This window comes from Phocoena sinus, chromosome 3 (assembly GCF_008692025.1).
Source record: "Phocoena sinus isolate mPhoSin1 chromosome 3, mPhoSin1.pri, whole genome shotgun sequence".
Classification (NCBI taxonomy): Eukaryota; Metazoa; Chordata; class Mammalia; order Artiodactyla; family Phocoenidae; genus Phocoena; species Phocoena sinus.
Window position 1 is genome coordinate 173923273 of NC_045765.1, and position 231942 is coordinate 174155214.

General features: G+C 55.1%; 7 protein-coding genes and 1 non-coding gene across 19 annotated transcripts; 2 read left to right on the forward strand and 6 right to left on the reverse strand.

Annotated features, from left to right (window-relative positions):
• Nucleotides 1-5940: 5940 nt before the first annotated feature.
• SLC9A3 (solute carrier family 9 member A3) lies at nt 5941-45775 on the forward strand. 2 transcript variants are annotated; one of them, XM_032629228.1, is made up of 17 exons: nt 5941-6358; nt 30912-31214; nt 33191-33351; nt 34734-34812; nt 35449-35626; nt 36158-36378; nt 37233-37435; nt 37887-37976; nt 38075-38145; nt 39103-39232; nt 40396-40511; nt 41003-41132; nt 41365-41541; nt 41673-41745; nt 42241-42354; nt 42649-42889; nt 43427-45775. In XM_032629228.1, exons 1-17 carry the CDS (start codon nt 6136-6138, stop codon nt 43428-43430), a joined length of 2514 nt encoding a protein of 837 aa, XP_032485119.1. In that variant the 5' UTR covers nt 5941-6135; the 3' UTR covers nt 43431-45775. The 2 variants fall into 2 exon arrangements, with proteins under 2 accessions (XP_032485119.1, XP_032485120.1); XM_032629229.1 differs by lacking the exon at nt 43427-45775 and having other exon boundaries at nt 42649-42893.
• Nucleotides 45776-47473: 1698 nt separating this feature from the next.
• On the reverse strand, nt 47474-82882 carry EXOC3 (exocyst complex component 3). Of its 7 annotated transcripts, none has more exons than XM_032629234.1 (12): nt 82861-82882; nt 70478-70668; nt 67776-67995; nt 59594-60275; nt 57710-57827; nt 56988-57113; nt 54778-54878; nt 52843-52953; nt 52610-52760; nt 51332-51454; nt 49045-49334; nt 47474-48536 (listed from the first exon to the last, which is right to left on the reverse strand). In XM_032629234.1, exons 2-12 carry the CDS (start codon nt 70619-70621, stop codon nt 48365-48367), a joined length of 2238 nt encoding a protein of 745 aa, XP_032485125.1. In that variant the 5' UTR covers nt 70622-70668; nt 82861-82882; the 3' UTR covers nt 47474-48364. The 7 variants fall into 7 exon arrangements, with proteins under 7 accessions (XP_032485125.1, XP_032485121.1, XP_032485122.1 ...); XM_032629230.1 differs by lacking the exon at nt 82861-82882 and adding an exon at nt 71828-71861; XM_032629231.1 differs by lacking the exon at nt 82861-82882 and adding an exon at nt 71750-71828.
• Nucleotides 75654-150417, reverse strand: AHRR (aryl-hydrocarbon receptor repressor). Of its 2 annotated transcripts, none has more exons than XM_032629238.1 (11): nt 150313-150417; nt 141418-141490; nt 134026-134207; nt 116130-116221; nt 91969-92058; nt 85654-85783; nt 84612-84748; nt 82861-83048; nt 80266-80327; nt 79890-80034; nt 75654-79547 (listed from the first exon to the last, which is right to left on the reverse strand). In XM_032629238.1, exons 2-11 carry the CDS (start codon nt 141477-141479, stop codon nt 78554-78556), a joined length of 2082 nt encoding a protein of 693 aa, XP_032485129.1. In that variant the 5' UTR covers nt 141480-141490; nt 150313-150417; the 3' UTR covers nt 75654-78553. The 2 variants fall into 2 exon arrangements, with proteins under 2 accessions (XP_032485129.1, XP_032485130.1); XM_032629239.1 differs by lacking the exon at nt 150313-150417 and adding an exon at nt 142320-142404.
• Nucleotides 150418-160575: 10158 nt separating this feature from the next.
• On the reverse strand, nt 160576-176428 carry PDCD6 (programmed cell death 6). Its single transcript, XM_032627330.1, is given in 8 exon segments — nt 160576-161160; nt 164084-164140; nt 164142-164194; nt 167838-167958; nt 167960-167991; nt 168872-168916; nt 175272-175333; nt 176237-176428. Coding segments are annotated over 8 exon segments (564 nt in total). The 5' UTR covers nt 176332-176428; the 3' UTR covers nt 160576-161061.
• A 4819-nt stretch (nt 176429-181247) lies between these two features.
• SDHA (succinate dehydrogenase complex flavoprotein subunit A) lies at nt 181248-202234 on the reverse strand. The gene is given in 17 exon segments (XM_032626378.1): nt 181248-181865; nt 183124-183237; nt 184932-185062; nt 185225-185336; nt 186643-186761; nt 188760-188796; nt 188798-188932; nt 189566-189643; nt 189645-189762; nt 190575-190743; nt 192274-192398; nt 193045-193193; nt 193807-193971; nt 194196-194339; nt 195636-195797; nt 196772-196861; nt 202095-202234. Coding segments are annotated over 17 exon segments (2016 nt in total). The 5' UTR covers nt 202176-202234; the 3' UTR covers nt 181248-181778.
• Nucleotides 202235-202303: 69 nt separating this feature from the next.
• Nucleotides 202304-215801, forward strand: CCDC127 (coiled-coil domain containing 127). Of its 4 annotated transcripts, XM_032628689.1 has the most exons (4): nt 202349-202499; nt 203533-203663; nt 211881-212120; nt 214556-215801. In XM_032628689.1, the coding sequence occupies exons 3-4, from the start codon at nt 212111-212113 to the stop codon at nt 215209-215211; spliced, it is 666 nt and encodes a 221-aa protein (XP_032484580.1). In that variant the 5' UTR covers nt 202349-202499; nt 203533-203663; nt 211881-212110; the 3' UTR covers nt 215212-215801. The 4 variants fall into 4 exon arrangements, with proteins under 4 accessions (XP_032484577.1, XP_032484579.1, XP_032484578.1 ...); XM_032628686.1 differs by lacking the exon at nt 211881-212120 and having other exon boundaries at nt 202304-202379; XM_032628688.1 differs by lacking the exon at nt 211881-212120 and having other exon boundaries at nt 202325-202499.
• Nucleotides 208079-208189, reverse strand: LOC116752398. The gene has a single exon (XR_004349475.1). It is a non-coding gene; the product is annotated as a U6 spliceosomal RNA (small nuclear RNA).
• A 7433-nt stretch (nt 215802-223234) lies between the features above and the next one.
• LRRC14B (leucine rich repeat containing 14B) lies at nt 223235-230333 on the reverse strand. The gene is made up of 3 exons (XM_032626586.1): nt 230228-230333; nt 227004-228009; nt 223235-223880 (listed from the first exon to the last, which is right to left on the reverse strand). Exons 1-3 carry the CDS (start codon nt 230331-230333, stop codon nt 223235-223237), a joined length of 1758 nt encoding a protein of 585 aa, XP_032482477.1.
• Nucleotides 230334-231942: the final 1609 nt, after the last annotated feature.

Sequence of the window (231942 nt, forward strand, 5' to 3'; positions counted from 1 at the left end):
GAGTCCGCCTGCCGATGCAGGGGACAAGGGTTTGTGCCCCGGTCCGGGAAGATCCCACATGCCGCGGAGCGGCTGGGCCCGTGAGCCATGGCCGCTGAGCCTGCGCCATCCGGAGCCTGTGCTCCACAACGGGAGAGGCCACAACAGTGAGAGGCCCGCGTACCGCAAAAAAAAAAAAAGGAGAAGCACTGAAAATCAAAGACCTAAGCTTCCAGTTCCAAAAGCTAGAAAAAGAATATCAAATAAAAGCAAAGAAAGAAGGAAAGAGACGATGATGACTATGAAACAGAAGATGGAACTACAATAAAGTCAGCGGGACCAGAATCCAGTTCCATGAGAAGATTCATGAGGTTGAGAAACCTCCGGTAGGACGGATCCCTAACAAGAGAGGAAACAAGAATGACCAACATGAAGAACGAAAGCGAAACATCACAGCAGAGTCTTGCAGACACAGAAAGGATCTTAAAACACTATGAGGAACTTTGTGTCAATAAACATGATATTTTTGATGAAAAGGGCAAAAATCCTTGAAAATTCAATTTACCAAAATGGACGCAAACAGAAACAAAAAGTCTGAATAGTCCGAGATTTATTAAAGAGATTAAATCGATAATTTAAAGCTTTTCCACCTAGAAAAGTCCAGGCCCGGATGCTTCCCTGGAGGATTCTCCAACAGCATCTTGCATATCTCGTGATAGGTTTTTTTTCCTAGGTATTTCGTATTTTTGATGTTGTGTAAATAGTCTTTGTGTTTTTTCTTTGCAGTATGAGGGCCTCTCACTGCTGCGGCCTCTCCCGTTGCGGAACACAGGCTCCGGACGTGCAGGCCCAGCGGCCATGGCTCACGGGCCCAGCCGCTCCGCGGCATGTGGGATCTTCCCGGACCGGGGCACAAACCCGTGTCCCCCGCATCGGCAGGCGGACTCTCAACCGCTGCGCCACCAGGGAAGCCCCTAAATAGTACTTTTAAATTAACCTTTGGACTTCCCTGGTGGCGCAGTGGTCGAGAATCTGCCTGCCAACGCAGGGGACAAGGGTTCGAGCCCTGGTCCGGGAAGATCCCACATGCTGTGGAGCAACTAAGCCCATGCGCCACAACTGCTGAGCCTGCACTCTAGAGCCTGAGAGCCACAACTGCTGAGCTTGTGCTCTAGAGTCCGTGAGCCACAAGAGAAGCCACCGCAATGAGAAGCCCGTGCACCGCAACGAAGAGTAGCCCCCGCTCGCCGCAACTAGAGAAAGCCCACGCGCAGCAACAAAGACCCAATGCAGCCAAAAATAAATAAATAAATAAATTTAAAAATAATAATAATAAAGTAACTTTCATTTTCTAAAGAGTTTCTTGCTGCATGTAGAACTGGAGCTGGTTCTGTAGCCAGCAGCCTTGCTTGCCCATTTCTCCTTAATTCTAACAATTTGTCCAAGTCCTTCTTGGCATTGCTAAGAGTTCTCCTTCTTGTCTCTCTTGTCCTGAGCAGATTTTCAATTTCACCAAAGTCCCTTTCTGCCTCTGTTGATGGTCACCCACTTTCTCCCCAGTCTGTCAAGTGATGGTCGCAGGCTGGTTCTGGGGGCCGAGGGCTTAGGAGGTTCCAGCTGCGTCCTGCAGGCAGGGTTTCCTGGCCGCTGGGCTGGCCTGGAGGCCGGGAGGGCAAGTCACCAGGCACAGGGTCCAAGCATGTCCCCACCCGAGGGGTTTTCGTGGGGTCTCAGTGCCAGGAGCACGGTCTGCGGTTTGGGGTCCCAGGGTCATTTTCGGGGAGCCGGTGCCTGGTCCCTAAGAAGTCCCAGCCGGGGGAGGGCATGGGATGTCAGGGACATCTGTGGTAGGGGTCCCTCCTATAATGGGGGTCTTGCTTCCAGAAAAGGGGTCACTGAGACCCTGCAGGGAGGGGTCAGGCTCGGAGAGTGGGGGTCCCGCCAAGAGTCCCCAGCATCAGGGCTGCAAGGACCAGCTGGGAGGGGAGTGGCATCAGTGAGAGAGGGGGGTGGGGGTCTTTCAGGTCACTGGAGTCAGGGAGGGTCTCCGGTGTCCTCGAGGGTGAGGAGGGGAGGACGGGCATGGCCCCTGGTCAGGGTCGGGGTCTGCAGCCGGCCCAGCCCCCAAAGTCCAGAATGTGCATCGCCCTGGGGGGCCCATGGGGGCCTAGACCCTGTGGCGCAGCCCACAGTTCCCAGGACCTCGACCCCACCTTGGACCCTGGCCTGGCCATCCTGGCGGTAGGACAGTGCTGGGGGTGTGAGTCCAACCCCAAGGGGGGCATCCTGGGGGCACTTGGGACAAGATAGCGCCTGCTTGAATGTCCAAAGGCTCCTTCCCTGCAAGCTCGGCCTTAGGCCAAAGGCTCCAGGCTCACCCAAGGCCTCAAAGCCTGACAGGCAGACCACAGAGGAGCTGGACTCACAGTTTGTTCGAGAAATGCAATTTTACTCCAGCAATCAAACAAGAGAACATAAATATTCAATTACGGTGATTTTGGACAGCTCCCAGAGGGGCTGTCACCCGGACAGTCCCTGGCACACAGTAGGTGCTCAGCAGAGGGAATAAGCAGTGCAGGAGTTCCTGGGTAATGAAACCTTCAGAGGAGCCGGAGTGACCACTGGGTAGCGGTGATGAAGCCCTGTGTGCAGCCTCCCACATAAAACATAAAAACGTGACTCTCATCCCTGTGTGTCGTCAGCAAAAGCAATGAGCCTCTGCCTCTTTATTCACAAGACACTTTTCACCAATGACGTGAATGAGATTCATAACCAAAATTACCATGATGGACTAGATGCGACGTTTTCACTGCGATGGTATTTGGAGGCAATTAGGGGTAAATGAGGTCATAAGGGTGGGGCCATAATCCAATAGGATCAGTGGCCTTATAAGAAGAGAAAGAGAGAGAGCTCCCTCCCCCCTCCCACCTGCACTCTGAGGAAAGGCCACAGAGGACACAGCAGCTGACAGCCAGGAAGGGGCTCTCACCAGAACCAGAACTCTGTCAAGCCTTGGCCTTGGGCTTGCAGCCTCCAGTTCTGTGACAAAACAGATTTCTGCTGTTTAAGCTCCCCTGTCTGTGGTGCTGTGTTCTGGCAGCACAAACATCTGTGTGCAGGCAAACCCACAGGTGATCCAGGCCAAGGGGGAGGGGAGTGGAGTGGGGGCAGGGGGCAGAGGGGGGAGGCTCACGGCTGCCTGATGGCCACTGTGGGTAGCGCAGTTACCAGGGTCCTGAGGACGCTTCCCAACACGCCCTGCCAACCCTCCTGCCCAAACGCAAACCGCCCTCTGGGTACATTTGGCCTTGCAGGTGTGTCCCGGTGTGGATGGCAGCCTTGGAGTGGAGTCACTGCAGCCCTGCCTAAAATCACACCCCAGTCAGAAGCAAGGAGGTCATGGAGGCTGCACACCCACCCACAGCCCCAGTCCACGGGGGTGACACTGTGGAGAAGTGGTTGAGGGGAGGCGCCAGCAGCTGGGCGTGGGTGTCAGAAGGGAAGGAACAGTGCACACTCCATGCCCCTACGCTGACTAGGCTCACAGGGCAGGCTGGCCTCCGCACCGTTCTTGACCATCTGCCCCGGAGATGCTTTCATCCTACAGATGCCCACAAATCCAGCCAAACAGCCACGCTTCTCACCCGAGCTCTGCTTCCCGTGTGAGGTGCTCCAGCCTCTGCAGGGGCTTTGGGCTTCCCGTCCCCTTGTCCTTGGGCATCCTGTGGTCACCTCTGCAGCACCCCGTCCAATGGCCAACGATGGCATCACGTTCCTTCTGAATCCGTGAGTCCACAGGGTAACGCTCTGCTCTGCTGCCCTTTGGATGGCTTCTCGGGTCTCAGAAGCAGCCCCACTCAGGAGAAATGCCGTGAGTTCTTAGGACAGGCTCTTGGCGAAAACCCCAGAGGGTGACATGAGCGGAGGGCCACTGGGCAGGCAGCACACGCTGTTCTGGTGGAGATGTGGCCGTCCTGTGCGATGTGAGGGCGCTGTCTCCACAGAGGCCACTCTTCCGAAAGGCTTTGCTCAGGAGCCCTGACAAAGGGACGGGGGCGTGTGCTGGGCCAGAGGTACCCCAAGCTTGTCTGATGGCTCTGTCTCCGGGACAGGGGGCTGAGGATGGGGCTGAGGATGGAGCTGCGGACAGAAACATGGACACGGCTGAGCCCACCACAGCCCACTGCGCCGGGCCACACCCCTGGTGCTGGGCGCCGTGTGCCAGACCCTGTGCTCAGCTCAGTCTAGCCCCTGACAGCAACCCTTGAGGCTGGCCTTCCTCCCCCTACTGAGCACCCCTGGGCTACCTCACAGCAGAAAGTCCTCGAAGGACACCCAGTGAGGACTGAAACCCTCGGCAGCATCTGCCCAAATGGTCTCCCAGTTCCCCCCCTACACACACACTCAGGGCTCAGCCGCCCAGTCAGGCCACCCACTGAAGCAGGATGTGAACCCGCTCTCTCTCCACTACGCCACTGGTGGCCGCTTCCCATCAGCAAGAAACCGGGGAGAAAACGCGAGGGACAGGCATACTGCTCAGGTCTCCCGGGACTCCGACATAGACTCAGATACTAGAAGATGCACCCGCCCGCGTCCCCACCCACCTGCCCACCAACCCATCTGTCTTCTGTCCATCCAACCAGTGTGTCCTGGGTGCTCTGTGGGTCAGGCAGTGTGTCAGGAACTGGAGAGGCAGCCAGGAGCCTCACGGGCTTTATGGAGCCCCTCATTCATGGAACGATCTCCCCACGGGGAGGGCAGGCCTGGCTGGAAGGCTGGAGGAGGGAGCCCGCGTGTCACAACTGTGAGATGCGATCAGCTGTGGTGGGAGGAGAAGGCAACACCTCAGGGAAGGAGACCCAGAAAGGGTCTCCAAGGAGGTCAGGGAGGGAGCGAGTCCTTTCCCCTAAATAGGAGGGTCCCCAGGCGGCCGACAGGGCAGGTGAAGGGGGCGGGAGGGAGGCTCTGAGCAGCTGCGTGGTGGGCACAGGTGCTGAGAAGAGGCCAGGTTTCTTCTGGGTTCTGAAGGTGCAGCGGACAGGTATGCCGGGGGATCGGAGCAGGGCGCCCGCCTCCTAGGCCTGGGGCAGAAACCCTGGGAGAGGGTATGCCCGGTAGGTACTGAGGCTGCAGGGCGGGCCTGGGAGGAAATGAGTGCTGTGCTGGCCTCATCCAGGGCCCAGGTGAGCCGTGTCCAGCTGACAGCAGCAGCCAGAGCAGGTGGAGGGCTGGACGTGGAGCCGGGGCCAAGCCCCGGGGAGGAAGGGCCGAGGGTCCCCCTGCTGGAGGTCTTGGGGGGTGTGGGGGGGGGGGGCTGGGCTCCCGGGTCGGAGGGCAGGGGCCCCTCCTGCAAGGCACAGGGGCAGGCCTGGATGGGGGAGGGCAGAGGGACTTGGCTTCTCCCTCACCAAGGTGCAGTGGGGAGGCCCTGGTTTCTGACAAGTTGTTGACCCTGTCAGGAAATGCAGGCTCCAGGCGGAGACACAGCAAGGGCCTTAAGGCCTGGCCCCTTCTGACCGCAGGCCTCCAGTGGGTTCGGTGCAGCCCCAGGCCCCCGCCTTTAGGGACGAGGAGCGCCTCCGGGTGAATGTGCCCACAGCGGCCCCAGGCAACTCAGGACTGGAGCCAAGGGGCGCCCGAGGCACCGACGCCCACACGCGGCAGCTGAGACCGCAGGGACCCCGGCGCTGCCCTCCGCCCCCAAGGGAGGCGGTCGCCCGGGCCTGCGCCCTCCAGCCCCGGGCGCCAGAGAGGGCGGGACGCAGAGCGCGCGGGGCGGGGAGGGGGCAGGCCGGCGTGGGTGGAAAATGAGGCTCCCGGGGCGCGGGGGTGGGAGGCGAGGTCTGGCTGCCTGGCGGGCGTGCGCCGCACGCCGGCGGGCGGGCCGAGAGCAGGCGACTCCGGCTGCGCTCTCGTGTGCGCGGCGAGGGCGGGAAGGCTCCGCCCCGGGGAGGGAGGGGGCGCCGGATTAAAGGCCACCCAGGCGGGCGGGGACCAGGACAGCAGCCCTCACCCAGAGCGCACTCAGCTCCGCGCCGCCCAGCGCGAGTCCCGCCGGCCCCGCTGGTCCGGCGGCCCCGGCGCGGCACGTCCCGCAGAGCGCAGCAGGGCTCTCGCGACCGGAGCATCTGGACAGGGCGCTGAGCGGTGGCGGCGATGTCAGGGCGCGGGGCCCCGGGCCCCGGATGGGGGCTGCTGCTGGCGCTGCTGGCGCTGCTGGCGCTGGGCGAGCTGCCGCGGGCGCAGGGCGTCGAGGAGATGCCTGGCGGCGCGCCCGGGGAGAGCCAGGGCTTCCAGGTGGTCACCTTCAAATGGCACCACGTCCAGGACCCGTACATCATCGCGCTCTGGATCCTCGTGGCCAGCTTGGCCAAGATCGGTAAGCCGGCCCGGGCTCCGTCGGCGCGCCGCGGCTTCCCCGCCCCCCCCACCCGCTGGGTCTGCGGGTCCCTTCCTGCGCCCCCGCCCCCGGCGGACAGAGCCGGCTGCCTACGCCGCCTTCTTCACGCGCTCCGCCGGGTCCGTGGTCTTCCCTGTGGAAGGGGCGCGTCCAAGGTCGGTTGCCCGGCGGTCCCGTCGGGGAGCGCCGCGGCCAGCCCCGGGGATTCGGCCCTTGCGTCGCTCAGGGCGAGGCTCGGGGACTGCGAGCCTGGCCGGGCCCGGAGTGGCAGTGCTCGTGGCCGAGGGTTACCCGGTCCCGGCCGGGCGGGCGCAGCCTCCTGAGTCCCCGCGTCCCCGGGTCTCCGCGGTCGGGACTCCCTCTGCCCCATCCAGGCCAGCAGACGTCGCGGACTGCTCCGCGCTGGGGCTCCCGCAGCCAGGTTTTCTGTCCCTCGGGCTTGTCGGGGCTGTTAGTGCAGGAGAGAGGGAATGTCCTTGCCTTCAAGCGCCGGAGCACTCCGTCCCCAGTGCAGAAAGAAAAATGGTGTCACCAAGATGAAAGCCGGTACCGTCCTATTTACAGGAGCAAGTTTTCCACTGACGGTGTTTCTCTCTTCAAAATCCTGGTCTGTCAGATTTCTCTCCTCCTGACTGGCTCCACTGAGCCAGCAAAGTGGGAACTGCAGGTAACTCCCGGGCAAGGTGACAGGAAGGTCAGCTTTCTTAAGAGCCTCTGAGGACCAAAGTTTCAACGTGTTGATCAACACCAGGGAGGGTCTTCCGTGAGGTGGCGGAGATGTGAGGGCAGGTGTAATTAGTAGGTGGAGCGGGGGAAACCCTGTGAGGGGGTCTGAGGACTCCCCCCTCACCACAGAGCAGCCGGACGGGGATGGGTCCGCAGAGGTTTTGGAATGGGGAGGGGCCGGGGGTGCTGGCCTCCTCAGCGGGGCCAGGAGGGGCAGGCTCTGGGGAGAGGCGGTCAGAGGACTTTGGACCTGGCTTTGGGGGTTCCTGGTGTTCCTCGGCGGCTGGTTACAGCTCGTTTCTCCTTCAGCCCTGCCTGCCATGTGTCCTGCTGTGCCAGCGACCTCCCTTTAAGTCTCTCGTTTTGTTCTGTTTCTTTCAAAGCTCTCCGGCCCCTCTGCCTCCCCCTTTCTCCTCCGGTGTGTGTTTAGTTCCTTGGCCCCGCTGCCCAGTCCCTGTGCCCAAACCGCCCTCCACTCCTTGGCTTTTTTGTGGGGGATTGTGACGTCAGGAGTGAAATGTCGACACCGAGAGGCGGTCTCACGTGCTGTGTGTCCTCTGGGTGTCTCTGCCGCAGGGGGCTTGCCGACACTGGCCACTTTCTACTGGCCACTTACGGGGCAGGTCCAGCCTCACCCTGGGGCTCTAGGAGCAGCAGCCCGTCCTGAGGCTCCCCTGGGAGCTGACCGGTTTCTGGGGCAGAGCGGGGGTCTCCTCCTCAGCCCCCTTCTCTCTTCTGTGAAACCACAGATACGTGCAGGGTGGACCCATGACACTCCGGGGGTCCCCACCTGGGACCTGGAGCCCCCCTGTCGTGTAGAGCGAACGTGTGCTTCCTGTGCAAGCCCAGCCCCAGGTCCTGCACCTGGAGGTCCAGTGTCTGTTATTCACCCAGGAAGAGCCTGCCCTGAGGTCTCCTAAGCGCTCAGCTCCTCCAGAGGGGACCTTCTGCGGGGGGGGGGGGGCCTGCTCCCACCAGCTCCGCCTCTCGTGGGCAGGGCGGGCCCAGAATGTGTTTGTCTGCGGCCACTTCAGTAGCTCCGCCTCCCCTGGGGCTGCTGGCCCCATCCGAAGGGGAAGGGGGGCCAGCTTGGGTAGAGGCTCGGCGGGGGGCTGTAAGGGAACATGAACAGGACCCCGGAGAGAAGACCCATGGGGCCGGCCTAGCTGGCCTGGGAGTGCCCTGCCCCGGGCCAGGCCTGGCCCCGACGCTGCCCACGCTGTCCTGCACTTGGAGGGTCCTGCTGTGACGGCAGAGGGTCTCACCCGTGAACAGGCTGCACAGAGGGACTCTGTTCTCCCATCTTAGAAAGCAAGCTGGGACCCTCCCCAGGCCCAGCCCCCTCCCAGCCATGCCCCTGTCCTCTGGAACCCACTGCACTGACCCTGCCCAGGTCCCCAAGGCTCTCCGGGGGGCTCAGCATGGGCTTCACGTGACCCCGCCTCTAGCCCAGCAGGTGTCTCTGCACAGACCCCCCCCCCCCCCCCCGCACCTGACGGAGAAGAGGAACGGGGGTGGCTGCTGAGGCCCCAGGTCCCTATTCGCAGACGCATTTGGGCCTGCCGGGTCCCTACCTGCTGTCGCATCTTTAGGAAATGCAGAAGGGGATGAAGCCAGGGAGGGAGCTGGCCCACAGCTCCCGGCTGGGCCTGCAGGGCTGAGGTTGAGGACTCTCCTGCACTGGGGGCTGTCTGCCCCTGGGTGTATGGGGAAAGCCCGGGCCGCGGGTGGGAACTGTGCTCCCCAGGGGGCCTCGAGTCTGCAGCCACTCACACCAGGATCAGTCTGGGCCTTGGACCAGGTTGGACTCCCTCTCCCTCAGCCTGTCCCACCTCCTCTGGCCTCCTCTGGGGCCAACGTCTAGTGGGCTGGGTGGGCGCGCTTCGGCCGCGTGGGATGGCGAAGCTGTGGCAGCAGTGGGCGGGGCCCACCTGAGGGTGGGGATCCAGGCGGCTTCGGGAGACAGCCTGGAGGTGGCGGGTGACCAGGGTAGGTGCTCCTGGAGGCCGCCAGGGAGACCCCGTGTGTCGTGCTCTGGCGCCGAGCCGGTGGGTTGAGGGCTCCGCTCACTCCTGGCCGGAGCTGCTGGGAGCGGTGACTCGGCTTCTGAGCTGCGGAGCCAGAGGGGCAGGCGGACTCGCCGTCTCTGCTGTTTCTCCTCTCCCTCTCCGTCTCCTCTCTCTCTAAGAGGGCGCCCCCCCCCCCAGATCCCACCCCCAAGGAGGCAGGGGGCTGCCCCCACACCCCGGCAGGAACACTTCGGGAAGAGCCCGGAGCCCGTGGGTCCCCCGGATCCAGAGAAGGAAGCACCTGGGGTGTGTGGCGCTGGCCCAGGCGTGCCCAGCAGCCGTGGTCCTCTGAGATCCTCGGCCTCTCCCCCATGGCCCCCGGGGTTTTGTGAGTGCTTCTGTTCCGTGCTTGGTCACCCCCTCCCTCTTCACCCAGTCTTGGAGGAAGAGACCCCGGCGGGGGGCAGGGTGTGTCTTTCCTAACCAGCAGAAGCCGGACGTGGTCCCCCGGGCACCCCGAGGAGTAGCCAGGGCCTTTAGGGTCACGCGTGCGACCCTATCTGCACACTTTACCCGCTCTGCCCCTCCGAGACTGCAGCACCTTGGCTCCTGGAGACGCAGGTCCCTTTTCCCACCTGTGCTCCAGCTGGAGCTCAGCCTTGGGGTCCCCCTCTGTTCGGCTGGACGTGTCAGCCGCTGCCTTATCAGGTCAGACTCTGCTCTCCAGGCCCCTAGACCCCGATTCCCGTCACTTGCAAAGCGCCTTCGCTGTGGCTTCTCCTCTGGTCCAGCCCCAGCCCTTGCCAGGGGAGGGGCACAGCCCCCGGGTGCTGGGACACCCATGGCTCTTGTCCAGAGCACCTGCCACATTGGTGGATTTCTCTGAAGTTCAGCCTTCGGGCGCTGGGTGTCTGCCCTGGGTTGTGCTCCCAGGCTGTCGGGGAGTGGTGGACAATATTTACCTCCTTGGGTTGACACCAGAAGCTTGTGGTTTTCGCTCCGTGTGCTCTGGTCCTAAGACCAGAACCCCCATCGCTGCACCCAACCCCTGTCCCTCTTTCCTGTGGGCTCCCCGGCACCCTCCACCATGCTCTCCTCCCTGTTCCCACCAAATTTCCCTTACACCGCAGCGTGAGCAGCAGGAGTCTTCGGTGGACCCCATCCTCCCAGGAGTAGACGAATCAGTGGGCCCTAGTGGACCCCAAGCCTGGCAGGACAGATAGAGTCAAGACCCATCATCCAAGGTCTTGGAACCAAGGCCTCTCCCAAGAGTGTCTACGGGAGGGACATTCTGTGCCGAAAGTGTAAAGTCTCATTTGTCAGGAACTGCCCATGGGAGAATTAGCCACGGGCTGTCAAACAATCCCCTGCATTTGGAGCTAAGGTACCTTTGTGGAGTATCCTGAGGAAGAGGGGCAAAGGTTGGGAAGTGCTGATAGCCCCAGTCCTGCCTGCTTGGCAGAAGGAACTCTCCAGGGATTTTCCCATCCAGCCCACTCCCGCGGTCCAAGAGAATTACAGCAGTGTTCCCAAGACTGCAAGTCCCAAAGGTCACTGACACCTGCCGCTGGGCTCTCCCAGTCCGGTGCCCGATCGGCCTCACGTTTATTTCTTCCCAGCGTCTGAGTCCCTTTTGACAGCAAGTTTTCCCAGGAGCGTGTGGCAGAGTGGGGCAGGGGGCTCAGTGTGCGGTGGACCAGGTCAGGGCTGGTGGTCCCGGGCTCCCTCCACGCCTCCTGCCTTCCCTCTGAGAAGGGACTCCTCCAGCCCTCTCTGCGCTGGAGCCCAGAGTGGGTGGTGACCTCCCTGGGCTGAGGTGGGCACTGCTGGGGCCCCGTCCCCTGCACCAGGAAACCTTGGAGGCGCCTGGGTGCTTTCCTGGCGTGAGGTCCGCTCCACTGGGGTGGCTTTGTGCCCAACCCCCGCCTGCACCTTCGCTCCCAGCCAGCCCCCGGCCTCCTTCCTGACCTTGCTCGGTGTCTCCTGCCCCTTCACCATCCCTTCTTCCTACTGTGAAGTCTGTCTCCTCCGTCTGCCCAGGGCAGGGGGAAGAGGGGCGCTGGCGGAACCCAGGTGCCTACAGAGCCCGTCAGACTGGGGGAGTTGAGCTCCAGCGGCCTGTGGGCCGGGTGGGGATGGGGGAGGCACAGTATTAGTGGGGGGGCGGGGTGGGCAGGGGACTGGCGGGGTGGCAGAGGCCCAGGGAGCGCCGGGCACGGGAGCAGCAAGGCCCCGTGGGTGCGAGGCTGTGGCCCGGCCGGCTTCCCTGGGTTCTAGCTGAAGCCCGGCCGCTACCCCCCCCGTCCCCGCTGCGGCCAGACCAGGAGCCCCACCCACCAGCATCTCTCCCCACTCCTCTTCTGAGCTCAGAACCCTCCAGCCCACTGGGGTCTTGAGGTCGTCCCCTCAACGCTGGGGTCTGGGCTCAACCAGGTCAGCTCTGCAGAGCGGGGGGCTGTGTCTGTTCGTTCCCGCGTGTCCCCAGCGCCTGGAGGCCGGCCTGCCCCGGCAGCGCTCCTGCAGGTATGTGTGCGGACGCGTGTGCTCGGCCGGACGTGCACTGGACGGGTGTCTGGACAGGCGTGTGAGTGGGTGAGGGAGCGGACGCTCCACGGTGGTGTGGGCTTCGTCCAGACCCTCGAGATGCCAAGCTCCTTAGCCAGATTCTCGACCGGAATTGCCACACAGGCACACCCGGTGACCGCCGCAGGCTGAGGGCAAGGCCGCATCAGCTTGGAGCACCGTGGGCTGTAGGTCTGAGGCGGGGAGCGCTCGCCCGCGCGAGGCCCGGCCTGAAGCGGCTCCCTGACGAGCTGAGTCGGTCAGTTCACACCCAGTCCGGCCTCCTGGAGCAAGACAGGGCGGAACAGGCCCGCAGGTCCCCGCTCGCAGGCTGCAGACGGACGCCTGCACGCCCTCTGGGCGGAGCCTGGACTCGGGCCCCAGCCGCGCAGTATCCCCGGCCCAGGACGACATCTGGGCTCGAACGTTTGATTTATTCTATTAGTGCAGCCCAAATGCTTGATCTTTAGCGGCCACAACAGCTCTGAGCGCTAGTTTAACATTCATCTTACAAACCTTAATGCTGCCACGTGTCTGGCACTGCTGCAGGCCACGAGGACACGGCTTCCCATGAAACAGACCCAGACCTCCCTCGGGGCGTGTCACACCCCCCGGAGCAGGCGAGTTCAGCCGCAGGGTGCATGTGTCGAGTCCTGACGGAACAGGGAAAGAAGGGAATAACGCGGGTGGGGAGGAACGAGCCCTGAGGGTTAGGGGGACGTTTCCAGGGTCCAGACGGCCCTGCAGAGGCCCTGAGGTGGCCGTATGGGGGCATGTTTGTGGGGCAGCTGAGGAAGCCCCCCAGGAGAGGCGTGGCAGGTGAGGGGCCAGCGGGTCCACCAGCCACACGCGTCCCAGCGAAGTGGGGCCTTGGAGGCTTCTGGGCCGAGCACCCCGACCCCTCCGGGAGGGACAGGACCCCAAGGGAGAGATGAGGGTGGGTCGGACCCATCACCCCCTGAGCTGAGCTGCCCCGTGGTGGTGTGTAATGTTTGCAAAATCCCTCTGATTTTGTAAGGTTCTCCCCATAAGCATGTTCAGAACAGACAAGCCGGAAAAATGGTGCGTACCTGCTCAAGGATTGGAAGGGGGAGCCGGGTCTGCCTTCCGGAGACTCTGAACGAGGTGTCTGAGCACTAAGGGACCCCCAGCCAGGCCGTGCTGCTCCAGCCTCTGCGCCCCCGGTGTCCCAGGACAGGGAGGGGCCTGGTGCCGCCTCGCCTCTGCCGGGACCCCGGCTCTGCCAGGCCTGACCCGCCTGTCAGGGCTGAGGTCCCACTGCAAGGCACTGGGCAGCACCTTGAGGTCATGGGGTCTTTCCCTGGAGCTGGCCGCACCTCAGGTCCACATCTGTGAGCTGAGCGTTCGCTCATCGGTTCTAGAATGAATGGAGAGGCCCCAGGGTTTGCCGGACACCGGGGTTCAGAGTCCAGGCTGAGGGCTCAGGTGGTGGCCAGGGTGTGGGCTTCCCCTCTGCGGGGCAGTCGAGATGGGCTGCAAAGGGAGGGGCCGGCAGAGCAAGACGGGCTGGCGGAGGCAGGGCCGGGCGGAGACGCCAGCCCCGGGGCCCCAGCGCTGGCGGGTGGGAAGGTGTCAGGGCCGCCGCAGCTCCGGTGGGGGGTGGTCAGGGCCGGATGGTGGAGAGGTGGGACAGGCTGGAGGCTGTGGACTCGGGGCGGGGGGGGGGGGGTTTGAGCTGAGTCATCCCAGGCCCCTGGTTGAACCCTCTGCTTCCGGCACAGATGTGGCCCTGGCGGGGTGGCCAGCTGTCGGCTCGGCAGGGCGTCCTGTGAGCCTGGACCTCCAGCCTCCAGGGCCGGGGGCAGACCAGGATCCTCTAGGGCCCACCCTGCGCTCGCGGAGGAGGCCGCGGGCTGGAGGGCGAGGGCCAGGCTCCGTTTCCTCCTGGGTATACCAGGAAGCTTCCAATGAGTTCACCACCTGCTTAGCTCTCTTGCCAAAGTCCAACTGGTTTTGAGTTCTCAGCTGGGAAAGGCCCGGCGTGAAAGCTGGAAGCGGCTGCTTCTCACAGCTCTTGGAAGCACACAAAGGGCGGGAACCACCAGCTCACGGGGCTCTGTTTCTGCTCAGGTGTAGCGGGCCCTAGACGCGGGGGCACAGCGAACACGGGCCTGCAGCCTCCCAGCCTGCTTTCCTTGGAACGTGGCAGCGCCCCCCTGCCCGCTGCTCGCTGTGGACCCATCGAGGCAGGGCCGCCCAGAGGCCTTTGCACCTGCACGTTTGTGCTGGTGCCCGTGGGTTGAGGGTCTCACCTGTGGCACTGAGATCTAGTCCCCAAGTGGCCGTGGATGCTGGGGGCCTGAGGACCTGAGGTCCCCTCGTGTGCCTCTGGGTCACCCTCTCCCTAGCGGGGTCTGAGAGGAGTGGGTGAGACAGGCCTGGGGCTCCAGTCGTGCTCACGTCGTCCTCACCCCACACAGCCAGCGGGAGCACACGGGGCCGTGAGGAGACCCCCGGGCCCCACTCCAGCAGGAGAAGCCGGGCTCCCAGGGGCGTGCTGGGAAGAGCCTGCCGGTGGTGGAGGAGGCTTGGCCCCCCGAGAGCTGTATCCTGGGGTCACAGAGACCTTTCTGCTGCAGAAGCCGCCAGGCACCCCCAGGGCAGGGCCCCAGAGCAGGCCTGGGGGCGGCGGTGGGAGGGGTACGGCCTCCCTCCTGCTACTTTGCACAGGCCAGTTCGGAGGCCAGGCTCTCCGGGAGGCGGTGTCACCCGCACGCAGCACCGGCAGCGACTCAGTAACCGAGCAGAATGTGCGAGGGCACCTCCACGTGTGACTGCTAACCCTAACCCTAACCCTTCCACATCCTGAGGTCATGGGGGGCAAAACCTTCATTCTCCTCCTTCAGCTGACAATCCGGACGGAGACCCGCTGCCTGGTAGCCTGGGGCGTGTCGCCGGCCTCAGACTCTCATCAGCTTCTGGGAAGCCTGGCGAGACCCCCGGTTCTCAGTCCGGTTCGGTCTCCTGGGGGTCGTCGGCCCAAACATCTCGAATCAGAGCTTCTGGGGTGAGGCAGGGACCAGGCCCAAGCTTGTGGGTCTCCAGGGTGGGCAGCAGGCGGAAGCAGATGGCCGCTGCCCTGAGCAGGTGCCACCCGGCTAGGCTCCTGGAGGCTGCCTGCAACCTCACAGAATTTGAGGACTCCCCAGGGCCCCCCCACACTCTTGCACCTGCCTGGTCTGCTACTGCATCTAAGAGGACTTGTGACGGCCTTGCTATGGGCAAGCTGCTGTCCCCTCTGACACCTCAGCCTCCTCAGCAGGGACACGGCCAGGTTCAGCACGTCCCTGGGGTGCAGACCTCAACAGGTGCTCACAAGGTGCCTGGCGGACCTCCTGTGAACGCCGTAGTTGCCCTGCACAGCACCCGGCCTTAATAAGAGGGCAACGAACAATAGTTGAATGAAAACGAAAATGCCAAGACAGTCACGCGGTAACTACGGACACTGAGTCTGAGGCGGGCGGTGGGAGCCAGGACCTCGTGGCACCAGCAAGGGCAGGGGCCAGTGTCCTTTGATGCTGGGTAAGGAGGGGACTGGGCAGTCCTGCCCCCCGCACACCTGTTGCCTGCAGCCTCGCGGTTCCCACCTGTCCTGGGATGGGAATGATTCTGTGGACTCGGCAAGGTGCTGGCTTTTACCCAGTGAGTTCCCAGCTGGAGAGGGTGCTGCATGGAGCCGGCCAGGAGTGACCTCCCTGTGACCTGGTGTCGGCCCCAGGCAGGTGCACCTCAAACCCCGGCTGGTAGGTGACCCTCTCGGTGCTGGGGTCTCCAGTACAGTGTCGCTAGGATTTGGGAGGGGGGATCATGTGACCGCCATTTAGCAATATAATTAGTGAACAGAGCAGGGCTCAGGGGTGAGTGTGTGAGGTGGGGCCTGTGGGCACACACCCACGTGCAGGCCGTGAGGGTCCAGCCCCCCCCCGCTCATTCCCTCCAACCCCGTACAGCCTGGCTTCCTGGGGACGGACTACAGAAGGAGGGCAGGCTTAAGCTTCTGAGAAGGCCCTGGATGGAGAACGGCGTCTGTTGTCAAGATCCTTTACTCGTTAGCTTGCTAGGACCAAGAACGTTCCGATGTCAAGGGCGCCCTCAGCCCCGAGCCCTGTGCACGGCCCGCCTCGGGGGTCTTAGGGGAGCACATCCTGGCCCAGCACCCCCTCTGCCTTCTGCCAGGGCACCCCAGGGAGGCCCGGCAGATGCAGGGTGAGCACACGTGGCCGGCCGCCCAGGGGCGAGGACAGGCTCCTTTCGCCAGACCGGGGGAGACAGTCCAACCCGACGGCCCCCCCCCGGGCCCAGTGCTCTGGGACCCTCTTCCCAACACGCCCGTCCCCCCGGCCTCTTCCAGCGGGTGCGGGGGGCGGAGACCAGGGGAATTTGTCTCTGCAGCCCCCGCAGACCCCCGCCTGGCCCTCAAGGGCACCCAGGGAACTGGCACGAGAGCAGCAGCTCCGGCGGGCTTTCCATTTACGATCCTGGTTTGCTCACGATCTGGAGAGATTCCTTTCAGTGTTAATGAGCTGAACATGCCTGGAAGGCAGGTGGAGTGAGCGCCCTCCCAAGCCACCAGCTGCAAGTCACTGCCGTCCTGAGCCGTGCTTGTGGCCCGTAGCCACGGGATCTCGGGGGAGGGGGGCCCGAGGCGGCCAGGAGAGGAGCGGGAAGGAGGCCGGCTGCCCAGACGGCCTGTCCTCAGAGGAGGCCTGGCCCCAACCCCGCGCCCGCGGTGGCCGCCTCTGAGGACAGGCCGCCCGGAGCGCGTGGGACCACCGCATCCCCGCCCACCCCCACCTGCAGGAGCCCCGGGGCCCGCACTTAGCTGTTCTCAGCCTAATCCACGCAGGCCCCACGGCCTGACTGTGGGAAGTTAAAGTTAAACGAGACAAATCGTCCGCTGTCCGGGAGCAAGGTCCTCTGCTTCGCAGCCGAGCACTCATCTGCACCTCCTCCCGGCAGCCTGGCCTGGGCCCACCCATCGGGGGCCCACGGGGTGTGCGCAGGGGCGGGGCGCAGGGCTCGCAGCCTCGGCTCTCGCCTCCCGTGGAGCCCCCGGGCTCCGAGGACCCTGCGTCGGGTGGTCGTCGGGGCCCCTCCTTCGGAGCAGGGAGAGGCCCGCAGGGGTGAGGAGAGGACGCTGGTCCTGGCAGCGAGGCCGCGGCGCCCCGGGAGGGACTTTCTCCCCGGGGAGGTCCTCTCGCCCCGAGTCGCGTGTGAACGGAGCTCCCGGATCTCGGCGGAGCGCCTTGTGCCGCAGACTCGAAGGTCTGCGATTGCCATGCACCAGGGCTGACCGGCGCCGGACCGCGGGTCCGGCACGTTGCTGGCTTTGCCGTCGTCGCCGGGGCCGCCAGAGCTGGTGTCTGAAGCTGGTGCCATCCCTGCTCGCGCACACCCACACTCGCGCACACCCACGCTCGCGCACGCCTCCCTCACCACCTGCCCTCCTTGGCGCCCCGCCGCACACCCCCCAGTGGGCAGGCCCCCTCCCGGGCTGGCGTCCCGGGTCCCGGACCTCGCTCTGCTGGTCCGTGGGACCCCTCCCTGTGGATGGCAACAACACCCTTTGCAGTAAAAAGTGGGGCTTTTGTTTGTAAAAGTTCTGGGGGAGCCTTCCCGTCGTGTTGGCGCGGTAGAATCAGGACGGATGGTTGACGCTGGCGGGAAGTTGCAGGCTGACGGCACCAGGTTCTCCCTCTGGGTGACAAGCAGGCGTGTTTCCCAGCCCTCCCAGCCCGCCCAGCCCGCCTTCTCGTACTCGGTGTGTCACCTCCATCCCTGGCCTGGCCTCCTGAGGCCACATCCCAGCGCGAGGCCCACCCTCCAGAGGAGCACCCACCATGGCTGCAGAGATGCTGGCTTTTAAAAATTAGTACACTGAATATTTTTAGTTGTAAATTTACAGGATCATTGAGCAGAGAGTCCAGAGAGTTCCCTGTACTCCCATCCCCATTCCCCTCCCCCCCCCACACACAGTTTCCCTGTTGTCAACATTTTGCACTGGCACTGATCATTGGTTACAATAGATGAACCAATATCAATACGTTATTATTAACTGAAGTCCAAGGTTTACACTAAATTTCCATCAGTGTCGTACAATCTATGAGTGTGGACAAATGTCTAATGACGTATATCTACTTTTTTATTTATTTCTATTTTGTGGAATCTTAGTTCCCCAGCCAGGGATCAAACCTGTGTCCCTTGCATTGGAAGCGCGGAGTCTTAACCACCTGACTGCCAGGGAAGTCCCACCCGCTGAGGCTTTTACTGTCTCCACGGTCTTGCCTTTTCCCAGAATATCCTAGAGTTGGAATCCTACAGGATGCAGCCTTTCCGATGGGCTTCCCTCACTTAGTCACATGCATCTAACGCTCCTCCACGTCTTTTCGTGGCTTGATGGCTCACTTCTTTTTTGGTACAGAACATTCCACTGTCTGGATGGACCACAGTTTATCCATTTACCTGCTGAAGGACACCTTAGCTGCCTCCAAGTTTTGACAATGATGAATGCAGTTGCTATCATCATCTGTGTGCAGGGTTTTGTGTGGACATAGGGTTTTAACTCATTTGTGTAAATACCAAGGAGCATGATTGCTGGATCACATGGTAAGAGTGTGTTGAGTCTGTAAGAAACTATGATACTGTCCTCCAGAGCGGCGACGCCCTTCTGCGTGCCCACTGGGGTTCCTGGAGCTCCGTGTCGTCACCAGCAATTCGTGTGGTCAGTGCCTGGACTTTAATGATTGTGGAGGATGTGCAGTGGTGCTGTTTCCGTTTGTGTTGCCAACAGCGCACGGTGTGAGTGTCTCTTCGTGTCCTAACTTCCGTCTGCACTTCTTTGGTAAGGTATCTGTTTAGACTTGGGGCCCATTTTTCAGTTGGGTTGTTTTCTGATTGAGTTTTAAGAGTTGTTTGCATATTTTGGATACAAATCCTTTATCACATGCGTGTTTTGCAAATACTTCATGCCTGTCTGTGACTTTTTCCATTCTCTTAGCTTTCACAGACACTTCATTAGTTTCAATGAATCCCAACTTATCAGTTCTTTCTTTCATAGATCATACTTTTGGTGTTGTGTCTAAAAACTCATCTCCAGACCTGAGGTCATCTAGGTTTCTCCTGTTTTATCCTCTGGGAGTTTCATAGCTTTTCAGGTCCCTGATCCATTTGAGCTGATTTTTGTGAAGGGCGTGAGGTCTCGATTCATCTTCTGTGTGGACGTCAGTTGTCCCAGCGCCATTTGTTGCAGAGACTGTCTCTGCTCCGTTGCGTTGTCTTTGCTCCCTTGTCAAAGGTCAGTGACCACATTTATAGGGTCTGTTTCTGGGCTGTTCTGTCGGTTGATCTATACGTCTATTCCGTCCCCGACACCGCACTGTCTCGGTTACTGTAGCTTCACAGTAAGTCCTGGGGTCGGGTGGCGTCCGTCCTCCAACTCGGTCCTTCTCCTTCAATGTTGCCTTGGCTGTTCTGGGTCTTTTCCCTCCTCTCCATGTTAATTTGAGAATCACTTTCTTGATATTCACTTACAATAACTTGCTGGGATTTTTTATTGGGGCTGCATTGTATCTGTGGATTACGTTGGGGACTGATATCTTGACCATATTGAGTCTTCCTCTCCATGAATGTAGACTCTCTCTCTCCATTTATTTAAATCTTTTTCAGTTTCTTTCATCCAAGTTTAGAAGTTCTCCTCATACAGGCCCAGCACATACTTTGTTAGATTTATACCTAAGCGTGGCTTCTTTCGGTGCTGATGTAAACGGTATTGTGTATTGAATTTCAAATTCCACGCGTTCGTTGCTAGCTTATAGGAAGCAATTGACAATCTATATCCTTCAGGCTTGCTATCATCACTTACTAGTTCCAGGAGTTTTCCCTTGACTCTTTGGGGTTTTCTACTCAGATAATCACGTCACCTGGGAACACAGCATCTGCCCTGCGGCCCCGCCCCCAGCAAGGCCAGTGTGCTTGCCCTGCGGCTCCTGGCTTTGCTGCCATGTGTTGGGCATTTCAAGCTATCTTGGCCGGGACCAGACATGAGGTGGGCAAGGCGGGAAGGAGCTGTGATGTGAGCTTCCCAGATGTGGGGAACCTGCCCCCACCCACGTGTTGCTCCCTGAGTTCTGACGTTCCCACCAAGGTTTCAGTGCCATACACTGTTATGACGACACGAGACGTAGCCTGCAATAGCACGGATCACTGTTCCATTTCCTGCACAACCGTTCGTTTTACCTAAAGTTAATTATTGTCTGGGGTCGGTGGTGCCATTTTCTATGTACTTAAGTAGCTCCCTGCCCCAGACCCCTGCGGGCCGCTGTGCCACACAGCACTCCAGCCCCCGTGTCTGCTGCTTTGTCCCGAGACGCCAGGTCCCTGGGCTTCCCTCTGCCAGACACAGCACCGACCCTCCCGTCACTCTGCCCTCCACGGGGCACCCCGCCTGGCATCCCATGCCTTCTGTCTCGGGGAGCCCCTCTTTGGTGGACTCCTTCTCCATCAAACGTGACTTCCCCCCCCCCCCACTTCCTCTGGGGACTGGCTGTGCAGGAGAGGGTGACATCGACCGTCCTGAGCAGACTGATGACCTACTGGATTCATGCTGGGGACCCCCTCCCCTCTCCCCTCCCTCCTCCCTCCTCCTCTCCCCAGTAATGATGTGCTTTGAGGCAGATCTCATTTCATCTGTCGAGCTTGGTCCCTGGAAGCACAAGCCTTTCATCTGGAGATGTTTGTGGCTGCTTCGTCCGTGTGTCTCCCTCTGTCCCTCTTCTAGCTCCTTCTGAGAGAACCTGTGTCGTCCTCTTTCTACTCTTGAATGTCCTCTCCTGCATTGGTGTCTCTGTCTTTTTCCTCTGTCTTCTGAGAGATCCTTTAACTTCATCCTCCAACACCTCCGTTGAGTTTTGTTGGGTTTTTTTAGTTTTTTTTTTTTTCTTGGCTGAGTCAGGTCTTAGTTGCGGCACGCGGGATCTTCGTTGCGCCATGCAGGCTCTTTGTTGCAGCCCGCAGGCTTCTCTGTAGTTGTGACGCGCAGGCTCCAGAGTGCGTGGGCTCCGTAGTTTGCAGCACGTGGGCTCTAGTTGAGGCGCACGGGCTCATTAGTTATGGCACACGGGCTTAGCTGCCCCGTGGCATGTGGGATCTCAGTTCCCCGACCAGGGATAGAACCAGGAGGATTCTTTACTGCTGGACCAGCAGGGAGGTCCCTCCACTGAGTTTTTAGTTTCTGCTCCCGTATTTTCTCATATAAACAGGAGTTCGTAAATCACTGACTGCACCCTTTTCCCGGTGTGGACCTGCCTCTCCCGGCAGTGTTTCCTCACTTGCTCTGCTTGTGTTTTACATGACTCGGCCGCTGGCTTTCAAGCCCAAGACCTCCCACGCCCCACCCCCAGGGTGGCTGATCAGGCTGGGTCTGCGCATGTGGGGGCCGACCTCACGGTGCCCAGCAGGGAGCGCGGGGGCTGCAGGAGTGGGGAGGCCAGGATGCCAGTGTCTTCGGACCACCCCCCCTTCCTGCTGGCCTGGCCAAAAATCTAAAAATAAAGAAAATAAATGACACCACTGCCCTTTTGTTTCCACCAGGCTTGGGAAGGAAACACTTAATCCACCTTCCTTGCAGGAATCTGATTTTCATCTTTACGGCAGCCCAGAAAGGTCTAGACTGTCATCTTATGATAAGGAAACCAAGTCTAAAAGGAATAAAATAATAACTTGCTAGTGACCAGCAACACAGGTCCCTCAGAACGGAAAGCCCTCGAATGTGCAGACACCCTGTCTCTTGACCCCCCCTGACAGGTGCTGTTCCTCTGGGTGGCCCCGGCATGGGGTGGGGGGCAGCTCCTGCCCTTGGTCCTGAGCCCCCCCTGCACGCATTTGGGCCAAACGATGGGAACCTGGGGGTGCAAAGCAGTCCCAGTGAGGGTGTTGGCTGTGCTGTTCGCCCCCGGGGACAGTTTACATAGCTCAGTCCAGCTTTTCTCAAGACCCGGTGCCCGTGCAAGGTCCCCTGATGGTCTCCCCGCCTCGGGAGCCCTTTGCCCCCTGCAGCACGGTGTCCGTATCAGAAATCAATAGTCCCATCACTTCCTGCTTCTCTGGGTCTGGGCAGTGGCCTGTGACAAAGTCCTGGCTTCGGGGCCAGTGCTGGGAGCGCCCTGATAGCAGGGGCTGCGGTGATCCGGCAGCCACGTGAATGGCAGACGTGGTTTATGACACCTTGGGACATTGCCCACACACTTTATCTGCACAAAAGACATCCTCAGAGAAAATGGCCTTGCTGAAATTTTTCACGCGAAGGTATAAAGGTCAGCGAGATGTAACGTTGCCTCTCTGCAGGAGATCTGTTTCCAGATTCCCCGAAGCCACGCCAGAGCGGGGCATCCTGCATCCTGGATCACTGCAGTCAGTCTCCAAACCTCCAGCCAACCAGCAGCTCCACCGAGGTCAAGGCTTTTCTCGCCCCACGATGGCTGCCTGTGATGTAACTAATTTTATGTCCTTAAATGCTAGAACTTTGAAGAATGCCTTTTCCGGTTTGTTTAGCCTCCAGGGCCACCAGCCTCCAGCTTCCTCTTTCTGTGAAAGCAGAGTCACCCAGCACAAGCCGTCCTGTGGCCCTTCTTACACCTCCCGCAGAGAAAGGGAGTTTGTGTGGTGCCGGCGCCGGGATCTGTGTGATTCTGATTTGGAAACCTTACCTCTACCTGCCTTTGCTGTTTTCGCTGCTGTGCCCGTCACAGCTCAAGTTCAATGAATTCTTTTGTGAAGTAAGGTCTCAGTGACCTGATTAGCAGCTACCTTCGGCAATCACGCCCTGTGTGTCATTAAACTGACACCGTCAGCGTGAACCATCCGTGCCTTGGCTCTGCCGTGGTGATCTGCTTGGGCCCAGGCTCTCCTCTTCTGAGAGCCTGGCCCCAGACCCCACCCAGCTCACCCCGAAGTCCAGGCACCCACTTCACCTCTGACCTGCAGCTTTTAGGCCCTTCCCGCACCCAAACTTACCTGCCCTGGACCCTCAGCTTCACTTGAAGACAGAGAAATAGAAATCATCTAATCTGAAGTAGTTCTCAAGTCTATCAATTGATACCTTTCATCAAATTGGGGACGTTTTTGGTCATTACTTCTTCAGATTGTTTTCTACTCCATTGCCCTGTCCTCTCCTTCTAGGACTCCAGTTTCTTCTGATATCGTCCCACAGGCCACTGAGGCTCTGTTTACTGTTTATCTTTCTTTGTTCTTCAGATTGGATCATTTCTACTGCCATCTCTATCTGCTGTTAAGCCTATCCACTGACTTTTTTATTTCGGTGATTGAATTCTTCAACTCTAGAACTCCAGCTTGGTTCTTTTAGATATCTTCTATTTCAAGGGCCAGCAGACCACGCGCATGGGCCGGCTACCAGTTTTTGTAAATAAAGTTTTATTGGAACACAGTGGCGTTCATCTGTTTGTGTATGTTATGAGTGTTTTGTGCTACAGTGGCAGAGCTGAGTAACTGAAAAACAGAATGTGTAGCCCACAAGGCTGAAGAATTTACTGTCTGGCTCTTTTAGAAGAAAATTGCCAAATCCTGTTGTACTCCACTGCTGAGATTTACTGCTGTTAATTCATTGCAGGCATGTTCTCCTTTACATTCTCGAGCATGGTTATAATAGCGGCTTTTATGTCCTTGTCTGCTAGTTCCAACATCTGGATCATCTTGAGGTCTCCACTGATTTATGGATCCCATTTTCCTGTTTCTTCATATGTCTAGTAATTTTGGTTTGTTTCCAGGACACCATGACTGATACATTGTAGAGACGCTGTATTCTGTTATATTCCTCTGGAGAGCATTGATTTTTGTGGTGGGTGTTGTTGCTGCACTGTGGTTTTGCCAGGACTGGACTGAAACTCCAAATGTGTCTCCCTGTGGTGACAGCAGCTGAAACCTCTGAATTTTTAGCTTCTGCTGGCAGCTCAGGACCTGCCTCTCTTGTGTGTAATTCAAGGATCAGCCAGAGATTTCAAGAGTTTGTGCACAGAATTTGGGGTTTGGCCTCTCAGGCTCTTTCCTTTCTGGGACTTCCTCCCTCTCTTTTCAGCTCCTGTGGTTGCCCTGACCTCTAGCCTCTGATTTTTCAATCCAGTCAGACTGTAGGTTTCTATATGAGTTTTAGCTGCTCTGCATGGCCCCAGCTGGGACCTGCCCTCTGAGAAAAAGCCATAGAAAAACAAGGAAAAGTGTAGAGCCCATCTGGTGTCTGCCTTCATTTACTCTCTCTTCAGTGTTGTGTTTGTTGTGGGTATTTTTTCCAGAGCTCATGGTCATTACCCAGAGGACAGCTGGCTGGACAACCATTGACAGCGGGTCCATTGCCAGGACAATGGGAGCCACTCCACTGGTGCCCATCCATGAGGTGTGATTGTCATGAATTCTTCTCCCAAGTCTTTAAGTCAGAGCCAATCATGAAATCATAAGAAAGAAAAGCTTAAAATGTGTGCTTCCTTGTATGTGGAGCACTCAGGAGTGGGCGGACACAGAAGAAGGATGGAAAAGCCTCTTGGGGAGAAGGGCCCTGTGGGTGGAGCGGGGCTGGCGGCTGCAGACCCAGCTGGCGCTGGGGCCAGGCCACTCACTCATGGCTTCACTTGACAGCGCTTGTTAATTATTATCATTAATGTATATAATTATATGTGACATCACCAGTCACACCTGCTGTGTGGTTGCTGCCTGCCCTGCAGGGGACGGCATCTGGGTGGACGTCTCTGAGCACAGGACGAGGGTCCTCGGGCCAGTGCCTGCCCTGGGAGGGGCTTCGGGGACTCCACGGCGTGACTGTAGAGAGTGCTGGAGAGTCAGCGCTGGGAACTGCGTGTGTGTCTGTGTCCCTGTGTGTGTCTGTGTGTGTCACTGTGTGTCTCTGTGTGTCTCTGTGTCCCTGTGTGTGTCACTGTGTCTTGTGTCCCTGTGTGTCACTGCGTGGGTGTGTCTGTGTGTCTTTGCCCCTGAGTGTGTGACATTTCAGGTCCCACCCGGACCGCTCGTCCTCCCGAGCGGGGGGGGGAGGGGTCCCCTGTGCATCCCAGTGACTTCCCATCCTTCTGCTGGAAGTGTTTCACCATTCATCTGGTGACTTTGAAGCAGAGCTGGACTTAACAAGGCTCGTATGTGTTAAAGTAAAACCAAGGGATTTACTGCGCCGCTGCATCGCGTGGACTCAGCTGAATCCGGCCGAGCAGTCCCTGGGGGCGGTGGCCACAGAGGGCCTGACCCTGGGCCCCGGGCTCCCGGCCGCGTTCTGAGGGGGCGTGAGGGCCATTGGCAGCGACCTTCCGGTGCCCGCCCTGCCCAGGGCCCCCTCCAGAATGGCGGGCTGGTCGCAGGGCCTCCGGACCTTTACCGTCGGTCCGAGGGTTTGTAATTAGAAGCAAACACACGTGTCTCCGCTCTTACCGTCCTGCAGCCGTGCCTAATTAGCTGTGACTCCCCAGGCCTTGGCGATCAGAGACCCGCGGGCTCGCAAGTCCCTGTTGGGAGCCCGGCGGGCGGGCAGCTCCGGCCCGGCCTCGCGCGGCTCCTCGGGGCCCTGCCGACGCGGCGCCCCGGGGTCTGTGCTCCACAGAGACTGCGTCCTGCCTCCTGCGGTCGTTAGCGCTCCGCCGGGTCCCGGGTGCACGTCACGTGCTCTCCCTGCATCGGCACCTGTAACACTTGTGGGGTCCCAGTCGCCCGCGAAGCTGCTGCCTGCGGGTCTCGGCCTGGCTCTGGCCCTGCGGCGGACGTGCACTTGGGCCCCACGTGGGCCCTTTACACATAGGGCGCGGGAGTCCCTCGAGGCCTCAGGCGGCCTCCACCCTCCCAGCCTAAGGGTTGGCTTCCCAGCAAATGCGGGCCCGATGGGGAGGGCTGCCCCCGCCACTCGCTTCCCAGGGGCGCGGCCCCGGGACACAGGCCCTCGATGTCCGTGGCCCAGGCTCTGGGTTGGCCGGACGTGGAGGCCCCAGAGCTGCAGGGCCCAAGGTACCGAGGTGGCTGCTCCGAACTGCTTCACGGGCCCTTCTGTCTTTGGAGGCAAAGGAGGCGAAGGTTGGGAGGGGGGCATCAGGACCCGCGCTGCTGTTGGGGTCTCTTGGCGAGCAGGCCCCCGGCAGGTGCCCCCAGCAAGGGTCGGGGTGCCAAGGGGTGGCGGCGATGAGCCCCTCCACTGTCCTCGCAGCTTCCCCAGAAGACGCGGCCATCCGGGGCCACGGATGCTGGAAGGAGGGGCCCAGCACGTGCTCTGGCCGCTGCCTCCACCCCGTCATCCCCGCCGTCTCGCAGAAGCTGCGACGTGAGTGACTGTCTGTCCTAACCATGCACAGTCCGCGGCCGAAGGCAGGGTCTGGCCCCCCGGGACCTGCCCCACCGGGAGCGGCCTCCCTCCTGGCTGGTGGACAGCATCTTCAGGCACACGTGGACGCCCAGGCACCTGGAGCTTGGCCCACCAACTCCTAAAACGCCCATTATGGGCTTAATGGCTGAGCCACTAACAGATTGCCACTTAAGATCAATCCAGCCTTCAGTTTAATTAGCTCATTACAATGCGGACTGCCGTCTGATGGTGGTCACGGGAGAGCCGCCCGCGGGCCTGACCGGGCCCAGCTGGCAGGACGGCTCGTGAAGAATTCCCATGAAGCAGAGACCCCGGAGCTCTGGGCGAGGACGGAGAATGGGGCCCCCTGCACACTGTCGCTCCCCCTCCCCCCAGACCAGACAGACCAGGAGCCGGGGGCCAACCTGACGCCAGCGACCTCGGACCACAGGGGAGGGGCAGCGCCGTCCGCCCCGACCGCGCGCTCAAGGGAAGGCGCGTGGACCCGCACAGGCAGCCAGTGTGCGTCAGGCCGTTCCCCCCACACCTGAGAGGCAGAGGGTGCGGACGGAGCTGCGTGACACGGGGCGGCAGGGACTGACGCGGAAGCAGGAGCTGGGGAGCGAGGGAGGGAGGACCCCCCTGGAATAAAACGTCACCCAAGAAACAGAAGGAAAGTCTCCGTGGAGCTTTACATCACAGACAAGGGTGAGAATACAGATTCAGTAAGACAGGAGCTCAAATTGAGACAAGAAAATGGTGCTGAAAATGTCAAGAGGATTTTCCTAGCTAAGAAAACTGGAAAAGAACTAACACGGTGAGGTCTGAGAAATAAGCTCGGGACAGCAGGAACCAGACGGAAGGCTTGGAGGCAAAGCACCGGCCGGACAAGAGGTCTGAGAGGTTGTGGGTGGCAGGCGGGCGGAGGCAGCCGCTGACTCCCTCCTCCCGGCGCTCGCTGGACCCCACGGGCCTCCGCAGTCTGCCCGGAACCGACTGCGAGCAATGAGCGCGCGGCACGCGCGTAGTTAGCGCGATGGCCTCGAGGAGCCGGCCTGGCTGCTGCGGGGACGGGGATGCCTCCTCGAAATGCAGGCTGAGCCAACGTCCCCCGTATCAGAGGAAGGAGGAGAATCAGCGCTAAGATATACCCTTGCTGCGAGGATGCTCTCAAAGCCAAAACATCTTCTGACAACCAGACAGAAAAAGCAACAAACTGGCGACCACATGGGAAGAGTAAAGTAAAAACCGGGCTGGTCCGGCCCGTCTCCGGGTCTGCGGGAGGCTAGGGGCCCAGCCGGGCAGATACCCGCAGACGTGAGAAGGTGGTGCCGACCTCTGGCCCCCAAGGGAGACGGGTGCCGAGACTGTCTGGGCGAGGGCCTTGCGGCGGAGGGAGCGGTGGGGTCCTGACACCCACAGGGGCTGGAGGGGCCACGCTGACTCGCGGGGTTTCGGGAGCCTTTCTCTCCGGAGTTGGGCAGGTCCTTCCGTTTCAGGACTATTTTTTTAATATTTTCTTTGTGAAATTCAAGTAAAGTTAAATTGAACATCAAACCTTCAGTAGAAAACATAGGAGAAAGGAGGGCTCTTTAAAGCATAACACAAAACTCAGAAGCCATGGAGCAGAAGACCAACAGATTTACGTAAACAGGAGACATCTGCACATAGCAAAACATGAACAAGAAGCTAAGTGACCACACCTTCGAAAGTGAAGATACACCTGCGCCGGTGCGCGAAGAGCTGCCCGTCGGTAAGAAAAGGCTGATGACCCAGTGACGCGGCAGCATGGTTCACAGAAAAGGAAGAAATGTCTCCCAAATGGGAAGAGACGCTCAAACCTCACTCGGGATAAGAAAGTCAGGTTAAGATGCCGTCTCCCACCTGCCTGGGATGAGGGACAGGTGACCACCGCCCCCAGACCCCCCGTGGGCAGGTGAGACGGGCATCTGTGCAGGACACAGGTGAGCGCTCAGTAGGCCCCGCCGTGCACAGAGGTCGGAAGGCACGCCCGTCCGTCCACACTGTGTGTGTATGTACTTCTTTCTCAATGGGTAAAAAGTTCAAGTCGCATTTTCTCTGGGTTTTCAGGGCTTCCTTCCAAGCAAGAGCATGTGATGTGAAGTCAGCCTGGGTGTCATCCACCCGTTTTCCAAATTAATAAGATGCTCTGGTAACCAGCTGCTGTAGACGAATGTGGCGCGGGGTTGGGACTCCGAGTTCCCCAGGGGCCGAGTTTTGTTGCTGTTGTTAAGGGCCACCTGGTTCCTCGGCACCTTCCTGCCCCGCTGGCCCCGCGGTTGTCAGAGGAGATTGAGATCCGAGGTCCACTGGGAATGTCTAATCTGGGGAGACGTTCGGCTAAAGACTGAACACGAGCCCCAGGACCGGAAGCCAGCCCTGGGCCGCCCCTCTCTGCCGCCTTGGCAGGGGGTTCGCTAGGGGTCAGCGGTCACTCGTGCTCCGCACCTGGCCCTGGGCCCAATGACCCGCGGTGCTGGCCTCAGCTCCAGGGGCCCCCAGACCAGCGGGCACCGGGGGGGTGAAGGAGCAGTTGAGGGGCCGTCCCAGACGTGACCTCCGCTGGAGCCTGGCCAGGCCAGGAGGACAGCAGGAGACACACATTGCGTGGGGAACAGCAGCTCTGGTGAACGGGGTGGGGTCCCGGGGGAGGCCCTCCGTGCAGTTTGCTCGGGGCTCGCTGGGAGTTTGGGGGGCAGGAGCGGACGCCACCCATGCCCCAGAGAAAGGCACAGCCTCACAACTGTCCAGCAGGGAGGGGACTCGGGACGCGCCTGCGGCTCTGGGCGGCTTTTCTAAACTCGGCTCCCGGCTGCCGAGCCCATCGGGAAGGAGACGAGAGGACAAGCCCGCCGTCTGTGGACTTCAGGGAACCCCTGGGAGGTGCAGAGGAGGGGCGAGAGCCGCAGGCCTTTCTATACCAGCACAACTCCCGAGCGGCCGTCAGAGCCCAGTGCGGACTCCTGGGCCCAGGGCCTGCTGATCCTGGTGGCCGGGGGGGTCCTGGGGCCTGCAGGGGTTCTTGCGCTGCCCTGTGCGCTTGGCCTTCGGGGCCAGGAGCCACGGGGCGGACGGGGCGTGGGCACGGCCTCCCAGGTCTCCTCGCAAAGCCTAGGGCGGCCCCGACCGGCCGTCACTCAGCCCGGGGTGCGGGAGTGTGTCGTCAAGGGAAGACGCGTCTCTCCGGGTCCTTGCCGGGTGGCCGGGGGTGGGGGGGAGCAGGTGCCGCCAGAATGGGGCTCTGGGGCGCCGACCCGTCTTCCCCACGTCAGGGCCCCTCTGACGACGCTGGGCCCAGAGAGCCCCTCCTGGGGACCGTGAGCCTGCCAAACCCCGATGCCCCGCGCTCACGGGCAGGGCAGGGCTGGAGGACTTCCAGGGAGCTGGGGCTCGTGCTCAGGCACGGCCTCCCTTGCCGTACCCGCGGCGGCCACCGAAGCCTGGTAACTGTGTCACGTGGAAACGTTGAGGCATCAGCCTCCCGGCCTTTGAGTCTCCCCACGAAGGCGGGACCCCTCTGCTGGCTCCTGGGGAAGCACCTCTACCTGGGGAAGCAGCTGCCCTCACCCCCCACCTGCCACGTGTGAAAACTTTCAGAGGAAGAAGCTCGCTCCCAAATCAAAATGTGCAGCTGGTGGTGGGGTGCCAGCGGGTCCTCGGGTCCTGGAAGCAGTGCCCGTTCTACCTCCACCGGCTGAAACCTGACCCTCCCCGCGCCACAGAGTAGGGCCCGCACCTGTCATGCTGCGTCTCAACCAGACGCGGAGAGGACCGTCCCGGGGGACGAGGCGCAGTGACACGGGCCCTCCTTCCTCAGGGAGCCCCCTTGAGAGCCAGCATCTAACCCCCAGATGTCCCCTGGCTACCAGCGAGGACACAGGCCAGGGACAGGGTGCAGGGCTCCTGGATCAGAACCCGCGGGACCCGGCCCAAGAAGTCTTCCCTGAGACAGCTGGGACGGGTCAGCCTCTCCCACTGGACGCCCCGCCCCCTGCTGCCCTGGGGGTCCTTGCATCTCAGGAGACAGCTCTCCTTAGAATACAAAAGAAGACCTGTCCATAAGCAGAGCTTGCGTGAGTGAGGAGAGCGCTATCTCAAGCTGCTCCAGCTGAAGAGCCCACCTCCTCTGTCAACATCCCGACTATTTTGAAATCAGACTTAACACAGGATTCTTAGCACATTTTCCCCTGAGTCTTAACACAGAACAAAGGAGAAATGGCCCCACCTGTTGGAGTGCACGCCTCCCTCGAGGTCCTGGCAGGGCTGACAGGTGAGGGGGCCGTCGCTGGGGTGACCTCTGCGGCCCCGCTGTCCCCCGAGCGCGTGACTGCGGCGGTGGGACTGATTGCTGCTGGGGAGCCCTGAGGCCCTGGCCTTACGAGGCTCTCGTCCTGGGCACTCTGACCCCAGGAGAGCCGAGTAGAGGGGACGGCCGGCATGGGGTTCCTCCACGGAAGATCAAAACACAGCTAGGCTTCAAGCAGGGTGAGGGTCCCGGTCACCAGGTACGGCACGAGGGATGATGTCGGAGGGGGTCCGTGGGGCCTGGGGGCCTGCGGGCCCTGCACTCCGCCCACCAATCCGGGCCTCCGTCCCCAAGCCACCGTGCAGCCCCTCTGGGCTATCACAGGGGGCTCCCTGTGGAGGGGGACCGTTCTCTGAGCAGGAGGCAGGGGGACATCTGAGGAGGGTGTCCTTGGGGCCGGGGCGACTGGCAGGGCCTCCTCTGCGGCCACAGACCCGGATGTCGGGCCTCGTTTCCCGAGTTCACGTCTGTCCTGTGGTGCCAGGCCAGACCCCCCATTGCCCCCCACCGTGGGGTCCCGGCCCCCCTGGACCCCTCCCTACCCCGCAGGCTTCCACCTGTCCCACAAGGTCACCAGCGTCGTCCCCGAGAGCGCACTGCTCATCGTGCTGGGCCTGGTGCTGGGCGGCATCGTCTTGGCGGCCGACCACATCGCCTCCTTCTCACTCACACCCACGGTCTTCTTCTTCTACCTGCTGCCGCCCATCGTGCTGGACGCCGGCTACTTCATGCCCAACCGCCTCTTCTTCGGCAACCTGGGCACCATCCTGCTGTACGCCGTCATCGGCACCGTGTGGAACGCGGCCACCACTGGCCTGTCCCTCTACGGCGTCTTCTGCAGCGGCCTGATGGGTGAGTGGGCACCGCCCCCCGACCGGGGGCTCATGGAGGGTCCTGGGGGGTCCTCAGGGCGGGCTCCAGGCAGCCTCGTTTAAGAAAGCCCAGGACGAAGAACACAGACCTTAAGGCGGGGGTGAGCTTAGGGGTCATCGAGAGATGTCACCGCTGGCCGCATGCCCCTCCTGGCTTGTAAGTCGTCAGTGGCCAGCCCACGCCCGGCCCCAGGCCGAAACACGTGTCCCGCTTGGGAGTAGAGTCTGGTCCGACCAGGTCAGGCAGTGGGTGGTGCAGTGGGAGTGACCCAGCTGCTGTCCCGCCCCCTTGGCGGGGAGATGGGGTCCAGCCTCAGTCCCCCCATCTCCAAGAGGCCAGGGAAAGAGGAGGAGGCCCCTGTGGCAGAGGCCGGCATCCGAGTCCCACGATCGTGGAGCCCAGGTAAACCTGCACCTGAGCAGAAGGTTTGGGTGTCACTTCTACGCAAACCGGCAGGGAAGAGCCGCGCCAGCTTCTCCTCTGTCACCGTGGCGTCTGCTGCTCCCCCACCCCCGCTGGTGTTTCCTGCCGGCTGGTTACTAACCTTGGCCCTGGCATACCTCAGAGGTGCACCCCACCCACCTGGGGGCTGGCCATTATCCACCGGGGAAACCGGAGCAGGTGGGGCCTTACCTGAGGCCTCGCACAGATGTACCCGATCGCACAGCCCTAAATGCAGCCCGTCCCGGGGTGGCTACGGCCGCCCCTGTTCGCCTCCGGGCTCTGCAGTTTGAGCTCCTGGCATCGGGGACCACTGGAGGTGGGTGTCGGCACCCCGGGCGCCAGTCCACGCTCAGCCTTGGCCTCAGACACTTCCACCAGCTGAACCAGACCCAGGGCCAGGCCCTCTGACTGAAGGAAGGGCACGGCACCCCCGAGCCCCATGGTGGGGCTCACGACCTACCTTGAAGTCGCAGTGACAAGACTATAAAGAAACAGGGGCCGAAGGTCCCCCGCGTGGAGGAGTCACCTCGGGACTCTGTCCTCACCCCGTGGGGAGTGCGCACTTCCGCGAGCCCCCGCTGCCGTCTGGCACCACCCCCAGGCCCGGCCGGGAAGCCCACGAAGGCTAGCGTGAGGCCGCACGCGCCCGGCCAGGCCTCCCAGGCGCCTGAGCCGCAGGGGCCGTGTGGGTGCGATTAGACTGCTTTCATCGGCGGTGCCTTAGGCAGTTGGGACCATCTAAGGCCATCGGGCCACCTCCAGCTCCCAGGCCCAAGGGTAGGTCTTGGGGTTTGGAACGGGCATTCCTGCTCCTCAAGGGCCCACAGCTGTCTGAGGCCTGTGCTCAGCCCTTGTGACACAGCTGGTCAAGGCCGGGTGTCAGCCAAGGTCATGGAGCAGAGCAGCGCCCAGGGGACACCCAGAGCCGGGGCCCTGCCGCCTGGAGAGCAGCGGTGGGTCCCTGCTGAGCGGCGGCCGGGCTCCAGGCTCGGAGGTGCGGCCCAAGGCCAGGGTGCGCCTCCGAGGAAGGGTCACCTGGGGGACGTCTGGGCACAGCGGCCCAGCACCCAGAAGCTCTGGGCCATAGACAGGCCCTGCAGGCGGGCAAGGCCGTGGCAGAAATGAGGTCCTGGAACACACAGCCTGGCGGCCCTGAGCCCACAGTGCAGTCCCGGGACCTTCCTGGCAGGGCTGGTGGGTGGTGGACTGACCCGCCAGGGAGGAGGGCAGGCTGCCCCCCCCCCCCCCCCCCCCCCCCGCACCGGGCTCTCCTGCCTGGGAGGCTGCCCGCCCCCACCAGGGCTCTCCTGCCTGGGACGCTGCCCCCCCACCCAGGGCTCTCCTGCCTGGGAGGCTGCCGCCCCCCCCCCCCCCCGCACCGGGCTCTCCTGCCTGGGAGGCTGCCCCCCGCCACCAGGGCTCTCCTGCCTGGGAGGCTGCCCCCACTCCCGGCTCTCCTGCCTGGGAGGCTGCCCCCCGGGCTCTCCCGCAACGGCCCACTCGTCTTCCAGGAGACCTGAACATTGAGCTGCTGGACTTCCTCCTGTTCGGCAGCCTGATCGCCGCCGTGGACCCGGTGGCTGTCCTGGCCGTGTTTGAGGAGGTGCACGTCAACGAGGTGCTGTTCATCATCGTGTTCGGGGAGTCGCTGCTCAACGACGCCGTCACCGTGGTGAGCGCAAGCGGGAGGGAGGCACCTGCCTCTCGGGGCCTCTGCGCGCGCCCCGCCAGCGCCTCTGCCGCGCTGTCCTGCTCCAGGGCCTCCTAACTCAGAATGACCGGCAGCTTTAGTCAGATTGTCTGGTTCTTAGAGCCCACTTCACACCTTCGCAGTTAGCGACTTCACTGCTGAAATCCCACGAGCGCTGTTCCCAGCTTTGGGTCCCGGTTGGGACCCCCATTCCTGATTGTGGAATCGGTGGACGATCACAGTCTCATGGGGACCACGGAGGGGAATCAGCTGCGCTGTCGGGAGCCCGCAACCCTGGCGGCGGGCAGGGGCCCGCGTCAGCTCCGTGCGGGGCGGACAGAGGTGCAGGAAACGGGAGACGGCTGTGACTGGACGTCGGCGTCCTCCGCGACACCGGGCCGCGGGCTCCGGGGCAGTGAGGTCCCGGGCGGGGGCAGCGCAGAGCCGCCTGCCTTCCCCGCATCGGCCGGAGGTGCATCTGAGCGCCTGCCCGCTGGCACCTGGCCTGCGGATTCGCAGACACAGCAGACGTGCAGTCTCCTCTTTGCTCTTAAAGCCCCATGCTTTCGTGTCTCGTAGAAGCGGGAACTTCTGCCCGAGCCAGGGAGCTCTTCCCTTGACCCCTCCGTGAGGTTCATCTCCCCAGGACCTCCGTTCCCGTAAAGAAGCGGGGCGGCTGTGGTCTGGTCCCGTGACCTTCACGGCTGCACCGCGCCCCCCAGTCCCTGTGCGTCGGCACTGCATGGGTTTCCTTCTGGTAGCACAGCTTTGCAACCCACCCCTTGAGGGCCCTCTCCCCCGCTGGAGAGCACAGACTTGGGAGCACAGGGACAGGTTTCTTCCCTAGGGGCCTGCAGCCCACCCCAGGCTTCCCCTTGGGCCCCTGTCCCGGAGGCGGAGCCTCTGCATCATTTAGGAGCTCAGAGAGCGCGGGAGCGCCCACTCCCGAGGCCTAGGATGAGGTGTTGGGCCTTCATCTCAACGTCTTGGCGGGATAAGGTTTAAATGTCAACAGGCAAAGATGCCCCGGGTGCCACCCCACAGTCAGGGCCCAACATAGCAACAAAGTAGCTGAAGATGAAACTCTGGGTTTGTCCTGGGAAATGAAGTCGAGGATTGTCACTGTGGGCTGGCTTCGTGGTCGCCCTGCTTAGCCGACAGTGGGAAAGGCCAGGTTTTCTCTGAAGGTTCTCGCTCCTTCCAGGCTGCTCTCCTGCCCCCAGACCCCACACTGCTGCCGGGATGATTTCCTCCCCGGGGGTTTTTGGTTTCCGTTCAAGTTCCACAGGGCCTGGGGCCCGAAGCAGGGAGGGGTCAGCGCTGACCGAGGGCTGATGGTGTCCCGTCTGCCTCTGTCCCCCCAGGTCCTGTACAACGTGTTTGAATCTTTCGTGACGCTGGGTGGTGACAAGGTGACTGGCGTGGACTGCGCGAAAGGAATAGGTGGGTGACTGGCGGGGCCGTGCATCAGGGGAGAGCTGGGGCCGGTCTGTTCTCCAGAACATGGGCCCCTCAGGGCGGTGTCTGTGACGGTCTGGGACCCACAGCCCGGGGAGGAAACGGCGTTTCCACTTCCAAGTCTCGGCCACAGGTCCCTCCCTCCCCCACGTGTTTCACTGGCACGATTTGATCAGGCCCCAGGCACCCTGGGCGGCGAGGGTCATCGCTCCATCAGGCCCAAAAGGAGGCCGTGGATCCTGTATCCTGGGGGTCCCGGGCATTTCTCTGGGCAGGGACAGTGACAGCGGGCTGTCCCTGGGGGCCCAGGACCCAGTTCTTGCTGCCAATGCTCCGCACAAGGGCTCCTGGTCGCAGTGCTGCCTCCACGGGGGGGCAGCCGGGCCTCCCTCGGGCGCAGGGCTGTCCCCTCCCCAGCTGTCCCTGTGGAGGCTGGAGCCGACGCCCAGCCTGTCTCTGTCCTCCGAGAGAATCGGCCTCTTGTTCGCTGAGCTGCCGGTGCCTCGGGGGGTCAGCGGGAGACCTCAACGAGGAGCGGTCCGGAGGCCGGCGGCCAGCTCGCCTACGCCGCGGCCACAAAGGGCCATTCAGGGGCCAGCGGCAGCGTCCTTGCCCTTGCAGTGTCCTTCTTCGTGGTGAGCCTGGGGGGCACGCTGGTGGGGGTCGTCTTCGCCTTCCTGCTCTCGCTGGTGACGCGCTTCACCAAGCACGTGCGCATCATCGAGCCCGGCTTCGTGTTCGTCCTCTCCTACCTGTCCTACCTCACGTCAGAGATGCTGTCCCTGTCGGCCATCCTGGCGTGAGTCCTCGCTTGCTGGTGGGCCACAGCCTCGGGGTCCCGGGGAGGGGTGGCCCGTCCCCCGCCCGCTCTGCCTGGCCCACTTCCCCACGCTGAGTGGGAGCTCACTGTGGGCGCCAAGAATTTGATCTATTTAGTCCTTCCAGTAAGGAGTTGGTGTTTTCACAGAACTGTCAGGGGCTGCCGCACCTGCTCTGAGCAGAGAAAGGGCCCACACGCAGCCGCTCCCGGGGGCTCTGAGTCTCAGAGCTGGCCCGCTCTGGGGTGGGGACAGAAACTGAGGCAGCCCACTCCCCCGCAGTGCGGGGCCCAGGCCTCCAGAGGCCGTAAGCAGCGTCGGGGCGCGGGGGCCACACGCCCAGCGCAGGGCACCGAGTCCTTAGGGGAGGGCTGACCTGTGGGGCGGATGTTTACCTGGGACGCAGAGGCCTGAGGTGCCGCCTGCCCGGAGACGGGCCCTTAGCCCCACGGGGGTCCGGTGGGAGCGGAGCCTCGGCCTGAGACCTCACGGCAGGCCGGCCCGTCCCGCAGCATCACCTTCTGTGGCGTCTGCTGTCAGAAGTACGTGAAAGCCAACATCTCGGAGCAGTCCGCCACCACGGTGCGCTACGCCATGAAGATGCTGGCCAGCGGGGCCGAGACCATCATCTTCATGTTCCTGGGCATCTCGGCCGTGGACCCTCTCATCTGGAAGTGGAACACGGCCTTCGTGCTGCTCACACTGGTCTTCATCTCTGTGTACCGGGCCATTGGTGAGGGGGCGGGGGGCATGGGGGGCACTGGAGGGAAGATGGGGATGACGGGGGCATGGGGACCATGGGGATGGTGGCAGGATGAGGGGACACAGTCGGCCAATGGCGGGGATTGGTTGCAGGGAGTCTGTGGAGCCCCAGACATGCTTTTGCCCCCAGCCCCCAGCCCCCCAGCCCCGTGAGTGGCAGGTTCAAGAGACCCTGGGGAGCCTCAGGCTGGCCTGGCCACTGGCCCTCCTCAGTGAAGGGGCAGGCCTCCTCACAACCTTGTAGCCTCACAACAGAAATAGGACAACCTAGAGGTCAGAGTGGAAGGTTCCAGCACCCAAGGGAACCCACGTGGCTTCCCACTGACTCACTCTGGTGTGGCCACTCGGGGGCAGCATCAGTCACCATGGCACGTGAGAGGCAGGACCCTTGCTGCCCGCACCCAGCTCAGGTCCCTGGTCCCTGGTGTGTGGCGCTGACCCAGGGCCAGGGAGGGGAGGAGACGAGAGGCGGTCCAGGTGGCCCCCACGCGCTCTGCCCACAGTCACTGAACTGTGGGCTCCAGGGAGCAGATGCTCTGCGGGCAGGTGGCCTCTGGTCCTGGAGCTGCTGGGCAGTTCCACCCGTGGTCACAGTGAGGCCTGAGAACTTCCAGAGCTGCTGGGAGCAGAGCTGCGGGGTGTGCGGAGGTTGGCTGGGGGAGGGCAGGGGCCTGGGTCCAAAGTGGACAAAGGGACTTGCGGGGAGGGGGCTGCAGGGTGGAGTTTCCTGGTCCCACGCGCAGAATGTGGCAAGGAGGGCCTCGGCAGGGATGGAAGCGCTGCGTCCCCCTCCCAGAAGTGCTGAGCGCACCCTGGACCCTGCAGGTGTCGTCCTGCAGACCTGGGTTCTGAACCGGTACCGGATGGTGCAGCTGGAGATCATAGACCAGGTGGTCATGTCCTACGGCGGCCTCCGCGGGGCCGTGGCTTATGCCCTGGTGGTCCTTCTGGATGAGAACAAGGTCAAGGAGAAGAACCTGTTCGTCAGCACCACCATCATCGTCATCTTTTTCACTGTCATCTTCCAGGTACTGTGCCCTCCCCTTCCATAGTGGGCGGGACCCACTCTCACAGGCTCCAGGCCCGGGTGGGTTTGATAATTTTAGTAACTAGGAGCAGTTTTGTAGGTTTCCACGTGGCCCCACTGGGGACGCAGCGCGACTTGCCCTAAAAACGTCCTTCCTCGGTCCTTGCTGGTTAACGAAACCCCAGTTAGTATTTCATTGACCAGACATGCCCGGGAAGGGCCCCACTTCGCCTTGCTTTTGGCTAATCTAAGGAGCCGGCCAGGGGCCTCCGAGGGTGTCCGGTGACCTGCAGGTGGCAGGGGCTCCTTCCCGCCGGGAGGTGGGCACAGACCACCTGGAGCCTGGCTAAGGGGCGGCTCCTTCCTGCCCATGCGGGTGCGGGTGGGTGCTGGCTTGGTGGGCCACAGTGGGGCCTGCCCCAGCCTCAGGGTCCGGGTGCCCTGTCTCCTAGGGCCTGACCATCAAGCCCCTGGTGCGGTGGCTGAAGGTGAAGAGAAGTGAACAGCGAGACCCCAAGCTCAACGAGAAGCTGCATGGCCGGGTAGGGGGAGTGGGGAGAGGAGAGGAGAGGAGGGAGGGGGAGGGGGGAGGGACGGGTCTGTCCAGGTGATGCTGACCCACTTGCCTTTCCTCCCAAAGGCTTTTGACCACATCCTCTCAGCCATCGAGGACATATCAGGGCAGATTGGACACAATTATCTCAGAGATAAGTAAGTGACTGGAGCGGCCCCTGACCCAACTGCAGCAGGAGAATTCGGAGGCACGTTTGTCTCGGCTGTTAGCTGATGACTGTGGGACCCCCAGGCTATAGAAGGAACCTCTGGCATCACCATAACCCTAACCCCACAAAGCCCTAGTGACCTAAGAATACTGCCCTCAAAGGAGCCAGAAGCCACTGCCCACTTGTCTGGGTCCCCCCCTCCCCCTCCCGCCCCTTCGGCCGCTGGAGCTCCCTCCTCCCCCAGAGCCCACTTCTCCTCCTAGAATCCCTCTCCTCCTTTTCCTGGGAACCCCCTTCCCTCCTTTAGATCCCCTCCTCCCCCTGGGCACCCCTGTCCCCCCATGTCCACTGTGCCCATTCAGGTCTGGCCCAGCCACCTCCTTTTCTGACCCAAATAACCCAAATATTCTATTTGTGTTGGAGTTAAAGCCTCCTTCTGGGCAGGCTAGTTCTCTAAGTGTGAGAGCTCAGGGGGCTTCTCCCAGCCTACCACTGGTGCAGGTAAAAATGCACCCCGGGCACTGTAGCCAGAGCCCCGGCCCCGCCCCTGCCGGCCCACCCCGCCCTCCACCCATCTTCCTGGAGGGTTAGGCCGTCACGGGAAAACATCCGCATTAGAGGAGAAGGTGTAATCCCACTTCTACGCACAGCACACTAACGACCACGCTGCCATGACAGGAAGGTAGGAGCGACGCACATGACTGGGAGGCGGGGGTCAGGTGGCAGCATGGAGGCTTTTGCGTCCTTTCTTTCAAAGCTCGCCTGTGTGGTTGTCACAGGAAATGGAAATCAAGGTGTCCTGCCCCAGCAGCCAAACACTGTCCATCCCGAGTCCGGATGGTGGGAGGGGGACCCCTGCTCCCCACAAACGCCACCAGCGCTCCTCTGTCCCGGGGCCTCACCCAGGCCCTGCCGAGCGCTGACAGCTATTGGTTTGGCCCCCCAGGTGGTCCAATTTTGATAGGAAGTTCCTCAGCAAAATCCTTATGAGAAGGTCAGCCCAGAAATCACGAGACCGGATCCTGAATGTTTTCCACGAGCTCAACCTGAAGGACGCCATCAGCTACGTGGCCGAGGTACCAGACGTCTCGTCTGCTCGTTTTGTTGGAGTCGGGGTTGAAGCAAGACAGACACACATGTGGACAGCTGCTGGGGTCCTGCACCCCGAGGTCCCGGGGTGGGGCTGGGGGCAGCTGGCGGGCGACGCCCGGCCTTCTCGATGCCTCAGCCGCGAGTTCACCTGAGCTCCCAGGTCCTCAGGCACTCCCGAGGATGGGTCACGTCACAGCCCCCAGTCTGTGGCACTGGTGGGTCCGAGATCGCAAACCCCAACGTGCACAAGCTCCAGGTTCCAGCAGGGGCGAGGCCAGGGGATGGAAGCTACTGGAAGGACTGTCGTCTGCACCTCCGACCCTGGCTGAGAAAGTGCAGCGCACGAATCCCGGCCCCTGTGACTGCGATGCCTCCGAGGCCTCGCAGCCTGAACGGGGCTGGGAAGGTGGGAGGTGTTCTCCTGGTGGTGTCCCCCTCTGCTGGCCGCATCCTCTCTCCTGGGGACCCTCCGCGGCCCCCAGTCCCCAGGAGGTAACACAGGCTCCCAGCAGGGCACCAGCCTCCCCTCCACCCGCTGCTGCAACGTCAGTGCCTGTGACCCAGGCCTGTGGGCGCCTCCCTGCTCAGACCAGACGGGGTGGCATGTTCCCCCGGGCTGTGCCTGTGAGCGGCGGCCTCTGGCAGGCCTGCCCGCAGCATCCGCTGTGCCGTGGCGGGGTGGCCCCCGCCCGGCCACCTTTCCCGGCTCCACCCCCCTCTCCTAGGGCACCCCAGCACATGGCGCCGCACCCCGCTCGGCAGTGTGACTACTGTTGCCCCAGGGCTCTGCTCCGTGTGGCTTTAATCTGATTCTGGAGGCCTAGGGATTCCCTTCTGGGGTAAACGAGGGCAGCCGGTCTGGAGCCCCCAGTGGGGACAGGGCCACCTTCCCAATCCCGGGGGGATTCGTAGTGTCTTCCCGACACTCCCCGAGGTGCACCAAGGCGCCGTGTCCTTCGCACGATCGTCTGCGAGCCGTCCAGCTCCAGCACGGTCCCCACCGTGGCTTCCAGGGCCTCGGCTCTCCCATGGCTGCAAGGTGCCTGGGGGCCAGCACACAGCACCTCGCGGCGGCTGGGGCCCTCTGGCCGCACCCGGCTCTCTGCAGCCAGGCCACGGGTGCTGATGAGGGCGCCACCTCCTGCAGGGAGAGCGCCGCGGCTCCCTGGCCTTCATCCGCTCCCCCAGCACCGACAACATGGTCAACGTGGACTTCAGCACCCCGCGCCCCTCGACCGTGGAGGCCTCCATCTCCTACCTGCTGTACGTGCCCCAGGGCTGCCACGGGCCAGGCTCTCCCCGGGCCCCCCAACCAAGCCGCAGGCACCAGCAGTGGGCACGCTGGGGCTCCCGGCACGGAGCGGAAGGGGCGTGGGAAGGGGGCCAGGGCCCCCGCACCAGATTCCCCCGTAGTGTCAGTTGGTGCTGGTGGTGGCACTGATTCAGAGGCAGCAAGGCAGGGCCGGGCGGTAGATTTAAGGCCGGAGGCCTCATTGGGAGTGCCCCCTCCCCCCGCCACGAAAGACAGGGCCGCCGGTCCTGGATTTCAGGCCGCCAGCCTCTGCCCGGCCGGGGTGCTTGACTGGGGCTTGCGGCCAGCTCAGGGCTATTCTGGACATCACCCACCGGCAGCCATGTGCCGGAGAGAAGGTCGGGACTTTGGAGGGGCGGGTGCACTGCTGGGGGCCGAGAAGCCCTTGGGGGGACGGCCCCCAGGTTGCGTCGCAGCGTGCGCTCACCGAGGCCCCGCACAGGAGGGAGAACGCCAGCGCCGTGCGCCTGGACATGCAGTCCCTGGAGCAGAGGCGACAGAGCATCCGCGACACGGAGGACATGACCACTCACCACACGCTCCAGCAGTACCTGTACAAGCCCCGGCAGGAGGTGGGCATGCCCGGACCCCTCCCGCCAGAGCCTAGGGCGGGGCAGCATTCTCACCGCGCCGCCCCCCACCCCGCCCCAGACAAGGCGGGTCCTTGCTTGGCGCAAGAGGGCTCCAGCAGGCCGGGAGGGGGCAGGGGAGGGTCGGGGCTCGGTCCCCGGGCTCACGTCCGGGGGCAGCCCTGGCCCTGCGGACACCACCAGCTGTGACTGTCCGGCCCCCCTCCTCCCCCAGTACAAACATCTCTACAGTCGACACGAGCTAACTGCAGACGAGGACGAGACGCAGGACAAGGAGATCTTCCACCGGACCATGCGGAGACGCCTGGAGTCCTTCAAGTCGGCCAAGCTGGGCGTCAGCCCGCACAAGAGGGCCTCGAAGCTGCTCAAGAGGGAGCGCGTCCAGAAGCGGGTGAGGGCGCCACGCTTGGGCTAGCCTCACCGAGGGGGGTGCCCCGGCGGCAGGGCCGGGGGTCTCCCGGGGGGTGGACAGGCGGATCGGGCACGACCCAGAGCTGTGAGCAGTTTCCTTCTGTCTCTCAGAGAAACAGCAGCATTCCCAACGGGAAACTGCCGATGGTGAACCCCCTGCACGATCTCACCATCAAGGAGAAAGGTACGGCTGGGCCGCGGCAGAAACGCTGCTCAGCGGGGACTCAGGAACGCGCGAGGGGCAGGCGGGTGCAGAGCGCTGTCCTTCCAGGGAGACCCTTCCCCTCGGCACCCAGGACCCTTGCTGCCCTGCTCTTCCCGCTGCAGCCGCTCTGGTGCGCAGTGCCCTGGAGCTGGGCTCCGCATCCCCTTCCCCTGTGGCCACGTGGTCCCAGCCCCTCCCTTCCAGCTCGCCCCCGTCCTCAGAAAGGCCAAGTGTGGCTGGGGGGGGGGGGGGGGCAGCGGGAACCCCCGGTGTGGTTCTCTTTGCCCAGCCCCGTGCTGGTGCGAACCTGAGGGCACCGCCGTCCGTGAGCTGCCCAGAGGCTGCTGGGTGAGGTGGAGGCAACGACAGCACTCGGGCTCGGCAGGCCGGTCCGGGGCGCCGGTCAAGAGCGCGGGACGAGGTCGTCTGCGCCTCCAGCCTGTTCCCCTCATGCTGCCCCTTCCCTGCCACCAGATTTGGAACTTTCAGACCCTGAGGAAGCCCCCAGCTATGATGCCGAGGAGGTGAGCAGGGGGATCGAGTTCCTGGCGAACATCACGCAGGACGCAGCGACAGACTCCCCCTCAGGTGAGGGGACGGCCCTCTGCCACCCCAGAAACGATCACTGGAGGGAGGGCCGGACAGTCGAGCGCCGGGTCCATGTGGCCACACGGTTGTGGGCAGCAGGCCGAGGCCTCTGCTCTGAAATAAGGGAGAGCGAGAGCCGGTGGCCCCCAAAGGCCCGTGACCCTGACCTTCCAGGTGACCTTCCAGGGTGTGGCTGCCTGCCGGACGAGCTGGTGTCTGACGCCAGGGCAGCTCCCTCCCTCTCTGCCCTTGGGTGTGCCTGGGGAGCTGATGAGCCGCTGCCCTTTCTCCTAGGAATTGACAACCCCGTGTTCTCCCCGGACGAGGACCCCGGCATCCTCTCTGCGGTGCCACCCTGGCTGTCTCCTGGGGAGACGGTGGTGCCCTCCCAGAGGGCCCGCGTGCAGATCCCCCACTCTCCCAGCAACTTCCACCGCCTGGCACCCTTCCGCCTCAGCGGCAAGTCCGTGGACTCCTTCCTGCTGGCCGACGGCCCCGAGGAGCAGCCCCACGCCCCGCCCAACTCCACACTCATGTAACTGGTCCCTCTAACCCCGCCTCTCTCCTCTGCTCCTCTCGCAGCGCCCGCCTCCTCCCGCCTGGACCTGAGCTTCTGCACACTCTCTCCGGCAGCTGCCTGCCTCCTTCTAAGCCTGTTCTCACAAGCCTCTTGTTCCAGCGCACGTTTCTTAAAAGACCCATCTGACTTCCTGCTTCTCCAACCGAGCGGGGTGGGGGATCACTGCTGTCGAAGGACGTGACTGTTTTAGGCTGTCGGTTAGGAGAACGTGAGCTCAGAGCGGGCGGGGCACAGGGAAGGGGAAGGTGCTTTTCTCCCTGAAGGCCTGCGGCCCCGGAGAGCCCACTGACTGACAGAAGTGAGTCCAGGAGAGACCCTCACACCGAGGGCAGTGCAGGGGGGCTCCCCGAGGGCCGGCGCCTCTGGGGCAGTCTTCTTCCCGCGGCTTCGCCTCCGGGCCTCGCACCCTCCTCGGGCCTGGGGTGTGGTCCCCGGTCCCGCCTGGGCTGGGGGCGCCGCGCTGCCGCGCGCTCACGCCGGCTTCTCCCGCAGGTGACACCGGCTCCGACGCGCCGCTGACCGGACGCTCGTCCCCGCGCGAGGCCCAGCCCGCCGCCGAAAAGACCCCGCGCGTGCGCGCCCCGAGCCCGGCCCCGCCCAGCCCCGCGAACGCCCCGCCCACTGCGCCGCCCGACCCCGATACGGGAGCCGGGCCTGCTCCGGGGACGGGGCCAGAGCGCCGCGGGCTACCTGGCGCGCACGCGCGGTCGGCGGCGGCGCGCCGCGTGCATAGCCGGCGCTCTTTCCAGCGGCCCCGCGCGCGCCGCCGCCCCGCGTTGCTCAAGCTGTCTTCGCTGCAGCCGTCGTGCTACGCGCCGCCGCACGCGCTGGAGCAGGAGGAAACGCCGCTGTGATGGCCGCCCACCAGGGGTCTGCACGCACGACCTCGCCCCCGGGGTGTGCCCCACGGCCGCGCCCCCCTGGGGTCTCCGCCCCGCCCCCATGGCCGTGCCCCTCGGGGGGGGGTCTCCGCCCTCATCACGGCGGCTTTCCCGGCATCTGCACCCATTACCTCGCCCCAGGCGATAACCTCGACCCTCACGACCTCGCCTTCCAGGGGTCTCTACCCCGCCATAGCCGCCCATCCGGGGATCTGCTCCCATGGCCGTGTCGCCTGGAGTCGTGCCCTCCATGGCCTCACTCCCAAGGGGTCTTCCGGTCGCCTGGAGTAGCCCTGGACACTCACCCATCCACTTGGGTGCTGGAGTGGACAGGAGCTGGACTCCCCGGGGACCAGATGTGCAGCAAGGCCTGAACCTCGGCATTGCATAGGGTTCCTGCAGAGAGGCCGCTGCGGGCCAGGAAGTGGGCCGTGAGCCGCCTCCACCTTCTGGGAGGCCTGGGCAGGTGCCCTTGCCGGGAGACTCCATTGTGGGCCCTCTGTCCCGTCCTGGATTTGAACTGAGCCGGCACTTGTGTTACTGTTTCCACAGTCACCCCTGACTCAGGGACAGTCTGTGCTTGAGTTCTTGCCACCGGTGTCCATTCTCATCACTGCTCGAGAAACTGAGACCCAAACCAGATGAGATTTGCCCACTGTGATACCCACCCAGGGACTCCAGGCCAGGCTGGCCTCTCCCAAAGCCCCCAGGCTTCTCACCTTGGGGCAGCCCCGACTCCAGGCTGGGATGCGGGATATCTTCGTGTCCACTCACCAGGTCTTTGAACCACCTGTCACCTTAGGGACTGTAGGTACAACCGCAGAAACATTCTGCGTTTGCTCATGCTTTTTGTGCTGAGATTCCCAGAGCCCAGCCCTCGCCCCGCAGACACCCCAGTCTCAGTATGGTGGCTTCTGGGTCTGTAGGCTGATGTGCAGATCTGCTCACCACGGGAGCCGCTCGCTCAGCCGTCACCAGGACAGGAGTGACACACGGTTTGCAATACTTGTCCCCACACTTGCAGCCATTTTGACCCACTCTGAGCACAAAAGCCAGCCATTTGTCTGACGCACAGACCAAGGCACATGCTCCGTCCACTCGCTGCAGGAGTGGTTCATCCAGAGCAGGCTGGCCGGTCCAGACTCCACAGCCCAGCCAGCCCGGCATCTCCAGCTGCCTTAACAACTCCCCTGGACCGCTGGACCCAGATCTGATTACCGGCTGCAGGGCCAGAGGCTGAGCCGGGAAGAGCAGCTCTGGACGGCCACTCGACACAGTAGACAGTAAACTTGCAGGTGGCCAACCTCTCCTGGGCTGGCTCCGCAGCCGGTGTTTTCTGGGATTGGGAGGCAGGCTCTCTGTGACTGGCACAAGCTGAGCGCAGCATCGTGAAGGTTCCAGGCCGGACATTTCAACCTGAAAGACTGTGTTTGGTCTGTGACACGGTGTTATAAACCCTAGTACTGTGGATACATTTCATAAATGAGAATCCTAGCTGTTCTTGTCATTGTAAAACAGAATGTAAACAGTCTTATGAATGTATCTCCTTAGGAAAACTTGTAAAATTTTTTATTAGGAAAGAATTCTTATTTATTTAATACTGAACTTTGGCCTACTTTGTGGTAGACCAGAAAGCACACAAATTTAGGGGTCACTCTCACGTCTGTAGTCACACTGCTCGCATACTGTGTACTATTATCGATCTCTATTGTTAAAGGAGATTTAATGGAGAAATTTCACTGAAACTGGAATTGGAATGCATTTTAAGCTATGAGCGGTGAAGACTGTGAATGCTAGTTTTGTGAATGTAGTCTAGTCAAGCAAGCTTTGTGTGACCCGAATCACAATCCATGTGCCTTATCAAAGTCCTGCCCCACGTGCTGTCGGCAGCGTCTGGGCAGCGCCCACCACAGACCCTAGGACACCTGCTTGATCAAGTCCATTAAAAATGTTTCAAGGCGTTTGGGAGAAAACTTTGTTCACAAGTGAGAGTTCATATCAAGGAGGCTTTAAGGAGCCGTCTTCGGCAGGCAGACTGTATTCTGGCCCTGAAATTAACGCGTACGCGCCTGTGCACGCGGGTGTGCCCGCGTGCGCGTTAGGCTCAGGGGTAGTGCAGAGGCTGTGCCACGGCCTGGGCCCTGGGAGCCAGTCCCTCCTCAGCAGAGACTGGACATGCACCACTCTCTGGCTTCTGCGGCAGGGGCAGCCCACCCGGCCAGAGTGGGAGGACCAAGCACCTGTCCCAGGCGTGGGCCCAGGGCTGGAAAGAGGTGGGTGGGGACAGCGGGGTCCAGAGCCTGGGGGGCAAGGAGGCGGCTCTGCAGGTTTGAGAGGAGGCTGGTGGGGGAGGCAGCCGAGTGGGCGGACCCCATCCCCCAGGTGGAGCCACCTGGGGCTGTGGGTCATCTCCTGCAGGTCATCCTTGGGGCCTCCCTGCCAGAGACAGCCTTTGATTTTAATAGTTAAAATTTTTAATTTTACTGTAAAAAGAAAACAGCAAGTCCAAGTGGAGTCCACAGACACTGTTTCCAAGAGGAGCCTACCCAGTAAATTTACAGCCCTTTCCATGTTGGTGGAAAGCACAGACTCCAGCAAGGAGGGGGCTCTTTCCCGCAGCTCCCCTCACTCCCTGGGATAAGAAAGTATCACAAAGCAGGTGGCTTCAAACAACACTTACTGCAGGGAATCGGCATCAGGTGAGGGCAGGGCCGCGCCACCTCGGGCCGCTTCAGCCTCTGGTGCTCCTAGGCTACGGGTAGCAGCTTCACGACAACCCCGTCTCCACGTAGCGTTGCCTCATCGGGACAGCCACGTCTGCTTAGGGGCCCCACCTCCACTCTTCCACGTTGGCTGCCCAGGCAGGAGGGTGCACGGGGCAGCTGGAAGCCCCCGTGTTGCCCCCCAGCCCCGACTTCGTCGGAAAAGGAAGAAACCCCCTGCTTCCGGGATCCGTCGCGGGGTGTCCTTGTTACGGCAGCGTGGACTGTACGTGGGCAGGTGCAGGGGGACAGCACGCCAGGCAGTGCGACAGACACACAGGGTCAGGCGCCCCTCTCCCCTGCTTTTTGGAAACCCGCTGAGAGTTGGAAACTTCCCGACTTGAAGGACGCTTTTCGACTGAACTTACAGGGAGAACCGCCCCAAGACTCGGTGAGTCTGCCACGGGCTGACAAGGTGAAGCTGCCTTCCAGCATGGGCCGCAGGCTGTCCGTCCTGGTGCACCCACTCGCCCTGCCGGGCACGTGGCAGCCTGATCAAGAGGCAGGCACTGGCCTTCGGTGTGGGTGCCTGCTAGCCTTTCGCCCAGTGACCCGGAGGTGACCCTCCCCTAGGTGCCGGTGTGGACGCCACCGCCCACCCACCGGGACGTGGCCCTCACCACACCTCCCAGCACATCCTGGCCCCGCTGGAACATGGTGGCATCTGGCGCTCAGCTTGGGGCCCACCATCGCACAGGTGTCCCCAGCGACCGAGGGCCCTGCCTGCCCTGTGGTGACCACTGTGTAATCAGGGCAAGGACAGCACAGGGCACTTGGGTCTGCTGTTGGGAAGAGCCACCCCGGGTATTTATTCCAGAAGTAACTCAGAGTGAAAATTCTCTCAGCCAGTGGAAAACTAAACGTAATCTGCATCATCGTAAGGGGCAATGCCCAAGGACTGTTAACACTCGACTTTATTCACGCAAACACCGTGTACCGAGCACCGCCACCTACTAGACACTGAGTCCCGTCACACAGGGCACTGATCAACGTGTGTACTGACAGACAGACACTGGCACGAAGCCTCGAGGAGGATCACGTCTCTTCTGAGCAACACTTGTAAGAACACCCTCATGTCTCCATTTAGGTTTTGATCCTTCGAGAAAAAAGTCCCACCTGTGAATTTTTCACCCCTCGTGAGGAGGAAATAAGAGCACAGCATCCACTCTTCCGTCCTGAAAGCCTGTGAGGAAGGAACTGGGACCCTCAGAGCAGCCCAGCACCACACGCCACGTCCTGCACGGGAGGAGGAACGGGGCGAACGCTGGAGCCATCCCCGTGGTTCCCTCGGAGCTCGGCTGCCAAGAAACCTGTCCAGCTGGGCAGCGGCGAGGGTAGGGACCACACGGGGCTCACGGTTTACTCAGGGTGCGACTCTCAATTCACTTGGCGGAAAAGTAAGACAGATTTGCAGGCGATGGGGATTCACGCGCCACCCCCACCCGGTGGCAGGTGTGACCCCATGGGAGGGAGGAGGGAGGAGGGAGGGAGGGAGGAGGGAGGGAGGGAGGGGGGAGGGAGGGAGGAGGGAGGGAGGGAGGAGGGAGGGAGGGAGGGAGGGAGGAGGGAGGGAGGGAGGGAGCAGTGCGCCCACCAGACCCCAGCAGGCTGGCTCATCACCAGGAAGAGACCCTCACAGCGGGAAGCCCTCACGTCCCATCAGAAGTCCAGACTCTACTGAGCAGCAGTTTCAGAAGTGTGTACACAGCGCAGAGGCAAGGGGGAGCTCTCCCGAGACAAGGCCGTCCCCAGACACGCAGCTGACGCCTGGTGGGGGGCCCCGCCGGCTACTTGAGGAGCTTGGCCACGTTCAGGCTAGGAACCACGATATCCTTGAAGATGGGCACGTAGTCTGGACTCGCCTGGGCCGGGCCCTGCTCCAGCGTCTCGATGATGGTCTGCTTCATGTCCCGGCTGGCGTCCCCCCGCACGGCCAGCAGTGCGCCGATGTGCTCATCCCTGGGGGCGGGGGAGGGGGCGTCAGGGTGCAGCCGCAGCCACTCAGCCTCCAAAGCCGACTCAAGCCCCCCCGACCCCCGACCGGGTGGCAGGGTTCCTGGAGGTTCACAAAGGCTGGCGGGGAGCCAGCGCCGGGGAGCCGCTCCCCTCGCTTCCTTCCCCCACACGCAGGAGGAAATAAGAGCACAGCATCCACTCCACGGCTCCGTTCCCTGGTTCCATCTACACGCGGCACAGGATCAGCCTCCAGAAGCCAGTCTGCTCGGCCACCCTCCCATCGGTGCCCCGAGCACCAACTGTGGCCTGGTGACGCCCGGGAACCGTGACCCGCGGTGGGGCTGGCGGGCACCGCTGTCGTCTCTGAAACCCACTCTGCCCGCATCGCCGTCCGCACGGCATCTGGGGTCCTCGCTGGAGCCCAGACCTGCCACACTCACCCGGGAGGCTCCCACCTAATGCCCAGGACCCTCCCTCTCCCCAGAGACCTCAGGAATGATCCTGCCGCTACCTGATGTCTGGGTATTTGCTGACCAGGGTCGAGACCTCCAGGTAGAGCAGAGAAGGGTCCGTGAGCTTAATGACTTCGGCAACGGCGACGATGGTGTCACAGTGCCCGTCCATCTCCTCACCAAACCCGGCAGCCAGCTTGTGGAAGAGGAAGCGCAGCTGCTCGGCCTCCCGCCCCATGCGCTCGGCGCCCTCCTTGCGCTCCTCGGCGTTCCGGAACGAGATGCGCTTCTGCAGGACGGCCCGCAGGTACTCCTGCACCACGCGCCGGTGCGCCTCGGCGATCATCCGCTACGGGGCACACGGAGAACGGGGTCAGCTGGCACGCGGCCCCAAGGCGAGTCCAGGCCCACGGTGCACGGGCCAGTGCGCTCCTTCCCGTTTCTCATCGATACAAATTTTAGAGTCAACAAAGTAAGCACACCTGAGTCTTTATTACAAATTCTATCTTAGAAAACTGTAGCAGGTTCACCGTGTTTCACGTCTGGGACGCGGGCCGACGCACTGGCCGCACGGCAGCAGCCGGAAGTCGGTACTGCCTGGACACCTCGGATGCTCACGTCCATTCTAGAGAGCCCACAGAATAAAGTACGCCGCGGGGACGCCTGCCTGCAGCCCCGCCAGACACGTCGTTCTGGGCGCGGACCCGCTGCAGAGCAGCTTCCCGTCGGGGGCGGAGGGGCAGGTGCCAGGGCGGCACCCGCTTTACTGAGACCCGTCTGGTGACTCACGGGCCCCCCCCCGGGGGATCCGGGTCTATCTTCCTCGCCCTGCCCATCCTGCACGCGTCTCTCAGCTTCTCAGCCCAGGAGTGTGGGGTGTGGGTTCAGTGGGAGGGCTGGGGACCCTGGGCCAGGCCCTGCTCTGCCCCTCACAGGCTGAAGGGCTCCACACACATCACACCTCGTGCACAGAGGCTAGTCAACGACCAGTCTCTGGAGATGGTGTGACGAGCTTCTGGGAAAAGAGGAGCCCCAAGTCCACACGTTTGGGGAAGTTTTGGAGAAGGCCGTGGTTTTCTCCGGAGCCCACCCACAGGTAAATGGACACCTGGCCGTCACCCACGAACACGCGAGCACGACTCTGCTGACACAAGGCGCCAGCCTCAGAGTCCCAAGAACAGACATCATAAGCTCTGTGTACCAGGGAGGCCGGGCAGTGAGGGGGACCCCAAGGGCCCCAAACAAGACAAAGCGAGATGACACCCGGCAGCTGCAGGGACTCAGGCGGAGGCCAGGCTCTTGGCAGAGCAAGTGAGACCGCGGGCTCCCGGCCGCTCCAGGAGGCGAGCCATCTGGACCAGGAGTGGCTGAGACACAAGCCCCAGGGACTTCACACACCCGGTTAGATCAAAGGACAGATGCTGAGAAACATAAAAGGTGGAACCAAAAACTGTACAAAAAACAAGAAATTCAAAATTGAACAGAGCTGGTCCCACCGACCTCTAACCACCAGAGGCTCCTGACAGCTGTGAAGCGACCAACCAGGTGGGTTTAAAACACCTGGGTCTCCCTGCAAGCATCACTTTTAATGGCAGGGTTAGGAGAATTTAAGCTTACGATGAGACAAAGATGCCCCCGCGCTGGGAGGTCCCAGCCAGGGCAGCGAGACAAAGACAAGACACGAAGGTACAAGAACCAGAAATGAAATGACACAGTGACGCTGCTCACAAATGAGACAAGTGTCTACAGGGATGCCCAGAGGACCTGGAGACACGTCCTGAAGCGTCTGCACCCAAGCTCTGTGTGTCAAACCACTCACGCTTCCATAAACCACAAACAGAAAGGCTGATTTTAAAGCAACAACAGCAAAAACCACCCAAGGCCCTGAGAATTCCCCCGTGGAAAGCTGCCTGAGCCCCAGACGGGAACAGGGGCATTTCACAGGGCCTGGAGGGGACCCCGACGGCCGGGGACCCTGGAGTCTCCCGTGGGCCCTGTGCTGAGAGCCGCCCGCTGGCCCCCAAGCGTGGACGTGAAGGGGGAACTGCGGTTCCTGCCCAGTCTCTCATCAGAGCCATGGCCACAGCCCCACCCGCCCTTTGAGGGGTCCCTGCTGAGGAAGTCCCCACTACCCATGGGGTTCTGGGTCTGCGGCCGTGTCAGCGTGGCCTTGGACAGCAAGGTGCGTGCCCCATCACCTCCGCCTCTGCCACCTTCAGACAGCAACGTCTCCGACCTGCTTGGGTTCACAAAACCACCCGTGAACTTCCACCCAAGAACTGATGACACCAAATTCTACACAAGATGCCAGGGGACTCAGGCCACATGTGTGCCCCACACTCTTACCTTTCTATATGGCTTTTTAATTTTGGCAAAATCATTAAAATAGTCTTCCACGGTGACACAGATGATGTCTACAGCATTTGATCCTAACAGCCACTTCTTCGTCATCAGCTCATTGAGATGTTGCTGAAAGCACAGACCACAGAAAACACCCTCGTGACGGCCTGTCATCGGGAGAGAGGCACTTGGAGCCACCTTCCTACGCCCGCCTGATGTTCAGCGATGCTCAGGCAGAAACCCTGCAAATATGTACTTTAACTGTAAAGACTTATATGAGACGCAAGGGAGGTATCTGTGCGGACACATCTTACCTTAACTGACTACACCTATTTATTGTGTAGTACACCTATTAATTTGTGTACCCAATTCTGTGTACCTATTGGGTACACCTATTAATTTGTGTACCCAATTCTGATGAACATTTAAAATGTCTCATTTTGCAATTATAAAGAATGCTGCAGTGAATCTGTATATTTTTGCAGGTGAAATTCCTAAAACTAAAAGTTATTAGTCAGAAAGTATACAAACTACAACCTTGACGACTGTTGCCCTCCAAAACTCGTGCCAACTGCCCTCCCATAACTGTGCCGATTCACGGTTCTACACGGAATACAGGAGTCTCATGCCCTCGACATCAGTGGTAGCAATGTTCTTAAATCCCTACCGTCCTGGTAAGCAACAAAATATTCAGTTTTAATTTGCTTTTCTTTGAAGAGCAGTTAAGGACTGGGCACTCTGTTTCCTACTTAGGACACATGACTCCTTGTTCTGTGAACAGTTATTCATGTCCTTTGTCTATTTCTCTATTATGTTGTCTTTTTAAGTACACTTTGTTTTCTAAACCATTTCTAAGAAAATTACAGCTGTCAGGAAATGATACCACCCATCACCCCAGGAAGCTCCTTCCCTGCAGGACCCAAGATGATGGTGATTCCATTTGTTAAATACACTCTGGTTTCCTGCCAGTTCTATATGATGCTGAGCCATTTTCATACCTTCTGAAGCAAACTTACTTGCTCAACACACCACACGCCTTGGCTGTGACCTGAATGCACTTTGTTTATGGCTGTGCTCTGTGCCTTTGCTCAAACCCGAGCCCGGCTGTGTGACGGGCGTGCAGCCCAGCTCGTGCCCTCAGCAACAATCTGCTAATGGCCCATAACCAGTCTCCTCTCCGATACCAGCTCTACCCTGTAACCTGCTGAGTGCTCTGGTCTCTAACACTTCCTGCAAGGGCCTCTCCTTGACGCCACACCAGGGCACCCGGCCCGCGGCGCCCACCTCCAGGTCCAGGAAGACTTCCTCAAGCAGGCTGCTGCAGCCCTCCTCAGCGATGGCGTCCAGAAGCCCATCCATGCTCGGCTGGCTCAGAGACACGCCTTCGTCCGCGTCATGCTGCAGGTACTTTCTTTTTAAACTGACTATGGATTCTCTGCGAGGAGACAGAGGAGGAGACAGAGGGCCGGTGAGGCAGCCGGGCACCCCCGCCCCGCGGCCGCAGGGCCCCCGCTCACCTGAGGGTCCAGCAGTTGTTGATGAGCGCGATCATGTACTGCACGTAGCAGTGCGGGTGCTGCCGCTTCCGCAGGTGCTCCTCCTTGTACAGCTGCGCCTCCTCTCTGTACCTGGGGGACACACAGCCACGTCAGAGCAGCCTCGCGGCACGGCGCCAACGCGCAGCCTACCGACCGCATTCTGCATCGCTAGCATCTGGCCAGACGAGTCTTCAAAAGTAAAGGATTCTGGGGGGGTGACCTATGCTAATAGAAGTGGATCATCTAAAAAAGATTATTAAAAATTAACTTCGTTATCAGCCTCTGAAATATGGCTCAGTGCTCTGATTTTACAAGTATTCTGAAACATTTGTAATTGGGAGAGTATTATTTCGTCTGACGTATGATCCAGCTAGAAACTCATACAATAGTGTTTGGGACACAATCAAATGTTAGATAAAATGTCCTTTTCTGAGACTTTCCCCGAAAAAATCAAACTAAAAATAAATTAGACTCTTTAAGATGTCAAGAAAACAGCTGAGATGGCTACACACTTCATTTTTGAATTTATCAAGGAGATTCTCAAACATATACGGGAGTCCAAGCACAACACACCGTATAATCTGCGTGCGTTTTCAAAAGGTGTTAAGGAAGGAGCAAACTGAAAACTGGCAATTAAAGGGAAGTGATCAAGCGTCTATTCCACCCTTCTGTCCAAAGCATGATTCAGGTAGCCACACAGCTGAGACTGCTGAGGAAAACATCTACTTTACAGAACAATACCAACGGGATGACTAACCCAGGCCATGACCCAAGGGTGGACAGCTGACGGGGATCCTAAGCAGAGGCCCGGCTGTCGGCACCCGAGCCACAGGAGCAGGCTATGGGCAAACGGCAAGGAAACACGGAGGAGCCCCACGGCCTTCAGAGCCAACCTGTGGTTCGTGGGCAGACGGCGGCTTGAGGCCAGGCTGGAGGACACTGGACAGGAGGGTCTGTGCATCTCCACAAGCCAGCGGCTCAGAGCGGGAGGGGCTGCCCTCCGGTACCACAGACTGCAGGCCTTCTGCCAACCCGGCTGAACACACAGCTATAAACAGGTGGGTCTGAGACCAGCGGGAAAGCCCAAACGCAAACCTGGTGTCAGGCGGCCCCACGGAACGCTCCTGACAGACTCGGTGGGTTGATGGCAATGCAGTTAGGGTAGGGAATGCAGGGGATGAAACGCCGCGACGTCCGGGATTTGCTGTAAAGCACAGCTGAGCCCTGAACAACGTGGGTCTGAAGTGTGCAGGTTCACTTACACGGGAACTTCTTCAGCCAACACGCACCGCAGCACTACACGAGCCGAGGCTGGCTGACCTGTGCGTGCGCGGCCACGGCAGGAGCGCCGACTGCAAGCTTACATGTGGATTTTCAGCCGCACCAGGGGGTTGTCCCCTCCAACCCCCATGTTGTTCAAGGGTCAAGTGTACTTCAGCAGAGCGAGGGGGAGGAGAGCCAGATGAGGCAAGGGGTGGCTTTATAGGGCAGCTTTTGAACCTGGATGGTGGGCTAAACAGGTTTTTAGGCCATTCTTCCTACCTCCGTATACATTTGAAAACCTTCTTTGTGTACAACTTGGTGGGGGGGGGGGGGGCATCCCTGTGGAGGGCACCCCGGGAAATGGGACAACAGGAAGGCTGACTGAAGGAGGTCCCCAGCTCCAAGCCTGCAGTAGCACCAGCGCACTGCTGAGAACCCCACACCATCACACCCGGGACCCCGGGGGAATGCAACCCATTCACAAGGCAGATAACAAGAAAGGGCTTGAGTTCTGACTAACGGAAAAAGGTGACTACAGTGAATCCAGGCTTGAATTCTTTCTTAATACTAGCCAGGTTAGGATCAACACAGTTTCCTCGCCATTAAAAAAAACAAAACCTACTAAATTAGCACATTGGCAAAAATACATACCTACTTAAAAAAGAATTCATTTGCTGAAGACACAAAACGAGTACCTTTGTTTTCAAATCTTCACTTATCTGAGCAGCGACTTGAAGGTTCTGTTCAAACATCTAAAAATCGGAGAACTTATGAATTCTGATAGAAACTCACAAGGGTGCAGATTTCCCATTATATAAACCCCCCACCTGTGTTAACAGGACAGTCCAAATTCAGAGGAAAAAATGACGCCAGGTGAAAAATAACAAAGTTACTTAAACAAACACACAAAACTTTCTTACCAGGTAAAAAAAAAAAAAAACCCAGGGAATCATTTCCTAATTCCCTGCAAACAGGCTGGTCTCCACAAGGGGGACACGTATGTTCTCACGGGGAGACAGGGAAACGAGGGGTCCGGGGAGGGCGGGTGTGGCAGGGGTCACACGGGTACCAGGGGCTGGGCTGTGGTTTGTGGTGTGGGTTTCTTAAGAAGCGCTAGGAGGACACACGCTGGAGCTGGGGGGCCGGACGTGGGAAGGTGGAGAAGCGCCAGAAGGCAGAGCTCACCCCACGTGGTCACCGGACGTCAGCTTCCAAAATAAAGGAAAGGTGAAGCCCAACACATCATGGACTAGTGGGATCACCCAGAGCCTGGCTAGAGCCCCAGCTCCATGTCAGCAGAAGGAGAGCCCTCTAACGCGGCTCGGCCCTCCTACCATCAGCAATGTTTCTCAAAGGAAGGGGACTGGACAGGCCAGACAAAGAGAGCAGGCTACCTGTAAGAACGCACGATGACACTAAAACCCTAAAAGACTCCTCCCAAAGTACGTCAGATTAGACTCGATCGTGTAGCATTTACGAAGACAAACCTTGGCCATTACATCAGGAAATAAGCAAATTCAAATTTGAGCATCAGACACACATAACACATAATTAGCTTCCGGTTTGAGATCAAAAACCATTAGGAGGGGAGATGGAAACAACCTAAGCGCCCATCATCGGATGAATGGATAAAGAAGATGTGGCACATATACACAATGGAATATTACTCAGCCTTAAAAAGAAATGAAATTGAGCTATTTGTAATGAGATGGATAGACCTAGAGTCTGTCATACAGAGTGAAGTTAAGTCAGAAAGAAAAAGACAAATACCGTATGCTAACACATATATATGGAATTTAAGAAAAAAAAATGTCATGAAGAACCTAGGGGTAAGACAGGAATAAAGACGCAGACCTACTGGAGAACGGACTTGAGGATATGGGGAGGGGGAAGGGTGAGTTTTGACAGGGCGAGAGAGAGTCATGGACATATACACACTAACAAACGTAGTAAGGTAGATAGCTAGGGGGAAGCAGCCGCAAGGCACAGGGATATTAGCTCGGGGCTTTGGGACAGCCTGGAGGGGTGGGATGGGGAGAGTGGGAGGGAGGGAGACGCAAGAGGGAAGACACATGGGAGCATATGTGTATGTATAGCTGATTCACTTTGTTATAAAGCAGAAACTAACACACCATTGTAAAGCAATTATACCCCAATAAAGATGTTTAAAAAAATAAATAAATAAAAATTAAAAAAAAAAAAAAAGGCAGGAATAGCACAGGGATATCAGCTCCGCGCTTTGTGACCGCCTGGAGGGGTGGGATAGGGAGGGTGGGAGGGAGGGAGACGCAAGAGGGAAGAGATATGGGAACATATGTATATGTATAGCTGATTCACTTTGTTATAAAGCAGAAACTAACACGCCATTGTAAAGCAATTATACCCCAATAAAGATGTTTAAATAAAAAAAAAAAACCATTAGGAGGGCTTCCCTGGTGGCACAGTGGTTGAGAGTCCGCCTGCCAATGCAGGGGACACGGGTTCAAGCCCTGGTCCGGGAAGATCCCACGTGCTGTGGAGCAACTGGGCCCGTGAGCCACAACTACTGAGCCTGCGAGTCTGGAGCCTGTGCTCCGCAACAAGAGAGGCCACGATAGTGAGAGGCCCATGTACCGCGATGAAGAGTGGCCCCAGCTCGCCGCAACTAGAGACAGCCCTCGCACAGAAACGAAGACCCAACACAGCCAAAGATAAAAAAAAAAAAACAAAACCATTAGGAGAACAAAAAACATTAGGTTTTGCGGCCGTGGGCAAAACTACTTGGCAAGTCTGACCCTTGGTTGCGCAGCTTCAGAGAGAAGCAGGTTCCCTCCGCCGGCAGCACGCAACTGCGTGCATCTGTGAAGCCCGAGGCCCGGTACCTGGAAGACGATGGCGGGCAGTGTCGTCTGGTAGTAGCCGTCCTGGTCGGCCTCAGGTTCAGTCTCTTTCACCCAGTCCTTCTTGTCTGTTTCTAGGGCTTTCCGCAGCCAGGCAATGATGTTTGACTAAGCAGGAGGAAAGAACAGAACCAGGCTTGGAGTCAACAGGCCGCTCTTCAGTGGAGCAGCTGCAGAAGCCAACACCACCCCCTGGGGATCCCAGGCCGCACACAAGGGGACAATCCACCTCCACGCGCGGGAGCCCGCCAGCCTCCCTCAGCTTAACCTTCTGGACGACGGTCATGCTGGAGGACAGGCCAGGTCAGTCAGGACAGGGAAGCACGAGACCTACGTGCCTCTGGCAGGCCATTCACGGAGACCAGACCCCACGGCCACTACCCCAGCCGCCCCTGCGTCCCAGCACGGCCTCGGCGCCTCCGTCAGAGGCTGCCTGGTGTCAGGCTCCCCGCGTCCAAGGAGCAGACCTGACCACCTCATCGCACCCTCGGACCCCCGAGGGCACTAGGCAGTACCCGCCCACCTGCCGCCCTCACCACTCCCAGGCTCGGCGCTGTGGAGGCGGGCAGGCGCCATGGCACATCCAGGACGCCTCCAGACCCGACTTCTCAGAAAGAGCCGCGTGTCCTCTGGAAGCCCAACGGCCAGATGGGTCCTGGCTGCAGCCCGACTCGGTCCACGTGGGCCCACATCCCTCCACTCACTGTCAGAGTCGACATGTAGGTGTCGAGCAGCTCGGCGACCACGTCTGGAGAAAGCAGGGGCTCCAGGGCCCCGACGTCCACGTCCGGGGCCAGCTCTGCGTTCCCCATCATCTCTGCACTGCGGGCACAGCCGGGAAGGGGAAACAGGAAGCCCTCAGGTAGGTGGTGCAGTTCCCCGTCCCAGGGGCCTGCAGGGCAAGGTTTGCTGGCTCCACCCACGGTGCCCCGAGGAAGACCAGGGCCTGGCAGGTAGGAGGTCCCATGAGTTGGAGAACAACAGACAAGCACTGCATTTAGAAACGTAGGGCACAGGCGCTAACGCTGCTGGTCCAGCAGGACAAGGACCAGAGCGGAGAACACCTGACGCCCGCAACCAAACGCGACTCAGCAAGTGAAGAGTCAGCACTTCCAGCCTAGGGGCTGAAGAAGGGAGGGATGCGAAGCAAGCTTCAGAAAACAGTTTTCATGAAGAACAGATAAAAGCCAGGTATGCGGCTGGGTTCCTAAATGTCCAAGGCTGGTCGCTCGGACGACTCCCTAAGTATGGATTCAGAATGACAGTCCTGAGTGGTAACAGCTTGTCCACCACTCCTAAGACATCCAAGGTCTTCCTGAGTGAAAAAGCATGAGATTCTGCAAATACTAAGAGACCATCTACAACTTAGATTATTTCTGCCCAAGAACCTTAACTCCGCGTGCAAATGTTTCTAGCGTGAAAGCGGTCCAACTTTTCCCACAAGAAACTCCAATACGAAAGGATGTGGTGACCAACAAGGAGCTGTCAAGAACTGCCAAGGACAGAAGAACGCTCACAACGTGGCGAGTGGAAAACAAAATCAAGGCCTAGAACCGTGCAGGTCACACAAATGCGCACCCCGAGGTCTGGTGGCCGGAGCACGGTGAGGGCCCCGACCCCAGTTCAAGTCGCGCCCCCCACCCGCGGGCCGTGTGACCCTGGGCGTGTTCCTCCCTGTGCCTCAAAACGAAGATGATGGTGAGAGGTCTTCCTCGAGGGTGGCCTGACGACAGGATCACGCGACGGCGATGGAGGGCGGCACACAGGAGGCGCCGAGGCCCAGGCCCAGCACGGGAAAGCAGAGGCAGCACCAGCCACAATGAATACGATGCTTTCTTTCTCTTTATATGTTTCCGTGTTGAAATGTACATATTCTCTACCACAAGCAGCTACCAAAAAACAAACACACACAGACCCCCAAATCCCCAAACCTTATTGCTAAAACGAGAGAGGTTTAATTAATTTCTACACACTAGTAACAAGACAGGCTAGAATAAGATGTGCTTCCTCTCGCTAGCTAACCGTTAAGAATTTCAGAATGCCCCACCGCTGGCTTGTTTTTCAAACCCTACCTCAAAGTAATGCCTGCGCAAAGTGGCTCACAGCCCTCTCAGGAAGCAACAGAACGTCAAGGCTGAAGTGCCGAAGGGCAGCCGACTTTCCTCTCGTGCTGCTGAGAAGAAACCAGACTCGGGTGGGCGGAAGCCAGCAGGAGCAAGCTGGTGTCTCCTCAGCAGCACGTGACTCTGTGCAGGTCTCGGGGCCTCCTGGGTCCACGTGTCCTCACCTGTCCAACAGGTGACACCACCGCTCTCAGTGTCACCGCGAGAAGGCGGGTCAGGAGTGCAGGAAACGCGAGGCCGAACTGCTCACTACGGACTGACCGGCCAGGGCACAGGCGCCACCCAAATGCAAGAGCGTGCACACGACCAGGGGCCGGGCCCGACCTCGGGTCACAGACGGACCAAAAGGGGACGCGTCAGGCGGAAGGCAACGCCCTGAGCAAGAGGACTCGGCGGCCGTTTAGAAACGGTCAGTATGCTTCGCCCCCAGGAAACAGGAAACGCCAGGCATACAGGTGGAGTTACCTGGTGTAAGTGTTTAAGACCCAGGTCAGCAGGCTCACGATCTCGTTTGCTTCCAGGTCCTCTGCTGCGAGCTCCTGCATCCGCGTGCTTAGAGCCTGGTGGTACACGTTCAGGAGGCTCCTGAAAATCTGGTAGCGAGGAGGAAAGCACTGCACCATCAGGCTCCGGGCGACGAGGAGGTCGTCCAGGACACACTTCCTTATGATCTCCAGGTGGCGCACGAGCCACATCCTGTCAGACTCCCTGGTGTCCGCCTGCGTGCCCTCAATCCTCGTGGTCACGGTTCTGTCCAGGACGGCGAACATCTTCTCCTTCCAGTTCTTGGGCCTTCCAGGAGGAACAAAGCCAGTTTGCTTCTTTCGGTCAAGTATGCGCCTGTCAATTTTTTCTTCCCTTTCGATGATCCTGACAACTGAGACCAGCAAGGTGGGGTCACGGCGCACGGTGACCAGAGACCTCTGCAGCACCATCCACAGCTGCTTGGCCAGCTCGTCGGACAGCGCCTGCGTGCTCCCAAAGTAGCTGTGGATGAGGGTCATGTCACGTGTGTTCCCGCTGTCCATGCGGTACTGCTCGTACATCAGCCCGTCCCGGGAACACTCCAGGTCCATCAGCTTCCGGTGGGCCTGCAGCAGTGCCCCTTGCTCTATGAGGTCCTGGGTCTCCCTCACGATCTCGGGCACTGCGGGGAAAGGCACAAGATGGCACCGTGAAAAACCACACAAAGGGCCATACGGGACTCTGGGCAGATGGGGACAAGGGTGACCAGCAATCTGCCTCCCACTTGGACGACTGCTGCACTGACAGACTCCATCCGAGTACCTGTTTTGGAACTCTGGAGTCTACTGAAGGCATACAACTTCCAGGGACAGGTGTGAAAGTAAGGTGTGGTTAATACTGGTGCATTTCAGCTCTCGGCACCAGTAGAAAAGTAGAAGCTGACTGCAAATGACCAGGAGAGGCGCAGGCTCAGAAAGACCTGAGAAGACCTTGAGTCTACATCTCAGCCCGACCCTCTGCACACACACAGCCTACGACAATCAAAACAACAAAAACAACAAACACAATCAGCATACCCTGGCCAAGAGGAAAACCTGATTTCCAGAGTCACGTTATTAGATTCGAATGTCCAACGTTCAACAACATCATCACAAGGCATACGAAGACGCAGGAGAAAACGGAGATTCGAGGAAAAAAATAAACCAACAGAAATCACCCCCGAGAAGGACCAGATGGTGGACTAGACAAAGCCTCTGAAGCAAACTCTTCAACACGCTCAAAGAACTAAAAGAAAACGCGCAGGAAAGTATAAAAACTGGATGGAAAATTCACTTCAGATTTTCAAAGCAGATTTCATCAAGCAGAAGAAAGAAACAGCAAACTTGAAGACAGGACAAAGGAAGTTATCAAGCATGAGGATAAAAGGAAAAACAACTAGAGAAGAGTAAACAGGGCCTAAGGGGTCTGTGGGGTGCACACGGTGGGAGACCCAGAGGAAGAAAGAAAATGGGCAGAGCGACTACAGGCACGCTGCGCTTTACCACGCTTCGCTTGACTGTGCTCCACAGACGCTGCATGTGTTACAAACTGAAGGTCTGTGGCAACCCTGCATCGAGCAAGTCAATCAGCACCATTTTTCCAACATCATTTGCTCACTTCGTGTCTCTGTGTCACATTCCAGTTATTCTTTCAATATTTCAAACTTTTCACTATGAGTATAAGTGTTACGGTGATCCGTGATCAGTCACCTTTGATGTTACTACTGTAATTGTTTGGGGGCACCAAGACTCGTGCCCGTATAACATGGCAAACATAACGGACAAATGTGGTGTGTCTTCTCACTGCTCCCCGTGCTCTCTCCCTCTCCTCAGGCCTCCCGATTCCGAGACACAAGAATACTGAAATTGGGCCAATTAATAACCCTACAATGGCTTCTAAGTGGTCCAGTGAAAGGAAGAGTCGCACATCTCTCAATTTAAATCAAAAGCTAGAAATGATTAAGCTGAGTGAGGAAGGCCTGTCGAAAGCTGAGATGAGCAGAAAGCTGGGCCTCTTATGCCAAACAGTTAGCCAAGCTCTGAAGGCAAAGGACAGTTCTGGAAGGAAATTAATAGTGCTACTTCAGTGAACACACAAATGGAAGGAAAGCAATACAGCCTTATTGCTGATATGGAGAAAGTTTTAGTGACTGGACAGATCAAACCAGCCACAACATTCCCTTAATCAAAGCCTAATCCAGAGCAAGTCCCTAACCCCCTTCATTTCTCTGAGGCTGAGACAGGTGAGGAAACTACAGATCTAAAGTCAGAAGCCAGCAGAGTCTGGCTCATGAGGTTGAAGGAAAGAAGCCGTCTCGATAACACAGAAGCCCAAGGTGAAGCTGCAAGTGCTGGCGTAGGAGCTGCAGCAAGTTCTCCAGAAGATCTAGCTGAGATAACTCACGAAGGTGGCTCCACGAAACAACAGATTTTCAACGCAGACAAAACAGCCTTCTATTGAAAGAAGGTGCCATCTAGGACTTGCATAGTAGAGAGAAGTCAGCGCCCGGCTTCAAAGCTTCAGAGGACAGGCTGACTCTCTTGTTAGGGGCTAATGCAGGTGGTGACCCTAAGGTGAAACCAATCTTCATTTATCATTCCAAAAATCCTGGGGCCCTTAAGAATTATATTAAATCTATTCCACCTGTGCTCTATAACTGGAACAGCAAAGACTGGATGACAGCACATCTCTTTACAACATCATCTGCTGAATATTTCAAGCCCACTGTTGAGACCTACTGCTCAGAAAAAAAAGATGTCTTTCAAAACATTACTGCTCATTGATAATGCACGTGGCCACTCGAGCTCCGACAGAGATGTGCAACAACATCCTTGTTGTTTTCACGTCTGCTAACACAACATCTATTCTGCAGCCCACGGAGAGAGGAATAACATCGACTTGCAAATCTTATTATTTAAGAAATACATTTCGAAAGGCTACAGCTGCCATACATAGCGATTCCTCTCATAGATCAGGGCAGAGTCAATTGAAGACCTTCAGGAAAGGATTTACCGTTCTGGAGGCCATTAAGAACACTCACGATTCATGAGAAGAGGTCCAAATACCAACATTAACAGGAGTTTGGAAGCAGCTGATTCCAACCCTCGTGGATGACTTTGAGGGGTTCACGACTTCAGCGGAGGAAGTAATGGCAGATGTGGTGGAAACAGCAAGAGAACCAGAATTAGAAGAGGAGCCTGAAGATGGGACTGAACTGCTGTGATCTCACGATAAAACTTTAATACATGCAGAGTTGCTTCTTATGGATGAACAAAGTTCTTAAGACAGAAACTACTCCTGAAGTTTAAAGATGCTGTGAAAATTGTTGAAATAACAAAGGATTTAGAATATTACATAAACTTAGTTGACAAAGCAGCAGCAGGGTTTAAGAGGACTGACTCCAATTTTAGAAGTTCTCCTGTGGTAAAATGCTATCAAACAACATTGCTGCTACAGAGAAACCATTCCTGAAAGGAAGAGTCAGTCAACACAGCCAGCGTCACTGCTGTCTTATTTAAGAAACGGCCGCAGCCACTCCAGCCTTCAGCAACCACTGCCCCGATCAGTCAGCAGCCATCAACGTTAAGGCAAGACCCTCCACCAGCAAAAAGATTAGCACTCACTGAAGGTTTGGATAAGTTAGCATTTCTCAGCAATAAAGTATTTTTTATTTTAGGTATGTACATTTTTTTTAGACATACTGGTATCGCACACTTAATAAACTACAACACAATGTAAACATAACTTACATTCAGTGGGAAACCAAAAAATTCACGTGACTCGCTTTGCTGAGATAATTTGCTTAACTGAGGTAGTCTAAAAACGAACCTGCATTATCTCCAAGGTGTGCCTGTATTTTAAATAATGGTCAAAAACTCACTAAATTTGATGAAAGACATAAACATTCAAGAACTCAACAAACTCCAAACAGAAAAAACTCAGAGACCCAACACCAAGACACATTGTAATCAAACCACAGAAAGCCAAACACAGAGAGAGAAATCTTGAAAGCTGCAAGGGAGAAGCAGCTGATCGCATACAAGGGATCCTCAGTGGAGTATCAGCAGATTTCTCTTCAGAGACTCTGAAGGACAAAAAGCAGCCTGCTGGTAACATTCAAAGTGCTAAAAGGAAAAAAACCTGTAACTCAAGAATCCTGTATCTGGTAAAACTGTCCCCCAAAAGTGAAGGAGAAATTAAGACATTCCCAAACAATAGCTGAAGGAGTTTGTGACCACTGGACCTACGCTGTGAGAAATGCTAAAGGAGTCCTGCAGGTGAAATGACACCAGACAGCAACTTGAAGCTGTGGGAAGAAATGAAGGTCTCAGTAAAGGTAAATACATGGGCAACTGTAAAGCCAGTATTATTGTAACTTTGCTTTGTAACTCTTTTTGTTTTACATAATTCAAGAGACTAATACATTTAGAGAAAAAAAAAATTAGTCCAAAGCTAGTACTAATAGAAAGCTAGAATTGCTGTAACTCTGGTTTATAATTCCACACTTTACTTTCTACATAATTTGAAAGACTAACGCATTTTTTTTAAAATAGCAACTAGTCTATGTTTTTGGATACACAATATATAAAGGCGTAGTTTTGTGACATCAATAACTGAAAGGAGATGGGAAGTGTTGTATAGGAGCAGAGTTTCCGTATATTATTGAAGTTACGCTGGTATAAATTCAAATTAGTGTTATAACTTTAGGATGTTAAATGTAATCCCCATGGGAACAAAAAACGATAACAGCTATAGAATATACAAAAAAAAGGATTGAGAAAGGAATTAAAACACTTTACTACAAAAAAAAATCAACTAAACAAAAGACTATAATGCAGAAAATGACAAAATAAGGGCATACAGAAAACAGTTGGGAAATGACAGAATTAAGTCCCTCCTTACCAGTAATTACTTCAAATGTAAGTGGATTAATAAACTCTCCAATCAAAAGACAGAGACTGGCAGAATGGATAAAAACACATGATCCAACTTTACGCTGCCTACAAAAGACTCACTTGAGATCCAAAGACACAAATAGATTGAAAGTGAAAGGATGGGAAAAGTTATTCCATGCAAACAGTAACCAAAAGAGAGCGGGGGTGGCCCTACTAACATCAGACAAAACAGATTCAAAGTCAAAAAAGGTTGTAAGAAACAAAGAAGGAATTTTATATTAATAAGACGTTCAATCCAGTAAGAAGATACAAGTATAAACATTTACACACCTAATGACCATCAAAATATACGAAACAAAAATTGACAGAACTGGAAAAACAGACCGTTCTACAATGATGGCTGGAGACTTCAATATGCCGCTCACAATAATGAACACAACCAGACACAAGATCAGTAGGGAAATGGGACTTGAACCTCACGACAAACTAACTAGATCTAACAGACGTATACAGAACACTTCACCCGACCCAACAGCACACACAGTCAGTCCTCTTAAGTGCACATGGGACATTTTCTAGGGCAGACCATACCCTTAGGCATGAATTAAATTAAATCATTAGCATGAATTCATTTATACCATGAATTAAATCTCAATAGATTTTAAAAGATAAATATCATACACAATCTCTTCTCTGACTACAAACGGATAAAGTTAAGTATCTGTGACTGACAAAAAATTCACAAATTTGTGGAAATTAAGGAGCACACTCTTCATCAATGGGCCAAAGAAGAAATTACAAGGGAAATTAGAAAGCACTTAGAGACAAATGAAAATGAAAACACAACATACCAGGACTTGCAGTGCTAAGGGCGAAGTACAGCTATAAACACTTCAGTTAAAGAGAACGATTTCACATCAACAACCTAGCTTTACAACTTAAGGAACTAGAAAAAGAATGAACTAAACCCTCAACTACAATGGAAAAGAATATGAAAAAGAATATACCTACATATATGTGTATAACTAAACCACTTTGCTGTGTAAGAGAAACTAACACAACGTAAGTCAACTATACTAATTTTTTTTTAAAAAGTTCTTAGAAAAAAAAAAAAGCTACCAAAAGGAAGGCAATAATAAAGATTAGAGCAGGGATAAACAGAGAATCGAAGAACACAACAGAAAATCAACAAAACCAAAGGCAGTTCTTTGAAAAGATTAACAACTGACAAATCTTACCTAGATGAACTAAGAAAATAAGAAGACTCAAAAACTAAAATCAGAAATAAAAGTGAGGACATTACTACCAATTCTACAGAAATAAAAAGGATTGTAAGAGTACTATGAGCAACTGTACACCAGCAAACTGGATAACCCAGATGAAGTGCAGATTCCTAGAAACACAAAACCGAAACCACAAAGAAACAGAAAATCTAAATAGACCTATAACTAGTAAGGGACTTGGGGGAGGGGGCATGGGGAACTATTATTTAATGGCTGCAGATTTTTTTTTCTTTCAGTTTTATTGAGATAGAATTGACACTGCACTATATAATAAAGTTTTAATTTTGCAAGGTGAAAAGAGTTCTAGAGATGGATAGTGATGGTTTCACGATATGAAAGCACTTCATACTACAGAACTGCAATTAAAAATGGTCAAGATGGTAAATCTTCTATTATGCATATTTTATAATTGTTAAAAGTGTGGAGGAAAAAACAGGCTGTGTGCGCAACACTACCGAATTACAGGCAATGAGAAAAGTCGGAAGGGCGCCAAATAAGCACAACATCTTCCCAATAAGAACATACTCCTAACAAAAACCACATCTACATCACAGCCTCATTGTTCATCAAAGGAAGAAAACTATTTTCAACCTCTGTGGATGAAAAGGTAACTTTTTGGTCATTTGACATTAGCTTACAAGACTGGAAGAAAATGTCAAGTCAACAGGAAATTATAAGAGGGAAGTTAACTAAGAAGGCTGGTTGAATGTCATGAAGGAGATTGTGGCAGGTAGACTGGACCAATTCCAGGTCGTCCACAGTCACCAAGAGAAGCTGCTTCCAGAGCACCCACCACAGTCGGCAGTGCTGTGTCATTAATGGGGGGACGGAGAAGGGCCCCGGGAAGCTGAGCGTGCAGAGGGGCGGGGTCAAGTACTCAATAATGCTGCCCTCAGACACGCTGCGGTTCACATGGTGGGCTGGTGGGCGGAGGGGAAGAACTGCACCAGGTTCCACTCGGGGTGGAGCAGAGTTCAGAAGGAAGCGCAGAAAGAACTCGCTGAGACCAGACACCAGATAAAGGCAGGGAAGGGGTCGGACCATCCCAAGACTTCGGGCTGGGATGATGACCCTGACAGCGGCGAGGGGACGAGGGGACGAGGGGACGAGGAGGCGAGGGGACGGGGGGACGGGGGGACGAGGGGGCGAGGGGGCGAGGGGGCGAGGGGACGAGGGGGACGGGGGGACGGGGGGACGGGGGGACGAGGGGACGGGGGGACGAGGGGACGAAGGGACGAAGCGACGAGGCGACGAGGGGACGGGGAACGAGGGGACGGGGAACGAGGGGACGGGGCGAGGGACTAGCTCCAGGGGGTGGAGCACAAGCGAGGAGGCTGTGCCGAACACAGCAGGGCACCCTGTGCTGGTGACAGCCGACGCTGAGCCCACCCTTCCTCCCGCCAGCGAGGTACTGGGACAGGCTTCTGAAAGGGCGCCTCCCGTGCGCCCACCTTCCCCACCAGCCCCAAGGACGCCCCCAGGCCCAGCTCCCATGGGGACTGAGACTCCAGGGTGTGCCCTATCCGCCCCCTGCCCTGCCCCCAGCCTGCGACCCGTGCACACCCTTCCTGTCTGGGAACCGCGCCCGCTCGTCCCGTTCGCAGGGCTGCTTCGCCCGCAGACCGTGAGCCTGACCACGAGCCGTCCCGCGGGCGGCGCATCTTCATCCGCCAGACCTGGCCGAGCCCCGCTGAGCCACACTGCAGCTGAGGGAACAATGCCCACGCAGCGCTCGCTCAGCTACCCATTTCTGTGCCTGTCCTGACCATTTCACGGCCACAAACGTTCCACCAGCCTTCATTTGCTCAACCGACCATCCGCCTGTGTTCAAAATAAGAACCCAACTGTGCAGGCAGAAATCACCCCTCTGAGCAGGGCGACGACAGCGACAACTGCCCTGCAGCACCCACAGGGCGAGGAAAGGCACACGTGAGTCGTGGGAGAGCGCGGCCGTGGCCCGGCTACCTGAGAAGATGTTCTTGAGGTTCTCCACGGCGGCCGCGAGCTGGCTGTGCCGCACGACGGCGTCCTTCACGGCCTTGAGGCTCTCCACGGTGTTGATGCTCTGCCTCCAGTCCTTGCTGACGTCGGCCAGGGACCGCTGGATGTCCTTGACGTCGCTCAGCGCGCTGTGGAGCTGGCTGAGGCCCGTGCGCACCCCGTCCAACTGCGACTGGATCGCGGCCTAGGGAAGACACTGGGTGGGTGAGCAGAGCTGGGACGGCCACGAGCAGACCTTCCCCAGGAGGCTCAGAGTGTAGAAAAGAGGCGTTTCAGTAGTAGAGAACAGTCAGTGCCCACAGACAAGACAACAAAACGCAACAAGGATTCCACTGATTCATAAGGTAGCTTTTCCTTTTTTCCATTGCTTCTTAGCACAAAACAACGTTTTTAAAGCTGTTGGGAAAACCTCACAACACCCCTCATCCAGCCCCTTGACCTGAGAACGCCAGACTCCACCGTGGGAATACCCCGAGTCCCAGGGCCGCCCCTTAAGTGGTGCCCTTAGAAGGACTCTACACACCACCTCTCAGGCACCCCTCAGCTTCCTAACAGGCCTTCACTACACGGAGAAACCGTCAGGACTTGCTCATCACCTTGAGCGGAGAGGGTTTTCCTGCCATTCGGCCAGAACCAGACTCCGCTCCAGGACGGCCGGCCCCACAACGCAGAGCTGGTGCACCTGAGGTTCAGACTCACTCTGAGAGCCCGTGGCAATGCCACCCAGTGATCCGTACAGTCAGAATGGAGATGGCGTGAAGGAGCAGCAGGTGGATGGGAAAAGGAAGGGAAAGGCCAGGGAGCACAACGGTGCCCAGGAATACCTTTCACCCATGAAACACTAAGTAGCGTTTAGAAATAGTTCATGATTTCAACAAAACACAACAACTGTTAGCTAATCCCACAAGTTCCTAGAACAGATTAAAATTCTAAATAAGGGCTTCCCTGGTGGCGCAGTGGTTAAGAATCCGCCTGCCAATGCAGGGGATAGGGGTTCGAGCCCCGGTCGGGGAAGATCCCACATGCCGTGGAGCAGCTAAGCCCGGGCGCCACAACTGCTGAGCCTGCGCTCTGGAGCCCAAGAGCCACAACTACTGAAGCCCCCGTGCCTAGAGCCCGTGCTCCACAATAAGAGAAGCCACTGCCATGAGAAGCCCACGCACCGCAAGGAAGAGAAGACCCCACTCGCTGCAACTAGAGAAAGCCCGCGTGCAGCAATGAAGACCCAACACAGCCAAAAATAAATTTAAAATAAATTTAAAATAAATAAAATAGGGCTCCCCTGGTGGCACAGTGGTTGAGAGTCCGCCTGCCGATGCAGGGGACACGGGTTCGTGCCCCGGTCTGGGAGGATCCCACGTGCCGCGGAGCGGCTGGGCCCGTGAGCCATGGCCGCTGGGCCTGCGCGTCTGGAGCCTGTGCTCCACAATGGGAGAGGTCGCAGCAGTGAGAGGCCCACATACCGCAAAAATAAATAAATAAATAAATAAAAATAAAATAAAATAAAATTCTGAATAAAAACGTAGCAGGTCTAAACTATTTTTTTTCCTTTTTTTTTTTTTTTTTGGCTGCGTTGGGTCTTCGTTGCTGCACGTGGGCTTTCTTCTAGTTGCGGCGAGCAGGGACCACTCTTCGTTGCAGTGTGTGGACTTCTCACTGCGGTGTCTTCTCTTGTGGAGCACAGGCTCCAGGCGCACGGGCTTCAGTAGTTGTGGCTCGCAGCTCTACAGCGCAGGTTCAGTAGTTGTGGCGCACGGGCTTAGCTGCTCTGCAGCACGTGGGATCTTCCCGGACCAGGTATCGAACCCGTGTCCCCTGTGTTGACAGGCAGATTCTTAACTACTGTGCCACCAGGGAAGCCCTAAACCATTTTTTAAATTGACATGAAACTGTTTCAAATTAGTCCAACAGGTCTCTGGCTGCTTCACTGGTGCAAGTGAACGAACCTCAACCTGTCTCAACAAACCTGCACTTACCTGGCCACTAACGTTCAGCTGGAGAGGTGACCTCACTGCCCTGTCAGCATGACAAGTAACCTTCCTAAAACGCGCTCTCGAGTCCTCAGGACCGCCGTGCTGCCAGTCAACTACAGCAGGCCACGGTCTCAACGTTTTTACAACTACAGCAAGTGTGCGTAATTTTAATAAAACCTCCTCTCTCCGTGTGAATTAAGTTGAAAGCCAATCCAAATCATACAAGATCGATTTTCTTTCTTGCCTCAGTCTCCCACACTCTAATAAATGTGCCGAGCTCTCCTGCTTCCTGCCCCAGGGCCAGCAGCACGCCGGGTACGCAGCCAGCCTACTACAGCACGTGCCAGAATGAGCCTAACAAAACGCTCTCTGGATACGCTCTGCAGAAGAGCTTTTAATGAAGAAGAGAAGCTGTCATTCTTCTAGCGTTCTTTAAAAAGTTAAACGGACATTTCTGGGTGCTCAAAAAGGTTGTTCCTTTGGTGTTTTCAACATTCCCCCCGTCTTGTTTGTCAATCTACTGATTGGCAGGATACTGTTGGAAGGAACGTGCTAAGTCAAGGTACGTTCAAGGCTGCCCCCTTCCACGTCATCACAAAGTCCAGCTGTTAAGCAGGAACCAGAAACTTGAGATACAAGCCTGTGTCCCACCTGGGAGTGAAGCAGGTGCCCATGGCCACTCAGGCCTCATACCTTCAATCTGGCCTCCACAGAGGCCTTCTTCCGGGCCTCTCTCCGGCGATACTGCTCCACTTTGTCCAGCTGGTCCGGGCGCTGAAGCATCCCAGCAACCCTCTGGACCGCTGTCGCAACAGCCTCCCGGTCCGTCTCCTTCATGGCTACAAAGCTGGCAGAATCTCTGCGCCTGTCATGCTAGAGGCATCCTGTGTCCATAGGCAGAGAGGGAACAGGAGGGGGAAAATGTGTTAGGGAGATAGAAATGTTAGCAACAAAACTTACCCCCTCCACCAACAGTGCTGTTCACAGCGGGGCTCTAATGAGAGCATTCGAGATCATTAACCAGGTGGAACTAGGATTGTGAACTGCTCGATAAGCAAGACAAACCTTCAGAACACGGTTTTACCCTTAAGCGACCGGAGGCGATTACAGGCATAAGATATTGACATACAGATGATGCCTCTATGGGGGCCCCAGACTACTCATCGTATCAGATGTCAGTCTCCAGGGCACTTCTCTGCCCCAGATAGGGCCAATTTCTCATTTCCAGAGCCCTCACACCACCCCTTTACACACCAGGGGACGGGGACGGGGGCCACGCCAGGACACCTCGTGAACACGTGGAGACACAGGGACAGCACGCACCTTACCGTCCCTAGCTGAGGTTCCAGCACCCGTCCTACCATTTCCCTCAAAAATCACCGTCTGCAGTATCCCCAATTCCATTTCCTACCGCTTAACAGCCCTAGTCAACAAAGGGGAGAGGGCAGAAGGCACTGTGCGCAGGTGCAGCGCACGGGGCACAGGTGCTTGGACACCAGGCACACCTGCCTTCAGCGCCAGCTCCACCAACATCCCAGCCACGGAACTAGGGACACCTGGTGAGCGTCTGGCAGAGCAGGACTGACTTCAGCTATTAGCCGCCCGTCTCCATGCGTGTTTTCTGTACAAAATTCTCAAAGACATTTCTCACCCCTCCTCACACGCTTTCAGAGCGCCACCCAAGTCCGCGCAGGCCCCCGAGGGCCCTGGACACGAGTGCCTTTCGTGCCCGCCCACGGAGCGGGGCTGCGGCGCCGTCCCTCCTCGCCCCCTTTCCTGATCACAGGCACGCGCACAGGGCCGGACACCCGGGGCGGCCGCGCGTCTCCCCGCCCGCCACCCGCGCGAGCAGCTCTGCACCTGCTTCCTCCCTCCTCGCGCGGCGCGTCGTCCGCCCCTTCGCGGACGAGAGCCCGCCCCCGGGACCCCACTGCCACCCGCACCGCCTCCCGGCCGCGCCCGCACCCGCCGGAGCCCGGGGAAGGGACAGCGGGCGGCGACCGCGACCACCGCCCGGAGACCGCCCTACCACAGCCGCCTCACCGTGCGTGCCGCCGCCGCCACCCGGAAGTGAGCGGCCGGCAGGCACTTCCGCTTCCGGCCTCGCGACTGGAAGGGTGGGGTCTGGGCGGTCCCGACGCTGCGTGCCCGGCGCGCGGGGTGAGTGACCTGGCGAGCTGGCTGCCGACGGGTGTCGCCCAGATTGGTGGAGACCGCGCGACCAGGAGGGAGCAGAGCGGGGTTGCGGCGCGGCGCGGCGCGGGAGGGCGCGAGCGCACACACACCGCACGCACGTAAACACATACCACAGGCACACGCCACAGACAGACACAGACACGCACGTGTAGACACACCAAACACTTGCACACCACACCCAAAGACACGCACCACCCGTGTAGACACAGCACACACAGCAGACACACACCGCACAGACACATACCACACACAGACACGCCACACACATACGCACACACGCCATAAACGTACACACACACACCACATCCACGTGAGCACACACAGGCACACGGGGGCAGGAAGGTGGAGCTGTGTGAGCCCCCCGTTGCTGTGGCCACGTACACCAAAAATGACCAGTCAGCTGATTAGCGGATCACGTTCCAGGGGCCAGGACTTAAGCACCGTACTGACTCTGATGGCTGATCCCTCTACTATGTCATCTGCACCTAGTAATTTATGAAAATATAGCACCAAGCTGAGAAATGAAGAATGTAAACAAAAGTTAAAATTATGTTTGAAATTCTAACTGTAAAGGCAGTTTGATCATCCTCAGTGCAAGAGTGGAACCAGGGAAAACAAAGGACAAGACCCCCAAAAGCCATACTTCCCAGGTACTGGGATCCCTGGGTCAGGAAAGGCCCCCAAGAACGCATAGCTAGGGGCCTGCGCTTCACTTGGGTTTGGTGTCCTCTCCTCAGCCTAGAAGCTCTCACTGAAACTCACTGCTCAGCAGAAGCAATCCAGGAGCGTTTTTAGAGAGGCCCTCCAACCTTGGCAGGAGTAAAGAAGGGAGCCAGGTGGTTTGCTTCTAAAACGTCCTGAGAGAACAGAGGTCTTGATAAGCTCTAGCTTAGACTTTGTTAAATATGAAAAGAAAGTGCAAGCAATCCCACAGGGACACTAGGAAGAGAAAAGCCAAAGGATCATATGTAACTAGAAACATAGAGTAAGGAGTACAGATATGTTCAGATATATCAGTTATCAGAAAACAAGCAAGTGGGGCTTTCCTGGTGGCGCAGCGGTTAAGAATCCGCCTGCCAGTGCAGGGGACACGGGTTTGAGCCCTGGTCCGGGAAGATCCCACATGCCAAGGAGCAACTAAGCCCGCGCGCCACAGCTACTGAGCCTGCGCTCTAGAGCACATGAGCCACAACTACTGAAGCCCACGGGCCTAGAAGCCACCGCGACAAGAAGCCCGCGCACTGCAACGAAGAGTAGCCCCCGCTCGCCGCCACTAGAGGAAGCCCGCGCGCAGCAACGAAGACCCCACGCAGCCGGGAAAAAGGAAAAAAGAACACGAGTAAAATGGATTTTAAACCAACCAGCTATTTATGAGAAAAATATCTAGAACATAAAGGAACAGGATGGTTAGGTGTGGAGGAGGTTTGCACGCCGGCTAGTCCAGGCCCGAGAAAGCTGGTGTGGCAATGTTAATACCAGACAAAATGAGCTTTATATCAAAGGCACGGTCAGAGGGAGTCATTTTCTTAAGATACACAACGCATAAGCCATAAAGAAAAAAAGATAGTTTGCCATGCTAAGATTTTAAACCCTTGTATTTTTTTTTAATTCTTAAAAGACAAGCCATAGACTGAGAGAAAATCTTTGACGAGGCACTACTGTCCTGAACTTTAAAATGACACCCACAATTCACCAAAAACGGCAAACAAGTGCAGGACAGACAGTAGAGGAGCAGCCAGCGCACCGGGGAAGAAACCAGGGCGGGGCTGCCTCCCGGCACTGTCATGGTCCTTAGGGTGGCCGTGGGGCCCCTCTCCTGCCCTGCAGCCGATGCGGCCTCCAAACCGCGGCTCAGGGTCGCTTTCACCGGAAGCCCGGCCGTGCTCCCCTCCCTCAGACCTGCCTGTGACCCGCTGCCCCTGCCTGACCTCATCCCACCCTCTCGCCCCAGCCCGTAAGGCTCCTCCACCCCTACCCTGGACACTGTTCCTGTCAAGTCTTGGCTCGAAGTCTGCCTGGCCCACAGAACTGCCACCTGGGCTACAGGACGCCAGCTGAGCCGTCTGCGCAGCACCCGCCGCCTCCCGATGCATCACAGAACTTACACGGTTCTTTGGTCACTTCTCTGCTCCCTGTCCCCTGTCCACATGCACAGGGCTGTCAGCAGCATGATTTCTGCATCTTTTCTTCCCTAATGTGTCCCCGGCGCTGTCACAGGGCCTGGTCTTCAGCAGGGGCTCAACAACCAGCTGAGTGAAGGAGGGAGGGAAATGCACATAAAACAACTCGCTGCCTCCTCGCCCCTCGGAGAGACGGAGCTGAAACGTCTGGCGGCACCAAATCGGTGGGGAGGTGAGACCCCAGTGGGCGCCGGTGGGCTGCTGCTACGGGCTGAATGCTGTGTCCCCCCAGATCTCACATGCTAAACCGCCCCCCAAGGTGATGGTGTTAGGAGGTGGGCCTTGGGGGAGTGACTAGGCCATGAGAATGGGACCAGTCCCCTTCAGAGAGACCTCACGAGACTCCCGCGCCCCTCCCACCGGCGAGGACACAGCGAGCAGTCAGCAACCTGGAAGCTGGCCTGCGCCAGACCCCACTGCCACCGCAGCCAGGCCTCAGGCCTGCAGCCTCCAGAGCCGTGAGGAATACGTGTCTGTTGTTGATAAGCCACCCAGCCTCTGGTATCTTCGTTCCAGCGGCCCGAACGGGCTGTGACAGCTGCCCGTGGCAGGACACCTTTGGAGGACGCCTGGGCAGCCCCTGGTGACCCCGCCCTGGTGAGGTGTGAGCCACGAGCACCCTCGGGTGTGTCCTCGGTCCCGCAGAGGCGCACTGGGCGGGGGTGGGGGCAGCCGCTGGGCACGTAGAAGTCTGGGAACTACCCGCAAGTCCACCGCAGCAGCAGCTAGGTGGTGGGAGAGTCACGTGACGGCGTGAACGTGAGTGTTGTCCAGCCCCAGGCCTCAAGGCCGTGAGTCTGAAGATCACAGATGGGGGGAGGGTGTGGGGGACGGCAAGCTGGGCAGGTGGCCTCCTGGGACGGGGAGCAGCTGGCTTACACCCGGCTGGCGGGGGCAGGTTGGCCTGGTCTCCCCAGGAGGGACAGGGAGTCACAGAGAACAGACGGGGGTGGTGGCCTGCAGGACGCCGGAAGGGGGCCTGGCCAGGGCGCGACTGCTGCAGCAGGGGTCAGATCCAAGCTCTGTACGGGGCACTTGACGCTAGTGCAGTTTGGGGGTGCTCCTTGACCAAACAAAGGAAATGAAAACACGGCTCCCTGGGCTTGGGAGGAGTCTCTGCCCGGGCCCTGGTGACCTCCCAGCCCTGCCCACACACACCTGTCACCAGGTCCTGGGCGGGCCGAGGCCAACCCCACCACACACATGACACGAGGCCAGGCGTCTGCTCCTCGCAGGAGAGCTTGAGTCTGGGGTGTCCTAAAGACACCTGGGATGGTCCCCCCCAACCCTCAGTGACGGGCAGGAAAGGGAGGGAGCGCTGAGAAAGCGGCCACCGGCGCTCCTCCTTTGGCCCCGGGTCCACTTGTGCTTTTATTACCGCCTCGGATCTGGTGGTGAAGGACAGTCTTATAATAGAAATTAGCCTACGCACGCTTTAAAGGAAATAAATTTGGAAACTCAAGTAGACGTTTCCATTTACAGTAAACATGTACTAACATGTATGATTTATTTTACATCAATATTGCAAATTTAATACAAACCACAGTATCGGAAATGTATTTGAAAGCTTTCTAAAGGCACTGAGAAAACAGTACAAATAGTTATATTATAGTGTATCCATTTTTAAAAATTCAACAAGTCAGTCTAGATATTGAAAACTTTTTTCATCCAGTAGAAACTGCAAAAATATAAAATATAATTTGTTTATCTCCTCCCTTCCACCCCATTCCTACATCGTATTTGATTTTAATATTTTTCAGCTATATAGACAAAAGCTACAGGCAACAGAAAATACAAGCCCGTAATTAGCACGGTAATGACATTTTAAAGCAGGACTGGCCACACCTGACCTTCTACATTCCATCCTCACCTTCCCCACACGATTTTTCAGCAGGGGCATGGCTGGAAAATAACAAAGGTGCTGACTGAGGGACGTTTTTGGTTTTTTTTTGTGTGTGTGTGTGCTACGCGGGCCTCTCACTGTTGTGGCGTCTCCTGTTGTGGAGCACAGGCTCCGGACGCACAGGCTCAGCGGCCATGGCTCATGGGCCCAGCTGCTCCGCGGCATGTGGGATCTTCCCGGACCGGGGCACGAACCCGCGTCCCCTGCATCGGCAGGTGGACTCTCAACCACTGCGCCACCAGGAGAGCCCTGAGAGACATTTTGTTCCCACCGGCCTAGCATGTCAGGACTCGGGCCCCGAGCATGATGGCCTCTCCAGAACGCAAGACCTGCAGCGCTGATGTCCAGATGCTGAATTCTGCATCGGCAATGCACGACTTGTCCGCCCACCAACCGTGACCAATTTGGTGCACTTGGTCCCAGGAGAGTGGGTGCATCTGAAATGTTGGGGCACCGTGGCCCTCATGGGCGGGGACAGCTGAATGTCCTTCAGCCTGCAGCTCTTTTTCGGTTACACTAGGATCTGGCTACAGCGTGCAAACATGCAATGGTGTCTCTCAATCCATCTTCTCGGTCCAGGGTTTTCCCGCTTACGTGTTACGCACATGCAGCGCACCTGTCTGCTGTACCCTGAGATGGGAAGGGCAGGCGTCACACTGAGGGGTGCCCCGGTGCATCCCAGGACCCACCCCTGTGCCGAGGGTGACATTGCTCAGAGGGAGCTCCAGAGAGGCTGACAGTTACTTCTGAGAGACGGTGCAGGGCTGCCCGCAAGGAGCTGGGTACTTGGCGTGAATAGAAAGGAAGGAGGAAGTTTCCGATATTCCACCCCTTGTCTTAGGGATGAAATCTATCAGGTGTGCTGGGCTCAGCGTGAGAACTAAGTAGAGAGGGATGCTGAGCCAGCGGGATGCGAGGGTGGGAAGCAGGTGGTCCCGACGGGCGGCCTGGCTGCCATTGTGACGGGGAGGGGGAGACTCTGGCAAGGCGGGGGGGACAGCACAGCACCGATGTCACTTTTGCAAGGCCCCCGGGGGCTGGGCAGAGATAAGCAGGCCGCTGGGCAGGGCTCGGGGATCCCAGGAGGCCACAAATTGATGACTCCCAACCCTGGGCTCCAACGAGTAACCTCTGTCAGTCCAGGGAGAGACCTTCAGCTCCCACCACGCCCCCCAGGGGAAGCCTCTCCACGAAGCAGACAGCTGCCTAAGGGTCAGAAGACCCAGTCCTGCCAGCCCAGTCCCGAGTCTGACAGGGTGACGATGCATTTAGCAAACAGCTTCAGCAGTAACTCAGGAGCTGAACATTGACACCCCAAAGCCACAGATGCTGGACAGAAAGACCCCCCGCTGAACGTGGCGGGGCTGCAAGGGGCCCCTGCCCGTCCCGAGCCTCCCGGGGCGGGTGGTCACATCCGTAAGGAGGGTCTCCAACCACAGCACAGGGGGGTCTCCGACCAGCTCCCTCCTGCTCGGTGGTGATGTTGTCCCCTGGTGTCGTGTCCCGTACTAACTGCACCCGTGGCGTGGGGTCACCCCGGAAGGCGCGGTGAACTTCGCCCTGAGCCCTGGTGATTGCAGGTGACGTGCACTTTCCCCCGTAACCGCTGGACCGCCAGGGAAGTCCCCACGATTTCTTCGTTTTTATAAAGCATTACCTGTCTGTCTTGTCTCTAATAGCTCCTCCTAGGGTGACGACTGGCGTCTCGTTTAAAAACCTCTAGAGAGTCAGCGAGGCAGCCGGACAACTGGGCTAACCCGTTCCTCTCCCTACATCTTGTACTTCTCTAGACCTGCAGATCCAGACCCTGTAAACTAGGTCGCGTGATGCGGTGAGAGGCAGATGAGCAAGAACCACCTTCAGGGGCCCCCTGACGACACCAGAGACGCTCGCGGAAGGAGGAACGGGGTGGGATCAGGCCAATCCTCCCCCGGGCCGGCCTCAGCCTGCGCCAGCGCCTCAGGCACACGCACGTCGTCGTGGTGAAGTGCCGGCCCGGTGCTGACAGCCTCTTACGCCTGGAACTTCTGGACTCCGCCCAGGATCGGGCAAGTGGTCACCTGCCGCTCAATAAGCTTGATTCCCAACTTGCTGTCTCGGCAGTGGGACCCCCAGGGTGAGGCTGCTCCCCGAGGTCCACTCGCCGGAGGCGGCGTCGGGGAAGCCGGGAAGGGGGGGCGCTGGGTGCTGCGGTCGGGCCAGGTCGCCGGTCGCCTGCCCTCGCTTGCTGCACCTCTCGGAGCGCCGAGTGCGGCCCGGCCGGGCGGCCCAGCTCCCTCCGGCCTCTTTCTGAGAAACCGTGTCCCCTTAGAGGGCAATACTGTCACACTTGAGCAGACCTAAGACCGCACTGCATTCAAGAACTTCAGTGGCATTGGACGGGATATACAGGATTTGCTATTGCACGCGCCTCCCTCAGGAAAGTCTCTGCCCCTGCACCGCCATCCCGGCCGGCCGAGGGACGGACGTCAGCCTCTGCAGACGCCTGCTTTACGGCAGGAACATGCACTCGGGGTCTCTGGGTGGCATCCGTGTCGCCAAGGTACTCCTGGGGAGCATCCCGGGCGCCCCGCCCTGGCCGTGAGCGGCCCACGGGGGCGAGTCCAGGGGCTCAAGCTTGACTACAGGCACAGGCCCGGGAGCCTGGCAGTCACAGCCCAGGCTCGGGGGTTGGTGGCCCCCAGCACAGAGGCGGGGCGGAGGCTCCAGGCAGGCGCAGGGTGCGGGGTGCAATGGGGCCAGCTCCCTGCCGGGCCTGGGGTGGGCCCCCAGCAGGCCGGGCCCCAGGGGTGGGCTGTAGAGGGGGTGCCTGGAGTCCGGCTCCATCTTCAGGTGCATCCTGGTAGGGAAAGTGACCAGCTGTCTCTTGGCCACGTCGCTGGCCCCCAGCCACGCCTGGCTCGGGGACACACAGTAGCCATCCGCCGCATCCTCGGACCCGGATTCGCTCTCCATCTTGATGGGCACATCGAGTGACAACATGGGGTTACACGGGGCCCCCGGGGGCATTGGGATGCCTCGAAGCTTGTCCTCGGTGGGATAGCACCCCGCGGGGAGACGCTGCCTTCCCGGCCGAGGAAGCCCGTCCTCCAGGCTCCCCTGAGGGAAGGGGCAGCTGGTGGGAAGGGGAGCCTGGCCCTGGTGGCCATCCCGCAAGGCTCTGCTGGTCCGGCTGGCGCAGGGCCCGGGGGGAGGCTTTGGCTGGTGAGAGCCAGGTGAACTTCTGACGGCGTGGACAGTGCCCTGGGTGCCCGGGTAGGGCAGGCAGGCGCCACGGGCCTGCGCGGCGGGGAATGGGTCACCCTTGCCGGGCTCCAGCCTCAGCTTGGCGCCGCCGTCCTGACCGTGTCTCCCCGGCGTCCAGTTCAGGTGCTTCGAGGGTCCCTGTGTCTCGGGGTGGCAGCTGTACGGGGGGACGTCCCTCCGCTCCCTTGGGCAGGAGGGGCCCCTCGGCACCCCCCCCAGTTCCTCTCCTCGCCCATCCCTGTGGGAAGAGACGCCCGTCAGACAGAGCAGGGGTAGCGGGGGCCCAAGGGGAGGCCCTGCATCGCGATGGTGCCGGCCACCTGCCGGGGCTGCACCCAGAGGCGAGGGCGGGTGGGGCCTGGGAGGGGAGAGGGTTTCTGAGCAAAGGTGAGCACGGAGGCCGGGCGTCACCCGGGGGTCCAAACCATGGGCAGAGCCACGGCCGTGGTCCCCACGTGAGTGATGACGACCCCTCCAGGGTGAGGAGTGGGTGTGGGCACCCTCTGTGCATCCCCACATCCCACAGAGAGAGGTTCAGCCACGTGGTCAAGGCCGCCGACGCTGTGCCTCAGCCACTTACCCTGCGGCCCCCTCGGGGTGGGGGTGGAAGAGGTCGTGGCCGCCCCGCAGGCACAGGCAGGGGCCCCGGGTTGCCAGCCGGCCCCAGTGGCAGGCGTCTGCGGGCCTCCTGAACACGGACAGGCCGTTTCCTCCGCTGCCCCTCCCTGCCAGGATTCAGAAAAGGGGGGGGTGAGCCGTGCCTGGGCTGGGCGAGGCCTCATCCTCGGCACCATCCACGCATGACGCACGGCTTCCCCGCGATGCCCGAGGGGCCGGGCACCCTCCGTCCTCCCGCCCAGCCCTCCAGGCCGCATCGCCACAGAACGCAGCATGTCTCCAGGGGCACGGTCATTTTACCCATTTCAAAAAGACGAGATGGAGAATTTAACAAGTACCTGCTAAGTAACTGGGTTTTCCGTGCAATTCTGGTTCACAGAGACTTGCGGCAGCTTTTGCTCTGCGAAGGACAGGAAACAGCAAAACGCGCAGATGAAACGTGTGTGAGGGCAGAAATGACAACACGACCCGTGTTGTTGTCACACCCAAGAGCAGAAGATACAATGACTCACACTTTTTAAGCCTGTATAGATTGCAAAGCCTCTTCCCAGTTACAGGTTTGCTGAAAATTCCAACTCTCATCACCTTTCAGGCCAATGAAGCACTAATGAACTTCCTTCAGAAAGCAGACATGCGCCTAAGAGGACTTTCAGTGCATTTGTTTTCTTCTGCGTGGTCAGCATGGAAATACAGATTCCTCTGATTTGCAGCAGTTATTTGCGGTAGTTTACAAAGTCATCGTGAGTACTAAGTTAGTGATACTGAGCCATCGCCCCAGGGGAGTGTGTACACACACACACACACACGCACACGCACGCGTCTCACAGATCTTGTAATCTTAGATCCTAAGGCAATGTGCAACTTATCCTGGGAGATCATATTTTCTTCATATTTCAAAAGAAAAAACAAGGCTCACGGTTGTTAAGTGATTTGCCTAAAGCTGCCCCTATAGCAGGTACGAGAATGGGATTCTAACCCCGTCCGACTGGCACCGCAGCCAGAGCTTCCTGAACTGCCGTTGGCCCTACCTCTCCATCTTCTGGGCGTCTCTGTAGGAGCCAGAGCCAGAGACAGAGCCAGAGACGGAGGTGGAGATGGAGACAGAGACGGAGACAGAGACACGAGGTTGGAGTGTCACCCTTAGCGGGGTGCAGATCACACACGCAGATCCTGTGAACATTTAGGTGTGAGGGGGTATCACGAAGTCCCGTTCAGGAAAAATTGTGAAGGACCTGAAATGCCTTCCAGCGACCACGACGTCCCTTCCGGAGCAACCCTCCTGGGCCTCGGGCTCCCGGGTTACTTCCTCACAGCCTCTGAGCTCAGAAGGGAACGGGCATGACGCGGGCACCGAGGCCGGTCAGGAATTCAGCTCAGAGCTGAATTCAGCTCCAGAAAACCTGAAGTCGAGAGAAGCTGTTTGCTTCCTTCCTAAAATGTTGGCTGGCTCTTCCTCTCTTCGAGTTTTAATGATGTTCTGTACAATGTGTATCTAGTATTCGTTGCACGGTCACTCTGTGGGCAGCATCCTAACCTTCACCGCACAGACCCTCGCCAGACCTCCGAGGGACGTCCAGGTGTCCACGCCGCCCGGGGCAGTGGCAGGTGAGCCGGGGAGCCCGCACCCACCGCCCCAGGCTCAGGGCTCCTGCGCGGCCCTGGCTGGGAGTGCCGTCCGCACACCTGCGCTTCCCCGCGTGGCCGCCGGGGGGCAGCAGGGCCTCTAGGAAAAGCGATAGGAGGGGACGATTTTCCCTCCATCTCGTTTGTAGGGCTGGGGAAACACACAGGAGAGGAGAGCTCATCGTGTGGGGCTCAGTTACCATCATCGGGCCAGAGAGCTCGAAAGCAGAGAACTCAGACGGCAAAGGCAGGTGGAGGGTATTTCTCGCCAGCGTCAGCCCAGGCGGTGGGGAGAAAGCAGGTGCGGCAGAGCTGTCTCGCCGCCGGCAAGACACGCGTAGGTGTGGTCGAGCGTAATCTACGTGCTTTGTCGCACCTCACAACTCTTATTTTAGGAGTTTTTCCCCGCGGGCATTCTGTTTTACCTTCCTCCTATTTTACAACATTTTCTACCTTTGTAAAAACGAAGGGATATGTATTTAATTTTCAAATGCTCCAGAAAACTGCTGTCTTAACGAGCCGGCACGTGCGAGACCCAGAGGCCGTGAAGACATGGCTCCACCTGCAAACCCGGGGCAGGAATGGGGACGCAGGGGGCTCAGAGCCCGGTCATCTGAACGGGCGCTGAGGTCAAAGGGGAACCTGGGTACTGAGGAAGGACAAAGAAGCGGGTTGGAGACTCAGGTCTCCTGACATTCTGCCCCTGGTCGCGGCACAGGGGAGGGTATTGAGGAAGAAGAAAGGCAGACCTCAGACGTCTCTCCTCTTCCCCGGGGTCTCCCTCGCACCACGGGAAACACGGTTTGCACGCGCACAGCATCTTAATCTCTCCCAGAACCTGACCCATGCAACACAGACCTAACCCATTCCGAGAAATTACAGACAGGAATCTCCCAGAAAACCTAACTCCGAAGAGCCAAGAAGTCGCGGGGGTGGGGCGATGTGTGCGGCACGCCTGTCTGCAGCGTGTGCCCCGGCGGTGGGCCTGGTGTTGAGGGAGGACACGCAGAGAGAGGCAGGGAGGCTGCGGTCCGGCCTCCCGTCCCCCACGGGGGACACGGGCCCAGGTAAGTGGAGGGCTTAGGCATGAAGAGATGCAGCAGTGTTCGGCGCCACAGTCCACAAGTATCAGTGAAAGGTTTTCTGTTTTCTAATAGCTGCTTCCTACGTGACGTAGTAACTTTAACAGCAAGCTTCTCATTACATTCCTTGCTGGAAACGAAGGAGGGACAGACAGAAGATACTAAGTGTGGAGACGCTGTGTTTGAACCACCAGGATGGGACCGCGGCTGCTGGGGGCTCTGACTCACTTTGTGTCCGGCGTGGCCGAGGCGTCCACCCTGTGCTTCGCCCTCAGACACACACTCTGCATCTTCACCGCAGTAGGCAGGGGCGCCACGATGCAGAACAGGGAGAGCCGAGGGGGCAGGGCGGCTCCCGACGGGGCCCTCCTCTTCTGCCCGAACAGGAATTTTAGTTTCCCTTGAAACTGCATCGTCTGGTGTTTCAAAGACAGAAGCGAAGGCATGTTCACAGAGTGAATCATCGACGCGGTCAAAGGCCGTGGAGCTCACATTCCCGGGGACAGAAAACCAGAGAGCTCTGATCCCGAGTCTCTGAGGAGCCATGAACCAACGCGTCTTCCACGCTGGCCCCTGGGACAGGCGCTCCCTACCGCCTTTGAATGACTCGGGGTTTCTCTGGCATCCCCGTAACATCCTCTAACCTTCCAGCGTGTTCTCATGTGTGCACTCATGGGTGTGAGGGTGTGCGAGCCCTCACTCGGGGGCGTGAATGTGCGTGGGCTTGGCCGGAGCCACCAGGCAGCCCCCCCAGGAGGATTTGCTGGAGCAGATCATCTCTGAGGACTGTTCTACATTAACCGTCCACTTCCAAATTGTCATTCATTGACAATTGTCATTCATGGTGATAAAACTTAGGGACAACTTGATTTGTTTATCTGGAGCACATGGTGCGAGTTAAAAAGCCAGAAAGTAACTCTGGAGTTTGTGATAAAAGAAAATAAAAGATCTCCCTATTATGGAAGAGTTGATCTATAATTGAGTTAGTTCACAGGTGACTTCAGGGTGCCCCAGCCCTGGATGGAGGAATAAGCCCACAGTGTGGCTGCACTCCTTCCCCATCCCTCGTCTGTCCATTCACCCCTCCCTCCATCCTTCCATCTGTCCATCCATCTCTCCCTCCTCCACCATCCCTTCATTCACCCATCCATCTGCCATCCCTCCATTTGTCTATGACTTTATTGGGTGAACAAATGCCTGCAGAGCACCTGCTGTGTGATGGTCACATGCTTGGTGGCGCAGTCAGGGCAGTGGTGCTGGGACATCTTTAACAGCCAGCTCTCCAGAGGGAAAAAGCCCTGACTTTTAGTTTTTGACGATTACTTCGGTGTAAAAATTCCCACCGTGGCTGATTTCGAGCTGCCAACCTACCATCAGCTGGATCTCTATACTCCTGAAGTTTCGACAACGGGCTCCCGTGGGCAGCCCCACCTGCCGGGTGCGGACAGGCTCTGCACAGGCTCAGGAGCAGCTGTGGTGAGCCCGGGGGCCACGTGATGCCGCTGCCCACTGCCCTGTCCTCGGCGCTCCGCTGCCCGTGCCGGACCCCTTTCCCGCACGTGCAGTGACCGACCTCGCGGTAAAATATGATGAGGCACTTTTCAAACTGATTTCTTTTGCTTGTTTCCTCTACTCGGTGCTTCTGACACAGCTTCACTTCAGCTTAGGTTTCGATCTCTGCCTCACTGTACAGTGAAATCTACCTACGTTCACGTAGAGGGAAAACTACCTTAGTTTCCCACAGAACTGAGAACAAAGTATGATCAGAACAAAAGACTTTCTGGACAACCAGCTGACTGCCTGAATAAGAGACGAGCAGCGGGGTGCAGGGGGTTGCCAGTGCTTCATCCGCCCCGGCGGACCTCCCACTTCATTCTCGCTCGCCCGCCGTCTCTCAGCCTTGCCACATCAAGGCCGGAGCCCGCGTGCCGCCAGCACCCCGGCCCCTGGCTTCTCCCGCCCAGCAGCCGCTCACTCACCAGGAAGCCCGAGGTGCTGTCCAGCAGGCAGCGCACGCGGCAAATGAAGCACCGCGTCAGGAAGGCCGAGTACTCGGTGGGCCAGCCCGCGGCCCCCTCCTGGGCCCGGAGCAGCCTCCCCAGGACGGCGTCCTCTCCTGGCCGCGTTGGCACAGGCGGTGGTGGTCAGGGAGAAACCGGAAACACACTCTGATAAGCAAGTTCGTAACGTAACAGCGAGCTATCAGCACATAACACACACGCCTGCCCCAAACTGACACCTGCCTCTGAGCATCCCTCCCGCCCCCACCCCCGCAGAGCCAGCCGCCCTGACAAAGTCAGGTCTTTGCCCTCGAAAATGGCGTCTTGGTACAACCGCGTGTGTGACAACCACACGTGAGACTGTTGACCAGTTCAGGGTTTTTGGTTCTGAGCTCTGTAAAGCTGTGTCGGCACCCGGGGGTTGCGCTTTTCTCTAACTTTACAGGGTAACTCATGCTGCTGCGTGAAGGGGTGCTGCAAAGTCCTCCTGAATCACGGACTGCTCGTGGGGAGACGTGTGGGAGAGCCAGCACTCCCTCCCCCAGCTCTGGACCCCAGATGAACGCCGCCCTTCCCCTCGAGCTCCCGTCGGCTCTGCAGTCTCTTGGGCACTTGGATGCCTGCCCGGTGTGTCCAGTGGGCAGGGGCCACGGATCCGGGACTTTGTAGGAGGTCTCGCTCACAGCGGGCAACGTCCCTGAACAGACAACAGTCTCTGGGGGATTTTTTCTGGTAAATCTAAAGTGAGTGGAAGGAATTTCCTGGAAGACGTGTGTCTGAGGGGGAGTTCGCAAAACCGGAGACAAGTACCGTGGCTTCTCGGCCTCACGCCACGCCCCGGGGGGCACAGAGCAGCAGCCCAAGACACAGGGGCACTCGGGAGCCACGTGGGGCTGGAGGAGGGCGGGGCGGGGCGCGGGACGAGGTCTCCGAGGAGGGGGCATCCACAGCGCACCAATTGGATGGGAAGGAAAGGGGGCGATCCGTGTCTGAGTTAGACCAGGGCCCCCCCAAGACCCACCTGTCTCTGAGAGCAGGTTCTGCCCACACCCAGCCTGGGGAGGGTCCATGGCCCAGTGCAGCTGCCGGCAGAAGTCCTGGCGGTCGTCCACGTGGATGTAGTCGTAAATATTTTGGTGCATCACGTCCGTCTGGAACATGGCAACAGTCATTTTAGCCTTACCCTGAGTGAATCTCCACACTTTATTCCAGTGTTAATAACTGCGAAAATGTCTCCTCCATCTGTCAAAGGCAAGTCACACCTGTGAAGAGAAAGTCCCTCCCCGGAGGACATGACCACATGGCCTGGACACTAGGCACCCGGCTCACGAGGCACAGAGCCGGGCACACTGCGGGTGCCCCCCAGGCCAGGCGGTGCCTTCAGGGGCAGGTCGGGGACTCAGAGACCAAACGTCACTTGGGGTCAAGATACCCACTTTTCCAAGTTGACTCCAACCTCACCAAGCTGTGCGTTTGTGTTTGGTCACTTTCCAGACTATCTGTTATACTTGAATCACAAAAGTTAACTAAAAGAGCATCCCTGTGAAGTGAGCTGGGGGCCACCAGGTGAGATGGGGGCCAGGCCAGCACCTCCAGGCCTGACCACCACCCCCCCTGGTAGGACGCCGCAGAGACCCACCAGTCCACAGCCCTCTCTCTGGTGCTGGATCCTCCCACCTGCTCGGGCCCCGAACGCAGAGGCCAACCCACAGGTCCATGCTGGGAAACTGCGGTCTGCGGCACAAAGGCCACTGCCACGGACTACGAAGACTGGTTTCATTAGACTCAACGGTTGCTGTTGTCGGCAAAAACGTCCGCAGAGTGTCGACAGATGACGAGCCTGGAGCACATCTCCCCACTACCCTCTCTTAACTGAAGGGCATCACTCATTACCCGCCTGGGAGCCCAGCCTGCCAGGTGCTGTCTGTGACCTCTTCAACTGGTCCATTTCTGAGTTTCCATCATTTCTCGACTGGATCCCTGCAACACTAGATGGAGGAAAAGCGCCTGAAGGATGAAGACTTCACAAATGACGTTACCTCCTTAGAAGGTAACAGGTAACCCCACCCAGAGTGGATGAGGTGCAGCATCTCTCCACAGGCTCCTCCTGTAACTGGCCCCCGGACATCAAACGGGTAGCCTCAGAAAGTTAGAAAATGAGTGTGATCATAACTCGAAGGCCGGACTCTATCCCCTGTGCGCCCCCCAGTCCAAGACGCTGTTTTCACAGGAACAACAGGACCCTGAGGTCAGAAGTGATTGTGGTCCTCTGTCAGTGCTGTCCAGCGTCAGGGAGTCTGGCGTGACTGGGGACCAACTCATGGTGGACGTGGGCACACCTGACTTTCCCTCCTGCTGAGACCTGGTGGCACCTGCCGCACATTCTGGTTCTCACCCGACTGGCAACTGGCAGCCTCACCTGGAGGCTCCCTCTCACCAGAGGCTCCCACCTCACCTGGTAGCTCTGTGGTTACAAGGGCACATCCCATAGCCATGCTTTCCTAATACACTTTTGTGATTCAGGCATAACACATAGTCTGAAAAGTGCCCACATCATAAATATGCAGCTTCACCACCCAGTCGGGAATCAGGACCCCTACAGCATCTCAGAACCCCTTCCCTCCACCCTCCCCAGAGGCGGTCGTGGCGCAGAACCCCGCACTGCCGGCTGATACTGGATGTAAATGGAGCGCTGTGACCTCTGTGTCACATCACAGTTGTGCGTGTGACGGCGGTGTTTCAGCCCCACCATCGTGTGGTACTCCACTGTCAGGACATACCACACTGATTACTCCACTCGCTGCTGGGCCCTCTGAGTTATCTCCCGTCTGAGCCTGTTACAGAGGCTGCTGCTGTGTCCTCGAGGGCGTTTCTGTTGGATGCACACCCAGGAGTGGAATGAGTGGGTCGTGGAGTGAGCAGAGCCTCAGCTTTAGTGGAAAAGGCCAAACAGCCGTCCAAAGTGAGCACACGAATACGCACTTCCGTCGTGACAGTGTGTGGAGCTCCAGTTGCTTTATGTTCTGGCCAACCTTTGGTATTTTCAACCCTTTTTTTTTTTTTTTTTTTTTGAGCTACGGTGGTGGATGCATCGTGGTTTCTTTTGATGGTTTTAATTAGCACGTCATGAAGACTAATGAAATTGAACATCTTCTCACATGTTTATTGGTTTTTAGATGTGGGGGTGTGTGTGTGCGTGTTGCTCGCTTCTGTCTTTCCCGTGAATTTCCGTCGAGCTGTCTTGCTGGTTTGTCAGCGCTCTTCATCCTTCTGGACAGGAGTCCTTTCTTGGGTGGATTCCTTTGCAAAACTCTTCTCCACTCTCTGGCCTCCACTGCTGCTCTCCTAATGGGTCTGACACAGCCTGATTCATCAATCTATCCTCATGGACAGGGTTTTAGAGTTTTTGTCCTGTCTATGTACTCTGTCCTCATATACCTCCTAACTCTGCCCTGTTATCTTCTAGAAGCTTCCACCACCCACCCGACATTGACTGTGCATGGTGTGAGGTAGGAGTCAAGACTCATTCTGTTCATGTGGATCCAGTTCACGAAGCACCATTTACTGACGAGACCAGCGCCTGCCCACCTCTCGGCAGCACCAGCTTCACTGTAAACCCGCGGCTGCTCTGAACCTCCGCTCTGTCCTGTGGGTCCACCTGTCCCTCTTCCACCAACCCCACACGTCTCAGCCACTGAGCTAGACGGACAGTCTTGTCTCCGGGATTGTACGTCCCAGGGAAAATCACACCCCCCACCGCCCTGCCGATGGGAATGCTCAGCCCTCTGCATCCCCAATTAGCTTGTCAGTTTCCTCCCAGAGAAGCTGCTCAGTTTTTACGGCAGTGTTATTAATTAATGTCATTCTATAACCTGATCTGATGTCTTTATGATAATAATATCGAGTCCTCCAGTCCATGATATGGCATACCCTTCCATTTACCTGGATCTTCTTTAACTTCTTTAAATAATGTTTTATATTCTGTGTGGAGATATTGCATATCATTTGCTTGACTCATTCCTAGGAATCTGGTGTTTTTCCATCCTGCTTTGATGGATGGCATTTTCCCCTCCATGGTTTTGATTAAAGGAAAACAATTGTGCTGACCTGTGAGCGCTGGATACGTCTCACCATAAACTGATACACAGGCACTGTGATCCAGGTTATTCTCTGGTGCGTTTTGGCAGGTGACCCCAAGCTTCGCAGAACCCCAGGGCCTCCCTGCTGCCCCATTTGCCGTCTCCACACACCTCAGATGATTCACGAACGGGACGCAAGGTGTGGGTCTGTGGCTTAACGGGCACAGGGGGCAGGTTGACTTGGAGGAGACATCGCTGACCAAGGTGAATTTGAAGACCAGTTATCTGGGGTGAGGAAACCAAGTTGGTAGCAACTAGTGTGGCTGCCCTTCGTCCTTCCTAATCTCCTAGGGTCTGATTCCTACAAATGAGGTCAAGAAAAATAAATGGTGGGAAACGTGAGAAGGAGGGGAGAGAGTAGGTAACAATGATTCAAACAGCACAAAACAGGCCCTGCTTTGGTTGGGTCAGGCGGTCTTCATCCTGCCTCTAAACCACCCTTTGCGGAGTTGAGGATAAAAGTATTGATACAACTGTTTTCACAAACGGCTCGTTCCAGCAGTAACCATCTCTACTTTCTGTGCAGAGAGGGCGCACATCCACTCTCCATGCCCGTGGATTCCTTCCACAGGCCCTCACATCTGCCCCGGTTCACATGGGGACAAGCTGCCCCTACCGCAGACCTCCGAGAGAACAGACAACATCCTGAAACAGCAAACGGTAACAGCAACTAAAATATACATCTAAAGCCTATCCATTCGTCTCAGAGAGCGCTAAGTGCAAGATACTGAACCGCTGCACTCAGGTTGTGACAGGAAATACCTGGTTCCTGACTTTTTGTAAGGCGTTTTGCACAAGCAGCTTACAATAGCACAAAGCAATCCTAACATGTTCATGAAATATTTTGCATAAACTAGAGGCACGGCCTGATTTAATGGCATTTGGAAACAATTTCTTTATAATAAAAGGCAAAACTTTTTTTTTGTTTTCACTTCTAACGCTTCAGCGGAAATAACCAAGTTCCAAGAAACCAAAAGAGCCAATTAGCAAGTTCAGACCTGGAAGCAGGTCTCCTCTGCAGGGCTTTTCCCACGAAGGTCCTACCGGGTGGTGAGACCTTCGAATTACAGCCAAAGGCAGGTGGCTCTGGGGTGTCTGGAGAATTCACAGAGCAACTCAGGCGACAGTGATGGGAACGAAAAGAAATTCTGAGCACGCAAAAGGCAGACCGAACCACGTTTTTCTAGATCCACATCCTGCACACGACCTCCAGGGGAGCACGTGGAAGGCTTCGCTATTTGGGTCTGGAATCCCTCGTGCCCACGGCCTCGCGGAGTCACCTGCCGTCCTGGAGGGGGCGCTGCTCCAGGGGACCCTGAGCCCGAGCCTGCACCCCGGCCACGGCCCCCGACCTCGTGCGAGCGCGGCCTCCGCACAGCGACTGCAGAGGCGGAGCGGGTGGCCCAGCTCCCTCGTCAGGAGCGCCCCCAGCCCCCTGGGGCTCCCGGCCGCGGCCTCGCAGCCCCACCGCGCGGAGGAGGAAGTCGGGCGACCCCGACTCGAAGGGGCGGGGCCGGCTCCCCGAGGCCACGCCCCCGCGGGGGGCCGCGCCTCCGCCCGCTGTTCGGCCACAGGCCGTGACCGCGCGATCGCTGCCCGCGAGGCCGCCCAGACGGTCCCGGGGCCAGGACAGGGCCTGGCGGTCACTCTGTGCGGGTCCGGGTGGCGGGAAAGTCAACCTGGAAACGAGCGTGGGAGGAATCGAAAACGATTCGAACGAGGATTTTCATGGAAATTAGATCACGGGCCCCATCGGCCTCAGGGGCTCAGGCGGACCTCAGTTCTCAGCCTGTCGGGGACCGGGCTCTCACACCTTGGCTTCCGCTGCCCTCAGCTTCGGGCACCCCCTTGGTGCTCGGCCCATCCAGGGAGATTTTCGTTCTTAACGCCAGTCTGGCCTGTCCCCGCTCCCTCGCTTGGCTCTGATCCCGGCTCTGCAGGTATTTCCCCTCTGCCGGCAGAGGTACCCCGGCCCCGCGGGGCCGTCCACGACCTCCAGGCGAGCACCCCTGTCCCAGTCTCGCCAGCGTCCCAGCGGGTGGGCGCCTCGGGGGACTCTCCATCCCCCAGGGGCCGCCGCCTCGCCCCAGCCAACGGGGGGTGGGGCTGGGGGCGGGGAGGGGCGTGGTCTCCGAAATGTGCTCCTCCCGGGCGCCGGGGCTCCGCCCTGCGGGCGCTGCTCCCTCTGCACCCACTGTGTCTGCACCCCTTTCTCGCTCATCCTGTGTCACTAGGCGATGATTCTTTACACTAAACTTACATTAGTGTAAGTTTGTAGATTCTGTATATTAAGCCGTGCGAATCACTGCACAGGTTCTGCCTCCGGATGTGGCCCTGAGGACAGACACACTGTTCTCCGTTCCTCCAGGTTCTGTTTTGTTCTCTCGCAAATCCACCTGTTTTTGTCTTGAATTCCTCAGGGAGGGTGCCAGTGCCGCTGGCCCATGGCTTCCTCGAGTTGATAACTCCGCACCGCGAGCTCCCTGCAGAGGGCTGCGTCTGGTGGGTGGCCCCTGGCAGAGCAGCTGCGGCCACTGTGGTGCCCGGCTTGTCCTCAGACCTCAGCCGTCGAAGTTCCAGAGCCGGGAGGCTGCACCATCAGGCTGGTGACTTTGGGCTGGGATTTCTCACGAGAGACTTCTTTTCCTTCCCGGAGGCCAAGCCAGATCCTTCTTCCTTTCCTGGGACTTTTCACTGAGCCACCCTTCTAGGGCCCAGTGTTGCATGGGACTCCATCCAGCTCTGCCCCAAGGTCTGGAGTCATCCAAGCTAGGCTGGCCTGGGGCAACGTTCCAGATGAATTATCTGTACACCAACAAGAGCGTTTCCAGGACACACTACGTCCTGAGTGTACCTCGTGTCTGGGCTTTGAGACACCAATGCACAGATGAGGACAGGTCCACTGCCCTGGCCCTGACCAGCCTCTCACGGCGAGGAGCCCGGGAGGCCCGGCCTCAGTCAGCACAAGCCGCTGCCCTTCAGACGGGGGACGCCCAGGACACTGTCACGCCTCTCGCTGCGACCCTGGGCCCTAGACAAAGCTAGGTGTGCAACTCCTCATCTGACGAAAGCTCCATGATTTAAGAAAAAAAAAAAAAAAAAGCAGCTTGATCTTAGAGACATTTTACACCTTGAAGACAACGCGTACTTTCAAGGTAACAGAACCGAACCGCAGCAGATAGAGTAGCTGTGTTTACCTGGTGGAAGCCCAGATAGTCCACAATCGTTGCTGACGCGTAGAATATCGTCCCTTCCGCGCTTACCACCAGAGCAAAGCCGTGGAGGGACTAGAAAAAACAAAAGCTCGAGTTGGCTCCAAGATACCTTTGTGAAATCATTCAAAATGAAAACGTCAAGCATTGATTCTGTTCGGCTCTTCAACCATTTCTCCCCCGTTTTGTGGTCTGTATTCATAGCCTCCAGAAAGGCCCACTTTTAATTTATTTATGACCATTTTGCAAAAGGCCCCAAGCTAGCAGGTGACACGGGAACTTGGTCACGGTTTACAAGGCTCAAGACTAGGGTTCTTCTTTTTCTAATGATTATCAAATTTACGTCTTATAAAGTATAACCATCACTGTGAGATGACACGTCGGTACCTGAAACAGAACAGAACCTTTATGCCACCTTGTGGATTTCCCCATTCATGTACCCTCCTCTATACCGTGTTCCGATTTTTCTAAGAATTTTTATCCTGAAAAATGTTGAGCTCCATCGAGCGCTATTTCTATATCTACTGAAATCATCACATAGATTTTCTTTAATCTATTAATGTGGTGAGTTACAGTGACAGATTTTCTGATGGTGAAATCATTCTTGCCTACGTAGGGTAAACCTTATCTGATCATAATTTTTAATATGCTCTTGGAATTGATTCATTTCACTTACGAAATATTCATTTATATATAAGGAAATCCAGCCTAGAAGCGTCTCTCTTTATTTTGGTGTCAAGCATACCTCATCTTCCCTCTCTTTTCATTCTCGGGACCCACTTATTTATGATGAGAATGATGTATTCCTTGAAAGTCTGGTTCACCTCACCTCTAAGATCCAACAGTTTGGGTGCATTTTGGGAGAGATGGTGAGCGAAAGGGGGTGGATTTTAGTACCATGTCAGTTTATTTATTTATTTTTTATTATTATTTTCGTGTGTGGTACGCGGGCCTCCCACTGTTGTGGCCTCTCCCGTTGCGGAGCACAGGCTCCGGACGCGCAGGCCCAGCGGCCACGGCTCACGGGCCCAGCCGCTCCGCGGCACGTGGGATCTTGCCGGACCGGGGCACGAACCCGCGTCCCCTGCGTCGGCAGGCGGGCTCCCAACCACTGCGCCACCAGGGAAGCCCCATGTCAGTTTATGTAATGGTTGTTAGTGTATTCAGGATTTTTCTCGTATATCAATCATGGCATTTAAAAATATTTTTTAGTAATGCACTCATTGCATCTTGATTTTAAATTTACTCATGTATGTTATTCACAATATTTTTATGATTATTAAATTTCAGTTATAGCTGTAATTATTGTGGCATGTGCTGTGTTGGGCTCAACTTAAAGTCTCTCTTTGTTCGAAAAGCGGGCCCTCCAGCCCCTCCTGCACAGGCTTCCCAGAACCATCACTAGTGAGGATGCACGAGGGGCCACGGCCACTAGAGCGCGTGATCAACGCGCATTCTACCTACCTATCTGTATCTATCTATCATCTGGCATCATCATCATCGCTTTGATACAGAAAATGGCAGCACGCTCTGTGTAGGTCCTGGTGAGTGTCAGGCACCATACGTGGAATAGCGCACTCAGTTCCGCGTCACCTCCGTGAGGCAGGAGCAGTCGGATTCTACTGGGCCGATACAGAAGCTGGAGGTAAGGGAGGTTCAGGCAACTGGACAGTGGCGTTCAAAATATTTCCGTTTGAATCTTTAACATACAGACATTCAGAGACTCTTTTTTTTTTTAATTTTTTGGTCGCGCGGCATGCAGGATCTTAGTTCCCTGACCAAGGATCGAACCTGCGCCCCCTGCAGTGGAAGCGAGGAGTCCTAGCCACAGGACCGCCAGCGAAGTCCCCAGACATATAGAGACTTTAACTTCTGTGAAGTTTGTAGCTATCAGCAGTGTATTATAATACCCATTTCCCTTAACTCTTGACCATGCTGGATACCTTTTTCTTTTTTTCTAATCTTTGCCAATTTTATAAGTGATAAATTATCTAACCGCCATTATAATTTTCATTTCTTTGATTATTGATGAGATGGAAAATTTTTCATACATTCATTGATAACTTGTATTCCTTCTTTGGTAAACTGCCCGTGCGTGTCATGTGCTGATTTTTCTATTAGGGTTTATACATATCAACATCCAAGAGCTTTTAAATTACTGATATCGAAGATTTCTAGGCAGCCACCTAAATTCAAATCCCCACACTTCTAAAGAATGATGGAGAACAACGAGAACAGGTAAAACTACACAAATCTGCACCCCCATCCTAATGAGAACACAGAGAGGTGATGAACTTCAAGTTACATACAAGCAGAAAAGGCAACATAAAAGTCCCAGAAAGCTTACGATGACTGTTTCAAAAGAACAAAGTGTGTAACCCCTCCTCAAGAAACTAGAGAAAGCAGAGACAATTAAATACAATGTAAGGAGAGGGAAAGAAAAAATTTGAATAAGAGAAAAAACAATGAAAATTGTTTAAACAGTTAAACGATAAAGATTGTCAACAAAGTGAAAAATTGCTTCTTTAAAAAGATTAATAAAATTGATAAACTCTTAGCAAGATTGATCAAGAAAAATACAAATTACAGACACCAGGAATTTTAAAGGATACATCATTACAGATCCTACAGACATTAAAAAGATAGTGAGGAAATAATAAAAATGATACTCAAGAAATTAATTTACCAGAATTGACCCATTAGAGATAGAAACCTTAGAAGATCAATTTCTGTAGAAGAAATAAAGTTACCAAGGAACTAACCCAGGATAATGCACCAGGCCCAGATGGTTTTAAAAAGGAATTCTACCAAATCTTTTAAAATCAGATAACACCAATGCCCCATAAATTGTCTCAGAAATAGAAAGTGAAGGAAATTTTCTAATTCTTTTTAAGAAGTATAACACTGACACTTGATTCTGATAAGGAAAATACAATAAGAATAAAATTGCTTACTTTGACTATTGGTACAAATATGCTAAATAAATATTAGCAAACAGACTTCAATTTCACATTAAGAAAAGAATACAGCATGACCAAATGAATGTATTCCAGGAATGCAAAGTTGGATATCAGGAAATATTAAGAAATTCATTAATATAATACACCACATTTATAGATCTAAGGAGAAAAACCTATGATTATCTTTTTTTTTTTGGCTCTGTTGGGTCTTTGTTGCTGCACGTGGGCTTTCTCTAGTTGTGGTGAGTGGGGGCAACTTTTCATTGCGGTGCATGGGCTTCTCATAGCGGTGGTTTCTCTTGTTGCAGAGCACAGGCTCTAGGCGTGCAGGTTTCAGTAGTTGCAACACACGGGCTCAGTAGCTGTGGCTTGCGGGCTCTAGAGTGCAGGCTCAGTAGTTGTGGCGCATGGGCTTAGCTGTTCCGCAGCATGTGGGATCTTCCCGGACCAGGGCTTGCACCCATGTCCCCTGCATTGGCAGGCGGATTCTTAACCACTGCGCCACCAGGGAATTCCCTATGATTATCTTTATAGATGGCAAAAAGCTTTCAACAAAATTCAACACTTGTTCCTGATAAAAACACACAAGAAAATAGGAATTGTGGATACATCTTAACATGGTAACGTGTGTGTGCATGTTGTATGTGTGTGTGTGTCTGTCCACGTTATTCCCAAGGTAGCAACTTAATGGGGGAAAATTCTAGGTGTTTCCAGTATGATCAGGAAGCAAGGCAACGATGCCTATGACATCCCATACTGGGGTGTGTAAACTACACCCCCCAACATATAGCCTGCCACTGGTTTTGTAAATGAAATTTTACTAGAACACGGCCACACCTGTTCATTTACGTATTGTCTCGAGCCACTTTTGCACTACAACAGCAAGGCTGAGTAGTTATGACAGAGACAATATGGCCCAGGGGTCCCCAGTGCCCAGGCCGCACAGCAGGAGGTGAGCGCAGCGGGCAAGTGAGAGAAGCTACACCTGCCGCTCCCCGTGGCTGTCCGTCACTAGCATCCCCGCCTGAATATCCCCCCAACCCCATCCGTGGAAAAGCTGTCTTTCATGAAACCAGTCGCTGGTGCCAAAAAAGTTGGGGACCGCTGATATGGCCCACAAAGCCTGAAATATTTCACCATCTGGCCATTTAAAGAAAGAGTTTGCTGACTCCCGTCCTGTAGTATCTGGGGGGTGTTAACTGTTGCAACTAGAAGAGAGAAATCAATGGGAGGTATAAGAATTGAGAAAGTAAAACGATCACTATTTGCAGATGATACCATGGTTTACTCAGGAAACCCTAGAGAATCAATGATAAAATAACTCAAATAAAAGATTTCAGTAAGCAGCAAGGATATAAAATTAAATATATATACTCAATAACCTTTACATCTGAGAAAAATGACCATATTAGAGGACATCATGGTGGTTAAAACCCCATTTACAAAGAAGACCCAGGACTTGTAAACTCAACAAGAAATGTGCAAAATCGATGCAAAGAAAACGTCAAAACATCTCAACAGGGCTTCCCTGGTGGCGCAGTGGTTGAGAGTCCGCCTGCCGATGCAGGGGACGCGGGTTCGTGCCCCAGTCCGGGAAGATCCCACATGCCGCGGAGCAGCTGGGCCCATGAGCCATGGCCGCTGAGCCTGTGCGTCCGGAGCCTGTGCTCCACAACAGGAGACGCCACAACAGTGAGAGGCCCGCGTAGCACAAAAAAAAAAAAAAAAAATCTCAACAGACACAAAATTATATGTGAACAAATGGAAAGACATCCTTTGTTCTTGGACTGGGTGACTCACCATTCTTCCTAAGTGAAGTTATCAACAGAGTGCAATGTTGTCTATATCAAACTTTTTTTATTGAACTATAGTTGATTTACAATATTGTGTTAGTACAGGTGTACAGATATATATATATATATATATATATCTGAATCACTATATATATTTCCATATACTCTTTTTCGGATTCTTTCCCATTATAGGTTATTACAAGATACTGAGTATAGTTCCCTGTGCTATGCAGTAGGCCCTTACGGTTTATCTATTTTATATATAGTGGAGTGTATATCAAATCTTTATGGCGCCATCAAGTTGATACTAAATATGGAAAGTAAACATGCACTAATTGTTACAAAAACACTGAAAAAGAAAGTTAGGGAAGACTGTTATTTCTTGTCAAAACATACCGTCAGGCCTCCACAACTAAAGGAGCTGGGTGCTGGCGCGTGAATGGACAAGTGCGTCCAGAGCCTGGGATAGGAAGCCCAGAGCAGGTGCAAGTACAGGCGGAAAGGTGGTGTCATCCAAACTACTAGACGAAGCGGGCTTTTCAGTAAACGGTTCTCCCCTGAGGTTCTGTCTGTCTGTTTCACAGGCTGAGTGCTCATCTACAGTTGACCGATATTTCTTGTCGCGGAGCATCATCCATTCCAGATCTGCGCTCAGCCACCACGCCTCATTCCTTCACGGCGATGACGGGCTTGGTGTGCCGTGCCGCGTTCAGGATGGTTTCATCTAGCCTCACAAGTAAAACGGGCCGAATTTCTCCCAAGCGCCGTCTCTGCCTGGTTTTAGTACAGGGTTCCTGACTGTACAGAATTAGCTGCCGCTTCCCTCATTTTGTGTGCTCTGGAATGGTATTTTCTGTCCCTTAGAGGTTTACCTAAAATTTGCTCTTAAAACAAGTGGACCAGATACCAGAGAGGCAAGAGTCTGAGCAGCTGCCACTCTGGTCAGCGTCCCCTCAGCTCCTGCAGCCGGAAGGCTGGAGACTCCACTGTCCAGCCCTGCCCCAGCCAACCCGCAGCCCCGGAGGCTGCTGCGTGCTCAGGCTTCTGCCTTGTCTTCTCCCTACATTCTTTCAGTTAATTTTGTTGCAGATTTTCTGCCTTCTCCGTTTCACATTAGGACGGCACTTTTGTTTCAGATGTGTGTGTTTCTCTGTCGTTGGGTGTCGGGGGCAGCGGGGACACGGAGCTGCTGACTGGTGTCCGGCTTAAACGGAGGTCGTGTGTTCTGCCCAAAGTGACATCACACCACACACAATTCACGAGGAAACCCCCTGGAAAGGGACGCAGTCTCGCAGCCTCAAACGAGACAAAGCCACAACTTAGCCATTAAAGTATAACTCGGAGAAGAAACGTCGCAGCCCTCAGAAAACATACAGTAAACACTCGACAAAGATCTTATTCAAGAGGGAAGCACTGAGACATTAAACCAGACTAAGACGTGTCTGAGACACTAGGTGCTCACAGGCAGCTGGGATAAGATTGCTGCGTTAGATGCAAAATTCAAATCCCCCTGGGTGATCCCTGAGCAGCCCTGTGCCCACATGACTTGAAAAGGAGGTGCCACCCAACTTTTCACTTTATTTCAAAATTCTGGACAACTTTCTGACACAGAGGTTCAAACACCAGGGTGGTGACTTTGCAATAGGATTTAGACTTTGTGCTGAGTTTTCTGAGCAAGAAACAAACCCAAGCCTCACATAGCCCCCAGCTGCACCTCTGCCCTAAACAGTGTGGCACTGGTGACCACATCTCATCGCAAAGCCCGTTATCACTCACCCACCCCAAACCCCAGTGAACTGGAAATCGACGCTGGGTGACACCCATGTCCACTGGAACGTCTCCAGAACCAGACAGACTGTGCCATTTGTCACTGTAATTCCTGTGCGGCTCCCGGGAGAAGTGTCTGGTCCCACTGTCCTCACGTCTTTGAGCCGCAGATGGAAAGTCCGGTGTTTGCCTGGATCTCATCCCAGTGGGCTAGTCACGAGTCTGTGAATATGCCAACCCCCAGTGTTTCTTGGTGCGGGGGGAACCTATGAAACGTTTGCGATGTTCTATGGTTAACAAAAGGCCCAATTTTCCTATATGTTGACTGCCTCTTTCCCTCCCACTGCTTGGGTCAATCACTAGGACACGAAGCAGACCCCGAAGAGCCTCGTCGGTGAGTCCTTCCCACCCAGACTGGGTGCCAGCCCGGAGATGGCAAGTATGGACAGCACTTCTCACAGTTTCTGTGCCACATCAGAGATGCTTTACCTAAAAACAGAAAACCTTCGCATCCACTTCCACCGGTCTGGAGGATTTCCTGAAGCGCTGTCAGTCTCAGAATCGAAGATGAGGCTGGGCCTCTGAGGCTCAGATTCCTGTGCCCCTCAGACACTGACCCAACCGAGACACTGCACTTTGTTAATGCCAGGTTTTCTTACATTGCGGTAAAATCTATGTAACAGAAAACTCACCATTTTAGCCACTTTCAAGTGCACAATTCTGTGGCACATTCACGTGGTTGTATGGCCGTCACCACCATCTCCAGAACTTTCACATCTTCCCAAACTGACACACTGCCCGCCCCAGCCCGGCCCCGCCATCTACCCCCTCCTCCAGGGACCGCCTAAGTGAACTCGTGCAGGACTGGTCCTTCTGTGACGGGCTTGTTTATTTAGCACCACACCCTCCGGTGCATCCGTGTTGAAGAATGTGTCAGAATGTCCTTCCTCTTTAAGGCTGACTAATATTCCATTGCACGTACAGACCACCTTTGCTTATCCGTCATCGTTTGACGGGCATCTGGGCTGCTTTCAGCTCCTGGCCCCCCAGGACGATGCTGCTGTGGACAGGGGCTCCTGCAAGGCGTGAGCACACTTCCAGGAAGGAAGGTGTCTAAAGCAAGGAGGAAAGTCCACAGCCTTCTCCCCCTGCAACACTGCCTGGGAGGAAGGAGGCGTGTGATGGGGCGGACCTGCCGCCAGCTCAGAGCTGGGAGTCTTTCCAGAATGAGGACGGTGCCTGTGTTCTCACTGGCCCTCCTGCTCTGGCTTCAAGCGCCTCACCTGGGAAACCCGGGGTTCCTGTGCTGCTGGGATTTGATCTGAATGGGCACCTGCCTCCCTCCCTGCCCCGTGCCCATGCCCAGCGGGGTCTGATGGCCGAGACCCCGGGGGCTGGTGCCGCCCATTGCGGCCGTGACTGTGACCCTCAGACAAGGGAAGCCAGCTCTGGCCTCCACAGGCCTCGCGTCTTATCGGGAGCTGGCCGCAGCGCCCCAGAAGGGGGCCCTGCAGGCTGCCGGTCCAACACCTTCCCTCGGGGCTCTGCAGTGCCCCTCCGCCAGGGGTCTGGGCAGAAGCAGGGTGGGTGGCGCTGGGTCCACCTCGGGACTGTCAGGACACAGCATCCATCCTTCTTACAGCCTCAGCTCAGCGCTGACCAGGGAGAGATGACGTCACCAGTGGCCATGCGGCCCAGGTGACTGAGCCCAGACACCTCATGGGGCTGGGCAGTGGTGGCCGCGAGGGCCTTGCGCCCTCCCCCGGGCAAGCTGCAGACTCGGTGCATTCCCCCCCAGCCCCCCGGCAGCGGGAGGGGGCGAGGTGGGTGCTGGCTGTGCCACCAGCCCTTGCACAGCATTTCCCATTTCAGAGGCTGCACAGACTCATGACATCCCACTAATAATAGTCCAAAGACCAAAGAAATGTTCAGGGTTTGAGTATATAAAATGCCGTCTCAAAAAAGATTTTACGAGATTAGTCACGACCAAAAACAACCTTAATTTTAACTCCTAAGGCAGAAATTTAAAAAAGAAAAAAGACCATAAAGTGCTGTTTGCCGACTCATATGGATTCAATATCAGATTGACGTTCTGGTCCAGAACCATCACGCCAAATACTTTTGCACATGTGGGACCGTCTTTCAAATATGCGTCGCAAACATTTGTTTGTTTTCTCTCTCTCCCTTTTTATTCCTACAAGACTTTTGTGTTTTTTTAAACATGGTACATGGAAAATGAGATCACTTTTCCAAGTGGAAAAAAGAATTTGGCCCCAAGTGGAAGGCTGCACTTTTTTAAGGGGAGAAACAACCACATCCACATTCAATTACTTAGCAGTCACAGGACCTGCACCTGCCACCGCAGGGCCTGCCACTCGCTCTGCCCCCCGACGCTGCTGCCCCAGCCCCTCTTCGGGGATCAAGCCAAACGGGTGAGAAAGCGGAACTTCCTTTTGCCAACCCTTGAATATCCTGATCTCTTCCAGCCCACGCAGAAAAAATAGCTAGCCTGTACTTCAAAGATTGCTTGTCAAGGTCACGGCAGAGGAAAAAGAAGAGGGAAAAAGGAACAATTCCAACGGCCCCTCTCACCGCCCCTCCCTGGAATGAAGGGAAGTTGGGAGCTGTGCCCTCCCCTGAGAGCCGTTGCCACGGTTACAGAGCAACACCGCAAGGCCAGGGCCGCCAGTCACGCGAGCTAGTGAGGGGCACCCGGCGTGTAGGGCAGCCGCTCGGCCCTGCTGGAGCCAGATCACTCGCCAGGCCTCGCAGTGGGGCCTGAGTGCGTGCGAGGCGCTCCTGCTGGGAGCGGATCGCTGGCTGTTTATAGATCCCACAAACAGTAAACTTGGCCTTGGGCTCCTGCCACGGAGCGGCTACGGCACTTGAAAGCAGTTCTCGAAAGATGCAGTTGGCTGACTGGGGCAGGACCGCAAGGGTGGAGGCAGGTGCGGACGCCCAGGCCCTGGGAGCTAGACCCTCGTGCCAGCACGGCCCCTGCTCTGGCCGTCCACTGCCCAGGGCCCTCCAGGTCCTTCTCTCCAGGTGAGTGACTTGGTTGTGGCACAGACACCTGGGCGGTGGAGGTACCTGGACGGTGAGCTTGGCCCTGGGCCCTCCAGCCTCCCTGTGGCTGGTGGGAGTGAAGCCCAGACCCGGACACAGAACGTGGCCACAGCAGACAGACACCTCTCTTCCTTCCCTGGGGGGACGCAGCTATTCCAACCGAGTGCTGCCTTTTCAGCTGTGTGACCTTGGACAAGTCAAGGGGCAGAGCAGGGCCTGAGTGACCACAGCGATCGCTGACCAGTGAGCCCGGCACAGTGACCCTGGACGGTCAGGGGCTCCTGGTGGACAGTCAGGGGTTTCACAGTGGAGAGTTCTGGGGGTCTAAAAGCCACAGAGAGGCCATGTCCAGCCAGGCCCCAGGCAGCTGAACTGCCTTCAGGGGTGGAGCCAGGAGCTGGGGGCTTCTGACCCACAGGGAGACCACTGAGTGGACAGAAAGCACGACCTTGAGGGCCTCGGTGGGACACAGCCTGGGCGTGGCGCTGCCCTCGGCCGCTTGGTGTACGGTCGGGCTGGCGGGGACTGTGGGCCAGCGGGAAGGAGGCAGGGTGTGGGCTGGCGGCCGCCGGGGAGTGGGGGGCAGGCTGCCCTTCCCGGCTGCGTCCACCTGCAGGCCAGCTCTCATGAAGCCTCTGACACTTTTATCTATATCTGTCGAACCCCTGAAAGAAAAGCCACGTCAAAGGAGTTTGGGAACAACAGGATCAGCGGTCACAACGGGAGGTGAGAAAGTGTGATTCCTCTGAGCACCGAGACCAAAGTGGGAGACAGAGCAGCCCGTGCCACAGCCTGCTCAGCGGAGGCCCCGGAAAAGTGTGGGTGCGGGGTGAGGACATCAAGGAATTCTCCCCGGAGCAGTCGAGCTGGGCACCCTGGGGCGGCCCGCCCCGGATCCCCAGACATACGCCCGTCAGCCTCACCAGTGCATTCTTCAACAGCTGGGGACCCAGGGGGTTGTGCGGCCCGCCATCCCTCACAGCCACCCCGAGACCCTTGCTCCCGGGCCACCCGGCCCCCCCACCCCTGCCGGCTCTGCTCTGCCCTTCCGGCCGACTCCTACTGTGCTCCACTTTCTGCGCCGGGTGCTCTGGGGTTTCACACCTGCGTTTCTGGAGGACGCGTGGGCCCTCACCTGCGCGCCCGGCACCAAGGGGCAGAAATAGCAGCAGGGAGGCCCCGTCCACGACCTGCCGGGAGCCGACACCCTCGGGGCCCCCGGCGACTTCTCCCAACCAGGGAAGGGTTTTCTAGGTCTTTCTCTAGAAGAGCGACGGCCTGAACGTGAGAAAGTCTCCACTCTTGTTCCCAGTAGGTCGCCTGTGGTTCCTGAGAAGTTCCCGGCAACTGTGCTGGCTTTTCCAGAAACCACGCCAGCACGGGTCGGCAGGGGTCGGTGGCCTGCTGGGTGTCTGCGGGGCTCCCAGACGCGCAAGGCCGCTCTCACACCATTTCCGCCGGGTCCGTGGGTGCCACTGGGTCCAGGCTGCATGGGTCACCTTCACAGGCCCGAGGCTGGCGGTGGGAACGGGTGAAACCCCTTCACCTCGGCGAGTCAGCACATCTGCCCATTGGCCACCCCCTCCCCTGAGGATTTTTATTGTTTTAACCTTAGGGTCCTGCTCCAGCCTCGAACTCAGAAACCAAACACAATCCAATGAGTCTGAGCCTCCCCTCCGGCTCCTTTTAACTTCTTTTGGCAACCAGGTTAAGCAGGGATGCGAGGCTTCTGTGTGGGCGCAGGGCGAGCCAGCACGGGTTCTGTCCCCTCCCCAAAGTCAGCCCACGTCATCCAAACGGGAGTGAGCCCCAGAAAGGCCATGGGGACCCCAGCTGCTCCTCACGGTGGGGGTGGGGCCGGGGGAGCAGAGAACAGGTAGAAGGAAGCCTCTCTATGGTCTGCTGCGGCCCGTCCCCCATCTGCCCGGGGGCGGTCGGCCCGGTGGGATGACACAGGCAAGGGCGCACCGGGCACTCACCCCTCCCTGCCCCCCCTCCACAGTCTCATGCAAACCCCAGGCCAGGGCTCCTTCCGAGGTGGCCCTTTCGAAAGGGGAGCCCTCACCAAGGAGGCAAACCCGCTGGCCCAGCCCCTGCCCCCAACCCCTGCCCTCTGACCCTCCCTCCTGCCCCCAGCACACAGCTGCTCAGGGACAGAACACACGGACCAGGAGACAGCCTGGGAGATGCCCGGCAGGTGGGGCAGCACAGAAAGGAGACCAAGGATGAGACAAGCACGAATTTAAATAAATATGTTTAAGGAGATAAGAAAGTCGATTGGCAAGACGAGCTAGGAAGGAGAAATGGTAGAAGCAAAGCAAGGGGAACTATCTATTAGGTGTGAGAACGTAGGGAAGAAAGAGAACATTTGAGGGTGTGCTGTGACGGGTACCAACCTGGAAGATCAGTCCTGAAGACAGCAGAGAAGGGAAACCAGACAGAACACAGAAGAGCAGTAGATGGGAGACAGTGCCCAGGAATAGCTGGGTAAAGGTGGCTCCAGAGGTAGAAGCAGTAACGGAGAGGGACAGCATTGGATGCAATGATGGAAAACAAAATCCAGATTAAAGAAGAAAGGCCTCAGATGGAAAGAACTTGGAGCACGAAGCAGGCAAAACAAGACGACAGACACATTACGGTGCGATTCAAAAATATCAAAGCCAAGAACATCGGGCTCACGAAAGCTCAAGAGGGAGCCAGAGCGGAGCCGCTGCAGAGAACCAGCCTCGGACCCCATCAGCGGCACCCGTGCTGCAAACAATGGGACAGGAGTTTCGAAGGCTGAAGGAAAAACTTCGAACCTAAGATTCTACATCCCACCAAACTGTTATCCAAGCATGAAGGCGCGGGGTGAGATGCAGGAAGATTTCACATCAAGACCCCAGTGAAAGCACTGAGGGGAGGCCCTCAGAACAAGAAGCACATCTGGGGGCTGCGAGGAGGGTGACCCACATCCTGAACCTCAGGGGGGCCTTAAAAAGTCAGGAACACAGACCAGATCTGTGCCATCCAGGATTCCACTTCTGGACAAAGTCACTGTGTCCGTGCGGGGCCTGGGGGCCTGGACAGATGCAGGACTGCTGGGGAGACGCCAGCCCTGCTAAATCTAGGGGGTCAAAGAGAAACCTGCTTGGAAAGACCTGCTCTGAAGGTGATCCCCCGAGAACGAAAGCAGAGTGTGTGACTTAAACTAGCATGAAGCTCAGTCAGAATGGGGGCTGGAGAGAAGAAAAAGCAACCAAGGACGGTGCAGTCAATAGAAACAAAATACAAGGACAGAAACTCGCCCCCAGACAAGAGTAACTACAAGAAGAAGAAACGGGCTCGACTCGCCAACTACAGGATCCCCCCACAAACACTGCAAGAGAGCCACTTCCCAAGAAAGGAAAGCTGACGATGAAAGTACGAGGAGGGGTCCCAGCTGCAAGGACACCAGAAAGCTGAGCAGCTTCAAAGTCTGGACTCTAGCGGGACGAGGGCTGGAGTCAAACGTGCAGGATGTGAGAGCCACAAAGCCCCGGAGCCCCGGCCAGGCTTCCTGCTAGAGCGGCCGCCTGGAGCCGGGGTGGCGTGAGCTGCAGCTGACAGCTCACAGAGCTGCTGCCCCCGGGTTTCCCCAGGTTTCAGGCGTCCGCGTGTCCCCGCCGCCACTGCAGCCCTCGCTTCCGCTCTGCCGGGGCATTGAGCTGCGTCATGGTTCTGCTGGAATCCGCCCGGCGTCTGTGCTCGCAGACTCTTCTGCGGGGAGGCGGGGGCGGGGGGGGGGGGCAGGGAATGCACTGTCCTCAGTGACCCCAGGCCTGGGCCTTCCTTACCTCCCTGGCGGACGAGCTGCCCCCCACACTGTCTGGTCCACCGCCTTCTCCCCCCACCCCTTCTGGAGGGGCCTTGGGCTCCAGGTCCCCAGCTGCCACTTGGTCACGGCCTGGTCCATGCAGAGGAAGTGGAACTGGGGGGGGCGGCCAGGATGCCAGGGCTGTCCTCACTCCCCGCCGCGACTCCAAGGACAGGCAGGTACATGTGGATCCCCGGTTGGAAGCCCCCTCCCCTGAGGCACCTCCTCGTGGCCTTCCAGCCTCCACCTTCTCGTCTCCGAGCCCGGACTCTCCTGTCCTGGGTGCAGAATTTCACAGAGGCGAACACCTGGTCCTTCTCATCCTCTGTGCTGTTCACCCAGCAGGGCCTCTCAGGCTGGAAGCTCAGTCCTGGGCTCTGGGAAACCTTCTGGGTTGCTTCCTTGACGATTTCCTCCCCTGTGGTCTTTCTGGAGCTCCCATTATGCAGGTCCCGTGGGGCCCGGCCATTTCCCCGACTTCCCTCTGTCATTCGCTCGTTCTTCACTTACGCACGGAGCGCTCTAACTGCAGACCCTTCTACGGATTTCTAGGTGTTGCTCTCACGCTTTTAATTTCTGAGCTCTTTTAAGATCTCTGAGTGGTCGCTTTTACAGCTACCTGTGTCCCCGGTGTCCGAGCGGCTCGAGGGCCGTATGGTCTGCCTGTCTGGTCATCTCCACTTTGCACATCTGTCTCCTCCAAGCTGACTTTCCTCCTGGATTCTGTGTTTTGCTCCATCAGCCTCTTTCCCGGAGGGTCCAGGATCCCTGTGTGCGCTGGATTTGAGGAGTGGGTTTGGGACAGCCGACAGGAGGCCCGCCACCACAAGCCTGTGCGGCCTCGGTGCCGCATGTCCTGCAGGGGGAGCCCGGACGTCTGCACTTTTAGTCCCTTATCCATATAAAGTAGCAAATTCACAGGCTCTGGGAACCAAGACGGGAGCACTGGAGGCCCTTCCTCTGCTGAGCACCCGACCCCAGTTACTGCGTACGCTTAGCACCAGAATGTTCGAGTCACGCTCGGGGGAAGGCGAGAAACAGGGCCCTACCTCTGAGCTGACACAAACAGCGGAGTGACCAGGTAAGGGATGCAAACCAGCTAACACACCCTCCTCCATGAGATAAAGGTAGCACTTTGAAATGAAAACAACAAAAAAGATGAAGAGTCTCAGAAGAGAAACAGACACTATAAAGAAAAGAACCAAATGAGAATTTTAGAACTGAGAAATAAAATATATGAAGTTAAATTTTCACTGGATGGGCTTAATGGCAGAATGGAGGTGACAGAGAAAAGGGTCAGTAAAGGCAGATAATAGGAAGTATCCAGCCTGAGAGAGAAAATATTGGAAAAAAGTGAAGAGAGCCTCAAGGACCTGTGGGACAGTGTGAAAAGGCCTAACACCTGGGCCAGTGGAGTTTCTGAAATAAAAGAGAAAGAGGTTGGGGAAATAAAAATATTTGAAGAGTATGGCTGAAAACTTTCCAAATTTGGTGAAAGACATAAATTTATAGATTCAGAAAGCTCAGCGAACGTTAAACAAGACAATCTAATAAACCCACTCCCAAGCACATCAAAATTAAGCATCAAAAGTCAACAGAGGGGCTTCCCCGGTGGCGCAGTGGTTGAGAGTCCGCCTGCCAATGCAGGGGACACAGGTTCGTGCCCCGGTCCGGGAAGATCCCACATGCCGTGGAGCGGCTGCGCCCGTGAGCCATGGCCGCTGAGCCTGCACATCCGGAGCCTGTGCTCCGCAACGGGAGAGGCCACAACAGTGAAAGGCCCACGTACCGCAAAAACAAAAACAAAAACAAAACAAAAGTCAACAGAGATACTGAAATGGAATACTAATAAATATTACTAAAATCAAAAAGATGGAAACAAAAAATAGAAAAATTATGAAACGGTAGACTGAAATCCAATAATATCAATGATTACCCTAATATAAACGGCCTCACACACCAATTAAAAAAAAAAGATACTGTCAGACTGGACTTAGAAAACCAAAAAAGGTCCAAATATGTACTGCCAACAAAGGAAAGATATACATTAAATATAATAATACAAATGGACCGAAAGTAAGAAGATGAAGCAAGACATGCCGAGGAAACATTAACTAAAAGGAAGCTGGGGTGGCAACGTTAGCATTAGACAAAGCCCACTTCAGAGCAAGGACAATTACCGGGAATAAAGAGGCATCTTATATAATGATAATGACAGAAAGGTCAATTCATGAAGAAAACATAGCAATCCTAAGTGCGTTTGCAATATACGACAGAACTCCAAAACACATAGAGCAAAAACTGGCAGAACTTAAAGGAGAAATACAAGATTCCACAATTATACTAGAAGATGTCTTTCAGGTTAAGACTAGACAGAAACTCAACAAGAATATAAAAGCCATCAACATTGTCAACCAACTTGATGTGACTGGTGTTTATAGAACACCTCACCCAAGGACAGCAATCCGGTGGGGGCCCCTTCCTGGCTCACAGATAGCCGTCTCCCACGTGGTAGAAGGGGCGGGGGACTCTCTGGGGTCTCTTTTATAAGAATACAGATCCCGTTCATGACGGCTCCACCCTCATGACCAAATCTCCTCCCAAAGACCCCACCACCAAACACCATTGCACTGGGGGTTAGGTCTCCAATCTAGTATGAATTTGAATTATATTAATTTGCGGGGGATACAAATATTTGGTCCACAGCAACAACCAATGAAACCAACAGCTGTGTCTTTGAAAAAAGTCAATAAAATGAATACACCTCTAGCCCAACTGATTGAGAAAAAATAAGAGAAGATGCAAATTACCAATGAAATGAGAAAGGAGACATAGTCACAGAACCCACAGACATTAAGAAGGCAACATGGAGCCCATGGTGCTGGACTGCGGAGGCTGGGAGACGGCTGGGAGGCGCTGAGGGGCCTGGGAAGCCACATTCTGCGGAGGCGAGGGGGCAATGGGAGAAGACTGGGCCCAGGTGCCCCAGGGTCCTTGTAGGGGGAGAGGGCAGCCTCCCAGCCTACCCGACAGCCCTGTGTGGGAGTGGGCTGGTAGGATGAGTAGGCCGGCTGGTGGTGAGCCCGGCGGGGCCCTGAGGGGCTGCCTGCGAGCTAGCGGCCCCTGCTGGGTACATGTGAGCTGGAGAGATAGAGGACAGAGCTCACCACCCTGAGGCGGGGGGGGGGGACGGTGGGGGCCCTCCTCTGACTTTTCCTTCTCCTTATGACTTTTGGAATCAAGATTGTGTTTCACATTCTCACAAAAGGATAGTAAGTGAAATCAGCAAAGATAGGAAAGGACCCCCGGAACGTCACACTCTCGGAAGACCAGTCACACCCAAACTGAGGGGTTCTCTGCAAGACGACAGGCCAGTGCTCCTTGGGAAGTCAGTGTCCCAGAACCCCAGGGCAGGCCAAGGAACGTTCTAGATTAAAGGAGGTGAGAGAGGCAGGACAGCTAAACATGTGACAGGTTTCCTGTTGGCACAAACGGGGCACTGGGACCGTGTGGGAGCTGAGTCGGCTATGGACACAGTCACAACACGGCCTCAGAGCCCTTGGTCCCGCATCTGTGCCCAGGCCGTGGGGGGCATCCTGGTTTAGCAAATGCACCGAGGCCTCTAGGAGTAAAGGGCATCACGCCTGCCACACAACCTAAATCGCGTCAGAAGAGAAAATGAGTGTGGAGAGAGGGCAAGTGCTAACACGGAAACGTCTGGGAATCTGAAAAATTCTTTGTACCGCTCTGTCAACTGTTTCGTAAGTCTGAAATCACACCGAAATAATAAAAGAAGAAAGAGGTTAAAAAAAAGCAAAAAAATAGGGCAACTTGGGAAAACCATGGACAATTTTGTACCCATAAAATCAATAACATAGATGAAATAGACCAACTCTTTGAAAGATACAAACTACTGAAGTTCACACTAGACTAGATAACCTGAATAGTCCTTTATCAATTAACAAAACTGAATTCATAGTTTAATCTCCATGATTAAAACTGTGATTTGAATTATTAAACTTCTAAAGAAAACTCCCAGACCAGTTGTTTTCTCTGGTGAATTCTAATAAGTATTTCAGGAGGAAATAATACCAATTCTACACAATCTCCTTCAGAAAAGAGAAGAGAGGGGAACACGCTCAGATGGTTTTACGAGGCCTCCACCAGCATAACACCACAACCAGACAAGAAAAAAACAAAAGTGTTTCTCATGAACATAAACACAAAAGTCCCCACAAATATTACCGAATTTAACCCAGCAATATATAAATAAGATCTATCCTGGGCATGCAAGGTTGGGTCAGCGTTTGAAAATCGATTAATGTAATTCACAATATTAACAGACTCAGGAAGAAAAATCATCTCGATAAACGCAGAAAAAGCATCTGACAAAACGAATCCATTCATAAGAAGTCTCAGAAAACAAGGAATAGAGGGAAGTTTCCTAATCTGATATAAGGCATCTACAAAAAGCAAAACAAGCAAAAGACTGAAGTTTTCTCCCTAAGGTTAGGGAAACGCAGAGGTGTTCGCTCTCACCTCATCTACTCTGTTGCACTGGAAGGCCTAGGAGTGCAATAAGGCAGGAAAAATAAAGCATGCAGCTTGAAAAGTAGATAAAAGCTGTCTCTATTCTCGGAAAACGTGATGATCTACGTAAAAATTCCCACGGGATCTACAAAAAAGCTCCAAGAATTACTGGTGAATTCAGAAGGGTCACAGACAAAAAGTCAACCTAGAAAAATAAATTGTATTTCTGTATACTAGTAACGAAAAGAGAAGCTAAACAACAGCTCCACGTACGATAGCGATACAAATATTAATGGAAAATACTAAGGTATAAATCTAACAATATACACAGGCTCTTTAGGCTGAAAGCTATGAAACGCTGATGAAAGTAATAAAAGACCTAAATTAATGGGAGACGCTGTTCACGAATTGGGAGAGTAGTGCTGTCAGGCTGTCAATTCTCCCCAAACTGATCTCCTGCTCTAACACAATCCCAGTCAAAACTCCAGCCAGAATTTCTATAGCTGTCAACAAGCTAATTCTAAACTTTATGTGGAGGGACTTCCCTGGTGGTCTAGTGACTAAGACTCCGTGCTCCCAACGCAGGGGGCCCAGGTTTGATCCCTGGTCAGGGAACTAGATCCCACATGCTGCAACTAAGTAAGTGTTCGCATGCCACAATGAAGATCCCGCACGTGGCAACGAAGATCCCGAGTGCCGCAACTAAGACCCAGAGCAGCCAAAAAATTAAATTAAATAAATATTTTAAAAAATAAAACAGGGCTTCCCTGGTGGTGCAGTGGTTAAGAATCCACCCGCCGATGCAGGGGACATGGGTTCGAGCCCTGGTCTGGGAAGATCCCACATGCCGCGGAGCAACTAAGCCCGTGCGCCACAACTACTGAGCCTATGCTCTAGAGCCCGTGAGCCACAACTACTGAGCCTGCATGCCACAACTACTGAAGCCCGTGCGCCTAGAGCCTGCGCTCCGCAACAAGGGAAGCCATCGCAATGAGAAGCCCGCGCACCGCAACAAAGAGTAGCCCCTGCTCGCCACAACTAGAGAAAGCCTGCGTGCAGCAACAAAGACCCAATGCAGCCAAAAATAATTAATTAAAAAAATAATAATAAAATAAAATAAATAAAATTTATGTGGAGAATTGGGAGATTAGGATTAACATACATACACTACTATGTATAGAATAGATAACTAATGAGAACCTACCGTATAGCACAGGGAACTCTACTCAATGATCTGTGGTGACCTAAATGGGAAGGAAATCTTTAAAAGAGTGGATATATGTATACGTATGACTGATTCACTTTGCTGTACAGCAGAAACTAACACAACATTGTAAAGCAACTATACTCCAATAAAAATTAATTAAAAAAATAAAAGAAATAATACTTGAACTCTCAAAAAAATGAAATAAAATTTATGTGGAAAGACAGAGAAACCAGAATAGTCAAAACAATTCTGAAAAAGGACAACAAAAAACAGGGGCCAATTCACACTGTCTGATTTCAGGACTTATTATAAAGCTATATATATATATTTTTCTTTAATTTAATTTAATTTATTTATTTTTTTTTTTTGCGGTATGCGGGCCTCTCACTGTTGTGGCCTCTCCCGTTGCAGAGCACAGCCTCCAGACGCGCAGGCCCAGCGGCCATGGCTCACGGTCCCAGCCGCTCCGCAGCATGTGGGATCTTCCCGGACCGGGGCACGAACCCGTGTCCCCTGCATCAGCAGGCGGACTCTCAACCACTGTGCCACCAGGGGAGCCCATAAAGCTCTATTAATTAAGACAGTGAGCGACTTATTTGTGAAAGGTCAGACAAACAATCTATGCACCAGGACAGAGAGTCCAGAAACAGACACAAAAATGTGGCCAACTGATTTTTTACGAAGGTGTAAAGGCAATTCAGAGGAGAAAGGATCAATTTTCAAATCAATGGTTCTGAAAGAACTGGAATTCATATGCCAAAAAAAAAATAAATCTTGACCTATGCCTCCCACCTTACACCAAGTTAACTAAAAATGGATCACAGACTTCAGTGTAAAACTTAAAACTGAATGTAAGAGTATAAAACACTGGACTCAAACATAAAAGAAAAATCTTTGTAAGCTTAGGGTAGGTAAAGAGTTGTTGCATGTGACATCAAAATCATGACTTATTAAAAAGATGGATAGACTGGACTTTGTCAAAGTTAAATACTTTCACTCTCTGCAAGGCCTCGTCAAGAGAAGGAAAAGACAAGCCAGGTTGGGAGCAATCACTACAGAACCTACACACAACAGAACCTACATACAACAGAACGTACATACAGTGAGGACACTTGTCCAGAACATTTATATGAGCTCTAAACTCAACAGCAAGAAAGCAAACGACCTGATTTCTTTTTCTTTTTTTTTTAGTGGACAAAGACCTGAACAGACAGTTTACAAGGGGGATCTACGGATGGCAAATAGACACATGAAAAGATGCTCAGAATCATTAGTCATGAGGGAAATGCAAACTAAAACCATAGTGAGAGTCCAGCTATTAAAACTGCTTGGTAATACTGTGCAAACCAGGGACTTGCAGCAGCTGGAACTCCCATTCCCTGCTGGCGGGGACGCGTCAGCACAGCCACCTTGGAAAGCAGAGTGGCCATTTCTTACGAAGTTTGGCACACACATATGTAGGTATCATCCAAACAAAAGGAAAACCTATGTTCAGAGAAAAATCTGTGTGTGAATGTTTATCACAGCTTTACTCATAGCCAGCACACCCTGGAAACAACCCCGATGGCCTCAGCAGTTGGGTGGGCAAGCGCTCTGAGACTCCCACAACATGGGTGACGGACACTCAGGTGGAGGACGTGACTGCAAATGGACAGCAGGAGGGAAACCTGGGGGTGGAGGAATTGCTGTGTTGCTCACCCTATACTCCCCAAAAGAACTCAATCAGGAAATGTCCCGTGCAGCACAGGACACCCGAACTCCAGCCTGGGTCAAGTGATCAGAGTGTCTTCCAGCCGGACAGGCCTGAACTCATGGCTCCTGCGGGCACGTTGTCCCGTCCCCACTGAACTAGATGGCCCTGTAGCCCAGCTTGGACGGAGGATGAGCCCCGGGTGTGGCACTGACCACACACCCAAGTCGGTGTTTCCAGATCCACGTCTGCCCTCATTCCCCACTCCCACGCCTCCTCCACCCCTCCCAGTGCCTGTACCAAGGTGCTTACCGGCGGCAGCTCTGCTGGGTCTTGGCTTCCCCGGGGGAGCCTCCAAACATGGACCAAGAGACTGGGCGTCCAGTCCCACCCCAACGGGGACCCTGGACAAGCCCCTAACGGCTCTAATTCTTGGTTGTTTCATGTTAAAATCACAGATGTTAGACCACAGTCACTCTTAATGTCTGTGTCAGCTCTAAATCTTACAGGAATTGATGACAGTTTATCTTCAAGAGACTGAAGATTGGAAATAAAACCTAGGATTTTCTTGTTATTATTGCTTGGTTTGCTTATTTTGCTCTGTTTGGGAATATTTTTAACTTGAAAATTAGTCTCTAATCCCGAAGTTTGAGAATCATTGCTCTGGCAGTGCTGTGAAGGGCCCTCGTCATATAACCAACCCTGATTCCAATCAAAGGGAGCTTCCAGAAACATGCTGTGGCCACAGAGAATGTTGGATATGAAGGCGGCCACTTCAGGAACTGCTGGACCTCATTCTCCAAAATGGAGCAGGCGGGTGGGCACCCTTCTGGCCTGGCCAGCGAGCCCAGTGGGCAGGGTGTGCACCAGGGCAGGCTGTGGTGCCCAGGGCAGATGGGCAGCAGACCCAGACCCCTCAGCCTCAGGACCTCTTCTTGAGAAAGTCCACCCGGCGGGTAGCTCCCCAGACATCCCCAGGCCAGACACAGGACGCACCACTTCCCCTGGCCCTAGCCCCCCAGGAGCTTGTGGGGACCTGGGAGTCAGGCCTGGTCATCACATCTTGGGCTTCAGCCTCAGCCAGGACGCAGGGCGGCCGTCCACGTCCGGAGGCCCCAGGGAAGACTTAGTAGTCCAGGCTTCGAGGCACACCCACGAGCAGAAAGGCCCGAGGTGCCCCCGGCCCGCCCCACGCCCCCCCACCCCGAAGGCAGGAGAGCCTTCCGGTGCCGCAGCTCTGCACCCACTGGAGAAGCAGGAAGAGTGTGGCCCTGGGCACAGAGTTGACGACAGTGCCCTGGGCACTAACTGGGAGACCGGGCTGTGTGCATTGGCTTCTGTATTTATAGCTCAGAACAAAAGTTTAAAAAAGATTTTATGGCTAAGATGTCATTTTAATTTTGAACATGAATACGAAAAAGAGCAATGCCAGCTATCTTTTGCCAAGAATAGAATTCAAACTGGCAGGACATTTTTCAGCTCCATGATTACTAGCACTGACAGAAAAAAAAACAGTTGCAAAGGAAAAAGAACAATATTTAAGATTTGCTTCCTAAAAACCTGATGAATAATGAATATGGGAACACTTCCTCTACCGAAAGCACGACATCTCCAAAAGCACGCTGCTCTCAGGCCCACACTCTGCTCCCGACGGGCTCCAGGGGTGGGAGGCCCCGGGCTCCCCACACAGGAGACTCAGACGTGAACCCCGTTGCCTGCAAGAACTTCAGTCCTCGCCTGTTCTTCTCTCTTTAGAAAGCAAAAGGTCCCTAAGCTCATAGATCCTCAAAGCACATCCACCCCTCAGCAGGGGCCGAGAGCTTGGGGGGCCGGACCGGAGGGGGCGCCATGGTCGGGCACATGGGAGAGCAGAGGGCTGGACGCAGTGCCCGCACGATGAGAAGGTGCAGCGTGAGGAGGGGCACCAGGGCGAGGGGTGTCCGAGGAGACATGGGCAGAACTGGAGGAACCGGTTGGCCACTGCTGACCACAGCCGGAGCCCGGCCACCAGTCCCGCCACCTGTCAGTCCATCCTCCCTTCCTGGTCGGCGTTTGATGCTTCTAGTAAAAAGCTGGAGTAGCGTGCAGAGAGGCTGCCCGCCTCCGAGAGGCTTGGCCGAGGTGGGACAGAAAGGGCGTCTCGTGGGCTCCCTTCCTCGCGGCGGGCGCTGCTGGACGGGGGGCGCTGTCGGGGCCGCGGGGGAAGTGGGGTGCTGCGGCCGCTGCCGTGCTCAGCCGTGTGTCTCCGTGGGCGGAGCGCAATGTGTTCCCTGTGAGAGGCGCTGGCCCCGGGGGGCCGGGACGTGAACGGGAGCTGACCGCTGTGATCAGTCCCCTCGTGCTGGCGAGGGCGCTGAGCCCAGAGCGACAGGTGCGGGAGGGGCTCGGCCGACGGAGCAGCCTGGGCTACAGAGCAGCCCCTGGAGGAAGCCGATGGGCTCCTGCACGGTGGAACTTCTCCCAGTGTAAGTGGCACCCATCCTGGGCCACGTCTGCCCCTCATCGGGTCAACCTAACAGATGCACCGAATGTCGGGGTGCGGAGGGCATCGAGGATGCCGCTGGCTTCCCCTGGGGGCAGAGCTGCCCACCCAGTGGGGCTCTAGGGCCCTAGGTGGACAGGCAGGGACACACGTGGGCACGGCCAGCGAAGCACGGCTCCAGGGTCACCTCGGTGGCCAGCTGAGGGGCAGCCTGCCACGGGCTCCTCTCCCTCGGCACCCACACTGTCCTGTGGAGGGACAGCCTGCATCCCCCCAGCCCCTTGGAGGAGGGGCAGACCAGGGCCCGAGTCTCTCTAGCGGAGGCGGCGGCACCCTTGCTCTGTGATTTGATCCAACCCAGGAAGCTCCACCTCCTCTCTTCTTGTTTAAGAAACTGACCCACGAGCAACAGGGTCAGGAAAAGCAGTTCAGAACCAGCCGGCCGGGTCTGTCTCAGGTGAGAAGCCCAGCCCAGGCGTGACGCCCAGCGTGTAGTACCAACAACAGGGCAGCTGGCTCGCCCGCTAGAGCTGGGACGCACAGTGCACAGTCTTCTGTCCTCACTTTGAGGGGTAAAAAGCCCGCTCAATTTTTCGTTAGGTTCTCCCGTTGACAAGTAAAACCAGAAAATGCAGAACAGAAAACGGTTTTCAGATTTGAAGCTCGTGGGCCTCAGGTCACTGCCTGTGCTGCCCCCAGGGGTTCCTGGAGCCACACCCTGCAACCCTTCCTGAGGCTTAACTTCCCAGTGGCTGTAAGCAGTCACCACCGAGGCCCACCGGGACACAGCCGCACGTGACACGGGCGAGGGCTCACCTCCAGTAGCAGCCTTCCCTCCAGCACGGCAGACCCTCCACGCGGATCCCTGTCTTCTGGGGAGGGGGCACCGGCCGCCGGCTGCTGCAGGGCTGTTGGAGGAGAGCACAGTTAGTGATGGTTCCCTGACGTTTCTCCAACTTCCACCCACCCTCCACAGGCACGCTGACCTGTGGTCTCCTCGCTGCCCAGAAGACACCCAGGGCGGCGGGCGGGGCAGCTGGGTGGGAGCCGGGTGACATTCGGGGGACCGGGACTTCACGGCTAGGCCGCATCTGAGGACCCCGCCCCACTCTGCTCCCCAGAAACTGCACTCCCCCTCCCCTCCTGCAAACCCCTTAAACCCCCTCCCCATCTCAGGGACCCCCCGGGGGTCCCCAAAACTCCTCTCTCAAGACCCAAGCATGGGCAGGTCCCCAAACTGGACACCATTGGTCTGGGTAACCAATCACCGGCCGGGACCCCCACGTGCCCCTCACCCACCCCTCCCTCCTGGAGCCCCCGCCCCTCACCCAGAGCGGAGCAGACGATGCCCCCGGCAGGCGGGCGCCCCCTGCAGGCTCACGCTGCTTCTCCCAACGCCCCCTCTGGCCTCACATCCACTTGGGGTGAAAAGCTCAGACAGACAGATGTGCAGCTCAGACAGACGTCATCCACATCCCAGCCCCTGGCGCTTGGTGGGGGACCCCCAACTCCGTGCTCAGCATCATCAGCACCTGGGAATTATGGGGGCCGCTGGGGGCTGCTGAGGGCACAGGCATTAAAGGGGGTCCCGGCCAGGAGCGGGCCTGGCGCTGGTGCCTCTGTGGAGGCCAGGAGGGCTGTGCGTACCGTTTCCCTCATTCAGGGGAAATGTCAATGCCACCAAGGGCCCTGCAGGCGGTCCCCGTCTCGTCTGGTTTTGGAGTAAAATACAACCACAGCATGGGACTCCCCAGCATTTCTCTTTCAAAACCAGCAAGCTGTGCCGAACTTTCCCTCCAGGGCGCATCCGCTCCCCCAGGCGATGGTCAGAAATGCAGGGTCCCAGGCCCCAGGACAGCAGGCCCCCGACGTGCTCTCCAGGTTGGGCCAGGACCACTGTGGACCGAGGCCCCTCACACACACACACACACACACACACACACACACAGGCAGTGGCCAAGGTGGCCCTTCATTTACACCCCTGACGCCAGGCTCAGGGCATCCACGGGGGCAAAGTGCACGGATGCAGAGGCCTCGAGGCCCCTGGACGGTGGCCCTTGGTGGCCCTGCCATGGCCTTCAGTCTCCGCTGGCCTCTCCGTCCCTCCCTCCCTCAGAAGCTTCGCTTCATCGCCTTCCTCTCCTGCACTAGATAGAACAAGAAACGAACCCATTTCCTCGAGGGAAAGCAGGTGTGTTCTGGGAAACACGACAGGCACACCTGGGTGCCTGGGCAGAGACGCAGACGCCGCCGTGTGTGCCTTAGACGCCCAGGCCTCCCTTCCCAACCGAAACCCGCCAGCAGCCAAGCTCCCCTCGAGGCTGCTGGTTCTCTAGGCAGTGAGACAGCTCTGAGCAGAGAAGCCAGAGGCGTTAACTAACGTTTAGTCCATCTTGAGCTCCACTCTGCTCAGGAAGCTGAGAGGTGAATGCGTGAAACTCATACAGCTCGGATTACTCAGACCCAGGAGGAGCCCACCGAGAGAGGCGCATGTCCGCGCGGGAACCTTCTGGCGTCAGAATGCTCCGAGCCTCTGACAGAGGGTCACACAGACCCCGTGCTCTGCTCTCAGGGGCTGAGAAAGCTAAAGGAGGGAAACGCCCACCGGCGGGGGCCCGGGACCCACTCCCACCCCACCCCTCCCCGCAGCCCCCTGCCAGCACAAGGCCACGTCTCCCAGCTGGGTGGGCAGAGCCCAAGCGGGCCTGGGCGGACGTGGGGTCACAGCGGCGGGGCTGGGGGGCAGGACCCCGCCTCGGTGCGCCCAGGGGGACCGCCACAGCCCGGACCGCCAAGGCCTGCCCGCCACACACGCCGCTGCAGGGGCCGCCCCGGCTCCAGCCAGCTCCCCGCCCCCGCGCGCGCTGGGCTGAGGGGAAGGGGACGCTGGGACGGGGCTCCCCTGCTCGCCGGGCCTGCGGACGCCGAGCCGGCTGTGCTGCCGCCCACGGCCGGAGGCTGGGGAGCCCCAGGCGGTGACGTCACCACGGCGGACGCGGTTCGCCGACCCCCGCCGGGACCCAGCCCCACTCGGCGGCGCGCAGACAGATGCGCTCCGTCGCCCACAGACGTGCAGGGGCCGCGGCCCGCACCGGGGCAGCCGCGGCGGGGGTCCCCTCCTAACCTCCCTCCCCGCCCCCCCACGCGGCTCCCCGGCCTCGCGTGCGCCCCCGCCGGGCACCCGCACTTCCCTCCTCCACAGCCACATTCCGCGGGGCACGCCCGGCGGGGCCTCCTCGGGCTCCTGTCACGCGATGCGGCGTCAGCGCCGCGGTGACAGCCGCCTGGACCCCGGCCAGGGCCTCGCGTGCGAGCAGGGCCGCCAGCGCGCCCCACCCCCAGGCCTGTGGTGAGACTAGAAGAAACCGAATGTGATTCCGAGGCTGTCCCGGAGGCCCAGCCAGGGTGGGGGGCGCCTTCCCTAAAACTCATCAGAGCCGACAGCCCCGGCCCCCAGGTCAGGAGCGCCCGGAAGCTGGCTCAGGGCAGCAAACTCCAGTGCGGGTGGGGGCCACGGCCAGGCCCGCAGGCGGCGGGTGCCAGCCCTCTTCCGGGTGGGGGGCAGTCGGGAGGGGGGGAGCTCCCGCGGCGCTGGGAGAGAGCAGCTGGGGGAAGAGCCCCGGGGCGGGGCGGTAGCTCCGCCGTCACCTGGCTCTGGTATTCGGCCCAGCGTCTCTCTCCAGGGTGCCGCTTCTGCTCTCCCAGCCACCACACGTCTCACCCGCGGGTCTGAGCGGGGCCCTGGAGGGGAGGCAGGGCTCTGGGCAGGGGCCTCCGCCGGCGGACCCCCCCCCCCCCCGCCCCATCGCCGGCGCCCTCTCCGCCCGGTCTCCCTCGGGACGAGGGGCAAGCCCGCCGCCACGCCTCGCCCCGCCTGCTCCTGGTCGCCCCTGGCAACAGGCCGGGGAGAAACGGCGGCAGGGAGCAGGTGTGTGGGGCGAGGGTCCACGGAGAGTTGGTGAACGCGTGCAGAGGAGTCACTGTGGCCCCCTAGGCCCCGCGAAGAGGGACGTTTGGGGACGGGGTGGGGGAGCAGTGCCCCGAGGCCCGGAGCTCGAGGCGTCCCCTGCGGTCCAGCCAGGGGCGGAGAGGCCTGTCACGTCGAAGGGCCTCGTGCCCCTGGTGAGCCGCTGTCCCCAGAAAGGGGGCCAAGCCACGAGACGGGACCCCGGTGGCACCCGCGTCCCTTCAGCCCCACCCTGCGGGCAGCTGGCCCTCCTCCTGCCCAGCCTAGCCTGAGGGGCAGTGGCAGGTGAGAGCGGCCAAGAGCCCTGGCCCCACGGAAGCCGTCCTCCCGCAGGGCAGAGCCCGGGCCGCCTCTGGTCGGTAGACAGAGCTCAGGGTCTCGAGGCAGACAGGAGGCCCGGCCAGGGCCGCCCCTTCCGGAGACTCCCAGGGGCTCGCGCAGCCCAGCCTGGACCCGGTGCTCCGCCTGGAGCCCTGGCCCTCTCCGCCACTCAGGCCCGAGCTCAGCCGCACTTGAGGTTCTCACTGCCTGGTCCAGGCTGTCCACCAACTGGCTGTAGAATCAACCGGAACCAGCCTTCCTCTCACTTCCTTGATTTCTTGCATACCTGAAAAGGCTCATTTGGAACCGAGAGAACGTGAGGAATCGTGCTGGAGACAGTGGGCGTCCCTGTGAATATGCTGCACACACAGCCGCAGGGGGAGGGGGGAATGGAAAGGCCACTGCCCTTTGGGGCTCGGACTGGGGCTGACTGCACCCCGCCGGCCCCACCCGGTACCCCGCTTCCTTCCGAGTCCTTCCCACAGAGGAGACTCAGGGCAGTTACCACCCTGGGCCGAGCCCTGGGCCATGGACACCCCGCCCCCACCAGCAGCTTCTCAGGGGTCCTGTGCCTGGGTCTGGCCCCTGAGGGGTGCCAAGTGCTCCCGGTGGAGGAGAAACCAGAAGACGCCCCATCTCTGCCCCTAGATGGTGCGTGATGCCCAGAAGCCACTTTGCTGCCAGCCAGCTCCTCAGGGCACAGGACAGGTGAGCCCAGATCGTGGGGCACGCTGAATCTGGGACGTGTAGGGCAGTCCGGGGATTGGGGTACAGGACTTCTGCCACCCAGGGTGATTGAGAGAGAAGCTGGGGACACTACGGGAAGATGGGCTGAACCCCGATTCTGACCAGCTGCAGCTCCTGGAGTGGATAGGTCCACGTCCACAGCCCAGCCCCTGCTTTGAATGAACACATGCCTGGTAAAACCTGGCATCATCTCAGCATCGAGGGAGCACCCTAGGCTCTGCACAGCACACGTGGCCTTGGCACCTGGGTCATTTCCGCTCCAGCCCTGGTCCAGCAGCGCGCTGGGCCCCAGGCCCTCGAGTTCAGGGCTGACATCCACGCTTGTCCGCGTGTCCCTCTGGCGGCAGCTGGCATGACCACGGCTCTGCCCGGCTCTCCCCAAAGCTGTGCCCAGAGGGCAGGGTGGAGGGAAACAGTGAGCTTGGAGCTCCTGGGACCCCAAGGAGCAGGCATGCCTCCCACTTCTGCCCACTTCCAGCCCAGACCCCCTCAAAGGCCTGCTTAGCAGAGGAGCTCGGGCTCAGAGCAGGGGTCCTGGGAGCCTCAGCGCTGCCGTAAGACGGGTGTGGGCTGTCGTGAGGATCCAGCAGGGACACACACCGGAGGAGCTCTGAGCGGGGTGGGGCAGCGGGTGCCCTGCAAATGTCGTGATGTTCCGCGTCCAACTCAGCGCCAACCTCCACAAGGCCTGTGGATGGATGCCTGTGTCCCCAGATTCCTGGCCCCCCAGGGTGATGGTGTTCGGAGGGGCCTTTGGGTCACAAGGGTGGAGCCCCACGAATGGGATTAGTGTCCTCATAAGAGACCCCAGGGAGCTCCCTCATCCCTTCCGCCATGTGGGACAACCCAGAAGCGGTTCTCACCAGAGCCCGACCATGGGGCACCTGACCTCGGACCTCAGGCCTCCAGGACTGTGAGAGGTAAAGGTCTGTGTATTTGTCACAGCAGCTGAGCCAGGTAGCCGGCGGGGCAAGTCCCTGGCGGCCGGCCGGCCCCTTCGTGCGGCTGAGAGCAGGCGCGGGGGCTGGGTGAGCAGGACCTTCTGGCGGGCTCCCCTGACACCTCCTGTGGGGCCGGCACGCCCTCCCGTGAGACAGAGGTCCAGGACGTGGGGGACCAACCACCTTCACAGGCCGGGCTGCTAACCGGCTCCACTCACCACTGCCCCCACCGCTAGGCCCCACTCTGGGTGACCCTGGCGACAACTCTCGGGGCCCAGAGGCCACGTGAGTCCAGGGGTTGACAGGAACCCCGAAGAGCCCCAGCTCACCTCTCCCGACACCCGCTCTTCTCCGTGATGAGCGGGCGCGCATGGGGCTCCCGTGCAGTGCAGTGCACCTGCCGGGGGAGACCAGTGACCAGGCCTGGCGTCCGGGACGGGGCCAGATGGAGGGCGTGGAGCTCCCCAGCCCGCTGCAATCCTGGCCTCAAATTAATGGACCACTTCAGTTTTCAGACATTCCAACTGTCCTCCCTTCGCTTTTCAAGAACTCAACGATAAACTCCTTGTTTTGCCTTTGGAAGACGCGCGTGCATCACGCAGGCTGGAAGAAAGCGCTGCACCAGGGGACGCTGCTTACTCTCAGTCTCCTTCTCAACAGGCTGTTTTCTGCACCTGGGCTGCCAAGAACGGACTTGCTCGCCGGGCTCTGTGCCCTCGCGTCCAGCTGTCCGCCCACCCAGCACGGGGAAGGTGACGGCAAGCACGTGGGAATAAAACAGCAGGCGCCACAGGAGCTCGTATCTAACCACGGAGGGAGGCGGGCTGGGGAGGGGGCACCAGCAGGTGGTACGGGCAGGGGTGCCCGTCCTTCCAAACCCCACGGTTAGGCTGCGGGAGAGGAGGGATTCCAACTGCCAGTCAAAGCCCCAAGTTCACTTGGGCGAGAAGAAACCTCAGGAGTGTGAATAAACGTGCGCATTTCCCGCAGAGCCGCATTTAGAAAACAAGCGAGTCCACGCCAGGATTACCCTGCATCAGCTTGTGGATTTTCCTGTGGCCGGGTCACTCGCTTGCCCGCAGTCATTCATGTCTCCAGCCCCCGCCTGGGGACACAGGCGAGCACTGAGCGTCCCAGTGTGGCTGGAGGAGGCCTCCAGAGGGGGTGACTCTGAGCAAAGCCTAGAGGAGAGAGACCAGCGGGCCGGGCTGTGAGGGGGCCGCAGGGGAGCCCCTCCCTGCCCTCGAGACACTTGTCCCCACAGGCTGTTCCCCACCTGCTCACCCAGTAATCTTAGCGTCCATTGACGTTTCTGGCCTGAATTATTCCTGCAATGGTTACCAACTGGGGATTTTATAATTCACCTCTTCTCTCTACAGTCATCCATGTAGAATGGATGTACTGTTAGGAAGAACTTTCTCTTGGTATTTATTGATTCATTCACTTATTTATATCAGTGTGGGTTTATGGAATCCCATTTTATTCACTGGATTATAATCCATCACCATCCTCATTCATTTTAACGCTGAAAACTGTCCCAGACCTGGCCAGGGAGCCCCTTTAGGGTGGCTTGTGTCCCAGGGCAGGTCTCCTCACGCTCCGAGCACGGCCTGCTGTCCAGCACGGACATTCTAAGTTCATCTAGTCCTTTCTCTGCTCCAACTCTAGACGGAGGCCAGAAAACCTCCTTTTAATGGTGAACCATGTCTGGAAACCAAGATCTGAATGTAAGTTGTAGCTCTCGGCTACTGGTGTGGCCCTTTCAGCAGACAGAGCTAGAACACACACACACACACACACACACACGCATGTGTGTGCATAATGTGAGTTCACACCGATACCTCCAGTTCCAATTCTACACCACAGGATTCAGTACAGAGTGGACTTATTTTTCCTTTAATATTTGATAGAAATTGCTTTAATTCTATCTGGGCCTAGATTTTCTCTGTGGGAAGATTTTAACCACGGATTCAAATGGTCATGTGACTATTCGGGTTTTCTATTTCTTCTTGAGTCAATTTTAGTAAGCTATATTTCTAGGCATTTATTATGTTTTCAAATTTATTGGCATAAATTTGTTCATGACAACCTCAACCCATCTTTTAAATATCTGCAACATCTATAATTGTGTTCCTTTTACATTCCTAATACTGTTTGCTATTTTCCCTGGATCAGTCTCACCAGATCTTTGCAGTTTTTTTCATTTTAAAGGAACTCTATTGTATGTTTCCTTTCTATTTCACGAATATCTTCCCCTTTATTATTTCCTTTCTTTGACTCTCCTTTTGTTTATTTTACTCTTCTTTATGAAAACTACAAAACTGAACGCTTAGCTCATTAATTTCAGCCCTCCTTCTTTTACATATAAACACTCAAGGTTATTTATTTCTAAGAATTACATTAACTGCATCCCACGCATTTTGATTTATAAATATTTTCTCAGTTCCATCATGCTTTCTTCTTTGATCTATTTTATTTATAAATATGTTTATTTCCAAATATATCAGGGTTTTCAAGTCTTCTTTTTTATGGATTTCCAGCTTAACTGCCTTAAGGGCTCACCATGCATTCTTCATGGTTTTGTCTTTTGAAATTTATTGTGACTTGCTTTATTGACCAATGTTTTCAATATATTTACAAGTTCCATTAGGTTTGAAAAGATGTTGAGTTCTGAGTTTCAGAGTATAGTGTTATGTAATGTCCATGAGATTAACCCTTTTTTGCATTGTTCAAATCTTCTATAATCATTACTGATTTTTATTTATTTGCTCTGTTAAGTACTGAGAGAACTATCTAAAATCTTTCTCTCTGATGATGAATTCATGTATTTTTCCTTGTAGTTCTATCAATATCTGTTTTATATTTTTGAGATTATGTTATTAAAGGCACACAAATTTAAAATAATTTTATTTGCTTGATGAAATAAAATGTTTTATCATTACTAAATGATTATTAAATTATACTCTCATGATCTCCAGTAGTTTTTCATCCACAAATCAATTTTTTGATATTAATATAACTTCATCAGATTTATTTGTTTCCAATATATCCTTTTCCATCCTTTTACTTTCACCCTTTCTGTGCCTTTTGTAAACAGATATAGTAAATCACTTTAGTAATCCTTATCTGTTAGTTGGCATGTTTAGTCCATTTACATTTACTGTAACTAGTGACACATTTGGAATTTTATGCTATTTGTTCCACTCCTTCACGTTTCTTTTTTCTCCCTTCTTGTCTTTTTTCTTTTGACTGTTTATATTTTCTCATTCCACTCTTCTCTCTCCATTAGTCTGAAAATTATACCTTTCTGTCATCTTGATGGTTATCCTGGAAATTTTATTATGAATTAGTTAATCAACCTCCAAAGTTAATTAATACAAGAACTGTTGAAATCTTTAACTCAAATCTTCTGCTCCAGATTTATATGCTATCACAGCTAGGGATTTACTTCTCTCTTTTTTTGTTCTTACAATACACCATTACTACTATTTTATACATCAGTGTTTGCTTTGATTGATACATATAGTCACCACCTTCTTATCCATTCCTTCTCAAAGCCCTAACCTTCCTTTCCTTCTGCATGAAGTGCATCCTTTAAATTTTTTTTTTTTTTTTTTTGTGGTACGCGGGCCTCTCACTGTTGTGGCCTCTCCCGTTGCGGAGCACAGGCTCCGGACGCGCAGGCTCAGCGGCCATGGCTCATGGGCCCAGCCGCTCCACGGCATGTGGGATCTTCCCGGACCGGGGCACGAACCCATGTCCCCTGCATCGGCAGGCGGACTCTCAACCACTGCGCCACCAGGGAAGCCCTCCTTTAAATTTTCTTTTTAATACATTCTCATTGGGTTCTCAGCTGCACTTAGTTTTTGATCTCTTTGAGTATTCCTAAATTTCCTGCTGGCTGATCAATATATTTTTAAAGGTTTCAGATATTTTATCTTAAATTTTGGATGTTATCTGCGGGACGGCTGATTGGTGCCTTGCTGCTGAATCTGCTGGAAATGGAAGAGGCTCTATGTCTGTTGGCAGATCTTCTCCATTCAACTCTAAATTCTAGGAGGCGGGGACCATGGCAGCTGTTCTGTTTACTTGCATTATAACTAGTTTTTTGGGGTTTTTTTTTTTTTTTTTTTTTTGCGGTACGCAGGCCTCTCACTGCTGTGACCTCTCCCGTTGCGAAGCACAGGCTCCAGACGCGCAGGCTCAGTGGCCATGGCTCACGGGCCCAGCCGCTCCGCGGCATGTGGGATCTTCCCAGACCGGGGCACGAACCCGTGTCCCCTGCATCGGCAGGCGGACTCTCAACCACTGCGCCACCAGGGAAGCCCTATAACTGGTTTTTAATGTGAAACTTTTAAGTCTGAATTTGGGCCAAGGCCCCACAACTATACATATGCCAACTATACCTGGGTCCCAAAGTGAGATCCCAGGTGACCTCGGCAAGGCTATGTCAGAGGTGAGAGATGTTTGAAGCTGGGAGAAGGGCCTCGTCGGAGGGCTGTGCTGTTCATCCCACACCCCCACCTGCACCAGGAGATGGGTGGGGGCTCTCTCCTCGCCTGATGCCCAGTGAGAGGGGCTTCATGATGGCCCTGTGAGGGCCTGCCACATGCCTCCATGGGCTAGTGGGGCTGGGGTCTCTCTACACTCAAGAAATCCAAAGGAGGTTGGACTGAAAGTGAGAAGTACCACGTCCCCACCAGCAGGTCAAAGATGTACGTTTCCCGGGGAGCAGGTGGGGCCACAATGTCCAAGCACTGGCCTAGGGTATCTCAGCTCCTCCCAGGAGGGTGCCTGGAGACATGAGAAGAGACTTCAGACCATCTGACACCCAGGCTAAGGAAGGAAACACAAAGAACCAGCTGGAGAGGATGGGTCGCCCATGTTGGCCACCGAGGCAAACAGATCCCCAGGTCCATGGTCCTCAGAAGCCAGGAAAACACCAAGACCACCCAGCCTTGTGTGCCAGGGCAGTGCCGGTCAGGCAGGAGCTCTGCCAACCTTCAGCTCTTCTTCCTGCTGCTACTCCAACCTGGAAGGGCCGGAAACCATGGCTCCCCATGAGGCAGGACCTCAGGGAGGAGCAGCTGACCGCACCGCCAGGCGCCCCCCACCCCTGCCTGCTGCAGCCTCTGTGCAGGCAGGGAGAAGGCTCACACTTGAAATACTTTTAGACATTTAACTGTTTTGACTGAAAGGCACTAAATGACCCAGAAGGGACCAGGAAAGTCTGGGGCCACCCCCAGTCCATCCAGGGGCAGCGAGAGAAAATTCAAAGTTGTTTTCTGTGTCCTGGGGCGGGGGTGGGGGGCACGTGGTACCAGGAGAAAGTGAACGAATGAGCGAATGAACCAAGAGCCTGCCCCTCCGCTGGGCCAGACTCACCTTTCAGAGGTAATTAAGAGATGAAGGGGGAAATAAAACCAGCACAAAACGATCCGGGGTGAACTTTCTGCAGGATGGCTCTGCAGGGGCCTGCCTGGGGTCTAGGGTAAGAGGCGGGTGTGCACACAGCAGGGCCAGCTCCCTCCCCTGAAGGCCCTGACACAACCCAAGACAAGTGTATCTTTGCTGGAAATGCCCCGGGGAGGCTGTCTTCCAGAAAGTGTCAGTGATAGAGGGAACGGGGCTCTGGCAGCTGAAGGGCTGGAAAGTAAACGCAGTGATGACCCAAATCCAATCCCTGGCGGGAAGGAATCCACCAAACACTCCACGTGAAGAGAGAAAAATCAGGTCCCAAACCTCCCTCCCCATCACATCATCACAGGTGCCTCGGCCACTTTGACAAAAGCCCACACTCAGCAGAGCCTTACTTCTTCACAGCTCTGAGGCCAGGAGCCCAAGCTCAGCTTCCAGAGAGGGCTCTTCTGCTTACAGACGGCCACCTCCTCACTCTGTCCCATAAGGCCTCGGCCGCAGGGGACAGAAGAGGAAAGGGCCCTCTGGTGCCTCCTCTTATGCGGACGCTAACCCTCTGGGATCAGGGCCCCACCTCGTGACCACTTCCTACCCTAATGACCTCCTCTGAGGCCCCATCTCCAACACGGCCACACTGGCGGTAGGGCTCAACATATGCCTTTGTGGGGGATGCAGACATTCTGTCCGTGGCAGGGCTCATCAGGGGAGGATACCTCTTCAGTGAAAGCTGAAAACCGGTACAATTTAGCTCAATAGCTGCATACACTTCACTCCTGGGTTACAGGATTGCTAAGTCTCAAGGAGCATTTCACCTCTGACCTGCTAAGGAGCACTGCATCCTGTGTGGGGTCCCGGACACATCTCATGACGTGAGGGCTTCTGGACCTCCGCACTGGGTGGGGGTGAAGCAGACCCGCCCAGCCCAGGTGAGCCAGGGGCCAGGATCGACCCCATCACAGAGGGCGCAAGTGGACAGAGGCCCAGATCCAGGCCAGGGTGCACAGTGAAGGGGAGGCGGCAGCCTTTCAGTGTGGAAATCTCCAGATTTTCATGCGAAGCTGGAATCGTGCTCTTCCTTCCCTTCTTGCCTGCTGAGGCTGTCCCCTCCCTCTGTTGATCCCCCCGACAATCCTGCCTGCAGGCCACGCGACAGGCCTGGGTGAACCGCAGGCCCTTGGTCATCTCCACGCTGGTCCCCACTCTGGGCGCTTGAACCCCAGACCCGGCGAGTCTCCCAGCTGGGCCGACACCATGGTGCAGACCGCTGCTGGGACCTCACATCCTGGGCCACATGTCCTGGAAGGAACCCATCTCTGGCCCCCCTCCGTGTCCTTCCTGCTCTCCACTCACCCACCCTCCCTCCCTTTTCTTTTACCGACCCCCAATTTCCCCTCTTTCGAACGGTGAAATCTGCAAGAATGGAAAATCCCTCTCTTTGGCACAAGCAGACGGTTTGTAACTTAGAAGCGCCAGCCCTCAGTCTATGCAAAAACCAAATAAATTAATTAAATAAGCCCACTGCCTTTTAAAAATTCATGAAAGTCAACACCAACACAAACATTACGAGCAAATTTTCAGGGCATTATTGCCCTGGGAGGTTGGAACTTTCCAGTTCATGTCCTTCCTGAAGGTGACTTTTTATGGAAGCTTTAATGAAATTAGTTTATCCGTTTCTGAGTCAGGAAGCACAGATTAAGATCCAATTTTTATAGCTTGACTTTTTTCTAACTATGCAGAGGAAATGAATTCAGGAAAATATTTAGAATTTCCCCTAACATGTAGAGCTTGAGGGGGATTACAAACTTGGGAAGCCTTGGGAGAAAGGTGTGATGGAGAAACCAAGTTCATGAGCTCACCCCACTGTGACCTGCAGCTCGAGGGCTCAGCAGACCTGACAGGCAACCCCCTGCCTCAGGGGAGGGGGTGGGATCGGCCGTAATGTGGGAAAAGCACTCTGCTCCTGGTCAAGAAGAACCATGGGTTCAGGTGGACACCTGGACAGATGCCTGAACTCCTGGAAACAGCAAAACTGAAGCCTTTCCAAGATCACCAACCCTGGTGTGGCTGGGCACAGCTGGACCTGAGGAAGTGACCAGAGAGGAAGAGACCAGTCCCTACTAATGTCCCACATGCAGCTGGATGCTTCTGGGGGAGGAAGGTGAACTGAAGCCCCACCTGGGCAGCTCCAGAGCTGGCCTAAGCTGTCCAACAGGTCACTGTGCAAGCCCAGGGCATGGGGAACCCCAGGCACAGGGATGGAAACCCCAGCATGGAGATGGGAGACCCCGTATGGAGATGGACACCCCAGCATGGAGATGGAGACCCAGCGTGGAGATTGAGACCGCAGCATGGAGATGGAGACCCAGCATGGAGATGGAGACCCCCGTATGGACATGGAGACCCCAGCATGGAGATGGAGACCCCTGTATGGACATGGAGACCTAGTATGGAGATGGAGACCCCAGCATGGAGATGGAGATGGAGACCCAGTGTGGAGATGGAGACCCAGCGTGGAGATGGAGACCCCAGCATGGAGATCGAGACCCCCGTATGGACATGGAGACCTAGTATGGAGATGGAGACCCCAGCATGGAAATGGAGACCCAGTGTGGAGATGGAGACCCAGCATGGAGATGGAGACCCAGCGTGGAGATGGAGACCCAGTGTGGAGATGGAGACCCCAGCATGGAGATGGAGACCCCAGCATGGGAGATGGAGACCCCAGCATGGGAGACAGAGACCCCAGTATGGGAGATGGAGACCCCAGCATGGAGATGGAGACGGAGACCCAGTGTGGAGATGGAGACCCAGCGTGGAGATGGAGACCCAGTGTGGAGATGGAGACCCCAGAATGGGAGATGGAGACCCATTGTGGAGATGGAGACCCCAGAATGGGAGATAGAGACCCCAGTATGGAGATGGAGACCCAGTGTGGAGATGGAGACCCCAGAATGGGAGATGGAGACCCCAATATGGAGATGGAGACCCCAGAATGGGAGATGGAGACCCCAGTATGGATATGGAGATCCCAGCATGGAGATGGAGACCCAGCGTGGAGATGGAGACCCAGCATGGAGATGGAGACCCCAGCATGGAAATGGAGACCCCCATATGGACATGGAGACCCCAGCATGGAAATGGAGACCCCCGTATGGACATGGAGACCCCAGCATTGAGATGGAGACCCGGCGTGGAGATGGAGACCCCAGTGTGGAGATGGAGACCCAGTGTGGAGATGGAGACCCCAGTGTGGAGATGGAGACCCAGTGTGGAGATGGAGACCCCAGAATGGGAGATGGAGACCCCAGCATGGGAGATGGAGACCCCAGTATGGGAGACGGAGACCCTAGTATGGAGACGGAGACCCAGTATAGGAGATGGAGACCCCAGCATGGGAGATGGAGACCCCAGCATGGAGATGGAGACCCCAGCATGGGAGGTGGAGACCCCAGCGTGGAGATGGAGACCCAAGTATGGGAGATGGAGACCCCAGAATGGGAGATGGAGACCCCAGCATGGAGATGGAGATCCCAGCATGGGGATGGAGACCCCAGCATGGGGATGGAGACCCCAGCATGGAGATGGAGACCCCAGTATGGAGATGGAGACCCCAGCATGGGAAATGGAGATCCTAGCATGGGGATTGACATCCCAGTATGGAGATGGAGGTCCCAGCATGGGGATGGAGACCCCAGTATGGAGATGGAGACCCCAGTATGGAGATGGAGACCCAGGCATGGTGATGGGGACCCCAGAATAGGAATGGGGCCCCCAGTATGGGAAATAGAGACCCCAGTAGGGAGATGGGAAACCCAGTATGGAGATGGAGACCCCAGTATGGGAGATGGAGACCCCAGTATGGAGATGGAGATCCCAGCATGGGGATGGAGACCCCAGTATGGAGATGGAGACCCTAGTATGGGAGATGGAGACCCCAGAATGGGAGATGGAGACCCCAGTATGGGAAATGGAGATCCTAGCATGGGGACTGACACCCCAGTATGGAGATGGAGATCCCAGCATGGGGATGGAGACCCCAGTATGGAGATGGAGACCCCAGCATGGGAAATGGAGATCCTAGCATGGGGACTGACACCCCAGTATGGGGATGGAGACCCCAGCATGGGAGATGGAGACCCCAGCATGGGGATGGAGACCCCAGCAAGGGGATGGAGACCCCCGTATGGACATGGAGACCCCAGCATGGGGATGGAGACCCCAGTATGGAGATGGAGACCCCAGTATGGAGATGGAGACCCCAGCATGGGAAATGGAGATCCTAGCATGGGGATTGACACCCCAGTATGGGGATGGAGACCCCAGCATGGGAGATGGAGACCCCAGCATGGGAGATGGAGACCCCAGCAAGGAGATGGAGACCCCAGCATGGGTAGACCTGGCATCAGAAGCCAGGGTCTGATAGTTTCCAAAGGCTGGGCTGTGAGTCCCCAGCACTTCCCGGGCTGACCCAGAGACCTCCTGTCATCCCTTCACGGAACTCTCTCCGCTTCATGAGCACAGCCCTCGGTACCCCAACCTGGGCGTGCAATCTCTACTTTTCCGATTTCAGAGGTGTTGGCTCCTGAAGAGATGGAATTCCCACTGCTCCTTCAACGTTTTCCAAAGCCGGCTCCCTGGGCCCCACAGGCTGCTCCATGCCGACCACACGTTTTAGACTGTGTGTGTTTGCATGTCCTGCACTTATTTGGAAGCCAGCGATGCTTCAGCAGTCACCTGAGCAACCTGCACCAGCGACCTGGCAGCACCGGCAGGGCCTGGGTTCCAGGATGAGGACCCCGGACTCCACACCAAGACCACAGCAGTACTGAAATGATTGTCTTTGCTGTTTTACACATTTGAGTTTTCCCTACCTAAAAAACTGATGCATTTCAGTAAGACTTTGGAAACCTGGAAAGTAAAACAAAACTCCTGTAACCGCGCCTCAGAGATAAATGCTGCTAACGATTCTGTGTCAGTTCCAGTGGGGGCTCGGGCGGGGTCTGCGGATGTCCCCACTGCAGGGCTTCCTTCGGCAAGGTGCAGGGCCCTCCCCATTGTCCCCACAGCAGGGCCCCTGTAGGACAGAGACCCTCCCCCGGAGGGACACAAGGAGGGCCTGAGAGGCCTGAAGGCCTGACCCCAAGTCAGAAAGCTGGTCACAGCCCCTGGTCTCCTTGAAGCCCCCGAGGACACGGCGTCCAGCAGTGAGCCCACTGCTGACCTGGAATTACGTGCCCTGGAGCCCACTCGGGAGGTGCCACTGGCCGGTGGTATTGATTTTTAATTTTAAAGTAGTATAATTCAAAGCCACTTTAGGGGCTGTCGCTTTCAACTTCCACTCTGAACAGACGAGCTGGGAAGAGCGGCTGCCCACCACGCACAAAGCACCGCACAATCCGCGAACTTCCCCGTTTTCCTGAGTCCATCGGAGAGCCAAGTCCCGGGGCAACGGTAACCCGAAATCCAGGGAAATACAGGCGCTTTCGGGGAGGGACAGGACACCGTGGGAACGAGAAGGGCTCAGAAAAAATTCAGGCCCAGTCCTGAATGTGGGCCAGTGGGATATGCAGGACCACCGGAGGCTGCAGAGGTTGGGAGACAGGGTCTGCAGGGGCCTCGCAGCCGCCCACAGGGAAAAGGGGGCTGGCAGGGGGGAGGGCGCTAAGCCCCAGCACCCGGGGGCCTGATGAGGTCCCAGTGCCACTGGGGGAGGAAGAGAAAACCCTTCTGCCTCGGGGAGGGGGCCCATACCACAGCTGGGGAGGCTGGGGTGCCGAGGAGGCCCCACCCCAGATGCAGGAATGCAGCAGCAAGGGTCCCTTAGACGGCTCCTTCAGGGGGCTGCCTCTGTGTGGCCTGCAGATCACACCCACCCCTCACCTCCTCCTGGAAGCCCACCAGCCTGCGCAACCCTCCTGGTGACACCCCGCATTCCTCCCCCCGTGGCACCCACCATTCTCTGTCGTCTTCCAAACCTACTTTTCCAGAAATGTTTCATGAGCTTGGGCCTCCAGCCATGGGGGGTCTGGGTGACGGACACCCAGTAAAAGAGCACGATTTACTAGGGGGACGGACCTGGGCTGAGCCCTGGGTGAACCCCAGGCCAGGCTGTCAAAGCTCAGCCCACGAACCTGTGGGGGGATGGACACAGGCAGGTGTCACAGGGAGCAGGGACCAAGCCCGGCTGTGCAGACACAGAGCCCTGTGAACTGGGCCCTCCCCGGGGGGCAGAACGGCTTTCCACGAGGGACAGCTTGACACACTCAGGTCTGCACTACCAACGAGGGCCCAGGCCCCAGCGCAGAGCAGGACACAGCTGAGGGGCCCGGGGTCCCGCGGAGTCAGGCCCCTGTGCAGAGCTCTCACACAGAGGGTGCTCTCAGAGGCCAGCAGCGGCAGGAGGGTCTAGGCTTCCTGCTCCGTGAGAGGAAGTGAAGGCCAAGGGGGGCCCTTTGGAGGGGCTGGTTGGCGCTGGCCCAGCTGGAGAGCACAGCAGGTAGAGCTGCTGGCGGTCCCTGGAGGGTCAGGGTGGAAGGCAGGCTGAGTCCTTAGGAAAGCTGCCCTCCCTCTCCCGGGGCCGAGAAAGCCAGGAAGGCGCAGAGGCTGTCACACCTCAGACACGTCGGAGTCACACGGCCTCCCGGGCCCAGCAGCAGGGCCGGGCAGCGGCACGGGCCCGGGTGCCCGTGGTTGCAGGGCTGCAGCCTCACCAGCTGGCCACGCTCACCACACCCCAAGGTGGGTTTCGGCCGCGGGAGGCTGTCCCAACGCCTTGAGACAGAGCATGGACCCAGCAGTCTGCCTCAGTGCCTACCACCGGCTACCGTCCACGCCTGCCCACCTTCAACACTTATCCTACCTGCTCCCAAAGACATATAACAAATTCAGGATTGTGTAAGAAGCTCAGACGTAACTGAGGGGTGATGGTAGCAGTCCTAGGTCTGAAGCAGAGTGGTGACAACCACATTTCTTCCTCAGGAGCTCAGCCAGGCCACATGCAGAGTAAGGCTTGGCCTGGGGCACCGGATGTGGGCAAGTACCCAGAGCTACTGCAAGGGTCCGACACACCAGGCACCCCCGTGCAGAGAGGCGCCGGTGCCTGGCCAGAGCTCCCAGCGTCCCCAGGGCCCTGGGGCAGGTGAGGCCAAGCAGGGTGAGGTCTGGCCCCAGCCCCTTTCCCCAGGGCCACTCGTGTCGGTCTGCATTCAGCGCTCCGCCTCTAAATGGTTCCCCAGGCTGAGAGGCGCCAACCGGCCGATCCCAGCAAAGCCGGGTGGGACCCAGGTGAGGTCCAGGTGGGCACAGGTGAGAGTCCTACCTTGGAAGAAGCTCTTCACCCGGAGGTAACTGACACTGAGGCGCAGGACCGAAAGCTTGTCCAGCTTAGAGATGATGTCGGGGGGCAGTGGCAGCAGGCCGGCTAGGCGGTCCAGCTCGGCGTTGAGGCGATCCCGGTGTCTCTTGGAAGGGTTCGACTTCTCAGCGCCCACGGCGGGCCTCCTGTGGGGAAAGATCACTGTCAGACTGGGAGTCCCAGGCTGAAAGCCGTCCCAGGCGGTGACCTGAGGAGGAGCCGTCAGCTTCAAAATGCAGCTGCCAGACGAAAACGCGCCCATCCCCGAAGATGCGCGAACTAAACCGTCGGCCACGCCAACCGTGCCAGCCACTGGCCCACAGTAGTGGGAGGAAGCACAGAGAGACACGGAGCGGGCAGCAGGAGAGCTGTGTGACCCCAGCACGCTTCCTGGCCTCTCTGTGCTAACTCCCCCGACAAGGCAGAAGGACACCGGCTCTGGCCGCACCGCTCACCTCTCTCGGTGTTCCTCTAGGGCCCTCAGTCCAGGTGTAAGCGGCCCCTCCGGGCCTCAGTTTCCCACTACACAGCAGGGCTGAAAGGTTCTGAGGTGAAGATGATGGAGGCGGCCCGGGCACCGCAGCGCTGTCCCGCCCGCCCCTCCGAGGCCCCGAAGTGCGGTGGCCGGGGCCCCGCCACAGGCCTGCCCCCCCCCCCCCCCCACAGAGGGAGCGGCCCCTGCCCAGGTTTCCCCGCCCACCGCGACCCTGCTCCTGGGCCCTCTCAACCCCGGGACGACAGTGCCCTCCCCCGCCCCGCCCTCACCTTCCTAGAAAGCAAAGCCAGGACGGCTGGGGAGGGGCCGCTGCCCCAGGCCTGCCCCTCCCTGCCGCTCTTAGGGGCTCGGGACTCTTTTGTCCGGAAGTTCCTATTCCTCTACCGTGTTTTCACTCGTACGAACGTGGAAAGCTGCCTTACGCCATCCTTTCTGTCAGAAGCCCCGGGGCTCACCCCCCACCCATGCTGTCGGCACCGAGGCCACACAAAACCACACAAGAGCTGCAGCTCCAATCCCAGAAGCGGCTTCTTTCTTTTAATGGAGATGCAATTCACATAACATAAAGCTGTTTTAAAGTTTTGGCATTTACTACATTCACAGTGCTGTCAACCTCTATCAAGCTCCAAAACATTTTCTTCACCCCCAAGTCACCCCCCCCCACCCCGCGCCACTAAGCAGTTTCTCTCATCTTCCCCGCCTCTCAGCCCCCGGCGGCCACAATCGCTTTCTGTCTCCCCAGGTCTGCCCGTTCTAGACACTTTGTGTAAACGGAACCAGACTTTGCACGCCTGGCCTCCCTCACCGGCCCTCGGGCGTCAAGGTTCACCCACGGCACAGCCCGGGTGGAGCTCCACTCCTTTTCACGCTGTGTTCCACGGCCTGGCTGGATGCACCTGCTCATCTGTTCACCAGTCCACGGCGCTCGCCTCGCTCCCACTTTACGGGTATCGTAAACCCTGCAGCCATGAACTTCGAGTCCACGATTCTGCTTGAACACGTGCTTTCAGTTCTCTTGGGTATACGCCTAAGAGCGGAACAACCGGCTTAACCTGTTGGTTCTAGGTTTAACTTTGAGAGGGGCTGCCAGACTGTCCTCCACAGCGGCTGTGCCCCGCCACGTCCCCCAGCCACACTCCACAGCCTCGCCAGCACTTGCTCTTCTCCTTTTTTAAAATAAGAGCCATTCTCGTGGGTGTAAGGCAGTATCTCATTGTGGTTTGATTGGCATTTCCTTAATGACCAGTAAAGTCAAGCGTCTTTTCACGCGTTTGTCGGCTATCTCTTTATCTTCTTTGGAGAAATGTCTACTCAAGTCCTTTGCCCATTTTCGAATTGGGGTGTTTGCTCTTCTGTTCTTGAGTTGTAGGAAATCTTTATATATTCAGGATTCTAGATCCTTAACAGACATACAATTTGCAATTATTTTCTCCCATTCTCTGGTTATCTTGCCGCTCTCTGCTGTTTCTTTTTTATTTTTTTCCCCTCAGTGAGGCACCTACACCAACATTACTCATGCTACTAGCCAAAATTTAAAGGGTCAGGAGGCCTGGGGAGACTGAACAGACCCCGTGTGGAATGGCACTTGACGGCCAGAGGAGAGGCCCACCCAGGAGTGAAAGACACTCGAAGCCGCCCCAGAAAACAAGGTAGCACTGAGGGCAGGTGTGGGGGCCAGAGAAGGGGAGAGGGTGGCCCGGCTCAAATCTCACCTCCGGGTAGACCTGTGGGGAGCAGTCGCCCCTCCCAGCCCACGCGTGCCTGGGATGGGACGAGCTGTGACTGTCCCCAGCCCGCACCCCCGAGGGGCAACTAGGGGGACACTCGCAACTGAAGAAACAGGTGCTGGAAAAGCTCTAGTCCTTCCAGCTTTCTCAGACCACCTAGCTGCCCCTCCACGCAGCCCCCCTCCAGCTCCAGGCGCCAGAGCAGAACCTCCCTGCCCCCGCCAGGTGGGTGAGAGGGGCCACGTGGAGGGAAATGCTCCCCTGAGCTGGCCTCTGGCTTAAGCCCAGGGCCACAGGGAGGAAGCTCCAACTCCCCAGGGTGGAGACGCGGCAGGAGGTGAGGGGACAAGGGACCAGCAGCACGGGAGGCGCCTGGCCACTCGCTGGCACGAGGGTTACAAAGGGAGCCAAAACATAGAACACCTGGGACGACCCCAACAGAAGACATTCCAGACGCCTGAACGGAGACTATAAAATAGTGCTGAGAGAAACTTAAAGAGACATAAACAAACAGAAAGACACACCATGTACAGGACTGTAGACTCAATACTGTTAGGACTGTGTTACTACCCCAAACTGATCCGTGGACTCAATGGAGCCTCAACTGAAATTCCAGCAGGACTTTTTACAGAAATGACAAGCAGTCTGGACTTTACATGGACATGCAGAGGACAGAGAATAGCCAATTAGAGGGCAAAGGTGGAGGACTTGCCTGACTGACTCTAAGCCTCTCTGAAGCTGCAATGTTCCAAATGGTTTGGTATTAGAGAAACGATGGAAACATAGATCAGTGGAACAGAATAGAGGGCCGAGAAACAGACTCACATATTTTTGGTCAATTCATTTGACACAGATACTGAGGCAATTCAACAGGGAAAGAAAGTCTTTTCAATAAATGGTGCTAATCAACTGGACATCCATGAAAACAAGTAAACATCAGCCCTTACCTCACAAAATACCTGAAATTAGCTCAAAATAGATCATAGACCTAAGTCTAAAACGTACCATGAAATTTTACAAGAAAATACGCGAGAAAATCTTTGAGACCTCAGAGTAGTCCTGGGACTCTTAGGACACACACCAAAATAAAAAACTTGTGAAAGAAAAAAATGATAAATTGATTTTTTTCAAAAATTTTTAATTGTCTTTGAAAATCACCATTAAGAAAATGAAAAGGGGAGGCATTGATTGGTCAAAAATATTCACAAAAAGAGCCTGTATCCAGAATATGTAAAGAAGTTTTACAATTCAACAAGAAGACAAACAGCCCACTAAGAAGATAGGCAAATTATTTAGAAAACTCTTCACCAAAGAAGCTGTATGGACGGCAAATAAGCACATGAAAGGATATCAACACCATTAGCCACTAGGGAAACACAAATTAAAACCATGGTGAGCTACCACCACAACCCATCAGAGTGGCTGAAACCAAGACTGACACCCCAGACATCGCTGAGAAAGTAGAGGAATCACACGCTCAGTGGCCAGGAATGTAAACGGTGCAGCTGCTTTGGAAAATGGTCTGGTGGTTTCTTAAAAAGTCAAACCTTCCTCTGCTATATATGTGACCCACAATCCCACTCCTAGGTGTTTACCCAAGAGAAATGAAAACCTTACATGCAAAGACCCGTACGTAAACATTCACAGCAGCTTTATTCGTGATACCCCAACCTGGGAACCACCCAAATGTCCACCTGAGATGAACAAACACACGTGGTTCATCCACACGACGGGCACCACTCAGCGTAAGAAGGACACACCCGGCACACAAACCACAGAGGAACCGACATCATCTCGACAAGGGAGAGAAGCCCCACAAGGTGTAGGATCCCATTTATAGAAAATTCCAGGAAATGCGAACCAGCCTACCGGACAAGAGTGCAGGCAAGGTCGCCTGGGACGAGGCTACCGGAGGAGTGACAAGGGCACAGGGAACCTTCGGACGTGATGGGAGCGTCTGTGACCTTGGCTTCGGCAATGTTTCTCGGGTGATTACACATCTCAGAACCAATCAGACTGTGTACAATAGAAAAGTTATCAAAAGTTGTCAACACAGACAGTTCACAGAAAAGGAAATACAGTGGCTGCTACAGCAGCTCTGCGTGCTTCAGTCACAGCCAATCAAGACCAAACATGCAAATGAGGGAGGAGCCCCGCTGCTCACACACCTCCGAGCTCAAGGTGCCCATCCGCGCGCGGTGCAGGGACCCGCCGCTGCGTCACACCCCAGCCCTGCTCCCTCCAGCGCAGGTCCAGCCCTGAGGGCCTGGCAGGGGGCAGGTTCTACCCTGGGGTTCTAGCAGGTTCCACCTCCCGGTTCAGGCAACACAGGCTCACGGCTTTCACGGCCTATCCACGGAGGATGGGGCCAGACCACAGTCCACAGCCCTCGGCGAGGCGAGGGGGCAGTACTGCAGCTGGCCCGTGGGGCTCACACCCCAGGAGGGGCCGTGGGCCCGGGCACCTGCACATGTGCACACCGCCGGCAGCTCCTCTGGCCTTTGCGATACACAGACGCTGGCACTCGGACAAGCCGGCATGGCCACGTCCCCCAGAGGGTCCGCAGGCACAGCCAGGGGAGTGTGTTCAGGTTACTCCACTGTCTTTCACTGCCCCTCAAATCACAAGTCTAAGTGCTCAATGCCATTACAGATCGGTGAGGAAAACACTGATTATCGAATAGAAGTATTAGGAACAACCAGTGGCCACAGGGGAAAAGAGAGAGATTCAGACCCCACACCTTACACCAGGAAAAATTCCAAGTGCTCAAAATTTAAATATATATATTAAGGAATCCAAGAAATTTAGAAGAAATCCTGGGAAAATTCTCATAAACTTGAAGCAGGGGAGATCTTTCCAATTGTGACACAAAGTAAAAGATGAATAAATTCAACTTCATACAAAGTAAATGCTTTCGGCGCTGCAAAGAACACCACAAGTAAATACAAACTGGGGAAAGGTATGTGAAATGCATTTAAGAACCAGTCTCCCCAGTGTACAGCAAGCCCTTACAAATCAAGAAGCAAAAACATAAATAGGGCTTCCCTCAGGGCGCAGTGGTTGGGAGTCCGCCTGCCGATGCAGGGGACGCGGGTTCGTGCCCCGGTCCGGGAGGATCCCACATGCCGCGGAGCGGCTGGGCCCGTGAGCCATGGCCGCTAAGCCTGCGCGTCCGGAGCCTGTGCTCCGCAACGGGCGAGGCCACAACGGTGAGAGGCCTGCGTACCGCAAAAAAAAAAACCATAAACAATACAATAGAAAAGTTATCAAAAGTTGTCAACACAGACAGTTCACAGAAAAGGAAATACAGCGGCTGCTACGCCTCACGTATGAGAAGGACACGCAAATTCACCGAAGTCTGAGGCATGCCATGTGCCCGGCAGGGCACGCCTCCAGTGCTGGCCAGTTTGGGGACACCTATGAAATCACACTCTTGGCCTGAGCAATCCCACCTGCAAGAATGCATATGCCTGTTGGGTCTGGCCTTGATTTACCTGCTTGCAAGCTAGTAGCCTGCTGCTGTCCACGGATCCTGGCAGAAGGCGTGAGCCTCCACGGTCAAGGACAGGAAACTCACTGCTCACAGCATGGCAGGCAGCGCGAGCCACTGTATGCATCACTGAGCCCAAGTCTGTGAGGGTGACGCAGAAGGGGCCAGGCAGGGGCTGCGGGCGCAGGGTTTGTGTCAAAGCCGAGCAATCCACCACTTTCACAGTAAACAGTTAACAAGACTGCCCGGGCCCGCGAGGGAACGGCCAGCACACAGCCACGGCGGTGGCCTCTCCGACGACGAGCACGAGTCCAACGCCAGGCACGAAGGCACTCAGCTCAGTGGCGCCTGTAAGCCAGTCGGAACGGACGCTGGCGGAGGGCTAGTGACGACACAACACGGCATGCCCCGCACAGCTGGACGAGGAATCCATGAGGAGCAATGTCGAAGGGGCACGGCCGTGGCCCCTTGTGCACAGAGGCAGGGAGCTCCTGTGCTGCACGCCGTGTTTGCTGATTTGTGCGTTAATGCTCCCAGCCCCCCAGATCCTGGTGTACACAGCTGCCTCTCCAGGTACTTCTTTCCTTATTTAAGGTGACAAATGTTCTCACCAGAACAAATGAGCTCAGGACATAGGCCCCCCGCATCACCTCCTTCTAGTGCATAGCTCTGCCCCCCACACCTGCCCCTCTCACCTGCAGACCAGGCTGAACACTTCCCCCAGCACCCTGGCTCCATCCCAAGGCCCACAGTGGCCACACAAGTGACTCAGGTGACAACCAGTTTCCGAAGTCCAGCCTCACCAGCCTTTGACACCCATCCTTGGGACTGGAGGTGCCCACATTCCTGTCGACCTCTCATGGGGTCCTGCAGCCCCTGGGGGCCCGGAGGGTGGCCTGGGTCCCAGAAACCCAGATCCCCACATAGACACTACTGCAGGTACACACGCACACACGCCCACACCCAGGCAGGGCTGCGTTACACACATGAAGCTACATCACACATTCACACATCTGTATCGCACACACACAGAGGCTCACACACACACAGCCCCAGCCACAGTGGACACGCCGCAGGACCTGTCCCAGGACGGACGCAGCCCTGGGCTCTGGGAGTCGCTCTCTGCAGACCAGTTCCATGACTGCAGGCCACCCGCTTCATGGCCCCGAGCCCCACTGGCCAGCCACGGGCAGGTGGGGGATGTGAGCGTGGTGCTGTGTCCCGGGGCTGGCGGGGGCCGTGCCTGGGGTTCCCTGCCCCCACCCCACTCCGCCTCCCGGACGCCCCAGGCCGAGCCCCAGTCTCCTTTCGCTTGGGGTGAAGCCCAGAGGCACTGTGGTGCATGCAGCCAAGGACGAGGATGGGGTCTTACCAGGGCGGGAGAGGGGCGCCCTGGGCCAGACCTCAGCGTCCAATCAGGGCTGGGAAGGCGGCCCAGGGTCCCACCTGCGCTCCCGAGCACCAAGGGTGTCCCCTGCCCGGCCCGGCCCCCGCTGGTCCTGCGGGTCCCCGCACCCTCAGTAAGGCTTGACCGAAACCTCGCCTCACTCACTTTGTTTCTAAAATTCACTTTTTTCAATGCAAACACAAATGCCTCCCCTCCATCAGTAACAGTCAGCAAAACCAGAAGACAGATACTTTACTGTTTCTGAATGGGCTTCCTTCTTTTCCTCCCGGCATACAGGCACTCCCCCGGCGGAATCATCGTCTTGGGCCCTAAGGAAAAAGGGGCATCAAGTTGGTCACACTGAAGAGACCCCAGTGCCCCCATACCCCCCCAAACCACCGAGGCGGCGAGAGCAGCAGCGGAGGCCCGGCGCGCTGTCCTCCCCCAGCGCTGGCTAAGCGAGATGCCCGAGGGCACGACCGGCACGGGGTGGGGTGGGGTGGGGTGCGGGGGTGCGGGGGTGAACCATCCCCTCCTCAGCCCAAGGTTGAAGCCGGCTCATGACGTCTCCCCTTCGATGGGCCGCCTTGCAGCCGCCAGCCTAGCCAGAGGACGCAGTCCTGTCACCACACTCCTGAGACAGCCCTGTGCCGGGAAAGCTTCCGGCAGGTAAACACCCTGAGGCGTCAGAAAACAGGAGCCACTCCGCAGTGGGCACCGAGGACCATGTGCTGGGTCGGGGCGCAGGCAGGCAGGCTATCCCAGTGCCGCCTGAGGCCACGCTGCCCCTCCCACTCCTCCCCTACGGCCTGTATTTCTAGGCACACAGGCTTCCTCTCTTCTACTAAAATCTCTCTCCACTCCACAATGCTGGGCTTCCACTTTGGCCACTAACTCACGGCCGCACTGAGCCCAGCTGACCATGCCAGCTGGCCTCCACCAGCAGTGTGGACACTGCAGTCGGTGTCTGTGCCCTGAGGCTGGTCAGCTCGCCCATCACCTCAGGGAGTGCATCAGAATCTTGATTTTCCCGTGCAGTGAGGATGTCTGAGCCGTCACAAACATCCTGCAGACCGGTGACCCCTCAACACCAGGCTCTGGGCCAGCTGACCCAGAGAGGAGGTTAGGAGCCCTCCCCTGGCCTCAAGTGTGTACTACCTGGAAGAGGAAGCAGAGTCAAACACACGATTTCCACCCTGTCCAGAAAGTGCAGCGAAAATACTGGAAACGTGTCATGGATCCACTTTAAGTATAAGAAACACACTTTGACTACTGACATAAGTAGGTAAAGTAAATGGATCAAAAAAGATACACTAATCAAAAGTACAGCTGGAGTAGCTATGTGAGTATCAGACAGAGCAGACTTCAGACAAAGGAGTATTACCAGGGACAAAGCGGGATATGATAAAAGAATAAAGGGGCCAGTTTTCCAAGAAGACGTAGCAATGCTAAATGAGAATGCATCACCCACAGCTTCGAAATACAGGAAGCAAAAACTGAAAAGATAATTCATTAGTAACTTCAACATGCCTCTCTGAGTAATCGATAGAGCAAACAAACAGAAAATCACAAAGGAAAGAGAATATCCAAACAACAGATGTAGACTAATTGAAATATAGAGACTACTCCAGCCAACAGCAGCAGAATACACATCCTTCGTGCATGGAACATTCATCAAGATAGACCATGTTCTTGAACTTAGAACAATCCTTAACAAACTTAAAAGAATAAAAGTACAAAGTACGTTCGCTAACAATAATAGAATTAAACTAGAAAGATGTATGGAAAATTCCCAACTATTTGGTAAGCAACCCATTTCTAAATAACCATGGGTCAAAGAGAAAGTCTCAGAGAAATGTAGACGTATTTTGAACTGAATGAAAATGAAAACACAGCATATCAAACTCTGTGGGATACACATGAGCAGTACTTTGACGGACACTGATAACATTAAGTGTTTATATTAGAAAAAAATTAAACGTTTCAAATAAGTAATCCAAGCTTCCACTTTAAGTAATCAGAAGAAGAGAAAACAAGTCCAAATCAAGCGAAAGGTGGAAATAATAAAGAGAAAAAATCAACGAAACTTAAAATGGAAATACAGAAAAATCAACGAAACCAAGAGTCGGTTCTTTGAAAAGATCAACAAAATTGATAAACTTCTTGCCAGACTGATCAAGAAATAGAGAAGATATGAAGTATTAGTATCATGAATAAAAGAAGGGACATCACTACAGACCCCACAGACATTAGAAGGAAAATAAGAGAACACTGCCATGAACTTAGCTGTGTGCCCGCCAAATTCATATGTTAAAGCCCTAATCCCCCGTTTGACTGTATTGCAGATGGACCTTTAAGGAGGTGATTAAGGTGAAATGAGGTCATATAGGTGGAACCCTGATCTGATAGAAGCGTTGCCCTTATAAGAAGCAGAAGAGAGAGGAGAGCTCTGTCTTCACCGTGTGCAAGCCAAGAAGAGCACACTGTCATCAGAAACCAATCAGTGGGCACCTTGATCTTGGGCTTCCCAGCCTCCGGAACTGTGAGAAATAGATTTTCATTGTTTTTAGGTGTTGGTTAAGCCACCCAGTCTGTGGTATTTTGTTACGGCAGCCCAAGCAGACTGAAACAAATGCTATCCCCACAAATTCAACAATTTAGATGAAATGGACCGATTTCTTGAGTGACATACACTACCAAGCTCACTCAAGAAAAATCAGATAACCTGTTTAGCCCTGTATTTATTCCAACAACAACAAACAAAAGCAAAAGCCCAGATGATCCACTGGTAAATTCTACTGATTTAAGGAAGAAATAATACCAATTGTTTGCAGAAAACCAAAAATTAAATTAAAAATTGCCAACTCATTTACAAGTTCAGTGTTACCCTGATACCAAAGACATTTTGAGGAAACGAGGGTCAAAAATCCCTCATGAACACAGGCACAAAAATCTTCAATTAGATGTTAGCAAATGGGATCCAACAATATATAAAGAGCACAACACATCACAAATGGGGTTTGCTCAAGGAATTCAAGCCTGGTTCGACATCCAGAAATTGACCAGTATAATTCACTTTATTAATAAATAAAAGAAAAAAAAATATGGTCACCTCAACATACATAAAATGCATTTGACAAAATCCAAATCCATGCATAATAATAAAAAAAAACCCTCTCATCAAACTAGGAATAGAAAGGAACTTAACTAACCTGATAAAGGACATCTACCAAAAAAACCTACAGCTGACATCACACCTAACAGTGAGAGACTGTATACATCCCCAGAGATCATGAATAAGACAAAGATGTCCTCTATCACCATTCCCCTTAAAGTTCACAGACAACAGGATGGTACATACAGAAAATTCCAAAATTTGGCTAAGACAAATCTTTTATAACTTATAATAATTGAGTCCAGCAAGGTCACAGGGAAAAAGGACAATATAAAAAAGTCAATTGTGTTTCTATACACTAGCAATGAACAACTGGAATACACATTTTTTAAGAACCATACCGTTTACAACAGCACCAAAATAAAAATTAAATATTTAGGTATTTCAATAGGTTGAATACGTGTAACTGGGGCCCTAAAGAATAGGAGGGTAATAGAGGTGACAGAAAACATTTAAGTAATAATAGCAGAAATTTGTCAAAACAATGAAAACTATAAACCTACGGATTCAAGACGTCAATGAACCCCAAGCACAAGAAACAGGAAGAAAACTACACCAGGCACATCATAGTCAAATGACTCATAACCAGAGATAAATAGAATAATCTTAAACGCCACCAGAGAAAATAGCATTGGGTACAAAGAAACAGAGATACGTATGACAGCAGATGTCTCCTGAGGAACGTGTACCCGAGGGGACAGTGGAGCAGCGGCTTTGAAGCACTGAAAGAAAAAACCTGAAACGAGAATTCTAAGCCCTGTGAAAATATCTTTCAAAAATTAAGGCTAAATGAAGACTTTTTCAGACATAAAAAAGCTGAAAGAATTCGTTGCCAGCTGACCCACACTATAAGAAATGTGAAAGAGTGTCTTCAGGCCAAAGGAAAATGATACCAGATGGTAACGTGGATCCACAAAATGGAACAGAAAGCACAGGAAGTGGTAACTGCATGGGTAAGAATGCAAGGCTCCTTCTTACTATCTAACTATCTCTAAAAAATAATTGACTGTTTCAACAACAATGACAACAATGTGTTGTGGGGTTTATAACCTATGCAGATGTCAAGGTTTGGCAACCACAGCACGAAGGCCAGGAATGGGAGGTGGTGGCACCCCACTGGGAAGCGGTGTATTGGTTCCCCTCGGGCTTGCTCTGCACGGATGGGCTGGACCCTTCGAGCTTTCCTCCTCTGTAGCGAGCGCAGAGTGAGGGGCTTCTGGGTCCCGTGCGTCCCCCGTGTCTTCTTGTTCCTGCCCACCTCTTACGGAGGCTGGGAAGCCCAGCAAAACATCTCCTCCAGCCCAGAGCCTGAACCCCTACATACAGGCAAGCCCTCTCGGCACCCCCGCAGCCCTGAGTACCCTTCCGAGCTCTCCTGCTGTTGTTAATACTTCTTTATATGAATTAAAGTTTCTCGATTCAAACAAAAAATTAAGTAAAAAACATACAAAAGCTGGTTTTTAAAGTTCACACGTTTTAGAGATACATGCTAACACCTGTGAAAGGATGACACCTCAGCGATTTGCTTCTGTGTGCGGTTTACATGACACTGAATCAGCCAATATTGACAGCTGACCATCTATGATACTCGATGAATAAACTGGACTCATTATAAAATTCTCTCTACTTTCGTAAAAGATTTGAAAATGTTCATAATAAAAAGGTTTTTAAAAAGCATTGAGGGCTTCCCTGGTGGCACAGTGGTTAAGAATCCGCCTGCCGATGCAGGGGACACGGGTTAGAGCCCTGGTCTGGGAAGATCCCACGTGCTGCAGAGCAACTAAGCCCGTGCGCCACAACTACTGAGCCTGCGCTCTAGGGCCCATGAGGCACAGCTACTGAGGCCACGTGCCACAACTACTGAAGCCCATGCACCTAGAGCCCATGCTCTGCAATGAGAGAAGCCACCCCAATGAGAAGCCCACGCACCGCAATTAAGAGTAGTCCCCACCCACTGCAACTAGAGAAAGCCCGCATGCAGCAATGGAGACCCAACGCAGCCAAAACTAAATAAATTAAATAAATAAAATTTTTAAAAAAGCATTGAAAAAACAGAAATGTGGCACAAGAATAAACATAATGTGGTCAACTGATTTTCAACAAAGCCATTCAACGGGGAAAGAACAGTCTCTTCACGAAAAGGTGCTGGCACAAATGGACATCCAATACCAAAGAGTGAAGCTGGACCCCTACCTCACACCCTTTACAAAAATTAACCAAAGTTAGTTAAAGACCTAAGTGTAGGAGCTAAAAGAAAACATAGGGCTATATCTTCATGACCTTACATTTGGCAATGGATTCTTAGATATGTCACCAAAAGCACAGGTAAGAAAAGAAAAATGAGATAAATTGAACCCCATCAAAATTTAAAACTTGGGCTTCAAAGGACACTATCAAGAAAGTGAAGAGACAACTCACAGATGGGAGAAAATATTTGCAAATCATATATCTGATAAAGGTCTGGTATACAAACTACATAAAGAACTCTTAAAACTCAACAACAAAAAGACAAACAACCTAATTAAAAATGAGCAAAGGACTTGAATAGACCTTTCTCCCCCAAAAAACGTACAAATGGTTAACAAGCACGTGAAAAGATGCTCAACATCGTTAGTCACTAAGGAAATGTAAATCAAACCCACGATGAGATACCACTTCATACCCACGACAATGGCCATAATATTTTTTTAAAAAAAGGAAAATATCAAGGGTTGGTGAGATTGTGGAGAAACTGGGACCCTTGTGCCGTGTTGGTGGGGATGAAAAATGGCACAGCTCCTGTAGAAAACAGTTTAGTCTTTCCTCAAAAAGTTAAACATAGGGTCACTACACGACCCAGCAATTCCACTCCTACGTATATGCCCGAGAGAACTGAAAACATATGTTCAAACACAATCTGGCACACAAATACTTACAGCATCATTACCCACAAGAGCCAAAAAGCAGAGACAACCTAAATGCCCATCGACTGATGAATGGATAAACAAAATGTGGTCCATCCATACAGTGGACTATTACTCAGCCATAAGAAGGAACGAAGCTCTGATGCACCCTACAACACACACGAAGCTTGAAAACATCATGCTATGTGAAAACGAAGGCAGACGCAGAAGGACACATATTGACTGCATTTATATGGAATGTCCAGAACAGGCAAACCCACAGAGACAGAAAGTAGGTGAATGGTTGCCAGGGGCTGGAGGAAAAAGGAATGGGGAGTGACTGCTTAAAGGGTATAGAGTTTCCGTTCGGGATGAAGAAAATGTTTTGGAATTAGAGGTGGCAGTTGCACAACTTTGGCAATATACTCAATAAATACCACTGAGCCTTACATTTTTAAATGGTTAATTGTATGCAGTGTGAATTTCACCTCACTAAAAACAAAGAACACAAATTTGTATATAAATATAAATTAAATGTCTGGAGTGGCAGGAGAGAACCGTGCAGCGGGACTAGGAGCGCCTGTGGGGCATTGTGAGAGCAGAGGCAGGGACGGGTGGCAGCTGCGGGGCCTTGGGGGTCAAATGCTGGTTTTTAAGCTGCGGGGGATGACGCGGCAGAGGAGATAGGAGAGCTCTGGAGAGATGGGCTGGGGTGGGTGGGCGCGGATAGGGCCCCGGTGGCCGCAGGCTGGAGCAGGAACGGGCGGACGGATGCTTCGGAAGGGTCCAGCCTTCTCGTCTCTGCCTGAGCCACGGCCACCAGGCCTGCGCTTCTCTGGGAAGCTGGAACCCGGCGGGCAAGGTCATCCCATCTGAGCTGCAAGGGCTTTCAACTCAAGCAGGAGAGGCTGGAGCCGGGCCCAGGCCTGGCCCCAGCCTGGGGGGAAACCGGTCAGGGATGCTTCCCCACACACGAGACGGGCCGGACGCCCCTCAAGATCAAAGGCGAGGAGGCTGGCTGACCTGCCTCAGCCCCAGGAGGCCCATCCCCAGCACCACCGTTCCCTGAGTGAGTCCGAGCTCAGAGCAGGGGTGGTGCGGGCTGGAGGCGACAGGGAAGACAAGCAGGGGCCGGAGGCACTTCGGGGGGCAGAGCTGGCCCCTCACTTTCCTCCAGTCAAGACCCCCTCCCCACAGCAGGAGCCGAGACGGGGTCCAGGCTCCTGGGTGCGGGCCCTCCCCAGCCGCGCACGTGGCCTGCCAGCTGGCCCACAAGGCCCGTCCTCCCTGGTGGAAGGGGCCTAAAAACACGGGCTATGGCGAAAAGCACCAGGGCAGATAAACACCCTCCAGGTACCCCTTCGGGGGTGGGGGAGAAATCAAGGGGGCCAGCCGCTGTCCCCTGGAAGAGCCGTGGCTTGGGGTCCAGTTCCTGCCAATTCCTGCCCTAGGAATCCTCAATACCGGCTCCATTTTACTAAATACTGTGCACTTTCCTCAAAAAGGTGAAGCCCTCATCGGATTGCACCAAACTCCCCACAGAAATGCGCCACTGAGGCAGCACGAGGGCCAGCCCCCCAGAAGCTCTGAGCTGACTGTGTTTCTCAGAGGAATCTGAACTTTTGTAAGAACCTTTTATGGTAAAAATAATGGCTGACCATTTCAGAAAATACACATAAGCATAAAACAAACATAAACGATCGTCCCATGCCACGTAGCGGTGCCCTCAGCTCCCGCCCAGCATGTGTGCCCCGTCCACAGGGCCGCACCGCCCTGGGACTGAACTGAGAGGGAAACAACGCACACGGTCAGGGTCCAGACTGCCCGGTATCCACCTGGAAGTCATCATCCGTAAACAGGGAGCCTGCAGCCACGGCTGTTGGAGGTAGCACAGCCCCTGTCAGGGCCACACTGCCCACCGGCTGCTCAGCTGCCCACGAGCGGGTCCTGAGGCCTCCACTGGGATTGGGCGTGGGCCCAGGAGGCTGCAGAAGCCAGGCTCTAGGCCCTGATGGCGGACGCTGGGTGGAGGCCAGCCGGTCAGAAGCCCGGCTCTGCCAGAGGCCCCTGGAGAGTGTCCTGGGTGGGCTGGGCTGCTGACCAGGCCGGGAGAAGTCCAGTTCACCACTGTTGAGTGCCCAGAGCAAGGGGGCAGATGCCCAGGGCACACACTCGCGCAGCCCCTCTGTGCCCGGCCCCTCGAGGACCGGAGCCTGTGGCTGGTCACACAGAGGCCCCGCGTGAGTCACAGGGCGGCCACAGCTGGAGACCCACTGGATGCTTCCAACGGGGGCTGACGCCTCCGGCCCCAGCCCTTCAGACCAACCAGGAAGCAGATGGAGGAACCCAAGGGCAAACTGCCCAAGGCCTCTGACCTCTGACCCTGGCTAATCACCTGCCCTGTGGGCAGCCCCCTCCCCAAGGGCGGGGGGGTCACAGCAGCAACACCGGGTCCCTGAAGTGTTGAGGGCCTGTGCCTCTCACAAAGTATCCACAATCTGGGATTTTCCACCTCTCAAAATAAGACTTTAGGGAAAAAAACTTTCTTGGTGCCACTAACTGAAACCCAGTGAATTCCTGGAACACGCACCTTCCGCCCTTCCAGAGTGTGTGAACCAAGGCTGGCGCTCCTGGCCCCGAAGGAAGGGGCTGAGCTGTGCACCCCCAGCTCTGGGACCCCCGGCTGGGGGCCTCCCCTCACCAGCTGCCCTGGAGAGGGCTCAGGAGTCCAATTCAAAGTCCCCCCCCCCCGCCCCCCAGCATCTGCCCAAAACAGTTCCGAAAGAAACTGTGCCAAGAGCAAAGGGCAGTTAGCCCAGCTCCCCCAGCGCGGGGGTCGGACGCTCCCAGGCCGGGAAACTGAGGGACCGCAAGCAGTGAAAGCGGACTGGCTTTCCTCAAAAGCCCTGTTTTTAATTTTAGGTGAGAAGCTGCCCGTTGGACCCCAGGGCCTGGCGACGTGAGGATGGGGTGAGTGGGGTTGGAGGGGAGAGGGGGATGGGGGGGCCGAGGGTGCGGGAGCCTTGGGAAGATGGCCCTGCGCTAGGGTCTCCCTCGCGGAGTTGGACCTGCGGAGCACGTCCAGCGCACTTACCCGGCCGGCGGGGCGCGGAGGTTCAAGCGCGCCCGCGGGAGGTGTCCGCGGGGACAGGGAGCTGTGGCTGCGCGGCTGCCGGCGCTCGCATCTCGGGGACCAGGCGGAGGCTGTGGCCGCGGAAGGACAGCCCCACCCCGGCACGCGAGCCGCCCCGCCCCGGAGACGACCGAGCCCGGGAGGCGGCAGGGGGCGCGCGCGCGCATCTCCGCCCGGCCAATGGTCCCCGGGTCTGTGTGCACCACGGTGGGGTCCTGCCCTGCGCCCCTCGCGTCCCCGTGGTCCCTGGGATCTCTGTGCGCCACGGTGGGGTCCCGCCCTGCGGCCCCCCGTCCCCGTGGTCCTCCGGATCTGTGTGCGCCACGGTGGGGTCGCGCTCTGCGCCTCTCGTGTCCTCGTGGTCTACCCAAGGGTCTGTCGGCACCAGGGTGCCTGTGCCCCTCGAGGCCCCCGTGCTCCCCGAGGCCCCCGTGCTCCCCGCGGGAGCCCCAGACCCTCTGTTCCTCGCCCGCAGTCGCGCGCCCCCTTCCACCTGCGCCTGCGGAGGCCGAGCGCGCACCTGCCGGTGGAGCGAAGGTGCGGGGCCCAGACTGTCCTAACGGCTGGGTCCCGGCGCCCGGATCCGAATGTGTAACGTGAGCGTAGCAGGTCCTGCTCCGCCTGCTCCAATTAGGTTGTTGCTAAAATCAAAGGGTTTTACAGTTTAAAAATATTAATGTAATACTTTTAACCCTGCACCTTCCTGGAGCCGCAGGGCAGCTCGTGGAAGTCTCATCCCGACATTTCTGGTTCGAAGGAGCCAGGCCTCCAGCGGGGCCCTTCCCGCCCCTCCAGCTGCTCCTTCCCCCTCCTCCACGCGAACCATCTGGCCCCTCCCCTCCTCCGTCCTGGAGGACACGTCCAGACTTCGAAAAGCTCCCCTTCCCTCACCGGGCCCCTACTGTGTGTCTGGTCCCGGAGCGCCCCGGGACACGCCGTGAGCCTGGCCTCACATCCTGGGCTTTCTGCCCCAAGGCCTGAGGGGCCCCCCCGGAAACCTCGCCCCACTGCTGCCACCATCCTTGCCCCGGCGGGGGTGGTGTGGGGGCTTGTGTTGCCCCCTCATGTCCAGTCCCTTTGCGTTCCCCAGGCAGCCCCTCAGCACCAACCATGTCCCCACCCAAGCCCCACCGACCACCGCCACCACAGCCAGCCCTGTGGGGTCTCCAGTGCTCACTCGCACCCCACAGTCAGTCACAGCCAAGGGAGTCATTCCTGGCACCTGCCCGGCTCTGAGCAAAATCCCGCCCCCACCCAAGCCCCAGCTACCTTCCCCAGCCTCACAGACCAGCGTGTGTGCCTCAGGACCTTTGCACTTGCTCCCCACTCTGAGAAAGCTCTTTTCCAGATACTCGCAGGGCTAACTCTCTGATCCTGTGTTCTCAGAGAGGATATCCACCTCAGTCAAAGGCCACCGCTGTCCATCTCTCCCTGCTCTGCCTTTTGTAGGGCATATTCCTGCCTGAAATTACAGCAGGTGTTTCTTTGCTCCTGTGTCTAACAGGTAAACTCACCAGGTCTGTTCTGTTCACCTCTATCCGAGGAAGAGCAGGGCTTCTACTGCAGAACAGGGGCTCAAAAGTGTCAGCTGAGTGAATGATCTTGTATTATTTTTTGACCTGGAACAACATCCATCTGTATTGCTGTATTTTTTAAGTAGTTAAAATCAGCAGTTGCACCTTGGTCCAATTTTTGTAAAGTGCATTATGCACAGAAAAAAATCTGGGTGAATAACTCAGGTTACAGGCGAAGTTTAATTTTTTACTTTTTAAAAATTTCCACCATTCCTGACCATTTTGCAAGAAGCATGGACTGCTTTTGTACCACTTTTGTCGTTTTTTTCTTTCTTTCTTTTTGCTAAAAAGAATAAGTAAGCATGTGTATGACGTTGGGAGGGCATATCTTGGAGTGGCAGAGGTAAGGTGGGTCCACCCTGTCAAGTCCAGGCCTGTAGGGGAACCCTCAGACCCAGGAATTTGGGCAGAGACACCTGGGTGGGTGCCCCGAGGATTTGAAGCTTTGTAGTCAGAGCCTGCGTCCCCTGCATGGGAAGACAGAGTCCACGTGTCTCAAAGAACCCCTTCTAGCCTGTTGTCTAGGCATCAGTCACCTCCACCCACCCAATCCCATTGGGAACCAGCCTGAACGAGATGCCTCTTTGCTTCTTGCTGCCACTTCCCGGGGCAGGACAACGGCAGGTGAGGCCACACAGCCTGAGGTGCAGGAGAAACCAGTGTCCACTCCCCCTCCTTCCCTCCAACCCACCTTGGCTGTGCCTGTCCGCAAAGCCTGTAGTCTCTGTAGACCCGGGGGCAGTCACTGGGACTGGACACGAAAAGGATGACCCTTGCCAGGGAGGTGCGACCTGTGAAGCCCCAGGAATTCAGGGTGAGCCCCCTTTGTGGGAGACCTTGGGCGTTGTTCCCACCAGAACGCGGGTGACTCCAGGCCCCCCAGGCAGCATTCCCACGAGGTCAGCCGGACACGACTTCCCTCTGAACTTCCTGTTCACACAGGTCCTGCAGACACACACAACAGTGTGCAGAGTACTTCTGGGTGCCCCCTATTTTCTTCTCCACCGCGACCACCCCTGACACCACCCCCGCACCGCAGTGTTTCCCCTTTGGGGTTGCAGCTCGGGAGGCCTTCTCGGAACCTCCCTCCTCTCTGCACTCGGGACCTCCAACTGCAGTAGGCTCCGTGTTGCTGCGTCCTCCCACTCCGCCCAAACTTCCGACCAGCTGGGGACCAAATTCCTCTTTCCTGGATCATTTGTCCTCCCAGGGTGGGAGGGTGGCCGACACCTGGCAGGAAAGAGGGCTTGGAAAAGAGACAACACCCAAGGTGCCCCCTGGCCCTCACTGCCCACGCTGTGTCTCCACGGCTGTGTCTCAGACGTGGCCGTCCTGGGAGCTCAGTGATGTGACAGCTACACGGCTTAACGGCCATCTGGCTCTGCCCGCCTGTCCCCACCGCAGACACAACAGCCGAGGGGTGTGCTGTCACCCTGCAGGTGCCCTGGCGCAGGTGTCAGGCCGCATGGTTCCCCGGGGGGACAGCTGTGTTGCTCGGGCAGTCCTTGTTCAGGTCTGTGCTTTCTCTCCCCCACCTCACTTCGTCTGCAGCCAGAGGAAGATCTGGAGCATTTTGTCAAGAGCCGCTGCTGCCCTTGTCTCCGTGGGCCGTCCCTTGAGGGCCCCTCCCGTTGTGTGCACAGCCAAGCAGGGCTTTCCCACTCCTGGGAAGGCTGTCATCATACAAGGTCTGTCAGCTTGGGGAGCCCGCCTGGCCTGCAGCAGGGTGGGGGCAGGGAGGTGCAGGAGACGAGGCCGCCAGGTGAGGGTGGCCGACATGCACCTGCACCCTTCAATCTGCAGGAGTGTCCGTGGGAGGCCCAGGGTCCCCGCCTGCAGGTGGAGAGGGGCCCAGCAGCAGGGGGCTCCAGGTGCCTCCCCAGAGGCTCACTCCCAGGAGGCCCCAGGACAGAGACCCCAGGAAAGGGCAGGGGCCACCCAGTGGATGCCCGGTCCAGAAGGCCCGGATGTGGCTGGGGGTCCAGGACTGCCTTAGAGCCAGGTGGTGCCTGGGACGCGGGCAAGCAGAGAGTGAACCAGGAGCTCTGCTGGCACAGGGACATTTGAGTCAATAAATGCGATTCAGGGGTTGTTCCCGAACACCAGAGACGTTGCTTGCGGCGGCTGGCAAGGGTCGTAGATGAAGTGGGAGAAGGTGAGGTGCCCTCAGGGGATGGGCAGAGCCAGGGTCCCCACCCGGTCTGACCCCACCCCTCACCTCCACCTCCCAGCGCCCCTGCCTGGTGCCAGCAGTCACCCTGAGGCCCCCTGCAGACCCCAGACTGGCCACACGGCCCCCTGCTCCCGACATCCCCTCCTCTGGAGCTCCTGTCAGCAGGAAACAAGGAGCGGTGGGGCAGGTCCCACCCCTCAGCAGACCCTCAGGGTCTCAGGCAGCTCGAGGGTCCAGGGGGAAGCCAGCTGCCTGCACATTCACTGCTCACGCGACACAGAGCAGGGGAGGGACAGTGCCCTCCTTCCAGGGAAGCAGCTGGCATGTCCTGGGGCACCCACGTGCTGAAGCTGAGCTACCTTCAGGGTCAGGATCCACAGGACCCCGTGCTTGTGAAGAGGGTGCAGCCAAGACCCTCCAGGCTCTGCCCTCTCTGCCTGCTCCTGGGGCTTTGCAGGTGCTGTTCCTTCTGACTGGAACACTCTTCCCTGAATATCTGTCCTGTCATTTCCTTCAGCTTAAGGCAGAGGCCACCCCTACCGTCCCTGGCTATCTGACATTTGGGTTTACTGGGGGGGGAGGACGCAGGAACTTTCATCTCCAACCCTAACCTGCTACAGCCTCACAGCCCAGAGCCGGCCATTGTGGGGGCAGAAGGGAGGAAGAAGAAAGAGGGGAAAGGGGAGAGGAGGGGAGGAAGGAGAAAGAGGGGGAAGGGGAGGGGAGGGGAGGAGGGGGAGGGAGGGAGGGGAGGAGGGGGAGGGGAGGGAGGGGAGGAGGGGGAGGGGAGGGAGGGGAGGACAGGGGAGGGGGAGGGGAGGGAGGGAAGGGAGGGGGAGGGGAGGGAGAGGGAGGGGAGGAGGCCAACTTACTACAGTTATTTCCTTTCATGAACAACCCCGGCCCCCACTGAACAATGACTCACTCGCCTGGTTTTCTTTGAACCTGCCTTGTCCTCCACATCCTTTGGTGGCCCCGTGGAATGAGCCTTCCGCAGGCTCTACGAGTCAGTCTGTCTCAGTCCCCCAGCCCACCTGCATGGTCCGTCCAGGCACTGCCCACTCAGGACCCCAGCCTCCTCTAGGGTGACTCCCTCTGTGTTGCTGAAGCACATTCTCCAGGAACTTCCCAGTTAAAGGAACATGGGAGGAACGTTTCTCAGAAACTGTCTCCTGTTCAGCTGACCACGGCTCCACCAAGGACTCGCAGGGTGGAACCCACTTTGCCTGCTGCGTCTGAGTTCCACCCCAGCTCACCTGTGCTTTCTCCTTGTCCTAGGGCTCCAGTGGTCCTCTGTGCACCCTGTCCTCCAAACCTCACCTCACCAACGTTAGCTCTGGAAAAGGTCCTTTTCAGTTTTGAATTTTTATTCCCTACAGTTTTTGTTCTTACCTTTTCTCCCTTCCAGATATTCTATCTTTAATTTCTGAGTTATTTCCATTCTGTATTATTTCTTTTTTATAGAGTTGGTTCTTTTTTAATGGATGCCTTGTCTTTGGTCACCTCTGAGGTACTGGCTGTAGACGACAGGGGTTCTGAGATGTTCCTTCTAGTCCCTGCTTTGCCCCTTTACTAATGTCAGGTGAACTTTCCTGAGCTTCATACAAGAGGGAGGCACTGCCCTAAATGGACAGAGTGGTGGGCTTGTTGGGCAGTGGGTACCTGTGGGAACGATCTCAGGTGGTGGGTTTCTCCGACCTCCTGCTCTGGGGGGATGGGGCTTGCTCTGCAGGGGCCCTCAGCTCTCCTCCACCCCCTGTGTAGGGTCCTCCTCAACCCCTTCTGCTGCCACTGCTCTCCTGAGCCTCCCCTGCTCTTAGGGGACTGTCAGCTTTTCCCTGGAATTTGCCCTGTCTGGATCTTTGGGGCAGGTATTTCCCTCTCTGGTTCTTTGCACTGTTTGAAGGCAATTTCAGTGGGACCTTTGCCATCTTAAAACTTCCCTGAATTGTTGGCAGCTAGTTTGAACCTATATAAACAAGGTGAGGCCCAGCGCAGCTGGTGTGGAGTGTCATCTGGTGGAAGAGCGGTGGGTCAGATGCACCCCCTGAGCTCCCCACCTCTGCGTGAACAGGGTGAGGACCAGGGCACCCTTCACCCGAATCCCAGCCTAACCACCACTTACCATGTGACCTCGGCCAAATTATGGGCCCTCTCTGGGCCTTCACTTTTTTATCTATAAACCGGGTAAGTGTAGGCCCATGGAACAGAATAGAGAGCACAGAAATTAAATCCTCACACATATGGTCCAATGACGTTTGACAAGGGTGCCAAGATCGTTCAAATGGGGAAAGGCCAGTCTTTCCAACAAATGGTGGGGAAATGGACATCCACTTGGGAAAGAATGAAGTTGAACCCTACCTAACACCACATACAAAAGTTACCTCAAAAGGGACCAAGACCTAAAGTAGACATAAAACTCTTAGAAGAAAACATAGGCGAAAAGCTTCATGGCTGAATCTGGCAAAGCTTTCTTGCATATAACACCAAAAGCACAGGCAAGAAAAGAAAAAAAGATAAACTACATCAAAATTTAAAAACCTTTGTGCATCAACGGACACTAACAATAAAGTGAAAAGGCAACCTGTCATAGGAGAAAGTATTCCAAAATCATGTATCTGATACGGGATTAATATCCAAAACATATGGAACAAGACCTACAACTCACAATTAAAGACGAGCAACCAATTTAAAAATGGGCAAAGGATGCGAACATACATTTCTCCAAAGACACAGGAATGGCCAATAAACACATGAAGAGATGCTCAATAATCACTGATCATTAAGGAAATGCAAATAAAAACCACAAATGAGATACCACCTCATACCTGTCAGGATGGCTACTGTCAAAACATAACAAATGTTGGCAAGGATATAGAAAGATAGGAATCCTTCCTTACACACTGTTGGTGGGAATGTAAAATGGTGCAGCCACTGTGGAAAACGGTATGCAGGTCCTCAAAAATTAAGCATAGAGCTACCATATAATCACTACTTCGGGCTTCCCTGGTGGCGCAGTGGTTGAGAGTCCGCCTGCCGATGCAGGGGACACGGGTTCGTGCCCCGGTCCGGGAAGATCCCACATGGCCGCGGAGCGGCTGGGCCCGTGAGCCATGGCCACTGAGCCTGCGCGTCCGGAGCCTGTGCTCCGCGACGGGAGAAGGCCACAGCAGTGAGAGGCCCGCGTACCGCAAAAAAAACAAACGAAACAAACAAAAAAAAATCCACTACTTCTGGGGATATAACTGAAAGAACTGAAAGCAGGGTCTCGAGGAGATGTACGTCCACCCAAGTTCACAGCAGCATATTCACAATAGCCAAGAGGTGGAGGCAGCCCAAGTGTCCATCAGCAGATGAAGGGTAAACACACGGTGGTCCATTCACACAGTGGAACGTTATTCAGCCTTAGAAAGGAAGGTAATTCCGACACAGGCTTCCAGCATGGATGGACCTTGAGGACAGACATTATGCTCAGTGAGATACACCAGTCACAAAAGGACAGATCCTGTAGGATTCCCACTCACGTAAGGGGACCCAGAGGAGTCAGATTCCTGGAGACAGAGGAGGACAGTGGGGGCCGGGGACCCAGGGGAGGGGGAGGGGGAGGGATGTTTACGGGGACAGAGTTTCAGTTTTACAGGGATGAAGAGTTACAGAGATGGATGGTGGGGATGGTTGCTAACACTGTCAGTGTACTTCATACCAGGGAACTGTACACTTAAAACTGGTTAAAATGTTAAATTATGTTACGTATATTTTAACACATGTACAACAGGTAATAATCTCCACCTTCACCCATTTCCCACCAGGTACGTATATTCCCAATCTCGGGGCAGACCGGAGTCATGGGCTGGCTTCCTGGAGCCTCTAGTCTGGACACCGATCGAACAGTCACAACCGCATCCTTGCACACTCACGTGCTCTTAAATGGAGCTACGCGGTGAACTCCGAGCTGGCCTGGGCCCACCTCCATCAGGTGTGTGAGGTGAGGAGGGCACACGGTGCCCCAGTCCCTCTGGTCCTCGAGTTCCAGGGCAGCAGGGCGGCCCCTGTCGGCTGGGGGCCGTGGTCAGAGGAATTCAGGGACAGGAAGAGGACCCAGCGGGGACTCCACGGGGACTGACTCAGCCACACTGCAGTGTGTGTGCATCTGACATCAGCTCTGCCTGCAAGCCCCCGACCCTCCACAGGTGAGGGGTGACAGCCTCCACCCCCGCCCCGGACCTCCCACCTGGTCCTCCCTTGACCAGGCTCACCTGGACTGGGAATTGAACTCTCCCAGCCGGCTGAGGTGACTAGTGGTGACCAGGGTGGTGGCCACAGGTAGTCCGTCCTACCTGTCCTGGACTATTTCCTCTTCATGAAGCACCGACTTTGAACCTGGGCCAGAATTCCGGAAGTCTTGAGCACAAGCTTCGTGTCCCCAGAAGTCAAACGCGGAGCTGGTTCATCAGGACACAGCGCACGTGGAGAGATGGAGCGCGAGAGCAGGCGGTTCGGGGTGGAGCGCCGGGTGCAGACTGCACAGGCACCACGGGCAGCAGCTTCCTCTGCCCCACCCCCGAGCCCCGACTCCCAGGGGGCGGGGCCACGGCCTGAGAACGGAGCACCTTGCTGGAGGAAAAGCCGAAGACGTGCTGCCACCCTCACTTGACCCCCACTCCCTCTGGTTTCTCTGTTGCTTCTGTAAGTTCCACGCTGGCTGTCCCTCGAGGTCACCCCTCTGGATCCAGATGAAGCACCAGGGTCAGGCATCCCTGCAGGCGGGACAGCAACTGCCCCCGTGTGGCCGACTGGCGCTAGACCAATCAGGTGCGGCCTTGGCGGAAAGGAGTCAGCTTGCTGCACGCCCGCCTGGGCAGGGGCTCGGGGCTCGGGACGGAACCCCCAGACCTTAAGCCCATCTGCTGCTCGTGCCTTCCAGGGACGCAGCCACGTCCCCACCCACTCCTCAACGTGCGTCCACTGGTTCAGGCCACAGACTCCACTGAGGGTCTGTGCAGTGTGTAATCTCTACCACACCCGACTGTACCTGTGTACCACCCACCTCTATCTGTGCCACACACCCGAGTACGTCTGTGCCTCTGACCCGAGTACGTCTTGGTGCCTCTCACCCGAGTATATCTGTACCACACACAATCAGACCTTTCTTTACATTTCTGCATCTCCCCTTCCCCTCACTTCCCTGAATCAAGGAAGGCACCTAATCACACATGCACCATCCCCTGCCCAAGGCTGACATGCGTTTGAGAGCAGGCCTCTCAGGGTCTGCACTGTCGGCCCCCAGTGATCCTCGGAGATTAAACTGTGTACTGGGCAGGTTCCGCACTGAGCCATGAATTGCCGTCGCCTGAGACCAGCTTGAGGGGTTTCCAGCTTCCTGGGAATCCGGGATGAACCCAGAGCCCAAGGTGCACAGGTGCAAGGATGGGGGAAGGGGGTGGACGGAAAAGCCAGCAGTGGAGGGCGGGGCTACCACGTCACAGGGGGCAGGGTTCCACAGAGGCTGGACACCTGCCGCCCTCACTCTGAGCCTGGGGTGTCTGCAGGCCAGAGCTCGGGGACCGATGAGCACAGTGCCTCCCAGGGGGGAGGAGGGCCCCCCGCTATGCACAGCTCCACCTAATGGGGGACAGGGAGACAGGCTAAGGGGCGGTTTGGGCTGAGGCAGTGGGGCACCAGCTGGAAGAGTCCACCTGGGCACCTGGAGGTCCCAGGCCTCAACGGAGTCAGGAATTTGGGACTGACCTCACTGGAGTACAACTTGGGATCGTGGGCTGCTGTACCTCACAAGTGTGTTGAAGTAGAGAGGCACCCAAATGGAAAGGCGTGAGATCCTCAGAGACCCCCTTGGACCCTCCTCCATGAGCTCAAAAGGCCAGTCTGAGCCACACAGATTCCTTTACCTCGACCCCCAGTCGTGTGGTGACATTCCTTGTAGTCAGACACCACAGATAAGAAACCCACAGCCCCCAGGCTCCCATCCCCAACCAGCACAGGTCCCCCAAAACAGACCCCAACGGATTACCCAATTTCTGATGCCCCAGAACCCATTTATAGATCACTGCCACCCAACCCAGAATCCCAACGTCCTCACAGCCCCCGCCCCAAATCCTGGTTTGGGGAAGCACACTTAAAGGGTGAGGGGACAGAAGGAGCCTAAAGCGATTCCTGTGGGCAGGCCACAGGGCCACCACGTGGGGGGCTGACCGCATCCCTCCTTCTGCTTTCATGTGTGAAAAACCGTAATTAACAGTCGATCAGAGGGCACAGAGGTGCATTCATTAGTAAGTGAAGGAAAACCCATTCCCTTCTAAATCAAATTGTGGGTTTGTATTTCCAAAGAAGTTTCACGAAATGCAAACCACCTCCTGTCATAGTGGATGGATGAACCTCGGGACTTCCACGAGCAGAGCCAGGGTGCACCCAGAAGGTGCCGGACCCCCGGAGCCCCAGGTGAGCAGAGCTGAGGCGGGGTGGGGACAAGGGCACATGTGCTTTATTGCTGACGCTGCACATTCAAATGAATACAATAAACCCCTTTAAAAAGGAAGGCACGTGAGCAGCCTCCTGTGCAAGCTCCGTAGTATTTAAAATTCCTATTGGGCTAATAAAGTATTTCCACTCTAGAACTGGAGCTATCTAGAAGAGCACATTATTTTTTGAGTTTTTTGCAAGCTGAGTACCTGTACCACTCATTGTATCGTACCTCATGGCACAATTAAACAGCCTCAAATCAAATGTGTGTATCTAAGTAATGATATAACTACTGTTACAATTGCAAAACATTAACCAGCTTATCCACATATTGTACAGTTGGGTCCCCCAAATGGTAATCATATAAAATTTAAAGGAGGAACAGTATCTAACGCATCTGTGTACCATTCCATTACAGGTAAGAGATATTGGCATTTTCAGTCTTTTCTTCCGTAAGTCCCGTCCGTATCCGACAAGAGACGAGTGTCATACGATGCTGAAGACCATGGAAAGATACTGCTCGTATGACACCTGAATCCAGCCGTCCTGGTCCGTGTCATAGCGTCTGAATATATCTGTCAACCTCTGAGGAAAAACAACAGGTGTTTAGATCTAATACTTATCAAACAGAAGGAACCAAACTGTACTGGTTAAAAGGAGCATTCAGGAACCCAATTGCAGAAGCATTCACGTCCTCTGCCCGCAGAGGGGCATGGGCGAGGTGCCCTCGACCACCCTCAAAAGCCAGGCCGGTCCACCCAGGAGATGCAGGACAGCAGCGTGTAGGCGGGTGGGCCGCCATCCCAGCTCCCACTAACGCACCGCGGGCCCTGGGTCCTGGCGGAGCCCTCATGGCCCAGAACCTGGCCTCCCATAGTCCCTGGTGGTGAGCCTGGGTCCTCCTCTCTCCCACTCGAAGGCCTGTCCTCCTGGGGGGCCTCCCTGAAGGCCTCACCTGGCTCCTGGCCACTTGCCGATCAGGACAAAGGGAAATCAGCCCCCCACTGGGCTCCTCCTCTAGAACCTGCCGCCCAACAGGGGAAGCCCAGCGCAGGGCCAGAAGGGCAGGATGACCTCGTGCCAGCCCAGGACGCTGGCTGATGCCCAGCCGCCCTCCCCGCTCAGGGCCGCCCGCCCACCTCCTGTATGACCACACCCCCCAGGAGCGCCACCTCAGTCTGTCACAGGCCTGGCCGCCCGAGAAGCAGGGACGGTTAGGTAAGCGCCACTCAACTTCCCAATGACAGATGCTGGGCAACCATGGCAGGCTCCGAAGAATCCTCCTGACGGAAGACAGTGCCCCCAGGCTCGCGCGTGACCTTGGTGGTCGCCTATCCACCTCCCAGGGCCGAGAGAGCAAGCTGCAGCCTGGCCCGTGAGCCATGTCCCCTGCACCTCAGTCTCTCCAGTTCCACCCCCTCTCCTGTGCTGGGCAGGCTGACGGCCAACAGCATACGTGGCTTGACACAGGTGACAGTCCACACGGGCGTCAGCCACAGAAACCACCAGCGGCAGTAACCTCCCACCGGGAGACCGATGGGTGATTTCCCTTTCTTTACACTTAACTGTCTTTTCCCAAGATTTTCTACAAGTTTCCACGTTGCTTTGTAGAAAACAATTTTCAAAAAGCCTTTTTCTTTTTGGAAAGAGGCAGATGAGAAGGAAAACGCTTTTGAGGGCTTGGAGTGATTTTTTTACATGTGGCCTGCAGCTTAGCCTTTCCTTTTCGATTCCCCCACCTCTGTCCAGCGTTTTAGGCCTCCTTCTCCAAGTGCTGGGAGGGATACAGGGCAGCAGCAGGCTTCCCAGCATGGCCCAGAGCATATGAACCAGTCTGCGGGCAGCCTCCCGGCTGCCTGTGCTCAGCTCACAGACGAAGCAGAGGCGCCACGTGAACTCCTCAGGGGACTCATGATCCTGCCTACTCTGTGGGCTGAATGCTTCCATGTGATGACCCTTTCTTAGGCAGAGGATATAAAGGAGGAGGTGGTCACTTATGGGACATAACCTCAGATGAAATCCTAAGCCACAACAATCCAGACGCAGATCCTACTAAGAGACTGTCACACTACAACCTGTTCCTAACGTGTGCCGACAACACTGCAAACATGTAATCCTGCCTCACCAGACACCGAGAGGGAGAGACAGGGTAGGGTAGGCTCTCCGCTTTTCAGAGACGTGAGCTTAAATGCTCTCCACGTCACTGAGGGACAGGGACTGCTGGGCCCAGATTCCCCGGGAAAGAAATCAGGATAGCAGACCAGGCAGAGAAACTTCACTTACTGAAGTATCACTTTAACAGGGAAAAAACCTGACAATGCTTTCCCAAATTCCAAATTATACTGGATAACCTCACGCCTAGCACACCCCTCCTGTGGAATTCTAAAACCAACAAGATGTAACCTCGATTTGAATGCGAAGTGCAAGGGTATCTTTCGGGGATAGGTTCTACTGAAATACTTACGGAAAAACACATTCGCTTCCCGTAAATGGAATTGTGACAGAATTAAGAGGGAAGGTGTCACAGAGTCTTATGTAGACTTGGCCATGAGTTGATAACTGCTGAATCTAAATAATGGGCACATGGGTTCATTATACTGTTGTCTCTGCTATTTTTTTTTTTTTGCGGTACGTGGTCCTCTTACCGGCCGCGGCCATCTTCCCGTTGCAGAGCACAGGCTCCGGGAGCGCAGGCTCAGCGGCCATGGCTCATGGGTCCAGCCGCTCTGCGTCATGTGGGATCTTCCCAGACCGGGGCACGAACCCGTGTCCCCTGCATCGGCAGGCGGACTCTCAACCACTGCGCCACCAGGGGAGCCCTTTTTATTTTTTTTTTTTTTTGAGATTTGTCAAAAAAGAAAAAGTTTTGTAAGACATGAGGGTTTATACCAATTCACTTGCATTTCTAAAGCTTAACTCTATGGGGCCTTGGCTCCCCACCTAGAAACAGGAGCAAGGGACTGTGCGGGAACAGCCAGCGTGGGTGCGAAGCGCTCGCGCCCTCCATCCTAGGGGGGGCTACCCCCTGGGTGCTTTTGTCCAGGCCTGCACTTACTTCTCTCCTGGGTAAGGCAGGGAGGCCACAGAAGGATCCGCAGAAGCACTGCAGGGAACCGCGAGGCGGTGGTCACTGTGATCGCCAGCCCTGCCAGACACTGTTTCTAACACCCGAACAGGGCCCCCTGTGCTCAGGGCACGGCTCCGAGCTTAGGAGCCAGCAGCCCACACTGACAGCAGCTTACCCAATTCTCATAAGACACACCAAAATAGCAGGGTATGCATGCAAAGAGCCCACCGGATACCCCTCCAGAAGGACAGCTCCCGGTGCTTCCCAGGGCAGGAGGGGCCCTGCTGTCTACACCATCCGTCTAACAGACACTCCTCCAAACAGCACGCTAACTTCTCTAAGTTCCGGAACCAGTTTCCGTGTCTGACTCCTGCTCGCCTGCTTCGTCGTCCCGTCCCTTCCTGCAGTCGGCGCCCTGCGGGGCCCCGCGCAGCCTGGTACCTGCAAGACGATGCAGCCCTGGATGAAGTCGTCAAAGGCGATCTGCCCCCGTCCTTGTCCTGTCGAACTTCCGAATGAGGGTGTCGTGAAACTGGTCAGAGAGCCGGTACCCTGGAGGAGGAGAGCAGAGTCAGCACCCACGCTCCCTCCCCAGACCCAGCCTCTCCCTCCCGATAGAACACAGCATGGCCCCAGGGGACATGGGCCCCAGGGATCCCCGGCTGCAAGCGCACAGCAACACACTGAGAGCCTGGTGGCCGCTATGCAGTGCCGGCCCCGCCCCGAGGGACTCACTCAGACCGGCAGCCCCTTCCTGGACGGGCCGGAGTAACCCAGTCACCAGTTCACACCAACCCCAGTGCCGTGCCCCTCGCCCCCTCCGCGGTCCTTCTGGACCCTGTGGAGTTAGCCTCCTTAACCGCCCTTGATTGTTGAATTTTACTACGGTATTAACTTAATGGTGAAGCTGTGAATAACTGGGCTGCCCTGGGTTACTCATTGCTGGAGGAGGCTTCGCAAGCTAAGACCTCGTGCGGAGGTTGACTGACGGCCCCTCCCCCGCCTCAATCAGCTCACTGACGTCAGGACAGGAGGTCAGGACAGGAGGCCGTGAGGAGTAAGGCGGCCTCAACACAGACTGAAGCCCTCCAAGGGTCACCCAGGGACTCCACCTTCAGCTTGCTGGGCGTCCCTGGAAGGCCTCCAGCAAGGACGCCCCGGGGCGGCTCTAAGCCCTTCCCCTTCCTTCCCCTCCTAAACCTCACCACCTGTGTGACCCTGGTTTCCTTACTTATTCAGGAGACAAGATCCAGGTGCCAACATATTTTTACTGGTTTTCAGTCTCGCTGGAATCTTTGCAAGGATATGTACACCTACTGTCTGAGTGAACGTCACAGTTAATTACCTGCACGAGCACTTCATCACTCTACTGAAAGAGTCACACATGCAAACACGTGCCAGTACTTTCCAGAGTGGTCAGCGCGCTCTATGCGCCCTGTGACTTAAATCCAGGGCCCCTGCCCTGCAGCTGAGTAGAAGACAGGACCCCAACTCAGAAAAGAGCGACGGGCGGGTGCCGGATGGGTGCCCCCTCACGCCCCGGTACGGTGCCTGTGGCCCCTAGAGAGACAGAGGCCCGGCTGGTGAGGGTGAGCCTGGGAACACGGTGACAGGGCAGTGCCCGCCCCAGCCATCGCTGTGCAATGGTTTCCTGCCCAGGCTGGGAAAGGACACACGAGATGGTGACCAAGACACAGCAGCAGGGAGAGCAGAGCTCCAGAATCAGACAGGGCTCCACTGGCCGCTGGGACTCTCGGGCCTCTGGGCCCGCTCCTCCCTCCAAAACCCAAGACGTGAACCCCCCTCAGCAGACCATTTTAGGGTCAGTGAGGCAGGTGGAAACCCTGCTGGCCCCTCACTGTGTGTCCCCCGGCCCCGCTGCTGCAGTTCCAGGGCACAAATGCCCAGTGGAGGGAACAAGCCCTTCCTTCCTGAGAACCAGCGACCTCCACTGGGCATCCAGCGCCTGCTCTCAGCACCGGGAGAAAAGCCAGACGCCAGTCAGTAACCATGGCAAAGGACAGACCCGGATCAGGGTACCACCCGTGTCTACACGGAGCCAACGGCACCAAGAAAGGGGCGGAGGGCTGCCGGAGACCTGATGGGGCCTAACTCAGCCGACCCGGCTGTGAACACACTGCTAACGTGGTCAGGGGAGCCAAAGGCTGGGGCTCCAGGGATGAAGTGACAGGGTGCCGGCTCGGACTCCTCAGCATGAAAAGGGGGGCAGAGCAAATGCAGCAGGAAGATGGAAAGTGGTTGAAAGCGAGCAAGGAGGAAGTGAAGGTTCACTACACTCTCGTGAATAAATTCCTTATAAAAACCACACTGGCCTTGAGCTGCCAGGGCTGGGTGCGGGACGGGGTCGTTTGCTGGGGATGGGGCTGTCAGCACCCCCCCCCCCCCCACAAGCAGAGTATGAGGCCCAGGCCTTACGCACCTTCTTATTTCAAGGCCTCTGCACCTGGCATGTAGCACATACTAGGAATAAGAGCCTAAATGATGAACAGGTGCGCTGGTCAGTCACCGCCCCGCCAGGGCAGCCTGAGACCCTGTGTGGCACTAGCAGAGATCAGGGGACACCTTAGGGCTTGACCTCCCCCCGCACCCCCGACTCCCTCACGCATCTGCTGGGCTACAGCACAGCCCCCAAGCTGGGCTGACAGACGCTTGTTCTTAGGAGTGAAACCAAAACAGGAAATTTCACTCCTGGGGCACATTTCCTAACAGTTACTAACAAGTAACCTGCGAAAGGATGGCAACGCTCCTTGTGTGGAAGAAAAGGCTCCAGAGGAGGCCCCTAGGAAATGGCGGACCAATCACAGGCAGAAAACTTTTTGGAATAACTGAAGAAGTGCTGCAACCGGATATTTACTTTTTCCAGGAAAAGCTGGAAGTCAGGAAGGATCTCGGCTGTGCCCAGCTCAACGGGGCCTGTCGGCTCGTGACCTTGAGGGACCACCGCGGACCTACCACGGCCACAAACGTCCCAGGTCTGACCGGGGCTTGTCGACCTCAGCGTTTCCAACATGAGCTCCCAGGACGCGAGGGTCACCGGCACTAAGTCAAAAGAGCGGCTCCGGGGCCTGACGAGGTTAGAAACACTGTGTTCGGGGACACCTGAGGTCACCAGTCTGGAAGCTAAGTCACAGAGTCCAGGGTCCAGCCGGCCAAGCCTCCAGCTCCCTCCTGCCCAGGACTGCTCTGCGGGGGCCACCTCCCTCCCAGCCCCCACCTGAGGCACAGCAAGGTCAGCTGCGTTCCAAGTTTCAATTCAGAGAACCTGAGGTCAATGTCCTGCCCAAAGCCTGAACCACGCGTGGCAGGCTCACAACACAAGCTTCCTGTTGGGTCCCAGAGCTCTAAAGCAAGAAAGAGAAACCGAGAGGACAGCCATAAAGCACACGCCCAGAGAAAGAGAGGGGGAGGGCAGAAGCACCTTAATAGCCACAAGAACCAAAATGTACTTTATGTTATTAAACACTGAACCAGTCGGAATAAAGCACATTGTAATCTACCAGAAGGGCCCTGCGAACAGAGGGCCCAGTGAATGTCAAACAAGCCAGAATGTTGGTGTAACGAACACAGTCCTCCCTCCATAAATGACAAATCCCAAGTTCCCCTCAGGCCCACGTGGGCGCTGGACCAGAAGGCCCGCTGGCGTGCTCTGGAAGGCACCACGTGAACACGGCTCACAGCACGGCACACACTCAGGCTGGCACGCGTGTGGCATGCGTGCTGACATGCACTTGAGAATGGGAGCTTCCACACTCAGGCCTAACGCTCCGCGCAACTCACGGGCTCGTCCCCTGTGGGCACTGCGCCTTCTTTCTGTGTATTTTCCACGTCAGGAAATATAAATAGCCCTACACTGTTTTCTTTTGACTCGTTCACTTTAAACTGTTTCAGAAGCCACATTCTCAATGTGCCTGTGACATCACTCCACTTCACAAAAGACAAACTACTGCATAGCCCTTATCTCATTTTGGATGAAAAACCGTATAGAAAGCCTCCAAGTCAAATATCAGCCTTCACGATGTAAGTAACAGGAAATATAAAACCGTGTGATGTAAACAAAGATTTCACAGACTGCTTTCAAAATCATTAAAGTTAAACGAAGTAACAAGATAAACTTTATGGCCCTGGCTCCAAAATGAAACAGCTACGCAGTCAAGGCAAGTGTTTTAACCAAAACCTGAGAGGGCTTGCTTGAGCTCGTTCTTGTCGATCATGCCCGAGTTGTCCCTGTCGTAGGTGCGGAAGACGTTCTGCCAGTCCGTGATGTACTTCCAGACGCCAGTGAACTCGCTGAAGTTTCACGCCGGCCTTGTTCTCTCTGTCAAACATGGCTGAGACGGAAGGGCGTGAATCAGCAAGAACCTAGAGCAGAGGCGCGCCCACACCCCCCGGCGGGCCTGGCTCCTCCGGGACCCAGCCTGGTGTTCGGCCAGCGGGTCCCCAGGTGCTGGCGGTGACCCAGCCACAGCCCTAAATCGTGCTAGGTGGGCATGAGGCGTGCGAGCCAAACACCCTGGTGGAGCCACAATAAAAACGCTTTACACTGAAGGAGGTTCCTCAAAAGCATGACGGCGGCAGGGCGCACCCCGCGCTCAGGAAGGAACTGGAGCCGCAGTGCAGAGCCGTCGAGGGGCCCACCCCAACCCTCCCAGCTCCGGGTCCCATTCCTGGAGCCTCCCCCTGTCCCCCAGCGGACCCGAGTCCCGAGTGGGGGCTCAGAAGAGTCCTCGGGCGAGGGAGGCCTCTACTCCGATGAGAACAGGACTATTGGCTTTAGATTTTTTAGTAAGGCTGCCTTTCACAGAGAAAAAAATCAGCCTGACTCCAGGTCCAAATAAGAAAAAACTTCTAACTACATTTACATACAGCTGCAGGCACAATGGATAAAAACTCAGTGTGAAACACTGCTACAGAGAGAGTAAGACACCGTTTGGTCTCTTTTCAGGTCATCTGAGTGTTCTTGGTTTGGTCACAAGCACATTCCACTTCAGAGACATTTCACATGAGAACTCGCACGCTTCCTCTAGTCAACAGGCATGCAAGACGTGACTGCGTGTGAAATTAAGTATGTGAGATCATTAGACTGAGAAAGGAAGGACGGGTTGGACAGTCAACTCCAAGTAAAGACTCAGTGAAGGGCCAGGGCGGGTGGCAGTTCCGGAAGAGAAATCAGCTCAGAAGCACAGGCAGGATGGTGTTGCCCCTACTTACATATGATTGACCGGACAGTCACTGGATTAAACGGAGTCCAGGTGCCTGAAACGAAGAGCAGAAATTAAGAAAGAGAAGAAACTCTGAATCCCCAGTTGTAACCCCAGAAGCCAGAGAAAATAAGTAATTAGCTTTCAACATCAAGACCCTACAGCCACGGTTCGTTCTCCGCAGGGGACGCCGCCCCCAGGACGATGGGTCTGTCAGGTCCTATCCACACTGCCCGGGGAATCGCTCAGGTCCAGCCAGACATTCAAAGCTGCTCAGGAAGACCTGCACCTGGAAGCTCACTCATGTTCACTTTATAACCAAGAGATGCTATTTTAATACTCACTGAACTTCCCAGGGCCACAGCACCAGGTAAGCTGAGGAAGATGGCACTTAGCTGTGCTAAGAACGTCACCAGCTACCACTTCAGAAAATCCCACCCCAAGGGCACCACCGCTCCCAGGACCGGGGCAGCTGCACACGTCGTGCAGCGACCCTGCTGGAAAGCACACCGTGAAACCATGCTTTACATTTTTCTCCTAAAATGACAGTCTGGGCAGCATACTATTTTCTCTGGAATTGTGAAAAGGCAGGACACACTGTTCCACAATTCACTGCAGAGCAGTAAAGGGGATGTTACCGAATATCTATCATAAAGGACCTGCTGACACTGATGGATTTGACGACTGAGAACCATTTATCCACTGTGATGATGGACTGCTCACCAGGTACCCTTATGCCCAAGGATCTGTTTTCAGAGTGATCTGCACCTTTACCAATTTTTATACTCACTAAAAACAACGTAAAAACATTTTTATGGGGCGGGAGAGCAGCGTCTCTCCCATCCCCCCATTCTTCCCTCTCTACAGACGGTTTCAGCTCTGGGTGGCAGAGTCCCATCCCCTGGCCACACACGAGGCAAGCACCCTTCCTGCCTGGCCGCGACCACTGGGCTCCGAGCACGTCCCCGGACCTGGCCCACACGCGCTTCTCCGACGCCCAGCATGGCCCCCCAAACACACGCACACCTTCACCTCAACCCCTGCCTCTCCTTACACCTCCTTTTATACGAGGCTTCCTCAGAGGAGCCCTCCTGAGCGCCCCGCACCCAGGGCCCCTCGGTCACTGCATCTGCTCCAGCGGCGCCCTGAGCCTGGCCCGCAGCGGGGACCCCTGGGCACTGGTGCGCATCTCTGCAGACTTTACAGGCGTTTGGGGGAGGGCAGGCAGGAGGATGTATATAAAGGTATCAGAAAAGGTCAGCATCGTTGGAAACCAGTGTACAAAGAAACCGTGCTACAGAGAAGCCGAGAGAGAGGGGGACTCCATGTGCACAGAAGGGTGTCGCTTCTTCACCGTTCCTGACTTTCTAGCTGCCCTGGCTGGTGTTTCCACAGGAGATAACCCACCAGGACCAGGAGCCCGAGAAACCAAACGCAGCGGCTGGACTCCTTCCCGCCTTCCCTCCGCCTCGGACTCAGGCTGTGACCTGAGAGCCCTCGATGACCGCCCCGCTGAGCGGGCCTGCGCCCACTGCCCATCCCGGCTGTGAGCGGGGCTGCGCCCCGGCCACGCTGGCCAATGACTCGGCCGAACGCGTCTTCCACAGAAGCGACATGAGTAAGACAGTCAGATGGTGATGCAAACACAGGCACTTTGCGCGGTGAGGGCCAGGCAGAGGGAGGTGTGGACCGGAGGAACCGGCAGCCGAGCTGGAGGGCCGTGAGGCTCAGCAGAGTGGCAGGTCACCCCGGGCTGAGTCAGGGGTGGAGAGGAGACCCGCAGGCTGTCCAGCTTGGGAGGCGGAGGCAGGCTCCTGGTGCCTCCCCTGGCCCGCCCTCGTTACCCAAACGGGGCCTGACTCTCCAGGGAAACCAAGGGATAATCACAATAGCCAACAGTTAATTGACTGTTTAGCTCATGGCAAGCCCTGTGGCCTGGTTCTCAGACTAAACATCAAAGCTTCACAGCCCTAGTATTCCAGTTATACGAAGTGTTAAACACACTGGAGCGTCGGCCTGAAAATCTGCAGTTTTCTGTAAGAAAATGCACTGCAATGTGGACAAGCATGTCTAACAGAGCCTACTGGAAATACAGGGTACACCGAGCAGCGAGATTCCCTTCAGTGCCAGTGACCCTCACCCGGATTTTCCAGGCCAGCCCCAACTGCAAACATTCCCAGTAAACAACATGTCTAGGAATGTCACAACCAGCAGCTTGCAAAAGATTTCCTGTCAGACTTTTACTTAGAAATACAATATATGGTCCCTGTTCCTGTAAGTCTTGCCTCAATTTCATCTGAAAAGACCAAAGAAAACAGGAAACATACACAGTATTTTCCATGTAAACTGAGTACACATAACTTTTTTCACCCATAATTTGGGTACGAGTGGGTCGCAGCTCCGTTGAGAGGTGGGTCAACATCAGGACACTTAGCACTTTCCCCTGTAACCGTCAAGCACACAGATGATTTAAGAATTTATATCTGATCCCTTCTCAAATGAGAAAAAAACCCCGCTCTGCTCTGTGATAGTATATTCTGTTTTTTTGCTCTCCAGGAGAGTTTTCTTTCTTGAAATTGCAACCTGTTACCACAAACTTGGACTTCAGTGAGAGATATGGGCTAAGTCATCATGGCATCCAGCAAACGCACACTGAAATACCTGTTCATGCTGGAATCTTTGGGGGAAAAAAAACAGACTTTTTTTTTACAGCACACACTGGCGATCTCCTTCCACTTTACTGCATCAGATCTGGGACTCCCAGCCCTTCTGGGCATTTCTTCCCGCAAGCGGAGCCAAGTAGGAAGGGGTGAGAGCAGTTTCTACGGGCTCGCATGAATCGGCCAGGACAACCGGTGCCTCTTCAGGGTCACGAACTCTGTATCCCACCAGTCACCTTCAACTACGGCCTCAAAGAGCCACGACTGGAAATACGGCCTTTCAAAAGGCCATCTGAACACCATCGATAGCCATAACAACACCTACAGGTTTCGAGCTGATAAATGCCACTTCCAGAAACTCGTTCTATGAAATCACCACAGTATTTACATCGAAGAAAATCAGAAACAACCTAAGTGTCTTACAGTGAAACTGTACACTCAGTTCTGAATAGATGAGTGATGTCTCCGGTTCTGTACCAGGCGATGTGGGACCTGGTGGACATGGGCTGGGCCCGAGGCGGAGGGGCTAAGCCTCCGGTTGTCCCAGAGTGTGATCTGCCCAAGGCCGAGGTCGTGGAATAAAGCCAACCCTGTCTTCCTCTGCTTCCACCTGAAACTCTGCTGCACACGTTTCTGGGACGAGCAGATACAACAGGCTGTGTTGGGGGCCTCCAAGACCACCCCCCAGGCTTGATGATTCGCTAGGACTCACAAAACTCACAGTCAGTTTATTACAGCAAGAGACATAGAGTAAAATCAGCAGAGGGAAAAGGCATGGGGAAAAATCTGGGGGGACCAGGCACCCGCTTCCCGGGGAGTTGCACAGGGTGCCCCTAATCCTCCACCGAAAGCTGAGACCACATCTCGCATGTGCTGTCAACCAGGAAGCTCCAGGCAGCGAGGGAGCACGTGCCTGCCGCAGCTGCAGTGCAAGCATGAGCCACCCATGCAGGGGGGCAGCAAGTTCCAGGAGGCGGCCAGCAGCCATGCAGCAGGCCCTCCTCGGGGACGCGCAGCTCTGAGCACAGCAGGTGCAGGGTGAAGAAGGTAAGCCCCAGACCCTCCGCTGCCTCATAGGACGGGCCTATGACGGAGTGACAGTGAGGTGACCCGATGGGCAGTCGCAGGGAACTGTCGGCTTATGTGGTCTGATCTCTCACTGCTAGTCAATATGGGATCCCCAAGAAGAGCTGAAATCTATTTTGCTAAAAATACCTCTAAAAGAAATATATGACTTATTATTATGTAAAGTCCAGCTGAAAAACCCTCCTCAAAATACATCAATATGTTTATGTCAATGTAAACCTACAGAAGCAACAAAAAAGAGGCTTGAGCAAAATTAATTTCCTATAATTCCAAGGAACAATGCTAAAGTAAATATTTAAAAAAAAAAGTACCTAGCTGAAGACAGTTTGTGACATGTCATTTCAAACAGCAGGCAAGACAGACCTGTCTCTATTCACACCTCTTAACCGAGCAGTCATTCTCAGACGCGCTCCGGGGAGACAAGCTGCATAAAGGACTCAGTGTACAAGACCCACGAGTACTTCTTCAGGGGCGGTTTCAGCTGGATTTTAACAGAGCGCATCAGAGGCACAGATCTCACTGCAGAGAGAAACCATGCTACTTTGAACCTCCAGTTTTCCCACCAGTAATAAGCTAATTAAACTGATTTCCTGAAATAGCTTAATATTCTAGTCCTAATATGAAAAAAGAAGCCCAATCCTGGGGGAGAAATCAAAAGTCAAAAATAACTCCAATCGTATCAGCTACGGGAATTCGAGGACAGTGAAGAGAACTGACTTCTGTCCATCCTTTGGTGACAGAGGTGACACGACACGACTGCAAACAAGAGACCAGCTCGACCAGCTTCCTCCAAAAGCTGATGCCCGGTAGGCAGAGACTGCTGCAAAACGACTCCAGAGGAGCCAGGAGGAGGAAAACGGCAGCATCCAGGAAAGGAAGGTGCCGCGGGTGCCTCGAGGAAAGGCAGGTATCCTGGGGTGGGAGGAGCAGAGCCCGGCAAGCGGTGGGAGCCACGGGGCACCTGTGCGTCCGGGGGGCGCCAACGGGAAGACACAGGTGGGACGGCACAGGGGTGGGGCGAGCACCTAGCGGTGCAGGCACACACCCGGATTCTGGTCCCGCTCTCAGCCTGAGGGCTCAGCCTGAGGGCTCACAGGCTGTGGAAGGACAAGAGATCTGTACCCATTCATAACCTGCCTTCCTGCACAAAGGGCCAAAGGGAACGTACAAGATATTCATGGCACAGCAAAAGAAAGCAGACTCTGGTCATGTTGGATGAGAGGAGAAAGCATACGAAAGTTAGGGGTCCTCAGACTATCAGTAAAATTCACCTCTTCAAATTCTAAGCTCATGGGACTGGCGAGGCCAGAAATTTAATTTAAAAATTTTTAGCAGCTAATTTGAAGAGAAAAATGTGACTGGTTATAAGACAAACAAAACAAGACAGAACAGCCATCACAGTTGCTCCACACAAGAGGCACCACACCCCCAGGGAGGAGTGAGGCGGCCACGGTTGGGGGGGGGGGGAAGGGGGGCTGCCACGCCCGTCCCACTCAGGGCTAGGCTACTACCCGCTTCACGGGGCAAGTTCTTAACATCGCCCCAACAGAAGCTGAGGGAATCCCTCAGGGCAAATCAAGAAAAGTGACTCTACAGGGCCGCTGTGAGACGGTCCTGATACACACTTTTTCGTGGGCTTAAACCAGGTACCGGTGTCAAAGCATCTTAGGAATGGAGGGCTGAACATCCTGTGGGCAATTCTGTAAATTCTCCAGCAGGTTCCTGATTCAAGGGCAGAGAACCATCTGCTTTAACAACCAGCTCAACTGGAAGCAGTACCCGACTCCCCTAGGGAAAATATTACCTGTGTTCACCTGTAAATACCAATCCACCAGCAGTAACAAAGGGAACATCCGTGGTGTGCGCCACGCGCAGTGGCTGTGAGGCAGCGTCCGCCTGCCACACCACCAGCTGCTCCCACTAGGCAAGGTGAGCCTTTCAACATCTTCATTACCTCTTAAAGTCAACCCCCTTCTGGCTTAAATGGCACACCTTTGGACGGCACCACAAACGTAAGAATCAGAAAAGACAGTGGCATCTGAGGGGTTAAAAAAAGGGCCACACAGCCAGGTATTTATGGAATCAAGGTCTTCAGCAGTACCTCCACGGATCAATCATGCTGAAGCCAGCAACAAGGCGACTCCACGGTGAGCTCCCAGCACCAGCACCAATAGCTGTAACCCCCTCTCACCCATGTATGAATGACTAGCACCCCCCACTGAGAAGCCCACCTCCCCGCGATCCGGCTGTCAGAGCCTCCAGTATCCTCAGTCGCTTCCCTATCGGTGTCTCTGGGGCCTTGATGCCCCTCTCCAGAGGAGTCACAAGACGCAGTCACCTGCGAAATTCAACAGCCCTCGACAAACCTGAAGGATGTCTGCCGTACAAAGCCGGGCTCCCTGCGCTCCTGAAGCCGACACCCCAGCCTCCATTTCTCAGGCTTTCCCCATGTCCTCCATGCAGGTGCCCCACCCGCTCGGCAAGGACTCAGAGCGGCACTGACACAACCACGGGGAAACCACCCGACAAAACAAGATGAGATGATAACCAGAGATGATTGATAACTAAGTCTTAGTGATTCGGGAAATAACTTAAGAAGAAAGTGATTCACTACGGGTGGTCAGACTTGCGGTTCACAAGTCCAGACGGCCAGGTGCCACTCACCATTGGATAGCGCTTGTTGGAGTTCGTTGTCCGATATCACACCGCTCCTGTCTTTGTCGACCCTACAAAATTGAGGTCAGTTAAGATTCAAAGCGCAGGAAAAGCAAAGGAGGGCGAAAGCAAAGGTTTGACTCTGCAGTCAACCCTAAATTAGTTCTGGCCCTTCCTTCCCTGGGCCCTTCCCTTCGGACTGCGGGACCTCTTCCATGACCCGCTGGGGAAAAAGGAAGCGTGCCTACTTCGCTGTCCAGGCACGCTCCCTGCCGAAACCCAAGCTGCTTCTCCACTTTCTCAGGTCTCCCTCCTCGGCCTGGCTGAATTCCACCTGCACCCAGGTTTTCTCCTTTTCACAAGCAGGAAAAGATTCTCTCAGATAACTAAGTCGTTCCCTGATCATGAGTCACTCACTTTGGGTCATTCGTTTCGCTGGAAGGACGACCAGGGACGGAAGGCACTGCGGTGATGGTCACCTGCCCAACAGCCGCGGCCCGGCTTCTTTCCCGGTTGCTGGCATTTCAGCAGCACGGGGAGAGTCTGCGTTTCTGCTCCCCTAAACAAGCATCCGTGGGAGACCCTCCGCCCCGGAGCAACTCCGGGCACCGGCTGTGAGGGGAGAGGGATGGAAGCCGAGCCCCAGGGCGAGCGGGCTGCGACCCTCGGCTGGCGGCTCTGCACCTTGGGAGGGGCCTGGGGACTGCGGGAGACAAGGCGGGGGGGCGGAGAGAAGGCCAAGGGGGGGGGGGACGGAGCAGGGGCCGGCGTGGGAGAGGCCGAGGGGGACTAGGAAGGGGGCCGGACAGGACGCCAAGGATGGAGGGCGGGGGGACGGAGCAAGGGACAGGGGCCTGGGGGCACCAGGAAGGAGGCCGGACTGGAGGCCGGGGTCACGGGGCGGGGGAAGGCCCGGGGCTGAGACCAAGAAGAACGCAGTGGAGGCCCGCAAGCGCCTGCGCGGCCGGCCGCACCTCTGGAAGACGTTCCACAGGAAGCTCTGGTCCGGCAGCGCGGCGCCCGCGGAAGGGCCAGCCCCGGGGCCCGGGCGGTACGGGTAGGCGGCCATGGGCCGAGGCGCGACTGGGCTGAAGCGCTCCTGGGACACGGACGGCTACGGGCGGCTCCACTTCCGCCTACGCCTAGACCGGGGCGGGGGCCCGGAGCACGCCACTTCCGGGGCGGTCACGGGAGCGAGCGCAGCCAATCCAGTCGCGGCCCTGTTGCCAGGCGACGCCCGTGCATCCGGCCAGCGTGTCTGGGTCCCGTGGGCACCGCGCAGCAGGTGGCCTAGGCCAGCGTACCCCTAGGGTCGCGGACGCGCGTTGGGAGCCGCTCCCCGCAGCGCAGAGTGGACATGAAGGGCGGAGGCGGTTCCCTCGAGCATGGTCCATTCTTGCACCAAGAAGGTCGTGGAAGGACTGTGATGGAGGGGAAGAACGCGCCCGACATTCTTGTTTTTCTGGACTTATCGCCCGCCCCCGCTCGCGCATCTCAGCGTCCCTGCGCCCCGCTTCCCAGGAGCACACGAAGCCCCCCCTCCGGCATCTGACAGCGCCCGCCGCTTCCCGGCTCGGCCTGCAGGTGCGTGGCCAAGCCCAAATAGCCCCTGCTGGCCATGGTGGGCGGCTAGCGTGTCCCTCTCGGCCAGTTGACGCCACCGCCTCCGTCTGGACACCGACTGCGCCGCAGCGCACCCCGCGCAGGGAAGCCCAGCTTCATTCAGGGCGCTCCCGCCGCCTTCCAGCCTCTCAGGATTTTGAGCTCCTGATCCAATCATGCTGACTCGTTTCATCCTCCTCCCCTACTTGGTTTGTGGAAGGGCCGAGCACCAAGGAAGCGCCTGACACTTCCTTCCTTGGACACGAATCCATTATTCTGCGCTTTGTCTCTGTATCTGACCCGCTGTTATTCTCCAGTTGTATTGTCCTCAGTTCCTTTTCTCCTCTAACCACCAGAGCATATGCTGGAGAGTTCTTTAAAACTCTTCAAAGAGATTAAGATACTCTGACTTGACACTCAGATTATTATTATACAAACCTCCACAATGTGGCTTTTTTCATGACTTAATGAATTCAAGTGTTTTCTAGTTTTATCCTCATAAAGCATTCACATCACTCGTTGACTAATCCTTTCTACAGTTTTCCACAGCTTTTTGATCTCTAGTTTCTGAAACCCATTTTTTCCTATCTCCCATCTCTGCCTCTTTTTTTGTTCTCTAGAAAGCTACAAAATTAGTAACTATGATTTTGCAACCCAATTTATAAGTTTTCCAGTACAGAGTGTACAGGGAAACTTCAGCAAGAAACTTCTCAGCGACTCCAGCTGGCCTCAGCTTCCCTCTCCTGACAGTGTCACGGGTTCCACCAACCCTTGATGGAGTCCAGCCTCGATTGCCGCAGCCAGCACCATCTGTGGGGCCCAGAAGTGCTCCGTTCTGCTTTCCGTTTAGTTCCAGGGGTAGGAAATGATTCATTCAAGGGAAGAAGCATTTACTGAATCTACCCTAGTGTTTAAATATTACTATGTGTAATCCTCACACCAGCACCTCGTGGCAAGGTATCAAGGTCCACATTTTACTGATGAGAAAACTATGCTGGTCTAAGGCCAAAGAGGCAAGAAGAGATTGTAGCCCAGGTCTGTGTAATTTTCCTGCACCATCTCACCGGTGGCAAGGCTGACTCTTGAAAGGGAGATCAATTTAGGAAACGAAGATTGAAACAAAAAAATCATCCCCCCCTAATGTATACCCCTGTATATGTACAAATGAGTCTAGGGTTCATCAGAGACTGGCCTGGTGCTTTTGCAACTAGGCAGCCTCGGTCACCTCACCCCTGATGCCTGAGAAACTGAGACTCTGAGAGGCTAATGGGAGTGCACACATGGGCCATGGCACCTGTGCTGTGCTCTAGGGCAGGGCTTAGCCTGCAGTCCTGGCCACAGACAGTTGCCATCTATTCTGGGCGCGGGGGGTGGGGGAGGTGTTACCTGGAGTCCTGACACCACCTTACAAAGATGTGCAGCAACAGTGGCGACCGCTTTCTGACAAGAGAAAAAGGCAGACTGTTTCCTGCCCCTGGTGCTGCTGACCCAGTCATTTAAAGTATTGATGTGCTTTTGCCACTATCTCCTCGCCTATCTTGGGATTCAGTTCCCTCCTAATCAGGTCTGTTCTAAGCTTTCCATTTATATAGTGCTTCTGCGTGGAGGAGAGGAGAAATGAACTGAAAGACAACACTCCCCTAATATTGGGCCAGCCTTTCCTTTGGTCTAATTTCTCTGAGCTAATTGGAAAATGCCTCTTATTATCCTTAGAATTTTTCTAAACATCGGCTCTAGACATAGGGTGCTAGCACTCCTAACACTTTTCAGTCCACCCTCTTCTTCATCTGTCTTTGGCACATAGTAGGCCCTCAATAAACATGTTAAATGAATGGACGACCAAGTACCTTATGTGCCCTTGTTCTGTCCTTTGTACACTTGTACACTTGTGCACACACACAATCTCGTGTTATCTGCCTCACCAGCTTCCCCTCTGAAGACACTCTGGCTCGTTACTTGTGTTTCTTTTCTTATCAGGACCACTCTGGCATTTGTACTGGAGACTTTTCCTTTTTCAGTCACTTTCCCCTTTTACAGCCTGGTGTGGAATTCCAGGCACAGGCTGACTGAGCCCTGCTCTCCCCTTCCTTTCCAACCAATACTCTTGCCAGAATTCAGATGAAAGCGAACGACCTTCCGGTTTTTTTTTTCCCTCTGGCTTCTTACTGAGTAGCTGTCAATTTACTGAACATAGGATGTTTAGCATAATGAGAAACTACCAAACATCTACACTAGCGTTGGCCCACAGCACTTCCAATGAAGGAACTGCTCTTTATCAGCCATCTAAGTGTGGCTACTGAGCACGTGAAGTGGATCATGGTGACTGGGGAGTGGAATTTTGATGAACTTAAATGTAAACAGCCACGTTGCTATGGCTGTTGCTATGGACAGTGCAGGTCTGAATATTTTACTGTATATCTTACCTTTCTGCTTCTTTTGATACATATTAGAAATTAGATCTCTCTGGGCAGTATTCTATTTTATGTTATTTTATTTTTTTAAGATTTTTTTGATGTGGACCATTTTTAAAGTCTTTATTGAATTTGTTACAATGTAGCTTCTGTTTTATGTTTTGTTTTTTTTGGCTGCGGGCCATGTGGGATCCTAGCTCCCTGACCAGGGATCGAACCCGCAACCCCTGCAATGGAAGGTGAAGTTTTAACCACTGGACCGCCAGGAAAGTCCCTCTGTTTTCTTTTTATCTTGACTCAAGTTTTTTTTTACTTCTCTGGTTCGTCAATTCCCCTAACACACGTGGGTTCATTTAGAAACCTTGAACACACATTTTATAAAACATTTCCAGTATGAAATATTCTGCCCGGTGTTTCCATACCTAGCGGAATTCCATAGGAACTTACATTTCCAGACTACCCACTCCCCAGTGGTTTTCTTAGTCTCAGAGTGTTCACGAAAATAGTTTGAAGGTTTGTTTTTGGCTCAGAAGTCGCAGACAGACATAAGGAAACCACCCCTATCCATTATTCCTTTGCAACGATCAGCCCTCCTGTTACCCTCCCTTGCTTCAGGGGTACCTGTGCTAGCTTTGAATTCCCTGTCCTAACACTTCAACGCTGCTCAAATGCCCAGGTTAACACTCCCACCTAGTTTACTAAATGCCCTGGCGTCTACTCCCTCATTATACCCACTGGCTGGAATGAAGCGGTCTGAGGTTGTCAGCAGTCTTTCCGCCAGTTATGTTCTCCTGAAAACTACCTCCTTCATATTTGTTAGGCCACAACACATTCCACGCAGGTGGTTTTCAACGTATGGTCCCTGGACATGTTAGGAATGCAAATTCTCAGGCCCAATCACAGAACCTACTGAGTCACAAGTTCTGGGGCAGGGCTGGGAATTCTTTACCGAGGTGATGTTGATGCACTAAAGTTTGAGAACCACTATATTAGGATTGCAAAATGGTGACCTTGAAATTCCATCATTCTTTACTCATTCATCTGCGGAATTCCTCTGTAAAGTTCCCTGATCAACCAGGTTATCGTGAATTGTAGAAAAAAGGCAGGATAATCATTTCATCATCTTCCTTTAATTGTCCATTTTCAGTGTCAGGGTTAGTGCCCTAGTTACTTTCAAGAGTGACCAATTATATTTCTTGTTCAGTTACCTTTGGCTTTCTAAAACTATCATTATGAATTTAGTTTTTAATATATTCCATCTGTTTCAATCAGATATGGCCATTGTTGTTTGAACTGGTAAACATCCAAAAACTTACCATCATACTCTCTCTGCAAAGCTGTGGGAAACAGGGACTGAGACACTGTGGTGGGAATGCAGAATGTCACAGCCCTTTTGAAGAGAACTTAACAGCATCTAAGAAAACGACAAGTGCATTTGCCCTCTGACCCAGCAACCCTACTTCTAGAAATCCACTTCTAAGAAACTGGCCAAGAAAATGACTTCACAGTTACTCACTGTGGCATCAACACAAATGTCCTGCCGGGGACAAGGTACGCTCGTGCAGTGGAGGAGGGCTCGGCCGTAGGATGAGTGACAAGGAAGGACCTCCAGGATATGCAGGCAAGGGGCAGGGCCAGCTGTCTAACACAACAGAAATACATACTTGCTTTCTGTTTTCTTAGGACACTGACTAGAAAGAAAAACAACAGTGGGTCCTGGGGAGGAGAGAGAGGAGAGCATGAGGGACAGCTAAGGAGGTGAGCTCTGAACACAACAGGCTTTGAAATCATGTCAATGCTTTACATATTTACAAACTTTAAATTTTTAAAGGCAATCCCTAAACTACAAAAATAGAATCTGAAATGAATGAACTCAATTGCCTCGGACTGGATTCTACAGAAGCTGACCCTGAGACAAGAACTCGGAAGGTGGCCCCAAGCAGCATCTGCATGGAGGTGGAAAAAGAAGTAACCCATTTGCACCCACATCAGTTTCATTTAGTATTCGGTCATTTAAATACTTCAGGACACACGTTCACATGTTAAACCATTTGCTTCCTAAGAACTAGGAGGAAACGTCTGTTTTCTTCATTTGCTGTCAGGCACCAAAATGCATTTTCACTTAAACATACACTGCAGCAAAATTTCTGGATTTTGATGCAAAAGAATAAAAAGATAGTCACGTTTTATGTTTCAGGTCAACAAATATGCCTCAGGTCAAACAGTAAGATTTTAAAGGAACTTGGAAATCAACGCAAGTTTGTAACTTATGTTTCATCTAAGAATTGCGCCCAGTTTTATTATCTCTCAAGAATGAAGCAGGGACAAAGGCAAGCTGAACACTTCCTGGCTGTTGATTACTGGCGAGCTGCCGGCCTCTGGTAGGAATCTCTGTCAAGCGGCATCCTCAGTCACTCGAGGACAGCTTAAGAAGGCAGTTACAATATGAACATGTGCATGAGCTATTATACATAATTACAAGAGCTGGTAAACTCCGGTCTCCTCAGTAGGAGCGGATGGCTGGGGGGACAGTGGCGCAGTCAGCCTCGTTCAAAGTTCTGTCGATTACGGGTCTGTATTCCAGGGAGACCTAAGAAGAGTCGGTGATGAGTTAGCGCACAAAAACGTACAAACAACCCTCTTGTATACTTTTGGAAAATTAACCATAAAAGCAGATTTGCAGACAAACAGGAACTTAAAAACAAAGGTATTCACGGGAACATTTTTCAATAACAAACTCGGGACTGACTATGTAAATCCATGTATGGAATACAGCAATTAAAATAACACTGTACCAAATTCTCAATGCTTTAAACTAAAACTTAAACTGAAAATGCTCAAAAAGTAGGTGAAACCCTGTATGTACCATTATCCTTTATCCGTAAATTATGTTTGTATTTGCAGTTTTTCCTAAGTGAACAATTTTATATACATACGAAACTTCAAAGAAATATTTCAAAATGATAATAAAAGATCTCTCTGACTGGTGAGCTTATAAAGGTTAATTTTCTTCATTCTTCTTGTACTTTCTAAAATGAGCATGTATTTCTTTTACGATCATAAAAAGACCCAAACACTACAAAAGTAGGCTTGTATTAAGAGGATCGTCTGAATACACTGTCAGAAAAGAGCCTACATGAAGAACTATGAAAATTGCTGTCTGCCTGTATTAAACAATCCCACTAGGCACTCTAGAAGTATGAGGACACAGCATAACTTCTGTAAACCCAGATAGACAATTAAGACTACCCCTTAGGGAGCTCTGAAAAGCTTACACTTTACATCTTAATTATTTCTGAGTCTTAATGCCGAGCAGAAAGGCCAAATGGGTGAGTTACGCTTTGCTGGGGTAAGACCCATGGGAGCCCCACTGCTCTCTCAGCTGGTGGTTTCCAGGACCCTGCCGGCCCCCTGCCCCTCCCAACTTGTTCCCTGCCCGGGGAAGTTAAGAGCTGAACAGCATCCCCTGGGCTTCCCAGAGGCTGCGTCCAGGTGGTCCATTCAAAGGGAAGGGAGGGGAGGGGTGCCTTCCCGCCCCACCCCCATCCCTGCCCACAGCTCTCTGTGGGCTCAGAACCTCCATCTGCCCCCCTACAGCAGGCCTCTGGCGCTGGCCCACCCCTGCCCAGCACCGGCGCAGTGGGAGTGGCCCTTATGGACCACCCGCCCACGCGGGGTTCTGTTTCCAGGCAGAAGCCTGACTGTGTCTTTGCAGTGGTGTCTCAAATCTGTCCACAGTCCGTTTAAACCCATGCTGCTTCTCCCGGTTCACCAAACGCTGACCGGCATAACATGAGGGACGGCCCACGCGCCATGGCGTACGTGAGCAGAACCCGTTCCCCGCGTACCTTCCCAGTCCTGATGTCCACGTAGGAGAGCGTGTGCTTCCTCCAGTGCCCCTCAAACGGCCTCTTGTGCTGCCCCTGGATGGGCTTGGAGTAATCGTACTCGTCAACCCGCTCCTGAGGCCACAGAAAGGACGCTTATTTCAGACAGTGCCGTCAACAAACATTCTACACGGCAAAACCAGAAAACATGGCAAAACACGGCCAACTCCTTAAAAAGATACACGACACTAGTCTGACATTAATTCCCCAGATCCCACTCAACAAGGAGGTCTCCATCGGCAAAGCGGACCTCGTGCAGAGCCAGGACCTTCCCAGTCCAAGCATGTCTCTACAATCCCCACCGAAACCACGCGTGCATATCTGACCCGGAAGGGCACATGGCAAGAACACGTGCCCCCGACCACCACACGCAGAGGAAGGCCACGAGACTCGGGATCCCTCGGCCAGTGGCCAGTCCTCTAGAGGCACCCGTGGGCCCTCACTGATGACCTGTCAGTCCTCTAGACGTAGGGATAAGCCCTGCGGTCTGCGCTGGCCCAGCCTAGGGCCCCTCCCCTTTATTCATCCCATCTGCACCCCAGTAGTCTCACAAGGTCGGGGCCCCGTGCGGCACAGCTGGGCAGCAGGCTGCAGCACAGTGGGACCCAGAGCTCCACTTCTGCATTTTGTCTCTACAACTAGCAGACGGGTGTTGGAATTAAATTGAACTTTTATGCACTTAAAAATATATCAAATCCTTTCCCTGTCTTTTTGCTCTGTACTCTTGCAGAGTTCGACTTTTTCTGTCAGCCTTTTTAATTTAAATGTTCTAATTTTAGCAATTATATAAAGAGAGGCTGAATGCTGCTAAGGAACATCTTGCACGTGGTAACAGATAAGACACACAAGCCTCTTCAAATAAAACCCAAAGCGTCCAACTACGTGGCAGCTTCTGCCAAGCGAGGCCAGGCTCTTGCCGGGGGCAATGGGGCGGGGAGCACACTCCCTCACTCCGCACCCGTGCCTCCGGGAGGGGAGGGACGAGCCCCCCAGGGTGAGCGGGCTCCGCCTGCACATGTGCAGTGACGTCTCAGCCGCAGGAACCAACCACGGGCTCTGGGAGAGGCTTCTCCCAGACCTGTACCTTTAGACGCCCTTTCTCCATGCTTGGTGCTCACCAACCTCCTGCTCTAACCAAGTATACAGCAACTGGAATCCAGCTCCAATCAGTGTCTCGTGGTGGACCGAAATCCAGTTCTTCTTGCCCAGCCTCTAGCTGAGCCTCCCAAACACTGTCCCGGACCAAAGCCTCTGTGTCAGCTCCTGCTAAGGTGCTCCATCCTTAACTTGACCGCCCCCCAAACAACCGCTTCCGTGAAAATCTACCACATGCCCAGTACTCTTCTCTGAAGAATCTGATAAGTGAGCTCTGCATAAAAACCAGTTCATTAAAACAACGGTGATCCAAGATGAGGCTCTATAATCCTTTCCCAAACCAGAGGTGGGTCTGAAACAATGAGTTACTCGTCATTTCAAGTCAGTAAGTGAGCACTTCCAGGCAACAGAACCCGCTGCGCGCTAACCTTTGCCCTAATGAGGCCGAGAGATGTACTGATCCAAAGCCAGAACAAGGTCAAACTAGTACGAAGGTTAAGCAGAGAAAAAGCATTCTTCTCAACTGACTTGCGGGAAATGCAGAGAAAGCGCAGAGAAGTGAATCAGAGTGCAGGGTCAGGGCTGAGCAACGCAGCGGGGAGGACAGCGGTGCACGCGGTGGTGGCAGTGGTGGGCGGGGGGGGGTGGTGGTGGTGTTGGACATGAAGGTGCACCTTGAAATCCTCCCTGGCGTGAGCGCCGCGAGACTCCTTCCGGGCCTCTGCTCCATAAATGGTCTGCAGGGCACAAAGCATCAGGTTCTGCAGCTCCAGGGTCTCCACCAGGTCAGTGTTCCAGACCATTCCTGGGCACACAAGGCAGCCGTCAAAGACAACAGGATGCAGCCAGTGTCCGCTCAGCAAGGACGAGTTACGTCAGTGCTAAACGGATCGGGCTGCGCCCAGAAGCAGCCCGCCCTGCAGACATCCAGCAACAACCGTACGCAGGGGCCCGAGGAACCACTCACCCCTGTCAAACGTCTTCAGATGCTTTAGATCTCCATAGAGCTTGCTGATCTTCTCACAGCCTTCCTGTAACACGCTTCCCACACGGAACACTGCGGCATGACTTTGCATCGACTGCAATACAAAATATCTGTAAGCTTTTAATCCATGTGGAAAAGCCACGCCAAGAACTGTTAAACCTTTAGGTTCCTTTTCTTATGCATTTCATTTTTTGTAAAATATTTATGTAAATAGAAAAACTAGGAAATTCAGACTGTGAGTTTATTACTCTGAATTTTAAAACGAAGTTTGTTTGTTTGTTTGTGAGAACTTAAAAGACCTACTCTTTAAGCAACTTCCAAATGTACAGTACAGTAACGTTAACTATAGTCACTATGCTGTACGTTAGATCCCCCGGGCTTATTTTCATCTGGAGACTTGTACCTTTAGATGCCCTTTCTCCATGCTTCTGTTCCTTCACTCCTGCCCCCTGCCTTACCATCCCACGAGGCCTCCCCGAAGCCCAGTCTCGTTTGAAGATAGAACCACAGAACCACAGTCCTATGAGAATGGCCATATTCACCTTTTACCTTTTGGTGGTGTCTGTGTGGATGACCCAATGGAACCCTTTCAGGACGCAACTAAAGCAAGGGGCTTCTTTCCAGAAAATGCACCCACACAGAAATCCTTGCAAATAATTTCAAGTGGATAAAGGTCTCATTCATGGACCAAGAATCCCAGTATTAAAGAACTTGATTGATTCCTAGCTGCTTTATTTACTTATTTATTTATCTAGAGTAGTCAACTGGTATTTTTAATTGACCTAAACCTGTGTTACCTCACACAGTAGCCACTAACCACGTGTACCTACCTACATTTAAACTGAAATTGAATAAAATTAACTTAGACTGGCCTCATTTCCCACGCTCCACTATCACGTCAGAAATACAGACCGTTCCAGCGGACGTGCTGATGCAGGTGAGCACGGCTTCCGCACGCCATCCACACTCCCCTCCTGACCTCATTCAGGGGCATCAACGGGCCCAGTTTAAAGACATTTCCCAGAGTTGCCGTAAATACGTGTGATGATGGGCTTATTCCTCAGCAACTAGACGTGCTGGGCTTGGGAAGCTCCCAGCTGGGAACTGAGTTTCTCGGACCTTCCACTGTCCCTCCTCCTTCAGGCTGGGACAGAAGACCAGGGCCAGCGATGGTCTGAGGAGGGAAGCTGCACCAAACGCCTAGCAGGTTTGAGAGAAGGCCTAGTCCTGATGCTGCAGAGTTGCTGTGTCTGCCCTGGGCTGCCCTCTCCAGCCTTCAGTGTGGAAAGCGCACCCTTTTATCTTACTCGGGCCTGAGCTCGCCTCCGTGACTCAGCAACCCCAGTGCAGGGCTACCAACGCAGCTGGCCCGCTCATCCAGAGCGTGTCCAGGCTCCTACCTTCTGCATGTTCAGCCGTAGTTCCGACGTTCTTATGCTTCCGTTGGCAAATCTCAATTTGTCAAGATTCATGACAGATTCTTCCCCAGCATTTGGTTTAATCGAGGGAACTTTATCTCCTTTAAAAAAGACAAAAAAACCAAAAAACCCCACCAAACGTGTGTTATACCTTTGCAGGGAGTTTGGAAAATGCACGCATAACCTGAGTTACTATTCCACCTGGACCATCTATCCCTGAGGAAGCATCTATTGACCTGGGGCCAAGAGGAAACAAGACAAAATTTCTGGCAAAAAGTTGGTGTCCAATAAGTAATCTTTGAATGAACAAAACAGAAACCCTCTCTTAAGGTCAAAAATTAGATTTATGCAAACAAACCTTGCACTGCTACTCTGTGAAGGAAAAAAACTTCATCCTCCGTAGCCGTTCTCATTCTGCCCGACCCTGTTCTGGTTCTCAGACCTGGCTGAGGGGCGGGCGCCTGGCTGGGGTATTTAACAGCCTCCTGCTGACCCTGGCCCTGCACCCTCTTGCATAAACCTCAAGATCTCCTGTTCTTGCCTTTCTAAAAAGATAAACGCTTTGAGGGGTTTTAAGCTGTTCTGGGATGACATGTTTTTTTTTTTTTTTTTTTTTTTTTTCGGTGCGGGGGCCTCTCCCTGCTGTGGTCTCTTCCGTTGCGGAGCACAGGCTCCGGACGCGCAGGCCCAGCGGCCATGGCTCACGGGCCCAGCCGCTCCGCGGCACGTGGGACCCTCCCGGACCGGGGCACGAACCCGCGTCCCCTGCATCGGCAGGCGGACTCTCAACCACTGCGCCACCAGGGAAGCCCCGGATGACATGTTTTTAAATGTATTTCCTGTAGAAGGTAACACACGCAGGTGTGAAATACAGAAGACAAAGCCCTGCAGCCACCCTCTCTCCAAGGCGAGACCTGCCCAAGCTCTTCTAGGCAGGCAATTTTGCTAGCTTTTGTTTTTAATGCTTTAAAAAACGATCATTCCGTAAAACGGAGTTTTATCCTTAGGTGCACGGTTCTACACACTTTAACGCACACGTAGACTCCTGTAACTACCACGCTCAGACTATAGAGGTTAAGCATTTTAACGTTTAAGATAGTCCTACTTTGGGGAAATTGGTTGGGCAAACACTTTTCCTCTCCTTTTGTCTTTAAAAACTAAAGCGTAACGAAGGTGTGATACCACTTTTAGTGCAGTTTGCTGGTTTTGACAAGCAGAGCTGCGTCAGCCCCACCACAAGTGGACCCAGACCCTGGTGACCACCCACCATCTCCTGCCCTGGCTTCCCTTCTCCAGATGCCACACACAAAAAAATCGCACATATGTGGTCTCTTGCGTCTGGATCACACAGTCTGACAAAGACCCACCCGTGCTGCGCACGTGTGGGCAGTCTGTTCCTTTTTAATGCTGAGTTCCCAAGGTCTTAAACACGTGCATTGATCCTTCAGAGAGAAAAGTATTCTCAAAACACTTCCTTTTTCTCGCTGTCAAAGAAAGGGAAGCTCAAAATTTCTGTTTTGCTCTGAGAGATTGCTCCCGGGCTCTGGCGACAGCAAGATGAGCGCTAGAGCTGCTGTGAGACCAGCACATGCGTCTTTTCCTCGGCAAATGATTTTAAGTCGCCACAAAAGAAAATCACTGATGGAAATCCATTCTCTCACTGAGGGGAGAGAGCTGTGACCCATCTTCTATTTTGTTTGCATTAACTCCTCCCTTTCTCCCTTAACAGATTTAGTTATAGTTTGTTTTTAGTATTTTATTAATTTTCTCTAAGTACCAAAAAATTATATATTCATTTATACCTACCATTTAGAACATTTCCTTGGAGATAATTCATACCAGACAAGTAGTATGTGATAAACCCCTATTAAATAACGCTTTCCCAACAGTGATTTTTCTGAGAACATGATGACTGCAAAAAACCTGACTGAAGTTACTCTTCTAACTGCCCCCACCTACCCTGTGTCTAGCCTCAGGTCTCTCAGCATAAAATCTCTGACTTTCTGTTTCCTCGCTTCCAGGGAGGGAAACCGGACGCCCGCTAGTGACCGCGACGCAAAGCGCCCTGAAACAGCCAGACCGCCGGAAGGAGCACGCACCGGGCTTGCAGGACTCCGCGATGCCCAGCGCACAGGCCCCGGCCGAAGACGACCAGGTCCAGGAGCGAGTTCGCCCCCAGCCGGTTGGCGCCGTGCACTGACGCGCAGGCAGCCTCCCCACACGCGTACAGGCCGGGCACGACCTGGTCCTGGCCGCCCACGTGCTTCAGAACCTGGCGAAGAAGACTGAGATTACGGGGTGCGGTCTGCTCAGCCCCCTCCCCTACAGTGGGGGGTCAGAAGAAGGAGAAACGGTAAAAAACTGGGCCTGCACCACTGACAGGGACCCCCACAGACACCGCGCAGCCTCCTTCCCTGGCCCCCGTGCCGAAGTCAAAGGACCCCAGGGCCACTCCACACACCCGGCAGCGCCTCACCCACCTCCCGACCGTGCCCCTGCACACCCGCTCACAGCAGCGGAGCATGGCGGGCGGAGGGCCTTCAACGGAGAGGCGGGGGACTGGAGTCGTAAGTCAGCCTCTTACAACAGTCCCACCCAGCTTACAACAGTCCTGAGGACTGAAACCAGGTGACTAAAAAGCTCTTTGTGAGCCGCAAACCGTCCAAAGGTGTTAACCGTAAAGAACACTTTGTAACACACAACCATGTAGGAAAACGCGCAAATGACCTCACGTCTGTGACTGCGTACTAAGAAGGGATGAATCAATTATCAGCGGTTACTTGAGGCTGTGAACGCAGACACCGCAGCCAAGCCAAGGCCCCTGCCCCGCCTACCAGACTGCCCAGGGCTTCTGAGGGAGCCCCCGTGCGAGGGGCCGGCTGTGGCACGGGCTCGGCACCGTCACCTGCCCCTTGTAGTTTGGTGGGGATGCCGCCCATGTATAGTGCACGGTGGGAAGCACGGGGATCGGCTCCTTGGTGACTGTCCACACCCGCGAAGATCATGGCTGTCTCCGAGATGCCAGGCAGGCGCATAGCCAGCTGTTCCGGGGGGAGGTGATGCAGCTGCAGGTACACGTGATCCTTCTCAGGGCCACAGCCTCTGGTGAAAAGAACATCACGCCGTAAGGTCGAGAACAGCAATCCAGAAACCGTGAGGTCACAAAATCCTGGCAGCACACGAGGTTCCACATGCTTGATGCTGGAGAAAATGCTCCCTTCATTAAGGCCACCTTTTCATGGCGCCTCTTCTCAGCACCCACCATGTGCCAGGGTAGACACCAGGTGCTGGGATGCAGCCACGAACACGACGGAAGCCCTGCCCTCACCGGGCTCCCCCCTGAGGGTCGGGAGGTGCCAATTTGCCACACTCTCCCTGGTGGATGCATTACAGGGGTCTTTCACACCAGATGCTCCAAAGAACCACCTGACGTCTCCTTTCTTGTGTGCGAACGTGACGCCTCACCCGCAGATACTTAACCAGTGTCACCATGGCGGCTCGAAGTCAGGCACTGAGGCCTCACGCCGCTTCACCGAGGAACAAACAACCCACCCACCCTGAGGGCCCCAAGCACCCGGGAGTTCAAGCAGCATACCAGCTGAAGCTCACGCATGAACTCGGGACAGGGGTGTGTCTTCTCCCCCATACTGTCTGCTTCTGTCACACACTCACTCACACACACAAACCATCTGAGATGGACTTACAGCTAACTGACTAAACTTCTCAAATGTAGAGATCCTAAACTGACAGACAACAGTCAGAGGTAACTGCACACAGGCCTCCGGGGTGGGCGGGGTGCCGACACTCACACAGAAGCCCCCCAGCCCGTGCTGAAATGCAGACACAAATCACAGCCACCAGAGGGCTGGGGCGTGCAGACACGCTCAGACCCCTCTGGGTACACGCACACAGACCTTCCTTCACGGATCTCCAGGGTCATGGAGCGGGATACGACGTCCCTGGATGCCAGGTCCTTTGCGACAGGAGCGTAGCGCTCCATGAACCTCTCGCCTTGACTGTTGACAAGGATGCCTCCCTCTCCACGGCACCCTTCCGTGATGAGACAGCCAGCACCGTATATGCCTGCAAACAACGAACTGATTAAACACGTATAACCTAAGGACCGCTGGGCCTACATCTCAAATGCAGATGTTTTTCCCAAGATACTTTGGGAGGAGACAGAAAGGGTGTGCAAAGAGCACCACACTCACGAGCGTAAGAGAGGAAAAGTTAGGGCACAGCGCAATGCCGCGGTATGAAAAAACGCAATGACCAATCCGCAGAGGAGAAAGGTCGGCTGTGTGGACGACGCGGCTCCGCTCAATACTCCGGTTACAACTGTGCTTTAAACTCTCAACATGACAAAGTTTATGTTAAATATCTCGGTTTTAATTGTTACTAAAACCTTATCAGGTTTTAATTGCTGAATGCCCTTCTGCACCACGAAATCGTGTCGGCTCCTGTAGATACAGAAAGCAGCTTGGAAATGCAGCGTATCTAGTAACCGAACAACCATACGGCAGATCACTACACCCGATACTTAGGTTGCACCCGCTGTGTACAACCCTAAGTCCCACCACAACCTGTGGGATGGTCCCCCTCTGCCGAGACAAGCCCACCAATGCGATGCTGGGAGACGCAGAGCCCAAATCCAAATGTGGCAACGGGAGCGGGGAGCTGCGCCCCGATCTCAACCGTCCCTCTGCGTAAGGAGCACAAGGACGCCCGGCACTGGGTGTTGCACGCCCAGCGTAGTTTGAAGGCTATCACTTTTATTAGTGCACCAAAGGGTTACCTTGCCTTTAAAACAAGGTGCAAATTCCTGTATCTCATCTTTCAGTTTTCCTAGTTTCAGTGGCCATGTCTTCTGGTGGTTTATTTCTCATACGTTGAAAAGGAAGCAAAAGAAATGGAGCTCTAACTATAGAGGGAGTTCAGAAGTCTCAGACATTTTATTGGTTAAAAACAGCAATGAGACTACCACCTACTACTTTTTTTTACTACTCATCCCTGCCAGGGTCAGAAGGAACACACGGACGGAGCAAAGAGAAAAAACAGGCCCTGTTCTTTAGTACAGTGGCAGCTCCTCAGCTGACAGATGAGTAACAACCCAGAAACAACGTTCAGGATGGGATTCCCCGACTCCCCTCCCAGGCCCCCTCCCACGTTCGTGCACTCATCACCCTCACTTGTGGACATCTCAGGGCCCCGCCTGCCGTGCTCTGTCACTGTGGCAGCCTGCCATCTGTCTGTGCCACTTCTCCACTCAAATACATTCCCTCTGGCTCTACTGACTGAGGCCCTACCATGTGCTGGGCGCTGCGAAGACAGCGGTAAATGAGACAGACCTGCCCCCGCCTCCCAGGGGAGCTGACACCTTAGTCGAGGAGAGGGACACCGAACAATCACGCCTCGCGTCTGGCTAAGTGCGCCGAGACAAGGCGTGGAAGTAAGACGCTGGCCTCCACTGCCTTGGGGGACGCAGGGAAGAATCTCCTCGGGGAAGTCACGAGTTAGGATGTGAGATACGAGAAAGCAAGTGCACGTAACTGCAGAGAAGCCTTCCCACAGGTACTGAGCACCTGAAAGGCACAGAGCCTGACGCCATCCTACCTGTGGGGTGGAACTGAACAAACTCCAGGTCCTGGCAGGGAAGGCCTGCCCTGGTGATCATGGCAGTGCCGTCCCCGGTGCTGGTGTGGGCGGATGTGCAGCTGAAGTAGGTGCGCCCGTAGCCTCTGGAAAACAGACAGGCCGGCAGAGAGGTGACTGCACAAGCGTCCCATCAGGACCTCCTTTCTAATGGACTGGAGTGGACCGAGCACCCAGGCAGCACCTCTGTGGGTGCGTGTGTACACGCTGCCCTGGGCAACTGGGACGGTAGCCTGGGGGGCAGAGAAGGCGCTCTCGCTTGTACCTCGGGGCACTTCTGCGCTAAGTAACTGATTTTCCTGATAAAAATGTATGAAATAATAAAATCTAAAAACATTTATGGATGCACTTCTTAAAACGGTTAAGATAACAGACTGACAGCATATAAGATGGAATTTACTTATTTTCCTCATGTGAACAAACAACACTCTTCTACTCCAGAAATCAGCGTAAACACAGCATCCCTCAAAGCAAAGGAGACGCTACTCCAGACAGCATCAGCCTCTCCAGGCCTGTCTCCTCAAGGGTCCTCCCAGCTGTGAACTGCTGACACTTTCTTGCCACCGTGAGGCAGGTGCTGGTGTCGCCCCTCTGGCCCACAAAGCTACCCCTTGCCGGGTGAAGTCACAGCCCGAGCCTCAGCCATTACTCCGCGACAGCCCTATTCTCATCAGAATAAATACATTCAGCTCGCCTGCAGAGAAGTTGAACACGACTAAAGCAGACGCTTACCCAGTAGCTACAACAGTGTTCTTTGCTCTGATGCGGTGGATGGACCCGTCTTCTATGCACAGAGCTATAACGCCTCGACACTCCCCGTTCTCCATCAGGAGGTCCAAGGCAAAATACTCCACAAAATAGCTGGTATCATATCGCAGAGACTGAGAAAGAAAGAAAACAACCATAAAGGGGGTCCCGCATTTGCAATTGCACTGTTAAAGCTAACAGATTAGAGCCCTCGATCTGGCGTGGGGCACTGGCATCAGGCGGACCCTAGCGGAACACTGGCTTGGAAAAGGAGCCACAGGCTTCAACCCATGGATGGCAGTGCTGATGCATCGTGTGACAACTCAGCTGTACAAACAACGCACCCCAAAAGAGGACGCCGCACGTGGGACACATCTCTCAGCTCTACACAACCCCGAGGCGCCAGAGAGGCAACACTAACCTCCCCTCAGAGCTGCTGCGAGAGCTGCGCCCATGGACCACGGGGTCCCGACTTAGACCAGGGTGTACTGCACGGCGTCTGCTGCCGTATGGCCACTTAGTCCAAGTAAAGCAAAACGCTCAGCACGTTTGTAATGATTATCAATTTAATTCTTTAGAACAGATTACTTGCAAATTAACAGCTATCCAGTTACTCTGCTGCTCAAAAAGCGATCCCTGGGCGGACAGGCTGACACGCTGACCTGTCCCCGGGGTGGCCTGCTTCCCATGTCACCACACGCCTGGCCTGGCCGCGTCCCACCACCCTGGGCACCCAGGGCACCTCACCCTTCCATACAAAGTGTGCAGCAGCGAGTGGCCAGTGCGGTCGGCCACGCAGCAGCACCGATGGGCCTGCCCGCCTTTCCCAAACTTGAGGCTCTGTCCACCGAAGGCACGCTGGTAGATCTTCCCATCTTCAGTTCTGCTAAACGGCATGCCGTAATTCTCCAGCTGAGAAACAGAAAAACACCGAGCGCCTTAACGGGATCCAGACGCTCACGGCTAACTCACGCTAGAACCTCAACACAAACCTGCAAGCCCCGAACAAACACATTCTACGGAGAGCTCAGCAGCAGAAGACAGGAGCGTTCCCATTAGAGCAGCTCGCTGCCACCTGCCGGCTGAGCGCTCCCACCACAGCCCCTCCTGCATCGGACAGCCGGCAAGGACGTTACCTCCACCACGGAGGCCGGGGCCTGCTCCGTCATGTAGTGGATGGCATCCTGGTCCCCCAGCCAGTCGGAGCCCTTCACGGTGTCGTAGAAGTGCCACCTCCAGTTGTCCTCCTCCATGTTCCCCAGGGCGGCGTTGATCCCTCCCTGAAACACCAGCAGCCCCGTGAGCTACAGCAGGCTCACCGCCCCACTGCCTCCTGCCCAGAACCAGATTCGGAAAAAGCCAGCTACTCATGCGAGAGGGCCAGTGAGGGATCTCGCCGTCCGGCAGACTCCAAAGCGCATCTCCTCCCCCTGCAACCTAGAGGCAGGGCCCAGTTATGGAATCCCCCAGCCTCAGGCGCCTCACCCACAAGAGGGACACGGAGCCCAACCCCTTGGGGCGTCCTCTGGAGGGTCGGCCGAGGTTCCTCAGATGAGGCTTCTTCCTTACCAAGCCCGGCATGTAAAAGGGATTCAAATCTAATAGCTTCATGACAAACGTTCCCAATGGTACTGGAGTGCAGGCGCTAAAGGCAGAAGCGCTTCCTGCCGAGGGCTCAGAGCCCCAGCCCCCCACGCCCCCGAGCCTGCCCTCAGTCACAGAAATCGCAGTACACCCGTCCACCCCCCCAAATTAAAACTGCACATCTCTTCAGATAACCTTTCTCACAAGGCACGCAATTTTTTGCAATACCGTTCAAAATTACCTGCTTAGATCGATTCTTGCTTTTAGACAATGAATTACCCAAGGATATTTATTACTTATTCTTCAGTTTAAAAAGCACAGCTTTCGAACAAAGTATCTAGGCAGTTTAGTGCGTAAAGAATGTGGCTGGACCCTGAATACAGCTATTCCAGATGTAACGGTGATGGGAGCTCTTACTGCTTCGTAGAAAATCACCACATCCTGTTGTCTCAATGGGGAAATGCGTTCAAATACCAGAAAAGATGGTCAAATGTGATTGTAGAATACTACCTGCATACCAGCTGGGCACTACCTATAGTGTGCCTAGAGTGAATAAACAAAATAATAAAGTCACATAATTTTCCACCTTACTTTTTCTTCTTCCCTAAATTCAGAGCATTAAAGGCCATTGTTTTCTGTGCTGCAGCTTCACACCATCATCAGAGCTCGTCACCACCACTCGAGGTCTGCCCTGAGGTTCCTCCTGCAGGTACAGAGCGAGCCCACAACAAACTTGTTCACATCGGGTCAGGGCAGTGAAGGAGCTCACGCCGTGATGGAGGCGGGCAGGACTGGAGCAGAAATAGGAGTGACAACAAGGCTCTGGGCAGTGCGGCGGGGGCAGGGTGGGCAGAGACCTCCTGGCGAGGGAGCGCCAAGAACAGAGGGAGCCCAGTGGAGGGCGGCCCGCGGCGGGAGGCTGCTGTGGTGGAGCGCCGGGCTGTGCAGCGCCTCGCGAGCACCAAAAGGACGGAGAGAGCCCTTTCTCATACCTGGGCTGCGACGGTGTGTGACCTGGTGGGAAAGAGCTTTGTGACGCAGGCCGTGTTAAACCCTGCTTCAGAAAGGCCAAATGCAGCTCGCAGGCCTGCCCCTCCGGCGCCGACCACCACTGCATCGAATTCATGATCCACTACGGGGTACTGAGTAGAAATCTGGAAAAGAAAAAGCCCCCTGTCGATCACTGGTTCAACTAGGCCAGACACTGAGGCTGTGGTTACGGTGAAAGAGAGTCATTGCCACGCCCAGAGGGCCTCCATCCTGTGCTGGCACTGCACACCAGGTACAATGCAGTAGTCACAGCAGACATGGTGGGCTCACCCTAGAACTGAAAGGGGACGGCAAACAGCTCTCATCGAGAGCAGAGCACCAATCCCATGGAGCTAGGACACCCACCATTAGTTGAAAGGCCGAAAACTAAGAAGGGGACCAGAGATGCAGAGGAAAGCAACATCACAAATCAAAATACCAGTTCTAACTACGGTTTTTCTTTGCAATTATCCTTTTTACTTACCTTCTCTTTTTACATTTATACCCACATACGTGTACAAATCTAAGCTTACAGTGTAGTATAGATCATGATTTGAAGCTTCTCATGAAAACACTGCAATGTTGTTTCATTTAGCTAAGGACAGTCCATTCACCTGAGTGACCGTCCAGGAACCAAGGACACAAGTCTACTCCAGGTCCATATTGTATTTACGACTGAGAAAGTGCCAACAAGCATTCAGTAACTATTGTGAGCTTATGAGACAGAAACTTAGAAGCAAATTTCAGTTTCTTCAACAGACCGCAGAAGGGCCTCGTAAACACAAAAGAGCCCAAGTTGCTACACAGTCCTCAGCTGAGGAGGGTGTCTGTCACCATCCATTCCAGTAAATACCGTTCATCTGACATTTGTATTTCATTATTTTTTTACTTAAAGTTTAATCTGGCTTACAGATATGTAAGAGCTACAAACAAAAAAATGTTAATATCTATGCTTGTATTCGTACAATTATTACTACACTAAAAATAACGAGTAAAAATTTTTAAGTAAAACCTGTGTTACTCAAATACATTAAAACCTGGTATAGAACCCTACTCTGTTAAGTCAGAAAAATCACTTATAACAAAGTCATGAACTTACTGCATCCGAAACTTTAGCGGACGACCTCTTACTGCTATCAACGGTGAAGTGAAAACTGCGGGCTCCTGTGTGCAATGCTTCTGGCCGCTGCTGAAACACAGATGGAACACTAAGTGTCTTCACGGAACAGGGGACTTGTAATTAAAACTTCCCTTCTAAGTCGACAACCTTCTTATGTACCCAGATGCTCCCTTTTTAAAAAAAAAAAAATTAATTTATCTCTGGCGGCGTTGCTGCATGCGGGCTTTCTCTAGTTGCGGCGAGCGGGTGCTACTCTTCGTTGCGGTGCGTGGGCTTCTCACTGTGGTGGCTCCTCTTGTTGCAGAGCACGGGCTCTAAGCGTGCAGGCTTCAGCAGTTGTGGCTCGCGGGCTCTAGGGCGCAGGCTCAGTAGTTGTGGTGCACGGGCTTAGCTGTTCCACAGCACGTGGGCTCTTCCCCGACCAGGGCTCGAACCCGTGTCCCCTGCATTGGCAGGCGGATTCTCAACCACTGCACCACCAGGGAAGCCCGCTGGTGCTCCCTTTCACCAGAAGCCTTACCTGGAACCCTCCACTTAACCCTGAAGGATAAGGCAAGGGCTAAGGACCCAGGGCAGGCCCAGGAGGCGAGGAGTTGGCACTCCAGCGAAGGCCCTTCTAGGTGAAGTTTGTTTCCAGACAGGACACTGACTCGGGAAATGACAAAAGGCACACTTTCACATTAATTTCTTAATTTATGGTACTTAGTGGAGAATGGAGAAGACATCTGCGTTGCCTAAGTGGCAGTTTTGCAAAGAATGAAGTGCCTTCCCGGGATCCATCCCAGCCCTCTTCATGCTGGAGCTCCCCTATGAGGTTCTGCGGGTCACTGGAGGAGGCACCAGGCAGCGCGTTGGGACTGGGTGCTCCAGGGCAGGCTGTCACTGGGTGTGGTGACATCCCTTCCCTGAAGACGAGAAGATTCGGGCCCAGAGATGTTCCTGGTCCTGCCTCACCACTCTCCACACCTGCGCTAGGCTCAGCCACGCCCCTTTACCTGGCATACTCCACGTGCCGTTCCCTCTGCTAGGACACCTGTCCCTGGCCAACCTCTACAACTACAAGTCTCAGCTCAAATGTCCCATCCTATAACCATTTACCCAAGAAAATGGTATTAATGAAATCACAGCCCAGCATGAGGCAACCTTCTCCATAGGCTAGCAATGGTCAGCAATTTAGGGAATAAGTTTCTCCATTCTGCTGACTGCATTTTACTAGACCACTGATAAAACAGTCTTAGAAATACCTTGAAGAACAGTTTTGGGAAATAAGTACATTCAACGATGACAAAAGGGATGCCTTCAAGTATTCTGCAATTGGAAGAGATGTTTCAGTTCTGTGGGGAAAGAAATTACGCTATGGGACAAACAAGTGCGGATAACAGGGAGGAGAATTACCAAATACAAAATGAACTCCAACTGAGCTGTCTGAAACTGGACAGACTTCCCTGTAAGTGAGGGACTCAGGCCGGAGCTGGATGACCTGGCCGACTACTTGCGAGCAGCGTCAGAGATGGCTCCCTCTAACTCTAGACTGAGTGGTAGCTGACATAAACATTGAGTTTACTTTAATAGCTCCGATTAAAAAGTATTTTCCTGGGTTTTTAAGTAGATCTGAACTGATAAGAGTCATACTCTTGAATTCTCCATTTGCAATGTTAAGTACGTTTGTTTTTATGGACAAAACCACTCTTTCAGATATGAACTAAAAAAACAAATATTTTTCAGCTGTATTATAATTTTTAAATGGTAAAATCATATTTTAACAAAAAACTAAGTCCCTGAAAGAATTCTAATACAAATGTTCTTGAAAATTTCATAAATAATATAAATACAGCTAATAGCACCAATAAGAACAGTACATTTTGATGCCAAATTAAAATTAAAACAGAAACCGTGAGATTCCCTAAATATTTCTTTCTAGGATGTTCTCACACACACACACACACACACACACCCCACACGCACACGGTTAGCTTAAAAAGCAGTAGCTACCATAAAGAAATCTTTAACAAATTATCATATTACCTCTCTGTGGAAAATAGTAACATTATTTTTTGTATCTAAATCCAATTTGGGGAGTGATATTAGAATTTGGAGAGTCCAATTTTAATCCAATTTCTGTCTTTAGATAAAACCTGTATTATGTCACTTCTTAATCTAACGTTTTTTGAAGAGAAATTATCAAACCTTTCCCAAGAGGGTAACGAAAAAGAATGCAGAAATTCTACCTAAGGTAGAATTAAAAGAACACAGAGCTCTTAATAACATAAAAGTACAGGTGACTGAATTAGGAGGAAAAGGAGAGAAAAAGTGAGAAGGGTAGTGATACTGATGCCCTCCACCCAGCAAAGTGGTGCTGGGGGCTGTCCTCATCTAACAAAATACACCTGTGAATCATGAACAAGAAACCAATTTGCAAGCACAAGCTACACAATTACAAAAGTAGACCATAAAGGATCTGAAGTGGTTGCATAATTATATTGGGAGAACTGAGGACATGGGTAGGAGGATGGTTTAAGTGAACTAAATCCTCATTTACCAGCAAAAGTCAATGTCTAAACTGGACAAAAATGCACCCTCATATCAGCTAGAGAAATGGAGGTAAACAGCAGGGGCCAAAACCAAAAACAGTTCAAAATTGATTCCACTGGGGAAAAGGTCTGGGGAAGGACGTGGTCTTACTCCTTTTCACTTATAAGGGCTTCTGTACTGACATTTTCTTTTCCAACTATGTGTAATTATTTTCACTAAAAATGTAAAGGTTTTAAAAACAGGGATGTTTCAAATACCATTCACATGATTACCGAGGGCAGGCTGTGAGCTGTGGGCCTGGCACGGAGGAGGGCCACACGAAGCTCTCCCAGGTTACCTCACAGAATCCTCATTCACCCCACAGAGAAACCGAGTCTCTCCAAGACGCAGCAGCTCTGGACTGGGTCTGCCCGGCTGGCTCCAAATCCTGTACTGTCCCCACCATCTAGGGGCCCCTGGGGAAAATCTCTGGGACTCCAAACTAAGATGAATATCCAGGCTGTATGCCCAAACTGAGCCACAACTTTTCAAGTGAACCAGGAAGAACACGACACGGAACACAGAACTGAAAACCAGTGGCATTGTAATTATCCCAAGAAACAAATCGTTACTACAGTGGCCTAAATAATGTAAATCCAGATACACCATTAAGACACACTCAGAATGATACATTCAAAAAGAAGCTGACTTATTCTAGAACAGTATCTTGTTGAAAATTGAAAAATCTCATCTGAAGAGAGAAGTTAAGCAACTGAAGTTCTTGGTTTTACTTTCCCTTTTGATTTAACGATCAATACTTTGGAACAGTTTGTAAATTCTGTCAGTGCACTGGGACAACGGGAAAGGAAACAAAGGCAAAATAGGTTTGATAATTTTGTAACTTTAAAGCAGCTGTAAATATAACTTGGAAACACCACAGAATTGAACAAAATGAAATAAAGAAAAATTTTGTGGACTTTATTCAAATTATTCTCATCAAGGAGTCTTTATGAACATTCCTCGGCTGGAGATCATGAATTCCTTTCTTTTTTTGTTCTGCTAATTTGATGCTTTTGTTCTTGCCAATCTGAAACTCCAATACACAGCTTGTGGACAGATTAATTTCCATAGACAAAAATAATTTCCAAAGCTATCTACACCAGAATAAAATACCTTTAGAAACCCAAGATCATCTTCGGTAGACCTAACCTGTGGCTCAACTTTGCTAACTCTACCTTGCCATCATGTTCACAACCACCTGAAAATGGGACCGTGGTGAAGATTCAAGGAGACAATGGAGCGCAGGGCTGGCAGCCAAGAGCGGCTTCAACGGAGATCACTTCCAATCAAGCCAATAGGAAAGGAGAGGTTTATCTCCAACTTGTGGTGTGCCGAACTTTACTCTTACTTTCAGCTAAAAGCTCACAGCTGAATTCCTTCCAGCCCAGCTTGTGTAAAGGACAGCAATATTTTCATAAAATGGCAAAGGGCGAGTGGTAGGTGAAGGGTGTCTGCAGGATGGAATAAGGAACTCCTGGCTCCAGTCTGGTCTGAAGACAGACGTGTCAGCTCTTCCCCAGTCACCACCACATAGCAAATCTGTCATCTCACCTAACGATAAGGGCCCACTCAGAAGTTTGCTCAAACTTTGTTGACTAAAACTACCGCACTGACCATGGACTTCATTTCCTGCTTGTGGACCCCCTGCTACAACTGTGTCTTAGAGCCCAAGATTTGGGGGCTGGGGGAACCTCTGCTCAGTAAGAACCAGCAACACATGAAAGCATTTAAAATGCTTTCTGGTGTTGGTAGGTTGTCCGACTAAACCACCTCACATTTAACATTAACTTTTAATTTCTGTATTTTAAAAAGAAGAAAACTGTGGGTATAATTACAGGCATAAATCAAGTCAACATTGTTGAAAGCCTTGGTTCCCACTGGGACCTTTACTTTGTAATTAAATTACTAACAAGGAGGCTCGAGGAGTTCATGTAAAAGAACCAAATAACTAAACCCTCTAAATTCAGTGCTTCCAATAAAACCCCCCCAGGACTTCCCTGGTGGCGCAGTGGTTGAGAGTCCGCCTGCCGATGCAGGGGACACAGGTTCGTGCCCCGGTCCGGGAAGATCCGACATGCTGCGGAGCGGCTGGCCCCGTAAGCCGTGGCCGCTGAGCCTGCGCGTCCGGAGCCTGTGCTCCGCAACGGGAGAGGCCACAACAGGGAGAGACCACAACAGTGAGAGGCCCGCGTACCGCAAAAAAAAAACAAAACAAACCAAATCGACTCTGAAGGCCTCACCGTCAGGAGTACAGGGGATACGGTCCAGCAGCCAGGCCTCGGGAAAGCACATCCCGGACCGACCCGAGTGGGGCTAGCGGGACTCCGCAGCCCAGGAAGACACCCGCCCCGCGTCCGCCCCAGTGGCTTTGCGGTCAGTGCTCAGGGGTCACCGCACAACACCTAGAAGCAAGGCCGAGCCTAGTGCCGGGGCTCCGCTCGGTCCACCGTGATCAGGCCGCCCCAGGCCCGTCCCGCCGTGTGACCTTGGGCGGCCGCGTCCTGGAGCGCACGCCCGGAGCTGAGCGGGCTGCCTCGGCCGTCGCCCCGGGCTCCTGACCCGGCCCTGGGAGGGGAGGGGTCCCGGGCGGCCCGCAGCGTCGTGACCTTCACCGCGCCGCAACCCGCTCGGCTGGAACAGGGTCCGGCGGGCCCTCCTCAGCCCGTCCCACCTTGGGGTCGGGGGCACGGGACCCAGCGTCCGCCCTGCCCCACCCGCAGCGCCAACTCACCGCCCAGGTCAGCGCTAGGCGCCGGGCGCGAAGCAGCCGCGACACAACCCCGATCCCCGACACAACCCCGATCCCCGACATGTCTGCCTCCGCAACCGTCCCGCCAGTCCCCGCGCAGACCGCGCCTGCGCACGTCGCCGCGCTCGCGGCCGACGGTGGCGGGGCGGGACGCCGCGCCTGCGCACATCGCAGCGCTGGGGGTCGACGGGGCAACGCGGCGCCTGCGCAGAGGGACGAGCGGACGGCGGCGCTCAGGGCACAGGGGCCGAGACCTCCGTGCCGGAGGTAGGTTGGGGTCTGGGGCCGGGGGTCTTCACGGGCTCGCCTGATTTCTCCTTCGGTCCAGACGTTGTTCGAATTTTCTCGAGTTTACGGCAGTTTTGGGAGATGAACCGGTGCTCGCAGGTAACGTGGTCTTCGCCCCGCTTTCTCTCCGGGACAGAGAGGGAGTTCCCGACGTTTAGGGGTCCCGCGGGTCCGTGTCGGGTTCCGCTGCTTTATTAGGACTGCGCGTTCCGGGAGGCGGACCCTGTAGGTTACCAGGGGGTGGGGGCGCGGACCCTCCAGTTCATGAGGTCTGGGGGGCGCGAACTCCATGATATAGTTTACGGTGTCGGGGTGGGGGGCGCAGGCCTTGTAATTTATGGGATCGGGCGGGCATGAACCCTGTGGGGTGGGGCTGGGGGCGCGCGGACCCTGTCGTTTACGGCAGCGGTCCCCAGCCTTTTTGGCACCAGGAACCGCTTTCGTGGAAGATTATTTTTCCACGGGGTGGGGGGAGGGGGTGGTTCAGGCAGTAATGCGAGCGATGGGGCGGGGGGGATGCGGAGCGGCAGGTGAAGCTTCGTTCACTTTCCCGCTTCTCGCCTCCTGCTGTGCGGCCCGGTTCCTAACAAGCCGCGGACCAGTATCGGTCCACGGCCCGGGGATTGGTGCTCCCTGGTTTACCGGGTTGGGGGGAAGGGAATGCTGCTCCCAGACCTCCCCTATGAGGGTTACGAGCTTCGCTACTTTAGATCTCTTTTTTATTCTGTGCTCGCCACAAGCTCCTTAAGTACTGAGCCTTTTTGTGTGTATGTCATTGCTTTATTGCCAGTTAGAATTTTATATCTTTAGGTGTTGAACAAGTATTTATTGAAAAGCCTGTTAAGAGTCTTTGAAGTTGAATTTTGTTTTGACTATATTTGCTTCGTCCTATTTGTATTTCAGTTATTTGAGACACATCTTCTCCCCCACGATTTGTGAGTTGCTTTTATCTGAGGTCTTGTTTTTTTCTTTTAATCCCATAAGGCTCAGTGCTGTGCAGCGCATACCTAGATCTGAACAAAATTTTTTGAAAGAAAAAAAAAGTCTCACATGAGCCATGTAGGTGATATAATTGTGACCAATGTATTTTGTTTTTTTGTGTGTGTTTAATGGTTTTATTATTTACTTCAAGGTGTATCTCCATGAATAACTTAAATGACCCCCCAAATTGGAATATCCGGCCCAGTTCCAGGGCTGATGGGGGTGATGGAAGCAGATGGAATTATGCCCTGTTGGTTCCAATGCTGGGACTGGCTGCTTTTCGTAAGTCATGGTTTTCCTAATGTGTGTTTTCTGGGCTGAAAGTGTGGCGCTCTAAGATCTTGGGCTTTGGAACCTGACAGATGTTGACTGTAAAAAAAAATGTACAATGTGAGAGCTATGAAGACCGTAGCCCAGGATACAGTCTCTCAGATAGCTGTTAGGAACTGCTCTGAAGAGGCAGGGGAGGAGCCAGGAAATACATGTGGTCCAGCATACGTCTCACTTGTCACAGAAACCCAGGTGTGTCAAGTTAGTGACTTTAGTGCTTACCTATGTATGGGAAGATGCAGGAATTTGGGGCCACTGAAATTCTTTCTTAGTCATGTATCTTAACGCTGTAGGGTCCCATGTATCCAAAACACAGAGTGCATTCACCGTGAATCCCTTTCCGGGTGAACTTGTAGGTCAGTGACTGTGGCTAGTGACTTAATCATAAATGGCGGGCAGCAGTCTTTGTTTACAGAGATGCATGTGTACACCCTAGTTTTTTCGCATATGGTACATTCTGCGCAAATTATTTACCCTCTGAGCCTCAGTTTCTCTGACCATCATAACTGCCTCAATGCAAGTGAGGGTTAAATAAGACAAGATATTTAGAGGCGTTTTGTGTGGAGTGAGTTCAGTAACTGTTAGCTCCCTTCAAGGCTGTACTGCTCTGAGGGGGGCTCCCTTGCTTCAGTTGGCCTCATAAGCACTGATGAGGAAGAATAAAACAGGCATAAAAGAAAACTGGTTTTGTATGTCTGTGTAATGTTTAGGAAATCAGTCTTTGGGAGGTTTCATCCATGAAACCTGCTCAGGCTGGCCAGAAATTCTCTCTACTTTGAATCGACTTTGTACCTCTGGGGAAATTACCAGTCACCAGTCAATTGTAATTATTCCAGCTCTTAGCTTATATGCCTACTACATGATGAATTTCCTGATGTTTAGGGGTTGGTTTTATGTTTTGTCACTGTCGCAGAAGAAGAAACTTTCCTCTCCCCTTTTAAGTTCTTCTGGCTGGTCTAAGAATTAAATTGATATGAGACAGATTAACAGGAGAAAATCAAACAAGTTTTTAACATGTATCCATAGGAGAGACTCAGGAAAATTGAGTAACTTACCAGAATGGCATAATCCCTCACCTTAAATACCATCCCAAGCTTAAGACAAAAGAGGATGTTGAGGTTGGGGAGAGTTAGTTACCAGAGGAGACTAGGAAAAGTGCAATAATCAAGGGTAAGGTGGTTATGCAGATTTAAGCTCTAGCCTTTTCCTGTGATAAGAGTTTCCAGAAATTTGGTCAACCTCTTCCTGGTACAGCCAGGGAGACACCCTTACAAATGCAGAACTCCCTTATAAATGTAAGTGGTTCTTACAAAAGGGTAACTCCTACTTGGTTTTCAAAGTTTCTCCCATGTCTGCTGTTTCTTAGAAAATAACCAGTTGAAAGTAATCCCTATGCCAAAGAGACATGTTATTTCTTTTTCTGATACGTAGGAAGTGGATTTAGAGAGAAACACACTCCACAGACAGATTATGGGCCATCTCAGAAGGTGAGAGAGGCCCCAAAATATGGAGTGGTTAGTTTTTATGGGCTGGGTAATTTCATAGGCTAATGAGGGGGAGGGTTATTCCAATTATTTTGGGGAAGGGGTGGGGATTTCCAGGAACTGGGCCACAGCCTACGTTTTGACCTTTTATGGTTGGCCTCAGAACTGTCCTAGCACTGGTGAGTGTGTCATTTAGCATATGCTAATGTATTACAATGAGCGTATAATGAGGCTCAAGGTCTACTGAAAGTCAACTCGTCTGCACTCTTGGACCTAGTTGGTTCTAACCAGTTTTTGTCATGCCCTATGGCTGTGTCATTCTTTTAAAGGTTGTGCCCTGCCCCCTTCCCTCCTGTTTCATTCCCCCGTCAGAGATTTTAGTCCCATATTTTTGTGGGAAGCAGAGGGGCGATGGTCCATCTTCTGAAGTTGCTTTGAGGCTAAGTAGGGGCATCGACCCCGCCTGTCAGGGAGTAAAAATCTCTAGGATGCCTGATCTAGGGGCCCCAGGAGCAGGACAGCTCCTTGTTTTAAGTCGGTATGGGCTGGAATCCTTGCATAGCCATTGTCTTGATGTGGAAGTGTTGTAACTGTTTCCTTAGCCTTCCCATGAATCTTCTTGATGATGAAGCGCTTTTTTGTTAACAGCATCAGAGTACAACAATAACTATCTATAAATGACAAAAGACTTAAAAGGCGTGGTTAACCATCTGATTACATTTAATTTAACAAACGAAATAATCCTAGTTAAATATTTTTCTTTGAGCTACCTCAGGGACCCTCTAAAGTATCCCAAAGTTAGCTGGAAATCCAAAGAACTTTAATTAAAATTTGATATTGGGAAGTTTGTCAAAAAGTTTTAAAAGACTTGGTCAAATAAGATCATAGGTCACTGAGACAATACTTATTTCTTGAAGATCTTGAAGGCGAAGTAACTCATGTTATTAAAAGCAGTCATTCAAGATAACTTTGCAGGGAGAAACCAAATCCCGTCTTGCCCCAGCCCACTCCCAACAAAAGCCGTTTACCCAACTAAGTTTAATCCAATCTTAGAGAATCTTGATCATGTACAACTCTTTTTATTTATTATTTATTTATTTATTTTGTCTGCACTGGGCCCTTGTTGTGGCACGCGGGCTGTAGAGCGTGGGCTCAGTAGTTGAGGCGCGCAGGCTTAGTTGCGGCATGTGGGCTTAGTTGCAGTATGTGGGATCCTAGTTCCCCGACCAGGGATCGAACCCAGGCCCCCTGCATTGGGAGCTCGGAGTCCTAACCACTGGAACACCAGGGAAGTCCCAAGATCATGTACAACTCTTTTCCAGTATTTTTCTTCTCACTCTTTACACCTTCTTTTACTGAAAACATACATTTTTCCTTAAAAGTTTTTTTTTTCCCACTTCAAGTTACTTTTCTTGCTGACAGATTTGCAACATATAATAAGGTCTTATTTGACCTCTAGTAAACCTAGGTACAGCAGAAGTACTATACTTAACATTGATGACTCTAAAGACATATCTGTATTAAATCAACAAGTTTAAGCCTCCTTCAATTCCAGATATTAATTTAATGTTGAATATTTCCTGGATCGTGTGAACCTGAAATTCATTCCGGCCAGTTTTATATTCCTGAGTATTTATATAAGCACTTAATTTTTTAAAGTCAATTAAGTAGAGCTTCTTTACAAATTAATTTTGGTAATACTATACATCTACAACACACTTAGATACACACATAGATACATACAAACACACAACCAAACACAGAGACCTTATAGTTCTCATTTGAAAATTTCAGCCCTGAGTCAGGTACAACAAGGTAAAACCCATCAGTTACAAGGGGTTGGATTCAAATTGGGCTTCTGGCAGATGGAGCAAATCAAGGTCACCTGTCTAGATGGCTAAACCCTTTTTTCTAATGTTTACAGAAAAGACACTTAGGATTTCTTTTCGTCCTTGACAAGTCAAGTTCCAAATTACCTACCCCGTTTTTGAAATTTGCATTTTATTTTATTTTTTTAACCCAAATTTTTTTAAAATTTATTTATTTTTGGCTGCATGGGGTCTTCGTTGCTGCGTGCGGGCTTTCTCTAGTTGGCGGCGAGCGGGGGCTACTCTTCACTGTGGTGTGCCTGCTTCTCATCGTGGTGGCTTCTCTTGTGGAGCGCGGGCTTCAGGAGTTGCAGCACGGGTCCTCTGCATTGGCAGGTGGATTCTTAACCGCTGCGCCACCTGGGAAGCCCGAAATTTGCATTTTAAAAGGATGCTGGAGATAAGCGTTCCTGGAGAAGTTTAGGTAGACATTTGCATCTTAAAGGCATAGGCAAATGCCTCCTAGGATGACTTTGTTCTCTTAAGGCCAGAAGAAACAAGTTTTTTTTCCCCCTAAGATCTGAGTAGCCACCTCAGTGATATCAAATGACTGACACACCCATTCACGTACGTGGCAAGGTTTTACCTTCCCTCATTTAGCTTAGGAGAGGAGAAGGCCTCCCCCCCAAACTCCTATCAGGCCCCAAATGTCAGCTGTAGTTAGTCAGACCAGTGGCCCCCCATTTTGGTTATGCTGTTTACGGGGATATTCCCATCCGGGTCTTAATAGCCACCAGTTGGCTATTTCCAGCCAAGCCTAGAACCTTGATATTCCGCACTCCTACTAAGGCTTCTGTTGCAGCTCCAGATTTAATCTGTTACCTTCCGCTTCGAATCACTTGGTGACGAGGGTGGTTCCCTTGCCCCTTGAGAACCTTAGCAAGGCCCAAGGGGCCCATTTAAGGGTGGCATGTTGTGCATCCCTACATCACACCCCATGGCTCTGGGCAGGCACTTAAGAGGACGAGAAACGGGAAAGCAGCTGCGCCCTGCTGCAGGGGTGCTTTTATTTTTAAATTATATGGAACACGTCATGAATTTGTGTGTCATCCTCCAGCAGGGGCTGTGCTAGTCTTCTGTGTGTTTTTCCAGTTTTTTGTTTTTTATAAGTATGTGTGCTGCCAAAGTGAGCAGGCAGTGGTACTTTTTATGGAGTGGCCTTATGTGCCTGGATTTCTTAGGTTAGCAGGTTTGAATAGAGAAAGTGGAGGCTGACAAGAGTAGCATTTATCATTTGTCTGCCTTTACTTTTAGGCTGTGCTAGGGGGCTAAACACCCATATGTTCGATATAATTTCTTAATCTTGTAATAACACAGTTTTGGAGAATCCCTACAAGAAAGCAAAGTTAAAAGTTTTCTCTGATCGCATTACCTAAGCAAGATAACCAAAAAGAAGAAAATACAATATTCCTCACCCCTTCTCAGGGACAAAAAGCATCATTTCAAAAGTATAAGAAAGCAGGAACTTCAAGAATAAAAATTACTATGAACAGCTATAGAAGCCAGAGATGCGTCTGAAAAAACAAACGGAAAATGAAAGTCACCTCAGGGCCTCTCCCAGCCTCAACACTAATTAACTAATACGTCAGTCAGTGTAATATTTTTTTTTGAATTTTATTTTATTTTTTATACAGCAGGTTCTTATTAGCTATCTATTTTATACATATTAGTGTATACATGTCCATCCCAGTCTCCCAGTTCATTCCCCCACCCCTGCTGTCCCCCCTTGATCCATACGTTTGTCCTTTACATCTGTGTCTCTATTTCTGCCCTGCAAACCAGTTCATCTGTACCATTTTTCTAGATTCCACATATATGTGTTAATATATGATATTTGTTTCTCTGACTTACTTTACTGTGTTTGACAGTCTCTAGGTCCATCCATGTCTCTACAGATGACCCGGTTTCGTTCCTTTTTATGGCGAGTAATATGCCATTGTATATATGTGCCACATCTTCTTTATCCATTCGTCTGTTGGTGGGCATTTAGGTTGCTTCCATGACCTGGCTACTGTAAATAGCGCTGCAGTGAACATTGGGGTGCATGTGTCTTTTTGAATTATGGTTTTCTCTGGGTATATGCCCAGTAGTGGGATTGCTGGGTCATATGGTAATTCTGTTTCTAGTTTTTCAGGGAACCTCCATACTGTTCTCCATAGTGGCTGTATCAGTTTACATTCCCACCAACAGTGCAGGAGGGTTCCCTTTTCTCCGCACCCTCTGCAGCATTTGTTGTTTGTAGATTTTCTGATGATGCCCATTCTAACTGGTGTGAGGTGATACCTCATTGTAGTTTTGATTTGCATTTCTCTAATAATTAGTGATGTTGAGCAGCTTTTCATGTGCCTCTTGGCCACCTGTATGTCTTCTTTGGAGAAATGTCTATTTAGGTCTTTTGCCCATTTTTTGATTAGGTTGTTTGTTTTTTTAATATTGAGCTGCATGAGCTGTTTATATATTTTGGAGATTAGTCCTTTGTCCGTTAACTCATTTGCAAATATTTTCTCCCATTCTGAGGGTTGTCTTTTCGTCTTGTTTATGGTTTGCTTTGCTGTGCAAAAGCTTTTAAGTTTCATTAGGTCCCATTTGTTTATTTTTGTTTTTATTTCCATTACTCTAGGAGGTGGGTCAAAAAAGATATTGCTGTGATTTATGTCAAAGAGTGTTCTGCCTATATTTTCCTCTAAGAGTTTTATAGTGTCCAGTCTTACATTTAGGTCTTTAATTTATTTTGAGTTTATTTTTGTGTATGGTGTTAGGGAGTGTTCTAATTTCATTCTTTTATATGTAGCTGTCCAGTTTTCCCAGCACCACTTATTGAAGAGACTGTCTTTTCTCCACTGTATATCCTTGCCTCCTTTGTCATTGATTAGTTGACCATAGGTGCGTGGGTTTATCTTTGGGCTTTCTATCCTGTTCCATTGGTCTGTATTTCTGTTTTTGTGCCAGTACCATATTGTCTTGATTACTGTAGCTTTGTAGTATAGCCTGAAGTCAGAGAGTCTGATTCCTCCAGCTCCGTTTTTTTCCCTCAAGATTGCTTTGGCTTAGTCGGTGTAATTTTAAGCCTTCCACTTCACTCGCCAAGTTCATTGCCCTAGCCATAGGCAGCAGGCAGCCTTTCCGAGCGTTCAGTAGGGGTTTTCAAGATGGCAGGCTAGTGAGTTTCTAAATAGCAGCCCTTAGGGCTGCAATTGGGTCTTTCACTAAGACGCAGACACTGCAGATCATTGAATAATAGAAACTACCTACTCTTGTCAGCCTCCTTGGGAGTTGATGTTCAGTTTTCGAAGAAGGTAAAAGAGTGGCTGTACCGTTTTGCTTTCTGGCCAGCAGTGTATGAGGGATCCAGGTTCTTGGCGTCCTCAACAGCATTTGGTGTGATCACTATTGTTTTTATTTTGCTTGTTCTTGCAGGTGTATAGTGATAACCCCATTTTGGTTTTAATTTGCATTTCCATGAGGGCTAATGACGTTGGGCATCTTTTCATATACTTATCTGCCATCGGTGTATCCGCTTCCTTGAATCCTGTCTTTCAGATTCAATCTATTTCCTAATTGGATTGTTTTTTTAATGTTGAGTTTTGAGAGGTTTTTGTTTTGTTTGTTTTTTGTTTTGTTTTGTTGTCACCACGCAGCTTGTGGGATCTTAGTTCCTTGACCAGGGATTGAACCCTCGCCCTGGCAGTGAAAACGTGGAGTCCTAAGCACTGGACCACCAAGGAATTCCCGAGTTTTGAGAGTTTACTGTGTTCTAGATTCTAGTACTTTGTTGGCTGTCTTGTTTGCAAATATCTTCTCCCAGTCTGTAGACTCTTACTGGAGTCTTTCATGGAGCAAAAGTTCTAATTTTGATGAAGTCCGTCTCATCAGTTTCTCCTTTTACGGGTCATGCTTTCATACCATGTCTGAAAACTCTTTGCCTGGCCCTTGATCCTAAAGATTCTCTCCTGTGTTTTTTCCTACAGTTTTAATTCTACATTTTACATGACAGTCCATGATCCATTTTGAGTTCATTTTTCTGTGAGGCGCGAGACAGGTTTTGTCTCTTCCTTTCCAGTCTGTTGGCCTCTATTTCCTTTTCTTGCCTTCTCGCACTGGCCAGGAATTCTGGGACTTCGTTGGGTAGTTCCTGATCTTGGAGGAAAAGCATTCAGTCTTTTCACCACTAAGTATATGTTAGCTGTGGCTTTCATAGAGTATCAAGACAAGGAAGGTCCCCTCTGGTCCTATTTTTCTGAGTTGCTATCATGAATGGGTGTTGTGTTTCTGTATCAGTCAATATGATCATGTAGCTTTTCTCCTTGAGGCTGCTAATTTGTTGGATTACAGCGATGGGTGTTTGAATGTTGAACCAGTCTTACATTTTTGAAGTGATCCCCACTTGGTCATGCCGTGTCATTCTTTTTATATATTTGCAGAACTGGATTTGCTAGTATTTTGTTTGCATCTTCATGTCTGTGTTCACAGGAGCTGTACTGAGTATCTTGGTGGGGTCCTCTTCTCCACACCTGTTTCACATTATGTTTTTTATTTCAGTTCCTGCCTTTGTCAGTTTCAGAAGTTCCATTTGCTTTCTTAAATATTTTCTATTTCTCTGCTGAGACTTTCTGTATCTTTGCGTAGACTTTATATTACAATGGCTGCCTTAAACTGTCAGATGACACTAACATCTCTGTCATCTTGGTATTGGCATCAACTGATTACCTTATAAGTCACCTTGAGATCTTCCTGATTCTTGTTATGAAGAGTGATTCCCAACTGAAACCTGGGCATTTGCGGTATTATGAGGCTGTTCTTTATTCATATCTTCTTAGGCTGGCTTCTTGGACAGGGAGAGGTAGCACTGCCTCCTCACTCCCAGGTGGGAGTGGACGTCCAGGCTCCCCACTCGTCCTCCAGCCCGTTGACACCAAGGAAGGGTCCCCTGTTACTGCTGGGCAAGAGTGGGAGGTCCAGCTCCCCTGCGATCTGCTGATGCTTCCACACGGGAGAATCCCCACATGGCTTCCTCTGCCACCATCACCGCCCCTCAGGCTTTGCCCACATGGATGGAGGTGGGTCACAGTGTCTTCTGTGCTACGTAGCAGGGGCAGAATGGTTATTGTTTCAAAGTTTTCTGTCTTGCTAGGCCCCTTTGCTAGTTGTTTGGCCAGAGAGAGCAGACTTTTGTTGGGGCTTTTAAAGGAGATCTGCATCATTGGCATTTCAGCTTTAAGTCTGGGATCTACAAGGCAAAATGAAGCCCCCAGGGACTCACCAGCATGGTGTTCCTCGGGTGCCAAGGTCCCTCAACAGTCTGCCTGCCGCTCTCCGCATTTCTGGGTCGTCTTGTGTTAGTTTTACATACGACGTCCAGGTTTTTTGTTGTTCTTAGCAGGGAGAATAGGAGAGAGTACTTCTATTCCATTTTCCCAAAAGCAGGAGCCCCAGCGCTTTTACAAGCCTTCTGAGACTGAGGCTCGAAAAAGTTGTGTCTGTGCAGAGTCACGAGGCGGGACTCCCCGAACGGACCAGAGCTGGGTGTCCAGACGTCCGGTCCACCAGCCTGCACTCTGGTCTCCGTACCTCCCTGGCCACCTCCTCACCCAGCTTGTCTCCACGTCCCTGTGCCACCTCTTCCAGGAGGCCTTCCTGATGAGAGGTGTTCTGTGGTCTGATGGCCGGTGTGTGCCTGGGTGTGTATCGGCCTCCCTGGCTCTGTGTGAGCAGCGTTGCACTTTGGGTTATTATAGCAGGACTGGCGCTCTGCTTCTGGCCTCCTGTCTGCCCCCTCTGCCCATGCCCCCTCATCTTCTCATCACAGCCAGGGCGCTCAGTCTGCTTCCTGAGCGGAGTCTGACTTTCCCAGCGTCTGCTCCAGCGTCTCCTTGGCATAAGCCCTGTGCCCCTGGACAGCAGCTCCTGGAAGCTCTCCTGTACCTGTTCATTCTGCCTAGAGGGACCTTTCCTGCCAACTCCTACTGGCCTTCCACACTTTGTCCACATTCACCCAAAAGTGAATTAGTCCTTCTCTCCTCTCTTCTCCACGCATACCTTTTGCCTGCCTCCAGGGCGTGTTGAGTCATACTATGGCCCCTTCTTTCCTGGTCAGCCCCAAGGAGGAGACAAAGACGGCATGTGCGTTGGAGTTGGAGTTGTCAGCTGGGATAGGATTAGGGGCTGCTTTAGTTGCGGGTGGACGAGTTTGGTCTCCTGCTTGTAGGATCGGGGCAGCAGCACCGCAAGTGAAGAGGCTCTCAGGTGCGCGGGAATGCTGTCCTCGCGAGGTGACGGCTGACGTTGTGGACTAGATGGGCTTGCCTGGGAGCTGGGGAAAGGCCACACAGCAAGCAAGGACAGCACCTCGGGTGTTGATGGGAAGGGACCAGAGAGCAGCAAGAGAACCAGAAGGGGGACGGACGCCGTAGAGAGTTAGAGAAGGCAGGAGAGAAACGCGTGCGCCGCCTTGGCTGTGTTTGGCGAGCTGGGCATAAGTGACACTTCAAGCTGCTGCTCTTGGTAACTTTGCCACTTAGGCTTGTTGGGCAGTCCTTCTGTTTTCCAGAGGACGCGGATCTGTGCTGCGTTTTGCACGTACAGGCTGGACAGGTGACCATTGTGAGAAGCGAGGACTCGGCGTAGCTGCCCCAGCGTTTATGAAGTTACTGAGCAGGAGCGCCGGTGCAGAACGCGGTGGAGGTCCTGTAGCAGTGAAAGCCGCGCGCTGACGTTTATCTTGTTACCGGGACACACCGGCCTCTTATTGGCGGGACGGGGAAGGATTGGTGACGACACCCAGACCCAGGCGCCTGCTGGCCGCAGGCTTTGTGGTCATCAGACTCCCTTTCTCTGTCCTTGGACTTCTCCGTGCAGCAGAGGCCAGAGGCCTGGTGGCTTCTCACTTTGTGGGGCAGAGCGGGGCATTACCCACCCCAGTTGCCTGCACCCTTCTTTCCCATGTTTGTTAGATTACAGTGGAGCCTCGTCTTAAGGCTGAACTTCCGACTCCTTGTTTACATGACCCCCTATCAGAACAGAAGCAAACACGTTGGGCTTCAGCTGTTTACTAGTGATGACCAGGCAAAGCTGAACACGCTTTGAACTTTACTCAGTTCTTAATAGCCTAGCCAACACTCTGAAGCACACTCACCCATACTCATTTCTAACCCTTGCCAATAGTATGCTGGGGCACCGTAGCCAGAGTAGGCACAGGGAACAAAGGAAGGCAACGGTGGCTCTTCTCAGCCATCAGACGTTAGGAGGAGGCTGAAAGGGGTCCTGCAGCCTTGCGCTTGTCTTTGGGGAGCCCTGATCTGATTTTAAGATAAGAACTTTGCAGTTGTATAGCTTCATTCAAAATGTTGTCTTTTTTGTACACAACTCTTGGGACTTAAGATTTTATTGAAGTGCCATCCTTAGCTGCTTTATGTTTTCTGTAAATATATATTATAGAACTTGAGCTTTGACTTTTCATCGTGTGTGTTTTCCTCCTCCACTTTCTTTGTGTCAGGTTGGATTTGGTCTAGGGAGTCCCGAAAAGAGATAGAAAAAGAGAGGGAAGCATACCATCAGAGAACAGCTGCCTTCCAGCGGGACCTCGAAGCCAAGTACCGTGCCACGATCTCAGAAAGTCGGCGGGCCGTGGCACAGTTGTCCCTGGAACTTGAAAAGGAACAAAACAGAACGACTAGCTACCGAGAAGCCCTCATCTCTCAGGGGCGCAAGATGGTAGAAGAGAAGAAGCTTCTGGAACAGGAGCGGGCTCGGGCCCTGCAGGAGAAGGGGCAGCCCTTGCGGAGCGCGTACCTGAGCTACCTGGGCAAGGAGGAGGAGTGGCAGCGGAGGGCCAGGCTTCTGCTGAGAGACTTCGAGGACGCTCTCACAGAAAGACAGAGCGTCTACTGCAGTCTGCTTCTCCCTCGCCACAAGCGGCTGGAGATCGAGAAGAGCCTGCTGGGCCGAGCGTCCACCGACCCAGTTGCTGCTGACCTGGAGATGGCAGCTGGCCTGACCGACATATTCAAGCACGACACGTACTGTGGTGACATCTGGAACACCAACAAGCGCCGAAACGGGAGGCTTATGTGGCTGTATCTCAGATATTGGGAACTACTGGTCGAGCTGAAAAAGTTTAAGAGCGTAGAGAGAGCCATACTGGAAAAGTAAGACGGGGGTGAATGGCTCAGCGTCAGACTGTTGTGTGTTCTGGGTTATCCGATGCTTTCCTTCTGCCAGCGCTCCCTGTGTTGTGGCCACGCATGCACAGCCACCTCTCAGCAGTGGCCTTCCACTCCCCCCACCCTCCGAGCAGGACGGCGAGGCCTCAGGAGACTCTCCGTCCCCCTCAGCGGCTAAGGACGCAGTCTCTCAGAAGCGTGTTTTAAGCCATCAATATTTTATTCAGTGGAACAGGGTAACCTCATAGCTTTAGGGGAAAATTGTTTCTAAGAATGTGAAATATAATATCCATCCTTACTGTAAGTCGTTTTTTTGTCTGTTTTCATCACTCCCTAAATAAATCCTTTTTTCTCCTCAAATTACTGTTCTCTCTCCTAAAACTACAGTTAGAAGTTGTCCGGTAGTGGATAGGACTGCCTAATAGATGAGAAAGGTAGGTAGTGATACCGTCAAGGTTTTGTGGTGTTTTGAAGCTCTTTCCCACCAAAGGGGAAAAAGTGTTTCTTATTTCCAGTTGATACCCTTGTGTGTGTTTATAAGCAATGACATATAATTAAAACACCTCAATTTAAAAGCAACAGTGCTGCTTTTTATGTGTGTGATACCTTACTCTTTATATTTTTAAACAGATTATCTCAATTTTTACTGCAAACTTAGACCCATTTTCCATAAAGTTAATATGACACGGCCTTTGTGCGCTTTACGCACGTCACTCACGTCATCCTGACCCTAGTGCTGTGCCCTGAGCACTGTTCTTACCCTTGGGCTCCGGGTCCCCAAGGCCACCCCACACTTGCTCAGGACTCAGCACATGGTTGTACTCACAGCTGAGACTCGTCGTATAGAAAGGATACAAGGCAAGGTTAGTAAAGGGACAGGCACATGGGCAACGCGGGGAGACCAGGTGCAGCTTCCAGTTCCCTCCCAGGGGTCACACGGCCATGCGGACGCTCTTCAGAAACAGCGTCCGGGGTTTCTGCGGAGGGCCGGTCACACAGGCACCCTCTGCCTGGCACAGACCCAAATTCCAAAGTCCCAGAGGAAAGCAGGTGTCCAAGCTGTTGGCGGGGTTTGGTCACAGTGATCCACTCTTACCAGTTGATGGTGGAGGGAACCCTCCCAAATCCAGGTCCCAGGTGCCAGCCGAGGGCCGACCTGTCAGCAGGCCTCTCAGGCCCACGGTCTCAGGCCTGTGGTGTGAGCCCTTCTCTGCAGCCCTCATTCTACAGGTGAGGGGTGGGAAGTCAACCTGCCCGAGGTCGCACAGGTGGTCCTGGAGCTAGTATGAACCCAGGCAGCTTGGCTTCAGAATTGCCCTGATCCATGTGAAACCAGGTCCTTTTCGAATGACTGAGCGGGTTTTCCGGGCTGATGCCTAAAGTGCTGTTCCCCGCCTGGCTGTCCTGCTTCCCTAGACATCAGGGCTTTGGTAGCAGACAACAGGGCTCAGTTCTGCTAGCTTACACAGCTGAGGGGGAATTTGTTTCAAGGCTACCTTGTGGAACCTCAGGGCAAGGATGGAGAGTGATGGCTGGACCTCAGAGGAGAGCCAGAAATGGCTAGAAACCAACACTGGGAACCTTGCAGTAATGACCTTCTGGCCTCAGATCTCTGCATGTCTGTTTAATCTTCTCTCCCTGCAAACCAGCTTTCTCTCCCCGGGCCCCATGGTGAGAACAGCTGCCTTGTTCTACTCCCGTGTGTGGCAAAGCCTGGGAACTACTGGGTTGTGCTGTGCCGTGGCTTGTGAGCGCAGTGGGAGCAGAGAACCAAGAAAGCGGGGCTCAAACGCCAGCCACTGGCTCGGGCAGCTCCGAAGGAGGCGGCAGGCCCTTCAGCAGATCGAGGATTTGCGCTCACCCGTGGGATTGCCAGCGGCTGGTGGGGAGAGAAGGGGATTCCTGGGATCTAGTGGGTGGCAGCTGATGAGAGAGGGCGCTGCAGGCTGACGTCTCCGGGTCTCTGGACGCGGCCACTGCACAGAGGGTCTGCTGGGCCTGCAGGTGTCTCCTAGTCTGAGTATATAATTGGAAAGAACCGTCTGGAACAAGAGTTGCTAAGGTAGGAAAGAGAAGTGGAAGTCCCTGAATCTGCATCTCCTCCTTGCCGGGATGGTCAACAGGAAGGACTGCTGAATTCCTGGAGGAAGTGCAATGATAAGTCCACCACAGGGGACGAGGGGAGGCGAAGACGGTCCCAGAGTGTCCATCATGGTCCCCATCATGTCCCCATTCAATGCGACTGGCCCCTGGGAAGACCAGGTGGGTTTGTGCAGATGATAGCCCGCTCGGGCTCACCGGGAGGAGCCCAGTCGAGTTTGCCGTGTGGCATATTCACGCCCTCCTGGCCCTTGGCACTCTGTTCTGCTCTTCACCTGCTGAGCGTGTTTCCTTTACCCAGTTTGCGTTTGCATGGGAGCCACGCCGTCTGCAGCACGAGAAGCACAGGAACGCTCCTGGGCCCTGACAGACACCCACGGCCGCATTCGCAGCCAACGTCACCTTGGGCATCCTCAGGGCCACCAGTCTCGGGCTGGGCGGGTACAGGTAAAACCCATCGTGGCTGCAAGTGGCACATTCAGTGTTGGGGCTGAGCGGGTCCACAGGAACAAGTGAATTTACATGCACTGGGGTGAGTGGGAGGCGTGGTCCCACTTGGGCTGCTCCGTGTGCCTCAGAATTGCTCCGACGAGCCTCCCAGCCTCTCCAGCTTCACAAGAATGGGTTATTCTTCAGCGTGGGGCAGGGGCTGTCAGGGACATTCCCCACTCGTAGACACCTGTGTGCCCAGCCCTGCGCCAGATTTCAGGTCCTGGGTCACCGCAGCATCCCTGGGCTCTTCTCCACCACAGCTGCTGGGCCCAGCCATGCCCATGCTGGGTCCTACCTGCTGACCACCCAGAGGCTGGGTCTCGTCAAGAAAATGCCACAGACACAAACAGCAGAAGCTACTCTACTCTTTAGAGTTAAAATCAAATCATTTCAAAATTTTGCCCTGTGCCTACTCTCTTTCCAAGAGCTTCTTGCAATAGCAAAGTCCATGTGGCTGAAACAGGGTTCCAGCATAACACAGCTAAGGAGATACACGGAGGTGAGCGAAGAAGGCAGCGCCCAAGAGCACAGGGAGGTACAAGCCACCACGTCCCTCCTTGCTCCTGCCCACCTGGTGGCGTCTCTCCTCTCCTGAAGGCCCAGTAGGAAGGTTACCGCCTTCCTCAGCAGGCGGATCCTGAGAGGACTCCCACTCCATTGTGGGGGGAAAGACATGGGCCATACCTGGGGGAGGGGGTGGCACAGGGACGTACCTGCAACAGGGACGTACCTGCGGAGACAGCAGCATGGCGTTGGACCTGAGGGCAAAGCCCACTCACGGTGTGATTCAAACCCCCACTGACCACTTGGGTGGTTCTAGTGTGAGGAGCATTTGGCCACATCAAGCAGTAGCCACTCTCTTGAGAAAATGTTTTCTTTTCAGACACTTATGTCCTTTTTAAAATTCTGAATTGCATTAAAATGTCATTTGAGTAATCAAAAACCTTCCAACAAACAAAAGTCCAGGACCAGATGGCATCACTGGTGAATTCTACCAAACATTCAAAGGATAATTAATACCAATCCTCCTCAAACTCCCAAAAGAGAGAAGAGGGAGTTTTCCAAACTCATTTTACGAGGTCTGCATTACCCTGATACCAAAACCAGATAAAGATGCCAAAAGAAAAGACAATTACAGGCCAATATCCCTGATGAACACATGCAAAAATCCTCAACAAGATATTAGCAAACAAATTCAACAATACATTAAAAGCATCATATACCATGAGCAAGTGAGGTTTATCCCAGGGATGCAAGGATGGCTCAATACCACAAATCAGTCAATGTGATATACCACATTAACAAATTGAAGAATTTGAAAATCGTATGATCGCTTCAATGAATGCAGAAAAGTCATTTGGCAAAATTCAACACCCATTTATAATAAAAACTCACGACAAAGTGGGTATAGAGGGAACGTACCTCAACATAGTAAAGGGCATATATGACAAGCCCCGAGCTAACATTCCACTCAACAGTGAAAAGTGGAAAGCATCTCCTCTTAAGATCAGGAAGAAGACAAGGATGCCCACTCTCACACTTTTATTCAACAGCATTGGAATTCCTAGCCACAGCAATCAGAAAAGAAAAAGAAATAAAAGGAATCCAAATTGGAAAGGAAGAAGTAAAACTGTCACTATTTGCAGATGACAATACTATATACAGAACACTCTAAGGACTCCATCAAAACACTGTTAGAGGGCTTCCCTGGTGGCGCAGTGGTTGAGAGTCCGCCTGCCGATGCAGGGGACGCGGGTTCGTGCCCCGGTCCGGGAAGATCCCGCATGCCGCGGAGCGGCTGGGCCCGTGAGCCATGGCCGCTGGGCCTGCGCGTCTGGAGCCTGTGCTCCGCAACGGGAGAGGCCACAGTGGTGAGAGGCCCACGCACCGCAAAAAAAAAAAAAAAAAAAAAAAAAAAAAAAACACTGTTAGAACTAATAAATTTAGTAAAGTTGCAGATACAAAAGGAATACACAAAAATCTGTTGCATTTCTATACACTAATAATGAAATATCAGAAAGAGAAATTAAGAAAACAATCCCATTTACAACTGCATCAAAAATTCTGAATAAATTTAACCAAGGAGATGAAAGACCTGTATGTTGAAAAGTACAAGACATTCATGAAACAAACTGAAGAAGACACAAATAAGTGGAAAGTCATTCCATGCTCATGGATTGTTAGAATTAATACTGTGAAAATGTCCATCCTACCCAAAGCAATATACAGAGTCAATGCAATCCCTATCAAAATTCTAATGGCATATTTCACAAAAATAGAACAAAAAAATCCTAAAATTTGTATGGAACCATAAAAGACCCTGAATGGCCAAAGCAATCTTGAGAAAGAAGAACAAAGCTGGAGGGCTTCCCTGGTGGCGCAGTAGTTGGGAGTCCGCCTGCCGATGCAGGGGACGCGGGTTCGTGCCCCGGTCCGGGAAGATCCCACATGCCACGGAGCGGCTGGGCCCGTGCGCCATGGCCGCTGAGCCTGCGCGTCTGGAGCCTGTGCTCCACAATGCGAGAGGCCACGGCAGTGAGAGGCCCGCGGACCGCAAAAACAAAAACAAAACAAAAAACAAAAAAGAACAAAGCTGGAGGTATCACATTCCCTGATTTCAAACTATATTACAAAGCAGTAGTCATTAAAACATTATGGTACTGGCATAAAAACAGACACATAGATCAGTGGAACAGAATAGAGAACCCAGAAATAAATCCATGCATAGATGGTCAATTAATTTACAGCAAAGGAGCCAAGAATATACCATGGGGAAAGGAGCCTCTCGTCTATAAATGGTACTAGAAAAACTGGACAGCCACGTGCAAAAGGATGAAACCGGGCCACTATCTTATAACACACATAAAAAGTTAACTCAAAAATGGGGCTTCCCTGGTGGCGCAGTGGTTGAGAGTCCGCCTGCCGATGCAGGGGACACAAGTTCGTGCCCCAGTCCAGGAAGATCCCACATGCCGTGGAGCGGCTGGGCCCGTGAGCCATGGCCGCTGAGCCTGTGCGTCTGGAGTCTGTGCTCTGCAACAGGAGAGGCCACAACAGTGAGAGGGCCGTGTACCGCAAAAAAAAAAAAAAAAAATTAAAATGGATTAAAGACTTGAACGTTAAGACCTAGAAGAAAACATAGGTGGTAAACTCCCTGACATCAGTCTTGGCAATGGTTTTTTAAAAATCTGACACCAAAAGCAAAAGCAACAAAAGCAAAAATAAACAAGTGGGACTACATCAAACTGAAAAGATTCTGCATGGCAAACAAAGTCATAAAAAAAAGGCAAACTACAGAATGAGAGAAAATACTTGCAAATCATATATCTGATAAGGGGCTAGTATCCAAAATATATAAAGAACTCATACAACTCAACTGCAAAAAAATAAAAAATTCAATTAGGAAGTGTGCAGAATCTCTGAAGAGACATGAAAAGATGCTCAACATCATTAATCGTCAGAGAAATGCAAATCAAATCCACAAAGAGATATCACTTCACACCTGTCAGAATGGCTATTATCAAAAAGACAAGAGATAAGTGGTGTTGGCAAGGAAGTGAAGAAAAGGGAAACTTTGTACACTGTTGGTGGGAATGTAAACTGGTGCAGCCACTGTGGAAATCAGTATGGAAGTTCCTCAAAAATCAAAATTAGAACTACCATAGGGTTCAGCAATTCTACTTCTGGGTGTTTATCTGAAGAAAATGAAAACACTAATTCAAAAAGTATCTGCCCTCCCATGTTTATTGCAGCATTATTTACAATAGCCAAGATATGGGCAACCTAAGTGCCCATCAGTAGATGACTGGATAAAGAAGATGTGGTATATGTATACAATGGAATACTATTCAGCCATAAAAAGAATGAAAGTCTGCCATTTGTGACAACATGGATGGACCTGGAGAGCATTATGCTAAGTGAAATAAGTCAGAGAAATACAAATACCATATGATCTCACTCATATGTGGAATATATATCTCCAAGTTAATAGATGCAGAGAACAGATTAGAACCAGAGGTGGGGCGGGGGGGGGGGGGAACTGTCTGTGGGGAGAAGGGAGAAGTGGGTGAACTGTTTTTGTTTTTGTAAATAAATGAAATTATTAAAAAAAAAATACAAGTGGGCAACAAGCATATGAAGACATGCCCAGGGACTTCCCTGGTGATGCAGTGGTTAAGAATCCGCCTGCCAATGCAGGGGACACAGGTTCGAGCCCTGGTCCTGGAAGATCCCACATGCCACGGAGCCACTAAGCCCGTGCACCGCAACTACTGAGCCTGTGCTCTATAGCCTGTGCGCCACAACTACTGAGCCCACGTCCTGCAACTACTGAAGCCCGCGCGCCTAGAGCCCGTGCTCCGCAAGAAGCCACCGCGATGAGAAGCCCGCGCACCGCAATGAACAGTAGCCCCCACTCGCCGCAACTAGTGAAAGCCCGCGCGCAGCGACGAAGACCCAACGCAGCCAAATAAATTTATTAAAAAAAAAAAAGAAAGAAAAAGACATGCCCAGTTTCATGAACATCTGGGAAACACAATGCAAGACATTTTTTTCGTCCATTAGATTGAAAAAGAAAGAAAACCACATCTGAATAAGCCACACTTTATTCGTATTTACTTACCCTAATACTCAGCACTGCACAAATCAGATCTCAGCAGAAACCAAGTCCAGACGTTGGCATTAACCACTCCTCAAGCACCAGGACTCAGCGGGGGAGCCTTCCCGCCCTCCCCGCAGCAGGAGCCCCCGCCCGCCGGGCCTAGAGTCGGTGGAGGTGGGAGTGGGGGCGGCGGCGGGCGGAGCACCGCGGTCGTGCCCTCAGAGCCAGAGGCCGCGGAGCCCGGGGCTCAGCCTGGCACCGGCAGAGCGCACGCCTGCCGCCCAGTGGCCCGAGAGCAGGGGCAGAGCCGTCAACTACCAAAGCCCATGTCCTCGCTGGACGGGAGTTTGTAAACATCCAGACAGGGCAGCGCCGCACACCCGCGACGGGAGGGCGCCGGGCCGGCTCCCTGCACCCCTGGACCCAGCCCCTGCGGCAAGCGATGCGGCTTGCCCTCGGTTTTACTCTCTCCTCAGCTGCTCGCTTTCATCGCTGTGCCCTGGGGAGGTGTCCTCTCACTTCCTCCCCCGCTCACGCCGGCCGGTCGTCCAGCCGCCCCGCCCCCGCCCCCTGCGGCCCGCACTTCACGGGGCTGCCGGGGCGCCGTGATCAGGACGGCAGCCCGCCGCGGGCTGCTTCTCTGGCGCCACCGCCGTGCTGGGCGCTGGGCGCCGTCACAGCTCCTGGGAGGCAGGGCCGTCGCTCCCGGAGCGCCTGAGGGATGCGCGTGCAGCCGCCACTAGGAGATGCGTCGGTGGTGGCGGGGGCGGAGGCTCCGCCCCAGCGCCGCCGCCGGGACCCGCCTCGTACAGTCCAGGGCCTACTCCATTTGCTTCAGCGCTCTGGAGAAGTTTTCCAGGGCAGTTTTGAAGGCTTGCAGCAAGAGCGTTCCGAGTTCATTGCTCGTTTCTTGAATGTCCGGGTCGAAGCTTCCGAAGAGGGGCGTGGAGAGCCGGATGTCGTCGCGGCCGGCCCGCAGCAGCAGCGCGCGCAGGTCCTCTGCGATCGCGCTGTATTTCTGCTGGTCGAATTTGGACATGGCCAGCTCGTCCTGTGGGTAGGCGCTGCCCTCGGGATAGCAGTCTCTGGGCACCGGGAACTCCACGCTCTGCAGCCGGGGGAGCCCACAGAGCGCCACGAAGAGGCGCCGGAGCGCGCGGGCCGACATTGGGTTCCCCAGGAAGCGGAGCTCCTGCAGCCGGTGGCAGGGGCCCAGGGCCAGGCTCAGCGCGCCCACGTGCCGGTCCGCGAGGCCGCACTCCTCCAGGGTCAGGGCCCTCAGCGTTGGGGCGGCCTGGCCTAGCAGCCGGAAGAAGGTCGAGGGGAACAGGTCCACCAGGCAGTGCCCGCTGAGGTCCAGCACCTCCAGGTGGGCGGCGTGGGTGCAGTTCGCCAAGAAGGCCATGTCCGCGTGGTTCAGGGCGCAGTTGCCCAGGTCCAGCACTCTCAGCGGAGTCCGGAGGGGGCTGCGGGCAGGGCAGGAAACAGCGCGGTGAGAGCAGGCCCGGCAGGCGCTCTGGGGGCCACACACACCCTCCCTTGATTGCATTCAGCCTGAGAGCTGAAATGGGTTTTACCTTTTTAAGTAGTCGAACAAGTCAAAAGAAGAAGAATATTTTGTGATACGTGAGAATTATATGAAATTCAGGTTTCAGTGCGTGTAAGTAAAGCGTAATCAGAACAGCGGCGACCTTCATTTACTTCCCGTTTGTGGCTGCCCTGGGGCAACGGCAGAGCTGGGTCAGTGTGAGACCATGCGTAGCCAAGGCCCCGTGAAGACTTAACTTCACCCAAGGACAGGCCTGGCCTTTGTCCTCAGCAATTAAAGTGATCAATCTGTTTTGTCCACAAGGCGTTGTGAGTTCACAAGCTTGCTGAGGGGGCAGTGAGTTGCCTGTGGATTGGCAGGAAATGAAACACTGGCTTGGCTCTGCAAGAAGAGCCTGAGCCCACAGGATCAGGGCTGGGAGGGCCCTTGGAGCGTCCAGTCCACCCTCAGCACTGCCTGGGACCTCAGAGACCCTCCGTGCTCTCCTGTAGGTGTGTAGGCGGCGGCCATGCGGAAACGCAGTCGGTGGCTCCCTGCCCAGAAGTTCTCAGAGTCGGGAACAGACCCATAGTGGCCCTCCGGGATCCTGGGCCTGGGTCTGGGGTCACCTGGCTGCGCACTGAGTGCTGGGGGCGGGGGGGGGTCCGCTCTCTATTCGCCTGCTGAGGCTGCCGCTCCCACCACCTCCTGCACCTGTACTCTGGGCGCTGAGTGTCGCGGGCCCACCTGCCGCCTGCACAGTCCACCCCGCAGCGGGCTCTGTGCCTCCTTGCCCGGCTCTGAGGAGGCTGTGGCTCGGGCCCTGAGCTGCGGGGCGTGTTTCCACCTCCATCTCTCACACCCACATCCATCCATGAGGGACCCTCTCCCCACCTGCACTGCTCGCAACCCCTTGGGGGGCCTCCTGTGTGGACAAGGGTCAGAGGACAGGCCTGACTGCAAACCGCATCTGGGAGCTTGGATTTGGGGAGGGTCCCTCACTCAGCTGATAAGGGGTCCCTGGCCTGAGCTGTCTGCACCAGCGACGTGGTCCCTGCTGACACCTGCCTCCTCTGGGGTCTGGAATCTCGGCACATGCCAGGCTGAGGCGCCCACCCAACCAGCCCCCAGGAAAACCCCTGGCCTGGGTCTCTCATGCACTCCCCAGTGGACGGCACCTCCCACGTGCCATCACAGTCCGTGCTGGCTTCACTGCGACAGGACCCTGGACTCGTGCCCCGTCTCCCCAAACCCCTCCCCGCAAGCCCTTTCCCTTGGCAGATTCTGCCCGTCCGTCTGCTGTAATAAATCTTAGCAGTGAGTCCTCCCAGGGAGTCACCAAACCTGGGTGGTCTCGGCGTATCTGCTCTGTCTGCCACTCTCCCTGCCCCTCCATCTGGGTCTGCTGTGTGGGCCAGGGAAGCCAGACTGAGCCCTGTAATATGAAGCTGATCACCCACTGCCCTGCTCAGAGGCCTGGCTCTTCCGTCCTTCTCCTCCTCTCCCTGCTCCCTTCTTCACCTGCCCAGGACCACAGCCCCCGTCCCCGCTGCCCCAGCCCCACCCCGCCCCACCCCTGCCTACGGCCCTGCCACACCCCCAGCTCCTGCCCTTCACCTGCGGGGTTCCTGCCTAGCACACACTCTCTGGGCCCTCCGCTGGCTCACTGTGCCTGGTCTCCGCTCAAAGGTCACCCTGGGACCTAGCCTTCCCTGACCACTCACCCATCTCCCTCCCACTTAGCCCTGACACACTCCACGCCTGGACCTCCTGGGGCCTTGGACAGGCTCTCAGCAACCAGCTGACTGAAGACCGAGCGTGTAGAACAGGTCAGAGTGTGACAGGCGATGTCAGGGCCGAGCTAACAAGATAGCCCTGCAGGCTTGTGACGTGTCGTCTGGCTTGTGGAACACGTTTCCCCAGAGCACAGGCACCTCTGGCTGAGGGCCCAGGCCAGCCAAACACAGCACTGTCCTGAGGGTCCCAGGGAGCCGCCACATGGCAGAGTCGTATTTGTGTATGGGCTCGAGGACCACCCCTTCCCGAATTGGGCGACTGAGTTCCAGGCGGGGAGGAGCAGGGATGGGGGACGGCGACGGGATCCCAGGTGCCCCCCAGAGGAGGAGAGGCAGTGTGGGCCCTGGCCAGCTGCAGCCAGCTACTTCTGGGTTTCCTTTGCATAGAAGAGAGATTCCTGTAAGCCACGGACTCCCTAAGCCAGAAGAGACATCCTTACACCCACTCAATGAGAAAAGAGAAGAAATGAGAAATTTGATTCTCATCAAATTTCTCTTCTCAAGAAATGAGAAGTTTGATTTTCCATAAATTTTCATGAGTATATTCACAGCTGGTGGCCGCCAAGGTGGCCCAACGGCCCTTGGGTATTGGGACCCTCGGTGGTGCCTCCCGTGGCCCAGTGATGGGCCCTCAGCACGCAGTGTGCCGAAGCATCCACCCAGTGCTCTCCAGGGAGGGTCACGGGAGGCGGGCCTCCCTCCGGAGGGCCTCTGGCCCTCTGATCCGCAGCCTGTTGGGGGCCCACGGGCCGAGCCGCTGAGGCCGCCTGCCGACAGCCATGAGAATGAGCGTGCAAGTGGGTGGCTCCGCTTTCCCGCCCCGACGAGCCTTCAGGGGAGACCACAGCTGCCCCCACCCGGCTCCTGTCTTGCCCTCGTAAGCCCCAGTGCTGGGGTAATCTGTTACAATGACAGGTAATTAATACAATGTAATGGAGTTACTAATATGTTGTTTGCTTGCTAATGAAGACGCTTCTCTTTTTCTTACGAACTGGAGGCGGTCTCCTTTGGGTTCTGGTGCTCCCAGGTTGCACCCGACACCAGCCCCAGCTGGGCCACCTCCCCCTCCGTCTGTCCCCTCCGGCTGCTCTGGGCTGGGCAAAACCCGAGGGGACGAGGGCTCGTGGCCTTGTAAGTAACCAGGTCTGTTTTACGGTCCCCTAGTGCGTCCTCAGCCCGGGCCCCGAGTCGCCCTGACCTGGGCTGAGGGGCTGTGAGCAGATGCCCTCCCCCCGCCGCCCTCCTTCTGCTCACCCTAGACTCACCCGAGCAGTTTCTGGAGCTTCCCGGTCAGCGTGGAGAAGGCCACGCTCAACTCGGTGAGCTGCGTCATCCGGCTGAGCTCCCGGGCGATGGAGGTGAGCAGGGCGTCCTCGCCGTCAGGGGCGGGGGTGCTGGTAGGCGGCGCATCGAAGGCCTTGGCGGGCAGGGTGAGCGACACCAGCCGGGGGAAGCCCAGCTGGGCCAGCAGCTGCTGCACGTGGCCGGCGTGCAGACGCACGTTGTGCACCACCTCCAGCCGGCGCAGCTCGCCCGGCCCCGCCAGACGCAGCACGTGCACCAGCTGCCCGGGGCCCACGCTGTCGGCCCGGAAGGAGAGGCAGCGCACGCGCAGTGGGGCGGGACCCTCCGGCCCCAGGGCCCGCACCACCAAGTCGAAGTTACCCCCGGTGACGAAGATATCGGCGAGGACCTCTACGGGGCGCCGGGCCGCACGGGGCTCCGCCTGCAGCTCGCAGCAGGTCCTGGCCAGCAGCTTGGTGCGGCCCCACCTGCCCAGCGCCCTCCCACAGGGACAGCCCTGCACCTGCACGTCTCGGATGCCCGTGAGGTCGGCCACCCGCAGACGCCGCCGGCCCCCGCCCCAGAGCGTGTGGTCCGCGAGGCCGCGCACGCAGGCCTCCAGGCAGGCCCTGCAGGCCCGGTCCCGCAGGTCCCCGGGGTGGTCTGCGCTGGGGCCCAGCAGAGCACCCAGCCGGAACTCCTCCAGCGGCCAGCGCTCCAGCAGAACGCGGATCACCTCCGCCTGCTCCAGCAAGTAGCTGGCTTTGAAGAGCAGCGGGTAGAGGTTGTGGGCCACGCCGTCCAGGCTCTGCCGGGCCACCTGGGGGTGGGACGCCAAGGCCTCAGCAGAAATGAAGCGTAGTGACTGCATCATGCCCACCTGCAGCGGCTGGAGCCGGGACAGCGCTCTCCCCTGTGCTTCTCCCAAAGACGCGTCCCCTTCTCGCCTATTTTTAGTTGCAGCTGCTGTGAGCAGCTTGCCTTGGACTGTGGTGAGCCGGCCCTCTGGTCATCTGACGGCTATTTTCGTCCTGGGTGCCTGTTTGGCTTTGGCTGTGGAGGGCGTCTGGTGGAGGCCGGCTTGTCCTGCTGGCGCTCAGCTGAGGAAAGCAGAGCTGCCTGAGTGCTGGCTAGGGGGAGGGGGCTGGGCCCCTGGAATTACCGCCGTGTCCACTGCAGGGGTGGCCTGTCCTGGGGGTACCTCACCCACTCCATGGCGTGGGTCTGCCCCAACCCTGGGCCATCCCACAGTCCGGGGAACTAACAAACCTTTTCTTGGACCCCTGGGGGCTGAGTCCCTCCCTTTGCCCCACGTCCAGAGTTAGGGACGCGGCAGTGGGCATGGGGTGGCGCCTCTGATAACTGTTTCCTGACTTTAAGAGAAGATAAATAAAGGCCCCATGAGGCGCCGGCACACTGGTTGGCACCCCCCTTCCTTTATCGTCACTGAGGACCGCGGCCGAGGCTTCCTTCCCCACCATCCGTGGGAGGGAGCTTGGCGACCTCCAGCTGCAGGCCTCCCTGGGCTGAGCCCCAGGACCCACGCAGTGGGCGGGGCTGCAGGTGACGTGCTGGGGGGCCCCCAGTAGCCGGAAGCTCGCTCGCACAGCCAGGTGTCTGGTTCCTCGCTCTGGAGGGTGGCAGAGCATGTGCCCCTTGGAACTCCCCCGCCCCGTTTCTTCCTGAACAGAGATGGAATTCCGGACAAGCCACCCTCCCTGAACCGGGAGGGGAGACATTCTCATCACCGGAGAGGGCGTCAGGATAGTTCACTGTCAAAGTTACTGTCCTGTGTGTTGTAGTTACTTTTCCACAATCAATCACCTCCTCGCTCAACTTAGTCCAGAAACACTTAGGCCACCGGGGTCTTCGTTTCCTTATGACGGCTCCCATGTCATCAAAAACTTATATTTAGTAAATCTGCGTGCTTTTCTCTCATGAGTCTGTTCTTTGTTACAGAGCCCCAGAAGAGAACCCAAGATGGACAGAGAAAAATTCTTCCTCCCTCCAGCTCCAGCTCTGACGGGTGTTCGATCATCTCTGAATGACTTGACCTCCCCCCCTACCCCCATATCACCATCATTGGGGGCAGGGCTGGAGCACTTAGCCTGACAGGCTACCCGGACAAGCGCTGGTTTGGGAGGGACCTCAGTGGGACAGAGAGAGAGACCGAGACAGTATGATAGGGAAAGACAGAGAGACAGAGACCCACAAAGACAGAGATCAAGAGAGGGAGGAGGGGAGAGGCAGACAGAGGCACTAGGAGGGAGAAAGAGTCAGGGGCCAGGGGACATGCTGGGTTGTGTGTAGGGCTGTAGATATGGACGTGGGTGCAGGGGGTGCAGGTGCCGCTCATGGGGTCCCACACGGGCCGGACCCCCCAACCCTACACTCAGGTGGGACCCTCCGTCATACACAGTCCTGCTTGCTGTTCCCTCAGAGCCTCAGCAGTGCCTCCCCTAGGGAGGGGGCGGCATCGTGCTCCGGGGGCCCCACCGTTGCCAGGCAGGCCAGGTGTGAGCGGAGGCGGCGGGGACCTCCCCCTGCCCTCACCCCGATGGGAGGCAAGGACGTGCACCAGGCAGACCCCAGAGGGCGCTCTGCTGCCCACGCCCTGCCCCCTCAAAGTCGCAGGGGCCGCGTTCCCTCGGGGAGGCTTGTTGGTGACGTCCCGGACACAACAGAACCCCGTAGAAGCACCACCATGTGGTAGAAAAAAATGTCCCATTTATTTATGTTCCTAAAGTCTGGAACAGTCAGCCCTGAAAAGGGCAACAAGGAAGAGAGTTTACAGCAGCCGGCAGATCACAAAGGCGAGGGCCGTGCCCCAGCCACCTGCTCCTGTTCTGGGTGGATGGCAGCTATGTCGCCGCTGCCCCAGGACGGGGTCTGGGGGGAGCACCTGTGGCAGGAAGTGCGCTGAGTTCTGCATCTACCCAGGCTCTCCACACTTGAGTGAGGGGGGCCCTCTCAGGGCCCCATCCACACGACAGGACCTCCCAGCACAGGCTGGATCAGAGATTCCGGCCCAGCTGCTGTGCCCCCAACTCCACCTGGGGTCCACCTGGGACGCAGGGACCCTTGTCCCAGACTCACAGGTGGAGCCCAACTCGAGTGCCGCTGGCCACACACAGCTTGTTGAAAAGAAAACGAAACCGAAATTCCAGCTAAACTCAGGAAAGCTCCCCCTGCGTCCGGGACGCACCCCGTGGGGGCTGCACCTGGGGACTGCCGTCCATGGCCTGCATCGCCTGGAAGGCGAGGGAACACGCTTCCAGAGGGCCCCCTGCTCTGAGACACCCCACGTCCATCGTGGGACTCTGCTCGGGGGTCCACGTGCTCCTACCCGGGCCTCTTGCAGCCTAGGAGTGTGGGAGCGTCCAGGGCATCACGGGGCGTCTTTGTAGGCAGGACAGCGGGGGGCCCATGACGTGATGCCCAGGCCCCGAGGGGTGTGCTGACCGGTGGCCCCGTGCCTGGCAGAGGACGTGGTCAGGAGCCTTGGCTTGAGTGTCTCCTTCCCAGACTTCGTCACCTGCAGTGCACACGTCAGGGTCGAGGTTCCTCTGCTCTGAGGGGGGTTCTCCCTGAGGGGCCACATCTCATCCAGATGCATCACAGCTGCCAAAAGAAGGACCTCTCTTACTCAGGTCCCCTCCTCCCCCAAGGTGCTCTCGGACTCGGGACGTGCATCTTCTGAAGAAGCAATTGGGGCCCAGCAAGGCCAGGGATAGGGCCCCAGAAACGAGTGCGTCCTCTAAGGCTGACACCCACAGGTCTGGGCGAGTGAGTGAGCCGTGTGGCGGCTGCAGCCTCAGCCGGCATCCCTGGGCGTCCGAGTCCCAGGGTAAAAAGGGTCGGGCCCTGCAATGTGTCAGTTCAGTGTTCGCCGTTCTGACCCAGCACGTGAGCGTGAGTGTGCGTGTCTGCCCACGTGTCCCACAAGCAGCGACGGTGTGAGTGGGAGCACTTGGACAACTTCGCATGTGGTTTGCGGGAAACAGTCTACTTGACAGGCACAAGGAATCCACCTTTACCGGCAGACCTTTAATCAGATCTGGGCGCACGTTCGCAGCTGCAGGCCCTCAGTGCAGCCCAGCGCGGGAGCGGAGGGAGGGCCTGTGGGACAGGCGGGCCCCTGCCTGGGACAGTCTCCTGGCGCCCTTCACAGCCCCCCAAGACGCCCTGGCTCTGAGACCTCCGCGGAGGAAGTGGCCTCACAGATGAGGACCCTGCAGGGCCTCTTCCTAGAGACGGCGTGTGTCCCGTTGCTCCCACCCAGGGCGGTGCTGCGCGTGGCGCGCGGGGTGTGTGGAGCGCGTGCGGGCTGTGGCGCATGCAGGGGACTCCCCCGCTGAGTCGGGCGTGGGGAGGGGTGACAGTGCCAGCTGCGCCGTCTGGCGAGCAGGGAAGGAGCCTCCTCTCGGGGGGAGTCGGGGGGATGGGGGAGCAGCCAGGCCTGGCCCGCCGCCCCCTCCCGGCGTGCCATTAACATCCGTGGTGCATCCGCGCTCTGGAAGCATCGGGACAAGGTGGAGACACGGTCGGGCAGTCTGGGTGGTGGCAGTGTGCCCAGCGCCTCAGGGATCACGGTGGAGCGTGTGGCCTTCCAGTCAAACCACCGTCCAGACGCCCGAGATGTGAGGGGTTTTGTCCTGGCAAAGGGATCAGGTCACTGTGAGTGACCCAGGGCGTGAGCACCAAGGACTGGTCCCTGGACTCTGGCTCAGCACACACTTAAAATCGGACCTCCCCTTCTGGTGCTGCCCAGGAGGGGGCCGGAGGCATCACCCCAGAACCTGGGATGTGCCTGCAGAGAGGAGAGCTTTATGACCCCGTGTGGGTGAAGCCACTGAACCGGCAGGCCTGGCTGGTGACGAGTGGCTTCCTGTGGGATTGGTCCCCTCAGTCTCTCCTTTT

What these genes read in the sequence shown, in the direction of transcription:
- SLC9A3 (XM_032629228.1), top strand. Translation starts at nt 6,136, where the DNA reads ATGTCAGGGCGCGGGGCCCCGGGCCCCGGATGGGGGCTGCTGCTGGCG. An exon ending in GCCTCCATCTCCTACCTGCT is followed by an intron (nt 40,512 to 41,002) that starts GTACGTGCCCCA and finishes GGCCCCGCACAG; the next exon opens with GAGGGAGAACGCCAGCGCCG. An exon ending in AGCGACAGACTCCCCCTCAG is followed by an intron (nt 42,355 to 42,648) that starts GTGAGGGGACGG and finishes CCTTTCTCCTAG; the next exon opens with GAATTGACAACCCCGTGTTC.
- EXOC3 (XM_032629234.1), bottom strand. Translation starts at nt 70,621, where the DNA reads ATGAAGGAGACGGACCGGGAGGCTGTTGCGACAGCGGTCCAGAGGGTT. An exon ending in GTCTTAAACACTTACACCAG is followed by an intron (nt 57,828 to 59,593) that starts GTAACTCCACCT and finishes CTGTGCCCGCAG; the next exon opens with TGCAGAGATGATGGGGAACG. An exon ending in AAGTCTTCCTGGACCTGGAG is followed by an intron (nt 51,455 to 52,609) that starts GTGGGCGCCGCG and finishes CTGTGCTTTCAG; the next exon opens with CAACATCTCAATGAGCTGAT.
- AHRR (XM_032629238.1), bottom strand. Translation starts at nt 141,479, where the DNA reads ATGATTCCGCCGGGGGAGTGCCTGTATGCCGGGAGGAAAAGAAGGAAG. An exon ending in ACAGCACCTCGGGCTTCCTG is followed by an intron (nt 83,049 to 84,611) that starts GTGAGTGAGCGG and finishes TTGAAACACCAG; the next exon opens with ACGATGCAGTTTCAAGGGAA. An exon ending in TCGGCCACGCCGGACACAAA is followed by an intron (nt 80,328 to 82,860) that starts GTGAGTCAGAGC and finishes TGTCCTTCGCAG; the next exon opens with AGCAAAAGCTGCCGCAAGTC.
- CCDC127 (XM_032628687.1), top strand. Translation starts at nt 203,510, where the DNA reads ATGGTTTTATTATTTACTTCAAGGTGTATCTCCATGAATAACTTAAAT. An exon ending in GCTGGGACTGGCTGCTTTTC is followed by an intron (nt 203,664 to 214,555) that starts GTAAGTCATGGT and finishes TCTTTGTGTCAG; the next exon opens with GTTGGATTTGGTCTAGGGAG.
- LRRC14B (XM_032626586.1), bottom strand. Translation starts at nt 230,333, where the DNA reads ATGGACGTGGGGTGTCTCAGAGCAGGGGGCCCTCTGGAAGCGTGTTCC. An exon ending in CCAGGTGCAGCCCCCACGGG is followed by an intron (nt 228,010 to 230,227) that starts GTGCGTCCCGGA and finishes GGCTCACCACAG; the next exon opens with TCCAAGGCAAGCTGCTCACA. An exon ending in AAGCTCCAGAAACTGCTCGG is followed by an intron (nt 223,881 to 227,003) that starts GTGAGTCTAGGG and finishes CCCTGCCCGCAG; the next exon opens with CCCCCTCCGGACTCCGCTGA.